Source organism: Eschrichtius robustus, chromosome 15, assembly GCF_028021215.1.
Source record: "Eschrichtius robustus isolate mEscRob2 chromosome 15, mEscRob2.pri, whole genome shotgun sequence".
Taxonomy (NCBI): Eukaryota; Metazoa; Chordata; class Mammalia; order Artiodactyla; family Eschrichtiidae; genus Eschrichtius; species Eschrichtius robustus.
In genome coordinates, this window is record NC_090838.1 from 28493453 (window position 1) to 28781810 (window position 288358).

Consider the following 288358-nt stretch of genomic DNA (forward strand, 5'->3'; position numbering starts at 1 on the left):
GCTATTTGTCTGCTAAGCTCCTATTCATCTTTATGGGTACAGAACATCCTTACACCACCCATAGAAGCCTTTATTGACATCAGGTCCTACAGATTTATTCCTTTTACATACTTCTGTGTACTTATTGTTTTACATCCGCAGTTGTCATAGTGGTATGTGCATCACAGTCAGGTAAAGAAAAACTTTCTGAGGAATATGCAGCAGGAGGGATTTTATAGACTCATTGCTTGGATCCATAACATACTTGTGCTTTTTGTAAGAAATGATCTTATTAATGTCCTTGTGTTTAAGATTTGTGTTGGTTCTATTTCCATCTCCTTTTTCATAATTGTCTTTCCTCTCTGTGGGGAGAAAAGCATGACTCTTAGTCATCAAGAATCTTTCTACAGTGTATTGACAGGCAAACAGACAAACAAACAAAAAATTGTTAAGTTTTGTTATCTGAGAACACTTGGTTAATGAAGGCACCATGAATGGGAAGTCTTCATGAATTTCCCTGGCTTGTGCAAATATTTGTTTAGAGTGAGGCATGGTACATGAAGTGGTATATGTGAAATGCAGTTAGGATGTTTTGAAATCAAATTCAGGTATACAGTACTGTAGAGTGGGGTGGGGGTGGGGGGAATTGACAGTTCTACTTTCATGACATTAACTATTGCATCTCCCAGAAATTGTTGAACAGCTAATTTATAAGAGAGCACCTCAAACTTACTAGAAACTAATTCCTCCTCTTTGAAACTTTTCATCAAAGGCATTTTTTGGTTACCATCTACAAAATAAAGTTGTACTCCTGAAAACAGAATATCCAACCAAGTCACTTAGTCAAACTTCTAAAACAGTGAGTATTTGGACTAATTTCTATTCCACAAACAAAGTACCTTTACAAGAAAGAGTAGTGGATATGGTTATAAGATATTTAATTAGGAATGAAGAAAATAATTAACTTTAATATCTGGAAACAATCCTTCTAAAAGCCACGGTTTAAAATCTTTGATGTAAACAAAAATTGAAGGAAAATCCAATGTGTTTTCAGATGAACTACCATTCCAATATTTGTTTTTTTGTTTTTTATAAATTTATTTATTTATTTCTGGCTGCATTGGGTCTTCGTTGCTGCACAAGGGCTTTCTCTAGTTGCGGTGAGCAGGGGCTACTCTTCGTTGCGGTACGCGGGCTTCTCATTGCAGTGGCTTCTCTTGTTGCAGAGCATGGGTTCTAGGTGCGCGGGCTTCAGTAGTTGTGGCATGCAGCCTGAGTAGTTGTGGCTCGCGGGCTGTAGAGCGCAGGCTCAGTACTTGTGGCTCATGGCCTTAGTTATTCCCCGATATGTGTGGTCTTCCCCGACCAGGGCTCGAACCCATGTCCCCTGCATTGGCAGGTGGATTCTTAACCACTGTGCCACCAGGGAAGTCCCCCAATATTTGTTGATTGCAAAAAGTCACATGACTTTTAGTATATAATGTGAAAAGTGTTCGAATATTTGAGTGACATTGCCATATCAAAAGTCCTGTCGTTTTTCTCTCTTTGTTTATGTATAGAAGGTTTTCCAACACTTCAAATATAAATGCCAAAAAAAAAGGAAATTAAGTCAATGCTGAACTATTCTCATTCTAGCAGTAAATCATATTCCTATATTGATATAAAATACTATAAAACATTTTTAATCTCAAGGAGAAGCATTTTCAATATTTTATATTTTATGTTTAATAACTAACAAATTATCTAGTAAAGTGTTTTTGATCAGTTCTATTTTAAAAGCAATTGTAGTAACAATTTAATTTTTTTAGCTTAGAACTTTATTGTCATAGCAAATAAAAAGTTAAATTTTATTTATGTACACATAAACATAAAAGTTTAAACCACTTTTAAAAATTTCGATGTCAATTAAAAATGTGTAAGGAAATACACCATTATCAAAAGTCTTTTTTTGGAATATCAAGCAAACATATTAAAATCACTACTTTACATTTTTCTTTTTTTTTTTTTTTTAAAGAGCTATTCTTTTTTTTTTTTTTAATCAATTTATTATTTTTTTGGTTGTGTTGGGTCTTCGTTTCTGTGCGAGGGCTTTCTCTAGTTGTGGCAAGCGGGGGCCACTCTTCATCGCGGTGCGCGGGCCTCTCACTATCGTGGCCTCTCCTGTTGCAGAGCACAGGCTCCAGACGCACAGGCTCAGCAGCCGTGGCTCACGGGTATAGTTGCTCCGCGGCATGTGGGATCTTCCCAGACCAGGGCTCGAACCCGCGTCCCCTGCATCAGCAGGCAGATTCTCAACCACTGAACCACCAGGGAAGCCCTACATTTTTCTTTTAACATTTATTCATATGCATGTCTCCTTTAACAGTTATTCATATCCATTTGTCTCTATTATGCTCTGTTGCCACAGTGAAATTGTAAGCTGTTGTTGGGCATAGATTTTCTTTCATATTTTAGTTTATTACTCTGATAATGAAGAATGTGTATTCAATAAATTATTGTTAAATTATAACGAATATTGACTTAATTTCTAAGAGCAAATACAGCTCATCTTTATCTACATTGAAGACATAAAATACTGAAAATAGACCCAAACTGAAAAAAAAAAATATTCAGAGTAAAAGCATACTTTCTCACTAGTGGGAGCTAAATTTTGAAATAAAGCTCTGGTCAAGAAAGTATTTACTTCTTTCTAGCAAATTTTACTTTTAAACTATAGAGAGACTTTCAGAATAAAGAACACTATGAAACAGGACGCATGAGTTTAAGTCCTGGTTCTACCACTTATTTTCTGTGACCTTAACATATTCACTGTTCACCTTGTTTCCTGAAATAAAATAAATGAATCATTATATGTAATTCATCACACATCTCGTAGGTTAAAATGCAATCAGGAAGTGTCTTGACAGTAAGGATTTCTTATTATTACAGTGTGAAACAGAACACACAGACCCTTCCTAAAGGCAAATCAATTTCCTCGACATCTTTGAAAATAGAAAGGAAGAAAAAAAAGGGAAATAGATGGGCTCAAAATGCATCTACAAAATACAGAGCTGGGAAAGGACCTTGTCCATTTCTTCTAATTCTTAAGAAATGAATGCATTCCAGATCCAAGTGTATGTAATGCAAAGTAACATAATTATGGTTGTTTTCACATTTGATATGTGGCATATCTGGTATGACCAATGAATTTACATTGACCCTGAAGATTGCCAAATGAGCAGATCTTCTTTGTCTCTGGCTATCCTGGAAGCTTTTATTAAAGTTTGGAGTCAACACAGGGCAAACTCTTTGCAATTCTATGCCAAGTTGTAGTCAAAAACATGTCATCTCTAACGTGCCATCATTTAGACATTTATAATTATTCTGGTAAATTGCTATTGGAACTGACATCCCATTTTCATTTCCCCTACTGTCCCTACTGCCACATGACCAAGCAAGCTCAAGCAACCTCAAATTCATCACAGCATGGAAGCAGAAAGATTTGTTCTCACATGTTCAACTATCATTTCCTGATATCTCAGTGAGAAATTAATAACTTTGCCTATAAATTTTTGGCAATATCATCTCTCAAACGTTAAGCAACTACACAGTTCTTTGGCAATATGTGCAGAGAGAAAACTTAGCAACTTGGATGTTACCCATATTCAGTTTAGGGTCTTTTACCCTCTTGACACGTAGCTTGGTAAGATTCTTCTAAAAAAGGCCAACACTAAAGCTTCATTGGAATATATTTGAGTTTGGTTCAATATACTCATAGGATTTTGAAATAATATTAACCTTTAGTGATATTTACCGAAGTGATTAGAAATTTACATTCGTTAGAGTGCAATGAATCCTCGTGCTTAAAGGGGAGATAGAGCATGATATCTGTAAGGTTAAAAAAGGGAAATTACTCATTATCTAACTTTTATAGTTGTTAATAATTCATTCCTGTTCTGAAGAACACCATTTATGAGAATAATCTCTGAATATTAAGGATAGGAATTTTTAAGAACTCTACTAGAGTTCAATCAGCTCTACTAGAAAGTCACAAATTTTTAACAGCAGAGGGCAATATTCTCTAGCAATAGTATACAGGGCAAAAATACTGGCTGTAGTTTCTTCTCTGATAATATTTTGTCTTTTTGCTCTCTCTGAAATTGTATATATATACATAAATATAATAACTTTTTAGTATATAATCTTCTCTAATCTTTTGTGTTTGAAATATTATTATTATTATTATTACTATTTTAACTGAACAGTTCCACAGTAAGCCGTAAGAGGCAAGATAAACAGATCTGTTATCAAAATATCATAAGGATAGTGTAGCATATAATGAATGTTCAGTGAATGGGAGACAATATATTCATCAACTAGAAGAAAAACACTAATAAGGATATGGTAGCATTAGTATATTCTGTATTCTGTTATAGACGTACTTATTTAAATTAGAATAAAAACTGATCCACTATAACCAGAAGATGACTGACAATCTGATAAAAAATGAATGAACTAAGTAATTGCCTGCTACTAATAGCAAGCATCTGTCTTTAGTACGGTTTGATTCTAGGTTTTAAAAGCCAAAATGATGGATGAATCAAAAGTAAAAGTAATACAGCCAGGAGAATGCTTGGGAATTCAGGTTGAGCCTGTTGATCCATAGGAGGAAGATTTCAACATGTAACCTGAGCTGAACTCAAGTTCTTTTTGGCAGTTTTCAGCAAATAAGAGTGAATTTGCTGCAATGCAGCTCCATTTACTAAAACATGTGGAAGCTCCTACTTTTATTGCCTTTATTAGAATTTTATGTAATGTCCTAAAAATGTAAGAACACCCTCTTCCTGATCTTTAATGGGCTAATAGTTTTCATAGGTTTTTACGTCAAGTATCAAAATATTTTAATTTTTATTTATTTGTAGTTCTCTTCCATGTTTAAATTTCATATTAGGAAACTGAAAATTTGCATTTTCATTTGTAAATAATGAGGCTATAAATCCCAACAGGAGAGCAAGCCTAATTTGAAAGGAGGCAATTGAAGGATTGAGAGCACATGACCTCTTAAACCTGCAGAGGGATATCAGGATTTAGGGTCAGTCATATTTCTGCCAGACACATTCATGGATTGACTCTTGGTATTTCTCAGTGTAGCTCAGCCCAGCATTGAAAGTAGTAGAGACTCATGGCAAATAGCTTCAGTGAGTTGTATGCATCCCTGAAGCTAGTCTCCCATCTCAGAAAAATGCATTTTCTCAGACACTCCCTAGAGGTTGGTTAATGGAATCTCTGAGGATAAAGGGAAAAAACCTCTCAGGATCAAGCGGTAGAGAAGAAAGGCCTCATATTCTGCACATCCCTGGAAGAGGCAATCCGATTCCTTCTCGATCCAAAGGGAGGACCAGACTCCCTGTGCATTAGTAATTCTAATAATGACAGGCATTTTTGTGAAATAAGGAAGTACAGAATTAGAAGCCAAATTATATTCTTTTTATTTATTACATTTTATAGAGGCAAAGTCTATTTTAGTTATAAACTAATTTTATATAAATATAATTGCACACTCTTTATAATGTAGTAGACATACGGAAGAAATGATTATGTTCCATACACTATGATTACATCATATATATAAATGCATAAAATATAATATTTTTCTCTAATATATATTATTTATTAGCATGTACAGTTTGCAGTACTTCAGCATTCTATGGTAACGAAGAAGACAAAGCCTGCTCTGGCCACTGCATCTTAGAGAAGTTTATTGATCTTTTATTGTTACAACTATTATGGGAGCAGAGGCAGCAATTTCTCAAGCCTAGTTCCAAAAGGATTAAACCTGACCAAGATTTATACAAGTCAAAATCTCCATATTTTGTTGCAACCATATAAGAGCATCTTCTCCAGCTTTACCTTATCTCCCATCACCCAAACGGAAATTACTGGGGCTATCACTGTGTAAGGAAATAAAAGGAGGCATACTTGCCCTGTCACCTTGACTCCTTAACTGGAAAAGAATTTCCTTGGTTAAGGCTTCACATAGCAATTGATTGTTTTTATGGGCTCTGGCATACTCTATACACAAAATAACCAGAAATTTTCCTTAATATATTCAGTTATTCTTGCTGTTTCAGCAGCAAGGGTGACATTTGAGCTTTCTTATATGTCCTGTATCTGGGAACAGATGAATATCAATATTAAATTTAAAATATGGAAAAAGGTTAAAGGAAATTTAGTTTTATGACAAGAGAATGTAATTTCTCTGACTCAGAATCTTTATCACTATTACCCTAAGCCTGTACCACAACTGTATTTTGGGAACAGAAGATTTGTTTCTTGAGTTTCATGTGTACACAAATTGTGCCCCAGAATGGATCATACCCAAAGTCTCGCTCATACCTGATATACTTGATGCAGATGATAAAATATGGGGCTGCTGAGCTGATGAAATTTAGATGAGTGGATTTTGAATTGGTGTTGTAATGGATTGAGATTTTGGAGACGTTGGGATGAGATGAATGTAGTTTGCATGTCTGAAGAACATGAATCTTTAGGTTCCAGAGGGCAGATTATGGTAGGCAGGATAATGACTCCAAATAACGTCCATGCCCCAATTCTCAGACCTAAGAATGTGTTACTTACTTGACAAAAGAGATTTTGCAGATGTGATTAAATTAACAACTTTGTGTTGGGGAGATTATCTTGGATTATTTGGGTGGGCTCAATAGGTCCTTAAAATCAAAGAACTTTTCCTGGCTGGAGTCAGAGGAAGATGTGATTATGGAAGAATGGTCAGACAGATACAATGCTGTGGGCTTTGAAGATAGAGGAAGGAGGCCATGAGCCAGAGAGTGTGGACTGGACAGCTTCTAGAAGTTAGAAAAACAAGGAAATGCATTATCCCTTAGAGATTCCAAAAAGGAACGCAGTCCTACTGACACCTTGGTTTTAACTCAGTGAGACCCATGTCAGCCTTCTAATCTACAGAACTTTCAGAGAATAAATTTGTGTTGTTTTAAGTCACTAAATTTGTGATAATTTGTTACAGTAGCAATTAATAACAACTACAAATAACATTGACTAGTTGTAGAGATTACACGTATAATACATGCAGAGAGTTGCCATGTACAATCATTTTTTTCAGTTATTGACATTCCTTGACTTATCCCAATGTATTTTTAATGTATTTTTATTTTATTTTTTTCTAATTCCTTCAGCAAAATATGGTTTTGCCCTTCCATGTACTCCAACTATCAATACTTTATTTATAATAAATTTTGAACAGACCTTAACTTCCCTATTGAATCATACACTTGTTAATGGAAGAATTGAAGCTTATTCATCTTTGTATCTCCTTTAGCTTCTGGTATATATTGCTCACTCAATAAATATTTGGCAGAAATATATTTTAGACTTTATATAATCTATATAGTCTATTCACCAAACCACTAAAATCTTCGATATATTAAATTCTCTGTCAATCTGCACCCATTCATTCTTTATGGTAAGCCCATAATTTACTCTTGAGCAGGTGTTCTCAGAGGGAAAACTGCTTAAAATTTTATTCCCATGTATTATTGCTGTCATTGTTAACTATTATTATTATTGGCACTGCTTTATTTTAGAATCAGAAAATATTATTTGTTCTAAGCTTACTCTGCTTTGATTTTATACATTTGCTTTTAGCAAAATAACAGCATTAGATCTACTGGAAAAATACACATGAGAATTAAATAAACATTTAAAACTATAAAAAATAACAAAATTAAAAGTCAACCCTATATCCATAATGAAGAAACATCCATCATTACCACTTGGTGAACGTCATTTCAGATACCCTAAAACAGAGGTAAATTAAGAAAAAAATAGATAAAATAAATTTACAATGAGACCATATTTTGTATTTTATTTATAAATATATACTAAAATTATAAATATTATATATTATCTAATTAAATTATAATTATAATAAGTATATACAAATATTATATTAAAAACTGGGATACAGTTGAGAGGATTATTGAATTTTTTGGTTTTGTTTTTGGCTCTTTAATAATTTTAACTTTTCTGAACTTGCACAGTTTGTGATCATAGGTGCATAGTAAATTAAAGCTGTTTTAATCATTCATATACATCCACCACAAGATTTGGCCAATCATTAGATGTAGGAAGTATAAAAGAAGTAGAGATCTTGGATAAGTCTAGGTTTTCTAATTTGTGTTACTCAATGACTACTGGTCACGTTTACTAAAATAGGCAATGAGAAATTGAAACAATAATTTGTCAAGAAAAAACAATGTTATAAAACATATTTCAAAATCCTCTAACTAAAACAATATTGATATGAAAAACACACCTAATCCTTGTGGTTTTTCTTTACCACCATCCTTTTAGGACCTAACATTTATTTTTGTGTAGCAATGTGGTACAGCAACCAAGAATATGGACTGTGGAGTCAGGATGCCTGGATTCAAATCCCAGCTCTATTGTTGCCTAGCTGTGTGATCTTGGGCACGTCACTCCACTTCTCAGTGACTCTATTTCCTCATTTGTAAAATGGGAATAGTCATCTTATCATCTCAGAGAATGGTTGTGAAAATTAAAGAAGTTAATATTTTTAAAGTGCTTAAAAATAATAATTTTACCCTTTCTACATCTACGTGAATTTGAAATTTCCCAAGGATGCCTCTCTGAGCTCTTTCTAGACGTCTTACTTATGTTGTTCTACTCATGTGCTGTCAAGTCAAAGTGTGTAAAACAACTTTTTAGGGTTAACCACTCTTTACCTCCTCACACTATATCTGGTTATCAGAAACTTTGCTTGTATAGGCAGAAAAAGTCAACAATACTGGGATGAGTATTTTTGAGTGTTTTGCTACTGGAAACAGCCTATCACTGTTACTTCTGGCTGCTGGTTAACTCTCAAAGATTGAAACACTGAAGAAGGATAAATAACCTCCTGTGGACACTAAGGCCACTAGACAATAAGAACTACAGTGATTCAGAACAGACTCTGTGAAGCACTTAACTTCAGATGATTAACTCTCTTTTGCTGATCTGCACCAGCCAGCAAGACTGAAAAATATGTCCCCTCCTTTCTCAGTAAAGTGTTTGAAAGAAAAATATCCCTTAAAGTTTCAAGAGATTAGACTGCCTTTCTTTTCAAGAACATAATTCCATGTTCATTCACTCACCCATTTACTCATCAAAAAAAAAATATTGACCACTTAAAGTATGTCTGGTATTATTATAGACACTGTCAAATAGGAGGAAAACAAACAAGCAAGGTACAAAAACACTTGCCTTCATGGAGCTTACAATCTAATGGGAAATAAAAATAAGCAAGATAAATAAGTTATTGTCTATATGAGATAGTAAGAAATAATAAAAACTCAATGGGACAAGAAATAAAAATGAAACAAGAAAAGAAGATAGCTTAGAGGATTTGTACTGTTTTTAATAAGGTAGCTAGGGATTTAACTATTTAGTAGAACCCTGTAAATATGGTTTGTACTAATCTGATAAATTAATCTTAACACCAGCTCAGTCATTAAATGGCTTGTCTCTGGAGAAAATTTTCCAATATTTTCTTAGGATTTTAAGTAAATTCAATACCAGACCATATTTGCTTGTTTCCTGTGATGAAATTTCCCAGATAAACCTTAACAAAGTGTCTTCCCTCTACTTATCTGAATATATACAGTTTTAAATATACTATATATAATATACAGAGTATACATATAATACATACTATAAATAGAGAGAGAGTATATAGGGTATATATTTAACATATAGTGTATATATATGTGTGTGTGTGTGTGTGTGTGTGTGTGTATATATATATATATATATATAGTAGAGAGAGAGAATGGATGCCTATAATTTCTTTTGTGTTTTGATATGCTCATCAATTCAATCAATTCAGGCCATCACACCACAGAATGCTACTGGGTAGTAAGACAGAAAAGCTGGGTTTGAAGGTCTTTTTGATGCTATCTGCAACATATTGAGTGAGCTACTTAACCTCATTGGGTTTCAGATCCTTCTTTTTTTAAAATGAGTAAAACATGGCTTACTTCACATGATTGTGATGGGATTGAATGAAATATGTAAAAGCACTTGATCCGTAGGAGGTAGATCATAATGTTTATTGAACCTGAAACTGTAGTTAACAAGCACTTTTTAGACTGCTGAGTATAAATAGGGGCACTATTCTTAGAAAATACTTCCAGGTCTTCTTGGGTAAAGACATGAGTATAAAACTTGAGATGTATTTAATAAAAAGAGCTTAAAAGTATAATTTATTAGGTCATCTTTATTGGTGAATTCCTTCATTTCCCAAAACAAGTTAAAAAGACCTTTTTAAAGGTGGTTTGGCTGCTGATCTCTGATCAATTTTCTTTATGTAATAGCTCAGATTGTCAACATACACTGAAAACTGGAGTTACTGCTATAGGAAATATGAAGACAAAAGTAAACTCATCCATTATACTTGAAAAATTTACAATTGAATCTGGGGGAAAAAACAACATAAGAAAAAAATTTTAAATAGTAATATAAGGTGAATAAAATAAAGCCAACTAAGACATACTAGTTTCAGAGACAAATCTAAATCTTATTAGACATTTGTTAAAACCAGTCATATGTATGACATATTGCATGAACTATGTACCAATCATAATTTTATAGCAGCTAAAATTTCTAGATCTCTATTTTCATGTAATGAGTGACGGCTTTTAAGATTTGGCAGGGTTTTCTTCATGATTAGTCTAGACCGTGATTTTGCTTGGTTAATCTGTTTTGCTCAGTGCATTTCATCATACTTATTTGTCAGGAGTTGAGATTTTAATTTTCTGTGTACTTTGCTGCAATACCGTAATTTCTGCCTGCATTGAGGACTCACAACAGGGTTATGCTGGTGATACCTTATGATGGGCTGAGGAATTTCCAAAAATGCCAAGCCAAGGGGCAGCATGTCAGGGGAGAATCGATTCGTGGGGGGTGAGGGGGGAGTAATCCAGAAAACCCTATATTAAAAAAAAAGTACATTCTGAAGTAGAAATAAACACTGGGCCCATGTGTACCTATAACCCTCATGGAATTTGGCGTTTTACTGAGACACTAGCACCTACCAAACTTAAAGCACAGTCAGCTGGAAATGGAAACCCAGAGTGTTAAATGCAATTTTAAATAATAGCACATTAATCAGTTTGGGTAAACGAGTAGCCACCTTTTGTCACAATGGATGATATAGTAAATGATATATACATTTAGTTTCATTTTCCAAATGTTCATTGCTATCACATAGAAATGAAATTGATTTTTATATTGACTTTGAATCCTGCAATATTGTTAAATTCACTTATTCAAGTTTTTATAAAAATTTTTCTTAGAATTTCCTACATACACAGCATGTTACAAGTAAAACAGTTGTATTCGTTTCCATCTGTAACCATTTTATTTTCCTTTTCTTCCTATTGCATTGGCTAGGACGTCAAGTATTAAAGTGATATGAGCAAATATCCTTGCCTTTTTCTTTTTTTTTTCCTTGCCTTTTTCTTAATCTCATGAACAAAGCCTTCATTATCTCACTATTGAGTAGAAGGCTAGCTATAGATATTATTAGATTACGCTTATGAAATGATTGTTTTCTTCTACCCTAGGTTACTGAGAACTTTTATCATGCATAGGTGTTGAAATGTTTTGAATGGTTGTTTTGCATTCATTGATATAGTCATATGATCATAATTTGTATTGCCATGATGAGTAAATGATGTTGAGTAGCACTTTATGTGCTTATTGGCCATTTGTATATTTTCTTTTTGAAGTGTCTGTTCAAGTTGCTTTCCCATTTCTCTAAGCCATTTGATTTGATATTATTGAGATTTAAATGCTCTTTATATATTCTAGATATAAGCCTTTTACAAGATGTATATTTTTAAAATAATTTCTTTGAATTATGGCTTACATTTTCATTTTATTAAATGTGTGTTTTGACAAGAATATGTTTTTAATTTTGGTGAAGTTTATCTATGATTTTAATAGTTTGTGTTTTTTGTGCCCTTTTAAAGAAAACTCTGCTTATTCCAATTACAAAAATATTTCTCCCATATTTTCACATAAAATGTAATACTTTTAGTTAATACCTATAGGTCTGTGATACATTTTGAGTTATTTCTTATGCATGGTAGAGGTAGGGTTGAGGCTTATTCTTCCCTTCTTTCCCCCAGGATATTCAGTTGTCCCACCACCATTTTTTTTTAGTTTACAATATTACATTAGTTTCAGTATACAACATTGTGATTCAGTATTTTTACAGATTATACTCCATTAAAAGTTTTTACAGGATAATGGCCACAATTCCCTGTGCTATACAATGCATCCTTGTTGCTTATCTATTCTATGTTTAGTAGTTTGTACCTCTTGATCCCATACCCCTAATTTGCCCCTCCTCCCTTCCCTCTCCCTTTTGGTAACTACTAGTTTGTCTTCTATATCTATGAGTCTGTTTGTGTTTTGCATATATATTCATTTGTATTTTTTTAGAGCATTTTTCTTTCTCCATCTGACTTGTTTCACTTAGCATAATATTCTCTATGTCTATCCATGTTGCTGCAAATGGCATAATTTCATTCTTTTTTATGGCTGAGTGATTCCATTGAATATATATACCACGCCTTCTTTATCCAGTCGTCTGTTGATGGTTATTTGGGTTGCTTCCATGTCTTGGCTATTGTAAATAGTGCTGCTGTGAACATTGGGGTTCATGTATCTTTTCAAATTAGTGTTTTTGTTTTTTCTGGGTATATTCCCAGGAATGGAATTTCTGGATCATATAATAGCTCTATTTTTAGTTTTTTGAGGAACCTCCATACCATTTTCCATAGTGGCTGCACCAATTTACATTCCCACCAACAGTGTACAAGGGTTTCCTTTTCTCCACATCCTCTCCAAAATTTGTTATTTATAGATTTTTTGATGATAGCTATTCTGACAGGTGTAAAATGATATCTCATTGCTACTTTTATTTGCATTTCTCTGATACAGTGATGTTGAGCATATTTTCATGTGCCTGTTAACCATCTGTATGTCTTCTCTGGAAAAATGCTGATTCAGGCCTTCTGCCCATTTTTTGATTGGGTTATTTTTTTGATATTGAGTTGTAGGAGCCTTTGATGGGAAGCTGCAGATGTGGATGTAATTCATGTCTTTCCTCAGGTTATGGTGGCAGCTATCATCTTGGTAGGGGATTGAGCTGTAGATGGAGGGGCTAGAGCCAGTGCTGGATGTGAGGCCAAACTTCCTCTCTGCTCAGTTGCCATCACCACCCTGTCAGAGGTGGGGTCTGATTCTAAGTTGCTGGAGCAGAAGTCCTGAGAGTCGGGCTCAAGCTGACTCTGTTCCCTTTAAGTGTGTGTTTGTCCGAGTGGAAGGGAGTGCTGAAACAAGTGGGGGCCTGTGCGCAGGCAGAGGTGGAGTGCACTGCCTGCGCAGGAGTCCGTGGCAGCTCAGTTCAGACTCAGCTTTTATTGCAAGTCCCCTTTGTCTCTCACAGCCGATCACTGCCCCTGCTTCCATCACCCCTGGTCTGTTGTAGAACCACTCTGCAGGGCTGGTGGGGCCTTGTGGACTCTCAGTGCATATTGGGAGGTTAGCTGTGGTGAAGCAGCTTCTCAAGCATTGCTTAAGGAAGTGCCAACAATGGCCACAACCACCCCACCCAGGCTGTGCCCAGGGACCCTGTTGCCTCTATGTCTCCAGCCCTTCTGTTTGTACCAGCTCTACTCCAACCAGCCAAGTGGGCTTGTCTCTTCCACATAAGACCCAGGGACTGGAATGCCCAGTCTGTGCCTCTGCATGCTCCCTTCCCAAGGCAGGTGTCTACACTTGTAGTCTCCTTTTTCCACTGAGTCCCCTCCCAGGGTCACAGGTCCCGACCCTATTGTTTTTCTTCCCTTCCTACCCAATTACATGTGTACGTTTCTTACAGCCTTGGTCGTACAGGAGTCTCTCTGCCAGTTTCTTGTTATTTTTCAGTGAGAATTGTTCCACATGTAGATGGATTTCTGATGTGTTCATGTTGGGAGGTGAACACATCCTCTTACTCTGCCATCTTCATCTCCCACTCACCACTATTTGTTGACAAGACTTCTTCTCTCTGTTGAATTAGGCTGGCAATTTTGTCAAAAATCAATTGACTATGTAAGTAGGTCTATTTCTGGATTCTATGCACTTCCATTGCCGTATTGCACCAGTACTTCATCTTGATCGCATTGTCCTGATTACTGCACTATTGAAATAAATCTTCTAAATTGTTCCGATTTTAGAAAATTGTTTTGACTTTTCTTGATTGCTTGCCTGTATCTACACTTTAAAATCAGCTTGGGGATTGTATTCCATCTACAGATCAATTTGGCATGTCCATTTTTAGCAATATGGACGCTTTCAATCCCTAAATATAATGTATCCCTCCATTTACTTTTGTCCCTGTAAATTTCTCTTAGCAATGTTTTGTAGTTTTCCATGTACAGATATTTTACATTGTTGGTTAAACTTATTCCTAAATATATTATTTTGGTGCTATTAATAATTAAACTTTTATTCCAGTTACTGTTTTTATCATTATATATAATAAAAATATGTTTTGAATGCTTTTCTTGTATCCTGAAAACTTCTTACGTTCATATATTAGATCTGGCAGCTTTTTGTTTGTAGATTCCTTAGGGTTTCTATATAAATAACTATGCCATTGGCATATAAAACAATTTTACTTATTTCAGTCTGCATGACTTTTTTAACCTTGCCTTATCGCACTGGCCAAGAACTACAGTTAAATGACGAATGAGAGAGAAAACATCTATGCATTTTTTCCCGACTTTCAGCATTCAGATTTTAAGCACTAAAAACAATTATATACTGTTTTCTTTTATTTGTGTAGATGCAATTTATCTAAGTTCCCTTTATTCCTAGTTTGCCAAGAGATTTTTTTTTTCATAAATGGACTTTGAATTATATCAAATGCTTTTTTGGCATCTATTCAGGTGATGGCTTTGTTAATATGGCTAAACACAAGTAACTATTTTCTAATGTTAATAAAATAGTTTTGAAGGTTTGAGATAGAACACATTTGGTCAAGGTACATTATCCTTTCATGTACTCACTGAAATTGATTTGTTGTAATTTTATAAGGATGTTTTTAAATCCATGTTTCTCAGGGATTTAGTTTTTTTAATTATAGTTGATTTACAACATTACAATCAAGTGTGCAACATAGTAATTTGATATTTTCATAGATTACAAATCATACAAAGTTATTGCAATGTTATTGACTCTATGCTGTACATGTACATGCTGTGCTGTACATTACATCCCTGTGACTTATTTATTTTTTAACTGGTAGTCTGTACCTCTTAATCCCCTTCACCTGTTTCACCCATTGTCCCAAAACTCTCCTGTTTGACAACCACTAGTTTGTTCTCTGTATTTGTGAGTCTGTTTCTGTTCTGTTCTATTTATTCATTTGTTTTGTTTGTTAGATTCCACATATAAGTAAAAACATACAGTATTTAGGTCTGATTTATTTCACTTAGCATAATATGCTCTAAGTCCATCCACGTTGTTGTGAATGGCAAGATTTCATTCTTTTTCAGGAATAATGTTTTCATGGTATATATATATGAAGATGTGAGATATATATATATATATATCTCACATCTTTATCCATTCATCTTTCAATGGACACTTAGGTTGCTTCCATATCTTGGCTCTTGTAAATAATGCTGCAATGAACATAGGGGTACATATATCTTTATTCTAATTACTCTTTTTGTTTTCTTCTGATAAATACTCAGGAGTGGAATTGTTGGTTTATATTGTAATTCTGTTTTTAATTTTTTGAAAAACCACCATGCTGTTTTCCATAGTGTCTGTACCAATTTACATTCCAACAAACAATAGGACACAAGCATTCCCTCTTTCTCCGCATCCTGTCAACATTTGTTATTTCTTGTGTTTTTGATGATAGTCATTCTGATAGGTATGAAGTGATATCTCACTGTGGTTCTGATTTGCATCTCCTTGATAATTAGTGATGTTGAGCATGCTTTCATGTGCCTGTTGGCCATCTGTATATCTCTTCTTTGGAAAAATGCCTATTCAGGCCCTCGGCCCATTTTTGAATCAGATTGTTTGTTTGTTTGTGAGTTTTAACATTGAGTTGTTTGCTGATTTTTTAATATATTTTGGATATTAACCCCATATTGGACATATCATTTGCAAATATCTTCTCCCATTCCGTAGGTTGTGTTTTCATTTTGTTGATGGTTTCCTTCACTGTTCAAAAGCTTTTTAGTTTGATTTGGTCCTTTCTGTTTATTTTTGGTTTTGTTGCCCTTGCCTGAGGAGCCAGATCCAAAAACTATTGCTAAAACACCAATGATGTCAAAGAGTGTACTGCCTGTTTTTTTCTAGAAAATTTATGATTTCAGGTTTTACATTTAAGTGTTTAATCCATTTTAAATTAATTTTTGTATATGGTGTAAGAAAATGGTCTAGTCTTTTACATGTAGCTGTCTAGTTTTCCCAACATCACTTATTGAAAAGACTATCTTTTCCCGAATTGTATACTCTTGCCTTCTTTATTTTAGATTAAGTGACCATATGGATGTGGGTTTATTTCTGGCTATTTTGTTCCATTGATCTATGTGTCTGTTTTTGTGCCACTACCTACTGTTTTGATTAATACAACCTTGTAGTATAGTCTGAAGTCAGGGATCATGAAACCTCCTGCTTTGTTCTTCTTTCTCAAGATTGCTTTGGCTATTCCTGGTTTTTCTTGATTTCATACAAATTTTAGGATTATTTGGTCTAGTTCTGTGAAAAATGTCACGTATATTTTACTAGAGATTACACTGAATCTGTAGATTGCTTTGGGTAGTATGGACATTTTAACAATATCAATTCTTTCAATCCATGAACACAGAATGTCTTCTTATTTATTTGTGTCATCTTCAGTTTCTTTCATTAATGACATAGTTTTCAGAGTATAGATCTTCCATCTCCTTGGTTAAATTTATTTCTAGGTATTTTATTCTTTTTGGTATGATTGTAATTGGGATTGTTTTCTTGATTTCTCTTTCTGATACTTCATTATTAGTATATAGAAATGCAATAGATTTCTGTGTATTAATTTTCTATCCTGCAACTTTACTGCATTGATTTATTAGTTATAATAGATTTTAGTGGAGTCTTTAGGGTTTTCTATATATAATGTTATGTCATCTGCAAATAGTGACAGCTTTACTTCTTCCCTTATAGTTTAGATAAATTTTCTCTCTTTTTCAAGCCTAATTGTTGTGGCTAGGGTTTTCAATACTAAGCTGAATAAAAGTGGCAAGAGTGGGCATCCTTGTCTTGCTTCTGATCTTAGAGGAAAAGCTTTCAGCTTTTCGACATTGAGTATGATGTTAGCTGTGAGTTTAGCATAAATGGCCTTTATTATGTTGAGGTATGTTCCCTCTATACACATTTTGTTGAGAGTTTTTATGAAAATGGATATTAAATTTTGTCAAATGATTTTTTCTGCATCTATTGAAATGCTTCTGTGAGTTTAATTTTTGGAGTTGTTAATATGGTGTATGACGTTGATGGATATTCTGTATCACCTAATGTGCTGTTGATTCCCTCTTTTGTCATTTCAGTTATTGTATTCTTCAGCTCTGACTGGTTCTTTTTTATATTTTCTAATTTTTGGTGAAGTACTTCCTGTGTTTCTCTGTTCTTTTTCTAAGTTCAGCAAGCATTTTTATGACCATTGCTTTGAACTCCTTATAGGGTAAATTATTTTCCTTTCATCAGAGTTTTTTTCTGGGGTTTAATCTTGTTCTTTCATTTAAATGATTATGTGATTTCTGTCTCCAGATTGGACATAATGTAATAATTTTAGCAACTATGGAATTATTATCTCCATTTGATTTCAGTTTCAAAAACATTTCTCCTCATTCACACAGCAAATACTTAATTTGTTTGATTTGGTTGCTGTTTACTAAATCACAACAAGAATTGTGAGGACTAAATAAATAATAAGCTGAAATACAAATGCTAACAATAACTGACATATATGGAGGAAACTACTACTTTAGATAGCTTTTGTAATAATAAAGACTAACTTTAACCACTTTGGTAGCTGATGAAAAAGATGACTCCATAAATGTTTTGAGTAGATGAAAACAATTTATCTAAGACCAAGTCCAGCAGAAGAAAGTATTTTGGGAAGAAAGGAAGGTCACTTTCATAGCATGTATCTTTTAAAAGTTGTAACAAATTATAAATAGTCAAGTGGGAAAGAGAACATCAAAAATTTATATGGGTATTATGTTAGGAAGGGTTGGTGAAAGAGATTAAAATATTAAAATGTCCCTATGAGGTCATTTCCAGGCTTATCATAACTTGATGGTCTTTTGTGTTGACCCAGTATAGGATGGAGTCATTTGAGTCTTCCAATATTGGAATCCCTTTGGAAGAATCCCAGGACAGTTTTGAATCATAATGAATCCTTCCTTACAGTGAGTAGGATTATAGGAGCATCCTGTTGTAATTTTCCTGTGGGGTTAACTTTATTATTCATGAAGCTCTTATCCTGGCAATCTTTGTCCATTTTCTACCATTTGAAAAGCAATTAATGATTCTTGCGTATTTTCTCCTGTAAGTCCATTACAAATGACACTATCTGGGAGGGTATTTCACTAAGACTGGCAGTACAGTGTCTTTTACTGAAAAACATAAATTCTCTGAAAGACCCAATATACTCCTAAGAAAAAGCTGATGCTGAAACACTTTAAAAATCCCTGCAGTTGACTAGAAATGACATTTAAACTAAAGGCCCAGAGAGGTTTGACAGTGCTCTCTCGAAAGCATTATGACAGGAACTCCTTTAGTTCTATGAATTTTATATGAATATTTTTTTTCTCCTGAGACTGACAGTTGGAGACAGATTCTGTTATTACTGAAAAGTACAGACATGTCCTTTTAGTTCAAAATGAAAACAGCCATTAGTGATAGATAAATGTTTCTTTTCTTCTTTACCTCATCTGTTTTAAGTTACTAAACTTCAGGGTAAATATGCCTAGAATGTAAACAAGGTTTCTTTCTATAGCTAATGTTACTTATAATAGGACAGTATGTCAGATTCATCTAATTCATTGTCAAGTATTTAACCTATTCTTCAAATCAGTTATCACAGTGCTTCCTTAGCTTATAATGAAACAAAACTAGAACTGTCCTGAACTCATCATATTTTTCACAGACTTCCCCAGTTAATAACTTTTCATATGCCTTGCAGTTCAGAAAGATGTAACTGGCCAAACATGGGAAAGAAAAAAAATTGACAAAGAAAACATATTATACTTAGAATATCTAAAATGGGGATCTAAATATCTAGAAGAAAGTATTTTAGTAGTATGGATTTTTTTCCCATTCAAAATAACTGGAACAATTTTCTGTTAACTAATGACAGTAGACAAAGTAGCATCCCTTTTCCTGAAATGTGCATGAATACATTCCATAGTTATTTTTTTACCATACCAATAACTAGAGTGAAAATGAACATTCCAAATAATAAAACAATAGGAATTGTCCCCATTTTTAGAATATCTATGCAATGTTTGAGTTCTAACCATTCTGGATTTAAGTTTTTATGGTTTGCACCAGCATCTTTTTTCCATTTGAGCATTGATAAACATATAAATCATGTTGATAGCTACTATTTTTATAAATGAAAGCAATTCTTTTCTTTCATGCTTTGTATTTTATATTCTCTAAGCTGAGTCTGCATTTTCTCTTAGGAATTATATGAAACAAATATTTCTTTCTTGTTTGTAAAACTGTTGAGGCTGTGATGAATTTTGAGGTATGCATTATTGAATATCAATTCCAGATATTATCTTCTATAAGATATATAAATAGAGAAGTAGTTTGAAGAATTTCACTTTCAATGGGTCAGAAACTTTATTATAAAGATTTCTAGTAAGACATGGTTATCCCATTTGTCACTAATATTAGGAAATGGATTTTGATGATTTTTAAATGTGCTTTACTAATTAATAAATAATAGGCATAACAAATATTTATAATAGCTAAAATGTAGAGTAAGTAAAATAGCATATTCCTTAAAGCTACTTGCTAATTTCACTTAGTTTTCAATTAAAAAAAAAAAACAGATACACCTAAAACTATCTAATGGTACTGTATTTTCAATGGATATCAAACAAATGGAAATAGAATTAGAAATACAGCAATAGAAGAGGCTGAAAACCAAAGTTTAGCCCCCTGGTTGTTTACACATTGTTGTGTTGATTAAACTTTTGTAGAATGCAACTAAGATACTATGTAAAAAATGTTATTCAGTTATTTAGCAAATAACACATACTTACAGGCAGGGAAATTTTAAATTCAGAACACAAGTTCAATTTGGAAAGTGAAAGAATCAAAATAAAGCCTAAGGCCTAATAACATTAGCCATAGCAATGACTCTCTCACTGCTTACTTTAATTCTTAATATTTCTTTCCTATTGTACACTTTAAAAGTGGTCTCTCCCTTTCGTTAATTCCTCAAAAATTAACCTCTGTGTTCTCATCATTTGTGGGCAATAATTTGACCTGGAAAAAAAATTAAGAAAAAAAGAAAAAGAAAGTTTACTCATTAAAGATATTTTATGAAAGTCAAATGAGGCATAGCCCAGGAATATTGGCTCTACTGCTTAATGTGTACCAGGAAATATTGAGCTTGAGTAGATCATCATCTGCAAGCCAGGTAAAATCTATTTACGTTTGTGAGTCTTTAGAGATTCAAATAAGTTAAAACCTCTGAAGGATTGCAGTTTCTGAACTCCTAGATGAATAATCATTCTTGATTCAAAATATCTTCTCTTTCTTCCTTTCTTGTTCTGCGTGTTAGAATAAGACTTCAATAAGTCTTAGATAGATTATCTTTGCATAATAACTATGTGGATTAGTCAGTAAGAAGTTCTGGAAAAGCAGAGAATGGGCAGAAACTTCAGGAGTCAATGTCATAAGATGAACAGATGCCCAAGAGGAGGAAATTAACTTGGAGCTAATTAAGACTAAATGAGGGCCTTAGGGTGGTGTTATGTGTCCTAATAAGAAGAGAAAGGGACACCAGAGATCTCTCTCTCCACACGCACACAATAGAAAGTCCATGCGAGGATACAGCCAAAAGGCTGCTGTCTGTTAACCAAGGAGAGAGGCCTCACAGAAACCAATCCTGCTGACGCCTTGATTCTGGACATCCAGCCTCTAGAACTGTGAGAAAATGAATTTCTATTATCTAAGCCCCCTAGTCTGTGGTATTTTGTTATGGAATACTGAGCAGACTAATATACCATAAGACACAATGCTAAACAGCCTATTTTTTAAATATATGCCCATGGCCCAGGGAGCATATTCTAGAATTGGTTCTGGAATGGGGCTCTTTTTTTGTTCTAGTAATGATTACTAGAGTGGTAGAAAAGTGCATGTGAACTTGGAAAAGTCTTTAACATAGCCTCCAAAGTGGGAAGCATAGTCAGACATAAGGTACCAGTGAGGTAACAGAAGAAAATCATGTTGGTGAAGAAGAATTTGACCATGGCTAGGGAACAGGGGACTAAGCATGGCATTAGATCCCTCCTATCTCTTCTACTTGAGGGGAAATATTACAGTATATCTCTCTGTCCTCTTTTACATCATTAAATTTTTCCTCTACTCTTATCATTCTCACAAGACACAGGCTGTTATTTTTCTCTCCTACAATAAATGTATAATACTATAAAAATTTTTTCATTGAAACCACTTTCTTCTTTAGCTCCATAATTTTCTTCCATTATAAGAAAAAATACCCTTTATAGGGTTTCCTGTATTTACTGCATATAGACTAAAATCTTTTCTGCCAGTCTCTCCTAAATCTAGTCTATTCAAGCATTCTTTCCCATCACTCTACTGTACTCTACTAGCCAAGGATACCATTAATCTCTATGTTATTTAATCCCTTATTTAATTATCAGTTCTAATTTTACTTGACTTAGCAACAGCATTTATTAAGGTTAATCATTTGACTTCTAGGACATGACTCTTATTTTTCCTCTTACCTCTTTAGTGCTTCCTAGTCTCATTTTCTCACTTTTCCTATTTTCCTAGACCTTTTAAATCTGAGGTACCCAAATGCTTAGTTGGTAGACCTCTCCTCTTCTCTAATCACCTACACTCACTTGTTTGGTAATCTCATCCATTCCTATTATTTCTTTAAATGTCATCTGTATGCTGATGATCTCCAAATTCATATCTCCAGAATGGACCACTCTCCTAAAATCAAGACTAATAGGCTCAACCTACTAGTCACCATCATAACTTTCATATCTAACTTGCATCTCAAACTAAACATGCTCCAAACTGATGCTGCCCTCAAACCAGCACCACCAATAGACTTGCACCTCTGAGTGAATGACAACCATCTTTTTCAATTTGCTCTATTAAGGACACATGAAGTCATCTTGACTCCTTTTATTGCCTCCTCACTCCCTTCACCTATCCATCAGGAAATAAGTTGAGTTTACTTTCAAAGTACAACCAGGTTTGACCACTTCCAATGCTGGTAATCAAATCTCTCCTGGATCTTGAATTAGCCTTATATCTAACACCTTGCTTTCATTCTCGCTCCCCTAAAATACACGGCATCCAGATAATTCTGTATAAACAAACATGTTATATCACTCTTCTGCTGAGAATCATCTACTACCTACCATTTTAAAAATAATTTTTATGATAATAAATTTTTTTATTTATTTATATTTATTATTTACTATTTTTATCCTGCTTCCAGTACTCCCCACTACAATGTAAACTGAAAAAATGCAAAAATTTTAGTTTTGATTCTCCAACATCTAGAACTATGCCTGCAAACAATGTTCATAAATATTGGTGGAATGAATGGACACATTGTGAAGTATATTATAATTATCAGAATAATATCATGTCCAGTTAAGGGTGAGTTGATAAAAAGTAAAATCCAGAATCACGAAAATGGCTTGTAATAATTAGCAGCATAAACTTATAATAAGGGGAAAAAGCATTCCAAAATTAAATACACTATTTACTAGCTATAAATCTTACTGAACTTCGGTTTTGTCACTTTCAAAATGAGAGTAATATATTATAGCTAATGATAATCAATATTGATAAAGTATATTAAGACATTGTCCCAGTAACACACAATTCCTAATGATATAAGCCAAAAAGATACGTGTAAGATTGAAGTCCTTGGGAAGGTGAAGGATATGGAGTTGGGGCCATTACCCAGGCACAGGGATTTTCCTTTGACAGAAGCAGAGTGTTTTGTAGCCTTGTAGAAAAGGAAAAAGGAGAATATGCACATGGACACAGTGGAGAGAGAAGAGAGCTCTGAGAACTTTTATTTATCAATATAGTGAAGCAATGTCATTAGCTAAGGAAGGTTGGAAAGAGCAAGATTTTAATGAAGATAAGACATAACATAGCTATTTTAGAAAATGGAAATGTGAGTTACTGCCCTCACTCATTGTTCATAGCTCCCTATATTTTACACTATCCTGTGGGTGTATCTGAGGATATGTGTGTGTGTGTGTATGTGTGTTTGTGTGTATAGACTAAATGGGATAACTTTAAAAGAATTTAGCTTTGTTTACTTATCCACTGTCTATATCCTCACACTTATCATTCCAGGATATCTATAAGTATCTTTCCACTTACCTATAACTTTTTCTTATCCACAGTGTATAGCTTCACACATATCTTTCCAGGATAAACAGCACATTCTATTCTCAAGAGAAGATTTATCAAAGTAAAAATGATGGGTTGAGACATGTATGAACTTGAAATGAAGGATAATAGTGCTTTTGACCCAGAACCATGCTGGAAGTGCAATGAGAACTGGTTATGAATTACCATTATGGTGTCAGTTCTTAAACCATGACCTGCTGGCCCACTGAGTGCTATCAAGTGAACTGTGACAAGGTAATTTCCTATCCATGTGTAAGTCCCATATTAAAAAGGTCCTGGGCATTCTCTGTATGAATATACTGTAGCAAATTGAAAGTTCTGCAGCAGATGAAAATCATTAAGAAACATTAAAAAGTTTTAAAAAAGGAATCTCCCAAGGAAATGTTAGACAAAATTTGTAAATTGCAACTCAAATGTCTTTAGAGCTTTTATACGTTGCTTATTTCTGGGATACATCATGGAGTGTTGCTTCAGAATTTGTTTCAATTTGTTTTTCTTCTTTAGCATTGCTAAGCACTGGGCTTATAAAACTGTCCTAAAATCACACAATAGAAGTGAATTTTTAAAACAGTAACATTTATACTAGGGAAGAAAGAAGAGAGATTTCTCTTCACTTTGAGATCAAACTGAGTCCAGAAAATCTTCTTTTTTAATTTAACTTTATTTGATTACTTTGCTGAAAGCTTTCTTGATTTCTCGCTCAATTCTTTGCTCTCACTTCCCTCATTTTTCTTGAATTCTTGCTGGATCCTTTAAATGCAAATTTATAGGTTAAGTTTTCAAACACATAATGAAACTTGACAACTGAAAAATCAATTGCTTTCTTCCTCTTCATTCCCTTTCACTCTTTCTTCTTGATTCTTCACTTCAATAATTAATTTGGACAGAATTAATCCTATAATTATCTCTCAGTTTATCTAGTTAAAGTGACAAATGCATTACTATAAGTAGTTGCAGTAACATACAGAAAATATTTTATTAACTTTCAAACTCATTAATTTATTTGTCATATAAAATATTTCCCAAAGGGCAACTACATTATAGAAACAATAGTAAGGGTTTTCCAACAGCCATAGCTGAGGATCATTCAGTGGTTTGAGGCAGTTGAAAACTCTAGTGAGAACCATGGGATCTTGAGCTAGATGATAGCCTGAGTTTGAATTTTGGCTTTCACATTTATTATTTGCAGGACTGTGCACAAGTTACTGTCACAAATATAATACTGTACTGTATTACATACTGAAAAATGAAGATAACACTAGTAATTTTCTTATAAAGCTTTTATTGTGATTCAATCAGATAATACATGAAAAGACTTACACTAATGACTAATACAGAATAAGGGTTGAATGATGTTATTTATTTTCAAATTGAAAGCATAATTAGTTACTTCTTCCCTAAATATTTCCACAAACTTGTGGCACCATTTTCCCATCTTCTTTTATTGGCAATATGGTAGGTAATCAATAACAGCATTTCTACATATATTATGGTATTAGATATATATTTTTCAATCATCTCTATATTTGTGTTACTCTTCATAATGGCCATATACCTTGAAGTGTAAATAGTGGTGGAATATTGCTCAGTATGTGAAAGAATGCAAAATCTTAAGAATATCTAATGTTATAAGGAATATTATGTGAATTCAAATATAATACACATTTATAGTAAACTATTATCTTTTATGTTTATAAAATATGGGGGAAATAATACTGGTATAAAATATACTGATGTTTATACTGATTATCTCTGGTTTATGGGAATATAAAAGTTTTTGTTTTTGTTTTTTAATGGACTTTAGAGCAGTTTTAGGTTTACAGAAAAAATCTGCAATAAGTACAGAGTTCCCATATAGTTCCTCTCTCCTCATGTTTGCACACAATTTCTCCTATTATTAACATCTTGCATTAGGGTGGTGAACTCGTTACAATTTATGAGCTGGTATTGATAAAGTATATTAGTAACTAAATTCTATAGTTTACATTAGGATTTATTTTTTATTGACCAGTTATACACATTTTGTCAAATATATGTCATGAATCCACCATTAGAATATCATGCAAAATAGTTCCACTGCCCTAAAATGCCTGAGCTTTAGTATACATTGTGAAATGATTCCCACAATCAAGTTAACACATCCACCAACTCACATGGTTACTTTTTTGTTGTTGTTAGGTTGCTTAAGATCCCTCAGCAAATTTCAAGTATACAAAGCAGTATTATTAACTATAGCCACCATGCTTTACATTAGATCTTCAGAACTTATTCATCTTATAACAGTAAGGTGACCAACCTCTCCCCATTTTCCCAACACACCAGCCCCTAGCAACCACCATTCTATTCTGTTTCTTTTTTTTAAGATTTCACATATAAGTGATACCATACAGTATTTGTCTTTCTATGTCTGGTTTATTTCACTTAGCATAATGCCCTCTAGGTTCATCCATGTTAATCTAAATGGCATAATTTATTTCTTTTTTATGGCTGAATAATATCCCATTATGTATATTTACGACATTTTCTTGATCCATTTACCTGTCAATAGACACTTCGGTTTTATTCCATGTCTTGGTTATTGTTTATAATGTTGCAGTGAACATGGGAGTGCCGATATCTCATCAAAAGAATTATTTTGTTTCCTTTGGATACTCAAAAATTAGATTGCTAGATCATATGGTAGTTCTATTTCTAATTTTTGAGGACTATGCATACCATTTCCATAATAGCTGTACCACTTTACATTCCCACCAACAGTGCACAAGGGTTTTCTTTTCTCCACATCCTTGCCAACATTTGTTATCTCATTTTTTGATATTAGACATTCTAACTGGTGTAATGTGATATAGCATTGTGGTTTTAATTTGCATTTCCTTGATGATTAGTGATGTTGAACATCTTTTCATATACCTATTGGCCATTGATATGTCTTCTTTGGAAAAATGTCTATTCAGGTCCTTTACCTATTTTTCAGTTGGGTTATTTCTTTTTTTTGTTTATTTCCTATTGAGTTGTATGAATTCCTTATATATATATCGGAAATTAACCTTTTATTGGATATATGGTTGCAAATATTTTCTCCCATTGTATAAATTGCCTTTTAATTTTGTTGATTGTTTCCCATGCTGTTCATAAACTTTTCAACATTGAAAAGGAAAAAACACTTCCAAACTAACTTTATGAGGCCAGTATTTCCTTGATACCAAATCAAGACAAGAATACTACAAGAAAGGAAAATCACAAACTAATATCCCTAATGAATGTAGATGCAAAAACCCTCAACAAGTTATAAGCAAACCAAATTCAACAGCACATTAAAAGGATAATATACCTGTTCAGGTGGGATTTACCCCTGGGATACAGGATGTTTCAACAGACATAAATCAGTTAATGTGATACACCACATTAATAAAATGAAGGATAAAAATCATATGATCCTCCCAATATATGCAGAAAAATCATTTGACAAAATTCAATATCCATTCATGATGAAAACTCTCAACAAATTGGGTATAGTGGGAACATACTTCAACATAATAAAGGCCATATATGACAAGCCCACAGCTAACATCATACTCCACAGTTTCCTCTAAGATCAGGAACAAGACAAAGGTGCCCACTCTCACCATTTCTGTTCAACATAGCACTGCAAGTTCTAGACAAAGCAATTAGTAAAGAAAAAAAAAGCCATCCAAATCAGAAAGGAAAAAATAAAATTGTCTCTGTTTGCATATGATATGAACGTCTATATAGAAAACCTTAAAGTCTCTACCAAAAAACTCAGAACTGATAAATTCAGTAAAGTTGTAGGATACAAAATCAACATAAAAAAATCAGTTGCATTTCTATACACTAAGAAGGAATTATGAAAAATGGAAATTAGGAAAACAATCCGGCTTACAATAGCATCAAAAATAAAATACTCAGGAATAAATTTAATCAAAGAGGTGAAAGATCTGTACACTGAAAAGTGTAAAACATTGATGAAAGAAATTAAAGAATACAAAAATAAATGGTAAGATATCTCATGCTTATGGACTGTAAATATTAATGTTCTGAAAATGTCTATACTATTCAAAGCAATCTATATGTGCAATGCAATTTAAATGTAAGGCCTGAAACTGTGAAATTACTAAAGAAAACATGGGGGAAATTTTCCTTAACATTGGTCCTGGCAGTGATTTTTTTGGATTTGACACCAAAAGCATAAGAGACAAAAGCAAAAATAAACAAGTAGGCCTTCATCACTTTACTTTTAATTGATTTGTATTTTTATACGTAAAGTAGGTTTCTCGTAGACAGCATACAGTTGAGTTGTTTTTTTTTTAATCTATTCTGTCAGTATCTATCTTTCAGTTTGTGTTTTTAGATCATTCAAATTTAAAGTGAATATTGATATAGTTGGGTTACTAATTATCATATCCATAAGTGTTTCTATTTATTCCCTTGTTCTTTGTTTACTTTTCATCTTCCACTGTTTTTCTGCTTTCTCTAGCTTTCATGTGCATTGTATATGATTCCATTTTTTCTTTTCTCTTAATGTATGAATTATTCTCAGTTCCTCTCTTCTACCATTTGTAATACTGATGTCATGTATTTCATATATCCAAAAACTATAATCATCCAATATATTATTACTATTTCAAATAAACTGTTATCTATTAGACCAGTTAAGAACGGCATGCATACCACAGTAAAATTAAAATTCAGAGTCCTCTTTTATGTTGCACTATGTTAGCATTTGTTTAAATATTTTTTTCATATGTGCTCTGGTTTATAGATTCTACCTTGATATGTTTTATTTAATTTTTAAGTGTTTGTTATTTCATTAAGAAAGTTTTCACCCTTGAAGAATAGCATACAATAAAATTTTCCCCAAACGTTAAGGTAGTTCAAATTAATGTCATGACATTACACATGTAAGGATTTCATCAAAAAGCAATTCTAAAAAAAGAATTGGAGCTCAACAAAACATCTTTTATAGACTGTCCAAAGAGAACAAGCAAATTGATTAAAACCAATTCTATAGAATGTATATTGGGGAAGAATGAATGTGTTTTGAAGTAAAAATTAGTTTGGATTTGAAAGAATTCTTTCTACTATTCAGATTTGTAAAACATTGTGCCCATATTTTACATTTAACTCTTCTAGTGAAAAAAGGATGGTATTAAAATAAAATCATTTTTAGAGAGTAAAAGTAAAGAATGGGAAGTTCTAGTCATGCAACTTGGAGAGCTAACTGTGTAAACTGAAGTTATCAAATAAGAATTTAAAGATGTGAAGAAAAGTCAAAGTTATGATTTTAACAAGACAATGGATTTTGAAAGCAAGTCAATAAATTCAAGCAAAGAAAAAAAAAAAAAATCAACCAAAGCAAAGTTTTGGCTGCTAGCCTCTCCTTAATTAACTAATTTAAAATTTGTTAACATACAACTACGCTTAGATAGAATACTAAATGTTGCACAAAATAAGCAATAAATAATTCATTACAGTATTTATATCCAAGAGGATTTAAACAATTACTTACTTGCTTGTTTTCAATGTATTTGTTTGTTTTAATGGAAGGTATTTGGAAGCATTCGTTTTTCCTTTTTTTTTTTTTTGGTAAGGGGAAGTGCAGAGAAATATAGATCCTCTCTTCCTGACAATATTAAATACTTCCCAAATGGCCCAAATAAGGTCATGGCCAGGCAAGTTTCCTAAGAAGAGGAGAAAGTTCACAGAATGAGAGTTTTGTACAACATGTATGATGATGGGGTGAAAGGTAATAGAAACAAAAATAAAGTTATATTTGGGGAAAGAAAATACAGTGATGAAGTTGGACACACAAAGTTTTGAAAAGGAGTTTTTTCATGTGGTCTTTTCCTGGAATCATGGTCTAATATTTTATGAGATTAACACTGATGAAAAATCTCAACTAATCCCCAAATGACCAACTAATAGAATTAACTAATTCATGCAGCTTAGAGAATGTTTATTATATAATTGTGTGTGGGGAGGGATGGTATTGGTAAGTGAATTATGTCTTAAACAACACTAAGGGAAAATGTTATCCATCTTTTTTTTACAAAGAAAATGTTTTCATATCGATTGGAAAGATATATCAATATACAACATCATTCTTCAGTGTAGCAGCTCCCCAATCTGCCTGATCTTGAGATATAAGTGCTTGATAAATAGATCCTGAGCCCCTCCCCCTGGAGATTCTGAATCAGTGTCACAGGATAGGGACCAGAGCTCTAGAATCTGTCTTTTGAATCACACAGGTGATTTTTATGATCACACATTTGAGAAAGTACCATTTTGTTGGGCAGCAAGAATCACATCTAGAGTTTTATGTATTGTGCCAGTAATGTCATATTGCTCAGTTCATTTTCTCTGCTGAGAAGGGGGTCTCTCTCCGGATCTTTTTATCTTCCTAAAGCCAGATCAGACACCAACTCCCTAAGCTCATTTATTCTGTGATATCTATGTACTTCACATATAATGTTGTTTTTCATGAATAAATTTTTTTATAAATTGTTTGTTAGCTTATAGTGGGAAGCAGCTGCATAGCTTAGGGAGATCAGCTCGGTGCTTTGTGACCATCTAGAGGGGTGGGATAGGGAGGGTGGGAGGGAGACGCAAGAGAGAGGGGATATGGGGATATATGTATATATATAGCTGATTCGCTTTGTTATACAGCAGAAACTAACACAACATTGTAAAGCAATTATACTCCAATAAAGATGTTAAATAAAAAAAAGTTAGCTTATATTTATATTTATTAATAGTAACAATATCAGCCCACCCCTTAACAACATCCAAAAAAACTCTTCTTAAATCATATTTAATCCCCAAAGAAAGACAAGAGCATAGTCTTATTTACTTAACATGATATAGCTATTCTACATACAACAAAAACATACTAAACCTTTTCCCAGAAGACAAAGTTTCTACTCCTGACTGATTCACAGCATCCTTTTGATATTAAATAATTTTGAAGATAAAGTCAGACACTAGTCAAAGTGGTAAGGATCCTAGTTAAAGTGGTAAGGAAGGTAATTGCTATTGCAACAGGGAAACGTCCAGCATGAACTGAACTCAACTTCACAGAAACAAAAGGCAAGAGAGTTTTTAAAGGTTGGGATGTGCTAGGGGAAGGGCACTGAAGGATAAAAAGAGGGGGTTTGGTTCATGTGACCAGACCACGGGGGTGTGCTAATTGGTGCTTGTTTGGAGGAGAAACAAACCTCTCCTATCTTTAAGACAGGAGGCAGTGGTACAAGTTGGAGCATGATGCCCACCAAAGTTAGGTCCTTACCCTTGCAGCGGGGCAGGGAGTGTTGTGAGAGTTAGCTCCCTGGATGCTTGCATTTCCAAGAGACAGCTCTTAGGTCCTTGAAGAGACAGTGATTGTTGGTGGGAGATTTACATCTCAAGAGTTAGAGAAAGGATTTATAATTGTAAACTTTCTAAAGTAACTGCTCTAAGAGGAGATTCAGGGGCCTATCTTCCAAGCACCAGGTTTTGGCTAGAACAAAAAATTTTCCAGGCAGGACTGAGCTTTCTCAGCCAGGCATTTTATGGGGTGGCTGGGGTCGTCCTAGGGACACAGGCCTTAAGCTGTTAGAATATATGCTTGAGCTCAGTCAAGTCTCCTAAAGCAGGGATTTGAATGGAGTCATTATGTGCCAAATGAACTTTTATATTTTTCCATACAAATTTATAAAGTTAACTATTATTAACAAATATTATGTTAGATTATGAGTAGATAAAATAAGTAAAGAAAACAAAAAGTTTGTTTTTATATACAAACAAATTCTTATGAAAATTAGGAAAAATACTTATAAAAATTACAGTCCTCATTTCTGAAACTGGTCACCACACGGCTATATTTGGCATTTATAACTACTTTCTATTGCTAGACATTCTACATGCCTTTTGCCCTCAGCAAGTAGTTCATCTGGTCATGGTTCCTTTCTTTGTGAGGTGACAGGAAACTTCATTCCTAAAAGGTCCTGCCTAAACTGTATTATCGTAGTTCTCTATTGACTTTAATTAGGAGTACTAAGGATATAGGAGTACTAAGAAGTGCCTTAGAAGATTTTCTGCATTACAGACATAGTGTTCCTTATTCACAGTGTGCAAAAACAATCTGATTTCTTCTTGATAGTCAGAATCAATCACCTTAATCAGTACAGCATCTTTCTTCTTTGCCTGTTACTTCACTGGCATGAAAAGACTAAGGTATCCATGTATGCTTCTCAAATTCCAGTTCATTGGAACCACTGCTACATTTCTACCTCTTGAATCTGTATATTTTAAAACCTAGGGAGAGACATAGAAAAAAAAAAGACCCAAATCCAGTTTCAAGAGATGAGTTTACAATGTGTGAATTGAAAAAGTCACTGCATGGGATTAACAGCAGAGAAGATATTGCAAAAGAAAAGGTTAGTAAAACTGAATACATAGCAATAGAAAATATGCAACATAAAACATATAAAGAAAGGGGAATTTAGAATAAAATGAATATATCATCAGTGATCTGTGAAAATTTCAAGTAACCTACTGTATGTAAATAGTCCATAAAAGAGATGAGAGGGAAAACATTTTTTGAAGAAATAATGGTGGAAAATTTTTCAGATTTATTAAAAAACATAAAAACCACAGATCCAAGAAATTCAATGAACCCCAAGTGCAAGAAACACAAAGAATAAGCAATAAGTCAGAAAAGGAATAAGAAAAAGTGAAACATAGTATTTTATTTTTCTTATTCTAAATTGAGCTAAGAGATAACCATGTTTAAAGAAATAATATAACAAAGAATTGAGTATGTAGAGCAGATGTAAAACTGCAGTCAATGACAACAATGTCACAGGGATGAGAGGGAGGAACATGGGGTATTTTGTTGTAAGTTTCCTGCACTATACATGAGCAGTATTGTACCATTTTAAGTAGCTTTAGATTATTCAACAATCTATCTTGCATGCTCTTTAGCTACCACCATTGTTTAAGTATAAATGATAGCTTAATAGATTAGATAAAACTGAAGCATAAAAATTTTCAGTTAAAATAGAGAAGTCCAAAAAAGGAGGGAACTAATCAATGAACAAATGTAATGAATAGAAAAGAGCAAGATTTTAATCCAAATGTATTAAAAATCACTTTATAACACAGTTAAAAGGGAGAGATTGACAGGTTGGATTAAAAACCAACTAAGTGCTATCTATATAAAATTGATAATTTTTTAAAAAGCAGATAGATTAAAAGTAAAGAGATGCAATAAGATATAACATGCTTTTTTGGGGGGGGGGCAGGGGGAGGAAGGCAGAGTTTATTGGCCCCTGGGTGCCCCCCACCCCTTCTCCTTTCATAGCCAGGCCAGGACGGAGACAGAGGAGGTGACAAGGACAGACCCACAAAGACAGAAAGGCCCTGCCTGAGGGACAGCCAGGCAGGCACCCAGAGAGAGGAGGATGAGAGGGGTGCCCCGTCCAGGCTGCCTGCTACAGGTCAGTCCCTCTCCTGCCCTCCTAGAGGCACCGGCAGGGCTGAGGACACTTGAGTGGCTCCAGGGCCTGGATCCTATTCGGACACCTGATCAACGGCCACCGCTGCCCCCACCCACTCTGCTGGCTCCCTGAGTCTGGGGGCTTCTGCCCTGGTCCCATTTGCAAGCTGCCTGTTCTCTGGAGAGTGCTAACACTAATCAAAGGAAATTTGTAGTAGCTATAATTTCACACAAAGCCAACTTCTGTTGGCTTTGTCAAAGAAAAGTATCAGGGATACTTTACAATGATAAAGGGGTCACTTCTCCAAAAAAGACATAAAATTCCTAAACATGTATGTACCTACCAACTGTATTAACCATACCACCCTGGGTGAAGTATGAGGAGGCCAGACACAGATCAAGAGAGGGAAAATGGGAAAGTTTTACAGTTTGTTATACTTACAGTCCCCTGGGAAGAACACAGTATAGCATCTAGGGCCACTCGGTTTTCTGTGGAAGAAAAAGGAAAGTCAGGGGAAGCATGTTTCAGAATGACTAATTTGATTAATTTCAGCAAGCTCTGGGGCATGGGTCTGTCTCTGATTGTCTACTACCTCACCCTGGGGCAATTAGGGCAGGTACATAGTAGCCCAGATTGTGAGAGTCAGATGCTCAATAGAATGGTTGGGAATGTGGACTTAGATGCTCAAGAAGAGGGAGTGACTGGTCTCTAGCCAGGGCCTCGAAACCGGGTCAAGACAGCATTTAAAAAAAATATATTACACCAACATAGTGTCAAAATATATGAGACAAAAGCTGATGGAAATTAAATAAGAAACGGGCAAATCCACATCTATAATTGGGAGTTTCAATACCCCTGTCTCTTAATAATTGATAGATCAAACAGGCAGAAAATCAGTAAGAATATAGTGCTGAACAGCACTGTCAACTTGACCTAATTGACATTTATAGAACACTCCAAACAAAAACAGCAGAATACATATTCTTCTCATGCTCACACACAAAATTTACCAAGATGGATCATGTTCTGGGCCATAAAACATACCTTAACAAAATTAAAGACTAGAAATCACACCAAGTACATTTAAGGTCATATAATGGAATTAAACTTAAAATCAGTAACAGAAAGATAGCTGAAAAAGTCCCAACTACTTGGTGTAAATAATCCATGGGTAAAAATAAGATGACCCAAGAGAAAATAAAATTTATTTATAACTAAATGAAATTGAAATTATAACATCAAAATTTTTGGAATGCTGCTTAATCAGTGCTTATAGAGGTAAATTTATAGCAATAAATGTATATATTAGAAAAGGAGAAAAATATAAAATCAGTAACCTAAGTTTCTACCGTAAGACACTGGAGAAGATGAGTGAATTAAACTCAAATTCACTCATTCTATTAAATTTTAATTCTATTAAAAGCAAATAGAAAAAAAGTATTAAAAATTAATGCAGAAATCAATGAAACTGAAAACAGGAAAAAACATGGAGAAAATTAGCAAGACAAAAATCTTGTTCTTTAAAAATAAAAATAAGACAGGTTACCCTAGACAGGGTTACCTAGACAGGGTAACCAAGAAAAAAAGAGAGATGACACAAATTATCAGTATCAGAAATAAAACAGCAGTCATTACCACTGATCCCATGGAAATTAATAAGAGAAAACTATGCACCACTCTATGTCCATAAGTTTGATAACTTAGATGTCATGGACCAATTTAGTGAAAAAGACTAAGTATCAAAACTCACCCAAGGAAGAATAGATAAACTGAACACCCCTGTAACTATTAAAGACTTAAATTAGTAATTAAATGCATTCCAAAAATAAAACAATAGTAATAAAACACTATGCCCAGATATTTTTAACCAAATATTTAAGGAAGAAATCATATGACTTTTACATTATGGCTTTCAAAATGATAAAAGTGAAGGGAACACTAGCAAACTCATTTTATGAGGCCTGCATTACTTTAATACCAAAACTAGATAGAGACATTACAAGAAAACTACAAACCAATATCTCTCATGAGTACAGACACAAATCTCTTTAACAAAACATTAGTGAATAAATCCTTCAATATATAAAAGGGATAATATTCATGAACTGTGGCTCATACAAGGAATATAAGGCTTATTCAGCATTCATAAATCGATAGATGTATCATTACAAGGAAAACAGTAAGAGTTTCTGGGAGGCTTACATGCTTTAGAGGACAAAAATGTAAAGCAAGGACCCACTGAAGAAGAAGGTCCCTAAGAAAGGCCCAGGATCTAATTTGAAATGCCCAAAGGACAACCTTCTTTGAAGAATTATAAGCTAGAAACACACCAGCTCACTCAGCCCTATCAATCCAATCTTTGTATGAATATGGTATCCCCATACTCTAGCTGCCTGCCAGAATGAAGTCAATACCAGAGAAAGATAATGTCCAAAGGCTCAAATTATCACTTCAATTTCTCATGCACAAAGTCTGATAGCTTGGTATGCAAATCAAATAACCCTTCTCAAAAAAACAGAAAAGTATTGAGCAGAGATGATGGCAGATGGATGTCTAGTATTAGAATCACTAGGCAGCATCCCTCACAGCCTGCTTAGTGAGGAAATTGGAACTTAAAATGATGCTCACTCCAGGGCCCATCTTCTTGTTCTTTATCATGTCACTCTCCAAGATTCTCTCCATGGAGTAGAAGACTGACAAATAGACAAACATAACTCATGACCATGATTATAATGACAGACATAAGTATAAGTGAAGAGAAAGACTCACTTTGCCTTAGATATCAGGGAAGACTTTCAGTGAATGGAGAGTTTGCTTTATCTGATTCTGCAGTTTCTCTGAAAGCTAGCTCTCCAGAAGATTCCTATACCATGGAATATTATAGGTTGAATTGTGACCCACAAAATACATGTTGCAGTCCTAACCCCAGGTACCTGTGAATGTAACCTTATTTGGAAATATGGTCTTTGCAGATATAATCAAGTTAAGGTGAGTGTGGTTCCTAATTCAGTATGTCTGGTGTCCTTATAAAAAGAGGAAAATGCCATATGTAACAAAGGCAGAGATGGAAGTGATACAGGTACAAGTCAAGGGAAGCCAAGGGTGGATGGCCACCACCAGGAGCTGGGAAGAGGCAGGGGAGGATTGTATCCAGAGTCTCAGAGGGAGCATGGCCCTGCTGACACCTTGATTTCAGACTTCCAGCCTCCAGAACTAAGAGAGAATGAATTTCTGTTGTTTTAAGCCATCTAGCTTGTGGTAATTTGTTGCTGCAGCCCTTGGAAACTAATACCTAGACTGACCAGGAACTCTAAGCCTCTGAGACAATTTTATAATGTTGCAGAGGAGCAAAGCATCAATAATGATGAGAATTCTGAGTGGATGGAACCAACCAGATAGGTCAGTACAGTAGTCTGGCTACCCAAAACCCTTTTAGATATCAGTCTTAAATTCGTGGAGAAGGTCATTAGTTCTCAAGAAGTTATGATTGCCTTAAGGAAGAGGAGACAGCAGGCTCCTGGACACAAATAATCTCTCCAGCAGACAGGAATTCCTTTGAGATGGGATTGTGGTAGAGGGGTCCGTCAAGGTGATAGAGTGTTTTCCAACAACACAGAATTCCCATGAGGGAATAAACTGGTGGAAGAAATGCACGAAGGCAAGCTCCTTTTCAGTATTCATGTGACAAGAAAATAATGCCCACTTTCCCTGAGTGATGTAAACGATTCATTTCTTTTTACAAAGGAGAAAAAAGCTATGCCTTCCCCGCCCTATACATATCTGTCATATATGGAAAAAACTGAAGTTGACAAGTGTGCCCCAGTAACCTAAGTGATGTGCAGTGACAGGCATCACAAATGTCTGCTTCTTTACTTGTTTCTCAGCACAAAGCAAGGGCAATGCCCTTATTGTCTAGTACAGTGCCTGACACATAGCATCTGCTGGAGGAATGTTCACTGGCTTAATGGGAATGTCTTCCAACTCTGACACTCAGCTACTCTACACTCACAAGAGAAATCTAGGAGAACAACCTATTGATTTATTCACCCTTACTTTGCCATTTCAAATTAATGCAGCGCACTCACAGAGAAACTGCACTGACTGTAGTTATCTGGTATGTGATTCAGATTAATTGCCTCTGCAGTCATTCATGAGTTTTGGCACTGTGTATTTTTGGTAAGCAAAACTAGGGGAATTTATTTTTGGCGGTCTACATCAATCTTTATTTGGACAACTAAATGAATCGCTATAAAGCCCCACTGTCAAAATGGTCAATGTGATTTGGTAACACAGAGTCGGTGATTACCTGGCTTTACAGTGCCTTTGGGTTTTCTGTTGTTGAGACTATCACTTGCATCTTTCGACTACAAATATTTGGGGCATTAAGCCAGTTCCCATTTCACCACATAAAACTGATCTGAGCATGCAGAAACCATACCAATCAGCACTTTTTATAAAATGAAACTATTTGCAAGGTCCCGAATGATAGACAACGATGAGGAAATGATTTGTACTGTGTTTTCAATGTAAATTTTCAGAAGTAACTTTGCTCGTAAGTATGAGGATCATGCATACCTGTTTGCCCTAAGTGGTCCTGGTTTTCACCAGATGCCTTGCTGTAATTATGAATAGCATTCACTTTTGATTCCCAAATTATCCCTGTTTGATTATAAATGATATGGTCACACTTGTATGTAACACCTTCTTTGGGGTTTCAGAAGTGAATAGAATCTCTCAGCCTGGGAGGAATTAGATACAAATATTTACAGTCTTCTGGAAGTGGCAAGACAGGAGATGTAGCATATATCACACAGTTTCAGCTAAGGGAACAATGGGTCAAGGATAGTGGATGGGTTGATGTAAGAACAAACAAATATATCCAGGCAGAAAGGGGAAATGAGAGATCATCACTTGGGAAAGAATACAAAAGTATCATGGTACCAGAAAGCCTAGAAAAGTTCAAAAATGAAAAGTCAGCAAAATTTGGGAGTAACAATTGTATAAGCTATTTTTTATGGGGTATCTACTATATGCCAGAACCTGGGCTTAATAATTTATGCACAAAAATGTATTAGATACCTCTATCAGTCTAGGAAATATAGTTTTGTGTCCATGTTTTATAGATAAAAATGGAGACTCAGAGTTTAAATAATCTGTTGAATGAGTTATATGGTAGGACCTTTGTGAAACTGGATCCACCTGGTTTGCAAAACCCTGTACTCTTAAATGCAGCACCTTTTGACCTTTCTCCAGGCTCTATGATTGATGACTTCTGATTCCAAGGCCTTATACTTTGTGTTGCATAAAGCATGGAAAAAATCTCATAGGATTTCATGAAAAAGCAGAGAGAAAAAAACTGAAAAATGGCAGGAAAATAATTTTCCCAAGATATCCGTGTGACAAGATTAGGACAAAATACAAGAGATTTCAATCTAGTGATGATACTTCTACCTATTGATAGCTCAGCAATAGAAAAATAAAGAAAATGAAGAATTAGAAACATGTATTTTTTAATCATAGTTTCAGAATTAAGCTGAAATTTACATATAGCAGCGGAGTCCCTGTCAACAATTTATTCCTTAAGGTTCTACTGGGGAAATTCTATGTATTTGTCAGCTTGATATTTACTTCTAAATACTACTTGAAAGAACTTTAAAAATTATGTTTAAGATTAATACTTTTCAATATGCAGGATAAAAATGTAAATATTTTCATGGTCATTTATTCCTTGACCAATCTCAATGGTCTTCAAGTTTCAGTGCAAACTATCTTTGAGGTTATCCCCAGTTTTCCCAGGACTCATTTGGGATCTATCTTTACTTAGTTTCTAGTTCATTCTCATTCATTCTGTTAAATCCATAGGTGCCTTCTCAGCAGCCCAGAAATCCCCTGACACCAGTATCTCTACTTTAATATTCCCTGTAAATAAAACACAGAATTTTGTCATGAGAGGAAAGATTGTGGCTTCCACAATGCATAGCTCTAGAACATTTTTGAGGATGAAACTGGTTCCCAGTGGGGATAATGACACCTTTAGTTACCAAGCAAACACATTGATTGAAATCTGTACCATTTGCAGAGCATGCACAAGTGACCACAGAATTTACTAGGATGAAACTCTCTTTCCTCTAGAGATTTAGACCATATATTATCCAAAATTCTCAGCCACGCGGAGGTACCACTGACTACTACCGTAACACCTCTTGTATCCTTCCATATGGGAGAACTGTTCCTTATTGTTCCCTTCTTCACATCATTCCAATTGTTCATTCAACAAATCTTGTCAAGTCTATCTCACTCAGTGAACACCATCATCCCTGCTTGCCAGGAGCATTGCAACTGTCTCTTCGTTGGTCTGCCTGCTTCTATTTTCTCTTAGGTCAACAAACTTCTATAAAAGGTCAAATAATAAATCTTTTCAGTTTTGCAGCCCATCCATTCCCCATCACAGCTACTCAAATCAGCTGTAGTAGCAGGAAAGAATCATAGTCAACATGTAAATTAATAGCTGTGGCTGTGTTCCAATAAAACTTTATTTACAAAACCAGGAAGCAGCCAGGGAGTCACAATTTTCACAGTTTGATGACCTACAGATTGTATTAAGTTATGTCTCTTAGGAAAAAAAATAGGAAGCAAATAGACAATATTCATGAATTAGAACAAAGTCTCATATTTGGTATATATGGCTCTGTGCAGCCCTTTGAGGCTTATTCCTAACCTATCTTTTGTGCCTCATCTCCTGATACTTCCATCCATTCACAATATTAGCATGATATCTGGCATGTAATAGATAATTTATAATATAATTAATTCAAAAGTCAATCAGGCATTCTGAGTGCCTACCATGTACAGGCATTGTTCAAGTCTTTGGAAATACAGCAGTAAGTAAAACTTCTGGTCTCAGGCAACTTATATTCTGGTAAGAAGGAAACATGAAAGAAGCAAGGAAAGGAATACATAGTATGTCAGGTAGCACTAAAAATAACACAGAACGAAGTAATAAAGAGTGAAGAAGAATCCTCTTTCTATCAGAACATCAAGAAACTTTTTATGTACAAGTTGACCTATAAGCATACTTGAATGAAGTGGGAAATTAACTCAATGCCTCTATAATAAGTGTTGAATAAATGAATGAATTGTAAGCACAGGTGCATTTAAGTGTCCCATAGTTTTCTGCATGCATTTGACTCTTTTGTTGCCCAGGTTTCTGCTTCCCCCATATTGAGATAATAAGCCAGTCATCGTTAATGATTTGGAGGAGGGTCTTCAATGTATCTGAGTGACATAAATTACTCTCATAAGTTGTAGCAAATTAATGTGTCCATGGGGAGTTATTTTCACTAGTAGGAGAAGTAGAGCCTCCCTTCTCTGTGCCAAAAGAGAAGTATCAGAATATTTGGAGAGAGAATAAAGTTTAACCCTTCCCTCCTCAAGTGATCACAATATGCTCTACTGATTAGACCTTGATCTCCCTAAAATGAGCCTAATTAATTCTTCAGTTCCGTTGTGAGAGCATTTTTATGAGCTGCTATTATAACACATTGTTTTAAAGTCAATTGCTTATACATATATCTCATCCATAGCACAGGCTCTCTTCCAAAGCACAGACTCCATCTTAATCACTCAGAAAATTTATCAGGGTGCTTGGTACAGAGTTCCCATTAAATAAGTGTTTGTCAAATTAAATTGATGATTTGCCAGTTGCAAATTTTCTCTACACCTGCCAAAACATTGAACACTCATATAAATACAGTGGAGAAAGTTATTTCAGTTTTCATTCAAAGGTCTCTTGAAATACAAAATTTAGTTGAGGATCATTATCCCATTTGTGATTTTGCTAAACTAAGAGTCTTAACAATAAAATAAATCTTACATTGAATTGGCACACAATAATTGACTGGTTTATTTTGAGACTTGGAAGTCTGAAACATAATATTGTCAGGCTTTGGCCCCTGAAGAAGCATCTCAATATTCTGAAATTATTTAAAAGAGGATGCACTGCCCTGTCGTTTCTTCCTGTTCTACTAACAGGGTCTTAATCAAAGAGATCAACTGAGAATACTCTTTAATTCTACACGTAATATATCTGGCAGATTGCTGACGGGATTAAAGGGAGACTGTATGAAAAATAAACAACTTGGCTGAATTTTCTTTTTCTTCTTTTCCATCATATGACTACTGGAAATATTTTTTAGATGTCTAAGGCTCAGATTCAGCTAGCATATAGAAAGTTCTCTTACCCAGTAGATACACACATAGAATTTTTAATAGATAAATATTCTCTTCTCACATTTTACTAAAAGCCACTCATTCTGAGTGTGACTTTCTGCAAATACATCCTGCCTGATTCCATACTATCCAAGTCAGTGGAGAATAAAATAAATTTTGAAGAATATATTCATATTTATATGAAACAGTAAACTCATGAGCAATTGCATTGTTTTCCTATTGTTCATGATGAGATGTAATTGACTCCTACCTAGAATTGAAATGACAAAGAAAAAAGCATTAAATTCCTATATTATAAACAAATATATCTTTTCTCTTGGTTTCAAGAGAGAGACAAATATTGAAGGTTCAAACCACGGCCATTCACCCAGGAAAGTTTTGGTTATCTGTTCCTAAAGAAAATTTACCGTGCAACAGGTTTAAATTTAGAAGGATAGACTTCTGACCAAGATGTCAGATTGAACAGGAATGGAAAACACTTTCCTGGTCTAAATCATAGAAAATGATGAATGATATATACATTCAAAATATTTAAAATGTATCTCTGAGATTACAGGCATGGAAGGGAAATGCCTAAGTGCCCTAAAAACAAAACCAAATGACTACCACAACAAAAAGCACCTCATAATCATTTTGTTAACCAAGCATCAAAACTGAGCAACTGATAATGTACTATAACCAGGTATGTAACTTGTAAGTCGAAGTTGAAACATCTACAAAAGGAGAGTAAGTACAGTGTACTTTAAGTAGCAAGAATAGGGATCCTAGTCTGAAGCTGGATTTCAGGAAATGATGACTTCATATATAAATTCTGGTCTGGAGTTTTATTCTGGAAGTAAGGTGAAATGAAGTCATAAATAATTGATACCCTGAGACTAAAATATAGTTTTGAGGATCAACTTTGTGCAAACCATACAGTACAGAAAACCTAAGTCTAAAAATCTCACATACAATCTATTTCAGAATTGGTGAACCCAGTAGAAAAGAGGCAGAGGTAACCAGGAAACAGTGCTCTTGAAGACATACACACACACCAACCACATGAGACTCCTGACATGTAACTCCATGTAATTTGAACTCTCTGACAATAAATATGTGTAACCAGTAGATATATGAGAAAGTTCAATGCTAAGAAAGACAACTATAAATTGAATAACTGGGAGGATTTATGATTGGGAATTAGAGCCATCTGAGAGGGACTCTAAAATAAACATGTGATATGTGTAAAGAACTAGAGGGGTTAGTAACATCTTTAAAATAAAAAGGGGCAAGTTATGGAGAAAGATCAGACAATTCTGTAAATCAACAAAGTAGAAATCTTAAGAGGATTATTCACTATCTCTGTGACCTTAGGTGTGTTACTTAACCCTCTCCCCCTCAGTTTCCCATGGAGTTGATGTGGGGTTTAATACAGTTAAAGCACTTAGTACCTGGTGCAACATAAGCAATCATTACATATTAGCACTTATTACTATTAGAGATGATGGCATATCTGTAAAATATAAAGAGGCTAAAAATTAGCAATTAAAAAAGTTCTTGTTTAGATTAGAACATTTTAATAGAAAAGTTGAAAATCAGAGAACCAATGAGGGTGAAGGCCAATATAATAATATTGTATATAAATTAAATTGAGAAAATTTCAGAGAATTTAAAACAAATTGACTTAGAATTGGAAAAACACAGAGAAAGTTTAAGATACACAGGATTAGTTTCAGAAATGCCAGTATATTCCTAATATAAATACAGAGACAAAAAATGAGAAGAATTAACAGAGAAATAATATTTTTGGGGGTTTAAAAAATTACACTCAGTCCTAAAGATGATTAATAAAATAAATCCACAACTGAAATGCAAATCATCAAGAACATCCAAAATTGCATGAAACAAAAAAGAGAGCACTTACAAAGGAACAGAAATTAAACTTTTCATCAGCAACAATACATATTAAAGACAATGGGATAATGTCTCCAAACTGCTGAAATAAAAATATTAATAATTATATTTTAAAAAACAGAATAGATCTAAATGATATAAAGTCTAGTTTTGAATTAATCTAAGCAATGCCTCAACAGCATGGAAATTTGCCTAGTCACTTCTGTGGAATTTCTTTGGTCCTGTATTGCATAGCTGACTGCATTGAGAGTTAAAATGTTTTAATATGATCGTCAGAGGTAAGGGGATCAGAACATGCCCTGAAATGGAACCTTTTTTGGACATCAGTGTTTGATGATCTCCATTTTCTGAGAGTTTAGTTTAATGGTCAGAGACAGACAGTAAACAAATGTTCCCATCACTGAATATACAATAACAAGTATGTTAAATACTATGAAGGGAAAAGATGAATTGCTACTAACATGTAGGACAGGGAAACCTGTAGCCTGGGCATCAAAGAAGGTCAGAGACTAAGAGAATGTGCAGCTGTTAACTATGTGGGATTAAAATATGAAAGAGATTTAGAGCTCCATATAATAAGAGAATCCCAAATAGAGAAAGGGATACTTCCATTTATATAACATATAAAATATGTTATGGTTCAAGATGGCAGAGTAGAAAGACGTGCTCTCACTCCCTCTTGCAAGAGCACCGGAATCACAACTAACTGCTGAACAGTCATCGACAGGAAGACACTGGAACTCACCAAAAAAGATACCCCACATCCAAAGACAAGGGAGAAGCCACAATGAGATGGTAGGAGGGGCGCAATCACAATAAATTCAAATCCCATAACTGCTGGGTGGGTGACTCACAAATTGGAGAACAATTTTACCACAGAAGTCCACCCACTGGAGTGAAGGTTCTGAGCCCCACGTCAGGCTTCCCAACCTGGGGGTCTGGCAACGGGAGAAGGAATTCCTAGAGAATCAGACTTTGAAGGCTAGCAGGATTTGATTGCAGGACTTCGACAGGACTGGGGAAACAGATACTTCACTCTTGGAGGGCACACACAAAGTAGTGTGCGCATCAGGACCCATGGGAGGAGCAGTGACCCCATAGGAGACTGAACCAGACCTACCCGCTAGTGTTGGACGGTCTCCTGCCGAGGCAGGGGGTGTCTGTGTCTCACGGTGAGGTCAAGGACACTAGCACCAGAAGTTCTGGGAAGTACTCCTTGACGTGAGCCCTCCCAGAGTGTGCCATTAGCCCCACCAAAGAGCCCAGGTAGGCTCCAGTGTTGGGTCGCCTCAGGCCAAACAACCAACAGGGAGGGAACCCAGCCCCACCCATCAGCAGAAAAGCGGATTAAAGTTTTACTGAGCTCTGCCCACCAGAGCAATACCCAACTCTACCCACCACCAGTCCCTCCCATCAGGAAGCTTGCACAAGCCTTTTAAATAGCCTCATCCACCAGAAGGCAGACAGCAGAAGCAAGAAGAACTACAATCCTGCAGCCTGTGGAATGAAAACCACATTCACAGAAAGAGAGACAAAATGAAAAAGCAGAGGACTATGTACCAGATGAAGGAACAAGATAAAACCCGAGAAAAACAACTAAATGAAGTGGAGATAGGCAACCTTCCAGAAAAAGAATTCAGAATAATGATAGTGAAGATGATCCAGGACCTTGGAATAAGAATGGAGGCAAAGATTGAGAAGATGCAAGAAATGATTAACAAAGACCTAGAAGAATTAAAGAACAAACAAACAGAGATGACCAATATGAAATGAAAACTACACTAGAAGGAATCAATAGCAGAATAACTGAAGCAGAAGAACGGGTAAGTGACCTGGAAGACAGAATGGTGGAATTCCCTGCTGTGGAACAGAATAAAGAAAAAAGAATGAAAAGAAATGAAGACAGCCTAAGAGATCTCTGGGACAACATTAAACACAACAACATTCACATTACAGGGGTCCCGGAAGGAGAAGAGAGAGAGAAAGGACCCAAGAAAATATTTCAAGAGATTATAGTCGAAAACTTCCATAACATGGGAAAGGAAATAGCGACCAAAGTCCAGGAAGTGCAGAGAGTCCCATACAGGATAAACCCAAGGAGAAACACGTCAAGACACATAGTAATCAAACTGGCAAAAGTTAAAGACAAAGAAAAATTATTGAAAGCAGCAAGGGAAAACGAAAAATAAAATACAAGGAAACTTCCATAAGGTTAAAAGCTGATTTCTCAGCAGAAACTTGACAAGCCAGAAGGGAGTGACATGACATGTTTAAAGTGATGAAAGGTAAGAACCTACAACCAAGATTACTATACCCAGCAAGGATCTCATTCAGATTTGATGGAGAAATCAAAGCTTTACAGACAAGCAAAAGCTAAGAGAATTCAGCACCAACAAACCAGCTCTATAACAAATGCTAAAGGAACTCCTTTAAGTGGGAAACACAAGAGAAGAAAAGGACCTACAAAAACAAACCCCCCAAAATTAAGAATATGGTCATAGGAACATACATATCGATAATTACCTTAAACGTGAATGGATTAAATGCTCCAAACAAAAGACACAGTCTTGCTGAATGGATTCAAAAACAGGACCCATACATATGCTGTCTACAAGAGACCCACTTCAGACCTAGGGACACATACAGACTGAAAGTGAGGGGAAGGAAAAAGATATTCCATGCAAATGGAAATCAAAAGAAAGCTGGAGTAGCAATGCTCATATCAGATAAAATAGATTTTAAAATAAAGAATGTTGCAAGAGACAAGGAAGGACACTACATAATGATAAAGGTTAATTTAGTACTATGTATTTCCATGCTGGCACTTTTGTCTTTATATATTAATTTTAAAAAGTGGCTTTATATACTAAAATAGTCACTTTCTATTATTATTATTACTATTATTTAGACAAGAATGAAGATTCTTGCCTTCCTAAAATAAGGCTGGTAGAAAAGATTTTGTGAAAATGTTCTTTGAACATGATAAGCTATCTTATTCTTGGCCCTTAACATCTCATCTCATATTGGCTATCAAAAACATCTAAGCAAATATGATACCAATTTCTTCTTTCCAATGATTTCAGCATCTTAATCTTGATTTTATTTTAATAGTTATCCCCAGGTTTTCATCATTTAATTAATGTGAAAAGATAGGTGATTTCCCTTTCCTTTTAAACCAGAAAGTCTCTTCCACAGGGTAGTAATTAAAGATTCCTTGACAAAAGTTAGTGGAGAAGAAAAACACCATAATTGCTTCATCACTATTCTATTCTGATGTGAGATTTCTATCTTACAATTCAAGTAATCTAATAAGCACAAAAATACGCATTTGAACTATTTTTTTCTGGGATTAGGCATAAAGCTTAGAGTATGGTAAAATCATTTTTCTTTAGGGGTCCTTTAGGGGGTTAGTTTTTCTTAAGGGTTCCTTAGGGGGTTTAATGTATTGAGAAGTTATTTTTTTTATTTGTTTGTTTTATTTTGGATGTTAGAGATTTTTTTAATCCAAAAAAAAAAAAAAAGGCAATAATACACACAAAAAATGGAATTTGGTTGGGGAAGGCTCCTTACTAAGTGTACTGTTAGTGTTACAGTATAGACTTCACACTCTACAGGTTGCATTATAACTATACAGTAATTGCAGTCTGTGAGCATTCAGAATCAATTATCTTCTATGTTCCAAGGTCAAAGCAGGGTGAACATGATTGACGTGGTCAGGATCTATAACATTTTACTTTGGAAAGGCTCTTACTTTCACACACCCAACCCAATTTCACAATATATTTCAGTAGACAATGAATTAATTATGAGCCAGTTCTGAATGTGTGCAAAAGCATAGTCACATTTCTTTTCTTATTTTAGAAATTAATTTCAACAAAATATCATAGATGATCCAAAGAATCCCTGAGGACAGGAGAGAGTCAGGGAGTAAATAATCTCATGTTTTGAGGATATATCATCTTGGGAACGTCTGAGACAAGTCCCTTTTCTACCATTGTCTTTTCTTTATGTGTGTACATAGTGTGTAGAGTCGATATAACTAGCCAGCACAGATTAGAAGGGATACTTTTCTGCTTTGATGGAAAATTCTGTGGGTTCCTGTGATGGCTCACCAAGTTTCTTCCTCATCTGAGAGGACAGTCTAGCCCAATATTTTTCATACTAGTTAGGGCAATCCCAAGAAATATCCAGCTATTTTTCCCAGTCTCCCACTCACACATTCTGTAAGTAAATATGGAGGAATGAGTTTAACTGTTGGAAGCTGGAAACCGACCTCAGGTAAGACGATGCTCAATCGAGTCCATGCAATTTTGGTTACATAAGGTGGGCGGGATATAATGGAGGAAATCAGAGACTTGCCACCTGGTCAGCCTCTCATGAGTGTGAGCAGATAAAGTCACAAGAAGGTGAATCTGAGAATTTTATGGAGCAATCTTAAGGAGAATTTCTAAAGGCGATTAAAAAAAAATTGTCTACACATTTTCGGAGCTACCAATTTTACCCACCAATTTCAGACCACAATATCTTAACCAGTACCCCTAAGTAATATTAAATTTGCTGCCAGAAAGCTGAGAATCAATTATATCTCCTACCTCTGGTGAATTTATAGGAATTTACAACATGTATTTAGTGCTTTAACCTCATGTCCATCTCCATTATATATTGCTACAACTATTTAATTACATTAATGTGCAATTTGTATTTATGTAAGATGCCTTAAGTTCTCTTTAAAAAAGTTATTTGAAGTCATAATATGACATAATGTCTTTAAAAATTCTCACGAAATTTATTTGAAGGTGCCTGCATTACATATGAGATATTTAAGCTGATTTAAGGCAGGGACTGTGTTTTCTTCACCATAATATACCGAATACCTAACAAAATGCCTGCCATGTAGTACATGTTTAATTAATTATTCTTTTTGCTCAGTTTGGGTATTGAATTGCCACTAAGTACAATATACTATGCTAAGAATACTTTGATTTTAAAAATACACTATATATATAATAACACTCTCAGTGCGGTGGGAATGATTGAGAAAGGAACAAGGAATATCTGAGCAAAAAAATCCATTTCTTTCTTTCTTTCATCCTGCTCAATTTTTTCATTTTTAGGAATGGTTGAAATCCTAACCTTTTTAATATAAAACCTTGCCTCAAAAACACTTTCTAATTTAAATACAATCCATTTGAACTTATATATTTCTTCCCCCTTAGGTCTAGTTCTTTTAAATTATTTAGAAGAATTTTCTTAAGGCAATTAAAGGGACACATTCAGCAGGATTTAAGCCAACAAATCAGTCAGCAGTTTTTGGTCACCTCATAAAGCAGTTTACATCCAGTCCATGTATTTGATATTTCACATGCCATCATAACAGAGCTATCAATTTTCTGATCTGCAAGCCATTGACAGAGTTAATACCCCAAAAGGCTACTGCAGTGTTAAGCTCCTAAAATTGTTTTAAACTCATCCATAAATTAGACTATAGCCCAATCATGTATGATTTTATCCTTGTGCTCCTTGAAAAAGCATGAGCTCAGTGTTCCAGAAACAACACTCTTTAGAAGAATAGCCTATTGGATCTATTTATTTTTTATTAACTTTTGATGCTGACTAAATATTCAGGTTCACCGTAACATGCTGTAAGTTACACAAGCAACAATAAGATACTGCTTGACCTATTATTTTTGAAGTTGGTGTTTTAAGTATTAGCAGAGCCTAACACAGTTCAGGACAAATATGAAGCATTCAAAATATGTGAGTAGAAGGCTAAATAACTGATCTATGTTCATTTGCACTGCTTAGCTAGAATAAGGCTTGTCCTTGCAAAGAGATAGGCCTAAAGTTTCATGTACTGTGAGTAAATCACATAAAGATTTTGACCAAAAATTATCCCTCCTAAGGAGAGGAAACACATACATTTTATATCACTGTTTGCTATATTAAAAAAAATCCTGTCCCAGAATAATTTCAATAGGACTTTTAAGGAGACTCTTCTTTGATTTAAAAAATTTGAGATGAAGAAGAATATGAAAATGTGCATGCATCTATCTGTGTAAACACAAGTGCACACACAAAATTATAGTAGAAAGAATGACACAGCCTGGTCCATCTCACTTCTCCTCCCCTCCCCTGCCTCCATTTCCAATAGGAATAGCTGGCTCTAAGCTATTCATCAGCTGCATCCTAAATAACAAATCTTAAAGATAGCTTTTAGCCCTTAATTGACTTGACAAATCTTCAGTACTTGGTTTTATTGACTGGTCCCCACTCCCACCCATACAGCTTCTTTTGCAAGAGCTCCCTCTTGATGTGTTCCTGTGACACTCTAGTTTTCCAACTCATCTCTGTCTATCCTACCAGGAGATTTTCTTCCCATAATAGTGTAGTCCTGGCTCTGTACTGATTTCCCTTAAAAGTAGATCTTCCTCTTCTCTCTCTTCAACTTAGCTCACTTCTCATTGCTCCTATTTTCCATCTCCTCTTCTCTCCTCTTCTAAAGTACTTCCTCTGGAAGCTTTCCCTTCACTGATACCAATAGTTTTGACTGCTACCTACATGTGGATTATAGTCTTAAAGGGGGTCCAATAAACAGTCACCTTCTTCTCTAGCTGAATTCTGATCATATATAGAGAGAAGACAGAGACTTAGGTGGGTAGAAATAAAAACATCATATTTATATTTTTGAAAAGGCCAGTGTCTTTGAATGTGGCCTATATATTTGGAAATGTGGAATGTCAAACAATGAAATGCAATAAAGCAGGGAGCTACCCACCCATTCATTGGCAACAGTGGACCACTGTGATCTGCTCTGTGGAAATATTATTTTTCTCCAAAGCAAATCACATGACAAAGAACATTCAAGAACACATGCTTTCTGTAGAAAGGATGGTCCCCAAGATAAAGAAGAATGAAAGATGCTGAGTTTCTCATACCCGGTTTGTCTTTTCAAATAATCAGATGTAAGTGAGAAGATGAATTGAGGGAAGAGTATTCCAGAAGTAATCACCCTTCACCAAGAAAAAAACCATTTCCCCCACTAAATTTAATGATAACTCTCAAAACTATACGTCCAATGTCATTTTCTATTCGGAGATATAGTCCCATGTATTCCATAGACTGAAGAATTTCTTTTTACTCAGCCTTCTAACAGAAACTTTAAATGCAACATGTTCACAATTGAACTTACCATATTCTACCATCAACCTGCTCTTCTTGTACCCCCATCTCAATGAATAAAATATTCAACCAGTTTCCAAATACAGAAAAATAAGTCCTTTCCTTCATTTCCCATATCTACCTGGTCAATAAAATCTATCAGATATAGCATCACATGATCTGAACCAGTTTCTTCAACGATTTTATCATTGACTTACTTTAAGTTATCTTAATTTCTTATCTGTATACAGCAAGGACATCTAAAAATTGTTTCTATCTCTGTCTATTCTAAAAAGCTTTCTCTGAAAGGTTCTCAAAGTGATATTTCCAAAACAAAAATATAAATATAATACATATTATTGATATTGATAATGATAGCTTCCATTCACTCTGTACTTACTATGTGTCAGGCACAATCTAATCTATACACACACACACACACAAAGTGGTATAAGTAACAGTGTTATTCCTGCTTTAAAGGTGAAAACGTTGTCATTTGCCCAAGGTTATACTCTAAGTAGCAGAAATAGAAATCTGACTCCAGGGACTGGGCACTTAACCATTATGCTATGCTGCCTTATTTCAAAAGAACAACTAAGTAATCACTTTCTTGAATAAAGTTTTAAAGTGCTTCCCCTTTGCCTTTTAAATAACATCAAAACACTCCTTGACCCAAAAGACTCTGTGATCTTACTAATACTATCCATCCCTCTTACCCTCTTTTCCATCTAAACATTTCACAGTTCACTTTCATTATGGCACCATGTTAGATATTGCTTCCATGGTTTTGCTCACGCTGTTCTCTCTACTTTGAAATCCTTATATGGCTTCTCTGCTTGAATAACAAAGGGGGTTCTTGAAATTCTTTGTAGCTAACCCTACCTTCCTTCCCCTCTAACTAGTGAGAAATGATTTATCTTATTTCCAATTCTATGATATGAATGCACCACATTTAGTGATGGATTGGGTTACTATTGACTTTGAAATATGTTGGGAGGTAATGCTTAAACGCTACTCCCCCACCCCCGTCTCAAGCATGCTCATACACTCACTCACGCTTTGGTGTTCTCCTCTTTTGTATTCTCCCTATACCTTGTGGCTGGCATAGTAAGGTCTTAGCAGCAGCCTAACGCACCTACCTAAGATCCCCCTTTTTATCCTCCTCTCTTCTCTCTTTGCTTAAGTTTGGGTGTTTCCATCATTGGTCTCTAAAAGTGATAAGAGGAAATTATCTTGAATTCAGAGGACCAGAATTTAAATCATGGCTTTGCAATTCATTAATCAAAAATACGCATACTTTGCCTATTGCAGGCTTGGTTCCAGACCACCCCAATAAAGCAAATATTGCAATAAAGCAAGTCACTCAATGTTTTTGGTTTCCCAGTGCATGTAAAAGTTACGTTTATACTATACTGTAGTCTATTAAATGTACAATAGCATTATGTCTAAAAAAAGTACATACCTAATTTAAAAATACTTCATTGTTAAAAAATGCTAACCATCATCTGAGCCTTCAGCGAGTCATAATAGTAACATAAAAGATGACCGAAGACAGATCACCATAACAATTACAATAAAAAATGAAAAAGTTTGAAATATTGCAAGAATTACCAAAATATGAATCAGAGACAGGAAGTGAGCACATACCATTGGACAAATGATGCTGATAGACTTTGTCGACTCAGGGTTGCCACAAATGTTTAATTTGTAAGAAATGAAATATCTGCGAAGTGCAAAGTGAAGCGCAATAAAAAGAGGTACGCCTCTAGGTGCACAAGTCATCTAGTTTCCATACTTTGTTTTCTTATTGTAGAATGTTCACAGAAATAATTCTGCCCTGCATAGTTATTTTGAAAATTAACTGAGACAGTGCATTAAAAAGCAAACAACATATTGCCTGGCTTACAAAATGATCACAATATATGCAAATTGCAAGCAAATATGTAAAATATACACAAGTGTACAGTATCATGCACAAAATGATTCAAAATGATTTAGAGGATTACTGAAATAATTAAGAAATCCTCAGTCAAGTTCAATTTGGGTATACATTCCATCATTTTTGTTCTCAAAATATTGGAAACCTAATTGTGATAATGCCCTTTATGTGATGGAGTAATACTCTAAATGACTTTGACTAGGACAGTGATACTTCAAAAATGGTAACATAATTCTTAATAATCTTTCTCATACAATGGTTTGCAGTCTTATCATTTGGTTTCTGGAGGTAGATACATGTGCAGGAGAAGAGGAAAAGAAAGAAAAGAGAATTTGCATTTAGACCAGGCTTTCTCAGACATAGGACTATTGACCTTTGGGGACAGAATTTTTACATTGTGGGGTTAACCTATGCACTGTAGGATATTTAGCAGCTTCCCTCGACTCTACTAGGAGATCCCAGTAGCAGTCAACTCTCCTATTGGCAGTGTGACAACCAAAAATGCCTCCAGATATTGCCAGATGTTTGGCTGACAACCACTGATTTAGATCAGTCGAAAATAACTAATAGGTGGCCCTTATAAAGGAAATTGGGGCACTCTTGATCATCGCCAAAGTGCTGCTGACTTTGAGGTCAAGCTATGAGTGTGGTAACTATCTCATCATTAATATGCTCCGGGAGACTGCTGTTTTCTATTTCCTTTTTTATTATGAAATCCCACAATAGCAATATCTGTCATGCTTCAATCGATTTTGTATCAATTTTTCTGTGCTCTGAGAAGGCTGTTCTTAAGCTTAAAGGGATAGTATGAAGGGGGTAGAGATGCCTTCTTTTTTGAGGTCACTGAAACATATTAGCTCTTAAAGGTCCATGGGTGGAGCACCTCTACTCCGGTCAGTGGAATTTTCACAAGGCCACTCATGGTAAAACATCATATAAAATGAATATAATATATGCAACTGAAAGACAAAGACCTTTTAAAATAAGCACCTGACACTTCCTTTCTTTTCGCTCTTTTTTTTTTCCTTTGGAAATTGTCACATGAATTCAGCACTGGGCATAGAGCAGGACAAGTTTTAATAACTAATCACCCACTGAGGCACTGCAATGGCAAATTTTACTGACACATCAATCCTGGTTCTCATAGCCATTTTGGGAAAAAGCTGCTTTAGAATAAAACAATTCTCTCTGTTTTCCCATGGAAGTAGTGCACACGTGTGCAACCAACATATGTACAAACATTGCCTCTCTCTTTCTCCCTCCCTTCTTCCTTCTTACTTGACTGTGATTTCTCATTAATTTCTTACTTAACTGTGATTTCCCTTGTGGTTGCTTGAAAGATTAGTTGCAGACTACACTGATAGAAATATAAAGTCCAGTCTATGGAGGAGAGTACATCTACTACCTGGTGCCAGTCAGCACACACAGCTGTGTTGGGGAATTCTTAAAGAGTAATAATACTAATGAATCTCAGAGTTATAATGACCTCTTCTCTTAGTGCCAAATTTGCTCTTTAGAATGTCTGTCTTTCTATTCTTCAGGATTAGCAATATTTCAGCTCCTTTTCTTATTGCTTTAAGTAACGTTAAGTCTCTAACTTTCATTATTATCTACTAAATTGAGCCATCCTGTAATAACCTTCATTCCATTATTTTCTCAGATTTTTAAATATTTTAATTATTATATAGGATTTGTATAATTTTGCTAATTTTAATCTAAATATCCTGAAAATTTGGGAGAACTCAAGACAAACCCACAGTTTTTATACTTGTAGTAAAGAAAAGAATAATTATTTAGTCCTTAAGATGGGGATTCAGTACTACTTCCTGTCTTGTCAATACAACTTACAGAATAATTTAAGAAGACCCGTAAGAATCTCATCCCCTATCTGTGGCAAGGCTCAACAGTCAAATCTTCTTTTGAAAATGATATCCTCATCCTCATCCCTACCCAATTCATACCCAGCAAATTTCTTGAAGTGTTAAAAAGTGAAGAGGAGAATAAACTTGGGAGGGAGTTGTAAAATTCTGCACAGCAGAATGGTTGCCACAACACAATACAAACCGTTTTTATTCATTTCTGCATGGTCTATAAGAAATTGATCTTTTTTATTTGATGAGGCTTTCTTTTTGGAAAGTATAAGGTCAATTTTTTGAAAATGTTTCATACGTTTTAGTACAGTTAAAGTAAGTGTTTAAGTATAGTTTCTTAAATAATTGTTGGGTAGTGGATTGTCTAAACATTCATTAGATCAAGTTTGATTATTTTACTGTTTTAATTTTCTCTTTCTTTCCTAATTTTTGTCCATCAACTTCAGATAGGTATGCTAAAAGTCTTCAAAAGTGATAATGGATTTATCAAACTCTACTTGTAGTGTTGTCGTTTTTTGCTTTATATCTTTTGGGTCTTGGGTTAGTACCTGTTATCTGATAGAAACATGGCTACACTAACTCTCTTTTGGCTGTTATGCATTTGTTTGGTATGTATTTTCCCATTCCATAATTTTCAACTGTGCTCAATTATTATGCTTTAGGTTAAAAATATAAATTTGGACTTACAATCTCCAGTCTAATATATAAAGAGCTTAGAGGTTATCATTTCCATCCTCATAAGAATTAAAAAGCTTAACAAACTGAAGATAAACAACTCATATCCATCAGATATTTGAGGTAGCATGGGAAAGTATAGCTTTTATTATATCAGAAGACATCATTAAATTAGAAAAGACTGCCCTCTTTTTGGCCACATCGAGAGGCTTGCGGGATTTAAGTACCCTGATCAGGGATTGAACCTGGGCCCTGGCAGTGAAAGCGCCGAGTCCTAACCATTGGATCGCCAGGGAATTCCCAGAAAAGACTGCTTTAAAAGGGTACAATTAGAAAAAGTTCATGGCAATTAAAAATGTTTCCCTAAAGATAAAATAATTGTACTGATAAACAGGATAAGAAAAATAGAGATAGCTAAGTTCAAAGTAGGAATGTCAAATATAAAGATAAAAAAGAATTTCCAGAGTTGAGCAAAAATTCAAGATGATCAAAAATGTTAGGATAACATTAATCATGTACAAATTCTAATAATAAAAATGAAGAATGGAGGCAATGAGCTCTCCTCAAGGCAAAAAAACAACAGAAAGAAAACAAGGTATTTTAAAATAATGAATTCTTTCAATTTCAATATATGAAAACTATTAAGATTGCTGAAAGTGATGAATGAAAATGCACACACACACACACACACACACACACACACACACACACGCCTTCTCTTTCCAAGCTTCCTGCTGTTCAACATTAAGTGTCTTTTTGATCCTCAACATCAAGATGACTGTTCAAGCTCAAGCCATAAAACCCAATTTTCAACCAAAAGGAGAAGAAAAAAAAATCCATTTTTAAGGAGAAATCCCTGAAATCTAATTTCAGTGGCCAATCCTTAGTCTCTTGACTAACAAGAATAACTGAGGTGAGCAGATTTACAAAAAAAATACAGGATTAAAATGTTAGACATGTCCTAACTGTAACCATAGAAACAACAAAATTCAATCCTAGTTCAACTCCTAATTAGACTTTCAACTAATGACCTGATGGAAAAAGAGACATTTTAATTTATAAACATGTGTACTACTTAACCCTAGTCTATGCTGTTGTACATATGATGTTCAACATTCAATAAAAAATTAAAGACACAAGGAAAACAATCCATTTTCAAGAGACAAAAAAATCAGCAGAACCATACATGACCAAGATATTTGAAATATGTCAAGTACTCTGAAGTAACTTTGTACAATATGTTAAAGGATATAATGAAAAAGATAGATTACTTGAATTAGCAGATAGGGATTTTTAATGAAAAGATTAAAAATAGAGAAAGGAATCAAATAGAAATAGAAAAGCATGATATCAGAAATGAAAACTTTTTGATGGACTCATCAGTAGTCGATTTCAGACTTAAGAAATTGGTGAACTTGAAAATAAGAAATCAACAAAATTGAATCCAAAGGAAACAACAACAAAAACATGGGACAGAATCTAAGAGCTATGGATGTGGGACAATATCAAATGACTGAACACAGGATTATCTGAAGCTCCAGAGGAAAAACAGAGACAGCATAAGGCAGACAAAACATAATGGGAAGGAATTTTCTAAAATAATGAAAGCTATCAAACCACAAAATCAATAAGTTCCAAGAGCACCAAACAGGAAAAAAGTAAAACAAAATGCATCTAGACATGCCATATTTAAATATTTAAATAAAGGAGAGATCTTGAAAGCTGATAAAGGAAAAAATATTACACAGGGAATAACTAAGCTAAGAATTACAGCAGATGTCTTGTCAGAAAATATGCGAAATACAAGAAGATATATGGCGCCTTTCAAAATCTGCAGAAAAACAAACCTGTTAACCCGGATTCTAAACCCAGTGAAATCTGAAATAAACACTTTTTTAGAAAACACAAAAGACAAGAGAATTCATGGCTAGGAGACTTTTGTTAAAATAACTGTCAAAGGAACTTCTTTAAAAAACAGAAACTAACACATCATTGTAAAGCAATTATACTCCAATAAAGATGTTTAAAAAAAGACAAAACTTGAATCTCCACAAAGAAATGAGGAAGCCCATAAATGATAAAAATTAATACAGATATAATTATATTTTTCATTATTTTTCTCTGTTTGGCTTACTTCACTTGGTATGAGGTAAAGGTCCATCCATGTTGCTGCAAGTGATATTTTATCCTTTTTTATGGCTAAGTAATATTTCAATTTTTATGGCTAAGTAAGATTTCACATCTTCTTTATCCATTCATCTGTGGATGGATATTTAGGTTGCTTCCATGTCTTGGCTATTGTAAATAGTGCTGCTGTGAAGATTGGTGTGCATGTGTGTATCTTTTCGAATTATAGTTTTCTCCAGATATATGCCCAGGAGTGGGATTGCAGGAATTAGTTATTTTCAATCTTGTCATAGATTTCTTCTACAAATATATATAATTATATTAATTATATAATTGTATATAATTACATATTATATATCTATTATAAAATACCATATATATATGCCATATAATATATAAAAATAAATAATTCCCATGTAAGAGAACTAAAATACTAAGATCTACTTTCCCAAAAATATCTCTAGTTATTACAACTTTACTTATTTTATGTGATAGAATCAAGTGCACAAGTGTTTGATGATTCAATATGGCCTTTTAACTCCAATAATTTGTCTTCTTTCACAGCAACTGAGTTGCGAAGTTACTGCCTAGCAAGATCCTAAATCAGTGATTTAAAAGTCAATTAATCTCTCTTTCTCTCTCTATCAGAGGAGATTCCAAATAATCAGTGTTCATAAATTAGCAAAGTAACAGTGATTATGTGTTCATTTTATTAAAATTCGAGGTAAATCTCTTACTGTCTTTTCTTAGAAATTCTTATTTTTTGTATAAAATTATCACCTATTTTATGTCCCATAAATATAACATTCATTAAATTTTGTCCAGTCATGGAAAGGTCTTATGGAAATGTTGTCTGAAAAACTTGGCAACCTGGAGAGTTGTTCTTACCTTGATGGGTTGTGATTATAATGTTAGTAAATCTGATAAGGTACAACTTGTTACTGAAGTATTTTGATTAAATTGAGTGTTGAGTTTTAAGTGTATTTTTTCCACTAAGATCTAACTACCAAAAAAAATCAAATTATAAATTTGATTGAGGTTGGGGAAAAGCTCGCAATAAAAAGACAAATGTAAATAAACTTGCAGTTTTGTGAAAAGAAACCATAATGTTTGGAAGGAAGAAAACATATTTTAGCAGTTTTCAAATATCAATGAATGGATATGCCACTAGAATTTTTATTAATAATTTATAAAACTTCCACAGATAATAAAAAATTAGAATTCCACAGAGAACTTTAATCTTTTACTTAATGTGAATATTTATTTATGTTTGAAATGTAGTCAAATCAAGTTTAGTGGACGGTAATACTCAGTGCTCAAATGATGGGCATGGGATCTAAAAACTCACTCAGTATGGCCTCATCAGCTGCACTATAGAATTTTTCAAGACATTTTAATTCACAAAGTTTTGTAGGTCTTATTACTGTAATCATCAATATTAGGTGTTAAAGTGTTGTGAATTCTATATATTACTTTGAATTTTATTGAATGTTATATTTGTATTCTAGCATTAGCATGCAGTTAATTGTATTTCTGAATGAAGCATATTGTGACTTAAAATTATAATTAATTAATATATAAAGCATTGAATTTGTGGTGTAACTCTAAATATTATTTATAATAAATACACTAGTCAAAGCATTTGAAAATATATTAAATATATAAAATATTTGTTTCAATGCTATTTTATAGTAGGAATTTTGACACATATAAGGAAGGATCTGTTTTCATACAAATGCACATATTAAAATACATCTTTTTTTCCCATTTGTAGGGTATTTGGTTCATAGATATTTTAAAGATAGTGAAAGCTCCTGCTCCCTCTAGTAATCTATCACATATTATTTCATATAGAACTCTTGGGCGATTTACTGTGTCTCAAGGCAGATAGTTCTTTCATTGGATGAACGTTACTATGACCAATAACTTCCTTATAATGGGCTGAGAGCCATGTCTTTCTAAGTCACACATTAATCCTAATTCTGCCCTCAACAGTGACAAAGAATTACTCTATGCTTTTTCTCTGTCCTTTGACAGTGCTTCAGATATTTGAAGACAGCTGTCATGTCTCTCCACTAAGACCTCTTTTCTCTGGGGAGAAAGTCTCTAGGCATTTTTTTTTCCTATTTCCCTCTTTCACTTTTCTTTTTTCCTACTGTGCTTCATACAACATTTCCCTCAGCTCACCATTCTGGTTGCCCTTCACTATACTCTCTCCTTTTTGTCAATTCCTCTCTGAAAATGTGGCACTCAGATTTTAACACAATACTATTACACTTGGAGCACAAGTATAATAGGTTTATGTTCTGTTCTCTGTACTTCTATTTACACAAACTGAGAGTACACAAGTGATTTTTTTTTTCACAAGTGATTTTAATACTAGGTTACACCACTGGTTTATTTTAAGGTTGCATTTAAAATATCAGAAAGGCAATGATAGAAAAAGGTTGATAATATTGGACAAGATGAAGCAAGGATGGAGCTGTTATAGTTTAGGCCAGTACTGATGTGCAAATTGGACTACATGGCCTATCACAAAAATCACAGGAGCAGAGAAAATTGTCAGTGGCAGAAGCTAGACAAGGGATAGCAATAAGAATGACAAATACTGAACAGAGCTAGACCATTGGAAAGCCAACATTTTGGCAAACAAAGAGTAATCAACAAATCTTCAGGTACTAAAGAATCAGAGTACTTTTAAAACATTTGGGAAAAGGGCCCTTCTTGGAGTAATCTGATGAACGAAGTATTAATCATTAGTGTTCAAGCCCTAATTTGTAGTGTGAATTTCAATACCTTACTTGGATCCATTTTATTAACAAAGAAAATTGGAGATAAGTTAATATAATAACTGATGATGGGTTTTTAATTTGTATAACCATTTTTGGCAGCAGCCTAGTGATTGCTACCAAAGTTAAAGATGTACAAATTTGAGCCCGGCAGTTGTCAGTGTCTACCCAAGATTTCTCTCGCATATGTAAACAAAGAGGTGTGTTCAAGCATGTTCAATACTACCCTATAATGGCAAAAAAACAAGTGAAAACAATTTCTTTCTCATAGGGGAATAAACAAGAGATTATTAATTGGAGTTAAAAGGACTGTATTGGCTCTTTATGTGTCATCATAGTAGTGTGGAAAAAAATGTTGGCCAAAACATGATAAAAATAGTACCAAATATATCCATAGCCTGTATAGAGTATATAAACTCATCTGTTAAAGAGAGAGGGACTCTCAGATTACAAACGAACAAAACACCTAAATGTAGTTTAAGAGAGACATACCTAAAATGTAACAATACAGAGTTTAAAAGTAAATGGGAAGAAAACATGTACTAGTAAATGATAAAACAAAAGAAGTAGAATAGTTATTTTAACAATATCAGAAAAAATACACTGAAAATTAAAGACAACAAGGATAAAAAGAGCTACCACATATTGATGAGAAGCAATCTGCCAAAAATATATAATAATTCTGAATGAATGGGTAACAGATAACAAAAGAGCTGCAAAATATCTAAAGCAAAAATGATGAAATTGTAAAGAGAAATTAAGACAACCATATCATATTAGAAGAGTTTTAAGACATCTATCTCAGTAATTGAATCATTAAGCAAAAAAAAATGATAATGAATGACTAAAATAGTAACACAGAACACTGAAACAGCACATTCTTCTAAGTGTGCATACATAGAATCCTTCAACCAATGACATTTTCCCAGATACTTATGTACTAGCCCATAAAGAAAGTAATAAATCCCAAAGAATCAGAAACATACCATTTTCTTTAAATACAAATCAATAAAATTAGAAATCAATAAAACAAATTATAAAATGTAATTTTGGAAACTTGAAATGCTGCCAAATAATTAATGATTTAATTAAGAAATCATAATGCTAATTAGAAAATATTTAGAACTGAACAATCTGCAGAATATATTAGGGCTAGTGGATAGGAAGACTCAATATCTTAAATTGGTCATTTGTTACCTAACATTTAACTTCAATGTAAATGTTAAACACCTTTTCCTGAAACTATACAAATTTGTGTAGAAAATAAAGGCCAAAATTGCCTATGCAATTTTGAAGATATGTAAAGGGGTACTTGCCCTCCAGATATCAAAACCTGATGTAAAGCTAAACTAATTAAGATGGTGGAGTGTTGGCAAAGAAATAATAAAGGTAATAGAAGAAATGCTCAAAAACAGCTCATTGTAAAAATTGGAAATTTGCCTGTGATGGAGGAGGCATTGCTTTTCATCATTTACAGATGAAAAAAAAACAAGCATTGAGTGTTTAGAAACTTGTTCAAGATTCTGTAGCAAGCAAATAGCTCAGTCTACTTTGTCCCGGATTTTCCGATGTGAGGATTTGAGATGTCAACCTCTATGCTGCTGGGAGAGAAAAGGAAATGTGTGATATAAGAAACATGTGATAGTCATTGGTGCTGATCATCAAACATTTCTGGTGCTCTACCTTTCAGTGAACATGGTAAGTTGCACTTCTCAATTGATTTTGGAGTTAGGCACGGTAATGAGAATCGCTTTGGACCACAAAATGGGAGATTAAATCGGGTATCTCACTGCCATGTAGAGAGATAAGAGTCAGTGCATGATTTGGATTCTGTGTTTCTTTCCCACTGCTGTGTTGATTTGGGTCTCTGACTGAATTTGCTGAACCATGTTGTTTATGTAATTTGAGCAAAAAATACACTTTTGTTGTGTGAATCCACTGATATTTGGCAGCATAATCCAGCCCTACCTGACAAAATACAGTAATTATAAGAAAAAAAGAAAAGGACGGTGAGACTGAGAGATGTATCACCCAATCTTTTTACCTAAGTTAAATCATGAAATTTATTTTTGTTTCTTTCAAGGCCATACTTTAAGTCACACAGACCACAGCTAATCCAGCAGAAGAATTTGTTGAATTTAAAATACTAGGAAGTAATAAATTAGTCCCCCAGATTCAAATGTCACAGAGAGAGACTAGCCTAATGGTTAAAGTTCTGTATAGTTCAACTTGTGTTTCAATTCACTATAAGAAAGACCTTGAACATTTAAGAGCCAAATCAGAAGGGAATCAAATGGTGTTAGTATATTCTTTCCAACTTGTCTGAAAAGCCATACCATAGAGTAATGCTGACTTACCTCATTTCGATGATCTCCTGGGAAGAGGATAAATGAAGTGTTTAATTCCTGCTATGATTCAGAACCAGGAAGCCAAATCCCAGCCTGTGTTTTCAGAGTCAACCGTCAGGATAATTTCTGGCAAGAGCCTTTCTTTTTCTGTTAATACAAAAAGTGTATGAAAGATTCAGATTAGCTGCCTGGCTTGATACAAATCACAGGAAATTGCTTAAATTTCTACTATTCCTCTTCTACAATGAAACTGCCTGTGAGCAATTTGCATTTTTTATTCATAGAACATAGAAAATTAGGTTGGTAAATTTTCTTATTATCAAAAGCCATAGCTTTGTGAGATATGTAAAGTGTTAACTACCATTTGTAAGTATCTAAGTGAAACGAACAATATATTTTAGGGCAGTACATGGAAAGACATAAAAATATAAACTACTGCATGTCCTAAGAGAAAAATTATATCAATAAAAATTTTATTTTTTTCAAGTTAAGAAATAGGAGTCTTCCTATTTGATGATTTGAAAAATATTTATTCATTCATCTATTTAAAAAATAGTTATTGAGTCTTAGAAGTTAGCCATAGAATTTCATATGGAGGTAGAGAAATGTACAGCACCAGTGCCTGTCCTCAGAGAGCATAGTTCTTTTGGAAAATATAAGACTTTAGATAGAAAGGAAGAAAATAAAGGAGCTATAAACCTAGGGGCAGACTCTCAAGTAAGTTTTAAGTCTTGAATGGGCCCACCACAAACAAACAAAAAAAACCCATCAACAACACTCTTCTACATTTTCTGAAATCTTTATTTTCATTTTGCTAGATTTACCATAATTTTAGCTATTAACACAATTTCCTTTTTCAGCTTCTTTTAACAGAAAGAGTATAGGATTTGAAGTCACACAGAACTAGGTTGGAATGCCAAATCTAATAGTGACCCTCTTGGCTTATTAATTCCTTAAACTCACAAAGACTTAGTTTCCTAATCTAAAAACTAGAATTATATTTACTCCATAGATTTTACTTTATTTTGGGAAAATTTATATAAAACATCTAATGTGCCTAGGGCATATGAGGTGCTCAATATATGTTAGTCCCCTTAACTTAAATAAGCCAACTTCTTTAAAAATGAGAAACCAGTTTAAGGCAGGAATCTATAAAAACATCATTGTTATTAGATAATAGATATTATTTGAGATTAATGCATTTTATTAGATATAGTATAAATATTATTATATATTAAAAATTGAATATATGCTAAGTACTATCTAAGTACTATCCTAAGTAGACGACAATAAAAGAATGAGAGAGTATAGTATCTTCTTTAAAGTAGTTTATATCTATGCATCCTTCACAGCCTAACTGAAGTGAATTTGACTTCTTTCATCCCTTTGCTGAATTATTCTTCTTAAAAAGACAAAATGTCATGATTGAGGAGGATAGAGATTTCAAATTGGAGAGGGAAGCATAATGCAAAAGAATGGGGTTAATATAGGGCAGGCTCTGGCAGTATAGTAGTATGTACAGATATGGGAAAATGGGTTTGAAGAGGTGAGGGTAAAGTCCTTAAAGGAACAGAATGAATTACCATAATCACAGTTCTCTGTTTTCAAAATTCTATTTTGTGTTTATCCAAGGCAGAGTGGATCTCTCCCCTTTTTCATTCTCTTGTACATTTTAATGTCACTGATCACAGGATATAGAATTTACATTAGTAAAATCCGACTGGAGAACCAAAATTTGTTACCTTGATTACATGGGAAAATTAACTTCTAGACAACCAACTTATAAATGAATTTTTGAGACTGCCTTTACTGACTGTCCATATACTATGTAGACAGAAACTAAACGTGTGGAAAGAGTTATAAATCCCTGCCATATTATCTAATAACACAGACATTTCTTCAACAGTAACAAAAAATGAATAAAAGAAATGATAACATGTACTGTGAAAGTGTGAAGAAGTTAGATCATCTCAAATATTTAACTTAGAAAGTATCACAAAATATACTATATGACTGAGGTCTTGAGTGATGATAGAATATGCTTATTTCAGAGGACCATTAGTGGCTGTGGAATATTTATACACCTTTATGACATCCACAGTATTGAATTTGATTTAGAGCAAAAGCATTTGGTTAAATAAGCTGTAGAAGTTAAGGATAAATTACTACATGCCTTCATATAGGAACATGTAATTTCTAATTCATCTTCCAGGAACTGTGATATGTTCATCAGATAGGTTTTGCATGTCAGCAGTGTGGAAGTATGGCAGAAGTTAGGAAAAGGAAAGAGTGGATCTCAATTTTTCTCATCTACAAATCTCCTGTTCAAAAAGGAATGCCTATTAAGGCAGAGAACCACAAAAATAGATCAAATTTACCTGCCTTTATTTTTTTTCCTTTCTACTTCCTCTCATTTTATTCTATTGCCTTGGCCAGGATCCAAGACAGAAATCATATCCCTAAATAATTTTATACCCAAGAAGAAATATTACGTAAGAAAATATTTTGGAGATGATTCTTCTGAGGATGAACTTACTTTCTCCGATTTGATTACTCCTATCACCAAAAAGGAGACTTTTATTTCCTACTCTGAGGTTCACCGTGAGTTAGATAACTCGGTACAGTCCAATCTGGACTGTCTGTCCCAGGCCCTCCTTTCAAACAGAACATAGAAAAGCTTAAGCTGTGAGCCCCATTTTATGTGTTTTAACACAAATACTACCCAGGATGTTTAAAACCTGTTAGAAACAATTGAAATGACTACAACATTTGCCCTGGTGGGGCAGAGAACAACAGCTTGCTATCTGGACCAGGTTTAATAAGATGAGGGAAAATGACTAGGGGCCTTCAAAGCTGGCCTGTGCAAATGCCTTTTCAAAGACTAATGGTAATAATCATGGCAGAAACTCACACTTCATAAAATACAACAACCTTTCTGATAAAGCCTTTATGATAAAGAAAAAGAGAAACCTATGTAGAATTATTATCTTCCTGGTCATTGTGACACTGTCAACCTGCAAATATTTCCATCCTTACTTGAGGGTTGCTATGCACTGGAAACATATCCGTTGTTTTCAATCCCCTTGAGTTAGATTAATATGTGTGATATCTTATGCCAAAAGGCCTTTTTGATTGTCATGGGGAGAGTCATTAGAGCCTGACCTTAACTCAGTAGTGAATAGTGACATTATTTTAGTCATCTATACCAACTTTTATTGGCAAAATGACAACCTATTCTTATTCACGATCTGTCAGCTTCTTCTGAAGTCATTTAACTCAAGCTCTGTATGATAGAACTTAATATTAGAGGCATTGACCTTCAACAATTTTGTATGAACATGGTTGACAGGTATAACGGTCATGGGAAGTGCAGATAATTGGATCGAAAAAATGAGTTTCACTGTACAGCAATATACTCTATCCCCGGTTTTACTGTGGATGGGTTAGATATACATCGTGTCAATTTTAAAAGGCATTTTGCCATCTTGAAATATTATAGAAGTACTTATCCAAAATCCCTCAATGACTGGAGAATGACTTTTTATGTTTATTATTTTCTTTGAAAAGGAGGTTAACAGCAGAGGGCTCAGGAAAGAAAAAAACATTTTCAAGTGACAATTACATAAGTCATACAAACAGCCTTTTACTTCTCAGAGGAAAATACTCTTGAAGTACACAACGGTGAAACTTTTGCAAAATCTTTGTTGTAGTTATGAAAATATTCAACCAGATTTTGCACTAGTTTACAATTTATGAGTAATAGTCACTGAGTAGTGGAGAAACAATTATCATCATTATATCATCTAAGAGTCCTCATTCCACTTTACACAGTTGGATTATTCTCTATCTCTATATATATCACTAAAATATTTCTGGTTGCTTATTTCATATATCCTATGATATTTAATAAACTAATTATATGTAATCATGTATTGAACTTTTGTTTACTAGATTAGCACAATCATTACTTAACAGTTGAGTGTGAACACTGTAGTTCGACAATATACATTCAGATGCCAGCTCTAGCACTTTCTAGCTGTGTGATCTTGGAAATATTAATTAGCAAGTTTCAGCTTGTTTCCTCACCTACACAATGGGAATAATTTGTTACTATATTGCATCACATATTGAATAAACTCATGCTTGTAAGCAGTAAGAAAGCACCTGTCCCAGAGCAACTATTGAATATGTTACTTTGCTGCTGCTGCTGCTGCTAATGATGATGATACTATTGTATGTAGTATGTTTACCCTTTGGTATTTCAACTTCAAGGCTAAGAAATATAGTAAATTACGTAGGTTGATCTAAGCACATTGAGAAATTCAGATTTGGTTTTCAGAGTTTTGAGGAATGTAAGTTCTCTTCAGTTAGAATTAATCGTTCACAAATATGTGAAATCAGAGTTATCTTTGAAGATGCAGAATGCGTTTATTTGGATCCTTACAGCCTTACAGTCCCTCTCCTTTCAGAGGCTTCTGTATTTAAACTTTCTGTTTCCTATACACTAAGATGTTGAGTATTTTGTCTGTTACAATTTCAAAGAGTGGAATGGCATAGTATGGAGAAAAATCTAGATTTCAACTCTAATTCTTCCAATAAATAGCTGGATTTTCATTCTATAAGTTATTGAGTCTTGTTAATCCTCCCTTCCCTTACAAATGCAGAATTATTTGAAGAATTCTTTTTATATGTTTAAATCATTATGTCCTGAACTCAGACAGATTGGGTTTGAATATATACCCCACCATTTCTTGGAAGTATGAGACAATGGGTAAACTAATTGAACTCTGTAATCATCAATGTTCTCCCACTGTAAGTTGCAGTGGTATATGTAACTACTTCATTCCTTCAAAAAGGTTTTTTGATGATTAAATAAAATAACACCCAAAACAATTTAGAAAATGGTCTCATAGAAATATATGTTCAATAAACATGTATTATAAATATCAGAAAACTCAGCTGGAAGTACTAATTGATTTTCTTCCTTTCTTTTCCCACTTAAAAAAAAAGCATATGCTATGAGAATGCTTAAATCTAGATTAATGAAATCAAATCCTCCAATAGTCAAGATATTCCTAGGAAACCCTTCAAATTAGGGCCATAGACAGTTGACGACTCTACTTGTATATGAAGATAGCCCTGGATAGAAACACTGGTCATTACACATATTAGAATTGATTTTCTTTGTATGTTGTGCCCCTTCCCTATGAAAAGATACTTTTTATAACTATAGGTATCATTTCTGCCAAATGAAATCCAATAGAGTCGCTTCTCATTTTTAATCATTATACACATATTTCTGACAAATGAATGGAGGATTTTTTTTCCTTTCTTTTTTCTGAGGGGGGATGTTAATGAGGCATTTCACATGTTACAGAGTTGATTTTCTATCACTGGTGTTAGTAAACTTTAAAGAAAAAAACAAACAGGTTTATATTAAGCATTTTTCTCTTTATATATGGTCAAAAGAGTGTTTTAATTGTACATATCAGTTTATCAATTAAAGGGATGAAGGCTACATTCAAACTAGTTTAAGACTTAAAAAACAGGCTCAGTGTCACTCAGCATGTCAGAGTGACCCATTACAGGAGTCATTGACCTCCCTCTGTGACAAGCATCTCGAGGTCCCATGCTATTGATACTGACTCAGGAGAAGTAAACTTATCTTTTCCAGTTGCCCCTGTGGCATCCCTAAAACTATAAGTAAGGCTCTGGGAGACCATAATAGGTTGCAAGCCTGACTTCTCAAAACAATTTCAATTGAGTTTTAAATTGCTCAAATAACATGTTCATTTGGGGGTAGGAAATCAAACTTCTAATGCCAATTAATTTATCGCATAATTTCAAGTGCCTGATTTCAAACTGATATTGCTTGACATTTCTCACTACTGAGAGAAGAAACAAATTATACAAGTACTTTAGACAATTCTATTATTGCATTAAATAAAATGAATGCACAATTAGTGGTTTAGCATCATTAAATAAAATGAATGCACAATTAGTGGTTCAGCATCATAAACTCATATATAATTAAAAGTATGATACAGTTTTCTGGAATCTCAAACAAGGTAATACTTAATTTGAAGTAAAAGCTAGAACTGTGCACTGACAGATGAATTTTTGAACCCTTTTGATTGTGACACAGTTATTTTTCTGTAGCTGTTCCTAAATTTCCCCTCCCATCAAATAACAGATGGTAGCATTTATCCACAGGGTTCTGGTCATCTTCCTATTTGCTCTCAGATCCATTCTCAGCCCTTTCCTGTCCTGCTCTATATTGCAGAAAAGTATATTTCCCATAATCTCTTGCCTACTGGCTTTTAAGAAGTTTCAGTCAATGAGAGTCTCTAGCAGAATACAAAGTTAGGAGGTGGGGAAAGATGGTATATTTGTCTTCTTTTCTTTCTCTTAGAGCAGCAGAATCTCCACTAGACAGCTTTTACCTTCTGTGATCTCAGCTCCAACCAAGAGGAGCTAATACATTTCTAGCTTCCACCTGTCGACAGCAGCTCCTGGGATCAAGTTACATAATTTACTCGTTTCCCTCTAGCCTTAGAGATGAAAATTTCTCTCTATTTCTCATCTTTTGGTGGGCTCATTGTCCTTAAATCTAGAGCCTGTGTATTTTCTGACTGAATCCTAACTAATACACTTAAGTTAAAAGAGAATATATCTGACCTCCACCCACAAGAAGCTAGATTCCTTCTTTCTGAAATCTTCTGGAATTTAGCCATAATGGGTCAATTCCATTATGGAGCTTGTCAGAACATTTTCCAGGAGAAGAAAAGCTTAGGAGCATATTTTATTGGTTATCTCATGTAGACCTAAACAATATGCAAATAGTGCATATCATTGTGTTAACTGATATACAAAGAAGGAAAAAAATCATATGATTATCATGATTCCAAAGAACATTAAAAAAAATTCAAATTCAATACCCATTCATAATTGAAAACACATACACACACACACACACACACACAGACACATCTGGAAATCTTAAGGAGTAGTATAAACTTTAAAGCATTAGAAAGATTAAGGCTCAAGTCATAAAGCAAAATACTTTTAATGGTAAAACAATGAAAGTTTTTCTACTGAAATCATAAGAACCATAAAAATGCCTGCTGCTATATGATTATGTAATTTTGTTTTTAATCAATCCAGTAGGACTTGAAACAGAAATAAGAGTTTTAACAATGAATAGAATGAAGATAAAATTTTGACCATCTGTAGATGACATAATTACATGCTTTGAAAACCCTAAAAAAAAAAATCAGCCAAAAATAATAGGAATAGTCAACTAAAGTCAAGGCAAATATATGTAAAAACAATTAGTAGAAAATTTTCCTGAAACAAGCAGTCAGAAATATAAATGGAAGTAGAAGTAATTCACAAAGGCACAAAATATAAATTTTAAAACCATTCTAACAAAACATATGCAAGACGCGTGTGTGTTTGTGTGTGTGTGTGTGTGATTAAATGGGAATATAATACATTCTGAGTGTCTAATTTAATATTGTATGCTAATTATTCCTAACTGTGCCCTAATAATGACTAAGATATATTTTAGAGCCATAATAAGTAAAATGATATAATACACAAGTAACATACAGATTGAACAGAGTCTCAATTAAAAGAACTTAGAGTCTGTGATATCAATATTTGTTAAACAGATCTTCCAGAATAACTTGAAGGAGTGAAATATTTAACAAATAGTGTCATTATTATTTAATATAAAAGATATCTTAAGCTTCTACCTTCAGATTTTTCTCTTTAAATGCTGCATTTCCTTTTGGGTTATCTCTTTAGTTTTAAAAGTTTCATCTATCACCTCTAAGAATAAGGTCATCAAATCTCTCTCTTTAGTCCTGCTTTCTCTCTCCTGATAATGAGATGCATATCTCCAAATGTCTCAACTGATCTAAAACAAAGCAATTCCCAAACAATGCTCAACCTTTTTCCCACTTCTTCAAATTGGAGACCCATTGGAGACCAACTACCTGTTCCATTCCTGCCTCCTCTATAGTAGTGAAAACAATTGAGAAATCTTAGATGATCAGTTAACACTCATAGTGTTACATTGAAGTACTACATCAACATAAATTTTTCGATGTAAAATTAATTTCTATAGAAATATGGCTTACTATCAGTGTTTACAAAATAGATAACGTGATTTCTTATAAAGTTTTAGAAACTACATTTAAAAACTACATTCTTTAGAGACCGTATTTTTAGAATTCTTACAGACTTTTAAATAATGAAGAATGTTGCCTCATTTGATAATCAAGCAAATTAGAACTTCTACTTAGAGGTAGGATGAGGTAACGAGCAAAAGACTCAAACATAACAAGAACAATAAGTACATTTGTAAGAAAGATCAGTTGTCTCAGGGACAAAATATTCAGCAGAGCTTTTGGGGGAGACAAGGAGCTTTAAGCATATGGCCACTTTGGCACTCAGAGCATTTCCCTTATTTTGGAATTACATGGAGTCAGAGTGAAAACGTACACATACAATGTTGGGAAAATAGAGTGAAGATTTCAGAAGCATGGGGAAATAAAGAGATCTAAACCTGTCAGAGGAAGGGATCACAAAGAACATATCAAGATTTCAGTTGAAAACCCTGGAAGGCAAGTGGTAACCTAGAGGTAAAGTAAGCCTCATCAAAGATGAAACCCAGTCTCAGCACATCACATCCCTAATTAAATTAGGTGATCAGTCATCACTGAATCAGCTTAGTAGTGGAAGAAGTAGCAAACTCATTTTTCCAAAAAGATAGCATCAACTCGAGTACAAGTAACATACAAGCAATCAAAAATTATTAGGTATGCTTGGAAGGAGATGGCAGCATCCTGAAATCTACTCTATATCTTTAGTGGGGACATCTCAGCTAAAAAAGAACAAATGCAAACATGCTATCAACAGACCTCCTGGCTATTTATTAGCAAGAGAATTCTTATATGTTGAATACTATTAATAGATAGTACTTGGTCTGTGTAGGTTCTATATGGTAAATAATACTGGAATTTGTGAATGTGTGTCTAGGCTCATTTCAGAATGTCAGGTAAGCTATGTAATTTAAAAATGTAAAGATATTTTACAAATTAATTGGCTCACTCTATTCAAGCAATATGCCATATGAGTTGCTCATCTTTAACTTTCTGGTTAAATCTAAAGCAGAATGAATCCTTTAGTGGGAAAAGAAGGACATTTTCACTGCTCTATTTTATCCCAGAGATATCTGGTATGTATAAACATATAGAGACATACAAATATAAACATACATATATGTGCATTTATTTTGACAGTTCCTTTCTCTTTTCATTATCACATAAGTTCCATGAATATTTTTTGTTCTCTTTTGTTCTCTTCTGTCCTACAGTGTCTAGAATATTTCCTGGTACACAGCAAGCACTCAATGAATGTGTATAGAATGAATAAGTAGATAAGTAAATAAGTGAGTGAGTGAATTTGAATTTGAAAATAAAAAATATATCTGAAAATTAAGATACCCCTCAAATTTATGACGCAATATAAATTACTGCATGGAATAAATTTATTACAGTGTCTCTTATTTAATATTCACACTATGTAACTAGCTTGATTACACATGTTAAGTACACACAAGTTTATGAAACCTCTGGCTGAGTTGGTGGCAAACTCTAGAATACGGACCAACTGCCATTAGCTTTGGAAAACTAGAATAGACAAATCTACAAGTCAGAATGTGTCTATGTGCATGTTAGTGAAGGAGTCCCAGAGCCACTTCCAGCTATTACTTCTGTCCAAAGGGATTAACTGCACTCATGGCCCAAAAGACCAGCTGCTGTTATCATGCCACCATATTGAAAATTATCCTAAATCATATGATCAGAAGTTACAGTCTTTTATAATCATAGGATTGGGAATTCAGGACATGTGTCAGAATTAATTTAGTCTAATTATCTACTTTTATAAATGCAGAAAAAAGACCAAGAATTGTGAGATTTGACCAACATCTTGTAACTATTTTCAGACAAAGCAGTATCCAAAGCCAAGATTTCTAAATTTTTATCCAAAATATTGTATCACACTATTCTTCTCAGTGACACTGTTTTTACAAGTCCATCTAATTAAAAGCAATAATACATACTTTTGTGATCTATACTACAATGGACTGTAAGAAATCAATGAGTTATAGTTGTTCCCTATACACATTTTTTTGAGCCCTTGAAAGAAAACTACTGCAGATATCAAAATCAATTCTTGAAACCAAAGATACTTACTTTGTCTTTTTTTGTTTTGCAATTTGGGGAAACTTTTTATAGTTGAGGTTTTCCTGAACCACTTCAAGGGTACAACTTTTTGAAGTCAAGTGTTCCAACAATTTATTTGATATGCTCTGTACACAGGTAGAGACTTGAAGATTCTCTCAACAAAATAAATTTTTTTTAAATGTTGGTTCATTTAATGTATAACGTATACAGATAGTAACCATAAAATCTGGAAACATATATGAATATATTTTTGTTTTGTAAATAATATCAATAACATTAAATTTGTAAACAGATCTATATTTTGAAATGTTACAGCCAATCTTACCTTTCCACCCAATGTCACAAGCCAAAAAATCTAGGAGTGATTCTTGGCTTGATCCTTTCCTTCACTTCTATAATCAAATGGAGGAATTTTCTCTTTATTTTACCTAATAAATATCTTTAATTTGTCTATTTTTTAATCTCTTCTACCACCATATTAGTCCAAATTAACAAACTATCTCACTTGAGTAATTGGCATAGCCTTAAAATGCAATATCTATTATGTTCATTATGCTGCTTCTATCATTTCAATGTCTTCCTAGTGCTCTCAAAGAAAAGTCAGAACTCCACCCTCCCAACCACCCAGCATTGGCTGGAGGGGAGGCTGCAGCCAGTCCTGGTGCCATGAGCTGGGCTTCCCATGCCCCTGGCCTAGGAGCCTTTTCTCTGCCCTTTTAGGTTTCCATCTTTTGGTGGGGGTGGGGGGTATTGTTACTAAACTTATGGGACTTTCGTGTTTTTATGTTGACTCTGAAGCCAGCTCCTGTAATGAAGCTAGGATACACCTTTGCCTTTGGTGCAGCTAAAAATAATAATAATAATGCTGCTTCTTTTCCTTGAATACAACCAGAAACAAAAAGATATGCCATCTTCATTCTATTACAAAAAATTATATTCAGATTGATTGCATGTTTGCATGGATAAAAAGTAAAAACTTGTCACCCTTGAGTTCCCTCAATTTATGGCTGTATCTCTCAGTCTCATACATAACTAATCTAGTTCCTCCTTCATGTGACTATTTTTCAATTGTTTGGAAAGATTTACTAGGCCCTTACCAAGGTATATTCTATTTTCCATGCTAAGCATTTTCACTTATTTCTTCTTTTCTTCCATAATGATAGTTTAAGAACCATCTTCCTCCTCTATAATCCTCTATAAATTCACATGGTATACATTATAAATTTGGTGTCTAAAATTAAATACAGCAATCAAGATGTGGGATGGCAAGATTGGAGTATGCCTAGAGCTGACTTTATGCCAAAAGAGCCATTAAACTCTCTTCAGCAGTATTATTGTAGTTACTCTAAATCTCCTCATATTTTTTCCCTCTGAGGTAAAATTTATATATACTGAAATGCTCACGGATTAAACTGTACAATTCAGTGAGTTTTGATACATGCATACCTCCAGACATCCACTACCCTGCTCAAGGCTGAATATTTCCCTCACCTCAGAATGACCCCCTTAGTTCCCCTCTAGCAAATTCCCACTCCACATAGGGCCAAAAAAATTCAGATTTCTGTTCCCATTTATTAGTTTGTTTTCTCTGTTCAAAAATGCATGTAAACCAAAAAATATAATATATACTCTTTTGTGTCTGGCTTCTTTATTCGACATAATCTTTTTGTGATAATACATATCACTGTGTGTATTCATTTTTGTTAAATTTTTATTGATGTAGTAGTATTCCATGGCTAAAGCATACCACAATTTGTTTTTGTTTTTTCATTCACCTGGATGGTTGATGGATATTTGGGTTATTTCGGTGTTTGGTTTATGAGTAAATCTGCTTTGAACATATCTATACAAGTCATTTTTGTTTGGTTGGTTGGTTTTTTGGACGGAACTAAAATAGACAGGAGTTGAAAGCCTGTCTCAGAGGTTAATATTTACTTAGCTTTGGGGGAAACTGAAAAATAGTTGTAAAAAGTAATCATATCATTTTACATGCCCACTAGCAATGTGTAGGTATTTTAATTGCTTCACGTTTCACCAATGCTTGATGTCAATCTTTTTCATTTTAACCATTCTATTGTGTGTGGCTTGGTAACACATTGTAGTTGCAAAATGCATTTTCTGGTGACAAATAAATTGAGCATCTTTTGCCCATGTTTATAATATTTTTTAGCTTCTTACTATGCGTTGATTATCCCTGAAATATTTTGGATATGAATCGGTTTGTATCCTGAATTGTGTGAGTTGTGTATTCATCTGCTATGAATATTTTTCTACTCTATAACTTTTTTATTCATTTTGTCTTTTCTTTGAAGTCAAAATGTATATATTTCTATGTTTAAAGTTATTGGTTCTAAAAAATCCTTCCTTATTGCAAAAGTCACTAAGATAGTCTCCTTTTATTTTTTTTAGATTTTGTTTCTTACTATATTATATTTAGGACTATGATTCATCCATTTTATATGCGAAGTGATATAGGTAAAGTTATATTTATTCATTTTTTACATATAAATATTGAATTTTTCCAATACCAATTGTTAAAAAAAACCCACTTTCTATTGAAATAACTTGACTCATACTTCAAAATCAATTGACAGTGTAAGGATAAGTGCATATCTGAATTTATCAATACAGATAACTAAAACATCTATATCAATTCTGGGTCTGCTTCCACTAACTTTCTTCTTTCTTGATCAAGGGTCCTATTTTCATGCTTCATTAAATGTCTTACAAATTTTTTTATTATATGCTAGACATTGTGGAAAAAAACTGCAGAGACTGGAATTCCATTTATCTACTTGTCAGCATTTTAAAAAAATACTACATTGCTATGATCATTGTAGCTTTATATCTAAAAAAAGTTATACTCTCTATTGCTTTTTAGGCATCTTTGAAGTTATTGGTCTTCATCATATGCCTTTAGCTTGAAGAATTTCTTTTGGAATTTCTTGTAGTGGAAGTCTGCTGCACATAAATTCTCTAAAGAATTGACTGTCTGGTTTGGTACTGGCACAAAAACAGAAATATAGATCAATGGAACAGGATAGAAAGCCCAGAGATAAACCCACACACATATGGTCACCTTATCTTTGATAAAGGAGGAAAGCATATACAGTGGAGAAAAGACAGCCTCTTCAATAAGTGGTGCTGGGAAAATTGGACAGCTACATGTAAAAGTATGAAATTAGAACACTCCCTGACACCATGCACAAAAATAAACTCAAAATGGATTAAAGACCTAAGTGTAAGGCCAGACACTATCAAACTCTTAGAGGAAAACATAGGCAGAACACTCTATGACATAAATCACAGCAAGATCCTTTTTGACCCAGCTCCTAGAGAAATGGAAATAAAAACACAAATAAACAAATGGGACCTAATGAAACTTAAAAGCTTTTGCACAGCAAAGGAAACCATAAACAAGACCAAAAGACAACCCTCAGAATGGGAGAAAATATTTGCAAATGAAGCAACTGACAAAGAATTAATCTCCAAAATTTACAAGCAGCTCATGCAGCTCAATAACAAAAAAACAAACAACCCAATCCAAAAATGGGCAGAAGACCTAAATAGACATTTCTCCAAAGAAGATATACAGATGGCCAACAGACACATGAAAGAATGCTCAACATCATTAATCATTAGAGAAATGCAAATCAAAACTACAATGAGGTATCATCTCACACCCGTCAGAATGGCCATCATCATCACAAAATCTACAAACAATAAATGCTGGAGAGGGTGTGGAGAAAAGGGAACACTCTTGCACTGTTGGTGGGAATGTAAATTGATACAGCCACTATGGAGAACAGTATGGAGGTTCCTTAAAAAACTACAAATAGAACTACCATACGACCCAGCAATCCCACTACTGGGCATATACCCTGAGAAAACCATAATTCAAAAAGAGTCATGTACCAAAATGTTCATTGCAGCTCTATTTACAATAGCCAGGACATGGAAGCAACCTAAGTGTCCATCATCGGATGAATGGATAAAGAAGATGTGGCACATATATACAATGGAATATTACTCAGCCATAAAAAGAAATGAAATGGAGGTATTTGTAATGAGGTGGATGGAGTTAGAGTCTGTCATACAGAGTGAAGTAAGTCAGAAAGAGAAAAACAAATACAGTATGCTAACACATATATATGGAATCTAAGGGAAAAAAAAGGTCATGAAGAACCTAGTGGCAAGATGGGAATAAAGACACAGACCTACTAAAGAATGGACTTGAGGATAGGGGGAGGGGGAGGGGCGAGATGTGACAGGGTGAGAGAGTGTCATGGACATATATACACTACCAAATGTAAAATAGATAGCTAGTGGGAAGCAGCCCCATAGCACAGGGAGATCAGCTCGGTTCTTTGTGACTGCCTGGGGGGGTGGGATGGGGAGGGTGGGAGGGAGCGAGATGCGGGAGGGAGGAGATATGGGAAAGTGTGTATATGTGTAGCTGATTCACTTTGTTATAAAGCAGAAACTAACACACCATTGTGAAGCAATTATACTTCAATAAAGATATTTAAAAAAAAAAAAAAGAATTGACTGTCTGAAAATGTTTTTACCTTGCCTTTATTTTTGAAGGATATTTTTTCTGTGTATAGAATTCTAGGTTGACTATTTTTTCTTTCAGCACATTAAATCTATCCTTCAATAATATTTGGCTTCCATTGTTTCAGATGAGAAATCAGCCATCATTCTCACCTTATGTTGTCTATAATGTATCTTCTCTAAATCAGTCTCTGTCTCTTCCCCTCTCCCTCTTTCTGTCTTTCCCTCCTTCTGTCTTTCCCTCCTCCTTCCCTTTCTTTCTTTCTCTGCTTTTAATAAGTGTTCTTTCTCTTTGGTTTCAGCAGATTGACTATAATGTACCAAGGTGTTCACCACCTGCCCAGCCTTAATCTCTTTAAATATTTCTCCTGTCCCGTTTGTTCTTTTTCTCCTCTTTTTGAAAATCCAGCTGTGAATGTATTAGGGTATTTGATATTGCCCCATAGGCACTGAAGTCTCTGTTCATTTTTCACTTTTTTCTTCTCTTCTTATATCAGTTTGCCTTCTGGTTTATTCATCTTTTCTCATGTTGGATCCAGTCTTTTATTTAGCACTTCAAGTGAGATCTTCATTTTTATATCATTTTTTTTTTTAGCATTTCAATTTTGTTCTGTTTTAGACTTCTATCTCTCTGCTGAATATAAGTTTTATAAGTTCATTAAGATTTTCCATTTTATAACATATCCTTTAATATTTTTATCAGTGACTTTAAAGCCCCTCTCTGATAATTAGGATATCTGTATCAATTCTGGGTCTGCCTCCACTAACTTTCTTCTTTCTTGACCATGGATCCTATTTTCATGCTTCACTAAATGTAAATGTTTTATTGTATGCTAGACATTATGGAAAAACTGTAGAGACTGCAGTAAATAATATATATCCCCACTAAAAGCATGTCTTCTCTTCAAGGCTGCAAGTTTGGAGTGCTAAGTCAATCTAGTCTCTAGTTGAGATGAGTCAGATTTTTGGCATATTTAGTTTGGATTAGTTTCATTATTAAGTTCAAATATTCTGAAGGCAGAATTGTGACATTTTATTAGATCTTGAGATGTAAACATGAACAATATTCTGGAGACTTATTCTTTTTCAATTAACAACTCAGCCCTCAACTTTCTAAACTGTGGAGGATTTCTCTCTGCCTTTTAGCTTGGCTACCAGTTTTCTGAACTTCTGCTAATTTTTTTCTACTCTCCTATCCCACCCATTACTTTCTGCACCTAAAGAAATTACTTCCTTACTTTAGTTTCAAAAGGTTGTAGCAATTCAGTGACTAGGCTCAGAGTGTCTCAGTGATACTTCTCTGAGTATTTCTGTCCTGAATCCCAACTTGAGAAGACCTTTGATTCTCATGGAGGAAAATTCATTTTGCCTGAGAGCAAATTCTGTCAGCTGTCTTACTATGCATCCAGTCTTCATCACTTCATCATACTATGTCATGCATGTGGAAGGCCTGTGATAGAAATGTGTCAGGTAGATAAAAACTTTTTTCTATGGTGCTGCTCAGGATACTAATCCATCATGCTAACCAACACACAACTATAACAAATTCATTAGATGTTTGTCTTTGTTTCTGTTTATGACAGGTTTTTCTTCTTAACAGCTCTCTGACAAAGATGGAAGAAGCCATGGTTCTCTTTTCTCCAAGGTAGGGCTTGTCACTTTCTGTAATATAGTTAATTTAGGTTTCTTTGTAACCTAAGCTCTTTGATTTTCTTATCTCAAATTTTGTAGCTTATCTGGCAAGTTTCTGTGATTTGAGTGATGACGATGTACTCTTGTGACTTCCTTCTTCTAAGCAGTAGTGAAAGTTTAACCTCCATGTTTTTGCTTCCTCTCTGTTTTTTTTTAACTTGTTTTCAAATAACAAACATTTTATCTTGATTTTTCCTCTTCTTGAACTATGGACTTGGTTTATCTGTATCAACAACCCTTAGGGAATTTGCTTTCTATCCATCTTTGCATCTTTGTATTTTTGCCACACTAAGACTGACCCCTTGAGTTCCTGTCCTATTGGCTTTCAATTTTTCTTGCTGGGATAATTTTGAATAGTTTCTGAGATCATATTAGATTTTCATCTGGACATATCATAGTTTTTATTCATATTGTGCTTAGTATTGTAAGTCCCCCCAAAGGTGAGCCCTAATACTACTTGAGAAGCAAAATTAGTATTGGTACATTAAATGTTCTTGAATGTTATTGCTTTTGGTTGCTTGGTCATATATATTATATTTTCTTATCAAATCTGACAGCTTTCATACTACAACTTCTAGGTGAGTGGTTTTAGTTAAATTGAGCATCTCTTTTTACATTTCAAACTTAGACCTCAAAATGATATTTGTGCTTTTATTGTTGTACTAGTAATAATCTATTTTTCTGCATGAGATAGAAAACAAAATTATAGTATTGTTTTTAAAACACTAAAAATGTTGTGACTATGTTACATTGAGAATTAAATCACGCAGAGAAATCACTAGCAAAATCGTGTTTAAAGACAGTGTATTAAGAATGAAAGTCATATATGCCATATTTTTCTATTTTACCTAAGCCTAAACTTATCATTATATTTCTTGAGATAAAATTTTAGATTAATGTTTTTAAAATAATCAGTCCTTTCATGACATAAGGAGAATTACAAAATTACTAAACACACACAATTTTATTAAATTATTAAACATTCAACTTTGTGTATTTTGTGTGTATTTTGTAATTCTATATTGTATACTTTTCTCTAAATTAAAAAAGAAGTCTAAGATTTCCCTTTATCTAATCCCTCTTCCTTAGGGAATTCACCAACTTCACTGGATATTCATGGGCTGCAATGGTAACATTTTAAAATCTGTATCCTATGAATTATAATGATATAAGCATGATTAATTGTGTATATATATTTTTCTACTGTTCAGGTATACTGGTGAAAAAGGCAGATATGACAGTCATCAAGAGGTCAGGTTTTGATGAATAATGTACCTATGTATGGCTTTCCATGCATCTGTCTGGTTTGGAGTTCACTGAACTTCTTGGGTCTGCTGATTTTTTAATCACATCTACCAAATTTTCAGTCAATATTTCTTTGATTATGTTTTCTATGCCATTCTCTTTCTGTCTTCTGAGATTCTAATTACATTTTTGTTTGTCTCAACTGTGTCATCAGTTGTTAAAGTTCTGTTCATTTATTTTGGAGGTGACCATGCTAGTTTTATCACAGCTATTAGGTGGCATTGAGAGGAGTAGTATTGCGAGACTGAGATTATTCTTATATCTGAGTTTGTACAAATAGTGCTACATACATTCAACTAAGGTATAGTTGTGTGTGTATTATTCAATTTTATTGAGGTAGAACCTTAATAAAGTAGGAGACGAGTCCTTTGACAGATAAATGCATGGCAAATATTTTCTCCCGGTCTGTGGTTTATTTATTTCCTTAACAGTGTATTTTCAAAAACAGTATATTTTAACTTTTATTAAGTTCCATATGTTGACTTTTTCTTTTATATTTAGTGCTCATTCTGTCCTAACAATGAAATTTTCATATTTCATTTCTGTCACTTTGCTTTTAAAACGTCATTGCCAGGGCAGATGTTTCAGTACTAAACTGGTCATTGCTGATGTCTGTTTCTTTAAATCAGCACTGCAGATAGGAACAAACTACATAAAATATTATGTAATCCTTCCCCGCTTTACCAGGATCTCAGAAACGCTGTGTCTGACAGTATGGAGCATTGTGGCCTAAGGGAAGTGCTGAAATTGTTTGGCAAGTCTTAGTTTCCATTTTGATGGTACTTTTATCTTGCTAAAAGAAGCTGTACAAAGAGCGATTAGGCAGCAAGACTGCGGATTTCTAATTGATGCCCTGGCCTTTAAATCTGCCTTCACATGAGCTGTGATGTCCTAAAGAAACACTTTACTCAAGGGGCCATTAGGTAGAAATGTTCTTTCCTGATAAATGATGTCTTGTCCTTTCAATTTGTCTTTCTCAAGGTAGTTCTTTATTTAAGGGGTACCTTGAAGAAGGAGAAATGAGGAGGAGTGGGAAAGACTAAAATGTATTCCTCACCATTATCTCATGCCTAATACCCGTGTTTTACATTTTTCTTCATCAAAAGTAGGTGCTTAAAAAGGAATCTGTTTTATCATGAGAAATTTCAGACTGATGATGTCTGTACTCAATGCATTCTCCTATGTATTTTTCTTTTCTGAAGGGGAAGGATGGGTTGTATTACGCTTATCTCAAGTTTAGTGAGGCTAGCTTCATGGAGGCTGCTCAGTGAACTTGATATACAGCCCCTGGAGGTGGTGTGTTAGTGTTTGACATGGACCTGAGGAATCTAAAGGTGTGAATGTATAAATGTATGGCAATGAATCTGAGCTGGCAGGAGGGAGAGAGAGAGAGACAGAGACAGAGAGAGAAGAAGCCTGATTCTAGTGCACTGGGAAATAGCTACACTTCTCATGGCAGGGGACATAGGTGTGTTTCACAAAATAGAAGTGGCACATGCAGTAGAAAGAGCCTGAAAGGAATCATTTATTATGCTGCCCAAAGGACCAACTGTAATGGTATTAGTGATCCATTTGAAAATTTAAGAAAAGAAGAAAATGAAACCAAGGAAGAACCAAGGGAGGAGTGATAGAGCAATAAACACATTACTCATTATCACAAGGAATGAAGTTGAATGCTGCAGATAAAGTCCTCTGAAGCACCCATAGAAGCTTCCCTCAAGAGAAAGACTCAATTTTAAACACCTGCCTGGTCCAGAGAGTACAAATCCAGCTATAAATTTTCCCAGTCAGGTGTGACCCTCAAACTCCCATTACCTTCTCTCTTCTCCCATTTAGACACTGGTGGGATCACAAACTTTGGTTAACTAAATGAAGGAAGAGAAGAAATAATAAGAGCACGAAAGAGATAAAGATCAACTATATCCTTATCCCTGAATGGATTACAAGAGTACCTGCATACCTATAACGAGCCCTAGCTGTCCTAAGTGTTATCAGTGCATAGAGATTAAAATTGATGTGTATTTTGGACAGGACTCTTGAAATTACTGACTTGTGACTTAGAAGGGTGGTAGCATTTCCAAAAAGTGACAGAAAAATCATAGATCCATCTGAGTTTTTACACACTGGCAAAATGAGAACTGACACAACAGAATAAATGTACAGGGGGAGGGAAGCAAAACTGAAATTGCATTCTGCATATATCCCATGAGTCCTGCTGCTTCACCATAGCAAATTAGTATCTTATTTCCAGAGCCTCTATCTTTAGTACAGTGTTGAAGACTGGAGGTGGTATTAGGCATCCATCATTTCTTTATGATAATTTCCAAAGGTCTTCTAAAGTTTTCCCCTTAGGTATATTTGCTATTGAATTTCCATATATCCTCTTCATGAGGTTTCTTAATAAAGTTCCTATCTATTTCTAGTCTGATGGAGGATTCTTTTTTCATTGCAAATAAGAATTGAACTTAATTAAATGCTTCTTTCTGCATATATCAAGATGCTTTTATTTCCCTTTTTTAACATGTTAATAAGATGGATTTCTGAATTGCTGAGATAAACCCAATATGGTTCTAATATATGACTAGAATTTTTATTCACTGATATTAATCTTTATATTTTTTGTATGATTGTTTTCTTTTGGTATGTTTGGTATCAACATTATGTTATTCTTATAGAATACAGTTTAGTAAGATGTATATATATTATTATATAATATATAATATTTATGTGTATAATTGTGTACATATGTATATGCAAAACTTGTATATAATTGCTTTACATATACATAATTTGTATATGATTTTTATGTGTATGTATATATGTGCACACACATATATATATAATATATACATTTTTGTTTTCAGTTTTATGTACACCATTTCTTCTTCGTCATACTTTCCCTCTCAGTGTGCTTTTTTCTGTTTAAATAAATTCTTTAGTAATTCATTCTGTGATGGTTTATGTGATACATTCTCATAGCTTATGTATGTGTACAAATGTCTCTTTTTTTTTAGTTTCTTCAGAGATAGTTTAGCTGACTATAGAATTTTAGGCTGACAGATGAGTTACCTTAGCACTTGAGGATATTTCTCTATTTTTATCCATCAGAAGTCTGTTTTCAATTTAAATTTTATTATAGGCTCTTATTCCTGAGAGTTTTCATATCTTTTTTTATTCTTAATGTTTCATATTTTATTATTATGAGTCCAGATATGGAGCTATTTCCTTTATCCTGATGGATATTTGATAGACTTTTCAATTTCAAAATTCTGATCTTCCCTTCTATAAAATTCTCTTCACATAATGGTTCTCCGCTTTTCATTGTCTTCTATTCTTCTGAACTTTTGACAAGTGGTGAGCCTTTCAATCTGCCTGTTCTTCAGATCTCTAAACCTTTCTTTCATATTTCCCATTTAATTTTATCCTTCTATGCTAGCTTCTGGATGATTTCCTCAGTAAATTTATCAGTTCACTAAATGTCCTTTCAATATGTTCAATCTGGAATCAATCATATCTACTGAGAATATTTTTTTAATTAAATGACAATTTTTTTTCACTTTGAGATGTTATACTTGGTTATTTATTATAGCAATTTGTTCTTATGTTACCAACGTCTGAAAGACATATTTTTTTTGTTTTTGTTGAGTATTATTCTAAATTTAGTCCCTTTGAAAATTATGTTTAAACTTACTTAAAAGTATTTTATCTTCTATATTATTATTTTAACCTCACGTATAGTGACTTGAAATTATGATTGTTAATATGAAGCTATATTTCTTGTTAATGCATTTATATTTGTTAGTATTAGATTTTATCATGTGTTTCTTCCATTTTAATTGTAAGCTTAGCTTAGACAGGAGGTACTTTTGTTTATTTGTTTGATTTTTCTCTTCCTGAATTCATTCCATATATTCTAACAAATCTGTGTTGCTCTGCACTAGTGTCTTGGCCAACATCCCAGAAATATGAATCTTATATTGATTATTTGGATTTCTGTCCATTATTGAATCACTGATAATGCAATATTTACTCCAAGGCTGGAGAAAAGTATGTTTCAATTTCTGGTCACTGGCTATGTATGTGTTATCCCACTTCCCTACACCTAAGAATTATTTTTAAGCCATTGATCCCAATAATGGTTAGTTGTAGCCTTTAAAAATAATTTTTTAGGAGCAAGGAATGTCACTCCAGTCCTTCACTTATATCAAGGAGTCAGCTCTAGCCACCAAGCAAGGATGGAGTACTTTGGGGATGTTGAATATCTGGTCAACACTTCGTTTCTGTGGCTCTCACCCTTGCTTTAAAATAGAAATATCTGGAGAGCTTTTTAAAAAACTGATGCTCAGACCACACACACCCCTTTTCCAACTTGTTACTTATATTGGTCTAGAATGGGGAACTATCAAGTGTATTTGAATGTTGCTGGCAATTCTTAACGTGCAGCAAGGATGGAAAACATTGGCTAATCTGGGACCTGGAGCCCAAGTCTTAACTCTAGCGCCACCCATTGCTTTGTATTTCACTTTCGTTTCTGCTCCATAGAGGTGTTTACAGTCATGAACTGTCTAATAAATTGTCCTTTAGTGAATGCTGAAGCCACAGTAGGTGTCCATTAAATACTTGATTGTCAGGGACTAAAGAAAGCTGGCCCATTCTCACATTCCCTTCCAAAAATATTCTTAAGATTCTCATTAATATGAAACCATTTATTGACTGTCTAATGTGTGCCAAGAACTATATTAGGACTAACAGACAGAACTGAATAAGCTTTAAAATCAGAAAGAGGGAAAGATAGGCAAATAGGTAAACAAAATAAAGTTGAATAAATACTTAAATACTAGGAGCTGTAATAAGAAAAGTGTAAGTTAATCATGACTTAAAAACTGGAGGAGGAATGTTATTCGGGCATAAAATGAAGGAAATCCTGTCATATACTACAACATGAATAAACCCTGGGGACATGGTGATAAGTGATATAAGCCAGTTACAGGAAGGCAACTACTGCATGATTCCACTTCTCTGAGATAACTAAAGTAGCTGAATTCATACAGGTTAGAAGCCGAGAGTAGAATGGTGGTTGCCAGGGTCTCAGGAGAAGAGGACATGGAGAGTTGCTCTTCAATAGATATAGAGTTTCAATCATGCAAGATGCAAAAGTTCTAGAGCTCTGCAATACAACATTGTGCTTATAGTTACCAACACTCTACTGTACACCTAAATATTTGTGAAGAGGCTATGTCTCATGTGATGTGTTTATTTATTTATTTATTTATTTTTAATTTTTGAATTTTATTTTATTTATTTTTTTATACAGCAGGTCCTTATTAGTCATCAATTGTATACACATCAGTGTATACATGTCAAACCCAATCGCCCAATTCATCCCACCACAACCCCCACCACCCCGCCACTTCCCCCCCCTTGGTGTCCATACGTTTGTTCTCTACATCTGTCTCAATTTCTGCCCTGCAAACCGGTTCATCTGTACCATTTTTCTAGGTTCCACATGTATGTGTTAATATACGATATTTGTTTTTCTCTTTCTGACTTACTTCACTCTGTATGACAGTCTCTAGATCCATCCACGTCTCTACAAAAGACTCAATTTAGTTCCTTTTTATGGCTGAGTAATATTCCATTGTATATATGTACCACATCTTCTTTATCCATTCGTCTGTTGATGGGCATTCAGGTTGCTTCCATTACCTGGCTATTGTAAATAGTGCTGCAATGAACATTGGGGTGCATGTGTCTTTTTTAATTATGGTTTTCTCTGGGTATATACCCAGTAGTGGGATTGCTGGGTCATATGGTAATTCAATTTTTAGCTTTTTAAGGAATCTCCATATTGTTCTCCATAGTGGCTGTATCAATTTACAGTCTACCAACAGTGCAAGAGGGTTCCCTTTTCTCCACACCCTCTCCAGCATTTGTTGTTTGTAGATTTTCTGATGATGCCGATTCTTACTGGTGTGAGGTGATACCTCATTGTAGTGTTGATTTGCATTTCTCTAATAATTAGTGATGTTGAGGAGCTTTTCATGTGCTTCTTGGCCATTTGTATGTCTTCTTTGGAGAAATGTCTATTTAGCTCTTTGCCCATTTTTGGATAGGGTTGTTTGTTTTTTTAATATTGAGCTGCATGAGCTGTTTATATATTTTGGAGGTTAATCCTTTGTCCGTTGATTCGTTTGCAAATATTTTTTCCCATTCTGAGGGTTGTCTTTTCATCTTGTTTATAGTTTCCTTTGCTGTGCAAAAGCTTTGAAGTTTCATTAGGTCCCATTTGTTTATTTTTGTTTTTATTTCCATTACTCTAAGAGGTGGATCAAAAAAGATCTTGCTGTGATTTATGTCAAAGAGTGTTCTTCCTATGTTTTCCTCTAAGAGTTTTAAAGTGTCCGGTCTTACATTTAGGTCTCAAATCCATTTTGAGTTTACTTTTGGTTATGGTGTTAGGGACTGTTCTAATTTCATTCTTTTACATGTAGCTGTCCAGTTTTCCCAGCACGACTTATTGAAGAGACAGTCTTTTCTCCATTGTAGATCCTTGCCTCCTTTGTCATATTTTAGTTGACCATAGGTGCGTGGGTTTATCTCTGGGCTTTCTATCTTGTTCCATTGATCTATGTTTCTATTTTTGTGCCAGTACCATATTCTCTTGACTACTGTAGCTTTGTAGTATAGTCTGAAGTCAGGGAGTCTGATTCCTTCAGCTCCATTATTTTTCCCTCAAGACTGCTTTTGCTATTCAGGGTATTTTGTGTCTCCATACAAATTTTAAGATTTTTTGTTCTAGTTCCGTGAAAAACTGCATTGGAAATTTGATAGGGATTGCATTGAATCTGTAGATTGCTTTGGGTGGTATAGTCATTTTCACAATATTGATTCTTCCAATCCAAGAACATGGTATATCTCTCCATCTGTTGGTATCATCTTTAATTTCTTTCATCAGTGTCTTCTAGTTTTCTGCATACAGGTCTTTTGTCTCCCTAGGTAGGTTTATTCCTAGGTATTTTATTCTTCTTGTTGCAATGGTAAATGGGAGGGTTTCCTTAATTTCTCTTTCAGATTTTTCATCATTAATGTATAGGAATGCAAGAGATTTCTGTGCATTAATTTTCTATCCTGCAACTTTACCAAATTCATTGATTAGCTCTAGTAGTTTTCTGGTGGCATCTTTAGGATTCTCTATGTATAGTACCATGTCATCTGCAAACAGTGACAGTTTTACTTCTTCTTTTCCAATTTGGATTCCTTTTATTTCTTTTTCTTCTCTGAGTGCCGTGGCTAGGACTTCCAAAACTATGTTGAATACTAGTGGTGAGAGTGGACATCCTTGTCTTGTTCCTGATCTTAGAGGAAATGCTCTCAGTTTTTCACCATTGAGAATGATGTTTGCTGTGGGTTTGTCGTATATGGTCTTTATTATGTTGAGGTAGGTTCCCTCTATGCCCACTTTCTTGAGAGTTTTTATCATAAATGGGTGTTGCATTTTGTCAAAAGTTTTTTCTGCATCTATTGAGAAGATCATATGGTTTTTATCCTCAGTTTGTTAATATGGTGTATCACATTGATTGATTTGCATATATTGAAGAATCCTTGCATTCCTGCATTAACCCCATTTGATCATGGTGTATGATCCTTTTAATGTGTTGTTGGATTCTGTTTGCTAGTATTTTGTTGAGGATTTTTGCATCTATATTCATCAGTGATATTGGTCTGTAATTTTCTTATTTTGTAGTATCTTTGTGTGGTTTTGGTATCAGGGTGATGGTGGCCTCATAGAATGAGTTTGGGAGTGTTCCTTCCTCTGCAATTTTTTGGAAGAGTTTGAGAAGGATGGGTGTTAGCTCTTCTCTAAATGTTTGATAGAATTCACCTGTGAAGCCATCTGGTCCTGGACTTTGGTTGTTGGAAGATTTTTAATCACAGTTTCAGTTTCATTACTTGTGATTGGTCTGTTCATATTTTTTATTTCTTCCTGGTTCAGTCTTGGAAGGTTATACCTTTCTAAGAATTTGTCCATTTCTTCCAGGTTGTCCATTTTATTGGCATAGAGTTGCTTGTAGTAGTCTCTTAGATGCTTTGTATTTCTGCGGTGTCTGTTTTAACTTCTCCTTTTTCATTTCTAATTTTATTGATTTGAGTCCTCTCCATCTTTTTCTTGATGAGTCTGGCTAATGGTTTATCAATTTTGTTTATCTTCTGAAAGAACCAACTTTCGTTTCTTGATCTTGGTATTGTTTTCTGTGTTTCTATTTCATTTATTTCTGCTCTGATCTTTATGATTTCTTTGCTTCTACTAACTTTGGGTTTTGTTTGTTCTTCTTTCTCTAGTTCCTTTAGGTGTAACGTTAGATTGTTTATTTGAGATTTTTCTTGTTACTTGAGGTAGGCTTGTATAGCTATAAACTTCCCTCTTAGAACTCCTTTTGCTGCATCCCATAGGTTTTGGATTGTCGTGTTGTCATTGTCATTTGTCTCTAGGTATTTTTTGATTTCCTCTTTGACTTCCTCAGTGATCTCTTGGTTATTTAGTAACGTATTGTTTAGCCTCCATGTGTTTTTGTTTTTTACGTTTTTTTCCCTGTAATTCATTTCTAATCTCATAGCATTGTGGTCAGAAAAGATGCTTGATATGATTTCCATTTTCTTAAATTTACTGTGGCTTGATTTGTGACCCAAAATGTGATCTATCCTGGAGCATGTTCCATGTGCACTTGAGAAGAAAGTGTAATCTGCTGTTTTTGGCTGGAATGTCCTATAAATATCAATTAAATCTATCTGGTCTATTGTGTCATTTAAAGCTTCTGTTTCCTTATTTACTTTCTGTTTGGATGATCTGTCCATTGGTGTAAGTGAGGTGTTAAAGTCCCCAACTATTATTGTGTTACTGTCGACTTCCTCTTTTATAGCTGTTAGCAGTTGCCTTATGTATTGAGGTGCTCCTATGTTGGGTGCATATATATTTATAATTGTTATATCTTCTTCTTGGATTGATCATTATGATCATTATGTAGTGTCCTTCCTTGTCTCTTGTAACATTCTTTACTTTAAAGTCTATTTTCTCTGATATGAGTATTGCTACTCCAGCTTTCTTTTGATTTCCATTTGCATGGAATATCTTTTTCCATCCCCTCACTTTCAGTCTGTATGTCCCTACGTCTGAAGTGGGTCTCTTGTAGACAGCATATAGATGGGTCTTGTTTTTGTATCCATTCAGCAAGCCTGTGTCTTTTGGTTGGAGAGACAAATTAAGGTAATTAAGATAATTACCGTAAAAGTTTAATCCATTCATGTTTAAGGTAATTATCGATATGTATGTTCCTATGACCATTTTCTTAATTGCTTTGGGTTTGTTTTTGTAGGTCCTTTCCTTCTCTTGTGTTTCCCACTTAGAGAAGTTCCTTTAGCGTTTGTTGTAGAGCTGGTTTGGTGGTGCTGATTTCTCTTAGCTTTTGCTTGTCTGTAAAGCTTTTGATTTCTCCATCGAATCTGAATGAGATCCTTGCCGGCTACAGTAATCTTGGTTGTAGGTTCTTCCCTTTCATCACTTTAAGTATATCATGCCACTCCCTTCTGGCTTGTAGTATTTCTGCTGAGAAATCAGCTGTTAACCTTATGGGAGTTCCCTTGTATGTTATTTGTCATTTCTCCCTTGCTGCTTTCAATAATTTTTCTTTGTCTTTAATTTTCGTCAGTTTGATTACTATGTGTCTTGGCATGTTTCTCCTTGGGTTTATCCTGTATGGGACTCTCTGTGCTTCCTGGACTTGGGTGGCTATCTCCTTTCCCGTGTTAGGGAAGTTTTTCAGTATAATCTCTTCAAATATTTTCTCTGGTCCTTTCTCTCTCTCTTCTCCTTCTGGGACCCCTATAATGCGAATGTTGTTGCATTTAATGCTGTCCCAGAGGTCTCTTAGGCTGTCTTCATTTCTTTTCATTCTTTTTTCTTTATTCTGTTCCGCAGCAGTGAATTCCACCATTCTGTCTTCCAGGTCACTTATCCGTTCTTCTGCCTCAGTTATTCTGCTATTGATTCCTTCTAGTGTAGTTTTCATTTCAGTTATTGTATTGTTCATCTCTGCTTGTTTATTCTTTAATTTTTCTAGGTTGTTGTTAAACATTTTTTGCATCTTCTCAATCTTTGCCTCCATTCTTTTCCCAAGGTCCTGGATCATCTTCACTATCATTATTCTGAATTCTTTTTCTGTAAGGTTGCCTATCTCCACTTCATTTAGAGTTTTTCTGGGGTTTTGTCTTGTTCCTTCATCTGGTACATAGCCCTCTGCCTTTTCATCCTTTCTATCTTCCTGTGAATGTGTTTTTTGTTCCACAGCCTGCAGGACTGTAGTTCTTCTTGCTTCTTGATGTGTTTATTATAAAAAAGGAAAACTTGGAAGCAAAGGAGTTAGCCGGGGGAAACGTCACAGATAAGACCAGTCCAAGTAAAGAAAGTAATGATGAAAAAGAATTTAATTTTAAGAGAGCACTGGGGAAATACAGGTACTTTAATTCAACTTGCTGGGAGCTTAGAATGCAGGCACTGGAGGACACAAGTGGGCTCCTTTAACCTCGATAAAGTATTCAGATTGTACTCATAAATACAAAGCATTTAGAGATTTTTAAAAAGTCAATATAGTTAATATTTGGATCACTGGTTTTCAACACCATTTTGGTAGTAGAGACATTTTTTTCCAATAAAATCTTATGTGAAATTACAATGTTTAAAACAGGTCAAATTCAAGGTGCTCTACCTTAAATTGAAAAGGGCTACCACTTATTCCTTCTGGCCCAAAGCCTCCTCTGAGCCTACACCAAGGAAGTTCCATGCTCACAGGGAGACCAGATTGAAAACCTCTGATAAAGAGAAGTCTTGAGCTGATTTTTTTATCCAGCTTTTTAAAAGTAAATATTGCTCAATTATGTGTAAATCCCCAAATTATCAGCCAATACTATCTTACATATGTCTACTGTCTTCTGACCCAAGGTTGGTGGTAGGTCATGCATGATAAAGCAATCACTAGAAAAAGTTTTCTAATATTTAGCATAACATTGAACATGCTAGTGATTATGTACATTATTTAAAACATATTGTTGGGATTATTAGTCCCTAGTCTATTTATAAATGTAGTTTTATAGATTGCATATTAGTTTGTTCCCCCCCAAAAACTCCCATAATATTATTTATGAGATTATCATAATTATTTTTCCTAGACATTTTATTTTTAGGAACATTTGATCAATTATATTTATATGTAATGTATATAATATATATGTAATAAGTATATATAAATATATTTGAAAATGTGTGATACATATTTTAAAAATCAATATATGTTGATATGGCATTTAATAATAGTAATATATGTAGATGTATATTATACCTAGACATATCTATATATATATTGTAGATATGGCATATAATTATATGTAATTAATATATTTAGCTTAATTTCACTTTTGAAACTAACTGTGTACTTGTTTTAAATGTATATAATGTTTTATGTCTTTTTGATACAGTTGGAGGCACTTCAAAGGGCTGCATATAAAGCTGATAAGAAATTATTCTCTACATCAAAAGAAAAGGATAAACACTATAAATATACTTTTAGGGGAATATGTTCATTGCATATGTGTTCACTGTGAGTGTGAATTTTAAAATTTTAGTTATTTTCTGAAAATTGGGTTAATAACACATACACTTTAAATTATTATAAGGTTATTGGGTCGAGTTGGCAAAAGTTTTCTCTGAAATAAAGTAAAATAAATTCTCTCTAATGGATTTCAGATCTTTGATTCTGGGTAATTAGAACAGCTACCACCTAAACTCATTGCCACAAAACATTCTGAAGTTTCTGAAAGAGGGAGAGAGAGATTGGGAGACAGAGAGAGAGAAGAAGAAGAAGGAAGAGAAGGAGGAGGAAGAGAGGGAGGGAGAAAGGGAAGGAGGGAGGAAGAGAGGGAAGAAGGATGGGATAAGTGTTTAGATTCTTAAACCAAAACAACAAAAATTTTCAATGGCGTTGCCCCACTGTGTAAGGCAATTTTAATACATAAACTAAACAGTTAAAACACTTGTATGAATTTCCCCAGAGAAACAAAATCTCAAACCTAATCTGTCAAAAATAATAAAAATAGAACTTTGTCATTCAGGCAGCAAAGGCTGCAAAGGAAGTTATTGGGTTGGCCAAAAAGTGCCTTTGTTTTTTAAGTAAAAATAAAAGACACATTTTTCATTTTCACCAAGAACTTTATTGAACAGCATATTCACCCTTTTGTTCCACTACCTTCCGCCATTTTTCAGGCAACTTCATAATTCCATCTTCCCAAAACTTTTTATCTTTTTGAGCAAAGAACTGTTCCAGGTACCTTTTACAGCCTTCCAGAGCATTGAAATTTTTTCCATTAAGAGAATTTTGTAATGACCTAAATAAATGGAAATCCAAAGGTGCAATGTCTGGTGAATAAAGTGGATGGATCAGAACGTCCCAGCTAAGCTGTAACAGTTTTTGCTGGTCATCAAAGAAACATGCGGTCTTTCATTACCCTGATGGAAAATTATGTGTTTTCTGTTGACTAATTCTGGACGCTTTTCGTCGAGTGCTGCTTTCAGTTGGCCTAATTGGGAGCAGTACTTGTTGGAATTAATCATTTGGTTTTCCAGAAGGAGCTCATAATAGAGGACTCCCTTCCAATCCCACTATATACACAACATCACATTCTCTGGATGAAGACTGGCCTTTGGTATGGTTGGCGGTGGTTTATTTTGCTGGCTCCATGATCTCTTCCTTTCCACGTTATTGTACAGTATCGACTTTTCATCATCCATCACAATTTGTTTTAAAAACGGAATGTTTTCATTACGTTTAAGTAGAGAATCTCATGAGGAAATACGGTCAAGAAGGTTTTTTTCGCTTAACTTGCGTGGAACCCAAATATCAAAGTGATTAAAATAACCAAGCTGGTTCAAATGATTTTCAACACTTGATTTGGATATTTTGAGTATGTTGTTGGCTATCTCCCGTGTGGTATAACATTGATTGTTCTCAATTAATGTCAGATTTGATCACCATCAACTTCAATTGGTCTGACTGTGGAGCATTGTCCAGTGAAAAATCTCTAGCGTGAAACTTCACAAACCACTTTTGACACGTCCAATCAGTCACAGCATCTTCTCCATACACTGCACAAATCTTTTTTTTTTTTGCATTTCAGTTGCGTTTTTACCTTTCTTGAAATAATAAAGCATAATATGCTGAAAATGTTGCTCTTTTCTTCCATCTTCAATATTAAAATGGCTACATAAAAATTCACCGATTTTGATAAGTCTTTTTTAAATGCACGCTGATATGACAGCTGTCACATACAATCTAACAAAATTGTTTTGAATGAAATTAAAGACAATTAAGTGCTACTAGAGCCATCTTACAAAAAACCAGAACCAACCTTTCGGCCAACCCAATAAATTAAAGTGACAGATGAATGCATTGCTCTTGGCTGAGAACATTTCTGATGATGCTAATTACCGTCTTGAACACAGGCAAGGCTAGGTGGTAAAAGATTGGTAGAAGGCTGCTAGGCTCCAACACTGTGTCTGTACAGGCCTCTGGAATCTGACATGGTTCAATGGTTTGCTTCTTCCAATTTGCTACAGACCATTGACATGACTGAATAGCAGTGGAGTCCCAGAATATATGTTGACTCTTACTTGATCATAGGATCATGTGAAGCACAATGCTCATCATTGTTTTCCTTACTCAAAAATTACACTGTGATTTAGATTCTTTTGACAAGATAAATTCTCTGCTTGCGAATCGTCCACCTTAAGCATCCTCCTTGAATTTATTTTGAAAAGCAAACTCTCCAACAAGGTAATGTGTCTGAATATGTGCATGCAAAGTTGTGGAGGGCTTAGTTCTTAAGGCATAAAAAAACAAGAGAAAGCAAATGAAGTAAATTAGTTCTTTACTTGCATTTATGTGGGTAAATATTGATGTGGATAAATACAGATTTATTGTGTGTGTTTGTGTGTGTATGTGTGTTACTTGTAAGTTCTTTTTTATTTGTCTACAGGAAAAATGAAAAAGAATGCTCACAATTAAAAATTATATATACTTTAAAGAATCCTATGCTGGAGTCAAGAGGCTGGCCCTGTAGTCCTTATCCTATTAATAACTAATTATGATTTATCTGATTGGATTTGAGTGATAATAGAGCCTGGACTTGACCCTAGATCTTCTGATTACAGGCTATAAAGTAGATTTATACTAATTACCCAACAATTCTATAGCTCTGAATGGAGGGCTAAAAGTCAGAAAATAAACCTTGTGGTCCTCTGGATTAGGAATAGCTCAGGTTCATAGCTACTTCTCAATATATATGATATCGGATAAATCATATAGCTCTGTTGAGTTTATTTGCTAATCAATAAAATAGTGATGTCACTAAATATGCCTCAAGGATTGAGGTATATGGCTCATATAATTATGGCAATGGCTAAACATTGGAACACCAGTGTAAAAAATGCCCACAAGCATTTTGGCTACTATCTCCCCAGTCCTGACTAGGCTTTGGGGTGGAATTTTACAAGTTATCTTGCAAATTACACCATAATACTACAGTGTAGAAAGCTGCTTCCTCTCTTTAACCACAAAGTTGGCTTTGTTCATTGGTGATGTTAAAGACTAACAAAATAGAATTAGATCACAATGTGCTCATTATTTCTCTTCCTATGGACCAGGAAACACTTTAAGGGCTTTACCTGTACTAACTAATTTTATCCTCACAATAACATATAATATAGCTGATATTATTATTATCCCCATTTTACAGATGAATAAACTGCAACAAGGAGAGATATAACTTGCCCAAAGACCCCAGTTAGCAAATAGTGGGAGAGGAATTTAAATTCAGGTAGTCTAGCTTGTAGTAATCAAGATCTGAAAGCTTGGAGTAATATTTAATTCTACCTTATGCATTATTATTATTTTTGAACTTGTATAATGCCTCCTATTTATAAACTGTTAACTTTTGGTAAACACCTTCACTTGCAAACCATCATAAAACTTACTTCAGTAGCTGTCTACTTGATTTGTCTCCTCACCTTCACTGTCCCTCCCACAATCCATTTCACACAAAGCAACCAAGTTGATGTTTTAAGAATCTGGTCTCCTCTGCTCCAAAACCTTTCAGAGTTCTAGTCAATCTTTCAAATAGAGTCTGAACGTTTTCATCTGGTACTCAAAGCTTCCCCATATGTACTCATCCTATACTTTTCCCTTCTGCAAATCAACCAAATTATAGTTCTGAAATTTAAGTGCTTAGCAGTCACTGAAAATGCCTTGATCTTTCACACAATATGTCTCTGATCAGGCCACAGATATATCTTCTTTTTTCATACCCTGTTTCTGCCACTTGGACCCTATCTCTGATTCAGGATACAATTTAAATGTAATTTTGACCATCATATTTCCCTGATTCCCTCAGCCTAGAAGTTGTTTCCTCTTTTCTGAGGAAATTTTGGCATAGAGTTTGTTTCTTTATAGTGTGCTTATAATAAATCAGTAAAGCCATGGCAAGTGTATGTGTGCATGTGTGTGTGTGTGTTCCAGTGAATCATTTCTCTGATATTTAGATTTATATCCTACATATGTTTGTACAATTTTTGGTGCATATCAATATGTTTAGATCAACTAATTATCAATAAATATGTGTTGTGTGAGTGAATGAATGAATAACAGAATCAACTATGCTAGCACTGATAGTCTTATGCCAGAACAATTTGATTGTCTGCTCGTTTTACTGATCTCGTAAGGATCCGATAGCACATTGTAAAGGTATTAAAAAGGTAAAAATGACCTTGGAAAGCAGAGTAAACTAAAATGGAATTTATCATTGATTGTTACTGCAGAAGCCACATATCTGCAGAGACATATCCTTATCTGAGTTCTACCGAAGCATTTTTGATATATTAACAGACTTTAATAAATACAGTCGCCAACAGTTAAACGATCAACTGTAATACTGAAAGCAAAAATGCCAGGCATAATCTATAAAGTCATTGATCTTTAAGTGAGATTAGTCACTTGACAAACACTTTTTCCAGTGTGTGAACTTTTCCCTTTTCCAGAAAGTGAAATCCAGAATTCTGTGTCCTCTGAGAAAGTCAAGATCTGAGATTAATTAAGGAGCTAGTAATTAATTTAGGAAAGTATTATATTGTGTCTGTTATGACATATGCATAAATGCATTTATCTTCGTGTCCACAAAATATTTGTAATCAAAAGTTTTGTTAAATACTAAAATGTAAATAAACACCCACTCTGTTGCATGCAGACAAGATGAGAACACCTGAGACAGACAAAGGGAAACTCAGGAGGCAGCCTCTCACTGGCATCTGACTCCTTTGTTGGTTTGTTCTGAGCCCTTCGTGACAGGCACTTTGTCTAAGGATGACAGCATTTCGTCACCTTCAAGAGATTAAAGCTCCCTTTCAAATATTGGTTCCAACACTGTTCAAATGTGTCAGCAGAGTAAAAATTCAATAAAAATCCCTGAGGGTGAGATGCCAATTAGGTATAAAGATGCCAAGATTTGCCCAGGAACAATGGGGAGGCCACAGAGACCACTCAAATGGCACAGGTTTCCAAGCACTCATTTATTCTCTAGTCCTATCGACCTTGGGACATTTAAAAATTTCTTTGTTCTTTTTTTGGGGAGTGGGGTGGGTAGAGAAGGGTGCATTGGGGATGCATAACTCATCCTGGGTCACAGACTAAAATTATTCAGACAACATATGGCATTACTTCTATTGAATAATGTGTCAAAATCATAGTCAGGCTTAGAAAATCTATTTCTACTTATTTTACTTGGGTGTTAAATTGAAGAATTGACAACTGAAACTGTCCATTAACCTTTGTTTGAAAAACAGTGGGGGAATTTCAGCCTCTTACCACAGCTCAACAAAAGAAATATATAAAATGTTTGTGTGTGTGTGTGTGTGTGTGTGTGTGTGTGTGTATCTGGGGGGGCGTAATTAAATAATCATTAGCTTTTGATGAATTATATTATAAAAATAGCTATGTTTTGATCTAGTTTAATAGATGTAGACAGTCCTGTAGCAGGTATACAAGGGAATGGAACCAATGGCAGGTGAGTTCTCATGGGAAGGAAAAAGGAAAATCTCTGCAGCAAAGCATGCTAGAGTAGCAAAGCAAAGCACACTGAAAACACGGGTTATCCTCAGACAGTTCTGAGGATATCTGGGATGCAGGAAGGGAAACAAAGATGCAGAAGACCAATATCATGTTTCCCCAAATGAAAGCAATCAAGATACACACACACACAGATACACACACACACACTTACATGTCTTGTAGTGTAAGAGTTAAGGAAAATAGCACTGAACAAGTCCCCGTTTTCAGGCTGACACTGTGCACTGGGTCTTTACATGTATTATCTTACTTAATACACAAACACAGTGAGAGATAGGTATTCCAATCCCCATTTTATAGATACTCTGGAACATGAAAATTTTTTCTCAAATTCATATAGCTTCTCAGATAGAAAGACAGCTAAAATTCTAAATGGAAAGATAATTATCTCTCTTTCTCTCTCACATACACACACACACAAACACACACACACAACTTGTAGAATGGCACAAGTATTAGTTGACAGAATCAGAATTTTGGTAATCTATTTCAGACTGATACCATGTGTTTTATAACTTAAAATGGAGTTTAATCAATATTAATTAAATAAATATCAATGCATTACATTACAGGAAACTTCATAAGAACTAATAAGAACTGGAGGAGGAAGGTGTTGTTAATAGTAGACCATTAAAAAGGACAAAATGGTTTTAATTGTCAGGAGCTCAAAAGGAATCAAGTGTGTAATATGACAACTGAAACATTGAAATTTTGCCTGCATGAAGAGCAATACAACATCTGAAGCAAAGAAAGAATCAATCTGTTCTAAATTTAATAAATCAATTGTAACATAATGTATTCTGTAATTTTCTATTTGGCATATTCATGAACAGGTATAGAAAAATTGAGAACACTCTAAAGAAAGCAATAGAATATTAAAAGTACTAAACACTCTATAAGGAGGAGTTTTTAGTCCAAAAGAAGGAAGAATCAAGGTAATGTAATAATTCTGTATTTGAAAGATTATCACATAGATCATTACTCAGGGAAATTTCTTTTGTCCATATAAAAAAGGAGAAAAAAAATCCTTACTTCAAATTATTATAGGTTAGAAATTACATAAAAAAGACATGTAAAGCAAATAAATGAAAACTATATGAATATCTTTATGATTTTGGAGGAAAATAGTTTCTTAAAACACATACATGGGGGGGAGGAGAGAAGATGGCGGAAGAGTAAGACGCGGAGATCACCTTCCTTCCCACAGATACAGTAGAAATACATCTACACGTGGAACTGCTCCTACAGAACACCCACTGAACGCTGGCAGAAAACGTCAGACCTCCCAAAAGGCAAGAAACTCCCCCCGTACTTGGGTAGGGCAAAAGAAAAAAGAAATAACAGAGACAAAATAATAGGGACGGCACCTGCACCAGTGGGAGGGAGCCGTGAAGGAGGAAAGGTTTCCACGCACTAGGAAGCCCCTTCACGGGCAGAGACTGCGGGTGGCAGAGGGGGGAAGCTTCGGAGCCACGGAGGAGAGCGCAGCCACAGGGGTGCGGAGGGCAAAGCGGAGAGATTCCCGCACAGAGGCTCGGCGCCGACCAGCACTCACCAGCCTGAGAGGCTTGTCTGCTCACCCGCCCGGGCGGGCGGGGCTGGGAGCTGAGGCTCGGACTTCGGTCGGATTGCAGGGAGAGGACTGGGGTTGGTGGCGTGAACACAGCCTGAAGGGGTTAGCACACCACAGCTGGCTGGGAGGGAGACCGGGAAAAAGTCTGCAGCTGCCAAAGAGGCAAGAGACTTTTTCTTGCCTCTTTGTTTCACGGTGCGCAAGGAGAGGGGATTCAGAGCGCCGCCTAAACGAACTCCAGAGACGGGCACGAGCCGCGGCGATCAGCGCGGGCCCCAGAGACGGGCGTGAGACGCTAAGGCTGCTGCTGCCGCCACCAAAAAGCCTGTGTGCGAGCACAGGTCACTCTCCACACCGCCCCTCCTGGGAGCCGGTGCAGCCCGCCACTGCCAGTGTCCCGTGATCCGGGGACAACTTTCCTGGGAAAACGCACTGCGCGCCTCAGGCTGGTGCAACGTCACGCTGGCCTCTGCTGCCGCAGGCTCGCCCCGCCTCCTCCGTACCCCTCCCTCCCCCCGGCCTGAGTGAGCCAGAGCCCCCGAAGCAGCTGCTCCTTTAACCCCATTCTGTCTGGGCGGGGAACAGACGCCCTCAGGCGACCTACACGCAGAGGCAGGTCCAAATCCAAAGCTGAACCCCGGGAGCTGTGCGAACAAAGAAGAGAAAGGGAAATCTCTCCCAGCAGCCTCATAAGCAGCGGATTAAAACTCCACAAACAACTTGATGTGCCTGCATCTGTTGAATACCAGAATAGACAACGAATCATCCCAAATTCAGGAGGTGGACTTTGGGAGCAGGATATATTAATTTTTCCCCTTTTCCTTTTTTTGGGAGTGTATATGTATATGCTTCTGGGTGAGATTTTGTCTGTATAGCTTTGCTTTATAATAGCTTTATTTTACTTCACTATATTATAGCCTCTTTCTTTCTTTCTTTCTTTCTATTTTTTCTCCCTTTTACTCTGAGCCGTGTGGACGAAAGGCTCTTGGTGCTCCAGCCAGGCATCAGGGCCGTGCCTCTGAGGTGGGAGAGCCAACTTCAGGACACTGGTCCACAAGAGACCTCCCAGCTCCACGTAATACCAAATGGCAAAAATCTTTCAGAGATCTCCATCTCAACATCAAGACCCAGCTTCACTCAACGACCAGCAAGCTACAGTGCTGGACACCCTATGCCAAACAACTAGCAAGACAGGAACACAGCCCCATCCATTAGCAGAGAGGCTGCCTAAAATCATAATAAGGCCACAGACACCCCAAAATACACCACCAGACGTGGACGTGCCCACCAGAAAGACAAGATCCAGCCTCATCCACCAGAACTCAGGCACTAGTTCCCTCCACCAGGAAGCCTACACAACCCACTGAACCAACCTTAGCCACTGGGGACAGATACCAAAAACAACGGGAACTACGAACCTGCAGCCTGTGAAAAGGAGACCCCAAACACAGTAAGATAAGCAAAATGAGATGACAGAAAAACACACAGCAGATGAAGGAGCAGGGTCAAAACACACCAGACCTAACAAATGAAGAGGAAATAGGTAGTCTACCTGAAAAAGAATTCAGAATAATGATAGTAAGGATGATCCAAAATCTTGGAAATAGAATAGACAAAATGCAAGAAACATTTAACAAGGACGTAGAAGAACTAAAGAGGAACCAAGCAATGATGAAAAACACAATAAATGAAATTAAAAATACTCTAGATGGGATCAATAGCAGAATAACTGAGGCAGAAGAAAGGATAAGGACCTGGAAGATAAAATGGTGGAAATAACTACTGCAGAGCAGGATAAAGAAAAAACAATGAAAAGAACTGAGGACAGTCTCAGAGACCACATTAAACGCACCAACATTCGAATTATAGGGGTCCCAGAAGAAGAAGAGAAAAAGAAAGGGACTGAGAAAATATTTGAAGAGATTATAGTTGAAAACTTCCCTAATATGGGAAAGGAAATAGTTAATCAAGTCCTGGAAGCACAGAGAGTCCCATACAGGATAAACCCAAGGAGAAACACGCCAAGACACATATTAATCAAACTTTCAAAAATTAAATATAAAGAAAACATATTAAAAGCAGCAAGGGAAAAACAACAAATAACACACAAGGGAATCCCCATAAGGTTAACATCTGATCTTTCAGCAGAAACTCTGCAAGCCAGAAGGGAGTGGCAGGATATACTTAAAGTGATGAAGGAGAAGAACCTACAATCAAGATTACTCTACCCAGCAAGGATCTCATTCAGATGTGATGGAAAAATTAAAACCTTTACAGACAAGCAAAAGCTGAGAGAGTTCAGCACCACCAAACAAGCTTTACAACAAATGCTAAAGGAACTTCTCTAGACAAGAAACACAAGAGAAGGAAAACACCTACAATAACAAACCCAAAACATTTAAGAAAATGGGAATAGGAACATACATATCGATAATTACCTCGAATGTAAATGGATTAAATGCTCCCACCAAAAGACACAGACTGGCTGAATGGACACAAAAACAAAACCCATATATATGCTGTCTACAAGAGACCCACTTCAGACCGAGGGACACATACAGACTGAAAGTGAGGGCATGGGAAAAGATATTCCATGCAAATGGAAATCAAAAGAAAGCTGGAGTAGCAATTCTCGTATCAGACAAAATAGACTTTAAAATAAAGACTATTACAAGAGACAAAGAAGGACACTACATAATGATCGAGGGATCGATCCAAGAGGAAGGTATAACGATTGTAAATATTTATGCACCCAACATAGGAGCACCTCAATACATAAGGCAAATACTAACAGCCATAAAAGGGGAAATCGACAGCAACACAATCATAGTAGGGGACTAACACCCCACTTTCACCAATGGACAGATCATCCAAAATGAAAATAAATAAGGAAACACAAGCTTTAAATGATACATTAAACAAGATGGACTTAATTGATATTTATAGGACATTCCACCCAAAAACAACAGAATACACATTTTTCTCAAGTGCTCATGGAACATTCTCCAGGATAGATCATATCTTGGGTCACAAATCAAGCCTTGGTAAATTTAAGAAAATTGAAATCGTATCAAGTATCTTTTCCGACCACAACGCTATGAGACTAGATATCAATTACAGGAAAAGATGTGTAAAAAATACAAACATATGGAGGCTACACAATACACTACTTAATAACGAAGTGATCACTGAAGAAATCAAAGGGGAAATCAAAAAATACCTAGAAACAAATGACAATGGAGACACGACGACCCAAAACCTATGGGAAGCAGCAAAAGCAGTGCTAAGAGGGAAGTTTATAGCAATACAAGCCTACCTCAAGAAACAGGAAACATCTCGAATAAACAACCTAACCTTGCACCTAAAGCAATTAGAGAAAGAAGAACAAAAAAACCCCAAAGCTAGCAGAAGGAAAGAAATCATAAAGATCAGATCAGAAATAAATGAAAAAGAAATGAAGGAAACAATGGCAAAAATCAATGAAACTAAAAGCTGGTTCTTCGAGAAGATTAACAAAATTGATAAACCATTAGCCAGACTCATCAAGAGAAAAAAGGGAGAAGACTCAAATCAATAGAATTAGAAATGAAAAAGGAGAAGTAACCACTGACACTGCAGAAATACAAAAGATCATGAGAGATTACTACAAGCAACTCTACGCCAATAAAATGGACAACCTGGAAGAAATGGACAGATTCTTAGAAATGCACAAACTGCCGAGACTGAACCAGGAAGAAATAGAAAATATGAACAGACCAATCACAAGCACTGAAATTGAAACTGTGATTAAAAACCTTCCAACAAACAGAAGCCCAGGACCAGATGGCTTCACAGGTGAATTCTATCAAACATTTAGAGAAGAGCTAACACCTATCCTTCTCAAACTCTTCCAAAATATTGCAGAGGGAGGAACACTCCCAAACTCATTCTACGAGGCCACCATCACCCTGATACCAAAACCAGACAAAGATGTCACAAAGAAAGAAAACTACAGGCCAATATCACTGATGAACATAGATGCAAAAATCCTCAACAAAATACTAGCAAACAGAATCCAACAGCACATTAAAAGGATCATACACCAGGATCAAGTGGGGTTTATCCCAGGAATGCAAGGATTCTTCAATATACGCAAATCAATCAATGTGATACACCATATCAACAAATTGAAGGAGAAAAACCATATGATCATCTCAATAGATGCAGAGAAAGCTTTCGACAAAATTCAACACCCATTTATGATAAAAGCCCTGCAGAAAGTAGGCATAGAGGGAACTTTCCTCAACATAATAAAGGCCATATATGACAAACCCACAGGCAACATTGTCCTCAATGGTGAAAAACTGAAGCCATTTCCACTAAGATCATGAACAAGACAAGGTTGCCCACTCTCACCACTATTATTCAACATAGTTTGGGAAGTGTTAGCCACAGCAATCAGAGAAGACAAAGAAATAAAAGGAATCCAAATCGGAAAAGAAGAAGTAAAGCTGTCACTGTTTGCAGATGACATGATACTATACATAGAGAATCCTAAAGATGCTACCAGAAAACTCCTAGAGCTAATCAATGAATTTGGTAAAGTAGCAGGATACAAAATTAATGCACAGAAATCTCTTGCATTTCTATACACTAATGACGAAAAATCTGAAAGTGAAATTAAGAAAACACTCCCGTTTACCATTGCAACAAAAAGAATAAAATATCTAGGAAGAAACCTACCTAAGGAGACAAAAGACCTGTATGCAGAAAATTATAAGACACTGATGAAAGAAATTTAAGATGATACAAATAGATGGAGAGATATACCATGTTCCTGGATTGGAAGAATCAACATTGTGAAAATGACTCTACTACCCAAAGCAATCTACAGATTCAATGCAATCACTATCAAACTACCACTGGCATTTTTCACAGAACTAGAACAAAAAATTTCACAATTTGTATGGAAACACAAAAGACCCCGAATAGCCAAAGCAATCTTGAGAACGAAAAATGGAGCTGGGGGAATCAGGCTCCCTGACTTCAGGCTATATTACAAAGCTACAGTAATCAAGACAGTTTGGTACTGGCACAAAAACAGAAATATAGATCAATGGAACAGGATAGAAAGCCCAGAGATAAACCCACACACATATGGTCACCTTATCTTTGATAAAGGAGGCAAGCATATACAGTGGAGAAAAGACAGCCTCTTCAATAAGTGGTGCTGGGAAAATTGGACAGCTACATGTAAAAGTATGAAATTAGAACACTCCCTGATACCATGCACAAAAATAAACTCAAAATGGATTAAAGACCTAAGTGTAAGGCCAGACACTATCAAACTCTTAGAGGAAAACATAGGCAGAACACTCTATGACATAAATCACAGCAAGATCCTTTTTGACCCAGCTCCTAGAGAAATGGAAATAAGAACACAAATAAACAAATGGGACCTAATGAAACTTAAAAGCTTTTGCACAGCAAAGGAAACCATAAACAAGACCAAAAGACAACCATCAGGATGGGAGAAAATATTTGCAAATGAAGCAACTGACAAAGGATTAATCTCCAAGATTTACAAGCAGCTCATGCAGCTCAATAACAAAAAAACAAACAACCCAATCCAAAAATGGGCAGAAGACCTAAATAGACATTTCTCCAAAGAAGATATACAGATGGCCAACAGACACATGAAAGAATGCTCAACATGATTAATCATTAGAGAAATGCAAATCAAAACTACAATGAGATATCATCTCACACCGGTCAGAATGGCCATCATCAAAAAATCTAGAAACAATAAATGCTGGAGAGGGTGTGGAGGAAAGGGAACACTCTTGCACTGTTGGTGGGAATGTAAATTGATACAGCCACTATGGAGAACAGTATGGAGGTTCCTTAAAAAACTACAAATAGAACTACCATACGACCCAGCAATCCCACTACTGGGCATATACCCTGAGAAAACCATAGGTCAAAAAGAGTCATGTACCAAAATGTTCATTGCAGCTCTATTTACAATAGCCAGGACATGGAAGCAACCTAAATGTCCATCGACAGATGAATGGATAAAGAAGATGTGGCACATATATGCAACGGAATATTACTCAGCCATAAAAAGAAATGAAATGGAGGTATTTGTAATGAGGTGGATGGAGTTAGAGTCTGTCATACCGAGTGAAGTAAGTCAGAAAGAGAAAAACAAATACCGTATGCTGACACATATACATGGAATCTAAAAAAAATAAAATAAATGGTTCTGGCGAACCTAGTGGCAGGACAGGAATAAAGATGCAGACGTCGAGAATGGACTTGAGGACATGGAGAGGGGGAAGAGTAAGCTGTGACGAAGTGAGAGAGTGGCATTGACATATATCCACTACTAAATATAAAATAGATTGCTAGTGAGAAGCAGCCGTATAGCACAGGGAGATCAGCTCGCTGCTGTGTGACCACATAGAGGGGTGGGGTACGGAGGGTGGGAGGGAGACGCAAGAGGAAGGGGATATGGGGATATATGTATATGTATAGCTGTTTCACTCTGTTATACAACAGAAACTAACACCACATTGTAAAGCAATTATACTCCAATAAAGATGTTAAAATGTTTAATTAATTAATTAAATAAAAAATTTTAAAGTAGAAAATAATTTAAAAAAAGAAAATAAACAATAAAAAGTTGCCAAGTTCGCTATTAATCAGGCAAGCAATAGGGTGATGTTTTACCACATGTATAAGGATGAAAAATTTGCAAATTCCCAATTATTGTTGACAGTGTGAGATAAGAGGAACTCATATGCTGTTGAGGGAAATATAGTTTACTACATATATTTTATAGGGACTTTCACAATTTCAAATAAACTGAGAATACTTCTACCAGTCCAGCAATTTCATGTCTTAAAGACTTGAAATCTGATATCCATAGCACAATTGTTAATTTGAAACATAATTGTAGCTACCTAGATGCACACTGATTATGAAATGGATAGAAAAGACATGCTATAAACACACAGTGCACTACTACATAAGAGTTAAAACGAATAAATGAACTAGATCAATATGGGTCAACATTGATGAATACCGAAAAACAAACTAGATTTGCAAAAATATAGTTATGGTGTGAGAGGATTCACATTAAAAAAACAAAGTAAAACTATATGTTATGGATTTATATGTATGTGTTAAAGTATATAAACATGGACCAAAATAATACACATCAAATTTATAGTAATCTTCTCCTCTGGGAAATAAGTGAAGGGAATGGGTTGGGGAGGACTATAAGGAAAATTCCACTTTTTCTATTGTCTCATTTATGTTAAAATTAATTTGAAGTGAATACAGACTTTAACACTGGCTAATTCTGAGTGATGGATACAGAGATGTTTGCCATATTATTTTCTTGACTCATTTGTCATTTAATTGTGTTCTATAATCAAAAAAGAAAAAAATATATATAGTTTAGAAGTGATCTGTCTAATCTTGAAGAGATGATGACTTTTGAAAGCTTTCAGGTCAAAATTTCTCAAATATTAAAAGAACGGCCAAAAGACATCATGAATCCTTAGACTGAAATTTTCAATGCAAGGTTGACTAAGAAATTTTTGCAAAAGTAGTAGAATTGGATGGCAGGTTAAACTAAATAAATGTTGAGGTCCCTACTAACTCTGAGAAAATATAATCAAAATATGTGATGGGTTCTAAAATATCTTGTTTAATTAACTATTTATTGCTTATTTTTATTATCCAGCATTAATCTAGGTAACATTAAACTAAAATTTTCATTTTTTAAATGATAATTAAATTTGTATCTCAATATAAGGGAAACATGAGACTTCAAATTTTGAAGAACTAAAAACTGTCTTGGTCTTTTTATTTTCAGCCACACCATGACTTTGATTCAGTTTCATCAACTGCCTCTGAATTTATGGGTCTCAGGGAGAGAGCTGCATTGTGGTAGAATTGAGAATTTTGTATTTCAACACTTAAATATGGGCAAGCAATCAGACTCAGGATTACTTGTCTGTCACTCTTCACTGATTTTATTTGCCTTTTCCTACCCTGAGCCCTTTCAATTCCCCTCTGAACATCTTTGGGAAACATTTCTGTGGCATTTAGCCAACCAGGATAGCTTAACTAACAAAAGAGTTGACCAGTTTTATTCATAGAGATGGAAAGCAGGGAGCTGCATCAATGCTCATGATGTGAACAGTCTAGCTGGAAGGAGGCCCTATCCTGGACTAATTTTTCAGATGGCCCATGGAGAGTGGTGGGATTTTTGTAGGCTCGGGGGTAGAAAGTGAATGTCAGTTCAGCTACTGGGTAAGATGTAACAAAAGGGAGAAAAGGCCAATCGAGGTGTTCTTTAAAATCTTTGAGTGTCTTTTACCCTTTTCATCCCAACTGCTGCTTGTACAAGCTTTGTCCACCTACATCTATGTGGGCAGAAAGGAACAAAGAATAAATGAGAGAATATGCTGGCTAAAGAGCTGCATTCAAGCCCCTGGACATGGAAAGCAGGGCACAGGGGTCAGATGCCTGATGCTGCATCAGCACTCAGCTGGAGGGAAAGCATAGAAGAGGTGGAGGGGATGACCCCTCTCATTACAAGGGGCACTGACATATGTCCTTGGAAAGACTCATGTAGCGTATTTTACCTCCTCTATGAGGCAGATGCAGGACACATGCTACCAGCTCATCTTTAATTCATTTGATGTGAAAATAGTCTGGCTATAAAGTGGAGTGAGTGGACAAAACCCTAGCATCAACAAAATGAGTACCCTTAGAGGGAAAAAAAAAAGTAGTGGATTCATTTTCTATTTTTTACATATCTTTGCCTTGCTCACCAAATATCAGACTGATTATTTGTTCAGAAAGATGGAAACTTCCTTACGCTTGCATTTTGTTATATAGAAATCTTCCTAGAGTTGTATGAGAATAGAATGGTACCTATGATTTGTGTAGGGCTTTATCATCACATTTCCAATAATCTGGATATAGTGGAAAATGTAGGTGTTGTTATTTTTCAGAAGAAGAAATTGAGACAGTCATACAAGAAATACTATTCCCATTGCTATGGACCAAATGTTTGTGTCCCCCCCTAAATTTATATATTGAAGCCTTAATTCCCAAAGTGATGGTATTTGAAGGTGGGGCCTTTGAAAGGTAATTAGGTCATTAGGGTGGAGCCCTCATGAATGGAATTAGTGCTTGCTGTGGTCTGAATGTTTGTGTCCCCCCCAAATTCATATGTTGAAATTGTAACCCCCAAAGGTATGACTAAGTGGGGTCTATTGGGAAGTGCTTAAGTTATTAGGGAGGAACCCTCATGAATGGGATATAAAAGAGGCTCCAGAGAGATACATAACCCCTTCTACCATGTGAGAACACAGGGAGAAGGAAGCCCTCTGCAAATCAGGAAGAGGGTTCTCACCAGGAACCTAACTGGCCAGCCCCTTAATCTTGGACTTCCAGCCTCCAGAACTGTGAGAAATAAACGTCTGTTGTTTCAGCCACCCAGCTGACAGTATTCTGTCGTATCAGCCTGAACTAAAGATACCCATGGTCAACAAGCTAATTAGTAGCAAAGTCTGATCCAGAATTCAGACTGTAGTCAAAAACTTGTTTCTTTTTTTATACTGAATTGTTTTTACTAACTTAAATGTTAAACATTTGTCATTTGTCACAAAGAAATATTTGTAAGAACCAGATAGATAATATAAATATTTTCATTGACTATGCATAGAGGGGTGAGGGAGTTATATGAACAACTAGAGACAGTGGCCTTCATATAACTCATTCAAATTATTAACAATGCATGAGTTAGATAAATAATATTTACATATATATACATATATTCATATACATGATGTTTCTTATATAGTAAGCTGAATAATATGTGATTGTCATTATGATTTATATTTGCTCTTAATATATGGTGGGAAATTAGTCCTGAATCTGTGATCACCAAAAACAAACATCATTAACATCAACAAAAATATATCACTTGATATAACAAAACAAATTTTTGTTGAAAAGATCTGAAGTCTCTCCACATTAGAGGAACTTAAACATTTTTAACTTAATGAACATTTTTTAAACAAATGTTTATTATGCATCTCTTGTGGGCAATATGACTTAAGTACACACAGAGCAAGAAACAGAATGTAGACAAACTAGAAAAAAGGTGAGTGTGGTTAGTATTTGGAAATGCCAGCCTCAGTGTTCCTAAATATATAGTGATCTTATCTTTCAAACAGGAACATGCTTGAAAGTGAAGGGGGAGCTCTTAGTAAGTATTCTGGGATCACAGATGTGTCCTGAGAAGTATGGTTCATGTCCTCAAAATAGACCATTGGTAGTGTCTTGAGATGGAGACAATTTTCTATTTAAACCCAGGTGCTGGCAATGTGAGAACAGTCCTTTCTGACTCGATACTAGAATAATAGGTCAAATAAACTTTTGTAGCAAGAATGAGTGTTGAAAGTCACCTTTACTTTTATTTTAATGATTTCACTCAAGTTAGTAGACTAAAAACAATACTATGCTTGATTTTTTTCAGGCTGTATCAAAATCAGTTCTTGAATCCAATATGAAGCATACAACGATTTCTCCCAACTTATTTTCTTAGATACCTGAAATTCTTTATTATTCCCTTTATCATGTGTCCATTGTCATTTTGACAACCTATAAGATATTCTACATTGGTCCTGCTCAGTGGCTTGTTACATTCCTCGTTAGCCCTAAATCATTTCTATCTCCATTTCATACAATTTTTGATTCAATGAGAAAAGCATTTCTTACCTTTTGGAGAACTTGAGCTACTATGTTTTCCAGATACCTTATTACATTGTTTGTGAATGAGTTTCATTTATCACTTGAAGACAATCTACCAACACAATGCAAGGTCAAAAATTCTCTAACTTTCCATGTTCAACCTATATACAATTTCATTTAAAAAATATAAAATATCATCATTTTGTCATCATAATAAAATTGACAGTCATAGCTCATGAATGAAAGTTGGATTATGTCTTTTGCAATAGTAATTCATATTTTGAAGAGTGCATCATTTTACAGTGTGAAAAAAATCCTATTATGACCTTTTATAATCCAAGACAACACACTGTTGAGACTTACTGAGACAGAATATGCTCTTCAGTTTACATTGATAAATTTGATTTAAGGATTCATTTTATTTCTATTTTATAAGCTATGGTATCACATTTAGTGTTAATATTCACAACAGCCTCAACGGTTTCACTCCTTTTATAAAGACATACTTTCAAACGATTTAGGTGCATCTTTAGAATGGGACTCCTTAATCTATGTCTGGCTTACGGCCACTTTGTCAGTATGGGAAAAATAAAAAGTTGAAGGCAAGAATTCTCATTTTACTTTCTTTGATTTCATTTTTTTCCAAAGGAAGTTATCCGAGTTACTTTTTCCTGATTAACACATTTCTTCATCAACTCTAATTGCAAACCATTAAATTAGATTGCCTCCTTTTAATCTTTGCTGGCTTCGATTCTCTTATGAGCAGGAATATTATAAACTTTCAGATTTGAAATATATACATCTTTCTTAGCACTGAGGGAAAAAATATTGTTTAATAAAATGGCTTTTCATCACAATGCACCTTAACGTGTACAATTATGATAATTTAAAAACTGCAGACTTGCATAGAAATGGAAAATGTTTTCATGAAGGAAGAAAAGCTAAATATCATATTAAAGCAGATGGAATTTTCAAATGCAACCCTCGCAAATCTTTATAGAGACTTTAGATTTAGAGAAGTCTTCAGGCAAAAATACTGCAAAGCAAATAGTATCACTTGAAAGGCCAATTTATATTCCAATATAAAGTTTATAGAGATAGATTTCAAAAGTGGGTAGTAGAATCATTATGAATAGATTGTATCATTTGAAAAATAATGTACATTATGACAATTCTGGTCTAAATTTTAAAAGAGGGAAAAGTGAGCAGTATTAGAAAATCTTGTACCCAGGGTGGATTCCATTTCTGTTTTGATTTACCATTTGACAAGGAATTGGCAATGGCTACTGAATAGGAAAAATGTGTACTCTGTTATTATTATTTTTATTTGTAGTATATTCCCCTGATAGAACTAACATCTGAGCATATAGTGTATAATAGATAAAACAGTTGGAAATATTACTTAATTTTTTCTCATTTATTTTGGTGTTCTGCTCTCATATGGAGTCAATATAAGAGATACATCCATAAATTCTTGCTGGCTCTACAGGAATACACAGGAGGCCTAGATTAATAAGAAGGCTTGTACAAAAGGTGATCATCTCATTGCAGTTCTTGTAGTTAAATTTATTTACACAGGAGGGTGGGAGGGAGGCGCAAGAGGGAGGGGATATGGGGATATATGTATATGTATAGCTGATTCACTTTCTTATACGGCAAGAACTAACACACCATTGTAAAGCAATTATAATTCAATAAAGATGTTTTTAAAAAATTGTGTATGCATATAATCACACAGCCACCATGAAATTTTCCCCAACCAGACCACTTCTGCTCTGGTCATCTTTGGCATCTAGGATTACTGCCTTGTAGAGTTTTCAGTTATATGTGTATGCAACTCAAGCGCCAGCACGCTTCCTTTCCCACCCCCACTACCTTCAGTCTGGCCAGGATAGTCTCTTACCCGAGCATCTAGGAAAGCAGAACAACTTCTCACATCCGTTACTGAGCCATTACCCAGTTTTTGTGCTTCCCCACTGTTCACAGTTCAGCTCTGGGCCACTTTCCACTTTGATGATTACACTTATTACAACTACTGGGCTTCAGTCCCTGTACTGGCTCTTGATCCTTACACACCAGTATCAAGAGTCGGGAGTACATTAAGGGAACCCATGCAACATGGACAAAATAAAGAACTGTATGATTCACAGGACAGTTTCCATAGACTAGATAAAAGCATACAGACACAAATGGACTTTGTGCAGGGAATCTGTTTACGCACACCTCAGGACATACTTAGCGCCCTCAGAGTTTTTATTCCTTTGAGCGAGTGCCTCTTTCAAACCTCTACCACAGCGGTCCCCAAACTTTTTGGCCCCAGGGACCAGTTTCGTGGAAGACAATTTTTCCACGGACGAGGGGTGGGGGGAGGAGGATGGCTCAGGGTTCAGTCGGTTAAGGCGAGCGATGGGGGGGATGGTTCAGGCAGTAACGCGAGGGAGGGATGGGGAGCGGCAGATGAAGCTTCGCTCGCTCTCCCGCCGCTCACCTCCTGCTGTGCGGCCGGGCTCCTAACAGGCCGCCGACTGTTACCAGTTCTCAGCCCAGGGGTTGGGGACCCTGCTCTACCAGACAAGTATCAGCATCTTTTAGAAAATCCCACCTCCCACATTAAGTGCTGGTTATGCAAATGATCCAGCCATTTCCTTTTGTTAAGGCACTTGAAAAGCAATAATCTTCAGTGTCATATTTTGCATACCTGAACTGTTCAGTCTAGATTATTATCTGAGGAAGTGGGAAGAATAGTCCAATATAGGAATTGTCAATTTATGTATTTCCTCACTGCGAGGGGTGTTACATATTCTCCTTGGTCATCCAATTGGGAACATCAGTGTTGTTTCAAACCAAGTACGTGGGCACACACATACACACATCTCAAAGACTGACCACTTTATTATTCAGAGAGAGTAAAAAGAAGAAAATATTTTCCTAAATACAGTATCTTCCCTTTATCACACTATGCAAATTCGGAATATTGCTTCAATATAACTAGTGGCAGAATACTTATTCTTCTTTGCTCTCAACACAAGATCAATGCTCATTACAAATCTACTAATGTTTTACTTTGTAAAGACCTGGTAGGTATCTTAACTTAATACTTTTCTGTACCTAAAGCCAGATTTCAATGTTAGGGTAGGTTTTCTCCAAGGTAAATTTTGTAATAATGAAGGTAAATGAGGATTTATTAACCTCATATAAAAACAATTCTCTAGATTTTAGTAGAGTATGAAAGTTTGCTTTCAATTCCATAAAACACCCTATTTTCTCTACAACATAAACTTCATCTTTTAGCCATATTTGTATCTCTGGTGATTATTGTATAATTGCTATTTAGCAAATGCTGGCTTATTTGACTCATTTCCATAAACACACATACACACACACACACACACACACAGACACATACACCAGGCACGTACACAGGACAGAATGAAAATGGAGGGTATATTGCAAACTATTTCCCTTCTACCCCATGAAGTAATTTACCCTCTCTCTATTCATCCAGTTATCTCATGTCAAACACCAGTTGAACCAAACAGTTTGAAGTTTAGTGGTGAAATCATACAGGTAAAAAGTATTTATATGATAATGGGAGAAACTTTACCATCGCACTAAGTATCAGGTACCAGGGGAGAATGGGCAACAAATCTGTCTGGGGCAGGGGGAAATTTCTACAAAGAGAATTTTTGTGTCAAAATGTTTCTGCTGATCTCCCAACCATCAAAACATTCTGTCAGGGCTTTTGATAAATATATGTTATTCATTGGGTATCTTCTATGGGGTTTATGGACTCCCGTAGGTAGGGGAACATTTATTGAACTTTCAATATTGGGATCTTTAATATGAACTCAAGGTTTATTCTATACTCCTATAATTTTTTTTTTTTTTTTTTTTTTTTTAGATTCCTGGACAAGGTGTTCAATTATCAGATGGTTTCTTCCTTGGTTCACTTTCTGAGGGTCTCCCTCAGAAACTCTTCTCTATTCAGTCACCTCAGGTTAGAGACTTATTTTGTTTTTCTTTTTGTGTTACTGTAGTTGAATTATAGCCAATTAAACTATTTGAAGCCTCCACAGATGATCCTTAAATGAAGCCTCTGCTTTGATACACTTTAAGCCTTGGACTAATATATCTTATTTGCATTTCACAAATTAAATAGTTTTTTTTCTTTACATTTGATTCATTCAGCACTCTAAAAATATCAAGATTCTGAGTGCCACAAGTTGCTTTCCCTGGGTTAGTTTTGCATTGGAACTGTCATATAATTACACAAATACGTTATAAATTGAAATACAACAAAATCTAAAAATAAAATAAAATAATCAAACATAAAGTGCTCTTGTAGCACGGACTGGTTGAGGCACTATTTAGGCATTAGTAACCCCCAGTGGGTAATTAGGTTCATATGCTTAAAACATTTGTAATAACAGAAATTCCCATAGGACCCTTGCAATTATTTAGAAGCTGTCATTCCATGCTAAGATTGTGGTTACACCTCAGAATGCTTATTTTAATTAATAAATAAAATTTGTTTCTAGATACTGTTTCTTGATGAGGAAATTATAGTGGGCTTAATTGCTATTATGCTATTCGTTTTAACAGATTATCTAATGCAGAAAGCAGCAGACCTGCACTGATATCCAAGACAGAGTTCAGCTATACAAGGCAAATTGGGCCATGCACAGCATTTGCAGAGCTTCAATTAGCTAATCAGTGGATTGAAAATGTACCATGCTAGTCCCCATGGGGAAGAAATGTCACACCCAAATAAATTCTTCAAAGAACACTATGTGTAAAACACTATACTCTTTGTGAAAGGTGCAAAGCTAAATCAGACATAATCCTTGTCTTTTGCAGATGCTTCCCAGGCAATACAGAGATAGTCATATATAATAAATAACTGTGTCAGGTGGAAAGAAATTTGTGCTATCATGAAGGATTAGCAAAATGATGTAGAGGGAGTTAAAGTTGACTTGATCCAAGAATGGCATTTGACTTGAACCATTAGTGGAATCTGGAAGTACTGAAACATATAGCCATTGAGAAGACTGAAGGAAAATCCTCTGGCTTTTTTAGTATGTATAAAATGAGATGAGGCTGGAAAATTAGCTAAATGTTAGAGGGCATTTAAGACCAGTCAAAATAGTTTAGATTTTATTCTACAGGCAATAAGTAGATGTTGAAGAATCTTAAGAAAATAAGTGTTGTTATCTACCTTATATATATTTTTAGGAAGAAAAGGAGAGCTGGCCTGTCAGTAACTAACTGCAGAGACAATTGCAATAGAGCAGAATAAAGATGATTAGGGCCTGGGGCAGCTATGGTGAATATAATGGGGCAGAGAAGAGAGATACTAAACTCAATAGAGTAGGATGTGATGAATTACTGAATGTAGAACAAGACAAAAAGGAAGTGTTAAAAGTATTTTTAAATGTACTAGCATATGTATCTGGTAAGCCATTGGTCAAACTGGGAACCCAGAGGAAGATCAACTTGGGGGACAAAATGACTGGATTCCAACTGGGCCTTGTTGAAATTAAGGAATCTAAAATTAGATTCAAAAGGAAAAGTAGATCAGACCTGATGTTCATAGGAGAGGGATGCGGAGAAGACAGAGAGGTGGAACCGATTTGCAGAAGAGATTAAGTCATGAAAATAAATGATCTCAAGAATAAAATGTCTGTCTTTGTAAATTACCTTCATTTAAGAGTTTAATCAAGACAGAGCCACAAATATGAACTGTAGAAGAAATGATACAAGGTGTGATCTTTTTAATTCAAAGAATATAACAAAATCACTTATTTTTTCATTAAATTCATATTATTTCACCTACATTAATAGGCATTTCCTAGATCTGATAGGGACAAAGTAGGTGACCATATAGTTAATCCCACTAGGTGATTGTAAGTAAAGACAAAATATGGGAGACCCCTGTAAGTTAATGATCAGTGAAGAAAGCAGGTTTGCTTAACCACAAAACCAAGCTGGCTTGGTTAGAAACAAAACCATGCAACAGAAGCATGAGACATGCCCCAATACAATGAAACAATGGTGGCATGAGACCCACATCCTGCCCAGTGAGCCCAGTAAGTTAATGATTCCTAGGATATGCTCCTCTGGGTACATGAAAAACAAAAATATAAGGAAAGGGTGACACTGTATTGAAACCTGAAATGATTTGTCATTTTTAGCATATGTTACCACCTTTTTGTTCATTTCCATTGCGCCATGACAGTCCTGGCTTGACCATGTAGGGACAACTCCCCCGCCTGATATGGAGGAGGAGCTGATGATGGAAGTGTGATGTCTACTCAAGAATGAGGAAGAAGGTGGTCTTTTCCTCTGATTATAAAACTGTAGCTCACTAAGTTCTGGGGGCGTGGCACCCTCTTGCTTGCCTGCTTGCAAGCCTTGGAAGAATCCTGTTCTAACAAATCACTTCTTATCTATTACTGTCTCTCGCTGAATTCTTTCTGCATTGAGACATAAAGAACCAGAGCTCTTTGGAGCCCCCTGAAACGCCACCTAGCAGTTTCAGATCCTGGGTATAGAGTAGTAATAGGACACACAAAAAATATCCCTGCCTTAATGGAGATTACTTCCTCCTTCGATGAAATATAGAAGAGATGAAATTTATAACCCTCAAACCAAAGGAAGGTAGAAAGAATCTAATGATCTACTCATTTTTTGTACTTAGTAGGAAAATGTGATATTTCTCCTTCTTCGTCATAGCTGTGCATTCACTTGTCAGGCAATCCCATCTCCCAATTCTATCTCTAATAAGCATCCTAGGAAGGTTTACACATGGAGTATGTAGACCTCAGTTGCAGAGAGTATTCAGTAATATTCCTCAATAGATGCTCAGTCTATGATAAAAGAAAGTGGGGAAGCCAAGGTTGTGGACAGACATTGTGCCCATTCTGCACAAATCCAAAGGCCAGCTCTCCTTGGAGTTTTCCAAGGAGTTTTCTCCTTTAGTCAAAAAAACAAAAACAAAAACAACTGAACTGTTGTCTTAACTTCCAGTCATTTCCTAAAACTGATAAACCACATTTCAGCAAACATGAAAGCACAAAACAGAAATTTTTAGAAATAATTGCTTATTTTTAAGCTATTAGTATAATGTAAGGAAAATATTCAAAATGTGTTTAATTTCATACATGATTTACATCCAGTAACTACTTAGAGAACACATTCTACTATATTAAAAAAATCCATGAAATTTATGGAAGCATCAAATATGTTTTCATTTTGAATTTGGTTAGAATAACATTATTTCTAGAAATAATCTTGTGTTTCATGACCTAGAAGTCAAATAATGCTGCCTTAACTACTCTGTTGGAATTTTAAGAGTGGGGGAAAAAGTGCTGGGAATTAGTTGGTTATTATCATTTTGCTTTGGTTGCTGAATTGGGTGTGGTTTTCTAAAAGAGGGGATTAGAGTAAGAATAGAAAAGACAAAAAAAGATGAACATAAGTTACTGCTTGATGAAAGACTAATGAATATTTGAAAATATCATTTATAATTTATTTCAACTTGGATTTAAGCAATTCATTGGAAATATTGAGACGTTAATCTGATACATATCTTGTGTATTTGAAACAAGTTATTTCGTTCCTTCACCAAATATTTATTGAGTGTCCAGTAGGACACTGGAGTATACTCATGTAGTGAGACATGAATACTCATGTAGTGAGACATGGTACCAGATTTCAAGGAAAGTTAAGTGTAAGGGAACAGACAGGCAAGCCAACAACTACAAGTTATTCCGGAGAAGTGGAGGTGAGGAACCAAGAGCCTCAGGTGCACAAGGGAAAGCACTGTAATCAAGGGAGGCAAAAAAAAAAAAAAAAAAAAGTATAAAAAGATATTTCCATAGACTATTATTGTTCAGTTACTAACTCTGTGTAATATTAGCTAAAGGTTATCTAAGATCCATTGCAGTTCTCAAAATCTAAAAAGTCTAAGATAATTGCAATACATTATTAAAAAAAAACAACTTAACTTTAAAAGAAATCAGACAAAGCAGAGCAATTATTATTTTTTTCACAGTATTATACAATTAACCTTTCATGAGTAATTAAATATTTCATTTTTTAGCATGAGAATTATTCATGGGGAAATTTCTGAAATCTGCTTGTGGTAAATGGTGGCTGAAAAGATAATGAATTAATAGGAGACACAATAAAATTAAGAGATTTATTGTGCCATTGGCAAGACACATTGTGGTTACAGATTTTTATATTATGATCTGGTTAGGAAATATTGTACTTTTTTTTCCTAGTTAATATATCATTTTCTTTGAGAATATTTTCACTTTCCTTAGACCATATTTTGAAGAGAATTAAATTAAAGGCAAATAACTATTTTGAAATATGACATCCTAAGAATAAAGTTCATTTTTTTTTTACCCCACTGACTACTATAAGAGCAAACACAATACAACTGGACAGAAAGAATGAGAGCCAAGTCATCTCTGTTCAACTCATCATAATTTTGAAGCACCAGCAATATAGGGGCTTTTGTTTTAGTCCCTGTGAAATAGAGAGACAAGTAGAATTAGGGTCGCTTCCCTAAAAAGCAGATAATCACTTGAGAGAAGAAGATAAGTGTTGAAGTTACTGATACAAGACAATATATGATTACCGAAAGACACGTGTGGGGGGAAGAGAGGTTTAACCATGTATCACGGAAAATTTGCTGGTGAATAAGGCATTCTGGCCAGATCTTAAAAGATGGGTGGAGTTTTGTCAGAGATAATGAGAAGAGAGAAGAATTGGAAAGAGCTAGAGCAGAAAGAGCTGTGTGGGGCTTCCCTGGTGGCGCAGTGGTTGAGAATCTGCCTGCTAATGCAGGGCACACGGGTTCGAGCCCTGGTCTGGGAAGACCCCACATGCCGCGGAGCAACTAGGCCCGTGAGCCACAAGTACTGAGCCTGCGCGTCTGGAGCCTGTGCTCCGCAACAAGAGAGGCCACGATAGTGAGGCCCGCGCACCGCGATGAAGAGTGGCCCCCACTTGCCGCAACTAGAGAAAGCCCTCGCACAGAAACAAAGACCCAATGCAGCCATAAATAAATAAATAAACAAAAATTAAAAAAAAAAAAAAAGAGCTGTGTGTGTGCCATGAGCTATTATTTATGGATGCGTTATCAAGTAATTGTTTTGAAATGAATAATGAAACATGGGATTATAACTTGAGATAAGTCTAGAAATTTAGGTTAGTAGAGGAAAGATTATTGATAATGTAGATTCTAGTATTCCCTTTTCTTCTGACTTATGAAGATAAGCAGATTATCATTGGTGGCATCTATGTTCCTTTCCAGTTTTATGAGTGTTCTTCTGAAGTGTAGTAATTGGACTTTTGTTTCTACACTTCCCAGTTTTTTGCCCCACTGTCTTTCATTGCCTGATATATATATATACAGATAAACATCTAATGGTCTCTCTGCTCCTGAAATTCTTCAGGTATCAGACACATATTTTTGATATGTGCAAAGCTAAGAAAACATTTCATGGCCACATGACTGAAATAATCGCGTTATTCTGATAATCAAATGAAGACATAAATCCACCTACTTGCGAGTAAACTAGGATGGGAATGTGCTGCAAGAATTTAAAAATAGGCTGACTTTAATCTCACAGATTGGAGTTCTGGATGTGACTGAAAATGTAATGATACTGAACTCTGTCTGCCTCATCCTCAAAGCTGACAATCTTAAAATGTACTAAAACATGCTGGTTTTACTTTGCCCTCTTAACAGAAAACTTTTGCAATTAAAAATCATTCGCTTATAACTGGTAAAAAGATTTGAGTGGCCATAGAATTTTCAGTGTGCCCCAAGGTGCTATTTATGATAAGGCTGAATTGGAATGTGCTTTAGGAGACTATCTTTATATTAGGTCTTATGGGTGAGTGCACCGTGTCACTATGATTTATGGTAACTCAGCTCTGCCTGGAGAGAACATGGGTCTTCTGAGGAGCTGCAGTCTTATTTTGGAGAATCAGTTTGGGGTTGCTAATTGGAAATTGTCAAAATGTGTTGTTTCAGTCCCATGAGAACTTACCAGGCTTACTTTACCAAGCCAGCAGTAAATAGGATAACACCTCTGATTCATTCATACCTGCTCATAATTTTCCAACTAGTTTTTAACTTGACTGAAGATATAGTTTGACTATGAGTGATGTTCTTGGTCAAAGTGTCCCTCAGGGTAATTATAGATGGTTGAATAAATTCATTATAAAAATATCAGATGGTGTTAAACCTGAGACAACTCATTCATCAAGTGTTTGAAAAACTTACTAAATCTCTGAACAACTTATACTTTAGTACAAGGGTCTGTAAAGGGCCAGAATAAAAAGAAATATTTTTGTTTTCTTGGGCTATATGGTTTCTGTCACAACTATTCAATTCTGTTATTATTGGCCTGAAACAAGCGTAGACAATATGTAAAGAGTTGGTGTGGTTTTGTAACAATAAAACATTATTTTGAAAAATAGGCAGTAGGCCAGATTGGGCTCATGGGCTGTAGTTTGCTCTAGTAGTTTGCCTTACTATAAATACTAAGAGTCACATATGACATGCATATAAATCAAATAAAGAAGAAAAGCTAAGACAGGCACAGAAAATAAGAAGACAATAATATAAATGAGAAATGTTATAGGAATTCAGAAGAGCAAGATTTCTGTGGATGGAAGAGATTCCTGAGATGATATAATTTACAGAAAATGGTGCAAACTGTAAATACAATTTCTATTTCTATAAATTCCCTTTACCTGATTTCATGATGAGTACCTTGACCATGATCCTGTTAGTTTCTTTTATAATTCTTTATTTTTGCTGCATTATACTGTAGAATAATTTATGTGTGGTCTGGAATGGGAGTAACTATTTGATGGCTTTATTAGATAGTTCTCTGTATTAGGATCAATCATGAAATCATAAAAAAATGACTCTTACATTAAACGCTTTTCACAGATCCATCATAAACTAAATTGATAAGCCTATTATACTCAAAAAATGGCAAGTTAAAATGGCTCAACTTGGGAGATAGGGATGAATAGATTCCTAACCCATTTAGGAATTTACTGCTTTCAGCTCTGGAAAGGATTTCATCACCTTCTGTCTCAACACACAGGTGTAATTCACAGTTGAATGAAAACAACTATCATGTTGTGGAAAAGAATACCTTTCTCAGCAGTTGAGTCACTTGCATCAAGTATTTGTCTGCCTACTAAGCCCAGTTATTCGTATCTACCACATTGAAATCATATTTTACTCTCAAAATAATAGGTTAAAACTCTTCAAGAAATCAATTCTATTACTGAACTATTCCATTGGAGCAATGCATTAGAAATTATATAAATACTCTTTACTGGCACTATTTATGCCTTTACGAAAATTTTATCCCATCCATTATTTACAATGTTTATTTGAGTGCCTTGCCTGCTTGTTATCGGCTTGCTTTGCTTTGGAAAAGCAAAGTCTTTTGCTTACTGCCAATTTCTCCAAAGAGTACACTGAAAACGATGACCGCTCTATGGCTGTGATTTGACTGTACTTACAATTTGCACTATTTTCTTTAATACAGAACCAAGATGAGAGATTTTGTTATCTTCCAACTGTTTTCTGTGATTAAAGCAGTGCATACACAGGCACTCAGGTGCAAGCCTTTATTCATGTCGCAGCACCCTTCTTTGCATCACTGCCCCATCAGCCTTTATTCCAATAAAACTGTGTACAGCTGCGTAAAGGCTTCAAATAATAAATATATACTCATGATATATGTGCCAAGAATAGATTCATACACTGCAGTTTTAGCAAAATGTAAATTTAAATATCTGCAATTCTGTACACAAGATAGTACTTGCATTTCCCATTTAAAGCACTTAATATTTGATGGTCAAAAATGTCATTTGATTAAGGATTATGACAATAGTTCATTTTGTTTCTCTGCAGGGACAACAACTTTGTTGTTATTTCATAAACTACTGTGCAAGCAGTTGACTAATTTTTGTCATAAAGAAAACAACTTCAAATGATGCCTTCATAGATTTGTTATCTTCCCTACTTTTAGTGACTGTATATATCAAAATCATCCTGGACAGCATTATTCTGCACTTGTTCGGGAAAATCTATTGACACAACAGAGAGGTTACTATGCTTTATTTGAAAATGTCAGGAAAATAATCCATGGCTTCAAGGCTTTGGCCAAATTTTTAACAGACAAGACAGTGGTAACTAGGGGCACAATGGTTGCCTTTACCAACCAAAGTCTAATTTTCAGAAATCTGTATTGTACTTCTCATTCACTTTCTGTTTTGGACATCTGTATAAAGCCATGCCACTTGGAGATTTACAGTTTTGAACACACAGAGATGCATGTTCTATTTTCGGATTAATAGAATTTGTGAGCTTTTATCATGCTTTTGCTATTTTTGTGCTCCGAAGTATTATTTTTGAGTACCAGAGCTCTTATTACAATTCAGGATATAAGATAAGAAAAACAACAAAAGCGCCAATTTAGGAAACAAAAACAATAGTACTTAAGAGATGGGAAAATACTTTGGCTGAGATAAGGAGCAACCTGTAAACTGAAAGTTATGTAAAAGAAACTGCCCAAGTGGTCCTTGATAAAAACAAGTGCTGTTTTTAAGCTTATGATGGTCTTTTGGTGAAAATCTGACTATTACATATAATAAAATTTGTGAAATAGTTGTGGACAAATTACTTCATCATTTCTTCCTCCAAAACAACAAAGTGCTTATAGATCTCTTATAAAAATATGTTTATTATTCATCTTATTATTATTTATTATATATCTATTTTTATTTTATATTTCATTATATGTAAAATATATTTTTTATATTTTATAATACATAAAATATTATAGATATAAATATAAAATATTGAAAGTCTACCAGTAGCCCACAAAACACACTGTGGAAATTCCTGCCTTACGGCCTTCATCAAATCCCAAAACCTAAAAGATTTCAGCAGCTCAAACTGCTCGTCTCTCTTGCCTATAGCAAAAATTCCACTCTCTTGACTAACCAGGTGGAAGGCAGATGGAAGTCCTTAATAGTCCCTCTTTCAGGCTCTCAAAGGAGAAAAAGGAAAGAAAAAGAAAACCAGTATATTGACTAAAATCATAACCTGAGCCAGATGGAAATGCACAAGGCCTGGAGGCACAAGGTTATACAGTGAGGAAGTGTAAGTCCACTTTTCTACCCTGTGTCTGGTCTCCTTGCAACTTCCTACTGTCCTCTGAAGTCACTTTCATTTCAGCTGGGCAGGGCTTTGGGAAAGGAAGGAAAGGTTTGAACAGTAAATAACAATGCTCACATTTCTCCCTGGGTAGCACTCTCATTGTTTTCTCGTATAATTTGGACGATTCTACAGTGAGCATTAACCACAGAACTTCTAACAAAAAATTTAGTAAAACTGTAATGAAATAATTAAGTGGCAAGGATCAGTCCCTGTCTCATCAGCTGAAATTAGACACTTCCCCTGTCTTGGTCCATGGTGTGAGAGAGCTGACTGCTCTTGCCAGTGCATACTGAGAAGGAATGCTGGCTTTCATAATCAAGGTAAGTCTGATTAAATGATTTTACTCAGTTACAGTTTCTTCAATCAAACAATGCATAATACATAGAAGATTATATTTTGCCAAGAAGAATCCTTAAATTGGCAAATTGCAACAAATTCTAAGATTTGTATTTGTCCATTCACTGTGAATACCCTTGATTGAATTTCAATATTTTTATAAAGCCTCACTGTGCTTCCAACAGTAAAAAGGCCAAAATATTTAATTTTAATTCTAAACTGAATAAATAAACTATAAGAGGCGGTTTGTTTATTCTGAAAAGGATTTTGTTTTAAAGGTAATTTGAAATAATAAAATTAACAATGTATCTGAACAACATATGTAGTTTATGCTATATTATTGAAGTTGCAGATGGACGATTGGTTTAAATTGACAATTAGATCTAAATTGCATGATGGATGTTCTGTTATAACATATAAAGTCCTTGACTCTCAAGTACTATTTGTATGTGTAAGAAATATAGCTTCCCATAGTTGAAAATCATAACTAGAAGATTGAATATCTCCTTCCTTGTGCATTCTTAACCCCCTACATTAAAACTCTATCTATAGGAGACAGATAAAATGTTATCTTTCCATGAAGATATATCTACAACAGCATATCTACCTGCAAACTGTGAACTTCTAAATTTCCATAATACTCATCATCATTTAATCAGTGCTTATTCTGCTCCAAGTACCGTGCTAAGGATTTACATGGGTTGTTCCAAATTCTTAACCAGCCTAGTAAAATGGTCACCATTAATACTCCACAGGTAAAGGTACTGAGCCAGAGAAAGGAAAAATAACATGTCCAAATTCACAAGCATCTAAGATTATTCTTTAAATCAGTGTTTGTCTGATTTCAAAGAATGTCAGGTTGTGTCACACATACTGACATGTGCCACGTGGGCACTTGTATTGTGGTATAATTGTTTCTACATGTATTTTATCTCCCCTATTGGACTAAGTTCTAGAAAGCTTTAAGTAAGTTTTCTTTGTCTCCCTCAGATCTAGCCATGTGAATTACCTGGAGATCTTGTTAAAATGCAGATTCTGATTCAGTAAATCTGAGGTTGGCCCTGATAATCTGCATTTGTAACAAGCTCCTAGGTGATGCAGATGTTTCTTATTCCTGGGAAACATGTTGAGCTGCAAAGCCTTACAGACTTAGTAACACAGATATTCACATAAATATACACTCAATATATGTATTTGGATGCAAGAATGTACAACTTCATGAATGAACAAATAGCTTTCTCAGAGCTAACTAGGCAAATTCCCAACATGTGAGTAACTAAGAAAATTTCCATGGGCAACTGACTACAAGTACTTCTTATCTTGGTAAAGGTGGGAAGTCACCAGAATACTCCCTCTGCACATTTGCAAAATGCCTAGGCAACCTCTGGGGTAGGCTTCCTACCAAATGTAAATTCTGCAATGTACCCTTCTGGGTCTTTGGTCAAACACCTTGTGCCTGTAATGTTACCCTTCTCTGTGCTCACCAGTGGTCAACTCCTGCATTTTTTCTATACAAACTTCCTCTAATAAATACTTCCTAAACCTTCCTCGGATCACATAACTGTCATTCAATTTGCCAGGCACATACTTGCATCAGTTCTACTATTTGTTTTTAAATAAATATTTATTAAGTAGCTATTACGTGCCAGGCTTTATACCGGGTATTGATACTTGCTTCTATATCAATAGAAAATTGCATTGCACTTATTTGATTATTGGCATTCTTATTTAGATTTTAAGCCTATTGAAGACAAAGATTATGACTTTATTATCTCTGTAACCCTCGTACTATTAGAGTGCCTTGGACACAAAAATTCACACTTACTAAATAAAGCATGAGTTAATTCTTCAAAATGCAGTTATCCCAGATATGACCTACCAAACATTTCAAGAAGAGTTAACACCTATCATTCTCAAACGATTCCAAAAAATTGCAGAGGAAGGAACTCTTCTGAACTCATTCTATGAGGCCAGCATCACCCTGATACCAAAACCAGACAAATATATCACAAAAAAAGAAAATTACAGGCCAATATCACTGATGAACATAAATGCAAAACTCCTCAACAAAATATTAGCAAACAGAATCCAACAATACATTGCAAGGCTCATATTCTGCAAGGAATCAGAGTTTCTAAAGAAGAGAAATGAAGAGACTCTAATGAAATAATTTTCATTTTGATTGCACATTTATAGAGCTATATCTATTAGGAAGCTTTTGAATGCAAGTAACAAGATGCCCAGCCAAAAGTGGCTTAGAAAACTAGGTAATTTATTATTTCAAATAATATTCCTAGAAGCAAATGTCAATCCCAGAGTTGGTTTCCATCAGCTCAGAAGTGTAATCCATGAGTCACGCTTCTATTGTTACATCAGCAACCCTAATCATGGCCATGACTCCTCTCTAATTGTCACAGGATGGTTGCTCTATGAGATATAAGAAACATGGCAACATCTAGGGAAGATGAAAACAGGCATTTTTCTACGTTTCTTTTAGGAGAAAAACTTTTTTTCCAGAAAAATCACAAGTGAACTTTCCTTATGATCCCATTTTCCAGAATTAGATCAGTATAAAATAGGCTATGAAAACAAACAAACAAACAAAAGCAACAATCCTGAATTTGGGGCTCTACAGAGGTAGATAGGATCTAGCAGAAGATACGGTAGTGGGCCGGACCTAATGGAAGCCCACGTATTTCAGAGCACATACAATTATTCATCTTGAGGGCTACCAAAACTCAAATATTGTCATCAGTAATGGTGTTCAGGAGATGTGTTGAACTTTAACCAACTCAATTGCAGACTTTTTTTTCTATTTTTTAAAAAAATATTCTTTTCTTTTTTTTTTAATAGATCTTTATTGGAATATAATTGCTTCACAATACTGTGTTAGTTTCTGTTGTACACCAAAGTGAATCAGCCATATACATACATATGTCCCCATATATGCTCCCTCTTGCGCCTCCCTCCCATACTCTCTATCCCACCCCTCTAGGTCATCGCAAAGCACTGAGCTGATCTCCCTGTGCTATGCTGCTGCTTCCCACCAGCCAACTATTTTACATTCGGTAGTGTACATATGTCGATGCTACTCTCACTTCACCCCAGCTTCGCCCTCCCACCCCATGTCCTCAGGTCCATTCTCTATGTCTACGTCTTTATTCCTGCCCTGCAACTAGGTTCATCAGTACCATTTTTTTCTTTTAGATTCCATATATATGCGTTAGCATACGGTATTTGTTTTTCTCTTTCTGATTTACTTCACTCGGTATGACAGACTCTAGGTCCATCCACCTCACTACAAATAGCTCAATTTCATCTCTTTTTATGGCTGAGAAAAATCCCATTGTATATATGTGCCACATCTTCTTTATTCATTCATCTGTCAATGGACATTTAGGTTGGTTCCATGTCCTGGCTATTGTAAATAGTGCTGCAATGAACATTGTGGTACATGTCTCTTTTTGAATTATGGTTTTTCAGGGTATATGCTCAGTAGTGGGATTGCTGGGTCATATGGTAGTTCTATTTTTAGTTTTTTAAGGAACCTCCACACTATTTTCCACAGTGGTTGTATCAATTTACATTCCCACCAACACGGCAGGAGGATTCCCTTTTCATAACACCCCTTCCAGCATTTATTGTTTCTGTATTTTTTGATAATGGCCATTCTGACCGTCATGAGGTGATACCTCATTGTAGATTTGATTTGCATTTCTTTAATAATCAGTGATGTTGAACATCTTTTCATGTGCCTCTTGGCCATCTGTATGTCTTCTGTGGTGAAATGTCTATTTAGGTCTTCTGCCCATTTTTAATTGGATTGTTTGTTTTCTTGATATTGAGCTCCATGAGCTGTTTGTATATTTTGGAGGTTAATCCTTTGTCCACTGTTTCATTTGCAAATATTTTCTCCCATTCTGAGGGTTGTCTTTTCACCTTGTTTATGGTTTCCTTTGCTGTGCAAAAGCTTTAAAGTTTCATTAGGCCCCATTTTTTAATTTTTGTTTTTATTTCCATTACTCTAGGAAGTGGGTCAAAAAAGATCTTGCTGTGGTATATCTCAAAGAGTGTTTTTCCTATTTTTACCTCTAAGAGTTTTATAGTGTCTGGCCTTCCTTACATTTAAGTCTTTAATCCATTTGGAGTTTATTTTCTGTATGGTGTTAGGGAGTGTTCTAATTTCATTCTTTTACATGTAGCTGTCCAGTTTTCCCAGCACCACTTATTGAAGAAGCTGTCTTTTCTCCATTGTATGTTCTTGCCTCCTTTATCGTAAATTAGGTGACCATATGTGTGTGGGTTTATCTCTGGGCGTTCTATCATATACCATTGATCTATATTTCTGTTTTTGTGCCCGTACCATACGGTCTTGATTACTGTAGCTTTGTAGTATAGTCTGAAGTCTGGGAGCCTGATTCCTCCAGCTCCGTTTTTCTTTCTCAAGATTGCTTTGGCTATTTGGGGTCTTTTGTGTCTCCATACAAATTTAAGATTTTTTTCTAGTTCTTTAAAAAATGCCATTGGTAATTTGATAGGGATTGCATCGAATCTGTAGATTGCTTTGGGTAGTACAGTCATTTTCACAATATTGATTCTTCCAACCCAGGAACATGGTATATCTCTCCATCTGTTTGTGTCATCTTTGATTTCTTTCATCCGTGTCTTATAGTTTTCTGAGTACAGGTCTTTTACCTCCTTAGGTAGATTTACTCCTAGGTATTTTATTCTTTTTGTTGCAATGGTGAATGAGACTGTTTCCTTAATTTCTCTTTCTGATCTTTCCTTGTTGGTGTATAGGAATGCCAGAGATTTCTGTGCATTAATTTTCTATCCTGCAACCTTACCAAATTCATTGATTAGTTCAAGTAGTTTTCTGGTGGCATCTTTAGGATTTTCTATGTGTAGTATGTCATCGGCAAACAGTGACAGTTTTACTTCTTCTTTTACAATTTGTATTACTTTTATTTCTTTTTCTTCTCTGAATGCCATGGCTAGGGCTTCCAAAACTATGTTGAATAATAGTGGTGAGAGTGAACATCCTCATCTTCTTCCTGATCTTAGTAGAAATACTTTCAGGTTTTCACCATTGAGTATGATGTTCGCTGTGGGTTTGTCATATATGGCCTTTACTATATTGAGGTAGGTTCCCTCTATGCCCATTTCTGGAGAGTTTTTATCATAAATGGGTGTTGAATTTTGTCAAAAGCTTTTTCTGCATCTACTGAGATGATCATATAGTTTTTAATTCCTTAATTTGTTAATGTGTTGTATCACATTGATTGATTTGCGTATATTGAAGAATCCTTGCATCCCTAGGATAAATCCCACTTGATCATGGTGCATGATTCTTTTAATGTGCTGTTGGATTCTGTTTGCGAGTATTTTGTTCAGGATTTTTGCATCTATGTTCATCAGTGATATTGGTCTACAATTTTCATTTTTTGTGATAACTTTTTCTGGTTTTGGTATCGGGGTGATGGTGGCTTCGCAGAATGAATTTGGGGGTGTTTTTCCCTCTGCAATTTTTTAGAAGAGTTTGAGAAGGATTGGTGTTAGCGTTTCTCTAAATGTTTGATAGAATTTGCCTGTGAAGCCATCTGGTCCTGGACTTTTGTTTGTTGGAAGATTTTTAATTACAGTTTCAATTTCATTACTTGTGATAGGTCTGTTTATTTTTTCGAATTCTTCCTGGTTCAGTCTTGGATAATTGTACCTTTCCAAGAATTTGTCCATTTCTTCATGGCTGTGCATTTTATTGGCATATCATTGTTTGTAGTATTCTCTTATAATCCTTTGTATTTCTGCAGTGCCAGTTGTGATTTCTCCTTTTACATTTCTAATTTTATTGATTTGCATCCTCTCCCTTTTTTTCTTCATGAGTCTGACTAAGGGTTTATCAATTTTGTTTATCTTCTCAGAGAATTAGCTTTTAGTTTTATTGATCTTTGCTACTGGTTTTTTTTGTTTTTGTTTTTTTTTTTTTTTGCTTCTCTTTCATTTATTTCTGCTCTGATATTTATGATTTATTTCCTTCTAATGACTTTGGGTTTTCTTTGTTCTTCTTTCTCTAGTTGTTTTAAGTGTAGCGTTAGATTGTTTATTTGAGATTTTTCTTGTTTCTTGAGGTGAGATTGAATTGCTATAAACTTCTCTCTTAGAACCGCTTTTGCTGTGTCCCATAGGTTTTGGGTCATCATGTTTTCATTGTCATTTGTTTCTATGCATTTTTTTATTTCTTCTTTGATTTCTTCAGCGATCTCTTGGTTATTCAGTAGTGCACTGTTTAGCCTCCATGTATTTGTGTTTTTACAGTTTTTTTTTTTTCTGTAATTGATTTCCAATCTCATAGCATTATGGTCAGAAAAGATGTTTGATATGATATCAATTGTCTTAAATTTTCTGAGGCACAATTTGTGACCCAAGATGTGATCTATCCTGGAGAACGTTCCATGTGCACTTGAGAAGAAAGTGTATTCTGCCACTTTCGGGTGGAACGTTCTATAAATACCAATTAAATCTATCTGGTCTATTGTGTCATTTAAAGCTTGTGTTTCCTTATTTACTTTCTGTTTGGATGATCTGTCCATTGGTGTAAGTGGGATGTTAAAGTCCTCTACTATTATTGTGTTACTGTCAATTTATCCTTTCATGGTTGTTAGCATTTGCCTTATGTGTTGAGGTGTTCCTATGTTGGGTGCGTAAACATGTATAATTGTTATATCTTCCTCTTGGATTGATCCCTTGATCATTATGTAGTGTCCCTCCTTATCTCTTGTAACAGTCTTTATTTTAAAGTCTATTTTATCTGATACGAGTATTGCTACTCCAGCTTTCTTTTGATTTCCATTTGCATGAAATATCTTTTTCCATCCCTTCACTTTCAGTCTGTATGTGTCCCTAGGTCTGAAGTGGGTGTCTTGCAGACAGCATATATATGGGTCTTGTTTTTGTATCCATTCAGCTGGTCTGTGTCTTTTGGTTGGGGCACTTAATCCATTTACATTCAAGGTTATTATCGATAACCCACATGGCCTGGAGGAGGCTTTGAACTGGGGGGTACCAGACTGGGAGCTCAGCAGGCTCCCTGGCCCGAGTGGGCAGGGCAATCACCCTCAGCTCCTCTCCCGCTCCTCCCTCAATTGCAGACTTCTAAATTTTAACAGTTAAATTTACTTTTAGTGTGGTATTTATGAACTTTATGTATGAACCCAGTAGTCTGTGGAAAATGTCAATTTCAAATAAATCAATTAACAGGCAATTGGTAGGTAGGTCTAATATATATATATAATGTAAGATATGTATATATTTTAACCTTAAATTTTTTGTATCTAATGTTCTGTAACCTGGTTCCTGTAGACATCAAATGTAAACTATTCCAAAAATAAAATAAAATATTCATTTTTCTTTGTAAGAGAAATTGAAACTGATTTTACCCCAATGCTGCCTAAGAGTAAAAGTTATTATTTCTTTGAAATGGCTTGTATTAGCTGATTCTAAAATTTATATGCAAGAACAAAGGAGTTGGAATAGCTATAACAACTTAAAAAAGGACAAGGTAAAGAACTCATACTACTTGATTTTCAGACTTACTATAAAGCTACTTAATCAGGAAGGTGGTATTGACAAAGAAAGAAAGACATAGATCACTGGAACAGAATAGGTAATGCAGCCAGAGACTCAAAAAAATATAGCCATTTGATATCTACTGAAGATGAAAAAATAATTAAATGGAGAAAAGATAGTCTTTGTAACAAATGGTATTGTAACAATTGGTCATCCATAGGCAAAAACAATAAAGCTTGACCTAAGTCTCATACCTCATACAAAGATCAATTCCAAATAAACTATAAATCTAAATGTAAAACTACAAATTATAAACTCTCAGAAGAAACTCAGGAAAAAATCATCATGACCTAGATTTAGAACAAGAGTTCTTAGAAATTACACCAAAAGCTAATTTGATGATAAAAATGATAAATAGGACTTCATCAAAACTGAAAGCTTTTGCTCTGTCAAAGACACTATCAAAAGAATAAAAAGAGAAGCTATGAATTGGAAGAAAGTATTCGCAAATCAAACATCTGTAAAGGATTGTATCCACACTACATAAAGAACTCTTAAAACCCAACAATATTACAACAAGCAACTCAATTTTATAAAATTAACAAAGGACAGAACAGATCCTTCACCAAAGAGTATATAAGGATGGCAATAATCACATGGAAAGAAATGCAACATCATTAGCTCTTAAGAAAATACAAATTTAAACCACAATGACATACAACTACCTAAGTATTAGGATAGCTAAAATAAAATTATAGACAATACCAATATTGGAATGCAGAGCAACTGGAACTCTCATGTGTTGATGGTGGGAATATGCAATGTTATGGCCACTCTGGAAAACTGTTTGGCAACCTTTACGAAGTTAAATATATTCTTACCATTTGACTCAGCATTCTTATTCCTGTATATTGTACCTAAAGAAATAAAAATATTTGTTCCCATCCAACATATATGAATATATTATTTGTGATTTTTAAAATTGGAAATAACCCATATATTCATTCTCCCATGGTCCAGTCCTCAGGCAATCCCATGGTGACAACATAAGTGTGTCAGTAAAAAACCAGAAAAGCCAAACTCTGAGGGAAGGAAAGTTCTTCCAGGTTTGAGTAGAATTGCTCTTTCAACAGGGCAGGGCCAACTCCTCTGATTTTTCTCTTTCCCTGTATCTCTCTCTTCCTCTCTCCTCTCTTTTCCTGTCTTCCCCACTTCTCTCTCTCATTCTCCATGTTCCTCATTACTGCTTAGCTTCAGACACAAAAGGGCAATAATATAAACTGATAGCTTCTCGATGGAGGACCAGAAAGGAGAGTACTAGGGAACTGGAAAGAACCAGGGAGATTATGAATCAAAGCAGGAGACTCTCAGGAAGCAATCCTATAAAGTTGCTCAGGAAACTTGGTTTACTTCCCTAGCTGTCTATGTGTGCATTTGATCCTAATTATCATTCCAAAAACTGAGAACTGAGCTAATGGATAGACATCCACCCAGTTCCCACACTGACTACTGAGTGGGAGATAATAAGAACACTGCAAAAGCCTTGAACGCTTAATTGATAATGGGACTTAGTGACACAGGGTGGGATCTGGGACCCTCTACTGTAGTCCTTGCACCTGGACAAACATCTCCTCAAGCAACAGAATACAAAGAAACTACAAGGGACTAAAAACTGCCTGCATGCACACTCAGAGCAAATTATGAACAGTAAGATAGAAAAAGGCCAAAACCCAACTGCCACTTCTGAGTGCCAGGAGCAAAAGCAGGGTACTGCGCATGGTCCCTGCATACAGCACCACCGAGGGGGTGGGCAGACCATCTAAGTGTCCCCTCCTAACCAATCCATAGACCCGCCCACACCTTCACTCCATTTAAGGAACCAGCTCACCCCGTTCCACCCCCCACCCCAGGGAGTGAGCATGTTGCTTGCTTTTACTCCGTCACGCTGCAGCATGAATCTCAATAAAGCCTTGCCTAAGTTCCTACTCTTTACTTTAATCACTAGATATTAATATCTAGTGATGAAAGAGTCCAAGGACCCCAGTTCCTATCATACTTTGTGACAACTCTGGTGAGACGCCTGTGGGGCCTTCTGTCCCCTCTCTGGGAGAGGGTCCAGGCACCTCTAGCACCTCCAGAAGGAGGAGAAGGATCCAGGACCACCTCCAGCTTCCTGTGGGTGACAAGCATCTGCCTGAACCTCTTGTCTCAGTGTCACCACGTTTGGTAAGTCTGCTTTCCAGGCCCCTGAAGGCCTCAGTGCCCTCATTCGGGCAACACTTTCTCCCTCCCATTTGTCCTTTTCCCTATCTTGATATATCTCTCTCTTTCTCCTTTCTTTGTCCTCTCCTATCTCTGTCCTCTCCTCTTTCTCTGTCATATCTTTCCCAGAGAGAGTGAAAGTCCAGCAGCTACAGCATCAATCCTCGCAGCTTATGAGACCTGCTCCTTCTGGGCAATAACGGCTTCACCTTGGCTGGTGGCAAACAGAGGTGGGAAAGGCTCGCCTCATACCCTGCAGATCTTGGTCCAGGGTGCTCTCCCTGCGAGGAGATTTCTGAGAGTGGCAGATGTTCAACCTTCATATCATATAGTGTCTGGAAGTCCAATCATCACAATATTTTCACCTTTTTTTTTTTTCCTGCCCCCAAGAGAAGTCCCATTAGGAACAGGCTGAAGAAGCAGATATAAACCTGTGGTGCAAGGCCCACCTGTGGATCAGAGTCCCTCAGACAACATACAAATGGCTGGTTCTCGGGATCGATCACCCCGTTGGACAGTGGACAGGGCGATCCCGCCTTCGCTGGCCCCTTCTGGAAGCCCAGGGACTGCTGTCGAGTAGACACCAGCAGGGGGCAGCTTGAAAGGGCAATCTCTCTCTGTCTGACTCTTGCTCTTCTTCTGTCTCTCCTGTCCCTCCTCCCCTTACCTCTCCCTTGGTTCTCATACCTGCACTCCTGTCCCTTTCATGCTGGAAACTCCTTGCTTTGTGTCACTAACACTGGGGAGGGAATTATGTGGTCTCCTTTGCCGTTATTATAGGCCTTGAGGACTCCATCCTGCCCCAAGGATCTCTAGTGGTTAGCCCCCAGATTTATATGTAAACGTGTTAAAAGCCCAGGGAATCCCCAAAGATTCTCCTCTGGGTTTGCATTCTTAACAACTGGGGACAGTTAAATTAGATGGTTTGAAAAGGAATAAGTTGATTTTCTTTTGCAACACAGCCTGGCCCCAATATGCCCTGGGTGACCAGGAGAAGTGGCCACAGAATGGATTCCTTAACTTTAACACCATTTTACCACTGAACTTATTTTGTAAGCAGTCCCCAGAATGGGGAGAGGTCCCATGTGTGCAGGCCTTTATGAAACTTTATTAACATTCTAGTCTGAGGGATTCTGGTTGTGTGTGTGTAGCCTCTATTTCTGTGTCACCCCCAAAAGATTCAGATCCAGACCTTCTCACGGACCCCTTCTTTCAACCGTCGAATAGCCATCAGCATACTGAGCCTCATTCTCAGGCCCCCGTTTCTTCCCCTTCACCATTACCTTCAGCCTCCAGACCCCCACCTTCCCCTGTCAAATCAGAAATCCCGAAATTGGAGCCCCCACTGGTGTCCCCAATGGGTTTCCAATCAGGTTCAAAGTTAGCCTCCACTTTTTCCCCACAAGGCCTTTACCTCCTCTGGGAAGTAGCTGATGGAAACGGAGGGATTACCGGAGCGCACGCCCCCTTCTCGAAGGGGGACCTAGAATCTGTAAGGAGAGGTTTGGCAGATTCTCAAAGAACCCTGACAAGTTCAGGGATGAATCTAACAGGTTGGGGTTAACGTTCTCCCTGACCTGGGAGGACATCATAGTTATTCTGGTCCACTGTGGCACCCCGGAAGGAAAGGAGAGTATAATGAGAAAGGGAACACGCAAACGGCCTACTGGCCACCAATCCCCACCACCAAATTATCAAGTGGGTGGTAATGCAACCTCAGATCATGACCCATGCTGGACTCTAAAGATCATGTAGGCCAGGCTAGGATGAGACATCATATTACTTTATCAGAAGGAATAAAAAGGTGTATGGTGAAGTCTGTAAATTATAAGGTCCAAGAGGTTACACAGGAAACAGGTGAAAGCCCGGCAGTCTTCCTGAGCCGGGTGACAGAGTCATTCAAGAATACACGAACAGAGATGCTGAGTCCACAGAAGGGAGGTCCTTCGGCCATGCATTTTATTATCCAGTCCACTCCTGATGTCAGGAGAAATCTACAAAATCTTGAGGCTCAAACCCTGTTGTCAACCTTGGTAGAGGAGTCCTTCAAGGTCTATAATAACCAGGACTTAACAAGAGGAGGTCAATAAGGATAGGAGGCTAATAAAGAAAATGCAGCTTTTAGCTCCTCTCATTCACCTGCCACCTCAGGGGACCCTGGAGGGCCAGAAAGACCTGACAGAGCCAAGAAGCCTCCTGGGCCCAAACCAGCATGCCTTTTGTGGGAAGGAAGGGCACTGCAAGGGGGTTTGTCCTGAGCACCCTCCTGTGGGATGCCCAAGGGACACACCTGACTGGCCCCAGCTCCTTGGGAATCTCTCAGATGAGAGATTCCTGAACACTGACTGACAGGCCCGATTGCCTGCCCGGCTCCAGACCCTACTTGATCCATCTTCATCACTCCTGAGGAACCTCAGGCCACTCTTCATGTGGCAGGTAGGAGAACTGAATTTCTTGTAGACTCTGGAGCCACCTGCCCTGTTCTGACTTGGCCGGCTGGCCCCCTCCCCAACCGTGACCGTACTGTGAGGGGAGTTGATGGATAGCCAAAGGTAGGGGGACTTACATCTCCGCATGCCTGCAGAGCCAGGTCCATTATTATTACTCACTCCTTTTTGTATACACCAGAATGCCCTGTCCCCCTCCTCAGAAGAGATTTGCTAAATAAGTTAGAAGCTAGTATATTCTTAGGACAGGGTAAAGTCCAAGGAGGTAGAGAATTAAACAGAGAATGCATCTATTGGTAGCCCCAGATGATCCACCTGCTGGTCATCAAAACATTTCCCAGGACATCCCCCAAGAAATTAGAGAACAGGCGGATCCTGTATTTTGGGATACCTTGGTGCCAGGAAGGGCAAAATTTTCCCCCCTCCCCATAGAAATAAGATTAAAGCCTGAGGAAAAATACCCCTGGAAGAGGCAATATCCTTTAAGGCCTGAAGCCCTGAGGGGGATCCAACCGCTGCTCTCCAATTCCTAAAACAGAGACTCATTGGGCATTGACAATCCCCTTGCAATAGCACAATTCTCCCAGTTCTGAAGCCTAACAAGGAGCATCGGTTTGTGCAAGACTTTGAGCAGTGAACGAGGCAGTTATCCCTCTGCACCCAATGGTGCCAAACCTATACACCCTCTTCTCCCAAGTACCAGGGACCTGTCAGTATTCCTCTGTTTTGGACCTCACAGATGCATTCTTCTGTATTCCCTGACATCCAAACTCTCAATACCTATTTGCCTTTGAATAGAGGGACCCTGACACTCTGGCGGCTACCCAAGACACTTGAACAGTGCTTCCACAGGGTTTTCAGAAAGCCCCCATCCTTTTGAAAACACATTAACAAGGGAGCTGAGGTAGGTATCTAAGCCTATCTAAGCTGAGGTATCTGCTGCAATATATTGATGATTTATTGATAAGTAGTGAGACAAAGCAAGATTCAGATCAAAATACCGTTAAGGTCCTAAAGTTTCTGACAGAAAGGGGATATAAAGTCTCCCCAACGAAGTCACAAAGAGGCAACTCTGAGGCTTTCTTGAGATGGCTGGGTTCTGTTGTATCCGGATTCCGTATTATGGCCTTATAGCCAAACCCCTACATGAGGGTCTAAAGGGAAAAGAAAGGGGAACCCTCTAATGCAATAAAGATCACCAGTGGGAATTTGAAACTCTGAAGACTGAGTTGAGTAGAGCACCAGCACTGGGGCTTCCAAATTTGGACAAGCCCTTTACCCTATACGTTCATGAGAGGTCAGGGACAGCACTAGGAGTCCTGACCCAAAAGCTGGGACCAGATCAGAGACCAGTGGCTTGTTTTTCAAAACACTGGACTCAGTAGCCCTGGGATGGCCAAGCTGTCTGCAGGCGGTAGCAGCCACAACCCTGTTGGTTAATGAGGCTTCCAAGCTCACTCTGGGACAACACTCAGATGTATTAACCCCTCATCAGGTACCATCTGTGCTGGAAGTCAAAGGACAACATTGGTTGACTGGAGGAAGGTTAACACGATATCGGGCCCTCGTAATGGACATCCCCGACATTGCCTTAAAGGTGTGCCAAACCCTGAACCCGGCAACTCTGCTTCCATCGGTCGAGAGTGAAGCCCTATTGCATCAGTGTATAGAAACAATAGAACAAAGTTACTCCAGCAGGTCCGATCTTCTAGATGAACCTCTTGACAGCCCTGGGGTTGAATGGTTTCTGATGGGAGCAGTTCTATAGAGGTGGGAACCCAAAAATGGGGTGTGCCATAGTTAGTCTAGATGAAGTCATAGATGCCAAGGTCCTGCCACCCCAGATTTTGGCCCAGAAGGTTGAGCTAATTGCATTAATGAGAGCTCTGCAATGAAGAAAGAATTAGAAATTAAATATTTTTACTGACTCTTAATGTGGGTTCCACGTGTTACATGCTCACGCTGCCATCTGGAAAGAAAGGAATGTTAATTGCTAGAAATTCTCTTATAAAACAGAAAGATTGAATTCTGGCTCTTTCAGAAGCAGTGCAGTTTGCATTCTACAGCTTAGCTCAGCCACACCCGCCAGGGCAGCAGCTCCTTTGTCAGTGCTGGGTTTAAGGGAAACATTCCACCACAAGAATGCTCCTTCTATAGCCTCTGTCTCTGTTTACCAGTCCGTAAACCAGGGGAATGGCAAGAAAACTCACTTATCAGCATTTCCAGAGTCATATCTGAAGGGGAACATTTAAAAGAATGCTGCATATGCCATCAACACATCAACCGGCTATTGACCCTCCTCTTGCATTTCCCCTGAAACTGCCAGTTCCAATGGTGATTAACAATCTAAACTGGGGACAGTTGCCACCCTCTTGATGTCTGCTTGATGTCTTGTGCCTTCCAGGTGGCTAATCCAATACTTTAACCTGACTCCCCCATACAACTGGACCCAAGGGGTGGGGTACGTTATGTTAAACTGCACAAACAACATTTGTTTCACATGCCCTGAGAGCCTCCGAAGGTATAATTACACCAGCTATCCTGCCTCTTATATAGTGGTAATCTGTACTTACAACCTTACCTACTGGTGCCCTGTTTCAAACTATGGCCCTGTCCCCCTAAACAACACGGAATGTGTATGGTGGGAAGGAAATGTCCCATCCACCGGGTCAATCCAATTCAACCCACCTATGGGATACCAAGCAAAGAGTGAGCTGGCCTTCCACCCTCGACCCTCTGACAAAACTAACCAGATCATACTCGAGCATTTTATTAAGACCTTTATAACATCATAGGATCTAAATTACCAACATAATGGTTTGTCGTCCCCTAGTTGCACAGGTACTAACAACAGCTACGTCCTTCAAGGACTAAAAGCTCTTAACAACCACGAGACAGACATTCAGGTCTGTGCTCCTGAAGGGTTTGTTTCCCTCTGCAGAAACCATCATATGTTACAGAATTATGGCCAGGCCCTGTCCTTTTCCAACTAAGCTACACTGATAATGTCCACTTCATAGGAGCGTGCACTCTAGGGACTATAGGAGGGATTTTCATCTCTAACAGGACCACTCCGGGTCACCACCAAACCCAGGGAGCACCACGAATGATCTAGGCAGGGGCGGGGCTGGCCACAGGACCGGCAGCTCCATGGGGAGGCTTTATCTATCATGAAACAATGCTGAGAAATCTCGCCAGACAGCTTGGTTATGTGATGGAACAGGGCAAGTTTTAATGGGATGTAAAACCTCTCTTGTTTCCTTGGCTAATGTAGTTCTTGATAACCAGCTAGCTCTTGATTACCTCTTGGCAGAAGAAGACAGACTTTATACAGTGACTATTATATATTTCATTGAATTTTTTGCTGCTATCCATTTCTTACCAGTTTGGAGTTCTTTGTCTCTTCTCTCTCAAAATAAGGATTTGACAGCATCTTTCATTCTCATCTCTAAGTGAGAATATTATAACACACAAGAACAATGATTTGGGTCATAATTTTTTATTAATCTGTTTTAAGAAACCTTCATTTGGTAACTTTGAAATACTGCCTAGGTTTACTTGCTCTCCTGTTACTTTTTTTGTTTGTTTGTTTTTAATTTCTTGGGTATTTCTCCTCCACTAGAATATTGAGTGGTCTATTGCAACTTTAATATTATTGTATCAAAACTTTCTCCACCCACTTTCATGACTTTGTATATTTGCTTGTCTTGAACCCTAACCTCTAACCCCCAGAATTTTCAGACACAAATTTATACATTATACACACTACCTTTGTTTCACTTGTATAGTAGTCATTAGATTAAATGCTTACATCATTTCCAAGAATTGTAGAAAAACAATTCTTGTATGCAGAACCCAAGATTTTCTATTTTTATATGCCTAACTCAAACCAAAGTGCTGGTGAATAATAGATATTTAGTAACTGTGGCTTAATTGCAAAGCATCTAGATATTAAGGTATTTACATTTTTTTCCATTTCTTCTCTTATTACCATCATATAGGGTTTGGATGCCTTGGGCAGTATTATTATTGTTCTCTTCCCATTATTACATATTATACTTAATAAGATTGATTGTTTATGAGATTATATATTTCTAAATTGCATATGTACAGAAAAGAGCTACACGGACTGACCAAATTAATCAGATTTTTGACCGAGGTACATCTTCAGTGGTAGCACAAATTAACTATGAAGTGATTATAAATTCATTGAGGAACTTCTTAGCACTCTGACTAACTGTGTTCCCAAAGCTTTTCCAAACTCTGGACATGGACAATATTGCATGCCAATATTCTGAAGATGGTCTAGTTCCTGCACATATTCCTGCACATCTTCCTTTGAACCCGTAAATAACTAAGAATGTTCCCCATTTTTGGCCCCAAGAAATACTTTCTAGTATTTAGACCATCATGTGTTTACTAAGGTATTGCTTCTGATGCTCTTGGAGATTCCAATGGCTCCTGCATTGTGACAGACCAGAGAAGGTCCACTCTTCTCACTGAGAGATAGGGTTAATGGTCTCCTACCATTAAGCCTCGGCAGACCTTCTAACTCCTTTGAACAATATGATAGAAGTGACTCTCTGCCAAGATTTTGGCTGAGGATTTAAGATTGTCAGTTTCCACTTCCTGCCTTTCTGAACACTCACTCTTAGACCCAGCTGCCATGCTTTATGGAAGCTGGGGCACTCTAATGAACAAGTCTATCTGAAATGGAACTGAAGTCCTTGGTCTGCAGTCCTTGCTCCAGTCAGCACCAACATGTCAGTCATGTGAGAGAGGCCATCTGGAAAGTGCATTTTCCATTCCCATTCAAACTTCCCAGATGAAACTGGAGCAGAGATGAGCCTTTCCTGTCATACTCTACCTACACCGCAAATATGGGGGCAAGTAATTCACTGTTGCTGGTGTAAGCCACTAGATATTGGGCTGGTTTTTTATGCAGCAACAGATAAATGAAGCATGAGCCCTGAGAATCTATGCTAATCTCTAACTTATTTCACCCTGTTCTATTTGCTTTGCCTAGAGCATATATATCAGCTTATTTATTAAGATCAAGTCTATCCCTTGGGAACTTTGAGCTTTTAAACCCAAATTTCAAGACACACATTTGGCCTTGGCTCACTGGCAGCACCATAATCCCACAGGTACATGTGGACATGTTTTCCTAGACCCTGCCACATTGTTAAATGTCAGCTCCTCTGATAGCTGATACCTGAATCTTCATTTTCTGTTTTTAAACCTATATATCCACCTGTAATTATCTCCTCACTAAGGATTTCTCCAGGTTTCAGCTCATTTGCAAACAAAGCAGACTGAGCCCAGTTTATGTTAAAGTAGTTCCTGAATCAGGAATTAGCTCTATTTTGTTCCTAAGGCTTTCTCTGTTTACATGGGTTATTTCATTTTTTGTTAAAACTCCATGGAAAAATGGCAGACAAGGGATTGCTCAGACTACCAAAGAAGCAAGTTGCCTGCTCAAGAGTTTGATTATTCTGACCATTTTCTTATACATTTATTTTTAATTATGTATTCCTTACAATCCTGCTAAGGAGTACATCCCTTGACCCACTTTTCCCACATTTTAAACTTTAGAGAAACCCATCCATAACCTCAACATTATTAAAAGCATCTTTTTTTCAGTGTTAATTTAAAAATTATATTTTTCTTATAAGCCTACTCAACCGTGTCTTTTCTTGTACATTAAAAGAAAAATATATAGCAGTTTTCACCAATTTCACTACAAAACACTCAGGTGTTTTTTTTGTTTCCAAAATTTATTAAAAGTCAAAGAATAGAAAATATTCTCATTTTAGCTTCCACATCGTTGTACTGTTTAGGCTTTTGAATCAACATAGTCAAAGAATTTATACTAAGTAGAATTTTCTAAAAATGAATACTAATGTCTTTACATGGTTCTATTTCATATGGTTTAACCCGCCTCCATCTAAACTACCTCTGAAATATGTACTTTAGGTACAAGTTAAACTACAACATGTGCTAAATACTAGAAGGCAAAACAGGAATGAGAATGAAGCCTAAAGGAAAGGAGGCATATGTCAAAATACATGGCTGACTGGAGCTGCCTTTCTTGAGCGGAACTGGCCTTTGTTTTATTATGTACTTTTTCTTTCAGATAATTTCTATAGAAATCAAAGTTATAATTATGCTCTCACAAAAGCAAAATGCATTGCACTCAGTTCAGTTCTTAGGCAGCATCTGATATATATCTCTGGGATCCCTTTATATATCAGGTCATATTTCCTGCCCATAAATGAAAAATATCTGGAATATCTGGCTAATGCTCACCTCTTTCTTCAAGTGCACAATTCTTTCTCCCACTCATGTCCAATCCTCAGTTAGACTATGTCTCCTAATGGGACTCCCGGTATATCATATTCAACAGGATTTTTGGGGGGGCAAGGAACTGAGGGTTAAATACTCTGGGTGGATGGAACTGGGTATCATTTCTCCTGTCACATTGGAATACCTATTGCCTTAAGAGTCAGGTGCTGTTAGTCGAAGCTCAGTTGTACCTATCCCCACACAGACCTCTTTTCATCTCTACAATTATATAAGAGAGAGGCAAGGGGAATTCCCTGGCGTCCAGTGGTTTAGACTCGGGGCTTTCACTGCCGTGGGCCCAGGTTCAATCTCTGATCAAGGAATTAAGATCCCGCAAGCCACGCGGCATGACCAGAAAAAAAAAAAAAAAAAAGTCAGGGCTGCACATTGGTATGAGGTACAATAGGCATGCTATTTATTTGGAGCCCCTTCAAAGCTATATATTTATATTCAACATTAGAAAATAGCCTGGGGGTCATATGAGTAAGGGGTAACTGTATTCAGGTTTGTGAACTTTGTACCAACTAACTTATCTTTGGCTCTAACACGTTTACCAAACTCAAGGGGAAAAAACAGAAACAAACAAATGAAAAAACCCCAAGAGCTCTGCAGCTGATTAGATCCACCTACATACCTTTATAGAAAAAAGACATTCACTATACCCCCAGCCAAAGCCAGCAGTCAATTCCCTCAGTAGAGATTGTCCTGTTTCTGGTTTTGTCCTGTTTTTGCACAATACTCTGCAAGTTCTGTGATCACACCATTAATACCTCCTCCCCTCCCCAAGTGGTCTGCCCTTCCTCTCCCTTCCTTCTTTACCCCTAGTTATGACCATGCTGACTCATTTGCAACAAGCATGGCCTCCTCACAAAAGGAATGGGTTGGGTAGTCTATAAGGCTATATACATAAGGCAGGTAATTTATTGCTATTTTATAGATGAGCAATCTGTAGCCCAGAAATATTTATTGATTTTCTTAAACCAATAGAAATTACTTCCTAAGACTAGACTAATTTCTCAGGACTCTAGGCCCCTTGAAATACTCTCCCTCCAAAATAGTCAGTTAGCCCTATGCTAAAAAAAGAAAAAAAAAGATAGTTGATCTTTCCAATTGAACTTTTATTCATTTTCTTCTTCCTTTTAGGTAATATTGCCTTTGTAGGCAAGCCTGTTCTTGGATCCACATATACTGTCACACATCAGTTATATTGTGATTATCCAGTGGTGTGTGTGTGTGTATATGTGTTAATGAAAAGTTGTTGTAGCCAGACATTAGATAAAAGTCCAAAAGAGCAAAATTGATTAAATCTTCATCTCTACTTGTAGCTCAGAGCTCCTTTATTTTCCACAGAAGGATGAAGATGTGTGTCTGGGGAAGGGATGGCTGATATAAAACTGCAAAAGTATGGCAAGATGAAGTATTTTTCTTGAGAATAATATAGAACAGAGACAAAAGGAAAGTATTCTTCAGATTCCTGTGGCATGGAAAAACTGAGATCATTTATTCATAGACAAAATTATCCATTATACACTGATCACCTTATAGTTATATCCCTAATGGTTCCCACACAAACCTTCCAAGTTCCCTTATACAGAGAGGGTAGTCAATCATATTGGATGATAGCTGAGAGTGTGTGTATGAGGAGAGGGGGTTAGACAAGCCAATTGGCTGTCCTAGTCTGTCATCCTTGGCCACAGACTGTTCGTCTTATGGGTGTATTTCTAGGAGTGAAATCTAGGAAATGAGAGAGTGGACAAAACTCTCTGCTCTACCTGAATTCATCCTCTCACCATCTTGCAAACACAGCTGGTGCATTTCCATGTCTCCTGCCTTCATCCCTCTCCCACTAAAATGAAGTCCCTGGTGCCTTTTGCTTTTCTGTATCCTTGGTGAGTATTTCAGGGACTTGCTTAAGCCTCACCTCCTCCAGCAAGCGTTTCTTAACACTCTTTTCATAAGACTCTTTCTATCCCTTGAGCCTTTTAAGCCCTGGGTAGATGGACCACTGCTGGTCTCTCTTTATTACTAGTGAGCCATCAGATTGAGAGCACCTACATATGAAATACAAGTTTCCCTCAGTTTTAACACACTCTCCTGAGGCTTCCATTTTTCTCTTTCAGGCTGTTTTCTTTTTCTTCCCTCACTACCAACCTTCTTGAAAAAAATGTCCACATTTACCACCTACAGTTCCCACCACCTGCTTCCGAATTGTTGGAAATAAGCTTCTATCCATCCCACGACACTAAAGCTATTTTGTAAGATCTAGAATGTGTGGTCAAATGCAAGAAGAAAATTGATATGAACTTCTGTATGAGAGATCAGGGTTTGCCTATTGACTCTGCCTGTACTGAATATGTGATTTTTGAGTAAGTTATTGATTTTAGATGAGCTTCAGCTATAACTCCTTGCTATGAGGATTGAAATAACATATATAGGCTTCTGGTCAATATGGAGTAACAGGATTGGATATACCTTCTTGCCCTAAACAACTAAAACATTTGGACAAAATATAAATGACAACAATTTCAGCATAAGGCATTGATCCTTAAGATAAGGGAAGCAAACCAGATGATGCAATTATTGCCCCAGCTTACTGCCTGAAGACAGTTTCCAGGCCACACAGCACAACAAGGGGGAAACTAAGCACAGCCCAGCAGACTTCCTCAGTTGAGATACAGTTGAGAATTCAGGAGGCCAACTTGGCCAGAACTTGCAGAATATAATCCAAAGAGGAGATTTCTGGATAGAGAGGGAAGAGCCACATAAAAAGGAAAGTGCTGCAAAGAGAGAGCACTGCCTGGAGAGAAAGCTCTGGAGATTTTCAGAGGGTTCCCCTTGAGTTCTCAGTTGAGTACTGGTCAGTGCAGGCTGGGAAAGAACCAGCAGAAAGGACAAGGTGACACAGTCCTCGGAGCTCACAAAAAGCTGAGAATAGTTAGGGTTACCACCACATAGAGTGGAAAACCTTATGATATAAGGCCATTAGGTAGAGTATTCAGAAGGTGTTTTTGTCTCAATAATGGAGCAAAATTAACCCTAGACTTAAAAGTGCTCTGGTCCTACATAACAAACCTTAAAAGCAAGGCTTAAAAGGATTAAACTGTTTCCAACTAAGTTAAATGTATCCCAGCTCAAAGCTCATAATTAAAGGAATACATAATTAAGCAGCTCTCAAAGGGGTAAAATCATAATGTCTAGCATCCAATAAAAAATTACTAGGCAGTTAAAGAAGCAGGAAAATACAACCCATGATGAGGAGAAAAATCAACAAATTAGAAACCAACAGAGATATTACACAGATGATAAAATAGTAGACGTAAAACAGTTTTTATAACTACACGCCATATATTCAAGAAAGTACAGTGAAAACTGAGAATGTTAAAGCATGGAAGATGTGTAAAAAGTCCCAAATTGAACTTCTGGTGATAAAATAGCATATATGAAATATTCTGGTTAGTTGTCTATAATTCTCATTCATCTCAACTTCTTGATAGCTTAGGACATACTGACATTTCTTTAAAATCACTTCCTCCTTCAACTTCCATAAAACTTCCTGACCTATACTGCAAATTCCCTGGGCACAGGAAATGAGAGTAAGTTTAATTGGTATCTGGTTGGAAATACAAGTCAGATCAGCTTCTAAGTTATTCAATAATTGATTTCTAGTATTTAGAGTAATGTTAGGTACACTATAAGCATGAAATAAAAGAGGGGAAGAAAAAAAAAAGGGTAGGTATGGGGATAGGGAGGAAGGGGTAAGAAAAGAGGAAAGAGAGGGAAGGTTGAGGAAAGGAAAAGGGGAGGGAGAGAAGACTGCTGACTTAGCCTTAGATCTGACAACATTTTCCAAATGGTAGAAAAAGCTCGAGGGAATTAACTCATCTCACAGAGACCTAATGTAAATGTATAGGTTCATTTGCAAGCTCTGATCAAACAAACATATTTAATTATATCATCTTCCTTAAGTGAACGTAAATTGAAAGTAATCATTATGCTGTAATTTAAAGTCATTGATTTAAATACCAAAGTGATATATAATTTAAGTGTGGAGCACTCTAAAATCCTACAAAGCATTTGCTGAAGAAGCAGCAAATAAGAACTTACAGAGAAAAGCAAAATCTTCAGTGATGGATGGGGCACTTCAACCAACTGAAGTGCTCTGAAGCTAAAATTCAGTACACAAGAGAAACACACCTTATTAAGCTACTTATAAACGTTATGATTCATAGAGATGGACCACCTAAATACAGCAAAGCTGCTCTGCTGAATGGAAGCATAACTGTATATATGAAATAACTGAAGAGTAATCCTGCTTCTAAATAGAAGCAAGGACTTGCAGTGATCTCTTCAGGCTTGAAAAATCTTTTGGCCAGAATCAAAATAGCATTTGGTCCAGTTCTCTCTTCTGGGAAGGAAGAAGCAAATGATCATAAATCGGACGGAGTGTGTTTGCCTCATAAAGACAGGAGGCGTCACGAGCTCAGAAAGGGAACAGTGCTGCTTCAGAGGGGTTGCGGTGGGAAATGACAAGGAAACAAAGAACAACACAACTCTCTAGGCTTCTGTGGGCTCCGCTCTGTCTCCCCAGAACCTCACATAATGCCTTCTCTGTGAACCCCCCACAGAGCTCTAAATGACTGGCGGACCTCGCTGCTAATATGTGAATCAATTCAGACTTGCATGTCCCTTTCACCTTAATTTCCCTATTAGTTTGACATAGACTATTGTTGTGAAAAAAACCAATCAAACTTTAATTTGTAAAGTAGAAGGGTTTACAAAATTTGTACAGATCCTGGAAATTTAACAAGCATGTGTTATTAAAGCAGAACTCTGTCCTTGAAACCTGTACCACTTTCCTTGGAATTAATGGCTCCTTAACATGTTTTCACTTCTTACAAAATGGTTCTGGTGCATTTTTCTTTCTCCTGATTTAATCCCTATACAACTGTGTTGCCTTTTTGTTTAATATCAGCAAGTCTGGGCTGCTTTCCGCTTCTGTATCTTTCCCATTTGTCTTTAGCAGTCTGATTGTTGAAAAAACTGTAAACTGTATGAAGTTTGGCTATAGTACTTACACTATAACTTTAGAGCTTTTCTCTCCAGACTGTGACACTCTATACAATTTAATTTTTTTTTAAATTAAGGTGTATTTCAAGCCATAACAGGGCAAATTTTCCTTCCAAAAACACTTTCAAGGCCAGTAATGGCAGGTAAGCTCTTGTTTCAGAAATGTTTGAAAGCTTTTACAGAAAATGTTTTCCTTCTTTCCTTTCCTCCCTCCTTTCCTTTTACCTTTCCTTCCTTCCTCCTTTCCTTCCTTCCTACCTTGCCTTATTTCTCTGTTGAAATATTTTAAAATAAATCCCAGCAACCTTATTATCCACAAATTACTTCAGGATATCTTTTAAAAGATAAGGACCTTAAAAACCATGGCACAGCTAATATAATTAATTGTAATTCCTTTGTATCGAATACTTAGATTATGACCAAATTACCATAATTCTCAAAAATGTCTTATATTGGTTACCACGTCTCTTAAATTTTTAAAAAACTTTCCTACCACAAGAGTTTTTTTCTATGACCTCTACACATTAATGAAACGGGGACATTTGGCCCATAGAATTTTCCACTTTCTGGTAATTATATCATCATATTTTTTTAAACATATACACTGTTTCCTCCTTATTTCCTCCTACCAGGTAGTTAGATACAGAAGCTTGCTAATATTTGGGTTCAATTATTTTTGCAAGAATCCAATATAGGTGTTGCTTTGCACTTCCAGTTGCATCATACCAGGAAGTAAATGATGTCTGGTTATTCCACATTTAACGATTTGAACTCTGATCGGTGAACTTAGGTTTGTCAGCCTAATCCATTCATTATAAGTTCCTCATCAACCATTGCCTTAATGGTTTTAACGTCCACTGGTAATCACTGCTAAGATACATTATTTTATTAGAAGTTGCAAAAGGGTGCTTTTTCTAATTTCATTTTTCTTCTGCATTGGTTATTGAAAGACAATGTTCCATGGGTCTCTTGCATTGCTGCACATCTTGAGAGTAGTGACACTGATGGCTTTTGCTCCAGAATATTTCTTGAAGGAGATATATATATATATATATATATATATATATATATATATATATATATATATATATATATATATATATATATATATATATATATATATATAAAATGAAAAGATTCAGAAGATAGAGATGGCAACTCCCTTGGATCAGAAGGCAGATTTGTTGTCGTCCAAGATAACAAAGATAATGAGTTCCTCTGGAGCAAAAGTTGAACAAGTTTATTTGAAATCCATTATAAAAGATCATCATTTCTAAAGCTTAGGGTTCCTTTCTTTCAACACAATTCACTAAATAGCTGACATCATCTGACCTCATCACATTACTCTGGGGGAACTGAAGTTTGGGGAATCAGTGCAAGAAAATGGCTACTACTATTGATTTGAGTAATAAACAAACTGTCCTTTTGCTGTTACACAGGAGTTTCATGTCTTCTGCCAGCATCCACAAAACTGTGGCAAGCTAACTTCTAAGCCTGGAAGTAGGGTAAAATCTCCGACCCTTTACAGTTCTTGACATTTATTAGCTGGAGCTTTTCTCCAAGGAAGAACTTCACTTCATCACACTATATCACATATTTGTTTACCCTGGGAGGAAGTTCATACAGAAAAAGAAGGATTGATGTTTATCTTTCCACATATACACTAGTTTTCAGAATGACATGTTGTACACAACCAGAATTATCAATAATTCCCTTTTAATGTCTTAATTTTTATTTTTTGAGTAGCATTATGAACTCACGAAACTGTGTATATATATACACATATGTATGAGTATATATATGTATACATATGTGTATACATATGTATACATATGTGTATATATAAAACAATCATTGAGACCATGGTTTCGATGCTCACGTTTCTCATCTTTGGCCAGTGAGGCCATTCAAATTGTCGCTGGTATCCACTTAACATAATCCCATAAGTTTTTGATAGATTACTTGCCATTCTGGTTCAAATTTTATGGGCTCCTTTTATCTCTTTTCTGTCATAGACCTGAAATCAGCTATTTCTCCAAGGACCCTGGTTTGCTTTTGTTGGAAATTCTACCTGGAGTTTACAATCGAATTGCTATATGTTTTTATTGTTGATTAGTTTTCATAGCTTCTAGGCAATAAGATAGAATATTTGCATATTTTTAGAAAAATTAGGAGTTCATAATGACATTATTTCCTATTCAAAATTAATATTTCTGGGATTTTATTTAACTTGGATGATTGTACATTTGTATCTATTTTCTCTTATGCTGAAAACACTGGTTGCAATGTTTGCAATAACATTGTTAGTTATTGATCTGCTATACCTATTGTAGATAGATAATAATTAATTTGTTTCTATTCATTTATTTTTCCTTTTTAAAATTTACATGCAGCAAAATTCACCATTTTGGGTGTAATTACATTAATCTGTACACATGCATAGATTCTTTTAACCACCACTGCAAGAGGATACAGAATGATTCCAAAACCCCAAAGAATTCCCTCGTTTGTATTCAAACCTGTTCCTCCCTCCTAAACCCTTCCCTGAGAAATTTACTACTGAACTCATGATCTTACATGTGAATTATTGCCAAAAATATGTCTCCACCTGTCGGGTTTGTAAGGGTACTTTGCTATCTATGTTTTATTTAAATGTTTAGACATTATTTTTCTTAGTTTACTGGTTTTCTTTCTGTTTTCTTCTTTCTTCAAAGGAAGTTAAGAATATTCAGGTAGTATGCCTTTACCACTATCCTGTACTCATTTGAACACCAACTGTGTCCCACTGAAAAGACACTCACAAATATAGTATGCCTAACTTATTTGAGAATGTGCAGTTTTCTCTGAGGCAGTAAGAAATAAGTAGTACTTACGTAGTGCCTAATATATGCCAAACATTATGCCAGGGACTTCAATATAACACCTCATTTAATTTTCACAATTAGCCTTTGAATTTAGCATTATTATCACACTTGTTGGTGATAGCAAACACAGTCTTGAAATGGTTAAATAATTAACTCAGTCACATACCTATCGAATGTACAAGCCACGTTCACAATGATCTGTTGATTTCTTTCTAGCTTTATCACTCATACTCTCCCTAGACTGCTTCCCATAAGACTTAGATAAAATTTAAATTGTATCACTGATTGGAGAATAAAAATCACTGACCTCAAATTAAAAACAAAAACAAAACAATAGGAGAGAGGGGCAAGATGGCGGAAGAGTAAGACGCGGAGATCACCTTCCTTCCCACAGATACAGTAGAAATACATCTACACGTGGAACTGCTCCTACAGAACACCCACTGAACGCTGGCAGAAGACGTCAGACCTCCCAAAAGGCAAGAAAATCCCCACGTACTTGGGTAGGGCAAAAGGAAAAAGAAATAACAGAGACAGAAGAATAGGGATGGGACCTGCACCAGTGGGAGGGCGCTGTAAAGGAGGAAAGGTTTCCACACACTAGGAAGCCCCTTCGTGGGCAGAGACTGTGGGTGGCAGAGGGGGGAAGCTTCGGAGCCACGGAGGAGAGCGCAGCCACAGGGGTGCGGAGGGCAAAGCGGAGAGATTCCCGCACGGAGGAGCGGTGCTGAGTGGCACTCACCAGCCTGAGAGGCTTGTCTGCTCAGCCGCCGGGGCGGGCGGGGGCTGGGAGCTAAGGCTCAGGCTTCGGTGCCAGCCGGGAGGGAGTCCGGGGAAAAAGTCCGCAGCTGCCGAAGAGGGAAGAGACTTTTTCTTGCCTCTTTGTTTCGCGGCGCGCAAGGAGAGGGGATTCAGAGCGCCACCTAAACGAACTCCAGAGATGGGCGTGAGCCGCGGCTATCAGCGCGGACCCCAGAGGCGGGCGTGAGCCGCGGCTATCAGCGCAGATCCCACAGCAACAGGGGCGCAGAGGGAAAAACGGAGAGATTCCTGCACAGAGGCTCGGCACCAGGCAGCGCTCACCAGCCCAAGAGGCTTGACTGCTCACCCGCCGGGATGGGCGGGGGCTGGGAGCTGAGGCTCGGGCTGCAGTGCTAGCCGAGAGGGAGTCCGGGAAAAAGTCTGCAGCTGCCGAAGAGGCAAGACTTTTTCTTGCCTCTTTGTTTCGCGGCGCACAAGGAGAGGGGATTCAGAGCGCCGCCTAAACGAACTCCAGAGACGGGCGCGAGCCGCGGTTATCAGCGCGGACCCCAGAGATGGGCAGGAGACGCAAAGGCTGCTGCTGCCACCACCAAGAAGCCTGTGTGCGAGCCCAGGTCACTCTCCACACCGCCCCTCCTGGGAGCCGGTGCAGCCTGCCACTGCCAGGGTCCCGTGATCTGGGGACAACTTCCCCGGGAGAACGCACTGCGCGCCTCAGGCTGGTGCAACGTCACGCCGGCCTCTGCTGCTGCAGGCTCACCCCACATCCGTGCCCCTCCCTCCCCCCCGTCCTGAGTGAGCCAGAGCCCCCGAAGCAGCTGCTCCTTTAACCCCGTTCTGTCTGGGCGGGGAACAGACGCCCTCAGGCGACCTACATGTAGAGGCGGGTCCAAATCCAAAGCTGAACCCCGGGAGCTGTACGAACAAAGAAGAGAAAGGGAAATCTCTCCCAGCAGCCTCAGAAGCAGCGGATTAAAGCTCCACAAACAACTTGATGTGCCTGCATCTGTTGAATACCTGAATAGACAACAAATCATCCCAAATTAAAGAGGTGGACTTTGGGAGCAGGATATATTAATTTTTCCCCTTTTCCTTTTTTTGTGAGTGTATATGTGTAGGCTTCTGGATGAGATTTTGTCTGTATAGCTTTGCTTTCACCATTAGTCCTAGGGTTAGGTCCGTCCGTGTTTTTGTTTGTTTGTTTGTTTGTTTGTTTTACTCAAAAAAATTTTTTTTTCTAATAAATGTTTTCTTAATAATTTTTTCCTTATTTTCTATTTTTAGACATTAAAAATTTTTTTTAATAAGTTTTTTCATATTTTTTATTTTAAAAAATTTTTTCTTACTAAATTTTTTTCTTAATAATTTTTTTTATTATTTTTTACTATAAAAAATTAATAAATCTATTTTTAAAAATTAAAAAAAATATTTTTCTGAATACATTTATTCTTAATAAATTTTTTCTTATTTTTTATTATAATAGCTTTATTTTATTTTATTTTACCCTCTTTCTTTCTTACTTTCTATTTTTTTCTCCCTTTTGGTCTGAGCTGTGTGGACGAAAGGCTCTTGGTGCTCCAGCCAGGCATCAGGGCTGTGCCTCTGAGGTGGGAGAGCCAACTTCAGGACACTGGTCCACAACAGACCTCCCAGCTCCATGTAACACCAAACGGCGAAAATCTCTCAGAGATCTCCATCTCAACATCAAGACCCAGCTTCACTCAACGACCAGCAAGCTACAGTGCTGGACACCCTATGCCAAACAACTAGCAAGACAGGAACACAGCCCCATCCATTAGCAGAGAGGCTGCCTAAAATCATAATAAGGCCACAGACACCCCAAAATACACCACCAGACGTGGACGTGCCCACCAGAAAGACAAGATCCAGCCTCATCCACCAGAACTCAGGCACTAGTTCCCTCCACCAGGAAGCCTACACAACCCACTGAACCAACCTTAGCCACTGGGGACAGATACCAAAAACAACAGAAACTATGAACCTGCAGCCTGTGAAAAGGAGACCCCAAACACAGTAAGATAAGCAAAATGAGATGACAGAAAAACACACAGCAGATGAAGGAGCAGGGTCAAAACACACCAGACCTAACAAATGAAGAGGAAATAGGTAGTCTACCTGAAAAAGAATTCAGAATAATGATAGTAAGGATGATCCACAATCTTGGAAATAGAATAGACAAAATGCAAGAAACATTTAACAAGGACGTAGAAGAACTAAAGAGGAACCAAGCAATGATGAAAAACACAATAAATGAAATTAAAAATACTCTAGATGGGATCAATAGCAGAATAACTGAGGCAGAAGAAAGGATAAGGACCTGGAAGATAAAATGGTGGAAATAACTACTGCAGAGCAGGATAAAGAAAAAACAATGAAAAGAACTGAGGACAGTCTCAGAGACCACATTAAACGCACCAACATTCGAATTATAGGGGTCCCAGAAGAAGAAGAGAAAAAGAAAGGGACTGAGAAAATATTTGAAGAGATTATAGTTGAAAACTTCCCTAATATGGGAAAGGAAATAGTTAATCAAGTCCTGGAAGCACAGAGAGTCCCATACAGGATAAATCCAAGGAGAAACACGCCAAGACACATATTAATCAAACTGTCAAAAAATAAATATAAACAAAACATATTAAAAGCAGCAAGGGAAAAACAACAAATAACACACAAGGGAATCCCCATAAGGTTAACAGCTGATCTTCAGCAGAAACTCCGCAAGCCAGAAGGGAGTGGCAGGATATACTTAAAGTGATGAAGGAGAAAAACCTACAACCAAGGTTACTCTACCCAGCAAGGATCTCATTCAGATGTGATGGAGAAATTAAAACCTTTACAGACAAGCAAAAGCTGAGAGAGTTCAGCACCACCAAACCAGCTTTACAACAAATGCTAAAGGAAGTTCTCTAGGCAAGAAACACAAGAGAAGGAAAACACCTACAATAACAAACATAAAATATTTAAGAAAATGGGAAAAGGAACATACATATCGATAATTACCTTAAATGTAAATGGATTAAATGCTCCCACCAAAAGACACAGGCTGGCTGAATGGATACAAAAGCAAGACCCATATATATGCTGTCTACAAGAGACCCACTTCAGACCTAGAGACACATACAGACTGAAAGTGAGGGCATGGGAAAAGATATTCCATGCAAATGGAAATCAAAAGAAAGCTGGAGTAGCAATTCTCATATCAGACAAAATAGACTTTAAAATAAAGACTATTACAAGAGACAAAGAAGGACACTACATAATGATCAAGGGATCGATCCAAGAGGAAGGTATAACAATTGTAAATACTTATGCAACTAACATAGGAGCACCTCAGTACATAAGGCAAATACTAACAGCCATAAAAGGGGAAATCGACAGTAACACAATCATAGTAGGGGACTTTAACACCCCACTTTCACCAATGGACAGATCATCCAAAATGAAAATAAATAAGGAAACACAAGCTTTAAACGATACATTAAACAAGATGGACTTAATTGATATTTATAGGACATTCCACCCAAAAACAACAGAATACACATTTTTCTCAAGTGCTCATGGAACATTCTCCAGGATAGATCATATCTTGGGTCACAAATCAAGCCTTGGTAAATTTAAGAAAATTGAAATCGTATCAAGTATCCTTTCCGACCACAACGCTATGAGACTAGATATCAATTACAGGAAAAGATCTGTAAAAAATACAAACACATGGAGGCTACACTATACACTACTTAATAACGAAGTGATCACTGAAGAAATCAAAGGGGAAATCAAAAAATACCTAGAAACAAATGACAATGGAGACACGATGACCCAAAACCTATGGGATGCAGCAGAAGCAGTTCTAAGAGGGAAGTTTATAGCAATACAAGCCTACCTCAAGAAACAGGAAACGTCTCGAATAAACAACCTAACCTTGCACCTAAAGCAATTAGAGAAAGAAGAGCAAAAAAACCCCAAAGCTAGCAGAAGGAAAGAAATCATAAAGATCAGATCAGAAATAAATGAAAAAGAAATGAAGGAAACAATAGCAAAAATCAATGAATCTAAAAGCTGGTTCTTCGAGAAGATAAAGAAAATTGATAAACCATTAGCCAGACTCATCAAGAGAAAAAGGGAGAAGACTCAAATCAATAGAATTAGAAATGAAAAAGGAGACGTAACCACTGACACTGCAGAAATACAAAAGATCATGAGAGATTACTACAAGCAACTCTATGCCAATAAAATGGACAACCTGGAAGAAATGGACAGATTCTTAGAAATGCACAACCTACCGAGACTGAACCAGGAAGAAATAGAAAATATGAACAGACCAATCACAAGCACTGAAACTGAAACTGTGATTAAAAGTCTTCCAACAAACAAAAGCCCAGGACCAGATGGCTTCACAGGCGAATTCTATCAAACATTTAGAGAAGAGCTAACACCTATCCTTCTCAAACTCTTCCAAAATATTGCAGAGGGAGGAACACTCCCAAACTCATTCTACGAGGCCACCATCACCCTGATACCAAAACCAGACAAAGATGTCACAAAGAAAGAAAACTACAGGCCAATATCACTGATGAACATAGATGCAAAAATCCTCAACAAAATACTAGCAAACAGAATCCAACAGCACATTAAAAGGATTATACACCATGATCAAGTGGGGTTTATTCCAGGAATGCAAGGATTCTTCAATATACGCAAATCAATCAACGTGATACATCATATTAACAAATTGAAGGAGAAAAACCACATGATCATCTCAATAGATGCAGAGAAAGCTTTCGACAAAATTCAACACCCATTTATGATAAAAGCCCTACAGAAAGTAGGCATAGAGGGAACTTTCCTCAACATAATAAAGGCCATATATGACAAACCCACAGCCAACATTGTCCTCCATGGTGAAAAACTGAAACCATTTCCACTAAGATCAGGAACAAGACAAGGTTGCCCACTCTCACCACTATTATTCAACATAGTTTTGGAAGTGTTAGCCACAGCAATCAGAGAAGACAAAGAAATAAAAGGAATCCAAATCGGAAAAGAAGAAGTAAAGCTGTCACTGTTTGCAGATGACATGATACTATACATAGAGAATCCTAAAGATGCTACCAGAAAACTCCTAGAGCTAATCAATGAATTTGGTAAAGTAGCAGGATACAAAATTAATGCACAGAAATCTCTTGTATTCCTATATACTAATGATGAAAAATCTGAAAGTGAAATTAAGAAAACACTCCCGTTTACCATTGCAACAAAAAGAATAAAATATCTAGGAATAAACCTACCTAAGGAGACAAAAGACCTGTATGCAGAAAATTATAAGACACTGATGAAAGAAATTAAAGATGATATAAAAAGATGGAGAGATATACCATGTTCTTGGATTGGAAGAATCAACATTGTGAAAATGACTCTACTACCCAAAGCAATCTACAGATTCAATGCAATCCCTATCAAACTACCACTGGCATTTTTCACAGAACTAGAACAAAAAATTTCACAATTTGTATGGAGACACAAAAGACCCCGAATAGCCAAAGCAATCTTGAGAACGAAAAATGGAGCTGGAGGAATCAGGCTCCCTGACTTCAGTCTATATTACAAAGCTACAGTAATCAAGACAGTTTGGTACTGGCACAAAAACAGAAATATAGATCAATGGAACAGGATAGAAAGCCCAGAGATAAACCCATGCACATATGGTCACCTTATCTTTGATAAAGGAGGCAAGCATATACAGTGGAGAAAAGACAGCCTCTTCAATAAGTGGTGCTGGAAAAATTGGACAGGTACATGTAAAAGTATGAAATTAGAACACTCCCTGACACCATATACAAAAATAAACTCAAAATGGATTAAAGACCTAAGTGTAAGGCCAGACACTATCAACCTCTTAGAGGAAAACATAGGCAGAACACTCTATGACATAAATCACAGCAAGATCCTTTTTGACCCAGCTCCTAGAGAAATGGAAATAAGAACACAAATAAACAAATGGGACCTAATGAAACTTAAAAGCTTTTGCACAGCAAAGGAAACCATAAACAAGACCAAAAGACAACCCTCCGAATGGGAGAAAATATTTGCAAATGAAGCAACTGACAAAGGATTAATCTCCAAGATTTACAAGCAGCTCATGCAGCTCAATAACAAAAAAACGAACAACCCAATCCAAAAATGGGCAGAAGACCTAAATAGACATTTCTCCAAAGAAGATATACAGATGGCCAACAGACACATGAAAGAATGCTCAACATCATTAATCATTAGAGAAATGCAAATCAAAACTACAATGAGGTATCATCTCACACCCGTCAGAATGGCCATCATCAAAAAATCTACAAACAATAAATGCTGGAGAGGGTGTGGAGAAAAGGGAACACTCTTGCACTGTTGGTGGGAATGTAAATTGATACAGCCACTATGGAGAACAGTATGGGGGTTCCTTAAAAAACTAAAAATAGAACTACCATACGACCCAGCAATCCCACTACTGGGCATATACCCTGAGAAAACCATAATTCAAAAAGAGTCATGTACCAAAATGTTCATTGCAGCTCTATTTACAATAGCCAGGACATGGAAGCAACCTAAGTGTCCATCATCGGATGAATGGATAAAGAAGATGTGGCACATATATACAATGGAATATTACTCAGCCATAAAAAGAAATGAAATGGAGGTATTTGTAATGAGGTGGATGGAGTTAGAGTCTGTCATACAGAGTGAAGTAAGTCAGAAAGAGAAAAACAAATACAGTATGCTAACACATATATATGGAATCTAAGGAAAAAAAAAAAAAAGGTCATGAAGAACCTAGTGGCAAGATGGGAATAAAGACACAGACCTACTAAAGAATGGACTTGAGGATATGGGGAGGGGGAGGGGCGAGATGTGACAGGATGAGAGAGTGGCATGGACATATATACACTACCAAATGTAAAATAGATAGCTAGTGGGAAGCAGCCGCATAGCACAGGGAGATCAGCACGGTGCTTTGTGACCACCTGGGGGGGTGGGATGGGGAGGGTGGGAGGGAGGGAGATGCGGGAGGGAGAAGATATGGGAACGTGTGTATATGTGTAGCTGATTCACTTTGTTATAAAGCAGAAACTAACACACCATTGTGAAGTAATTATACTTCAATAAAGATGTTTAAAAAAAAAAAAACTGCCTATCCCTTAGCATTATCATAAGAATTAATAAAACGATAAATATTAAATAATTTAAAAACAAAACAAAACAATAATCAGCTTGAGAGCATTATTTGCGATAAATATTTTCATACTAAATCTTTGATTCAATGAATGAATATTGGCCTAAATTTTAAATGCCACCTGTACAGGAAAAGTTCCCTAAAAAAGTATCAAAAAAAAAAAAAAAAAATCAGATAAAGTTGATTACTCCTGATAAATCCTAATGACTATTGGTGGAAATTACATTGTTGTCTTGGGTGAGAGTTGGGTGGAAGAATTAACTACAAAAAGGCACAAGGGAACATTCTGGGGAGGTGAAAATATTCTACAATTTGATTATGGTGGTACTCTCAGGGATATAACAGGATGTATACATTTGTCTGAAATTGCTGAACCATCCACTTAATATCTGCATTTTATTATATGCAAATTATACCAGAATATTTCTGATCTTTTTCCTAAAGACAGGATATGGCTAGAATTTCCACTGACCTCAAAGTCAATGGATCTATTTTAAAAAATGAAAACTGAAGCCTATTAAAAAATATAGAGCATATGGTTCCAATTGAAGTGATTTGAAAATCCTTAATGTGAGTGCATTTTGGAATTAAAGTAAAATTAACAAAATAGACAAAATTCTTGCAAAATTGCTTTAAAGTGATATAAAACACAAGTAAATGAAATTTTAAACAATCAGGTGAATGCATAAAGTAAATATTAATTATCTGCCATAATTATGAGTAATAAATAAGTATATGTTAACTTTTAAATAATCAAAATTGATAATTTAATAGGAAAATGTAATTCACTCTTAAAAGAAATGGATAACCTGATAAATAAAACTAACAAAATTATCAAAAATTTAAAATGGTATTCTGAGTCATATGATTTTATTGGCAATTTTGTTTCAAATGTTTGAAGATTATTTATTTCTACAGGTACTCCTGATTATGGAAAATATAAAAGATTATGGATTTATATTATGATGCCAAAATAAGAACTCTTTATTTAAATGTAGATACAAAATATAAAAATCAATAATATCAAAATAAAAATATAAGCAGAGTTATGTAGGTTTTCTAATAGAAATGTAACACATTAATATTAGAATATCTATCAACATAATATAGCACACCAGTATATTTGTTTTGAAGTAAGCATCCAAGTCTAAAATTCTAATTCTAAGAATCTATATTAAGGAAGAGAAATGGAGAGTCTGGCTAATATATGGTAAAAAAATTTTCATTCATTTTATTTAAAAATAAGAAGTTTCAGTTCTGATAATTGCAGAGTAGCTTGTGTAATAGTTATTTTCCCATGAAGAATATTATAAGCTCCGGAAGAAATATACAAAGACAAATACACACGCAACTATTTGAAGTACTTGAGAATGAACAAAAGCAAATACAACCTGGAGGGATTTTGTCCTTTGAAAGAAGGAACTTCAGTGGGTGAGATATTTACTACCACAGTTTTCCCCAAGGAAACTCTTCTGTTCACGTTATGCAGCACCTCAAGAACTCAAGGAGAAAACTTTGGTCTTTCAGATAGTTTAGTTTTAACGCTGCCAAGTTAGAGTGCCTGGGTAAATATCTCAGGCTTTGCATTGAAATCTCAGAATGACAATGCTATAGGAATAAAGACAATATCACATAATTAAATAGACTATCCCTAATGAAGTATAGACTCAAGCCTCCACTAGTTCAGTGTGATAAGAGTATATTAACTCTTCAATGAATAAATATCAGCGTTGTTTAAAGGAAGAAAATAGATTAAAGGATCTCTGTAACATATCATTCATCATGTCCAATATGAAATAAAATATACAAGACATATGAAACATAAAACAGGAAAATGTGACATGGACAAAAATGTCTATAAAAGTAGACACTGAGATTACCTAGATTTTGAAATGAACAGATAAGGACTTTAAAGCAGCTATTATAAATATACTCAAAGACAAGGAAAAAATGATAATGAGTTAATAGATGGAGAATATCAGCAGAGAAATGGAAACAATAAAAAGAATCTCAATGGAAATTCTAGTGTTAAATATGCAACATAAAAATTTTAAATTCCAAAGGTGAGCATAAACAAGAGATTGGAAACAGCAGAATTGATGCTTAGCAGGATTGTTGAAGGCTGGACAATAGTCAGTATATGATCTGAAAGGCAGAGAGAAATAAGTTTGGAAGAAAAACTTCAGTTACCTGCACTCTTAACATACATGTGATTTGAGGTCCAGAAGAATAAAGAAAGAGAATGAAGCAGAAAAAATAATTGAAGAAATAATAGTTGAAACCCTCACAAATTTGGTGAAAAACAATATACGGATACAGAAACTCAGCAAATGCAAGCAGGATAAATACAATGAAAACCACAAATAGGCACGTTATATTAAAACTGCTGAAAACCAAAGATGAAAGGAAAATTGTAAACACAAGTGGAAAAAAAAATCCCAATATATATAAGGGAATAAAAGCATGAATGATGTCTAGTTTATCATCAAACTCTATATGACAATGAAATAACATAAAGTGATGAAAGAAAAAATACTCAAACCATAGTTCTCTATGTACCAAAGAAGAAAAAATTAAATGGAATTTGAAATACAGCCATGTTCAGATAAATAAAATCTAAGATATAGACAACAGACTGGTTTTAAAAAAGTGCTAAAGGAGGATATTCAGACTGAAAGAAAATGATATAAGAGGAAATTCAGATATATAGGAAGAGAAACAGAAATTATAAATATATGAATAAATATAAAATATATTTTCATTTTTAAATTTCTTTAGGAAGCAGATGCTTAATACAAAAATTATAACATTGCATTGTAGGATTTATAATATGACAACAGTAGCAAAAAGAAAGATAAATTTGTATTGTTGTAAAGTTCTTACTTTGTGCACGAAACAGCAAAATTTTAATTCTAGGAAGACCATGAGAAGTTAAGGATGTATATTATTAATCCTATGTGAACTATTATAAAATACAAAAAAAAGTATACCTAAAATGTCAGAGAGATTCAAAATACAATTTAAAAAAAGAATTAATACAAAAGAATTCAGGGAAGAAAGAGGAGAGATACAGCAAGAGAAACAATAAAAGCAGAGGCCAGGGAAATAGAAAACAAATGACAGAAAAATTAAAACAAGTCAAAGTCTTTTTCTTTGGAAAGGTTAATAAAATTGATATAATAAAAACAAGATTATCAAATAATTAAAATAAAGGTAGTGAGATAGATTTCAAGTTACCAATTTTAGAATTGAAAGAGGGAATTTCACTACAAATTCTTAATAAAACAAAGTGATGAATACAAAATGTCATGAACTTTATGCTGTAAGTTTTACTACAGAGAAAACTGATATCAGAGAAAGGTAATTTTGATGTCCAGAGGACATTTAATAATGTCTGGAGACAGTTTTAGTTGTCACACTGAGGAGGTGTTATTGGTGTTAAGGGCATCTGGATGAGACCAGGGATACCACTAAACATCCTAGAAGTTCAAGACAGTTCTTGACAACAAATAATTATCCAGCCCAAAATATTAATACAGAATGCTGAGGTTAAGAAACCCTGACAGGGCTTCTGTGGTGGCACAGTGGTTAAGAATCCCCCTGCCAATGCAGGGCACACGGGTTCGAGCCCTGGTCCGGGAAGATCCCACATGCCGTGGAGCAACTAAGCCCATGCACCACAACTACTGAGCCTGCGCTCTAGAGCCCGTGAGCCACAACTACTGAAGCCCGCGTGCCTAGAGCCCGTGCTCCGCAACAAGAGAAGCCACCATAATGAGAAGGCTGCGCATCACAGCAGAGTAGCCCCCACTCCCTGCAACTAGAGAAAGCCTGCTCTCAGCAACAAAGACCCAACTCAGCCAAAAATAAATAAATAAATAAATTTATTTTAAAAAAAAGAAACCCTGACAGAGATCAAATAGATAAATTCCTTAGAGAACACAGCTGATCAAAACTGACTCAATAATAAATAGAAAAATCTCTATTAATGAAATGTAATTCATAATCTAAGCCCTTCCTACCAAGTAAGGTGCAGGCCCAGGTGGTTTTACTGTTAAATTCTATAAAACATATAAGGAAGAAATAATATTAATCATATACTAACTTTTCCGAAAAAAAAAAAAAAAAGGCATGAAGGAGCACTGCTCAACTAGTTTTATGAAACCAGCATTATCCCGGTATCAAACCTGACAAAGTAATTGCAAGAAAAGAAAATTAAAGACCAATATCCTCCATGAACACAGAAGGAAACATCCCAAAGTAAACATCCAGCATTATATAGAAGGCATAATACATCATGATCACATGAGTTTGTACCAGGGATGCAAAGTTGGTTCAACATTAGAAAATCAATCAGTGAAATGTATCACATTAGCAGAGTAAAGAAAAAAAGAAAATATAGAATTATCTAAATAAATGTTGAAAAAGGATTTGACAAAATTCAATACCTATTTATAACCCCAAAAAATGGCTAGAAAATAACAAATTGACATTCAAGAGAACCCTACTGATTGCATTTTACTTATTGATAAAAATGTATGCTTTCTCTCTAAGATTTTAAGAAGGCAAGATTGTCTAATTTATTAAACATAGTATTGTAGGTCCTAATCAATACAATTGAAACTCATAAATGAACTCTGCAAAGTAACCACATCCAAGGTCAATACAAAAATCAATAGTGTTTTTATATTTTAGTCACAAGCAATTGGAAAATGACATTCAAAAACAATTTATTTTATAATACAATTATTATAAAAACATAAATTAAAATACAATTATTAAGAAACATAAATTACTTAGGAATACACTTAACAAGAGACTTGCAAAATCTCCACACAAAAACTAAGCAACGTTACTGAGAGAAAATAAAGATAACCTAAAAAAAAAAAAAAAAGATACACCTGCTAACAGATTGGACTATATTATAATGTTAGAAAGTTGTTTCATAAATTATTTTATTTGATGTGTTCCTCTTTTTACTCTACGTACTATGAGTGTTATCCTCCTCACCTATAGTTTCAACTACTACCACATTCTGAAAATTTCCATAACAAGACCTTTTACTAGACACTTTCTTCTGAGGTCCAGACTGTTTACTGCATGGCCTAATGGATCTCTTCATAGTTATTTCAAACATAGCTACGCCAAAATTGAAACCATCATCTACCCTTCTCTTCATTGCTTTCACCTCACACACCCTATTTTTGACAGATGTATTTAGTCTAATGTCTTTATTCCAAAGTACATGCCTTTAATCACTATTATTGGTCCCAGTTTCCACCCATTTTAAATATGTCACCAATTGAAGAGTGGCTCTAGGGCTAATGGCTACTTTTTCTCATCGTCTTTAATCTTTTCCAACACACTGTGGAAAAACTTTACTTCTTCTTTGGCAAATCCTTTATTTTACTGCCTATTTTCTACTTTTAGTCTTCTCATTTATGAAATATCTCTATTAGGAAGTCCTACAAAATGGAAAAAAAATTCATGCATTTACTAAAATGGCATCCAGAAATGCATTTCCTTGCCCTGAATATATATGGTTTGAGGCATGATTGCTGTATCTTCTGTTTGCTTTAAGACATTTACCTCAAATGCACTGGATAATTTGTTTTCCTCAAGAGCCTTCCATCCTATTCTGACTTTACCTCACCTTTACTTTCCTTTTAAAAATATTGCAGAAAGAAGGCTATTGGTGGCTAATAAAATGCTTTGTTTTTAGCTTCAATGATGGGGAGTCGAGAGAAAATTGTGAAAGAAGAATTGCATAATTCTAAATAACAAAGCACAGACTACCCAAGTGCAAAAGAGAGGGACTTGAGATATGGTTTACAAATTATCTAACAGGAATTGTAAAATAGTTAGATTGGCTGGAAACATTTTCTAAAAATTAAGAAAAATATTAAATTCCACCACTATATTTGGAGGAGAAAAAACTTATTTAGAGTTTGAAGGAACAGAAGAGAATTTAAAAATATCAAAAGTGGATTGAAAAAATGAACCCAATAGAAATTAGCATGTCTGCTATAACAGATAATTACCCACAATTTTTGAAATAATTGACTTTGTTATCTTTAAAGTTAACTGTTATATCCATTGTATTCCTTTACATTTAAAACAATTAAGAGAGCAAGTATTGGCAACACCTTTCCGTGTCTAAAATAGTCAAATCATTGCTAAATCTCTGTAATTATTTTTTTATGAGATTTGTTAGGAAGGATTGCCAAACTGTTGGACTATTTTACCTGCTTTACTGGAAAGAAGTAGATTTGAGTATATTCAAGTTGTATCTTACAGTACTATTGCTAAATCTTATAACTGCCTTACTTTTATATTTTTAAACATTTCTTATTCATGTCACATTTATTTGTTAATCAATTTTTCCTAATTTAACATAATTATCTTTAATCTATATAGCCATCACCAGATATATGGAAGCACAGAAAAACAGCAAAATAAATGTGCTACTTCATGATGCAACTTTATGTACATTTGCTGGGTAAATGCAAAGAATGCTTGCATGAAATGTGAAGCAGTGAAGTGGTTGAAAGCTGTATTGCTTCTGCAGAGATCAGGGTTTGAATTCTGCCCCTACCACTTATGAACTGTGTGTTCTCAATAAATTTAATGTATTGAGTAAGTTTAATGTAATGTGTGTTCTCAATAAAACTAATGTATTTGTAAAATGTGAATAATATTAGTATTTATCTTACCCATTGTCAGGGAACTCTAATCTAAAGATAAATAACATCAACACACACACTCAAATACAGACAAACACACACACTTAGAAAGCATGATTACTATGATGGAAACTTTAGGTTGCTGTGAGGAGTAAAATTAAAAAATCTAATTTAGATTGGCTGGTCAAGAAATTTTCTCTGAGGAGGTGACATTTATATGTTGTTTACTCTGTGATTGCTATTATTGATGAAAGTTAGATCTAGTTAATCAGATGTCACAGTTGTTGACCTTAAACAAATAGACTGCCAGTTATTTCTCCAGTAAAAATGGGTTTATTTGGGATTGGCAAAGAATTGCAGTTTGGGGTCTGAAACCATGGCAAGCCATGTGCAAGTCCCATGCAACAAGGAGATAACTCTTTTAAAGAGGGGTAAAGGAGGTTGGGAAGGCTATAGTAAACAAAGAGTCCATTAGCAGAATTGAGAGTTGGAAATATAGTGGCTTTTCATTGGCTGAGGTCTTGCCAGGTAAGAAGAAGAAATCTTTCATCTTCCTGTTGGGCTCTACTCTCGTTGTAGGGCATGAGAGCTCCCCTTTCTGGCCTCTCAAGTCTATTTTAATTGAAATTTCTATTTATTAATTTTTACATAGTATATATTTCAAACGACTCTAAAATAAAAGAAATCAAAGAAATTTTGGTCAATTTCTTGAAATTAAAAAATGACTCAGAATAAGCTGCTTGTGATAGGAAATGAACTTCATTCTTCTATGGTTTCTCTTTCACAGGTCATGAGTAACTTCAAAACTCCCAAATACCGTTGTTATTTTTGTTGCTAATAATATTAAGATATTAATAATCAATTATATCTGGAAGACAATTCAGCAAAGTTGATTTATGTCAATATTATTTAGGATAAGTTGAGAAAGGAAGGAAGGGGGCAGGGCACAACTGTTAAAAGAATGACACAGCCACTGAGGATATGGCAAAAACTAGTTAGCACCAACTAGGCCCAAGATGGTGGAAGATTCAACTTCCAGTAGACCTTGAGCCTCATTATATGCTCATTGTAATACGTTAGCATCTAAATGACACACCTACAGGTGCCATGACAGTTCCAAGGCTGACCATAAAAGGCCGAAAGGCCAAAATCCAAAAGGATTTTCTAGACATCCCTGCCCCTTCCCCAAAATAGTTGGAATAATCTTCCCACTTGTTAGCCTATGAAATTACTTAGCCCATAAAAACTAACCACCTCCACACCCTGGAGCCACTTTTGCCTTCTGAGCTGGACCGCATTCTGCCTATGGAATGTGTATCTCTCAAAATACACATTTTGCACTCTCTTTCACTTTACTATGGCTCCCTCTTGAATTCTTTACTGTGCAAAGCCAAGGACCCTCACTTGGCAGCCCGTCCTAGGAACTCGCCAGAGACCTGGGACATGACAATCCTCTCTTGCCCCTTTCTCCTGCAACAAAATCACCAAGTTTCAAACTTGACTGAAGGTCAGTTTCAGTCCACAAGTTTTTGAAACCAAAGCATGAGGTGAAGAAGCTAATACTATAGATCAATTTTTCTCCCGCCTTCCCAGCCACCTAGCTTCAATAACTTTAATAGTTTAGTTAAAGAAGAAGTTTGGAAGACAGAAGCAAAAGACTATTTTTTCACTCACTGGAAAAACTATTATTTAAATGGAGGAGCTAAGATTTATTGGATAATAAGAAATAACACCATATGGGTGTTATAGAGAGTGTACCTTCAGGGCAGACACTGGGAGATTGAAACAGTCTTAGGATAAACCTGCGGTAAAAAGGTATCTGCCTGAAAATTCATAACACATTAATTCAAATTAAGAGAATCAGAAAATTTGTTTAAAAATTATAAAATGCAGGAAAATAAACAACCAACAGCAAAGAGAGCCGATTTAATTCATCATATCATCCAATTTTTGTAAATTTTTTAACATACAAATAATTATATGAACTAACTTGTAAACATACTGTTTTATATTTGAAATACATAAGTAAAACATTTACTATAGCATTGAACTGGTTTGAGGCTGAGTTGAAAATAAAATTACCCTCTGTCCACATATTTTCCAGTGATCTCGAGTACAAAATCTATCATGTGTTTGTTGTATAGTCCTCCCTTCAGCCAGATTATCTCTCTCAAGTGCCATGAGACTGAGGGAAATCTCTTGCCTTTTCGACTCTGCCTTCCAGACTCTTGTATTGCTCAAGCTCTTAGAAAACTTCCCATGGGGTAAAATAGCCACGTGCTTGGGTGTACTCTTGATTTCAACCTATCATAATAGTTTCCTCATGAAGAGCTCTTCTGTGCTAAAGATTTGCAAGCTGTTACCATTGGGGGAAACTGAGTGAAGGATGCAAGGGATCTCTCTGCATTACTTGTTACAACTATATATAAACTCACAATGATCTCATAGTAAAAAGTTTAATTTGAAAAAAAGCATGAATAATATGCAGATAAGAAATTTTAAAATAAAGAGCAAGGTTAATTTTATATGTGTTATATAAATATAAATCACATATAAATGATTATATATGTATCCAAAAATTACCCTTAAGGTTTTCTCTTACTAAGCTAATGACTTAAATAAACATTATACATTTCTTTTAGTTGGGCCACTATCCCTGTGCACAGTTCATTGAAATGGACTAGAGCTTAATATTAAAATAAATCAGAGAATATATGAATGAATTTGGAGCTTATATATAGGTAAATATTGTGTAAAAATTCAATAAATCACCTTTGCATTATTTACCTCTTTTTTAAATTTAACAAATTTTTAAAATTACAATGACTACAATCAATTTTCATTGAGATATTATAATAAAAACACATAAAGTCACACTACTGGGAGGTTAGAAACTCAAATTGCTAACACATCATCTATATGCTTACTAACAATATATTGCATGTGGCGCCTATAGTGTGAACACAGACATCATGGCAATCTAGGCAAGACACTTAAAAAAAATACGTCTAACCCTAGCTATGGCAGGCCCAGGTTGAACTGACATATTAACCGCTTGTCTTCCATAGTCCCCCCACTTACTTGTCCTTGTGACTATTAGCCCCTTAACTCCTTCCCAGTGAAACCTGAGCCTCTTCCACTAGATAACTAAAATCCATGCCATCCCCTGATGACACAGAGTGGTCCAGGATCTTCTGCCTAAGCCATTTCCTCTTTCTACTAACTTCATTTCTTTGATGGTTTGAACGTCCTCTAATTTGCTTGTGTGCTTCAAAAATGTGGCGTTCAAAATTGAACAAAACAATCCAATTGATGAGACCAGTACAATGTACTGTTAAATTATGATTATTTGAAATCTGGATGCCTGTCTTGTATTTGTATTTTCAAAGCCCTGATGCTGGGATACAATTCTCCATGGCTCTCACATTTCTGCACGGCTTGCAAGCAAAGGCACTAACTGCCCTTTTTGTCCAGATTACTTTTTCAAAGAGGTTTGTATAGCAAATAGCTGTGGGAGATATTATACCTGCTTCACAGGCAGGACAGGTTTGTTTATTGTTCAGTGTAATAAAAATAATGTTTCCCTCTGTGGCAAAGAGCAAGTTTGCTTACTGTGCATTACAAACCTGGTTTCTCTCCCAAAATGGAACCCATTTCCTATGCACCTGTCACCTACCCCTCTTTACCTCACCCTGTGGGAACTGGACCTCAGGGAACTTACAAAAAATGATATTCCAGTCATTGCTTATTAATGAGTAATAAACTACTCTTTCTCTCTGACCTAGGAATCTCTTGTCTTCTGTCAGAGTTCATGAAACTATGGCAAGTTAACTTGTTGCTTGCAAATAGGTTACAATATTAGAAAGTTCTTTTTGTATTATTTTTGACACTCTGTTAACTCTATACATAGTCTCCTTCTAAGTTTCTTAGTTATTTTTGTAAATTTCTATGTGAATAACTATGTGGTGAAGGTTCTTTCCATCTTAAGTGTTGCTCACTGATTATTTTAACACCTGTTATAACCTGCTTCTATAAAATCTCATCTTGTTGAGATTCTGTACACTCAGAAAGTTTTTTTTTTCACTTATATATACTTATTGCCTCTCAGATTTCTGGCTGACAAATATGAAATCTATATCTATGCCATTGGCAAAAAGAATTGAGACATGACTGCAGAGAAGTTGCTCTAAGGCAAGTTAATCAAGAACTTTCTCAGGGATAACAAATAAATAAATTGATAATCTTCAGATGTGGCTGTGAACCAGCAACAAATCCCTCACACAGTATCATCATCAACATTTTTTGGTCATCTTTTCTGTAAATATGTCATGTAAAACATTTTTACTTGAAGTTTATACGTATCTAAACTGAAGTTAAGATACAATATTTCTAATTTATTCCCTTCACTTAGAAGTTCAATAAACCTATTTTAAAAGAAAAAATGAGGTTACTTTGAAATGCTTTGGGACTTCCCTGGTGGCACAGTGGTTAAGAATCCACCTGCCAATGCCAGGGACACAGGTTTGATCCCTGGTCCAGGAAGACCCCACATGCCACGGAGCAACTAAGTCCATGCGCCACAACTACTGAGCCTGTGCTCTAGAGCCCGCTAGCCACAACTACTGAGCCCACATGCTGCAACTACTGAAGCCCACGCACCTTGAACCCATGCTCTGCCACAAGAGAAGCCACCGCAATGAGAAGCCCACGCAATGCAACAAAGAGTAGCCCCCACTCACTGCAAGTAGAGAAAGCCCGCACGCAGCAATGAAGACCCAATGCAGACAAAAGTAAATAAATAAATAAATAATAAATAAACAAACAAATAAATAAGAAATACTTTGTCCTTATTGAACTCCTTTTGGTCTCAATGTTCACATTATTTAATGCTAAATGAAAACAAAATATTTGTTAGAACACTTTTGTACAGTTTTTACAAACCACAATTTTCTCTTTTAAGGAAAGAAAATAAGTATATGCCTGTATTATCCTGGTTCTTTTCCTTTTCTCTATGATTTCACAAATAGCAGAATGGTAATTTTCTTTAGAAACGCTGAGATTCGTCTTACTGAGATTAAAAGTGACTAAATTAACTAAATATTTTCCTCTCTCACTGGATATCCCATTATGTGGGTCTATAATTTCTTCTTTTTCTTTGTCAGCTTTATTGCGATAAAATTGATATATAACATTGTGTAAGTTTAAGGTGTAAAATGTGATAATTTGATATGCATATATATATTATGAAATGGCTACCACAATAAGATTAGTTAACACATCCATAACCTCACAAAATTACCATTTTTTGTTTTTTTTTTTCTTTTTTGTATATTTTTGGTGATGAGTACATTTAGGATCAAGCCTTTTAGGAACTTTCAAGTATATACTATAGTAGTGTTAACTCTAGTCACTATGATATACGTTAGGTCCCCAGAATTTATTCACCTATAACTGGAATTTTGTATGCTATGACTAACCTCTTCCCACTTCCCCAACCCCCAGCCCCTGACAACCACTGTTTAGATTCCACATATAAGTAAAATCATACAGTATATTTATTTCTCTATGTGACTTATTTCACTTAGAGGAATGCCTTCAAGGTCCATCCACATTGCCACAAATGAGAGTATTTACTTCTGTTTTATGGATGGATAATATTCCATTGTGCATATATGACACATTTTCTTTATGCACTTATCTGCCATATATTGGCTTTTGTGAATAATGCTGCAATGACATGGAGATGCAGATACTCTATTAAAGATAGTGATTTCATTTCCTTTGGATATATACTCAGAAGTGGGATTCCTGGACCATATGATAGTTTTAAAAAAATTTTTGAGGAACCTCCATACTGTTTTCTACAGTGACTGAACAAATTTACATTCCGACCAATAGGCACAAGGGTTCACTTTTCTCCACATCTTTACCAATACTTGTTATCTATTTGTTTGATAATAGCCATTCTAACAGAGATGAGATGATATCTCTTTGTGGTTTTGATTTGCATTCCCCTGAGGATTCATGATGCTAAGTATCTTTTCATGTACCTGTTGGCCATTTGTATGTCTTCTTTGGAAAAGTGTCTATTTAGATTCTCTGCCCATTTTAAAATCAGATTGTTTGGGTTCTTTGTTTTTGTTTTTTTGCTATTGAGGTGTGTGAGTCCCATGTATATTTTGGGAATTAACCCCTTATCAGATATATGGCTTGCAAATATATTTTCCCATTCTGTAGGTTGCCTTTCTATTTTATTGTTTCTTTTGTTGTGCAGAATCTGTTTAGTTTAACATAGTCCTGCTAATTTATTTTTGCTTTTGCTGCTTATGTTTTTGATGTCATATCCAAACTATCATTGCCAAAACCAATGTCAAGAAGCTTTTTCCCTCTTTCTTCTAGTTTCATGTCTTATGCTTATGTCTTTAATTCATCTGGAGTTATTTTTTGTGAGTGGGATGAGATAGGGGTCCAATTTCATTCTTTTGCACATGAATATCCAAGTCTCACAGCACACCTCAGTATTCCTTTTAATCATCCAATCTTGGATTTAGTTTGCTCCAATAATGATCTGAAATTTCTCTGCTGGACTCCTTGACTTTCACAAAGTACCTCTTGTCCATGGGTGATTGTCTAAATCAGTGTACTGTCTTCCTTTGAACGGAAGACAGTAGAAAACTCTTATTTCAACATGTTGATATTGCTCTGCAATTCTTCCTTTAAATTATTTATCTTTAAAAATCTGAAGATCATTCTTCTTGTTGAAGTAGATGAAAGCCAAGTAGGATTTGGTACTCTTTGGCATTCATTAAAAATATGCCATCCTCTCCCAGTAATGAGATTTCTTGCTTTCTTTTTACTTTGGACATAAATTTAAAATACTGAGTGCAAAAATTTTCACAGCCTACATTATATTATTTTCTTTAGCCTTATTAACCTTCTCTTATAGACCTTTGTATTTGTTGAAAATGTTTCCATCTTCCAATCATTTGTAATCTTGTTTGGAAGTTGACTATCAGAGTTCTTTTAATATCCATTCTGATTTCATCATATACATACTTATTTTTCCTGCTCTTTAGCTTTATTCATAATTATACTCTAAGAATTTCTCTTTGAGCTCTCCCATATTCCCAGTTTACATATAAACTATAGTTTATTGTACTGTTCATTATCATAAAAACATACCTAATTTTTTACAAACTCTGTTTTTGCATGATTGAAAAAATGTATACATAATGAAAAATTCCACATTTCTGTTTTTTCACTTTGGAACTTGAAATTATGTGCTGTTTATAAGCAAGTGAACATGTTTTATTGGTCAGAATGATAAATAGTGTTATTGAAAGAGACTGGGCTTAGATTCCAGAAATTCTGTTAAAAATCACTGGGTAGCAAGTATGTATAAGGTACCCAGTTCCTTTTCTGATACATAGTAAATGTCCAACAAATACTGGTTTTCTACCTCTCAGAGTCTTAGTTTCCTTATTTATAAAATAATAATGATCTTATATATTTTTATAAATAATAATGTATCTGAAAGACTCTATGAAATGAAAAGAACAAAAAGATATCTTAGATTATTGTTTTTCATAACATCCAGAGGAAGAAAGTGTACACAATTGAAGTAATAATTTGTCAAATATATTAGTTTTTACAGACTGAGGCTTCCAGAAATGAATTGCAGAATTCAAGCCTCCTATCTGCAACAGTGATGGTAATGATGATTATCCTAATGATAGCAGCTCTCACTTATTAACCATCATGTGCCAGATATTTTGGTGAGTGATTAGATTGTAGCAACACATTTAAATCTCAGAACAACTCAATGAAATAAGTACAGTTAATATTTTTATTTTCCAATTAAGAAAACTGTGTTATAGGACAATGGGATACATTTGCCCTGGTCATATAACTAGCAAGTGGTTGATCTGGGTTTTGAAATAAAAAGTCTGACACCAGAACACCTGCTCTCAAGCACATAATTGTTACCACTCTATTTTGTCTCTTAGCCAGTTATATAGGAAGCATAAGTTCTGTTCTTTCTAGACTACAGCAATATTTACTCCTCCTGTCCTCTGTTTTTATCCTAACTAACTTTCTAGTAAAATCAGGTTCAAGGATTTCTTTTCAGGCAAATTATCTCTTCCACAGGCTAGCTCCTATTTCATATTATAAAGTATATAATTTAATGTATAATATACCATATAATATAGTATAAATGAAATATAATTATGTATTAGTAATCTGTTGCTGTGACAAATTACCCTAACATTCAGTATCTTAAAACAACAAACATTCACTATGTCATAGTTTTTGTGTCTCATGAATTGGGGATGCCTCCAGCTCAGTCTCTCACAAGGCTGCAATCAAAGTATCAGCTGGGGCTGCAGTCGTCTCAAGGCTGGCTGGGGGAGAATTTACTCCCAAGCTCACTCCTGTGGAAGACTTCAGGTCCTTGCTGAATTTTATATTAATTTTACTCCAAAAAATTTACTTTAATGTCTTTTTTGATTATTCTAATAACCTTTGATAAACCCCATTAGGTGAACTTAATGGAATAACTACTTATTGGAATATGACATGTATTAAAAATGTATTTAATTATGTAAAAACAAGTCTGGCATCAAGGTATGTACAGTCAAAGAAAATAAGTAAAACAGGTGCACAGATAATTATAATATAAAGCTGACTTTAAGAAATATCATAAAAGATGTATACCTGAAATAAAACAGAAGTTCAAAGAGATTATTTCCCTTTTAAGGGAAATGAGAAAAGGTATGTGAATGATCTGTAATAGACAGATACTGATCAGGATGTTATAAGTATTTGGAAGAAAATTGGATATATCTGCCAAAACCTTATCCATTTTCTTCTGTTCCTCTATTACTCCGTTTTTCCTCCTCCTCACTCTTCTTTAGATTTCAACGTCCAATTTGCAATGTTAATGATGCAGTGTTTCTAATAGTAAATCAATGATTTTTCTGGGCTTAGAATGTTTAGTGAAACAGCAGACTGACTTCATTCAACTCTAATATATCCTCATTATCAATATAAAAATGTACCTCCATATTTAAAAAGTATGCCCATTGTCATTTAAAATTTGCACTTTAATAAGTGGGTTTTTGCAATTGAGATTGTTAATAAACTAAAAATTGAAAATCTCTATCTTCACTTAGAGCATTACAAATTCTTTCTTTATTATATAACTTTAATTTTATTGTATGGTATTGTAATTATGTGACTATAAATGTTTAAGGGGGGACCTTCAAGATGGCAGACGAGTAAGATGTGGAGATCACCTTCCTCCCCACCAACACATCAAAAATACATCTACATGTGGAACAACTCCTACAGAACTCCTACTGAATGCTGGCAGAAGACCTCAGACTTCCCAAAAGGCAAGACACTCCCCCACGTACCTGGGTAGGGCAAAAGAAAAAAGAAAATACAGAGACAAAAGAATAGGGATGGGACCTGTACCTCTGGGAGGGAGCTGTGAAGGAGGAAAAGTTTCTACACACTAGGAAACCCCTTCACTGGTGGAGATAAGGGGATGGGTGAGGGTGAAGCCTCAGGACCACAGAGGAGAGTGCAGCAACAGGGGTGCAGAGGGCAAAGCGGAGAGATTCCCACCCAGAAGATAGGTGCCCACCAGCACTCACCAGCCTGAGACCCTTGTCTGCTCACCCGCCAGAGCGGGTGGGGGCTGGGAGGTGAGGCTCGAGCTTTGGAGGTCAGACCCCAGGGAGAGGACGGAGGTTGGCTGCGTGAACACAGCCTGAAGGGGGCTAGTGCGCCACAACTAGCCAGGAGGGAGTCAGGGAGAAAGCCTGGAACTGCCTAAGAGGCGAGAGACCATTTTTTTGGGGTGTGCGAGGAGAGTTGATTCTTTCCCCATGTGCCCACAGAAGGCAGAGCACCGCCTAAGCGAGCTCCAGAGACAGGCGCAAGCCACGGCTATCAGCTCAGACACCAGAGACGGGCATGAATCGCTAATGCTGCTGCTGCTGCCACCAAGAATCCTGTGTGCAAGCACAGGTCAATACGCACACCCTTCCCTGGGAGCCTGTGCAGCAAGCCACTGCCAAGGTCCCGAGATACAGGAACAACTTCCCAGGGAGAACACACAGCGTGCCACAGGCTGTTGCAATGTCACACAGGTCTCTGGCGTCGCAGGCTTGCCCCGCTTTCCGTCCCCCTCCTCCTCCCGGCCTGAGAAAGCGAGAGACCCTAATCAGCCACTGCTTTAACCCTTTCCTGTCCAGGCAAGGAACAGATGCCTTAGGGGGGCCTACACACAGAGGCAGGGCCAAAACCAAAGCTGAACCCCAGGAGCTGTGCAAACAAAGAAGAGAAAGGAAAACATCTTTGTGCAGCCTCAGGACCAGCAGATTAAATCCCCACAATCAACTTGATGAACACTGCATCTGTGGAATACCTAAATAGACAATGAAATATCCCAAAATTGAGGCGGTGGACTTTGAGAGCAACCGTAGACTTGAGGTTTGCTGTCTGCTACTGATTTGATTCTGATTTTTATATTTATCTTAGCTTAGTTTTTAGTGCTTGTTATCATTGGTGGATATGTTTATTGGTTTGGATGCTCTCTTCTTTTGTTTTACTTTTTAATTTTATTTTTTTATTATATTATTTTTAAAATTTATTTTATTTTTTTATTTTATTTTATTTTCCTTCTTTTTTTTTTCTTCCTATTCTTCTGGGCCATGTGACTGACAGGGTCTTGGTGCTCCTGCTGGGTGTCAGGCCTGAGCCTCTGAGGTGGGAGAGCAGAGTCCAGGACATTGGACCACCAGAGACCTCCTGGCCCCATGTAATATCAATCGGTGAGAGCTCTCCTAGAGATCTCTGTCTCAACACAAAGACCCAGCTCCACCCAACGGCCAGCAAGCTCCAGTGCTGGATGCCCCATGCCAAACAACTAACAAGACAGGAACACAACCCCACTAATTAGCAGAGAGACTGCCAAAAATCATAATAAGTTCACAGATACCCCAAAACACACCACCAGATGCAGGACTGACCACCCAAAACACAAGATCCAGTCCCACCCACCAGAATACAGGCACCAGTCCCCTCCAACAGGAAGCTTACACTAGCCACTGAACCAACCTTACCCACTGGGGGTAGACACCAAAAACAATGGGAACTACAAACCTGCAGCCTGCTAAAAGTAGACCCCAAACACAGAGAGTTAAACAAAATGAGAAGACAGAGAAATATACAGCAGATAAAAAGCAAGGTAAAAACCCACCAAACCACACAAATGAAGAGGAAGTAGGCAGTCTACCTAAAAAGGAATTCAGAATAATGATAGTAAAGATGATCCAAAATCTTGGAAATAGAATGTAGAAAATACAAGAAACGTTTAACAAGGGCCTACAAGAACTAAAGAGCAAACAAACAATGATGAATAACACAATAAATGAAATTAAAAATTCACTAGAAGGAATCAAGAGCAGAATAACTGAGGCAGGAGAACAGATAAGTGACCTGGAAGATAAAATAGTGGAAATAACTGCTGCAGAGCAGAATAAAGAAAAAAGAAAAAAAGAATTGAGGGTGGTCTCAGAGACTTCTGGGACAACATTAAATGCACCAACATTTGAATTATAGGGCTCCCAGAAGAAGAGGAGAAAAAGAAAGGGTCTGAGAAAACATTTGAAGAGATTATAGTTGTAAACTTCCCTAACATGAGAAAGGAAATAGTCAACCAAGTCCAGGAAGTGCAGAGAGCCCATACAGGAAAAACACACCAAGACACATATTAATCAAACTTTCAAAAATTAAATACAAAGACAAAATGTTAAAAGCAACAAGGCTAAAGCCACAAATGACATACAAGGGAATCCCCAAAAGGTTAACAACTGAACTTTCAGCAGAAATTCTGCAAGCCAGAAGGGAGTGGCAGGACATATTTAAAGTGGAGAAAGGGAAAAAACTACAACAAAATTACTCTACCCAGAAAGGATCTCATTCAGATTCAACAGAGAAATTAAAATCTTTACACACAAGCAAATGCTAAGAGAATTCAGCACCACCAAATTAGCTCTACAACAAATGCTAAAGGAACTTCTCTAGGCAGGAAACACAAGAGAAGGAAAAGACCTACAATAACAAACCCAAAACAATTAAGAAGATGGTAATAGGAACATACATATCGATAACCATCTTAAATGTAAATGGATTAAATGCTCCCACCAAGGGACATAGACTGGCTGAAGGGATACAAAAACAAGACCCATATATATGCTGTCTACAAGAGACCCACTTCAGACTGAGGGACACATACAGACTGAAAGTGAGGGCATGGGAAAAGGTATTCCATGCCAATGGAAATCAAAAGAAAGCTGGAGTGGCAATACTCATATCAGATAAAATACACTTTAAAATAAAGACTATTACAAGAGTAAAAGAAGGACACTGCATAAAGGTCAAGGGATTAATCCAAAAAGAAGATATAACAATTGAAAATATTTATGCACCAAATATAGGAGCAACTCAATACATAAGGCAAATGCTAACAGCCTTAAGAAGGGAAATCGACAGTAACACAATAACAGTAGGGGACTTTAAAACCACACTTTCACCAATGGACAGATCATCCAAAATGAAAATAAATAAGGAAACACAAGCTTTAAATGACATGTTACAAAAGATGGACTTAATTGATATTTATAGGATAGTCCATCCAAACACAGCAGCATACACTTTCTTCTCAACTGCTCATGGAACATTTTGCAGGATAGATCATATCTTGCGTCACAAATCAAGCCTTGGTAAACTTAAGAAAACTGAAATTGTATCAAGCATCTTTTCTCACCACAACGCTATGAGATTAGATATCAATTACAGGAAAAACTGTAAAAAATACAAATACATGGAGGCTAAACAGTATGCTACTAAATAACCAAGAGCTCACTGAAGAAATCAAAGAGGAAATCAAAAAATACCTAGAATCAAATGGCAATGAAAACACGATGACCCAAAACCTATGGGATGCAGCAAAAGCAGTTCTAACAGGGAAGTTTATAGCAGTAAAATCCTACCTCAGAAAACAAGAAAAATCTCAAATAAACAACCTAAACTTACACCTGAAGCAATAAGAGGCAGAAGAACAAAAAGAACCCGAAGTTAGCTGAAGGAAAGAAATCACAAATATCAGATCAGAAATAAATGAAAAAGAAATGAAGGAAATGATAGCAAAGATCAATAAAACTAAAAGCTGGTTCTTTGAGAAGATAAATAAAATTAATAAACCATTAGCCAGACTCATCAAGAAAAAAAAGGGAGAAGACTCAAATCAATAGAATTAGAAATGAAGAAGGAGAAGTAACAACTGACACCGCAGAAGTACAAAGGATCATGAGAGATTACTACAGGCAACTATATGCCAATAAAATGGGACAACCTGGAAAAATGGACAAATTCTTAGAAATGCACAACCTTCCGAGACTGAACCAGGAAGAAATAGAAAATATGAACAGAGCAATCACAAGCACTGAAATTGAAAAAGTGATTAAAAATCTTCCAACAAACAAAAGCCCTGGACCAGATGGCTTCACAGGCGAATCCTACCAAACATTTAGAGAAGAGCTAACACCTATCCTTCTCAAACTCTTCCAAAATATAGCAGAGGGGGGAACACTCCCAAACTCATTCTATGAGGCCATCATCACTCTGATACCAAAACCAGACAAAGATGTCACAAAGAAAGAAAACTACAGGCCAGTATCACTGATGATCATAGATGCAAAAATCCTCAACAAAATACTAGCAAACAGAATCCAGCAGCACATTAAAAGGACCATACACCGTGATCAAGTGGGGTTTATCCCAGGAATGCAAGGATTCTTCAATATACGCAAATCAATCAACGGGATACACCATAAAAACAAATTGAAGAATAACAACCATATGATCATCTCAATTGATGCAGAAAAAGCTTTCAACAAAATTCAACACTGATTTATGATAAAAACTCTCCTGAATGTAGGCATAGAGGGAACTTACCTCAAAATAATAAAGGCCACATATGACAAGCCCACAGCCAACACTGGTCTCTATGGTGAAACCCTGAAACCATTTCCACTAAGATCAGGAACAAGAAAAGGCTGCTCACTCTCACCACTATTATTCAACATAATTTTGGAAGTTTTAGCCATCACAATCAGAGAAGACAAAGAAGTAAAAGAAATCCAAATCACAAAAGAAAAGTAAAACTGTCATTGTTTGCAGATGACATGATACTATACCGAGAGAATCCTAAAGATGCTACCAGAAAAGTATTAGAGCTAATCAATGAATTTGGTAAAGTAGAAGGATACAAAATTAATGCACAGAAATCTGTGGCATTCCTATACCCTAACGATGAAAAATCTGAAAGAGAAGTTAAGGAAACACTCCCATTTACCACTGCAACAAAAGGAATAAAATGCCTAGGAATAAACGTACCTAAGGAGGTAAAAAACCTGTACTCAGAAAACTATAAGACACTGATGGAAGAAACTAAAGATCATATAAACAGATGGAGAGATATACCATGTTCTTGGATTGGAAGAATCAATATTGTGGAAATGACTATATTCCCCAAAGCAATCTACAGATTCAGTGCAATCCCTATCAAATTACCAATGGCATTTTTCACAGAACTAGATAAAAAAACTTCACAATTTGTATGGAAACACAAAAGACCCCGAATAGCCAAAGCCATCTTGAGAAAGAAAAATAGAGCTGGAGGAGTCAGGCTCCCAGACTTCAGACTATACTACAAAGCTACAGTAATCAAGACAGTATGGTACTGGCACAAAAACAGAAACATAGATCAATGGAACAGGATAGAAAGCCCAGAGAGAAAACCACACCCATATGGTCACCTTATCTTCAATAAAGAAGGCAAGAATATACAATGGAGAAAAGACAGCCTCTTCAATAAGTGGTGCTGGGAAAACTGGACAGCTACATGTAAAAGAATGAAATTAGAACACTTCCTAACACCACACACAAAAAATAAACTCACAATGGATTAAAGACCTAAATGGAAGACCAGACTCTATGAAACTCTTAGAGGAAAACATAGGCAGAACAGTCTGTGACATAAATCACAGCAAGATCCCTTTTGACCCACCTCCTAGAGAAATGGAAATAAAAACAAAAATAAACAAATGGGACCCAATGAAACTTAAAAGCTTTTGCACAACAAGGGAAACCATAACCAGACAAAAAGACAACCCTCAGAATGAGAGAAAATATTTGCAAACAGAGCAACTGACAAAGGATTAATCTCCAAAATATACAAGCAGCTCATGCAGCTCAATATCAAAAAAACAACACAATCCAAATATGCGCTGAAGACCTAAAACGACATTTCTCCGAAGAAGATATAGAGATTGCCAACAAGCACATGAAAGGATGCTCAACATCACTAATCTTTAGAGAAATGAAAATCAAAACCACAGTGAGGTATCACCTCACACCGGTCAGAATGGCCAACATCAAAAAATCTACAAACAATAAATGCTGGAGAGGGTATAGAGAAAAGGGAACCCTCTTGCACTGTTGGTGGGAATGTAAATTAATACAGCCACTATGGAGAACAGTATGGAGGTTCCTTAGAAAACTAAAAATAGAACGACCATATGACCCAGCAATACCACTACTGGACATACACTCTGAGAAAACCATAATTCAAAAAGAGACATGAACCCCAATGTTCATTCATTGCAGCACTGTTTACAATGGCCAGGACATGGAAGCAACCTAAATGTTTATCGACAGATGAACGGATAAAGAAGATATGGCACATATATACAATGGAATATTACTCAGCCATAAAAAGAAACAAAATTGAGTTATTTGTAGTGAGGTGGATGGACCTAGAGTCTGTCATACAGAGTGAAGTAAGTCAGAAAGAGAAAAAAAAAATACCATATGCTAACACATATATATGGAATCTAAAAAAAAAAAAAAAAAGTTCTGAAGAACCTAGGGGCAGGACAGGTATAAAGATGCAGACGTAGAGAATGGACTTGAGGACACAGGGAGGGGGAAGGGTAAGCTGGGGCGAAATGAGAGAGTGGCATGGACATATATACACTACCAAATGTAAAATAGATAGCTAGTGGGAAGCAGCTGCATAGCATAGGGAGATCAGTTCGGTGCTTTGTTACCACCTAGAGGGGTGGGATAGGGAGGGTGGGAGAGAGGCACAAGAGGGAGGGGATATGGGGATATATGTATACATATAGCTGATTCACTTTGTTATACAGCAGAAACTAACACACAATTGTAAAGCAATTATACTCCAATAAAGATGTTAAAAAAAAAGTTTAAATCCATGTGTAGTATATTTACTTTTTATTTTTAGTACCCAGACTGTGACTGTATACTAAATGCTTTAAAATACTTAAAGAATGCAGGAAATAAAATTATTAAAACAAATTTTGGAGCACACTTAAGTAGGAAGCTCATTCCCTGAAGAATGAAACAAGTTTTAAAAATTATTTTGACAAAATTAAATATTATACAAACATTTGAACTTCTGATGGGAAACAAAAAGTTACTGTTGAAGTTTTCAGTTCATCATCCAGCTGACTTTTCTGAGTACTTAGCACCCACCTGGTAACATACAAAGAACTAAAGAATATTTGGGTTTCGGGGTCATGGTCTTTGACTCTACAGTAATGACGTACTGAAGAAGTATTACCTATATTGGTCCACAATACACCCATGCAGTCTGCTAGAATCAATCTCAGTTCCAGTGGCTATTAGTTTTGTGGCCTTTGCCAAGTCATATCACCTCTCCAAGCCTCATTTTTCTCAGCTATAGTAAAAACTTATACTCATAATGCTATATGAGACAATACAGGTAAAGTTTTTGCAAAATATCTAGGACATAGAAAACGCTTAGTATATATTAGCTGCTATAATTAACCATTAACAAGATATTTTGTGTATCTGTTAAACACATGCCCTTTCTCATCACACATTCTTGTTCATTTCCAAAAGAATATTTCAACTTGAAGAGAATAAAAGGTATATGTGTAATGTTAAAGATTGACTCATAAATATTAAATTATTGCTTGAAACAGTATATTCAGTTTAACTACTGAGCTATAATTGTTACATTTCCAATCTTTTATGCATATAAATGTGTGTGATAATTCTTTCCTTGATATAAAGATATGCATGTAGTGTGCCTGCAGATATAGAATCATCATTCAGTGGTGTTCAATTTATAGAGAACTCAATTCACAGTTTCTTTTAAAACTCTGATTTCGTTCTTCAGGTGGCTGGCCTTATGGACAATATATTATATACCACACATCCCTGCCATTGCTGGATGGCCTGGTTCACCACAAGTTCAAATTAAGATAATGCAGTCTAAGAGTTATGAGAATGAATTGATTTGACAGTGCTCTATTAAATCAATTTAGGCTACCATAAAAGTAGCTGTAAAAGAATTTTCAGTACTTTATTGTTGTTAGAATTCTATAACCAGTATCTCTTGAGAAAACTGCAGTTTCCTCTAGATCAATATATAAATCTGTGTGGTATTCCAAATTCTGTCTCTTCAACTTAGAGGCTATAGGCTTTCCTTAAGCTAAAATCCAATAGAATATAATGCTTTCCCTATCCAGGATTCTCAAGGAATGCACCTTCTGGAGAACTGAGACATTTTGTTCTATCCATTTTACTTTAGCAGGTGTTCAATAAAACTTTTCTGAATTACTCTATTTACATTCCAGTTCACAAATGACTGTATTAAACTAGAGATTTAGCTGAGATTGTAGATTTCAATAATGTAGGCTGCAAACTCAAATGCCAGGTCCAGGCAGGTAATATCCATGATTAAATTGCTCTCTCTTTTTAGATGATTTGGGGAATTTTTATGTTTGCCTCATTTAAATGGTGATAACTGCTCTTCAACTTATTTCAAGTATTATCAGTCAGGAATATGGTTTTCTCAGATATGACATCTGAAGATATGCTATAGCATGTCCAGATTTTTATGGGAAATATTTTAAATGTTATCTAAATGTAACAAAACAAAGGGATGAGTTTGTTAGTGTATTTTTGCTTTGTTTTTTTTTCTTTTTCTTTTCTTTTTTTTCCCGGGAGGGGAGGTTGCTGGAGCAAATCAGCCCCTAGTCCTGGATAAGACCTCATCTCAGTGAATTGATGCTCTTATGAGTTTCACCACTGGCATGCTAGATATTGTTTTCCCTGAACATACTCCCCCGCCATATTTACTCTCTTGGTTGATATCTTGAACAATACAACCAGTAAAACTCAACCTCAAGATATGATTGTATAGTCATTATACATTGAAGACTTTCATAACCCTATGCAAATAGATCACTTAAAGCCATAAATGGAAGGAAAGAGTAGTTTACAAATAAATGGTTTTCAATGACAATCTGAATTTCAAAACCTTACTGGAAAACAAACATGGCAGAAAACATAAAGAATGTGGGAGTTTGGACATGGCAAACAGCGTTATAGCCTTTAAAAGTCAACCCTTCATATAACCGATTCACTTTGCTGTATAGCAGAAACTAACACAACATTGTAAAGCAGCTATACTTCAATAATAATTATATTTAAAAAAAAGAAATGCTACACATGACATATTCCAATTAAAAAAAAGGTAAACCCTTCTATCACAGGTTGGAGCTTAATCAATAAATGGGAATAATTATAACATATGGCAAAGAAAACAAACGAAGTTTTTCAGCACTGCATATAAGGATCATGAGAATTCAATTTCTTGGCAACATCTAATTAGGATGCAACCTGCCGCTCAGCTCCTCCTTGAATGTGTTATGATGATAAACCATCAGAGTAAAGGAGCATATGGGTCTCATTCACTCATTTAATAAACATATATTTCTGGGCCAAACATTAGACTTGGTGCTGAAAATGTATCAGCGAACCCTCCCCATGGCCCCAGAAAGGGTCTCTATTCTTGAAACAGCTGATGCTGACAAAAATATAAATGTGGGTAATGTGAAGATTTGTCTTTATGTCTTCTTTCTAAGGGCTCAGTTATGGAAACAACACTATTTTTTTTAACCTCAGAATAATTTCACCTTAGAGATGGTTCAATTTTATACATGCCTACAACCAAATAGAGCATTATTTTTCTTCTAAATTTATATAGGAAGTTGGTTAAATTTAGAAATTTGTTAGTGATTATGACAAGACATTTTGTTTTTGGAAAATACACATCAAGATCAAGAATGTTTTCAGAGAGTTGAAATGGATCTAATGATTGAGAGGTTGCTTCCAGAGCCATAGCTCTTCTGGAGTTCTGGAAGTTCAAGAAATGCAAATGGCTAGCTACGTGGATTCTTTCTGTGCTTAATAAAATTCTTAATTTAGATCCTAATATAAATATGTAATAATATAATAAGCTGTATAAATATGTGACAACAAAACATGGTACAAGATAAGTCACACTAATTTTCTATGTTCAGTCAAAATTTAAACCTGAGTTCCATTCTTTATAGACTGGTGGAAAGGGAATCTCAGTCACTATTTCCTCCATCACCACCCCCTGGGAAAGTAAAGGCTTTTTAAGTCTTGGACCAAGAATGATGTCCCAGGTTTTTGAAGCAATTGAGCCACCAGCCTCCAGGCGATTTTTCCTTGTCAAAGTCTGTATCATCCCTTTGAAGCCAGAGGCTATCAACTTCCATATCAAGTATAAACAAGGAAGCTTGTAATAAAAATTTTTGAAAATATTTCTTTAGATTTTCAGTGTGTTTTCCTCCTGAATTATGTTTTTTAGTAGGACATTATAAAAAAAGTAGATGCTGCAAATAAGCCACTATTTTACTTGGTGCATGGCACATTCACTAACCAATAATTAGCACACACCTGTTTTGTTGCAGGCAGGAAAAAAATCCTTGCACAAATGGATTTTCTGTTCAGTCAGTAGAAGCAGAAAAAACCCAATCATTAAGCAATTACATAAGAAAATATACAGTATATATAAAGGTATATAAATTATGAAAAAATATAAAGAACTGCAAGGAGAAAAGGAGAGCTGGGAGTGTGTGCAATTATATATAGGGTGGAAAAGAAAGATCTTACAGAAAAGATGATATTTGAGCACAGACTAGAAGATGTGAAGGAATAAGTCTTGTGGATATCAAGAAGAGGATTCTGGCTAGAGGGGAAGTAAGAATAAAAGGCCCTAAGGCAGGTCTGTGTTTAATATAGTCAAAGAATATCAAGGAAGCAAGCTTTGAACATAATAAGCATAGGGGAAAGTTTGGGGAGATAAGGGCAGAAGTGGTGTTGAGCCCAATCATGTAGGACTCATATGCCTCTGAAAGTACAGTGGCTTTTATGCTGAGGAGGATGGGGAGCTATTTGGAGGGTTTTGACATAAGAAGTAACCTCTCCTGATTTGTTTTAAAATTATCACTCTGTGGACTGTGCTGAAAATAAACTACAGGTGCCAAGCATGTATAAGGAAGTCAGTTAGGCTTTTGCACTAATCCAGGTGAGATATACTGGGAGCATCTAAAAGTCTGGTGGCAGCAGAGGTGGTTAAATAGTGAGGGTGGAGCTGACAGCACTTGTCAAAGTATTGAATGTCAAGTGTGAAATAATGCTGGGGATGAAGGATGATCCAGCATTTTAGCCTGAGCAACTTGAAGTTGTGGGAAGAGAAGGGATCAGTTCAGGGCATATTAAGTTGAGATGTTTATTAGACTTTCAAATTGAAATGTCTAATAGGCCAAAGTTACACAAGTCTGGCTATGAGAGAAGTGGTCTGGACTAGAGATATAAACTTGGCACACAGCCAGATTTCACATATGTTTATTGAATCAGTGAGTAAATATCCATATAGGGATAAGTTAATTCTGTAGTAACTTATCCAATATTGGATAGTAAATAATAACATAGCTATGTGCCATGCTACTGCTGGCTAGAGGGGATTTTATGTTGCTGGTTTTATGTTTTTAGATGCTGGCCAAGAGTTTGTTTTAACAACATAGAAGGGAATCTGCCTGGATCATGAGCAGGAAGTGAAGCATTTACATCTCTGACTCTAGCCTTAGGATACAGTCTGAGAGATGGGATTAGCAAGTGAAATTGTTTTGAGCACACTGCCAATATGACTTTCACAGAAGAAATTTCAATTTATAGTCCTAGTAGGAGAGCACTCACGTTCTTTCTGTACCTTGGCCAGGACTTGGTTTTATTGTTCTTGTTTTTGCTCAATTATCACTAAATTAACAAGGAAAAGTTATTCATTAAGGCAATAGGTGATGAGGATACTTCCTTTACTATAAACACTCAGCAAATGTGTAATAATATATGTCTTAGTCATCTCAGGCTGCCATAACAAAATACCATAAACTGGATGACTTAAGCAACAGAAATTTATTTCTCACAGTTCTGGATGCTGGGAAGTCTAAGATCAAGCTGTTAGCTGATTCAGTTCCTGGTGAGAAATCTCTTCCTGGCTTGTAGATGGCCAACGTCTCTCTATGTCCTCACCTCCTCACCATGGCCTTTCTTCGGCGTTCTCACTTGGAAAGGGAGAGTTCTCTCTCTCTTCCTCTTTGTATAAGGCCACTAATCCCATCATGAGGGCCCATCCTTATGACCTAATCTAACCCTAATTACTTCCCAAAGGCCTTGTTTCTAAATATCATTGCATTGGGTATTAGGCCTTCAACATATGAATTTTGAGGAGAGGCAAATCTTCAATCCATAACAATGAGTAAAAGAAAAAAAGTAAAAAGATGAACACAATTTTCAATGATAAAAGGATAGAAAAGCAAAGAGGAAAAATGGCTACTGTATGATCTTGCTGAGCTTTAGACCAGAATTAGGCAGAAGGGGCTGTGATCTGATCTCTAGAAGGGAGATTGGGGATTTAAAGGACCTCACAGACAGGGGAGAATGGAGTTTTGGCCACTTCTTGAAATCAAGGGTTTGTCTGGAATTTCTTATCCTGAAACTTCCTCCCCTACATTTGTAGAAAGGTTGGGAAAAGGCTATAATTAATTGTAGTCTGTGGCTATGACTCATATCAACCTCCTTACCTAGGAAGGTAAGAAGAATCAGAACCTCTAAATAAGGAAAAGAACACTATACACTGTTCGTTCCTCTTTTTCTGTGTTCCCCTTTTTCTGTTTGCTTACTTTTTTATTTATTTATTTATTTTTTTAGTATGAGATGGTCATTTTTCCATAAAACTCTACTTATGAAAAATCTTTGAGGTATGGGACAAAGTTGGTTTCCTGCAGAGAACGGCATTTCTTCTTCTAGGAGACAGAGAATACCAATTCTGGATCATTTAAACTAATTTCTTCCCATGAGTGTTTTTAGAGCACCACATGGTATATATTTGGCCCAAAAAACTGGCTGAGACTTACTAGTTCCAACTTCTCAGAGACTTCCCCCCATCCTCTTCCTCCTGTTCTTCTTAATAAACAGACTGGAAATAACATATTATTCTTGTATTTCTGTTTGTGGTAGAATGGTTTTATTTTTGTTTTCCCTTTTGTACTAATTTTGTAGACTTTCTATTCCCAGCTTCATGGATCAAGACTCTTTATACATCATCCAACTTGTGTCGGCCCTCTTGCTTCCTATGTACTCTGAGACTGTGCAAACCAAACTCAAGGTCACATTGTTTAGCAAACATCTTTAGACTGAGAAACCTGACACAAGGCTCTGCTTATCTGACTATGTTTCCACCTTCGCTTAATCTTTTAATCTGAGAACTACTTTCATTCCCGCTAGCTCATTAATTCATGAAAAGATTTTTAAAATTTGTATTCTAGATGTTAGTCTATGTCAATGGGACAATACAGACGTTTAGCCCATTATATTACTGAGATTGAATCCTGAATTTAGAAGGAGAAAATCATTTTATTGGTATCTGCCTCAACATTTTCTTTAAGGACAAATATAGTCCAGTTTTCCTTTGGGAAAGGAATGATTACAACTCTCTTATTCTTTACTCTTGTCGCCTATAAAGCTTACCAAAACTGTAAGACATACAGATATCAAAAAGAGTAAAAAATGATGATGACTATTTTATGATATGATGATGATGATATAAAGTAGCCCGTTTGAAATTATAATAACCTGTTCTATTGTTATAGCTTTCAGGAAGAATACAGTAATATGGTTTGTAATCATTGCAAAAAGCGCATGTGTTTTAACAGATTTTTAAGATATTTGAACTATTTAGGCCATCAGTACATTAGACTTGTAATTTCAGTTCAGTTTTCAGAAGAAATTAAATAAAATTATAAATTTTTTTTAATATTTGGGAAAACATGAAGTTTTTGCATTTGTCTTATACTACAAGTAAAAAAGCATTTCAACATTTAGAAGAGAATCATTTATTTAATGTTTAAAGAAGTCTTAAATTTTTACTAGTTTTGTGAGATTAATATGTTGAGCACTAAGCAGTGCATAAATCATCATGAATGTTCCTTTGTTGGCATGAAAACCTTTGGAAGTTAAAGAAGCTAACAGGACTCAGGAAGACCAAGTTCTCTGGAATATCTTCAGAATATGATGGTTGATCTTGGTGATTTATGAAATCACTGTAAAATTAATATAGCATTCCAGTCCATAATACTGATAAATGTCCTTGTCAATCATCTTCCCCTATTGAACTCAAAATATGGTAGTCTACCAGGGCTCTATCCTTGATTTCTATCTCTTCCTAAGACTTTCTTAAAACAAGCTCTCTAATTGAATCCATTATATGTTATTTATTTATCTGAAATTATCTCCATAATAATATCTGCAATTACAATCGCTACCATAAGTTACACACTCACATATCTAACTTGCTTTTGGCTAACTGCACTTGGATATCTAACAGGTATATCAAATGAAATATTTCCAGGAAAGAGCTTTCAGTGTCTGCTCTATCCCTCACCACCATCCTGATACTCTTTCCTTACACCATCAAACTATATGTATATTGAATATTCATCCAATATTCAAACCAAAGTGCTTTGATTAATTCTCCTTTTCCTCCACATCTAATCAGTAATGCTTTTATAGGGGAGAAAAAAATAATTTTCCCTCTACCCTTCTAGGTTCTTGGCTGAGACCACTCCTGTAAAAAAAAGACAGAAGAACAAGAGAAAACCAAACATATGTATAATTACATGCATACCTCCTACACACATGGGAAATATACCCAGGAAAACTGGGTAATTCCCTGAAATGGCTCAGGCCACCACCTTAAATACCATCTCCAGCTAAAGACAAAAGAAGACTTGGGAGTGAGGGAGCCAGTTATGGGAAGTTATTAGGCAAAGCACAATAAACAAAGGCAGGTATGGTTGTTATGCAGATTTAACTCTGTGCCTTCTCCATCAGTAATGATCAATTACATTTGGCAATTATATTGCAAAAACAAACAAACTCATAGTAAAAGAGATCAGATGCGTGGTTACCAAAGGTGAGGGTAGGGGTTGGCTGGTGGAGTGGGTGGCGGGGGAATTGGATGAGGGCAATCAAAAGGTACAAACTTCCAGTTATAATATAAGTACCAGGGATGTACTGTACAACATCATAAATATAATTAACACTGCCATATGTTATATATGAAAGCTGTTAAGAGAATAAATCCTGAGTTTTCATCGCAAGGAAACTTTTTTTTCTGTTTCTTTAATTTTCTACTTTCATGAGATGATGACTAATTACAATAATCACTTCATGATGCATGTAAATCAAATCATTATGCTTACATCTTAAGCTTATACAGTGCTCTATGTCAATTATATCTCAATAAAGTGGGCAAAAATATAAAATAAATTAAAAAAAAAAGAGTTTCTAAAGATTTGATCATCCTCCTTTTTCTGGTACAGAGAGGAAGACACTCTTACAAATGATGATTTCCTTATACATGTAAATGAATCTTAGGAAAGGGGAACTTCTACTTGGTTTTCAGAGTTTCTCCTGTTGTTTCTTAAAAATAATCAGCTTAAAATAATCCTTATACTGAAAAGGTATATTTGGGGGTGACAAATTCTGTTCCCCTTCACTATCTATTCCAGCATAGTGGCATTAATGGGTAATATATTGACTAATTTCTGTTTCAGATTCTGTTCCAAGTGCTTGATATGGAATACATTATTAATCTTCAAAAAATAGCTAGAAACTATTATTCTCCCTATTACAAAGATAAAAACAAACAAACAAAATAGATTAAGCGATGTGGCCAAGATGAAATTTTAGTGTGATTAAGGCTACGATTTAAACCTAGGTAGTCTGACTTCAGATTCCATGTTTTTAGCCATTGTAATGTATAATCTCATGTATAATCTAATCAAACCTATTCACTTTCTTCATTGCTGCTGCCCTAGTCCACAGTTATCTCTTGTTTGGATTGTTGTAGTTGTCTACAACCAGCCCTCTGCTCTCACTCCTTCTACATACTATGTACTCCCCCAATGAGCAAGAATATTTGAATATAGATTGTATGACTTCCCTTTTAAATCCTTTGGATGGCTTCCAATTCTGCTTGGAGTAAAAACCAAAAGACCTACCTAACGATTTACATGATTTACATTCTCACATGATTTGTTTTCTACCAAACACTTCAATTTCATCTCATGCAGGCTGTCACCTCCTGCAGACTTCACCCTCCATACTTGCCTCCGTTTCGTTTTTTGATTAGCACCACAGTCTCTCCACCTTCTTGTACTTGTGTTTTTCTCCCTGCAAAACTCTATCTTAGCTTCTTTATTGCTCTTTACCATGCTTCATTTTTACTTCAAATACTATTTCCTCAGAAAATTTTCTCTGCCTGATTTATTTAAAGGAAAAGTACCCCAAACACCCAGTACTTGTTATTACATGTTATTTGTTTATTTTTTCTCCCTAGCACTTATAACTATTAGAAATGTTTTGTTGATGAAGTTATGTGTTTGTTATCTGGATCCCGAAACTCAAATCTAAACTTCCTGAGGATAAGAATATATGTCTTGTTCGTAATTGTGTTCCCATTGCCTAGAGTATTATCCAAATGCTCTTTTCATTATCCAGTCATGAAATATGAGATTCAGTGTTGAATGGTTGGTGAATTAAAATATAAAATTGAAGACGTTTTATTTTGTTTGGTTTTATCCCAAATCTATAGGTAAGGAGAGAAAAGAAGGAAGGAAGGAAGAAAGGAAAGAAGGAAGGAGGGAGGGAGGAAGGGAAGGAAGGGGGGGAGGAAGGGAAGGAAGGAAGGAAGGGAAGAAGGGAGGAAGGAAGAAGGAGAACTTTTGTTACAATGTGTATTCTTCTTTTCTTTGACTTCTCCAGCAGAGTACAAAGTATCTCTAAGGACATATCCACCCCTAATTCAGGAGATTTGACTAAGAAGGTAAAATGGAAAACGAAGGAGTGAAAATTTTCTTTATGCTTTCAAGATTAAACAAACACAACAAATTGATAAGGTGATTCTAAAAAATACTTGAGACAGTTAAGATTAAGCATAAAGTCAAGCAAGTAATAAATATATTTTTGTCTTTCATGGACGACAAAAATTCTTAAATTACTATTTGGGTTTCAAAGACAACTTAACTCTTATTTTGAAGTATTTATTATGGGCCTTAACATGTAGGGATCAGTCAATAAAATAGTTTAAATTCCAGCAATATGATTTTCATTTATTAAACAATCATTAGGTAAGATTGCATCATTGACAGCTTTTCCCATTATCCAGTCATGAAATGTGCTTTACAGTTTTTCTGTGCCCTCTTTTACTATGCAACTGGTGGTTGCTACTGGAATTGCTGTCATAATGCTGGGAGGTCTTAATATTCTTCCATTCTTATCCCAGACTCTTTATGATACTCCAACAGCTTTTCTGTATCTTTCATAATCACACTATGTAGGTGTTCTTATTTCCTCCTCTTTCCCACTCCACAAGCATCCAAGAAAACAGAAAATAGAACTGCCTCTTTTACTGTCCCTTATTCCATGCTCAAAGAACTGCTACAAGACTGCTTGTCTAAGGTGAGAACTGAACTGGAGAGAATGAGTCCAAAGACCAAATCCTTCTTCTGAATTCTGTTCTCAGTGGAAGGTGTCAAATAAAATAATACAGTGTTTTCCTCTCCACACTCTCTTTGAAAAGGAACACCATCAAGCTGTTCCCCATTTCCCAGATGTCATCTCCCATTGACAGGAAAACTTGAAACACACAACAGTCATTTCTAAATGCACTCCTCCTACCTGGTGACCCACCCTTCTGACCCTCACATACAATGGAATTCAGGGAAAAACATAAGATGGACTTGTGAGTTATAGAGACTGTTTAGTACATGCAAGCTCTTTGGTTCACAGCTAAACCCTCTGCCTGTGAGGCACGATAACGAAGAAATGAGTCAACACTCACTGGAAAAGATGAAGGTGCCTCTGTCACAAAGGATAAGAGTCATCTCTTTCATGAGTGTTTTATAAGTTGACTTATGTACCCAGTCAAGTGTTAAAATCTATTTTTTAAAATGACTACTTCACAATACATATTTTTGGGTGTTGGGGAACGGGAGTGTATCAAGCAGCCAAAAATGAGGTGGTAACTTATTTTTAATTTTTTATTCTGGTCCCTCTATGTTCTCAGACTCGAGATAATAATGCCATGATAATATCCCATTTATCTCACTTTGTTTGTATTTAATTGGATGACATTTCCAGGGGAAGAATTCTCAAAGACAATAAATTAGAAACTGCTTAGAAATTCTCCCCTAGAATGAATCAGCTCTCTTTTTCAATGGATAGTATTGTCCTTGCTACTAATCTTAAAGTACTGCCAAAACAGAAAAATAAATATGCTTCAACAATAGTTAATACTTCTAGAGGGAATTTTCCCTGAAAACTGCTTTTGTCTGCATCCTACCTAAAGTGAAAAAACAAAGAAAAAACCAACCACATACTTCTTAAGGAAAAGAACTTTCAGAAAGTGCAGAAAAATAAAAGAAAAAGGTCAGTTATTTGAGGATAGCGACTTTTAAAAAATAGGTAATATATTATTAAGCACAGAATTCTGGCTTCAGTTCTTCATTTTGAGAGCTGAGTAAAATCACAAGGGAGCTTTAGAAAATATGTGTCACTTACTGCTTTTTCAGTCAGTTCTTTACTTGGTACAAAGTGTAATCTTTAGCAAGGGAAAGAAAATAGAGAATGCTAAGATTCAGATTCTTAAGAACATATGCACAAGGTTTCTTAATAGTTAATTTTCCTTTCCATTATTTTTGGTTTTCTTCCAAAGGGCACAGCAAGATTTTGCAGAATATTGTTCAGTTCAGCATTAACAGAGCACCTGCTGACAAGTCTAAAACATTAAATCTTATACTTTGAGATTCTACAAATAATTATTAGCAATATTAAGTTTTCTTTCATTTTTAATACAGTATAGATGCAAATGTAAGTGCGTGTGTATGTGCACATACATGTGTGTGTGTGTGTGTGCATATATAACTTAGTATAAGAACAGTGGGTAGTCCCCTGTGCTTTTGCTATTATAGATTTAACAATAATTTACTAAGAAATTGAAACCATAGAGATTTCTGAACAGCTGTATTATTTAATTCCATGTTAACATAAACTGAAGAGTATTGGTACCCTATCTTAAGATAGTTCATAAATCAGCAAGCACAGATGGGCACATTATGGAGGACAGCAGCCTGTGAACTTTTAACTCTGTTCTGTGACTCAGAAAAAAAAAATTTATTCACCAAGCTGTTTTTTGTTTTTTCTCTGAGATAGCCTAGTACATGACAGTACTCAGCTGAATCACAAAGCAGAGTACATGGCATAACGGAGATCCAGGCACAGTGTGGATATAGGATCCTAAAAAAGGATAAATTTGAGGCAAATCTATGGTTTGAGGAAAGAACTAAAAGGTTCTAGGATTGAGAATTTCTTAGTGCTAATGGGATGGTAATTCTGGTAACTCTTCAAAAGCTAAAAATATTGCATCACAATAAAAAAGAAAAAGGAAGAGAGAGAGACAGAAAGAGAGGGAGGGAAGGAGAGAGGGAGGGAGGGAGGGAGGGAGGAAGGAAGGTTCTATTATTTATCATGTGAATTTTATAGAATACCCTGAAACTCAGAGAAATGAATGACTTACCTAAGGTCACTCAGCTGGTAAGTGACAGAATGCACGTTCAATTTGGGTCTTTTGGACCAAATCTCCTCTCCTTTCTACCACATTATACTGAATATCCTAAGTTTGTGTTCAGAGAACTAAGGTCTGTCTCATTTTGCTGAGTTTAAAATATAAAGAGAAATATTAGGTAGTTCACTAGGATTTATTTTTCATCCTGAATCAATTTAGCTGTAGTATCTTATCCTATATCTATATATGGCATCAAACCATTAGTTTTCCAGTTGATGCCTTTCTCACTGCTATCAATGCTCTGCCAATCAAACTTAGAAAACAGTAGGGTTAAAATAGCTGCATGTGGCCATTTTTTTCACCTGCCTTGAAGACAAAAATAGATTAATTTTGTAACAACTCAATCCTATCATTTCACAATGTCACAATCAGTCCAAATGTTACATATAAATAAGTCCATGAAAGAAGCTTGGGTTCCGCTTTCAAAGACAGCATGACAGGATTAATTCTAGTCAGGACATAGCCCAGAATCAGAAAAACTGGTGTAAAATGGTGGAACAAATGGAGCAACCATAATCCAGGATCTGGGCATGAACAAGAGCCTGAATCAAGCAGCCTGGGAGCCCAGGATAGCAGAAGGGGAACAGAAGAGTCAGGGACACTGAATTCTGGAGATTATAAGGAGCCCAGAGGGGCAGAAGGAAGAGATGAGAACACGGAGAGGGATTATCTGGTGGCTTAGAACTCCTGCAGCTGACTTTCATCCCCTAGACTGCTGGCTAATCTCTAAGTGGTAAGAAACACAGACCTAGGTAAGAGGTTTTTAAAATTAAAAGCAGGGGGCTTCCCTGGTGGCGCAGTGGTTGAGAATCTGCCTGCCAATGCAGGGCACACGGGTTCGAGCCCTGGTCTGGGAAGATCCCACATGCCGCGGAGCGACTGGACCCGTGAGCCACAATTACTGAGCCTGCGCGTCTGGAGCCTGTGCTCCGCAACAAGAGAGGCCGCGATAGTGAGAGGCCCGCGCACCGCGATGAAGAGTGGCCCCCGCTTGCCACAACTGGAGAAAGCCCTCGCACAGAAACGAAGACCCAACACAGCCATAAATAAATAAACAAATAAATAAATTAAATTAAAAGCAGAAATAATAACATATTAGTATCATTAATTTTTCATATTTACATTTCCAAAGGTTTCAGAAAGCAGCAGTTTCTATTTTATTAAAAATCTTTGGATTCAATTTTTTTTCTAAGTTATCTAATATTTCAACCGACATTAAATAAATGCCTAAATGAACAAGTGTTTATGAAGAACATCCTACATGCATAAACTCACAACAGGTATTGTGAAGAATATAAAAAGGGATTAAGACAAAGTTCTTGCCATTAGAGACCCACGGACTTTGGAGAATGAGAGCTCAACTATGTGATACTAATTATGAAATGCAGTAAGAACTAATAAAGAGATTTGATTTGCTTAGATATAATAGTGTTTTTGCACGCTCTTGGAACTGGGGCTCAGCAAGGATTAGGTAGGCAATAAAGTGAAGGCAAGTCCAATGACTGTATCTAAAAACAGCATCCTAGTAAAACTGGAACATGTAGATTTTACTGTCCCATATTATGCTATAAGTGGATCTTGGTGAGCTTCTCTGATGTTTCATAGATGTGAACCTGAGTAAGGAAGCGTCTTCCTCTATTTGGCGGGCCATCTTCTTCAAAAAGAGAGACACGTGGGAAGTGGTGAGGTAGGAAGCTCACCACGGCCCAGCAGCCACTTAAGCAGACTCTACTGTGGCACAAATCACAGGAGAGAATTAACAGACATTGCCCTCACTTAGAGGAGAACATTAGAACATTTCCACAGTGCTGAAGGGACAGGAAGGAGTCAGACCTCCAAGGAATTAGGAAGTGTTCGAATAGAGTAATGAGCATGTTATGCAATAACTTGAAGGTCAGGCAAAGGAGTTAGGCTTTGATACAATTAGCCTCCTGTCCTCTACTCTGAAACAAACAAAAAACCCAAGCTTTTGAAGAAGAAAGCCTAGACTTGTGTAGGGGGTAGGGGCAGAGGGGTGATTGTTGTTGAATCCATCCTACTCTCCTTTACCTGAATGGATCTATTTATGTCTCAGTGTTCAGCAAGGAATATCTCAAGGCTCAATATATTATAACCTCCCTTTTTCATTTTAAACTCTCTGATTAGGAGACATATCCACCAAAGTCTTCTATTATTATCTTTACGAAGATTTGCAAAAACCACTCTCCTGGATGGTAGATATGCAGCAGCCCTGTATCTCTAGCTGCAGCTGAACAAAGCCATTTAAATACCCTGACATTCCTTCAAACTAATAAATTTCAAACTAATAAATTCAGACTGTGGAAATACAAACATAACATTTTAATTATGCAAGAAAGTCCTATCAATATTCCTCTTTTTTTCCTCTTCCTTTTTACTTACATTTTTACTCAATCTCCTGGTCTGAAAAGTTTGAGGTCCTTTTTAAATTTTCCTTTTCTGTCATCAAATCTAGGACTTTTATGTTAATGTCTCATATATTTCCTTTTCTTTTAATTCAAACTGCTGTTACTCTAGAGTGAGTTTTTCATTTTACTGTTAGACTAATGATGTCTTGTCAACAATCAGTGATTGTAAATGTTGAACACTTGCAATAACCTTCAAGTTCATCTCTTTAAGACAAGTTCCCTCCAGTTAAATTTATCCTGTGCTGTTCTGTTGGATTTCTCCTACCAGTATATTGCTCTACACTTATTCTACATGCTTCTTTCCATGCTTCTTCCTCTTCAACAGAGCTTTTAAAATTCTTTTACCAAAGCACGCCTATGTTCACAGGAAATCCTATACGGGGTTGCTATAGGCTAACAGATGAAAACAGTTGCTGGGAATAAGATGGGGGATGAGGTAGGCGGAGCGTTGGTAACCAGCCTCTCACTTATAGCCCTCCTTTCCACTATAGTTCGCCAGGGGGGTAGGAGAGAGAATATGCTATGTGGTCCCTAAGGAGCAGAATTTGAAAACAACTAAAATTACATGTCTAGTCAAATCCATTTCACCTCTTCTTACCTATACATGTCTGGTACTTAACCCACCTGAAAACTTTTGCTCATTTCTCTCATTCTTTTTTTTTTTTTTTAAATCCTTTCTCTTACTCTCTGACCTACCTTTTCTCCAAGACTCACAACTTTCCTCCTCTATGAAATTGACTGAGGCCATAGAAGCCTTAATGATAACTTCCTCCTCTCAAACCTGTATTTGCTGCATGCGATTCATTTGGAACATGTGCTACTTTGCATTGATACATGTAAAAATGATAGAGAGATAATAGATGATAGATATGATAGATGATAGATAGATAGATAGATAGATTGATAGATAGACCCTATCTCTACATTTAATTTCCCGCTGCTTTAAAGGCTGGCAATGCATCTCTTAGTTATTTGTAAGCCTAAGATTCAAAACAACATCAATATAAAAAGTATTTAAAAATTATGGTACTGATATTTTAATTAAGATTAGACTAGCAGGAGTGGGCATATTTTTTGAAATGGAAAATAGAAGTAAGGAAGTCTGGACAGATGTAATATTTATCTCTGTAATGAATGACTGACAGCAAAAGATACAGTTTGATGACATCTACTGTACACCATGATCAGCCAGTCATAAAACAAAGTATTAAAGCAGTTATATGCAGTTGAAAACAAAACATAGGAAAACATGAAAAATCATCAAATACTCTAAATTTAAGGAAGTGTCATTTTATATTTCTCAAATTAATCTGTGTTTTAATTAATAAGTCATGCTGGAAAGGGTGTTATGAAATGGGTAATCTTATATACTGAAGGTGGAAGTGAAAATGTATTGGAAAGACTCGACAATATACACCTAGAACCTTAGAAAAATTGCCATTTCTAAAACCTATAGTTCTATTTTTAAAAGTCTATGCAATAAATAATCAGAGATATAGACAAATGTTTAAGCACAAAGATGATAGGCTAACATATCAGTGACAAAATAATTGAAATATCCAACAATAGAGAAACAGTAAATTATGATGCATCCAGTTAATAAAATAGTATGATAAATAATAAAATAAAAATAAATATTACCTAGGAAATTCTAACAACTTGGGAACAAGTTTATAACAACATGGTAAGTGATAAAACCAAATGATAAATATTTGTTCAGCATCTTCATGACTATATAAACTGAATAGAAAGAAAATTGGAAGGAAATAAATAAAAGTATTAACTGTGATTGCCTCTAGGCAATAGTATCCTGTTCATTATATTTTCTATACTTTAAATTTTTTGTGTAATGAGCATGCATTTATTTATATCAAGACTTTTTGAATTCAATCAATGCTTATAAGACCAAGGTCTAAGGTAAATTTGAGATTCTCCTTTACTATACTCCCACACTCCAAATAATAAATCAAATTACATGAGAAAAGGACCAGCTACAACTTGGCAATGATGTAAGAGACCTGGAGAAGGCTCTGCTCTGCCGCCTGCTGGGAGGGGGTTCAACTCCAACCCAAGCTTCTTGGCTAAGCTGGACCAGCTGCTGCATGAGGGGCTTTGGAGTCTGTCAAACTGGTAAAGTGTTGTAGTTCCCAGAAAGCTCCTCCACCCCTAAGACGTACTATCTAAGCAAAAAACTGCTGAGAAAGTCATGTGTGTGGCCTTAGCAATAACCAGATGTGAAGCTGAAAAATACCTTTCTAAACTTGTAGTAATAAAAAGTAAATTTCTATTCGCCAACCTAAAGGGAAGACTGAATTAACTGTTGATTTCCTCCAGAGAAAAGTTTACAAAATATTTGCCTTAGGAGAACATGATCATTCGAATGCATCCAAAAATATAGAAAAAAATATAGATGTGTACCAGGCAGTTAATTAGTAATAACTTTGTTTCACTTTGTGATGTTTATAGTGTTTGTCAGCTTTTCAACATTTATAATTTGTTCAGTTTCTTTTCTCCTTCTAAATACATACTTATTTACATACTAAATTTGGTATCTGTAATGTTAAATTATTTTTCTTAAAGAGGACCCTCCAAAAAGTATAAATACCCCATAAAATCTGAATCCCTTCCTATTACAGAAAGAGAAATTATAGGGCTGAGGTCAGAGACCTTGGACTCACTCTTATTTATACAAATACAGTCTGCAAGAGTCAGGGTTGGGACAGATATAAGGTTAGACACTGCGAAATGTCAAAAGATGTCAAGATGTGTATGCTCTTTTCTGGTTGTGTATTATACTTAAAAAGGTTGAAACAAAATGCACAAGGATTTCAAGGAATATGTCAACAGTCAGTGTGATCCATGTGGTATCTGAGGGAAAGAACATACAGGACCTTTTAGACATCTGTATGTCTAAACAAACATCTGTATGATGTTTACAGATTCTTTGTACTTACATGGAAGTTTTATGGAATTATTTAATTAATGGCTCTTAAATCTTTTAAACTTTGTTTTCCTATAGAGAAGTCATCATTGATGGTATTCACATACATAACAAATTGGGATGGTAGTGGTCAGGGTTAGACTCAGTTTTTAGAACAGTGCCTGTAATTCTACCCATTTATTTTCCACTCCAAAAAAGAAAAGAAAAAAATCACACTAAATGATAAAGATAAAATGTGGGCCTCTTCTTCTGTGCTTATATTATTATACTCTTTTTTTTCATTGCTTCAATTCAATTTATTTCTCTCTGCATTGGCCAGAATTTTTGAACAATGTTATATAAGTATAGTGATTATAGGGAAATTTTATCTTGTCTTGATTTTAGTAGAGATGATTTTTAAGGAAGATGTGACAATTTTGTTTTAGAAAACCATTTATTTTTATCATTAGAGGTGTATCTTTCCATTCTTAGATATCGAAAGACTTTGTTTTTTCTGATACAAAGGCTAAAATATTATTAGTATTTTTGTAACATATCTTTCAACCATCATATGCCTACTATCGTATGCCATTTTATATATATATATATATATATATATATATATATATATATATATATATATATATATACTATCATATATTAATACATGCCATATGCAATTATCACATACTCATGTCAGCCAGGCATTGTCAATGCTACATGTTAACCACATTATGCCATTTAATATACTGATTTTATGGATTAAACAGTATTTATTCTTCTGTAGTAGTTTCAAATTAGTTTAAGTTGTATAGAAGTATGTTAATATGTTTTCCTTATAAAAATCTAAGCTATGTCAGATAAGCTCAAGTCCTCACTTTCTTCCAAATTTCTCCCTCAAATCCTTAATTAGTTACATAAGGTTATACATATTTTCTTTCTATGTGCTTTCTATATATTTACACATATAGCCATAGAACATATTTTATCACTGTGATTGTTTATATTTTACATAAATGATTTTATATCATATGTTTTTCTAAAACTTTCTTTTTTCACAAAAATATGTATTTTGGAAATCTTTGATAACATGTAAATCTTCTTTATTCTTTTTAATTGTTGCAAAGTATTCTGTAGTATTAATCACAATAGAGTTTATTGAGCCACTCCCCTTTTTAGGCTGTTTCATGTAATTATACCATATTAAATGATACTACAAATCAACTTCCTTGTTCATGTTTTCCATGCACTCTATCCTGGGAAACTAGAATAGATATTAGGAAACGGCTTTAATTAGATCATAGGATATATCCAACTTTAAGGTTATTAAAATCTTCCAAATCACCTCCAAATATACTGAACCACAAGATGTGAATGAGAGCACCAGTATTGTATATCCTTGCCAAAACTGGTATAATAAGACTCTAAAACCTTTGCTAGTCTGGTGGATTGAAAAATGATATCTCACTGATATAATGATTAGCAATATAATGATTACTACTAAGTTTCAATCATATTTTCATTGTCATTTGCATCTTCTTGTCTGAATTGCTTATTCCTACACTTTGTCTATTTTATTTTTATTTTATTTTTTTAGCATTTCTATTACTTTAATTTTTTAATTTATGGATAAATAAGGTCATAATTCTTTCATTCAGAGAATGACAGTGGCATACTTTCTATATTATTCATGTATTTCTACTTTTTTTTTGAGAATTGTATGCAGGTGTTTTTTAAAAATTTTTATTGGAATATAGTTGATTTACAATGTTGTGTTAGTTTCAGGTGTACAGCAGAGTGAATCAGTTATACATATACATATATACACTCTTTTTTAGATTCTTTTCCCATATAGGCCATTATAGAGTATTCAGTAGAGTTCCCTGTGCTATACAGTAGGTCCTTATTAGTTACCTATTTTGTATATAGTAATGTGTATATGTCAATCCCAATCTCCCAATTTACCTCCCCTGCCTTATCCCCTGGTAAACATAAGTTTGCTTTCTACATCTGTGACTCTACTTCTGTTTTGTAAATAAGTTCATTTGCACCCTTTAAATTGAATTATTTGCGTTAGTAAAATTTTGAACACTAATAATTTGTCTGATATATGTTTCATGTATTTTCTTTACATATTGCATACAGATAAATTTATCTAATCTCATCCTTCATGTATATAACTTTTTTTTTCTTTGGAAATTCTTTCCTTCCATAAAGGCCATGAGCATGTTATCCTATATATTCATTTGTGTATTTTTATAAATATGTTTTATTTAGGGTTTTCATATTAATATTTTGTCTGTTTTTATTATTAGTTTTTAAAGTTGTTTATATATCTGGAATCTTTTATGAAAGTTTACGGTAATAAACTAACTTAACATTTTCTAATGGAGAGAGAATTTTCCTAACTTGATTTATTGACTAATTCATCTTTTCCATACTAACACTATATGTGATGTTTATATTAAATTGCCTTATATTTATGAATTTATAAGCTCTAAATTATATATTATTTTAAATTGCTATAGTTGTTTATCTATGAGTATAAATACTAACAGTACAACTTTACTTACTATAGATTTACAATATATTTAATTACTAGGTATAATAAGTCTCCCTGCTTTCAATGAACCCATGAAATTGCTCTCCCCATCATTTCTCCAAAAGCTTTTTTAGCTATAATTGCACACCTATTTTCTCATATATATTTTTAGGTTACATGAAAAATCTTTCTAGGATTCTTATTAAGTACAGTCCACCCTGAAGGGACTGGGGCAGGGAAAACACAAGATGAGCAAGGAACATCTTGCCATGCTGGAAAGCAGGAAACAAAAGGATGCAGACATGTCAAAGGGACTTAGGAGTCAACCTGAAAGAGGTCCCAAAGGTAAGGCTGGAAAAACTTGAGCAACAAAATAAATAGCATAGTACTGAATTATACTCAAAGTATAAAATAAAGGTACATGAGCCAACTTAGACATAAATAAATGAAAGGACACATAATTAAGTTGACACATATATCTTACAGAATAATCTCAAATAATATATGTAAGTATGTCCCCCTCCAGAATGTTAATTCTCTATTATTCTTGAGAAAAATATAGGCTTTGTCATTTTAGGAGGTGATTAACTTATTTGGACTCAAACTGCAAACTCTGTGCTTTGGGGTCAGTTCAAATCGCAGTTCAGTTATCTTATTCTTAGCTGGGCTGTTGAGAGTCTGCCAACATGTGTATGGTTCAGGGTTCATCCAGAGATTTGGGCAGAGTTTATATTAAAAAATTGGAAGCTTTCCTTCCAGCTCTGTCCTTTGCAGGATCCTCCCTCTCCCACTACATTCTAGCAACTATGGTTTCCTGAAACTTGTCCTTTGTTTCTCCAAGGCCAGAAGGAAGTGACTAAGGGTTTTCTATTGGAGTGTCAGTCACACTGCATTGTGTCTGTGGCCTGGCATCAGGCTGAAAACTATAAACCAGTGAGTCATCCCCTTTTCCTAGTGTCAATGTGTCTCTAAAATTTGCTTTATTTGTTCATCCTCCAGTGCCTTCAGGTGGTCTTTACTTCTTATTAATTTTGTACAAGTTAATAGTTATTTGCATCAATCATACTGGAAACAGTATGATCAATACATATTTTAAAATAAACTTTTAATTTAGTTGCAAAGAAACTACAGAAAGTTCCCATATACCCCATCCCAGAAGTTGTTAACTTCTTATATTAAAATGATGCATTTGTCGCAACAAAGAAACCAACATTAGTACCTTATTAACTAAAGTCCAGAATTTATTCATATTTCATGTGTTCATCTAAGACATTTTCCTCTGCTCTAGGATTCAAGCCAGGATCTCATATTGCATTTAGTCATTATATTTACTTAGTTCCCTCCAATCTTTGACTGTTTCTAAGTTTTTCCTTGTTTTTTCATTCTCTTGATAATTTTGACGAGTACTGGTCAAGTGTTTTATAGAATGTCCCTCAATCTGGATTTTGTGTGATGTTTTCCTCATGGCAAATTGTGGTTATGGGTTTGGAGGAAGAATAACACAGAAGTGTTCTTTTCATCATATTGTTTTAGGGGTACATACCATTGACATGACTTATCACTGATGATGTTATCCATGATTATATGGCCAAGGTTTCTTCACTGTAAAGCTAAAGTTTTCCCTTTCTATATGCTAGTCTTTGGAAGTAAGTCACTAAGTGCAGTCCCCACTTGGGGAGAGAAGGGAAAAAGGGGAATTAATCTTCACTTGGGGTTGGGGATAAGAATCTACAGAAATTAATTTGGAATATTTTTATAAGCAATATTTGTCTCTTCTACATTAATATATCTATTCAATCATTTAGTCATATCATAAGGACTCATGTATATTTATTTTATACTTTAGGTTATAATTCAATATTATCTTGTTGCTCAAATTGTCCAGCTTTGGTCACTGGGAGCTCTTCCAGGTTGACTTTGACATGCTCCCATCCTTTTCTTGTTTTTAATACTTTCTTACTCTCTGATGCTACCTTATCTGTGAAATGGGCTAAACCTTTTAAAAGATTTTATAGCTTATAGGAATAACATACTTAATACATGTGAAGTACAAAGAAGAATCCCTCACTAAACATTAGCTATCATTAAGGATGCATGTCTACTTCATATCTAATATTTGTTGAAACACCATTTTTCTCTTTATATTTTTCAGTTGTAGGATAGCTTCTCTAGTGTATCAGATAAATCACTATTTACATGTTCCACAAGGTTAATTCTACTTCTTTACCTCTCCAAGGTGGATTTTAATTGTATTCCTGCATTTTTTTGTATTTCATGGGAATCTCTTTTTCTCACCCATATTTCTTTTCGCCTTTATTGATGTTCTTCTTTTGTTTCATAAAAATATTCTTTTGAAGATGGCAGAAGATTTCTGTACATTGTTTTGCTCATACCTAAAATAAATAAAGTTCAGCTTCTGCTATTCTTCCAAGCTGTCAGAAGGATATTTCCCTTGTCCTGCAATATTTTCTTTCCATAGGTCCCACAATAATTTTATTATACTAAATTATCCTTGACACATTTTCAGTCACAATGTATAGTTTTCTCTTGGCTACACTTAACTGATGATTTGGATTTTCTTGCTTTCTCTAACTGGATTAACACCAGCGGGTCTAGTGGATGTACACTGGTTCCAGCCCAAGTTCTTGTGCCTAGCAAACATTTGTCTCCTGTGGCTGTCCTAGGTTAAAGTGGGCTACATTTGGCTGGAAGCACTAACTGGTATTAAAAACTACATCTCCAATGGACATTGCTTATGAAAACTTTTCAATCTCTACTGCTGCCTTTATTCTTTAACACACATAATAACATAAACCAACCCCCTCAATTCTTCCTTAATTGCCTGCTCTTTCATTTACTGACTTTGCACTTTCAGAATGGATACAGGGTAGAGAGTATTAATGAACTGCGGAGTTTGAGGTAGAGGGAGGAATGAGTGATAATAATATACAAGTCTCAAAAAGCTGTACCTGTAGAATAAGGGGGATAATGTTTGCTTTTCAGTTGAGTCTATTGGGAAGGTAGGCAGCAGGGAAGGTGTATGACAAGAAGTGTCCCTATATCCAAGTATAGGCCTCAGGTTTGTCCTACTTAATGACTTAAATACTAGATATCAATACAGCACAAGTTTCTTAGTTCACTACTATTTGGCATATGAAGAATTATTGGCACTACAGTGTTGTTGCTAAAGAACTAATATTCTTATTGCATATTTGAAAATTTTAGTAATCTCAAAATAATGTGCAAAAGTCCAATTAAAAATCAATAAAGACCATGTTAGACATTGGCAGGTCTCTGGTACATAACATTTGGGGGATGATAGACAATAAAGCATAGAGAACAGATATTAAGTCACACAAATACACAACGGTATTATAATTTTCAAACACACAATGGTATTATAATTTTCAAATACACAATGGCAGAAATTCTAGCATGGGGTTTCAAGAATTATGGCCTAATCCAAAATTCCCTCACAGTTCTTTAATGATGCTCATGTAGAGTATAGAATATGAACTGATTAAGGGAAATAATATTTTAATGTAGAGAGTCAATAAGCTGGAGACATTTATATAAATTTAACACATTTTACCTGAAAGCATTTTTACCTCATTGCCTCTTGAATATATTACATACTATAGTGAATTGTATTTTATGTCTTGTATATATTGTCCCCATAAGTCTTGAATGCAATAGTGTCAAATTTAGGAGAGCACTGTATATTTTGAAATTTCTAAGTCATAATAGGTACAATAGAAATCATGAATTAATTAAATTCTTAACATCTAGATATATCCAGTTTTCCAAAATAGTATCCTAGCATTGAATTCCCAGCATCTTCGCAACCCTACTAGATTGACTAATTCACTAACCTTTCAAATGCATTCAAAATTAACTATTAATGACTGATGATAAATAACAGTACTTTGTCATGTTGCAAGGATTAAATGAGCTAATATATTTAAAGTCAGTCTCAGGCCGGATATGTAGTTGCCATATATATACTTAAATTAAAAACTGCGCTCTCTTGCCTTTTTGTCACCGGATACTTTAGTGATAAGTTAATGTGAAAATTTTAACGAAAAAAATATTTTGGGATGTGAAGGAAACATTTTTCTGAGGGCCTTTATATTATATTATGTAGTTAGCAACCCACTGCATTTAGCTATTTTGTTCAATAGATAATTGTATTACCACTTACATGAAGAATGTTAGAAAGTGTTAAGTCCTAGTCTATGCCAGATATGACACTAAGCACAGTGTCTACCAAGCAGCCCTCCAGAAAGTTACATTTGATTGATATGTTATTTCATTCTATTGTGCAGATAAGGCATAATCTTGTCCTGGTAAAGTCCTCATTTTTCAGAAAAAAAAAATATCTTAATGCTTGTTTCTGTTGTACCACTAAGGTCTTATAGTAAATACTCCTATTAAAATGCAGAGTGTCTCCTTCAATGTAATGATAACATCAGCAAATTTCATAAGCATTGGGGCAGCTAAAGCTAGAGAATTGATTAACTCTCTTACAAAGTGACCCTAATTCAACTAATTAGATGTTGAACAGGTGTTAAAGTACAGCTCCAGTGATTCATTATTTTCTTCGGGAGCTCTACCTATCTCATTTAAAGTTCCTAAAATTTAAAACAGTCCAGTCCATCTGAATACTTATAAACATGAGGTCTCTTTGTACTGGAAAATCTATCTATAATAATTCTAATATACATGCAGGAAGCTATTTGCTAGATTCAAAGCTTAGTAAGCAACTCAGGCAGACCTGTGGTCTTTGTCATTAATTTATTGTCATTTGGAGAGGCCATTCTCACTACCATTTATCATTAAACACCAGTACCTTGACCCATATTAAACTGTAACTTGAAAATAGAGAAAGCTCACAGTACTCTGCATGGATGAAGGACTCCGGAGAATCGACTTTCAAGTTTCCACACTAAAAAATGTCTTTGGGTCAGTAATCACTACGAGATAGGAAAGTAGATACAAGCTTCTTACTGTTTCTATTTCTTGTTGTGTATTTCCCTCTCCTGTGGTGGAGTCCTACAGTAAAAGATAGAGATAACAATGTTTCCGCAATCAGATGTTTTAATATCGATAGACTTGGCCATTGAAGAAAATGGGCATCAGTTACAGTATTATTATCAATAATAGTACTTTAGTAAAAACATACTGTTTAAATTCATGTTTCTTATGTGCCAGGGAATGTCCTAAGCCTTTTAGGCCTTTTTATTCATTTAAACCTTATGTGAACTCTCTGTTGTGGGTGTTATTATCCTCATTTACATAAGGATAAACTGAAATTCAGTCTAGTAACCATATGTGAAGCAACAGTATGTGAAGGAACATAATCACGTCTAAGTGGTTCTAGAGCACATACTTTCAAATAACGTACTGTGAGTCCCTCCTTTTCATGACTCTATGTCACAGCTCAGAGTTGAGCACTGGGAAAAGATAAAGGAATCTGGACTGGAAATCTAAGAGTAAACATTTATATTAAAGTGCAGGTGTCCATGTTGTTTCAATTAGAAGTTCATATAAAATTGCCAGGAGCACTGCCTGTGTATTTAAATAATGGAGTCAATTTTGCATATTTCTACTGTTACCATTCCTTGTTCTAAGCTTTCCTGCTTCGTTAGATTTTCCTTTGGATTCTCGCCTCTATTTATATTTTGCATCTCTCACCATGCTCCTGAAAAATACTCTTATTTACTCTTGATTCCCAGGGCAGATAGCAGCAACCCACACTTCTATTAACAGTACTTCCTAGTTTTCTCTTCATATATTTATTAATATGATTCATTCATTTATATGATTTAAACTAAGCAGCTATAACAGAGAGATTTCCAAAAATACAGTGACTGAGGGAAGATGGAAGTCTAAGGAATGACTCTCATCCTTGAGACATAGTATTGCTCTCTGGGTTTATTTATTTCCTGGAGATCAGAAAAAGGAAAGAGGAAGTGGAGGGCAAGGAGCTTCCTCTAAGGATGTGACCCAGAAATGAACTTTTGCACATATACTGAAAACTGATAGCAAGGGAGCCTGGGGAATATAGTCTCTAATTGCTAACACTCTCTAGGTGCATCAGAGAGGGAGCCAGGGTCTTAATTACAAGTTGAGTAACTGGAGAATGAATACTGATATCAATAACTGTCTCTTCCACAAGATTCAAACACTTTAGTTGCAGATCAGAGACACACTTTGTCTATTTATTTTCTTATCCCATTGCATTCCCAGCTATACATGTTTCTTATCCAGTTCCCTTAGCCTGCATGTCCCCAAATCAAAGTATAATTATTAAAAGTTCAAGAACAGCAATCACAACACTCAGCAATCACAACACTCAGCAATCACAACTCTATTTAAGATGAATAGAGTTGGAAGCCAATGTAATGGTCATAGTTGGGCAAGAGGTCAGACCATAAGAAATAAACACAGAACAACATAGGCAAAATAATCCGATTGTTCAGTGTTTCTATGCATTTTAAATGGAGGCTGACCAATAATCTGGCCCATAGAGTTATTTGTAGTTTAGTTGATTGTTCTGACCTCACTTCTTACAAAATTTGATATTTGTAAGACAGACTATGTCAGACAGGCTGTGAAATTACATAGCACCAGAGAGCTAATATGGCTGATTAGAAAATAATGCTAAGGACCAAAAATACAATTTCAGTTCTTCACTATAGTGAACTGCTTTTTTTTTCAGGGGCTTTGCCACAGAAATTATCCACATGCTGTCTCAGCGGAGTTGTTTCCAGATAGTTCAGGATCCTTGTTTCTCTATCCTGATTTTAAAAGGCCCTTTTTCAATGTGATAGCCTAATCTGAACACAGTAATCTTGATGGGAAATAAATAGAAAATATTATGTGTCTATTTGCACAACAGGTTTTATTTGTTTTTAGCAGCCATGTCAGGGTCACTGTTGAACCACATGAGGTCCACGCCAATTAAAATTCTCATAGGGGTTGTGACCAAGATGGTAGAGCAGGAAGACCCTGAGCTCACCTCCTCTCAAGATTACAACTACTTACAGAGTATCTATCTATGCAAATGACCTTCAGACCAGCAGAAAAGATTTTCCATCACTAAGGATATAAAGAAGCAACCACAATGAGATGGGTGATGGGGCGAAGGCGTGTTATAGTCAACACCCATATCCCGCTGTTGGCAACCCACACATGAGAGGATAATCACAATTGCAGAGGCTCTCCCCAAGGAGTAAGGGGTCTGAGCCCACATCAGACTTTACCAAGTGGGATTTACCCCAGGGATGCAAAGGTAGATCAATATTTGCAAATCAATCAATGTGATATACCATATTAACAAACTGAAGAATAAAAATCATACTATTTCAATAGATGCAGAAAAAGCTTTTGACAAAATTCAACATTCATTTATGATAAAGACTCTCAAGAAAGTGGGTAGACAGAATGAACCTCAACATAATAAAGGCCATATATGAGAAACCTAGAACCACCATCATACTTAACATGAAAAACTGAAAGTATTTTCTCTATGATCAGGAGCAGGACAAGGATGCCCACTCTCACCACTGTTAGTCAACATAGTATTCAAATTCCTAGGCACGGCAGTCAGAAGAGAAAAATAAATAAAAGAAATCCAAATTGGAAAAGGAAAATTCAAACTGTCACTGTTTGCAGATAACATGATATTATACACAGAAAATTCTAAAGATGCCACCAAAAAATTATTAGAATAAATGAATTCAGTAAAGTTGCATGATACAAAATTAATATACAGAAATCTGTTGCATTTCTATACACTAATAACTATCAGAAAGAGAAATAAAGAAAACAATCTCATTTACAATTGCATCAAAAAGAATAAAATACCTAGGAATAAATCAAACTAAGGAGGTAAAAGACCTGTACTAAGAAAACTATAAGACACTGATGAAGGAAATGGAACATGATACAAACAAATAGAAAGATATACTGCATTCATGGAGTGGAAGCTTTATTATTATTAAGATGACCATACTACCCAAAGCAATCTACAGATTCAGTGTAATCCCAATTAAAATATCAATGGCATTTTTCACAGAACTAGAAAAAACAGTTCTAAAATTTGTACAAAAACACAAAAGATCCTGAATTGCCAAAAAAAAAAAAAAAATCTTGAGAAAGAAGAACGAAGTTGGAAGTAACACAGTCCTGATTTCAAACCTCACTACAGTAATTAAAACAGTATTGTATTGGCACAAAAACAGTAAATCACATAGATCAATGGAACAGAATAGAGAGCCCAGAAATAAACCCACACTTTTACGGGTAATTAATCTACAACAAAGGAGGTAAGAATATACAATATGAAAAAGACAGCCTTTTTAAGAATTAGTGCCAAGAAAACTGGACAGCTACATGCAAAAGAATCAAACTGGACTACTTTCTCACACCATACACAGAAATTAACTCAAAGTGGATGAAAGACTCACATGTAAGATCTGAAATCATAAAACTCTTAGAAGAAAACATAGGGAGTATGATCTTTGACAACAGTGTTAGCGAAAAATTTCTTTTTGGATCCCTATCCTCAGGCAAGGGAAACAAAAGCAGAAATAAACAACTGAGACCACATTAAACTAAAAAGCTTTTTGCACAGTGAAAGAAACCATCAACAAAATGAAAAAGCAGTCTACTGAATGGGAGAAGATATTTGCAAATGACATATCTTATAACGGGTTAATATCCAAAATATACAAAGAATGCATATAGCTCAACATCAAAAAAATTAAAAATCTGATTAAAAAATGGGCAGAGGACTTGAATAGACATTTTTCCAAAGGGGACATATAGATGGCCAACAGATATATGAAAAAAGGTGTTCAACATCATTAACCATCAGGGAAACCATGACTTTTAAGCCTAGAGAACCCAGAGTCACAGGGGTGAAAGGAAGCAATCCTCCAAAAGATTCATGTGGAATGAGCTTCCAGGGTTCACCAAACCATCTGCTCTACGTATTGTGGGTGCAGAATAATATAATGACCATTGTGCAAGTGCTGCTATGAGTATTTTGCCTTGTCTTCAGAGGATATTTTCTTTGAATTGGGGCTTCAGCTGCACCATTGATAGGTCATCCCATTGCTGTTTTGGATTGGGCAGTCATGGGTTGTATGGTATGTGACAGGACCACAGGATTCCATGGTGATGTGCACATTGCTGCACCTCCTTTGCTATAGAGTGAGTCCCTTGAACATAATACTCTTTGGGATGCCATGTAAATGTATCAAATACTTACAAGTCCCTAGACAATGGTCCTGGATAGGGCCCTTCAAGCAGGAAGGAAAAACCTATACCTAAAACACGTATCAATTTCCATCAAAATAAATCACTATCTCTTCCAGGTTGAAGGAGTCTAGTGTAATAAACCTGCTACAAAGGAAATGATTGGTTTCTTTGAGTGATGTGACTCTATCAGGGATTTAGATTTAAACTTTGTTGCTGATGGGCTGAAATCCATAAGCTGTAGTAGCTATACCAGACTGGAAAGTGGAAATCCATGCTGTTGGGCCCACCCATACCACCGTAACTCTTCTATTCATTTATTCATTGTGCCAGAATTGGGGGAGAGGGGACTAACAAAGACTGGCTGATGTCAACTAGCCAAGGTATACTCTACTTGGCTATATAGTACCCCTTCCATGGTGGATATGCACCAGTGGGCATTAACATGAAATACAAAGATTTTTACACTTTGTGTCCATTCCTATAGGCACATCCCATGGTGCTATTCCAGATGTCCTCACCAATTTTCTGATTTTTCTCTTTTCAGCTTCTGATGAACGTGCCAACCCATTTCTTTTTCTCTGTCCAGCCTCTGAGCACTCTCCAAGCAATTTGCCACTGCTCATGAATCTATATACTGTTGGCCCCCTGGCCTTTAGTATCTGTGAATGGAGAACCGCAGATATAGAGGGCCTACTATGGGAATTGAGTATTCATGGATTTTAGTATTGGCAGTGGGTCCTGGAAGCAATCCCCATGGATGCTGAAGGACAACCGTACTGACTCAGGTTATTTCTAGTTAACTAAAGTGGATTATCAGCTGCAATACATATTCAGCTTGCAGTCACTTTTAATAAGCACCCAGATCAGAGAAATGACATGGCCTTGTTTTCTGCCTCCATCATTTGGCCATAAGGAAGCCACCACGTGGGCATAGAAGAGAGCTGAGGAAGAGAGCTGATTCAACAGCTGTGTATTACATGGAGTCGGGGTAACCTTGCTTGTGTGACAAACTTATGGTTTCTGGCACTGCTCATGCTTAGTCCCAAATGCACAACTTCCATCTTACAATGGATTTCTAATGATCTTCTTTGACTTCATGATTTGGTAGGTGCAACAGAACCAAGCACATAATAGTCACATGATAACTTGGTAACAGTCACTGTGTCTCTACCAGGTCATGTTAGCCAGCTAATTTGAGCCAGAGGCTATCTATTCTCCACCTATCACTGTGATGGGTTTTTCATTGCCAGCAGGATTTGGGTGCTCTGTCTCCACAATTTTATCTGAATATGCACTTTCTTAGACTACTCCAATCACTGACTCTTACAGGAAACAGGACTGAGATGGAGATTAGCATGGTGGATGGTAATTCAAGAGTGCTCTTGGGATCAATGTTATGGGGAAGAGAAGGAAGAAGATTGGATAGAGGGATAATTTAGATTGTTGAGCAGTCACAGTAAGGCTTCAGCCAACCCTACATGGAACTCTGAAGCCAGAATAGCCCTTCAGAGTTGTCACAAGTTGTGACAAAGGGTCCAGTCCTTTATACAACTTATTGACCAGTCACTGGATGGGGGCTGTCCTGGGAAGAAGGTGCGACTTTGGGGGAGATGACTCTCTTTAGCTAAGGACAATTCCTTGAGAGGACTGACAGTTGACACCTATCAACCTTCCTTCCTTGGGGTTTGAAAGGGAGGATGAGCCCTTCGAAAGATCTGAGCCAGCACCACATCTCTGACACTTTAAAATGTTACTTCACCAGGATGGGTCAGAGATTTTAAGCCAAGTTTTTTGTCTGTTTTTGTAAATTTGGTCTTAACTCTAAACCCTTTGCTTTCTACTATGACAAAGTTTTGTCTGTCATTCCATATAGTATTTAAAAATGTCAAAATGTTGTCTGAGGGTAGATATATACAGCTATAATCATTATTTAACTGCAATTTTTATTCCACTATTTTCACCTAAAATGATATTTTTCAATATATCTTTTGAAAAAACGGTTGCCTGTATTTTCCTCCTTGGTATATTTTGAAAGTTGAGATTGTAGAACACTTTTATCATGTTTGCATTATGACTGCAGGCAGGTAACTCTGTGAATTATGTTTAAACAACTGCTAAAGAGATTATAACTCCCCTGTGGACATAATCAAAACAAATCAGTAATATTCTAGTCAATATGTTTCTTTTTTTTTTTTTTTACTATAATTGCAGATCAATAAATGATTGATTAGATTGCTACACAATCACTTTGATTTGGTTATTGGATTGACTAAAATAACATGGATCACCGAGGATTCCCATAACTCCCATACCAATCATCTACTCTGAGGGATACACGGAGTGAGGGTAGTTTTCCACCTGAAAGAGTAGAACCAACAGCCTCCTTCTTACCTGTGACTCAAGAAAACAAAGCATTCACAACCACTGCTTAATCAGGATCAGGCCCAAGAATGAGCAGAAGAAACTAAGTTTTGTCATTTTTTATCTCTAAGCTAAGAGGTCAGATGAAACTACACCTGATCTGCAATAACTTCTGATTCTCTGAGTGTTGAATAGCATTTAATTTGAAGTATTTTCCTGAATAAGAGTTTACTTTTCTTCATTACCAACACACCAATCCCTGAATTGTCTCTTATGACTGGTTTGAATGCCATTATTTACCTGTGTTTCAGTGGCCAGAGGAATTTCAAATTTTAACATAGGACGTAACGTTCAGCATTACTTTGCTTTATTTCTTACAAGAACTGAACAAAAGTTTTGTAATTTACTCTAGATAGAACATGGGATGGTAAAAGTTTTCTGTAAAGAGCCATACAGTAAGTATTTTCAGCTTTGTGGGTCATTTGGTTTCTGGTGAATGGACCTAGTTCTGCTGTTACAGCAAGAAAGCAGCCATGGATAATGCCTAAATGAATGGGCATGGCTGTGTTCCAATAAAACTTCATTTAAAAAAATAAGAGTCAAGCCAGATTCGACCTGTGGGCTATAGTTCACCTATAAGTCATTGTTTGCCAACCCTTCATTTATACAATTCCAAAGAACAGAGCCAGGTGAAAAGTGAGTCATTTCACTAAGTGAATGTTTGGTTTACTGAAACCCCCAAATTTTGATGCTTGAAAATACTCAACAGATGGAGTGAATATCCTTAGCTTAAATCTGACTGTCTGACATCGTATAAGCAGAGCCACCCAATCCATCACAGGCTGTGGCAGAAAGATGCAGGCAAACCAAATCTTTTGACCTTCTATGAGTCCCTATGAAATTTAGCAGTAAATTCCACTGAACAAAAATGTAAGATCTAGATACTGTTCTAGACACGGGGGTCAAAAAATATAAGTACCCACTTTTTGTAGGATTCTATATGCCCCACCATTATATACTTATTTTTAAACATATCTAAAATCAAGTTAAGAACACAATTTTCATCCTTCTAGCCTCTCCCCCAGATAATTAACTTGCTTTTCTCTTGTGGTCATATTTCTGGAAATATACATTTGTTAAATGTAGCTGAGTTAATTTTTTATCATGAAAAATCATTTCCTTTTATAACATACTAGCTTTGCATGGATTCTTTTTTCTCTACATAATTGGCTGATCTATCAGATCTGAGAATTCAAGAAATTTGTTATACCTTCCTAAAGAAGTCACATGATGATCTATCATTTCTCTTGTTGAAAAATGTAGGGATTGCTTTGGAGATGGAATGGCTCTCAGATTTATTCATTATTATATTTAATTTCATACTTTTGGCACATCAAATTCCAAGCTAATGTTTTATGCTGCTTCACACACAACTTGCCATTCAATTGATGCCGTTAGTATATCATTTCTCTCATCTGCTAAGTGTATCTCAGAATGTTATATGACTTTTTTCTAGATCTGTGAAATCATCACTGTAGTTTATGTGAAACATGAAGTTTATCCATTTTTGACTAGCTCACCTCTGGAATGTAAAATTTGCTACTAGACAGCAAAGTCTGAGACAAAATTTTATCTGACAGTTTACAGTGCGATCCTTCCCATCCTTATGCTTTACATATTTTTCTTTGTTTCTGCTTCTAAGTATAATAGGTTACATATATTGAAATCATTATACCTCTCTAATGTACATTCTGTCCACATCATGATTACGGAATGCCAGGCATGACACTTGATATAATTAATAGGAATGGTTGATCGAGGTCTCATCCTCACCTACATGTTTGTGTACTATACCTAGATCTCTTGGGATTTTAGTTAATTGAAATTCCAGAAATGATTTACATGTAGTCTATCTTTCTTACAGTTCTTCACAGTTATTTTTTTCATATTCAGCAGTGCACAATAACTCCATGTATGTTTGGTAGAGGCTGGAAGATCCACATCATAATATCCCTATGAGAATAAACTATTTAGACAATATCAATTGATAATCACAGGAACATTTTTTGAAACAACTGGATCTCCAAAATTTGACATAACTCTCTTCACTAAGACTAAAAATTTAACATGACATGGAAAACAGCTACAGAAAATAATTCAAGTTTGCCTATTTGTTTAGGAGAGTTCTGGGGACACTCAATGAAGCACACTGAGAGTCTCGGCCATTAGATTTGTTATTGCCCTCAATGAAGTAAAACTGTGGCAGCACATAAAATGAGCCATCTTTGTCATCCTTATCATCTACAACAGAGGTCAGACATTGAGCAGAACCTATCCATTGACTATAGAAAAAAGACAAAAGATAGAGGGAAACATGGATTTTTCTTAAAACCTACCAGTATTAGTTTCCTAGAGCTGCCACAAACTGGGTGGCATAAAATGAGAGAAACCTATTCTCTCACAGTCTGGAACCCAGAAGTTCAAAAGCAAGGTGTCATCAGAACCACACTCTCTGGAGGCTCTACAGGAAAATCCATTCCTTGCTTCTTCTAGCTTCTGATGGCTGTTGGCATTCCTTGACCAGTGACCACATCATTTCAGTCTCTGCCTCTGTGGTCACATTACCTCCTTCTCTTCTGTATGACTGTGTCCCTTGGTGTTTCTTGGTCTAATCTCTCTATCTTTTACAAGGTTACATGTGATTGCATTTAGGGTTTAGGGCCCACCTAGAAAATCCAGGATAAACTCCTCTCAAGATCCTAAACTTACTCACATCTGTAAACACCCATTTTTTTTCCAGATAAAATAACTTTCAGAGGTTCTGAGGATTAAGCCATGGACATATCTACTTAGGGACCACCAGTGTATCCAGCCCATACACTATCTTTCTATAGCTTGGTTATGCAACCAGAACTTTCTCTTTCTCACCCCTTAAAAATATTTTTTTTACTTACTAGATTAGTTAAAATTAGATTTTTCTTTCTTTTTCAGATTTTTTTGTCCAAGCTGTGCGGCTGCTTGTAGGATCTCAGCTCCCCGACCAGGGATTGAACCCTGGCCACGGCAGTGCAAGCCTGGAATCCTAACCTATAGGTCACCTGGGAATTCCCCAAAATTAGATTTCTGATATTAACATCATATTAGTTTTCCATGTTTCAAAAGTAAAATGGTGAAATAATAATTATATCAAGTTTCCTATCTTGTTTTGCTGGCTCTGTATAATTAGTAAAACTTATTTATGGTCAATTTATCAGTACAAAATCAAGGGTCTTAATTATATGCATGCTATTTAGCCAATCATTTCACTTACTGAATTATTCTTATAAATCTATTTAAAGATGTGCACAATGATTTAGTAGTATTTATAATAAAAAGTAAAGTGTATTCCAACAGTAGAGGAATAGACTTCCATCACTGGTAGATTAGGAGACTGGATATATTGAATGTCTCTCCTGATTAAAACAACAAAAAATGTTGGATGTATTCTAAACTCTATTTTAAAATACATCCTTTAACTAGCAAGAAAAGAAGCAATCCTCAGAGGTCAAATACTAAATGAAAGTCAGAATCCAGAGATATAAGTAGAGCAGTGAAGCTGCATTTGCTCTGTGGGCATTTTTCAGTTCCAAGATACTTTAACTTTGATTTTCATAGCTTTGCAGCCCATGGGACATAAGATATAAAGGAGTCTATTAAAAAACGATCTTCTTGGAACTGGGATCACAATGGCCTAATCTCTCAGTTTATGGATGAAGCAAAAATCCCATCGACCTCCACACCCATATACGATATATCCTTAGAAGAAAAAAAAGGAAAACAAGAAAAAGCTCAAGGGCTTCCCTGGTGGCGCAGTGGTTAAGAATCTGCCTGCCAATGCAGGGGACACGGGTTCGAGCCCTGGTCTGGGAAGATCCCACATGCCACGGAGCAGCTGAGCCCGTGAGCCACAATTACTGAGCCTGCGCGTCTGGAGCCTGTGCTCCGCAACAAGAGAGGCCGCGATAGTGAGAGGCCCACGCACCGCGATGAAGAGTGGCCCCCACTTGCCACAACTAGAGAAAGCCCTCGCACAGAAACGAAGACCCAACACAGTCATAAAAAAAAAAAAAAAAAAAAAAAGACTTACTGCCTGTTAAAAAAATAAATAAATAAAAATTGTTAAAAAAAAGAAAAAGCTCAAGAAAAACCTTGAGTTTTGCTCCTCAGTAGAAAGAAAAAGAAATATATCTCATGCAGTTTCCCCTCCCAAATTCATCCTATGTAGGTGGTCTGAAAATGGTCAGGCCAAGCATTTGTCTTCAAGAAGCCCAAATTCTTGTGTTCCTGGGTACTTGATAGAAAAATAATCCAAATAAATCTTTATAGAATAACTTACCTTCAACAGAAGTCGCAAAGTATTGCCTCCTTTAAAACTTCAAATAGTATTAGTTTAATGATTGACTGATTAATAAAAAGAGTTAAGAAAGAAAGCACAAATGTTACTAAGCAGGAAAAGCTAACAAACAAAAACAAATTCCACTAGGCACAGAGTATAAGCATATTTACTCAATGTAGAAATAAATAAAATGATAAATATTATATATATATACCCAAATAGAGTAATAAACCTCTTTATAAATTAAAATTATTGAAACTGAAAAGTCAATAAATGGGTCAGTAGCAGATTGGATCTAGGAAAGTCAATTAACTTCCTTGAGCCAATGTATTGATATATGCAATTAAAATACATATGATTGATATCTTACAGGTTGTATAAATCTGATGCATTGTATGTGAAAGCATTACAGAAAAAATAAAGCACTGGGCTTCCCTGGTGGCGCAGTGGTTGAGAATCTGCCTGCTAATGCAGGGGATGTGGGTTCGAGCCCTGGTCTGGGAAGATCCCACATGCTGCAGAGCAACTAGGCCCGTGAGCCACAACTACTGAGCCTGCGCGTCTGGAGCCTGTGCTCCGCAACAAGAGAGGCCGCGATAGTGAGAGGCCCGCGCACCGCGATGAAGAGTGGCCCCCGCTTGCCGCAACTAGAGAAAGCCCTTGCACAGAAACGAAGACCCCACACAGCCAAAAATAAATAAATTAATTAATTAATTAATTTTTTTTTAAAAAAGCACTTCCTGTTGCCTCTGGGTTCCCAGGTGATGACACCTGGCTTCACCTCCGCCTCCCTCTCTTAAAAAAAAAAAAAAGCACTATTTCAATTCAATCATTTAGTTGCTATTATAAATCTATATATTAGCCCATTATCTACAAGCTTCCCATTACTCCCTAATTTGAGCAGACCAATATTTTACCCTCCTGGTTTGGGGAAAGATACAAGGTAGCCAAATAACAGGAACAAATTCAAAGGTCCTGGGCATAAGACAGAGAATGTCAAAGAATATGTAATTAACCTAAGCCACTCAGAATAATTGTGAGAAAAGCACTAAGAACCCTGAACTCATTACTCTTAATATAGAGAAGGGAAAGGGGTATGGAGAACACAGTGGATCTGTCCAGGCAGAAAGAGACTGAGGCAATCCCAAAGTATTCCTTCCGGATCCAGAAATGTGCAATGGGAAGGTGACATGGATACCAATAGGAATGAACTGCAATTGTGAACATGGCTTCAAATGGGGAATAAAGCCCATAAATAAAGACAAGATTGGAATGCAGATGACAACATGAATTCCAGCACAAACACTTTATGACTGAGAAGACCAAATAGATCTCAACTCCACCAAATTACTCGGTGTTTTGAAAGCTCTGTGTAACTTATATTCACCTTGAGTAAAGAGTAGAAATGACCTTAAGTTGATTGAGATTTCGTTCTTTTTCTAGGCAGAAAAAAAGACCAATGTGATTATTGGGCTTCATTAACATTATCAGGAAATAAGTTTTATATTACTAGCGTACTTGAATTTGTGGCTCAAGAGTCATATTTACTACACATTCAGTACTCACTGAGTATTTTTTTAACATCTTTATTGAAGTATAATTGCTTTACAATGTTGTTAGTTTCTGCTGTATAACAAAGTGAATCAGCTATACGTATACATATATCCCCATATCCCCTCCCTCATGCGTCTCCTTCCCACCCTCCTTATCTCACCCCTCTAGGTGGTCATAAAGCACAGACCTGATCTCCCTGGGCTATGTGGCTGCTTCTCACTAGCTCTCTATTTTACATTTGGTAGTGTATATATGTCCTAGCCACTCTCTCACTTTGTCCCAGCTTCCCCTTCCCCGTGTCCTCAAGTCCATCCTCTACGTCTGTGTTTTTATTCCTGTCCTGCCCCTAGGTTCTTCAGAACCTTTTTTTTTTTTTTTTTTTTTTTTAGATTCCATATATATGTGTTAGAATACGGTATTTGTTTTTCTCTTTCTGAATTACTTCACTCGGTATGACAGACTCTAGGTCCATCCACCTCACTACAAATAACTCAGTTTCGTTTCTTTTTATGGCTGAGTAATATTCCATTGTATATACGTGCCACATCTTCTTTATCCATTCATCTGTCGATGGACACCTAGGTTGCTTCCATGTCTTGGCTACTGTAAATAGTGCTGCAGTGAACATTGTGGTACATGATTCTTTTAGAATTATGAGTTTCTCAGGGTATATGCCCAGTAGTGGGATTGCTGGGTCGTGTGGTAGTTCTATCTTTAGTTTTTTAAGGAAGCTCCATATTGTTCTCCATAGCGGCTGTATCAATATACATCCCCACCAGCAGTGCAAGAGAGTTCCCTTTTCTCCACAGCCCCTACAGCATTTATTGTTTGGAGATATTTTGATGATGGCCATTCTGACCGTTGTGAGGTGATACCTCATTGTAGTTTTGATTTGCATTTCTCTAATGATTAGTGATGTTGAGCATCCTTTCATGTGTTTGTTGGACATCTGTATGTCTTCTTTGGAGAAATGTTTATTTAGGTCTTCTGCCCATTTTAGGATTGGTTTGTTTGTTTTTTTGATATTGAGTTGCATGAGCTGCTTGTATATTTTGGAGATTAATCCTTTGTCAGTTGCTTCATTTACAAAAATATTCTCCCATTCTGAGGGTTGTCTTTTTGTCTTGTTTATGGTTTCCGTTGTTCTGCAGAGGCTTTTAAGTTTCATTAGGTCTCATTTCTTTATTTTTGTTTTGTTTCCATTTCTCTAGGAGGTGGATCAAAGAGGATCTTGCTGTGATCTATGACAGAGTGTTCTTCCTATGTTTTCCTCTAAGACTTTTATAGTATCTGGCCTTACATTTAGATTTTTAATCCACTTAAAGTTTATTTTTGTGTATGATGCTAGAGAGTGTCCTAATTTCATTCTTTTACGTGTAGCTGTCCAGTTTTCCCAGCACCACTTATTGAAGAGGCTGTCTTTTCTCCACTGTATATTCTTGCCTCCTTTATCAAAGATAAGGTGACCATAAGTGTGTGGGTTTATGTCTGGGCTTTCTATCCTCTTGCATTGATCTGTATTTCTGTTTTTGTGTCAGTACCAGACTGTCTTGATTACTGTAGCTTTGTAGTATAGTCTGAAGTCAGGGAGCCTGATTCCTCCAGCTCCGTATTTCTTCCTCAAGATTGCTTTGGCTATTCGGGCTCTTTTGTGTTTCCAGACAAATTGTGAATTTTTTTGTTCTAGTTCTGTGAAAAATGCTATTGGTAGTTTGATAGGGATTGCATTGAATCTGTAGACTGCTTTGGGTAGTAGAGGCATTTTCATAATGTTGATTCTTCCAATCCAAGAACATGGTATATCTCTCCATCTATTTGTATCATCTTTAATTTCTTTCATCAGTGTCTTATAGTTTTCTGCATACATAGTCTAATAGAAAGCAAACACTGTTACTCACTCAAGGGATTTTATTTAATATTGGAAAAGTGTAAACATCAATTCATTACATCTTTACAAGTCTAGTATTCTACTCATCTATTAGGCTCACATTTGATATATTTTTACATGCATCTCATGCACTGCATAATAATTTTGCCATAAAAATAGTTTATAAATTGAAAAGCTTTCAGCAAATTACAAAGGAAAAAAGACAAAGAAAAATGCCCAGTGATTGTTTCAGCATCAGCAGTAAGTCAGAGGTCAGCAACCTATATTAAATGCTTAAATATTTATATTAAATAATGAATATTTAAAGACTACAATCAAATTGAAAGATTTCTGTGAAATAGAACCTGGAATGAGATTTCAACACAAGTACACAGAGCAGACAGTGTTTCTAGTTCAATGGGAGTTTTACTGAATTCTTCAAAATATGTCCTTATTGTATTTGCATGTATGCATAAAAAATTTGGACCAAAAAAATGTTCATGTAAGTAGGTGAATGAGCAAACCATTTGTATGTCATCAAATAGTGCTATCATGGAAACTATAATAATCGACTATGCCTGATGAAGGTTAAACATTTTTCAGAAATATTCTGATATTGTTCATATAACAGTGAACAGCCAACATACAAAATTTTAAAGAAACGTATGTTTAACATTTGATGAGGATGAAACCTGAGGACTAGAGAAATGTTTTCAGAGTTATTATTTTTGGTCTTACTTATAAATAAATAGTTCTATCTTCCCTTATTCCAGTTATTAATGCATTTATTAATTGTTTATTCAATATATATTTCAATATTCTAGTTATTTATGCTTGGAGGTTTGCTTTTCCTTCAGATAGAAAAAAACAAAAAAATCTCAATTATACATCTTTTCATATATCATTTGCTCCCTACAATAAAAGTCAAAAAAAGTTAGCTTATTGATAGTATATTTCTCCCCATTCATTTATTTCAATGTATTATAGTTAAATAATCATATTTCTTCATATGCTCTCCAACATTTGTAACTTTAAGTAATATTGCTAAATCTTTATTTCTTAGTTTATTATTTTTCTAATCTTTACTCTCCAGTATATAAGATAAGCCTAATAGAGTGGCTCCTACTCTAATTTCTAAATCCTTTCATTTTCTAATCCTTCCATCTTACTATCACCAACATTGTCATCATTATTAATAAAAATTCTTGTCATCTAAGTACAAATCTAACAGTTGGATTGGTTGCAGCCACATATTTTAGGGGGGAAAACCCCACTATATTGGATTAAAGAAAACAGAAGTGGATTTGGTTTTCTTTATAAAGAACTCTGGAGGTAGATAGTACAGTTGGTTATCCCTCGGTATCTGCAGGGGATTGGTTTTAGGACCTCCATGGGTACCAAAATCTGCAGATACTCAAGTCCCTTATAAAAATTATGTAGTAAACTGCATATAATCCACACACATTCTCCTGTATACAGTTGGCCCTCCTGATCCATGGGTTCCACATCTGCAGAATCAACCAACTGCAGAAGAAAAATATTTGAAAAACATTCCAGAAATTTCCAAAAAGCAAAACTATAATTTGCTGTGCACCAGCAACTATTTACATAGCATTTACTCTGTATTTTATATTACAATTACTCTAGAGATGATTTAAAGATTACATGGGAATGTCCAAAAGTTATATAAGGGACTTGAACGTGCAAGAATTTTAGTATCTGAGGATAGGTCCTGGAACCAATTCCCTGTAGACAGAGGGATGACTGTACTTTAAATAATCTCTAGATTACTTATAATACCAAATAGAATGTAAATGCTACGTAAATAGTTGCCAGCATGCTTCAAATTCAAGTTTTGCTTTTTGGAAATTTCTAGAACTTTTTTTCGAACACTGTCAATCCACAGTTAGTTGAATCAGTGCATGCGAAACCTGAAGATAAGGAGGGTCAACTACTGTGTTCAATGCCAGGTATCCTCTCACCAGGGTCCCAGGCTCTTCTATTCTGCTCTAGCATTCTGGTGCACAGATGCCATCTTCAAAATCAACCATGGCCTAAAGCAAGTAATGTAGCTCTAACTGTCAGAGAAGAATTGCAAGCAAGAACTACAAAAAAAAAAAAAAAAAAGCCAAAAGGAGAAAGAGGAGTGGGCCTTTCTTTTTAAGGAGACTTCCTGAAGTTTCATCACATCATCCCTGCTTTCACCTTACTACTTGGTCACATGGCCACACTCAAATAATTGTATTCTGTGATAGGCAGCCTATTTATCTAGCAAATCAGGTTCTATTAGTAAGTAATTATTTATTTAATTTAATTTTTCTATTTATTAAGTATAGTTGACTTACAATATTGTATTCATTTCAGGTGTACAACATAGTGATTCACTATTTCTATAGATTACACATCATACAAAGTTATTATAAAATATTGACTATATTTCCTATGCTGTACATTACATCCCTGTGACTTATCTCTTTTATAACTGGTGGTTTGTGCCTCCTAATCCCCTTCATCTATTTCATATGTAAATAATTAGTAAGTAATAGAAAAGAATAAAGTTGGGAGGCAAATAACATTCCTTGATCCAACAATCATCATTAGTACTTGGTTCACTGGTTAAGTTTTAAAATTGGGAATCACTAATAACATTTTCATTCTTAACTTGGAGTAACATTGTCCAGTGCCAGGTTAGATGGTTTTCTAACAGTATATTTTCTTCTTTCTGAGTTCAGTGTCATGACTCCTAGTCCAATCAAAAGAGAATGGTTCTAATGTCATATCAAATAGATGCTCTTATTTTATATCTAAACAACTATCTAAAATTATATCATACCTTAGTTTGCTTGTATGATTTTCTGTTTTTTGAATTAAGCAAACCTTTATTGAAGCTTAAATTGTGGTACAGAAATACATTTCAACTGATTTAAGTCCAACACCATGAAGAGAGAAATTATGGCACCAAAATTTTCCCTCTTCTATCATACACACTAGGATTAATTTATATTACTATTCAATCTATAGTTTGTCTCTTGGAGACAAATATGCTACTCTCACTGAGTACATAAGCTTCCTGCTTGTCAGTTTTTGTCACCCTTATGATTGAACATTGCACATCCTTCAAAAGTATGTCCCACTCGGATCTTGGGATGGTACCAAGATTGCCAGATCTTTGGTTTGCGTCGGGTTGCTGCCTGGAGAACCAAACCTCCAGCAGCTTCTCGGTCCCTTGGAAAAAATGTGCAGCAATGAAGACCCAACGCAGTGCAAAAAAAATATAATAAACGAATAAACTAAAAAAAAATTCCTATCTGCATATTTAAGAGATCAACTCTGACACACTGAATCATCTCTTTTTCGTATGATTACAAGGCAAAGGTCCAGACACCAAACGGTAAATTCACAAAGTTAAATGCTACTAACATTGAAACCATCCTAGTTCCTCAAATATCCTCTGTAAATGTGAGCTCTCCACCAAACTCTCCTTTCCAAAGGTGCCCTTAATATATCTCAAACACACCAGGGAAAACACTTTTGCAAAGTCACAGCTCTGATTGTAACAATCCACTACTAAAACAAACAACATCTTATTGCTTTTAATTGACAAAGAATTAAGTGCAGACACATAGATCAAGGCCCATCCACAGTGCCTACATCTTAAGCCTAATCTTTCTCTGCACCACCCCCCCCCCCCCCCGGTTTGTATAGGTTGCCTGTTACACACATTCCTGAACACAGCCCTCACTTTTCTGTCTCCTCCTTTATCACGCTATTCTCAGCCCCTAGGAGTCTCTTGCCTATTGTTCGTTTTTTGAAATCCTATTCATTTTCAAGGTCATTCTCAAATGTCACACTCTTTATAAAACCCTTTTGATCCATCCTCCACCTAATAAAACTATAACTGCCTACTCTTGTGAATTTCCATAGCACTGAATTGTTCCTCTCCCAGAGCAGTTATCTTTTGCCCTATAATATCACTATTTAGTCTTTAGCTGTATTTCTTCCACTGAGAACAAATAACATCTTAATCTTCTAGGTGCTCACTAAAATGTCAGGCATAATACTTCATGGAAAATAGGTGTCCAGAAAATATTTGCATAAGAGAAACTAATTAGGGATTTGTTTATTTTACCTATTAGTCCTCTCCATATGTATTGCTGGTGATGAAATCTAGAATATATTCAAAACGTTAAAGTGGAAAAAAAAAAACAGCGTTTCATAAACCTCATGTAAAATTAGGTATATAATAAAGATCTTAGTGTTCCTTCAAATCTTTCTTATCGGAGAACAAAATATACACATATCTTCAAACCATGTTAAAATGAACTATGTACACTTTTACTACCTGAGGGTGTCATATTTACATCAACAGAAAGAATCAGCAAATCCTAACTTAAAAATATATGCGAGATCATCAAAGTTACAAAAATGCTAAAGGCTAAAACTTTTACATTCAGAACTCATTTAAAGTAGAACCTCATAGCATTTAACATAGATAAATTTCCAATGTTCAAGCCTCATGAAAAATTCTTTGGTTGAATTGTTGTTAACATGAAATATGGCCTTTCCCCAAGAACGATAATGAAATTATGGTGACAATGATCTACTCCAAAAATGCTACTTGCATTCATGTTAAATCAGAGTTTAAATTTTCATCTCTTTTGATTTCTTGTTTCAACAACTAAATTATTTAACTCCTACTATGTTCATAGCAATATATATAAAACCTTAATATATTAATTAATTAATATAATAATATATATCACCTTAAATATAGTAGAGTATGTGTGTGTGTGTATATATTATATATATGTAAAATCAAATTTGCCCATGCAAGTAGGTTAAAAAAGGTTGTGTAGCTGCTCTATGATAGGACAGATTAAAAATCTCATTACCTGCTTGAACAATTATTTAAAGAAGCTGAAAAGTAAAAAGATTAGTAATGATCAAATAACTAAACTGTTATTTCATTAAATGAAGCAAAGTAATCACTTTATCTTATTCCATTTTATGAATCAAATTAAACCACCCAAGCAGTGTCCCCATTGTCAGATAGTAAACCAACTAGAAAGGAAGATTTCTTTCATCTATGTGTTTAATAATCTTTTTAGATCTATATGTGAAAATTACAGTATAAGAAGTACCTACTGAATTGAGATATTCAAAGCTTTTATTGTACTTTAAAAAATATTTCCAGGGCTTCCCTGGTGGCGCAGTGGTTGAGAATCTGCCTGCCAATGCAGGGGACACGGGTTTGAGCCCTGGTCTGGGAAGATCCCACATGCCGCGGAGCGACTAGGCCCGTGGGCCACAATTACTGAGCCTGCGTGTCTGGAGCCTGTGCTCTGCAACAAGAGAGGCCGCAATAGTGAGAGGCCCACGCACCGCGATGAAGAGTGGTCCCCGCTTGCCACAACTAGAGAAAGCCCTCGCACAGAAACGAAGACCCAACACAGCCATAAATAAATAAATTAAAAAAATTTCCAGTTCTTTTTTATCCTCACGTAACCACTCAATTTCCATCCCATTATAAATGTCTTTCCTCATCCTCCACGCACATCCATTGCACAACTATTCCTTCATTGAAAAATGCATCAAGATCAGAGACTGTAAATAAATAATTGATACCATGATAGAAATATAGCATAAATGACATTCACAAGGATTATGTTCTCATGCTTGATCTAAAAATTTTGAAAAGTACTTGCCTTCAGGGTTGTTGATTATCTCAAACTATAATGCTGCACAGTTACAATGAGAAAGTGGCACATTTAAGAACTGTGAAAGATTTATTTTTGAAAATAACAGAAGGAAGAACTGTGGGCTGCTGAACTATCATATAGAAAAAAAAAATCCATCCCACTCTTTTTGCTATTATATTGTTAGAGAAGTTGTAGTAAATCTTCACTTTGGCCATCATCCTATTTTTATTTTTATTTTTTTTAAATTTTATTTATTTATTTATTTATGGCTGTGTTGGGTCTTCGTTTCTGTGCGAGGGCTTTCTCTAGTTGCAGCAAGTGGGGGCCGCTCTTCATCGCGGTGCGCGGGCCTCTCACTGTCGCGGCCTCTCTTGTTGCGGAGCACAGGCTCCAGACGCGCAGGCTCAGTAGTTGTGGCTCACGGGCCTAGTCGCTCCGTGGCATGTGGGATCTTCCCAGACCAGGGCTCGAACCCGTGTGCCCTGCATTAGCAGGCAGATTCTCAACCACTGCGCCACCAGGGAAGCCCGCCATCATCCTATTTTATTTTACTAAAACTATCATCACTTTTACTATGGAATGCTTTATGGGGCACTTTAGCCCCCAGCTCTTTTGCTAAGCACTGGCACTGATATCGCGGGATCTATCAAACATTTTAACCAGTTTATTCTTTGCTTTCAGACCATGACGAGAAATCATTATCATGACTTTAAAAAAGAATATTTGGCCATCGTCTCCCAAGAAAAATCCATATTTTAATCATATCTTAGAATAGCTCGCCCCATTCTATCATAATGAAATTTTCTATGAGAATAAAACAACCAAAAAAGCAGGTAAGGAAGTTCCTAGCTGGAGAGAGCCCCTCCCTTTTCTTTGCTGTACCAGCACCAACTGAAGATCAGGAGCCATAACTGACCATTTCCTGTTGCTTAGGAGCTGATTCTGCAGTTAGACCTCACATGAGTCAATGAGAGGAGTGCACACAGAAATGCTCTCTACTCAGACTCCACTCCTTCAGTTCTTTATTTTTCTCAAGATATGCTCTTTCCTTAGTGCCAGGGGAAAAGCTTCCAGGGAATTTCCACACTTTCTGACAGAAGTGACCCAAGACGTCATTTTTCATGTTCACCTATTAAATCACAATTCCAATAAACTGTAACTATCCTTGACAGCAGGAACTTGTATCTATCTATCTTGTTTGTTCCTATATTCCTAGTACCAAGGACTACGCTTGGGGCAAAATAGAAATCCAATGAATATTTGTTGGGCGAATAAATGAACGAATATATGTGATGAAAATTACTAGAAAATTTGAAGGGTTATTTGTAGTTGTAACTATCTTAGAACTATCTTGTGTTTGTCCAGAAATATCCAATCAAATGTGCAGAAATCAGTGGCTTTAAATAGAGAGAAAAACTACTCTAAATTAAACATTAGGTGATTGTTAGCCTCTCTTGAAACAGCAGCAACTTCATCATCTGTAACAGGGTTCGGCCAACTATAGCCCATGAGCAAAATCTGACTCATAACCCATTTTGATAAATAAGGCTTTACTGGAACAACTCATTTGTCTCCACATTTTTAATAGTTGCTTCTGCACACTGCTACGACAGCGTTGAGTAGTTCGGACAGAGACTCTAGAGTTCACTCACATAGCTTAAATATTTACTATCTGGCTCTTCACAAAAATGTCTGTCAGCTCATTATCTATAAAAAGGACACAGGTGAGACAGGCTGGGACCTGGGACCCTTTGCTGCAGTGCTTGCACCGGGGCAACAAAACACAAAGAAATTATAAGGGACTAAAAATAACTGCATGCATATGTAGTTGGGGCAAATTATGAACAAGATACAAAAAGACCAAAAACCCAACTGCCACTTCTGAAGAGCTGGGAGCAAAAGCAGGGTATTGCACATGCCCCCTGTACACAGCACCACCAAAGGGCTGGGCAAAACACCTAAGCCACCCCTCCGGCCCGACCCCTGGACCTGCGCCTGTCCTCACCCCATGTAAGGAACCAGCTCACCCCCATCGGCCAGTGAGCAAGGGAGCCTGTTACTTGTTTTCACTCCCTCCTGCTTCAGCAGGGACCCCAGTAAAGCCTTGCCTGAATTTCTTGCCTGGCCTCTTACCAATTTCTATTGATTATGGAGGCCAAGAATCCTGGTCGGTAACCTAGGTATGTCCATAGGAGGTGGGTCCCAGACTGCCAAACATTTTGTAGATATGAATTCCTGTGCCCAGTGAATTATCATGCCAAACTTACCCTAAACTTTGATTTCCCACCCTGTGTCTACTGACCTGGTTCCACTTTGTGTTATCCATCCACCATTTTATCTTTCAATCACTACTGTGTTGTATTCTGCTCTTAGCTCCAACAATGAAATGCCAACTTCCTCTCCATGCATTTTGAAGTTTGATGTCTCTGTCCTTTCATTCTAGCACACCATTCCCACACTCACCTCCTAGGACTTGGGTAGGGAAGGCACTCTCTGTTTCTCTAGGTTCCACCATTCCCTAATGTCACATACCAGCCAGTTTCATTCATTAGTATATCTGCCTGATCCCTGAAAATATTTGGGTCTGTGCCGCTGTCTTATGACAAAGCTTACCATACAAATTTAAGGTTAAAATCCATTAAGTAAAAGTCTCACACAAAACTTATTTATTCTGAAAATCCATTCACCCCTAAACTATTTTATAAAGTATTGTGCATTTTCATTGTGAGCCCACAAACTGTTTGCTCAAACTGCAGTTTAAAAGGAAAATGTTCTACCACCTGTGGGAAAATCCAGAAGACAAGAGTCAAGGGAAACTCCTGTAGTTTTACAGTAAAGGGCATTCTTCAGGGCAGGGCAAAGACTCAGACGGACTAGTAATTTTTCATGCTATGACAAGTCTGCCTGGGGCTCTTGGTCGGGGTTTTCTGAACCCTTATGGCAAATGCTTTGTGGAGTTCTATTTTTTTCTTTTTTAAATAGAATAGAAACACATAGGATTTGATTGAAAGGAGATGAAAGATAAAACATTGGGAGGAATAAAAAAAAAACTGAAAGTAGTTGGCAGCCCTGGATATATTTATTTGTTCTTTTTTTTTAAAAAAAACTTCCTTTTATTTTAATCTGGTTCTTAAATCTCTATCTGGCCTGGTAGCTCACAGAGCCTTTTTTTTTTTTTTTAATATCTTCATTGGAGTATAATTGCTTTACCATGGTGTGTTAGTTTCTGCTTTATAACAAAGTGAATCAGCTATACATATACATATATCCCCATATCTCCTCCCTCTCGAGTCTCCCTCCCACCCTCCCTATCCCACCTGGAAATAAAAACAAAAATAAACAAATGGGACCTAATGAAACTTAAAAGCTTTTGCACAGCAAAGGGAACCATAAACAACATGAAAAGATGTATTTGTTCTTCAGAATATATGGAGAAGCTGGAAAACAGTGCTAATGAGGCCAAGGGCACTGCATCCAACCCTGTGTGAGTTTATTAGCTTTGCACAAAGAATGATGCAGCTTAATCACTATCTGAACTCCTAACCTCAATCCATCAGCCTATAAATATCTGCCACTGCTCAGGAAGGAGACTAGGGTCTTGAAATGAGGCTCCATCAGCCAACCGTCTCCACTCTAAGAAAACTAGCTCACCTTGTTGGCCAGCATTGTGTCACATATAACAAGCTAGTTAAAGTTAACACAGCCAAGTAAAAATTTAATTTTTAACGGTGACACAATATAAAAAGTTAATTTGTATTCTCTGGGAAAATTGGTTTACGCTTTCAAAACATCCTAATCCATGTGCTTATCTTTTGAATGGCCCATTGGTAAAGCCTCCCTCTGGGACTCTGAGGCTTGCATCACCCTTTCCAACCTTTCTGCCACTTGGCTTGCAAAACAGCTACCCAACATTCAAAACAAACCACTATATTTTCCTGAATTAATTATTTCCACGGCCCTTGACCCCTTCAAGATCGCATCCATACTATTCGTCACAACAAATTTGTGAAGATTTTCTTTTTTGTTTCCTCCCCTATGACTTCTCCATTTAGACATTTGCCCCCAACAGTTCACCAAAAATCTGCAGTTTTAGAGGATTTAGCAATGTCATCACTCTTGCCTTACCTAATGGTCATTTCAGGCAACTTTTACTTGACCTATTGATGACACTGTGCACAAGTGACCACACCATCTTCTTTAAAACATTTTCTTCAGCTGACTTCAAGGCACTCCTGGATCTTGTCCTTCCTCTCTGAGCATGTATGGAACCCCGTCAAAATGTAGGTCACATTGTCCCATTCCTCAGCTCAGTATCCTTCAGTGGCCTCCCACTCCGTCATTGTGAAAGCCAAATCATCATTATGCCCTATAAGTCCCCCTGGGCTGTGGGGTATCATTGCCTCTCTGACCAAATCTACTCTCTTCTCTCTTACCACACTGTCCGGAAACACTCCTGCCTCTATGTCTTTGCATTGGTTGTCCCTCACACCTGGAATTCCCCCATCCCCCCACCACATTCAGTCCTATCCACTTGGCTCATTTCTCTCTTCTTTATGACTGTATATAAATGTCATTTTCCCTGACTGCCCTCTGATATTTCCTATTCCTCTCACTTGCTTTATTTTTCTCTTAGTGCTTACTTTTTGTTTATCATGCTATACATTTTTTTTTTTTCTTTTTTAAGGTCTGTCTTTACCACTAGAGTATAAGGCCCATAAGGGTAATGATATGTCTTCTCAACTTTATTGCCAGAGTCTAGAATATAACAGGCTCTCTAGAAATGTGCATTGGGTATATTTATAAGGCAATGACTAAAAGGCTCCAGTCATCGGAGTTCAGTTTGTTTCTTTTGCCATGCCTGAGACTGAATATGCCAACCTGTTCCCAGAAACCCTAAGGAAGGCCAGCTTTTCCTGCTTGCTGGATTGCTTTACAAATATCTAGTCATCATTAACACCTTCCTGAAGCATTTCTGCTGTTCCTTGGCCTTTCTCAGAACCCAGGCAGATTTCTATCACTCAGTACAAAATGTTATTGCAGGTATTTGTTAACCGGTTTGTCTTCTCCCAGAGTCTTAAGCTCTCTGAAGATGTTTAGAAAGTAGATAACAAACGCTAGCCAGAAGCAGAGACATTTTACCCTGTAGCTAATTTCTGCTCAAAGAGATAATATATATGCTACAAAGTCTGAATGCCTAAGTGTTTAGAGCATTTGGAATACATAAACAAATTAGGAGGAAAAACTGTGAAGGCAAAGACCAGAGAGAATAATTTAACATGAATTTGCACTTCTTGGGAAACAAAGTTACTCATTCATTCAAATATTAATTCACCAAACATTTATTGATGGCCTATCCTGGGCTGGACCCTATTGTCAGGATGTTGAGACGTGAAGGAGAATAAACCCCAGCCACCAATCTTTGTGGCTCTCACACTATGACCAGAAAGACAGCCTTGTAAGAAGTACGTCCAGGCCAATCCCCACACCTTGACTCCATCTGAAATCATTGCCATAAAACTACTCTCCATTCCTAAGAAGAGCAGTTAAATAATGGAATCTTTTTTTTTTTTTTAACCTAAGTTTGACAGAAATATCTGGTGTTTGAAATACTCATTAACAATTTTACATCTCCCAAGAATACTTGAATCCCACAAGTTTTCACAAAATGTTCAATTCTAGCTTATATATAGAAGTGATGTAAAACATGGACAGCCAAACTTAAATGGCAACTCCTTTCCTTTCTACAACCTGTTTTGCAAAAATGTGTGAGTTATTTTAACAAATATTTACTAAGTGCCTATAATATACCAGGCATTTTTCTAGCATGGAAATCCCAACAAAAGACAAAACAGTCAGTCTCTTTGCCCTCATGAAGATTACTCCAGTGATGATCGGGGTGGCACAAAATATGCATTTGTAACTAATCTTCTGGGTGTGGGATGCAGTGCCCTGTTTATATTCTCTCCTGGGCATCCACCTGTCTGTCGCCTGCTGACTGAGGTGTAGTAACCTGTCTTGTTGTTTCTCTTACAGGTACCTGGGCCATAACCCTGACAGCTGCCTGAGACATCTCCCTGCTTCTTCAGCTGCTGCTTCTAAGCAACTAGCTGCTTTCATCATTTACACAAACCCACTCCTGTGGAAATGTCTAGTTCCTTTCGCCTCTCAAGATATGTTCAGACTTTGAGGTCTATGAAGTGTACGTCTTGTGTTCCAAATCTGTAATTAAGTATTTTTTCTGCCTTTCCTAGAAATTTGGAGCAGGAAGGAGACGCATGTGCTCAGTCAGTTGTCCTGATCTGATCACACTAAAAAAGGCTTTTACTAAAGACCACAGAAGGAGCCTTATAAATTAAATTCAGGATGAATGAAACCAATCCAGAAGACATAATAAAACACTATATATATATGTGTTTGTACATATGGAAAAATATGCTAAACAGTATATTCTCTGTGATTACCTATAATTACAGAGATAAGCTAGAGATAAAAATCAGTGAGTTTTGTTAGGAAATTTCAATAACCTTACATCATTTTATATGGTGCATTTTTTTCTTTATCACTCTCTTCCCCCAAAAGGGATTTAATCTGAAATCTCTCCACATTAAAGTATTGTAGAAATCCTTAGTTAAGTTGCACCTAAGGAAACTCCTACTGGGGCTTCTTTTTAATTCTTTGTGTTTCCCCAGTCATCCAGGGATTCTCTCTGTGTTCCGTGCTGTCCACATCTCTCATGAATCCTGTCAGTGTAGCCCTTCTCTTAGGTCAATCTTCTTTTATACTAACTTTTGAAAACTTATTCTCTCTTTCTGCAGTTGCTAAAAGTTTTCAGTAAAGGTGAAAACAATGTAAGAATCACCACTGCATATTCAATTACTGATGCCTTACACTTACTTAGCACCTTCTATGCACAAATCACAATTACAAAATCTAAGTGAATGTTACACATGCCAGGCACTGTTGCAAGCATTTTACATATATCCTTTAATCCTCACCACAGCCACATGAATTAGGCACTATTATTACCTTTCACAGGTGAGATAACTCATTCAGAGAAAGAAAGGTTAAGTAATTCATCTAGATCATATGCTAGAAATTACCAGAGCTAAGATACAAACCAAAGCAGTTGTCTTTAGCATCCCTGCTTTTAACACTCTACTCTGCTTCATGATATTAGGTAATACGTGGGAATACGGAGTACAGCATGACACAGGTTTTGTACCATAGAATTTTATAATATAATAATAAGTTGGAACTATCAGTTCCTTAAAGCCTTCTCTCCTGAAGGTCTACATGATATGCATACTGATCTGTATTGAAGTATTAAGCGGCAAAAAACGTTTGCTAAAAAGAACTTATAGTATGGTCCTTTCCAGAAGGGTTTATTAGAGCAGCATTGCCCACATTATGTTTTACAAAACAGTGGCTCTGTAGGATTTAAGAAGTTAACCACAACAAAGGAATTAATGGTGAAATGATAAGGGGTGGGGTTAATATTTTAGGGTAAGGAGCCCTCTAAACATAGTGTAGTGAAAAGTATACTCACAATGTCAGCTTGAGTGCGGGGACTAATTTGGAATTAAGGTTTGAAACACTGAAGAAGAAATGACTGACTCTAGGCCAAAGAGTCGACACAATTTCATAATTTGAAAGAAAGAAAAGAAAAAAAAAAGTATGAAAATGAAGTAAAATGACATTGTTTCTAGTTAATTTGTGTTGGGTACAGGAAAACTTTTAGCATTCTAGGTCATTGGTCTAATAGAATGCAGAATGTAGTAAAGCTAATACCTTGTATGGTTCCTTTTTACCATTTTGTAAAATTACCTTTCAAGATATCAAGTAGATGGAAAATGGTTTTCATTATTTTGCAAAACTATTAGGATCACAGAATAAACAAGCTCTAAAATAAAAACAATTAATTTTGATTCTTATATATGCAAAAGTTGAGGGAGTAAATAGTCTTTTATTTGGATGGTATAATAGGCTGATAATATTCATAAATAAAAGTGGAAATTCCCTACTAGAAACTAATTATGTGCCTTTTTTCCCCCAATATAATAAGAAAAATGTGAGGTGCAATAATAGGGCAATAGTAAAGCACTTAAATCCTCATAAGGATCATTTGAGAGGCTATAATTATATTATGTTAATATCTGAAAAGAAAAAATCTGCATGTATAATGATATCAGTGTCTAAAGATACTGTAATATTTCAATTCACACAAATTCTCAAGTAAAATTTGTTGTTCATGCCTATAAATAAACATATCTATTTGATAATATCAAAATTTTCTTCTAGCCCCCAAAATACAGACATTATTTTAAATAATTTTACTTACAACCTAAGATAGTAAAATATAGTGCACTCCTAATTACTTGTGTTTGGATGATCTGGGAGACCCATGCACTGTGGCCATCCATCTATCTGACTTGAGCTGCTAGATCTATATTCAGAAGGACAATTACTCAAGGTGGTGATGGGAGGAAGGTCAAGCAGAAATAGGAGTTGCTCTTTCCCGAGCTCATGTTCCACACTTCAACTGAACACACTTAGAGGATTACTTACCAACTCAGCTGCCAAGCTGCCTTTCTCCTGATGGAAACTGCTGTTACCAAAGCAAAGTTGGATCTGCTCACCTGCATGCAGTAGAGCCAATCTACTGAGACCAGGTTGGGGAGAAGGAAAGTGCAGCGTTTAGTGCAGGGCACCAAGCAAGAAGTCCAGGCAGCCAGTGTAAACCAAATACCATAGGTAGAAGTATATTTTGCCATGCAAACATTTTTGTATCCATGTACATTAATCTGCCTAGAAAAGAGAAAGGAGACAAATATGAAATAAAGAAAAATAAAAGTCCAATGGTGTTGGATTTAAATGGAAAAACCCAGTTGGATTTCGGCCCATAAAATGTACTTAGAGGTAATGATACCTCAGTAACAGTAAGCACACAGAATGCTGAGATCTTGATTTCTAAGTGACATTTCCCAAAATAAGGACACTGTCAAATAACTGATCTCAGTTCTATGGTAGAAAAAGCATGAGAGGAAGCCTAGAAATGTTTAAGACTAAACGAGTTATGTCAAAATTATACAAAGAAATATGAAGGCTTTCCCAATGGCCAAATGTGGGGCAATTTGAACTTCAACTAAAACAATTAAATAGGGAGGAGCTTCAAGATGGTGGAAGAGTAAGACGCGGAGATCACTTTCCTCCCCACAAATACATCAGAAATACATCTACATGTGGAACAACTCCTACAGAACACCTACTGAACGCTGGCAGAAGATCTCAGACCTCCCAAAAAGCAAGAAACTCCCCACATACTTGGGTAGGGCAAAAGAAAAACGAAAAAACAGAGACAAAGAATAGGGACGGGACCTGCAGCAGTGGGAGGGAGCTGTGAAGGAGGAAAGGTTTCCACACACTAGGAAGCCCCTTCGCGGGCGGAGACTGCCGGTGGCAGAGGGGGGAAGCTTCAGAGCCACGGAGGAGAGCGCAGCAACAGGGGTGCGGAGGGCAAAGCGGAGAGATTCCCGCACAGAGGCTCGGCGCCGAGCAGCACTCACCAGCCCGAGAGGCTTGTCTGTTCACCCACCGGGGCGGGCGGGGGCTGGGAGCTGAGGCTCGGCTTCGAGGGGGCTAGTGCGCCACAGCTAGCCGGGAGGGAGTCGGGGAAAAGGTCTGGAGCTGCCGAACAGGCAGGAGAGTTTTTCTTGCCTCTTTGTTTCCTGGTGCGCGAGGAGAGGGGATTAAGACCGCCTCTTAAAGGAGCTCCAGAGACGGGCGTGAGACGCTAAGGCTGCTGCTGCTGCCGCCACCAAGAAGCCTGTGTGCAAGACAGGTCACTATACACACCTCCCCTGCTGGGAGTCTGTGCAGCCCGCCACTGCCAGGGTCCCGTGATCCAGACAACTTCCCCGGGAGAACGCACGGCGCGCCTCAGGCTGCTGCAATGTCACGCTGGCCTCTGCCGCCGCAGGCTCGCCCCGCCTCCTCCGTACCGCTCCCTCCCCCCCGGCCTGAGTGAGCCAGAGCACCCGAAGCAGCTGCTCCTTTAACCCCGTCCTGTCTGAGCGAAGAACAGACGCCCTCAGGCGACCTACACGCAGAGGCAGGGCCAAATCCAAAGCTGAACCCCAGGAGCTGTGCAAACAAAGAAGAGAAAGGGAAATTTCTCCCAGCAGCCTCTGGAGAAGCCGATTAAATCTCCACAATCAACTTGATGTACCCTGCATCTGTGGAAGACCTGAAGAGAAAACGAATCATCCCAAATTGAGGCAGTGGACTTTGGGAGCAATGATATATATATATTTTTCCTTGTTCTCTTTTTGTGAGTGTGTATGTGTATGCTTCTGTGTGTGGTTTTGTCGGTATAGCTTTGCTTTTACCATTTGTCCTAGGGTTCTGTCTGTCCGTTTTATTGGTTTTTTTTTTTTTTTAGTATACTTTTTAGCACTTGTTATCATTGCTGGATTTGTTCCTTGCTTTGGTTACTCTGTTCTTTCTTTTTTTCTTTTTTATTACTTTTTAAATTTTTTAAATATTTTTTTAATTTTTATTTTAATAACTTTATTTTATTTATTTATTTATTTTTCTTTCTTTCTTTCTTTTTTTCTCCATTTTATTCTCAGCCATGTGGATGACAGGGTCTTGGTGCTCTGGCCGGGCATCAGGCCTGTGCCTCTGAAGTGGAAGAGCCGAGTTCAGGACATTGGTCCACCAGAGACCTCCCAGCTCCACATAACATCGAGCAGCAAAAATCTCCCAGAGATCTCCATCTCAATGCGAAGACCCAGCTCCACTCAACGACCAGCAAGCTCCAGTGCTGGACACCCTATGCAAAGCAACTAGCAAGACAGGAACACAACCCCACCCATTAGTAGAAAGGCTGCCTAAAATCATAACAAGGTCACAGACTCCCCAAAACACACCACCAGATGAGGACTTGTCCACCAGAAACACAAGATCCAGCCTCATTCACCAGAACACAGGCACCAGTCCCCTCCACCAGAAAGCCTACACAACCCACTGAACCAACCTTAGCCACTGGGGGCAGACACCAAAAACAACAGAAACTATGAACCTACAGCCTACAAAAAGGAGTCCCCCAAAACAGTAAGTTAAGCAAAATGAGAAGACAGAAAAACACACAGCTGATGAAGAAGCAAGGTAAAAACCCACCAGACCAAACAAATGAAGAGGAAATAAGCAGTCTACCTGAAAAGAATTCAGAATAATGATAAAGATGATCCAAAATCTTGGAAATAGATGGGGAAAATACAAGAAACGTTTAACAAGGACCTAGAAGAACTAAAGAGCAAACAAACAATGATGAATAACACAATGAATGAAATCAAAAAATCTCTAGAAGGAATCAAAAGCAGAATAACTGAGGCAGAAGAATGGATAAGTGACCTGGAAGATAAAATAGTGGAAATAACTACTGCAGAGCAGATAAAGAAAAAAGAATGAAAAGAATTGAGGACAGTATCAAAAACCTCTGGGACAACATTAAATGCACCAACATTCGAATTATAGGGGTTCCAGAAGAAGAAGAGAAAAAGAAAGGGACTGAGAAAATATTTGAAGAGATTATAGTTGAAAACTTCCCTAATATGGGAAAGGAAATAGTTAATCAAGTCCAGGAAGCATACAGAGTCCCATACAGGATAAATCCAAGGAGAAACACACCAAGACACATATGAATCAAACTATCAAAAATTAAATACAAAGAAAAAATATTAAAAGCAGCAAGGGAAAAACAACAAATAACATACAAGGGAATCCCTGTAAGGTTAACAGCTGATCATTCAGCAGAAACTGCAAGCCAGAAGGGAGTTACAGGACATGTTTAAAGTGATGAAAGGGAAAAACCTACAACCAAGATTTCTCTACCCAGCAAGGATCTCATTCAGATTTGACAGAGAAATTAAAACCTTTACTGACAAGCAAAAGCTAAGATAATTCAGCACCACCAAACCAGCTTTACAACAAATGCTAAAGGAACTTCTCTATGTAGGAAACACAAGAGAAGGAAAAGACCTACAATTACAAACCCAAAACAATTAAGAAATTGGTAATAGGAACATGCATATCGATAATTACCTTAAATGTAAATGGATTAAATGCTCCAACCCAAAGACATATACTGTCTGAATGGATACTAAAACAAGACCCACATATATGCTGTCTACAAGAGACCCACTTCAGACCTAGGGATATATACAGACAGAAAGTGAGAGGATGGAAAAAGATATTCCATGCAAATGGAAATCAAAAGAAAGCTGGAGCAGCAAGTCTCACATCACACAAAATAGACTTTAAAATAAAGACTATTACAAGAGACAAAGAAGGACAGTACATAATGATCAAGGGATCAATCCAAGAACAAGATATAACAATTGTAAATCTTTATGCACCCAACATAGGAGCACCTCAATACATAAGGCAAATACTAACAGCCATAAAAGGGGAAATTGACAGTAACACAATCATAGTAGGGGACTTTCACACCCCACTTTCACCAATGGACAGATCATCCAAAATGAAAATAAATAAGGAAACACAAGATTTAAATGATACATTAAACAAGATGGACTTGATTTATATTTATAGGACATTCCATCCAAAAACAACAGAATACACTTTCTTCTCAAGTGCTCATGGAACATTCTCCAGGATAGATCATATCCTGGGTCACAAGTCAAGCCTTGGTAAATTTAAGAAAATTGAAATCATATCAAGTACCTTTCCGACCACAACGCTATGAGACTAGATGTCAATTACAGGAAAAAATCAGTAAAAAATACAAAGACATGGAGGCTAAACAATATACTAGTTAATACCAAGAGATCATTGAAGAGGAAATCAAAAAATACCTAGAAACAAATGACACTGAAAACACGACAATCCAAAACCTATGTGATGCAGCAAAAGCAGTTGTAATAGGGAAGTTTATAGCAATACAATACCTTAAGAAACAAGAAACATCTGAAATAAACAGCCTAACCTTACACCTAAAGTAATTAGAGAAAGAGGAACAGAAAACCCCAAAGGTAGCAGAAGTAAAGAAATCTTAAAGATCAGCTCAGAAATAAATGAAAAAGAAATGAAGGAAACAATAGCAAAGATCCATAAAACTAAAAGGTGGTTCTTTGAGAAGATAAAAAAAATTGATAAACCTTTAGCCAGACTTATCAAGAAAATAAAGGGAGAAGACTCAAATCAATAGAATTAGTAATGAAAAAGGAGAAGTAACAACTGACACTGCAGAAATACAAAGGACCATGAGAATTGCTACAAGCAACTACATGCCAAAACAATGGACAACCTGGAGGAAATGGACAAATTCTTAGAAAAGCACAATGTTCCGAGACTGAACCAGGAATAAATAGAAAATAATTACAGACCAATCACAAGCATTGAAATTGAAACTCTGATTAAAAATCTTCCAACAAACAAAAGCCCAGGATCAGATGGCTTCACAGGCGAATCCTATCAAACATTTAGAGAAGAGCTAACACCTATCCTTCTCAAACTCTTCCAAAATATAGCAGAGGGAGGAACACTCCCAAACTCATTCTATGAGGCCACCATCACTCTGATACCAAAACCAGACAAAGATGTCACAAAGAAAGAAAACTACAGGCCAGTATCACTGATGAACATAGATGCAAAGATCCTCAACAAAATACTAGCAAACAGAATCCAACAGCACACTAAAAGGATCATACACCATGATCAAGTGGGGTTTATCCCAGGAATGCAAGGATTCTTCAATATACACAAATCAATCAACGGGATACACCATAAAAACAAATTGAAGAATAACAACCATATGATCATCTCAATTGATGCAGAAAAAGCTTTCAACAAAATTCAACACTGATTTATGATAAAAACTCTCCAGAAAGTAGGCTTAGAGGGAACTTACCTCAACATAACAAAGGCCATATGTGACAAACCCACAGCCAACATAGTCCTCAATGGTGAAAAACTGAAACCATTTCCACAAAGATCAGGAACAAGACAAGGTTGCCCACTTTCACCACTATTATTCAACATTGCTTTGGAAGTTTTAGCCACAGCAAGCAGAGAAGCAAAAGAAATAAAAGGAATCCAAATCAGAAAAGAAAAAGTAAATCTGTCACTGTTTGCAGATGACATGATACTATACATAGAGAATCCTAAAGATGCTGCCAGAAAACTACTAGAGCTAATCAATGAATTTGGTAAAGTAGCAGGATACAAAATTAAAGCACAGAAATCTATTGAATTCCTATACACTAATGATGAAAAATATGAAAGTGAAATTAAGGAACACTCCCATTTACCATTGCAACAAAAAGAATAAAATACCTAGGAATAAACCCACCTAAGGAGACAAAAGACCTTTATGCAGAAAACTATAAGACACGGATGAAAGAAATTAAAGATGATACAAATAGATGGAGAGATACACCATGTTCTGGGATTGGAAGAATCAACATTGTGAAAATGACTCTACTACCCAAAGCAATCTACAGATTCAGTGCAATCACTATCAAACTACCAATGGCATTTTTCACAGAACTAGAACAAAAAATTTCACAATTTGTATGGAAACAAAAAAGACCCTGTATAGCCAAAGCAATCCTGAAAAGAAAAACGGAGCTGGAGGAATCAGGCTCCCTGGCTTCAGACTATACTACAAAGCTACAGTAATCAAGACAGTATGGTACTGGCACAAAAACAGAAATATAGATCAATGGAACAGGAAAGAAAGCCCAGAGATAAACTCACACACATATGGTCACTTTATTTTTGATAAAGGAGGCAAGAATATACAATGGAAAAAAGACAGCCTCTTCAATAAGTGGTGCTCGGAAAACTGGACAGGTACATGTAAAAGTATGAAATTAGAACACTCCCTAACAGCATATACAAAAATAAACTCAAAATGGATTAAAAACCTAAATGTAAGGCCCAACACTATAAAACTCTTAGAGGAAAACATAGGCAGAACACTCTTCGAGATAAATCACAGCAAGATCCTTTTTGACCCATCTTCTAGAGAAATGGAAATAAAAACAAAAATAATCAAATGGGACTTAATGAAACTTAAAAGCTTTTGCACAGCAAAGGTAACCATAAACAAGACGAAAAGACAACCCTCAGAATGGGAGAAAATATTTGCAAATGAAGCAACTACAAAGGATTAATCCCCCAAATTTACAAGCAGCTCATGCAGCTCAATTTCAAAAAAACAAAGAGCCCAATCCAAAAATGGGCAGAAGACCTAAATAGACATTTCCCCAAAGAAGATATACCGATTTCCAACAAACACATGAAAGAATGCTCAACATCCTTAATCATTAGAGAAATGCAAATCAAAACTACAATGAGATATCACCTCACACCAGTCAGAATGGCTATCATCAAAAAACCTACAAACAATAAATGCTGGAGAGGGTGTGGAGAAAATGGAACCCTCTTGCATTGTTGGCAGGAATGTAAATTGATACAGCCACTGTGGAGAACAGTATGGAGGTTCCTTAAAAAGCTAAAAATAGAACTACCATATGACCCAGCAATCCCACTACTGGGAATATGCCCTGAGAAAACCATAATTCAAAAAGAGTCATGTACCACAATGTTCATTGCAGCTCTATTTACAGTAGGCAGGACATAGATTCAACCTAAGTGTCCATCAACAGATGAATGGATAGCAAAGATGTTGCACATATATACAATGGAATATTACTTAGCCATAAAAAGAAACGAAATTGAGTTATTTGTAGTGAGGTGGATGCACCTAGAGTCTGTCATACAGAGTGAAGTAAGTCAGAAAGAGAAAAAAAATACTGTATGCTAACACATATATATGGAATTAAAAAAAAAAAAAAAACGGTCATGAAGAACCTAGGGGCAGGATGGGAATAAAGATGCAGACTTACTAGACAATGGACTTGAGGATACGGAGAGGGGGAAGGGTTAGCTGGGGCAAAGTGAGAGAGTGGCATGGACATATATACACTACCAAATGTAAAACCGATTGCTAGTGGGAAGCAGCTGCATAGCACAGGGTGATCGGCTTGGTGCTCTGTGACCACCTAGAGGGGTGGAATAGGGAGGGGGGGGAGGTATGGAGATGCAAGAAGGAAGAGTTATGGGGATATATGTATATGTATAGCTGATTCACTTTGTTATGAAGCAGAAACTAACACACCATTATATAGCAATTTTACTCCAATAAGGATGTTAAAAAAAAGAAAGAAAAAAAAAACAATTAAATAATTACAACATACAACCACAACAAAAAGATTTGTGGGTCCACAATTATAATATTATGTTTTTAAAAAGGAAAGAGAGAGAGAGAAAGGGGGAAAAGGAAAGAATGTGAGAGAGAATGGCAGGGGTGAAAAGTGTAAATCATCTTTGTACAGAACAATACTTATTAACTATCACATATAAAAGAAATGGTAGAATTAGAAATTATCACTTTCCAGTCACCAGTGTAATAACTGAAACAAGTAATAATCATCAGTGGATCTTAAAGGCTGTTGGAATAAAATATGTTTGTAGGTTCTCAGAGTAGCTGCCAACTGAATACTTATTATGAAGGAAAATATTATTTTACATTGGGACCATTTGGTGATCATCAGCTAAGTGATAACACTCAGCATTAAACAGAGAGAACCCTTAGCATTACCACCACAAGCATTGCCAGTATTCGAATGGACAATGCGTTTCCTGAAGTGATGCAATAACATTGTTTATTCAATTAAAAAAGTACACGAATCAGAAACGGTTCTTCTTTTCCCATTGGACTTGTCTTATTTCCACTTTGAAGATGAAATCAACACATGGAAGGAGCCCAGAGCCAAGAGAATTGCACCAAATCAGGGCCAACGCCCAATTACATCATGACAAACATACCACATATGGAGTTTCTGTTATTTGAGGTAACACATCCTTTTATCTTTGGACCAATTGAGTTGGAGTTTACTGTGATCAACTGCTTGATTCTTCACACAGAAAAAAAGTTAAAAACTCCCAATCTTCTGTTGCACAGTTTGCTCTTTTTATATCTCAAAGAATACATTATTTAGTATAGATCTAATTTTTTAAAATCTGTGAAGGGAGTTACCATTTGTTCACAGTGATCTTAGTATTATATTTTAAAACTACTTAGAAGTTCTCTATGACATCAAGGCTAAAGTGACACAGATCTTTACTTCATTGTTCTTTGTCTAGCCAAATACAATGACAAATGGGCACTTTTATTGTATACTTCCAAATAAGAGCTTATTCAAATATTGTAAAGAATTAAATGGACTTTAAGCTTCCCTAGCTCCCAATAGTTAGTAATATGACATCACTAACACTTACAAATCAATTAACCCTGGAATTAGATAATTAAACAAATACGATAGTTGCCAGATGTCAATATATATTGAAACTGTATAATATTCTAGCCAAAAACTTTTAAGAAAATGATTTTGAATATAGATAGACACACACATACTTTAAGATTCACAAAGTACTACAGTTTTGTTAGCAATATTTTTACTAAATATTGTGTTTAAGATATTGTTAATATAGTCTACCTTAGCATATCTTAAATTTTCTTGCATAAAATATTCATGAAAATAAATTGAAAATAAATACTGAACAAAAATGTCACGTCATGGATATTAAAGGGCTGAAATTATACCTTCAATTTGAAATATGCATGACCACAAATTATGCATTGCTAGAAAGGTAACAAAATTTTTGGAAATCACTAGAAATATTTGTGAAAACAGCTGTTATAATGGACAAGCCAAATAGACCAATTAGTGCTGCAAAGAAGCAAAGCTGAAATGTATTACTTCCAATTGTATGTGGAATAATAAGATACCTGACTACCTAAGTCTCTTATTATAATCAATACAATGACAGAAACACTTGTGACCATAATTATAATTAATTTGGGGCTTATGCTGTGTAGAATACAATGTTTCACATGAGTTTTAATTATTCTTGTCATAAGAAAGGAAGAAACAGTAGTATATGCTCACTTTGCACATTCGTGTAGCTAAGGATGCATTATTACCAATGAAGATACCTAATTTGAGTGCAACACCTTACTCATACAACCCAATACAAGAACTTACTTCTGAGAAAAACCTCATTAATATTAATGATTTGTCCTATTATTACGAAGTAACGGATAACCTTCATCAGACATTTGTAAAACACAGAAAAGCAAAATCACACGAAAATACCATGCAGGGTCCAAAAACACTTGAGTCAAATTTTAACGTGTGCATGTATATCTTTCTAGTTTATTAAAATCATTTAGCTTAAAATACTTCAAACTTATGATGGTAATACCAACATAAACCTGTTTTTTCACTTACTAGTTTTTCATGTAATTTCCTATTCTAAGGTAGCATAATCAATGGCTGCAAAAATTTAATTCTCCAGCTATGCTATTAATTTTTCTCTTTATTCTATTTTATTATACAAATAATTCATGTTCCTTATAGACAAATTAGAAAAGACCATAAATGACAAGGAAATTAGCGTAAATCCTTCCAAATTCTAACCCTGCTAAACTTAAGTATATATGGCTTTATTTTCTTATGAAAATATATTAACACACATGATTGATAAAATGGACATTCAATAATACTTGGATTTTTTTCATTTAGCAACACATTTTAGAATTATTTGCAATTCAGCAATACATTGTGTTGAGCACAATGTGTGGCCCAATGTCTCTGAAGTCATTAAATCGGTCTCAAGTGATGATAATTTCCCTTCTGACCCCATGATGATCCTAATTTGATATCCTGTAACTTAGAGATCAACTTGAAGGTTAATTATCATCAACATACGTTATAAAATATAGTAGTTTAAAGGGAGAGCAAAACAGATGAAATTGGGCTAGAGATAGAGACATATGCATGCATTCTTTCTATAGATCAAATAAAATATAGAAAGCTATTGCAGACCTTATTTTTTTCTTTCTTTACTACCCAATTCAAGTTCCATTTCCCTTCAGCACATACCTTCACTGGTTAGGGTTTTTGTTGTTGTTGTTGTTGTTTTTCACTTTGTGTTGTGACCCAAAACCACATTCTTGAAAAAAATAAAAGCCCATTAGCACATATCTGCATTGAGTTGTTATGGTTGTTCATTCACTGTTTGTAGTGCATTTAGAAGTACTAGGTTGTGTCTCAGAGGATCCCCTGTGTTCTACAGGTACCACTCCAGTATCAGCTCTATTTCCATTTAATAATCAGAATTAATATCTCTAAGCAATGCTGTAATCCTCTCTATTGCATGTAAATTCAGTGGCATGAGAATTCAATGTCTAAGCAACATCTTAATGTCCAAGACAATGGAACCATTGTTGAGTCCCCTGGTGGAAGTTCAAGCCCGTGCAGAAGACTGAAGTCTTGAGGATAGGAAACAACAATTTAAGAGCAGGTTATTAATTTCTAACTTTCTCTCCTTGATTCCAACTTCCTCTCCTTGATTTCTAGAGCTTTGTACACTCTTTCACAGGAGAAAGTGTTGTATAGAATGGTAACTGGTTCAGGTAATAGACCACATGCTTTACAACAGAACACTAAACTCACAAGGTTTTTCTCCCACCTAGAATCATCATTTTGTTTTAAATAGATCTCTTTGTTGGCTTCTTAAGTCAAGCTATTTCTGGCTGATGGGGAGCATGTAAGACCTGTGAATTACATAGGCTTGAGCCTGCTGCATTACTTCTTTTGCTATGAAAGAAATTGTGTGATCAGAAACAGTGCTTACTATAGCAGGCTCATTAAAGCCCGGGAGAGTGATAGTGCCATATTATGGGTTCAGCAAGAAAGGCCAATCCATATTCATAGTAAATGACCAGTCTAGTGAAAACACATTTCTGCATCTCCCCTCATAAATGAGGTTCAATATAAACCAACTTCCACCAGGTGGCTGGCTGATATACTCAGAAAAGGATGTTATTTGATTGAGTGTAGAGGAAATTTTTAAGAGTAAGATAACATTATGGTCAAATGGATTTTTCCTAGAAGAATACAAATTCGCAAAACTGATCCTTTAACCAGTTAGGAAATTGTATCAGTAATGCAAAATATTCCCTCAAAGGAAATACCAGGCTCAGATAACTTTACATCAGGAGCCAACAAACAAACAGGAAAAAGGTAATTCTGATTTTATACTGATTTATACATATTTCAGAAAATAGAAAAGTAGAAACACTCTGCAACTTTTATGAGTCTGATATAGCCTTGATATAAAAATAAAACAAAATTCAGCATAGATAATAATATAACTACATATCAGTCTCAGTGACTTTAGATACAAAAATACAAAGAAAATATAACCGAACTCAGCAATATATAAAATATACTAACCAAGACGGACTTATACCAGAGTAGTTAGTTTGGTTTATTATTAGAAAATATACTAATAAAACAAGCCAATAAAATGTTTTTTCAATAAAATGTTGTTTTTCAATAGAAGAAAAATAATTTTACAATTCCAACAAATATTTATAAAAAAGAAAAACCAAGTTAGAAATAGAAGACAATCTTACTTATTTTAATAAAGGATATCTACAAAAACTTATAGAAAACAATATGCTTAGTTTTAAAATATTAAATGAATTTTCTTTAAATCAGAAAGGATACAATAAAGACCATTATTAACATTTTATTCAATATTTTACCAGAAGTCTTATATAACAAAAGAAAAATTCATAATGACTTAAAGGGAGAAACACATTATGTTATTCAAACATGATGTGTATATGATTGTTTATACAAATATACAAAATTATTTAATAATTATGCAAGTTAAAGCTACACGTTAATAATTATACAAGATATAAAACAAATAAACACAAATAAATTGCATACTTACACACTAGCAAACAACAGAAAATTTAGTTAAAATAGATTCACCATAGCAAGAAAATATACAAATTACATCAGAGTTCATTGTTAAGTGATTTAAAACTAGTTCAAGATATTTTAAAAACTTAAGTAAGTGGATAAGGTACACAATAATCTTGGCTAGGAATACACCCTACCTTAGTACCTTAATGATATCTCTTCTATGAAAGTCTGTTAATTTCATGAATCTTAAAAGTGATCCTAAAGTTTACACGGAAGGATAAAAGACCAAGAACAGCTAAGAGAGTATTGAAGGAGAACAAAGAGAGGTCAGGACTTCCTTGGTAACAAATATGATCATAAAGCGATGGTAATTAAGCCATCATGCTGCTGGCCCAGAAGTAGACAAATAGACTGATGGAACACAGCTAACGGCCTAGAGGAAACTCACACATATATGGACACCTGAGCTATCATAAGAGGATATACAAATCAGTGGGAAAATATAGAAGAGTTTTCAGCAAATGGCGGAGGGAAAATGATTTACCTACTGAGATACTGAAAATATGAAAAGGCAATGGCCAGACCACGTATAACAATAGAACTCTGACTTACAACTTTGCAGCAACCAGTTAAGCTTGATAGTGGATATATGTGCTTATTTTATTAATATACTTAAAACTACATATAAATCTAATGCACTGTCTTTTGTATATGTGATATATTTCACAATAAAAAGTAAAAAACAATGCCTATTCTTTATGTAGTCCCCCTAAAGGGGAGAATTAGCAGCTATGAAAGGTCACGGACAAAAAATATACTCAAAGATAGAACCAGCAACTGGAGTTTAGCCAAACAAGACACATCATTTTCTGTAAAAACAGAGAGGTCACCCTAATTTGATCCATGGATTTTACATGAGCCATGGATCAGTTATCTACTATATGTTTGTATTTTTTCATTTTCCAAATGGGGGTTTTATTGCAGTTAACCCCTGTTCTCTCTATCATCGTAGAGTATTTTGCAAGCAAATAAATTACCTTTCAGCATATGTATAGGTCACTGGAACATGAAGTGTCACATCTGGACCTCATAGAGAGGAAAACATAGATACAGATTTCTAGCTGGATACAGAAACTGGCTTAATGGAACAGAGGCTAGTGTGTTTTGAAGTTCATTTATAGATGTTAGGTAGTCTGTAGAGTATTCTATAGCAGTCATAGTAGAATGAATACTTAAATTTCTCCCTTGCCATTTCCCACCATGGAGGCTTAAAAAAATTAAAGCAAACAATGAACAATATATCAAATTCCAGCTGCCCTTGCATCTAGGAATGGCAAGGCAATGTCATCTAGTTCTTGTCATGTGACCTACATTGAAGTAAAGCTTATACTTTTCTTATCAAAGACTCCTTTGTCATTCCCCTTTGCATTCTTCCCTGAGTGTGATATCTGGATGGGAAGGATACTAAATAAGTCAAACGCGTAAGTCAAAATTCATAAGATGGTGGAAGAAAAAGAAGAGCCGGAGCGGGGGACAAAAACTTGGTCCTTGATGGCATTGCTGAGTAGTCGATGTCAGCAGCCATCTACTTAACGTATTTTTTAACAAATGCAAACAACTCCTAATTGTTAGAACTGTTATGTTCTGTGTTCTTTTGACTTAACAGCATTCCTAGCTGAGATACAATAGAATTTTTGTCTAGTTCCATTTTTAATAACCCTGCCTTACCCTCACCACAAGGAATTTCACCTCCCGTTATCATGGTTTGCTGCTGATTACTACAACCACCCCCCAACCCCATCCGCACACACATGCTCACTGCAGGCATGTTTTCTTAATTTAATGTAGATGTAGATATACATGTAGAACAACTGAGATGTGAGAGTGTTTACAAGGAGTGAGAATATGACATGACTACCACGAAAATAGCAACTTTCTATTTTTAAAGGTAATGGATATTCAATATGATCCCTCTCAATTCAACCCCATTTATTCCATATAGAGTCATAATTCTTATTTTATTGGGTTTTTTTATTAGTCTTTATTTGTGGCATTTTTTTCCTAGTGCTTTGTGGTATGTTTTTTTTCCTAACTTTTTTCCTGTGCCTTCATAGGTGTTATAGAAGGAGCTAAGGAAGGATGCACTGTGGGCTACTAGCTCCTAATTGTTTACCAGATGTTATATCTACATCTTTAGATCCACAAATATCCTAACCCAGGGCTTATGTAATAAATAGTTGAATTCTGGTCACCGTGAGTGAAAAGTTAAAGATGTGTTTGTTCAGTTTTATTGTTTGCATATTTCAGTAACAACTGGATTTTATCTTCCTATTAGCTTAAAACAATTAATTCAATCAATTGTAGCAAAATAGTACAATTATTGTGGGTTTTTTTTTTTAATGATTAGGTCACTCTAAGTGTTTTCTGATGATCTCTTATGACATTGCAAATTCCTCAAATTGAACTTATTTGGATTTCTCCATTGGAATAACCAAGACAAAAACCATCTTTAAGCACCCAGTTAAAGAGTTATTTTTGTGACTCATAAATTAATAAAAGTTTGTAAAAAAATCCCGTCTCATTTACTTAGCTAAAATCATTTAAAAAATTATCCTATACTTACATAAAAATACAATGCCAGTCTTAACAAGGCATTTTTAGTTGTATTTCAAACCTATCTCTAGTCACAAAGAAGTTGGAAGTGAAGATGTAAATTTATTGTAAATAAGTATTTATAACTGTTAAACATCTAGAAGCAGAACAAGTGAATGCAAACATAGGTTCCTATGTTATCAAACTATAAAACTATACTAACCTAAAGAAACAGAAAAACACTTTGAAGAAAATATTACATGCACATTAGTTCAAGATGAGTATTAACAGCAGAATATGTTGATACATTTTTTTTCTTCTATGTTTAAAGGGCCTTAAATATAACATTAGTTCTTAGTGGTAATTATCATTCTGTGTGGCTGAACATCAAAATAATCTGTTTGTAAACCTTGGATAAATAGTCATTTCACAGTGCTAAAAATAACGTATTTATTTGGGATTGTTTATTAGCAGGCATTTTATATGGCTCAAAAGAGTTAAGTGTTGTGTTATGACAGATTATAAACGTATTTTGGAAAGTATGTTAGTCTCTCTGCAGGAAAAAGCAAAATTTTGATTATTATTCGGTCAGATTTTCACCACTGACAGTCAGGAATGAGTATAGGTAATGTGAGACAGGTTTTACCTCAGAAACTCATTCTTTTATGTCCTCTTCCTGCATTAAATTTTGTTTTAATAGGTCAAGTGTTTTGGATCAATCGTTTTATGATACCAAATTGTAAACATAATGATTTTCTTGGATGGGAAAGAGATGTTTGGAAACGAAATTTGTCTGAAGGGTGATGGACAGATAAGAAATAACATCATTAACAAATATTTATTGAGTACCTAGGACACACAGGGCTGTGTGCCAGAGAGACGTACAGATGTGCTTTTCTGGAATGAAGCCTGAAAAGGCCTGGGTAACACAGGTAAACTTGGACTCAAGCTTGGCTTACGTCCTCATTACTTTCCCTTTCATTTCTTCCTCCTGTCCAGTTTCCTGTACTGTTTTTATTTTTTCATGTGACACTCACTCCTCTTATTCCCTTTTCAGCTTCGTTGTTCTCTTACAAGATTTAAACATAATTTAAAATGCATATGATATCTAAGCATCTGACGTTTATGTGGTGGCATAGATCATTCTACCTTCTAATGTTACATATCTTCAATATTCTACTCATGTGAAGTCCCTACAGAATTTTGGACTTTGGGAATTGTCCATTTTTTCTAAGAAAGTAGGTCAAACTTGTTAATTTTTTTTCTTTCCTTCACTTTTCCATAAACGTTCAAGGCAGATCACAGTAAACATGTTGCCGAAATATCTTGCCAGTACAGTGAAGTTCTGTCTCCATTCTGGACAACCTGTCTATTCTTGGCTGACATCAAGTGCTGCCCTTGAACAGGCAGAGGCTCCATTGTCTTTTCACAGTAGATTATGCAGGTCTTTATTTTATGTTGAACTTCCTTTCCATTTCCTTTCTGCTCGATTCTCTCTCTAAGGCTTTTCCATTTTAATTAGACTAGTCAATTACACAAGGGAATATCTCACATATTTAAAGCCAGTAGAGTTTTCCATCCATTTTTACAAATGTAGCCTTTTAACTCAGTTAAGAGTTTTTCAAAATCCTGTCTTCTTAAAAGCACGGGTAAGGAATTTATTAATGCTTGAGAATCTCCATTCATTCCCATTATGTCTCTGGCAAGTTATTTCTTAGTATCATAGTTAGTTATCTTCACTGCCCTCCATGGTTTCCTTTTCCATTTCCCTATTTACAATCTCTATTTTCTCTTTTGTTTAGAAGGCAGAATCCCTGAATGATTCAAAGTGCATTCCAAACAATAATTGGAAATTGTGCTTGCTGCAAAAATTCATTAGTTTTAGTTCTTAAGCCATAAGTCTAAAATCAAAAGAATTTAAAATATTCAGTACAGGCTGGTAAAGAAGTCAATGGCAGAAGAATTGTGACAGTACCAAGTCATAAGGAGTACTGTGTACTCCTTAGTACTCAGGAGTACTGTGCAGTCAGCTTTTTCATAAACCTAGCTAATGACCAGCTTACTATTACCTGGAATCATATATTAACAGAGAATCTGATGTGAAAAACCTCCAAGTCACCCAGAGGATTCCCTGACATGTCTGGGTTGCCTCTACCATTCAAAACAATGCTGTACAACTCTTTCAAGTGTCAGCACGGTGTGGTACTGAGTACAGCCAAGGAGCGGTCAATATTGACTCCAGTTTCCTCACCATAGTTGTCCTTTGTGTCTTAATAACGTAGTGTTCATCAGTAGGGTAATTCATAAAATTGTCCCAGAGACAATGTCTAATTTGGGGTCCTTCCCTTTGTCATGCATGACTACATACACTTAAAAAAAAGGATATTTTCGTGTTCTCCTGACATTAATATTGAGTTTGACTAAAGATGAGTCCTTGCCAAAAATAACAACTGTGAGCAATCTAGGCTATGAGCAGTGGGAATGCACATTGCTTTGGCTCACTGCTCAGTGCTCTTTGAGATGTTATCCAGCATGGAGGTTTCTCTGAAGGAAGAGAGGTTGAGGCCAAAATGAAAAATACTAGCAATTTATTTCTCCAAAACCAGAAAACAAAAATGCTCTTAAGGATTCCCTAGGAAATATGTCAGCTATTTTGGCTTAGTTTTACTACTTATACTAATGTTTCTTCTCCTGTTTCTTAAATAGAAGGATCCTTCTTCTATTTTCTTTTATATTTACACACAGCACCTCAACAGTAAATAAACATGGTATTAAATTTTGCATGCTAACCTACTGCCAATAAATTCATTTATATATAACTAACCTTTGTAGGAAGAATGGAAATTTACAAAGCTGAGAACTGTATACTCTCCCTGGAAGTAGTCAATCAATGGTGAAGTGAGTAAAAAGGATGTTAGGAATATTAGAAATTATATCTTATATTCCTAGGTATGCCCCTACATTTTTTTCTGGTTGAAATTTTGGCAGGCTCATTTTTCTACTCCTACACTAAAATATTCTGTGATTAAATAGAGATTTGGGAAACTAGAAGAGATAATGAAAAAAAAAAAGGATGGGAGGCTTCCAGAGGAAGTTTGCAAAAACCAGGTCAATCTCATGCATTATGGGAACACTAACAACATTTTCACACATCAGTTATAAGGCCAGAAAACAAACAACAAACAAATAAAAAGGGTGAAAGATCACAACAGAAATCAAAAAGAATTCTCTCTTGGTTATGTTTTTTTTCTCTCATAACTTACATAGTACACATTAAATTGTGTACTGATCGTGTAGTCAGTACAGTTTCTAAATCTTTATTTTCATCTCAGGAGACACGTACACACAAAAAGAACTTGGTTCACTATCCATACTATGCTCATGTGTAAGTATAAATATTTTTATTTAAGAGTTTATGAAGTTTTATTGTGGAATATAATTGATAATTTTTATTTCTATCAGTTGACTATGGTTGACTATGATTGGTTAAATAAGGTTGACTATGGATATGTCACCTTACTAGAGAAAAATTATTGTTTCTTATAATGAACCTTGTTGTGAGCAATCATAAGTATCTTTTGCCACAACTACCATAGCAAAAGATTTGTGTTAAAATTGCCTGAAGTTTCTTTTACTATATTTTAACAGTAGTGACATGCCTTCATCTCTCCAATGAAACTGCCAGTATGGGGAGAGACCTGCCCGGTATTATGGTCTTGACTTGAGTATGTCAAAAGGCAACAAAGGCAGCTGGATACACTGTAATTCCAAGACAGAAGACAGTCCACGTATGCAGCTGACCTCCCCCAGTCAGTCTAGTGCTTACCTAACCAATAAATCAGCAGCACTCCTTTGCTTTGTTACTATGGAACAGAGTCTGCAATTTTCAGTCATTAGAAACCTCACTTTTCTCCTCCCTGAACTTCACCCTCCAGTGCTGAACCCTGTGCTCAATTAATCAGATTTTCTACTTGGCAGTAGAACTTTGTCACTCAACACTCAATCTCTGGTCTTATTGTCTTTACTTTTCCTTGAAGGGGCAGAATAATATCTGCCAAAAAAATCTCTGAAAAGGGCACTAAACCTCAAGGCCATGGTAAAGGCTGAAGAGACTGTGAGAAATTTGCAGCTTCTAAAGGATAAATACAAAATGTCATTACTGCTCTAGAATAATTCCCACTTTCTAATTCATCAAAGTATCTTGCAATAGAGTATTAAATTATTAAGAAGAAATTTAATTGTGTTGAGAAGTTATGAGGTACACCAAGACTACCCATGTATATTCTTCTATATGCCATGTGCAACCAATTTTAACCCCCATGATGATTTTCTCTGCAAGCAGTTCTCTTTTCAAAGTTAAATAATCTAAACAGACAAACTGAAAATTATCATTATGACTACACAGTGGACTGAATCCTCCAGAGTCAGTATTTTAATTTTTCTTCCCTTCTCCTTAGGAGACAAAAAATAAAAGATGAGAGGGATTTGTGCTAATAGTGACTAGCAGTTACTGAGCAACATAATAGGGGCTAGGTGCTGTCCTGAGCACTTTATATAGTTATCTTGTTTAATCATCAGAACACTGGCGTAATATAATTAAGTTTTGGTTCTCATATAGGTCATTATATGAAGCCCATAATGCAAATGTAATTTTTTTTGTAATCGGCTATTTTCCCAAATATTTTATCTTAAACAAGAGCATGATACAAATACAATTTATGAAATGCCACATTTTATATTGACAATGAGAATGACCACGATGGTGGCATTTGCAAAGCTTTTTCATAAATTTATTTGTTTATAATTTATTTCTCAAATACTTGTTAATTATCTGCACAAGCCAAGCTCCATGCATAGACTTGTGAACAAGACAAACATGGTCTCTTATCCTCCTAAAGCTTTTCTGGCCATAAAGAGAATACAGAAATGGCTATAATTATGTGTGCTATGAGAGGAACATATGAGATGTGGAAATATATGTGGGGTGGGGGAACTAACTCATTTTGAGGGTCAGAGAAGGTTCTTATCAGGAAGAGGCATTTAAACAGAAAACTAAAAGACAGAAGTGACTGGCTGAAGCTCTGTTTTGCAAGGACAAAAGGGCAATAGTTGAGATAGGAATTGGAAACAAAGACAGGAACCAGAATGTGTAAGTCTTCTCAAACTATTACTTAAAAGACTGAGATTTATCCTAAGGGAATGCAGAAATGAAAACAACCTTAATACGGTAAAAAATAATTAATCATCATTAATTAATCAGCAGAGTTTTCACAATGTTGACCTAGGTACCCAGAGGAGAAATATTGATTCAACCCACATTCCAAAGCTCAGCACTGACCATAATCTCTGGCTATGACCACTCTCCTGATTAGATCTTCCTCTTCTAACCACAATTTCAGAGTGTAGAGGCTCAGAAAATTGAATCACAACTATTCATTTTAGATTTCCCATTTTTAATGCTTCTTTAGAGAGTTATGCTTTCTCCAGTTTGAATACCTCAATCATCAGGTTTTCCCAAGTGAAAATCTTATAGCAGGCAATTTCTCTTCCTACACCACTCATCAGTCCTTTATTTGGTCATGTTCTTGTTCAGGGGTCAGAAAACTTTGTAAAGGGCCAGAGAGTAAATGTTTTGGGCATTGTCATCCATATGATCTCAATTCTGACACCGTAGCAGAAGCAGCCATAGACAGTGGGCAGATAAATAGATACAGCTTTGTGACAATAAAACTTTATTTGTGAAAACAGGCTGCCAAATTTGGGCAGCAGTTTGCAAACCCCTACTCTTGCTAATTTATCTGTCCCCAGGCTATGTAGGTTCTCTCAATATGTTTCTCTTCAGAGCACCCTTACAGGCAGTATATCCTACCATATTTCAGACTTCATTGTTCCTATACAATTTACACCTATAGGAGTCATCTTCCCAGTGTTGTAAATAGTGGATTAATATTTGAGAACAGGATGGTTATTATTGGGTTGACTATGCTTTTGCACTGTTATGCATGGCAAAGCCCCAAATTTCTATCCAATCAAGATTTTGTGGCAGACTCCCTATCTAGTGTCTAATTGTCTTTGGTTCTGGCTTCTGCTTTCCATCCCAGAGACATTCTTTAACGCTAGTGTTCCCATGGTTCCTCAATCTTCTTCAATTTATTCAATTACCTATGGTTGGTTGAATAAAGTATTGCCTTTAGCTGTTCTTTCTGAAAAAGATAATATAGGTATTTTATGTACGTAAATTTTGGTATTTTACCTTAAGTTGGCAAGTATTTTCCCGGAGAATTTTGAAACTACTATTTTTTGTTTATTTTTTCTAGGTCTGCCTATAGTATGAAGTCTTAATCTGATTGCATTTGGGTTAAGCTCCGGCCTCTCTAGGAACTGTAACAAACTTCACTGCACCCCAGAAGGCAATTCCTAATGCTTCAGCTCCAGACCATTGGTACCCCCAGAAAATTCCTCTCCCATACAGTGGACTATATCCACACCCTCTCTGATGAAGCTTGAAAGTCAGCCTCCTGGATGAGGTGGAGAGGTTGAGGCCCTTCCAAATTTGTTCCTTCCTTGAATACTCTCCTTTATCTTAAAAGTAGTAGAGTCTCCCTTTATCCTTAAAAGTAGTAGAGTCTCCCTATGTTTGCTATTCCTATGATCTTTGGAGTCCTCTTTTACATGTTTTTGTAGTTAACCTCCTTTAGCTAGTTAATACAATTTTATATCAGGGGTCAGCAGACTACGGCCCATAGGCCAAATCCTGACTGCTACCCATTTTGTAAATAAAATTTTACTGGAACACAGCCATTCTCATTCATTTGCACATTGTTCATAGCTGCTTTTACTCCACAAGGGCAGAGTTGAATTGAGCAGTAGTAGTTGAAATTGAGTAGTTGAAAAACAACACAGAACTTATGGCTTGCAAATTCTAAAATATGTACTCTATAACCTCTTGCAGAAAATGTTTGCCTATCCATTCTTTATACTAAACTTTCCCTGTTCAAATCACTAGTGACTTCCATCTCTGGCATAGATTTGGCAACAATAGTCAACCTAAGAGAGAGAACTTCTGCCAATGGAAATAATCAATGAACAATCTAGGAATAGAAAAGAGTTTTATTAAGCCAAACTGAGGACTATAACCCAGGAGATACAGATTCAAGAAGTACTTGAATTGTGTTCCACTGGGCTACAAAATGGGGGAGGCTTATATAGGCAAAACCCACAAAATTACGTCAGTGGTTTGTAAAGAATTATAATTGGAGCTTGCAAGAAATAAGGGTGCTTGTTAAGTAAGGATTGGTTGAGGTCTGAAACGGTTGCATAGTTATAAGGGGAGATCTTGAGACCATAAGATTGCAACTGGTAGCTGCTAGCAGATATTCTTTTGAGAATGACTGGTCATGCCCTTTACTCTGATAAATTCAGAAAATTCAAATTCTCAGTGATGCAGAAAATTGTCTGAAACCACATCCACAATGACTACCCGGCTCCATTTTGGATACCTGAACCACAGTTATTATTCCCTTTTGATTTTTAAATGCATTTTTAATACAATAGTTATATAGCAGATGTACAATGCATGCTTGACAGGCTGTGAGACAGTCTGCTCTAGTTAGAATAAAATTCACCCCAAATCACGTAGAAGACAGAATACCTCAATATGCGAAAATTTCTTCCATCACTTCAAAGATGAGATATTTTAGAATGGTTTGGTCATACCCTTGGGTTTGTCAATAGGAAATGGATACTAGTAATCCATAAAATACAGCAACATCACAATGAATCAAGCTATCTCTCTCCAGTGATACTGCTTAGACTGTGCCAGCTAAACAGAGTGAATGACTAATCTTGACAGAAAATTTTGTATGCTTGATAGTATACTTGTTACCATATACTGCAATAACTCATTTAACTCTTATGACAGCCTTTGAAGTGAGTAGATACTGTTTTCATTTTATATGAAAGGAAAGTGAGATGAATTATATAACCAAGTATAAGTGAAACAACACGTAAAACATTGACCAGCTTAAACTGGTTTTGCCTCTTTAACTAGGTTGTTGATTATTCACATTGAAATAGCACCAGCTTAAACTGGTTTTGCTTTCTTAAAACAGGTTGTTGATTAAGCAAACCTTTAGTTATTTTTTCAGAGACAGCACTGCGCATGTGCAAGATGGAAACCCAACTCTCCAGGATGACCCTGTAACCAAGAATCTTCAGTCTACAGAACTTAAAGAATAGAAATGTTGCCACCAGAGCCCTTTATGAAGTGAGAAGTCCTTCAATGAGGGTAATATGGCTTCCAGCAGCAGGAATAACTTATATGGACTAATTCATGACTAGTCAATCAGCTTCCAAGTTCTAACTCTGAATCTAGGAGACAGATTTGAGAGCCTTGCCTCCTACCTCCTTGCCTGTCCACCTCACAATATAGCTCTTTCTTTTCTCAAAAGCTGATGCCACAGTATTTGCTTCCATGAGTGTTAGGCAGTGAGCCCTTGCTTGGAACATAAACAAGTATATACCTATACTTAAAGCAAGTATAAGAGTAGGACTGAACTCATTGCTTTATAACTCAAAGAGTGAAGTGTTATCTACCACAAGAATTTTGCCTTCCATATTTCCTTTGATTATTTCCCCCCATTGGCATAGCCTAATATGACCTGATAATAAAGACTGATATGTAAATTTATTTTCCAAAATGAGCACCTCCATATCTTATATAAAAATAAGGCAATTTAAAGGAAATTCATGAATTCTTCAGATCAGAATGTAATAGGTTCCTAAGTAAAATGAATTTACTGTCAACTCAGTTCTCTAATAAGCATTGAGTAAGTTTCTTAGAATGCTCAATGTGAAACTGTGAAAAATAAATACTATAGTATATGGTCCATGTTGTAAGGCAGTTTACAATCTGATGATGCTACTTCTGGGGTGTTCTCCAACATTAACAACCAATTCTCGTCTGCCAGACACCAACTTTGTGTTCAACAACTTCACTCAATTCTGACTAACTACCTAGAGTTAGCACAGACCCCACAGTTTAAGGGTTCAGTATCACAGGATTGACCCCCACTTCAGACACCAATCACAAATCCTGGGCCACCCAAATTTCTGGTCAACTGACTGTAAGTCGATAGTCCCTAGGACCACCTCCTCAGATTCAATAATTTGCTATGGAACTCACAGGACTCAGAAAATCACATTTCTTACTTACAAGTCAAGAGTAGCCAGATGGAAGATATGAATAGGGCAAAGTATAGGAGGGGAAGTGGGAGCTTACATGTCCTCTCTGGGCACACTGCCATCCCAGTACCATGAGTCCATCACCCCAGAACTCATTAAACCTGCTTATTCAAGAGTTTTATAGACCTTAATCTCCAGTCCCTCCCCCTCCATTAGACTATACAGGGGCCCCACCTTAAGTCACATCATTAGCATAAACTTAGTGTGGTCTGAAGGGGTGCATTATGAATAACAAAACTCCTGTCACTAGGAAAATTCCAAGGCCAGGGGCAAAGACCAAATATATTTTGTATTATAGCATACTACGTATGTGTATTATGTCTATATTCTGACTTAGAGGTCTTTTGACCCTTCCTTAACGTAGAGGTCATTTTTATGTTTTAAATATACCAGTAGGAAACCCAGTATCCTGGGCTAAATGTTTGATTGTGAGGATAATAATTTGGCACCTTAAAAAAAAGCTAAAATTATGTTATTAAGTCAATTATAATACATTAAACAATAAATGTAAATGTTAATAATTTTAAAAGAGACAATGTTATTAATTTGTCTGACCTCACCTTCTAGATCTCAATGTTTTACATGATACAAATACAATTTACGAATTATTTAGTTAACTATGTTTTAAAAGTAATTTCAGTGGTATTTCCTACTAAACATAGTCTCACCTCCTATCTTCCGGTTATTGAATTTGTCCCACCTACGTGCTGCAGAAGATAACAACCTATTCACAAAAAGTCTAGGCTTCTTCAAGTATTTCTAATTAACACGTAAGTATAAACCAGGAAAAAATGTCCCAAGGAAAATATGATTCAAATAAATATTTGAAAAATATATTCTCAAGGAATATATATATCTGACATATAGTAAGAGCCCACAATAAGTGGAATAGATGAGTCCATTAAGTTTTACATTCATAAGGAAAAAAAAAACACAGCCATATTTTCACTAAAAGACATTTAATTTCCATTTTGGTACATTATATTTAGTTAGTAAGGGCTGTAATTATTAACTCAGACATTTTCTATGAAATAAAACATTCTAGAATGATATAGATTATTGAATGAAGAAGGAAAAAAATAGTAAAACATTCAACACAGGGATATGCTTATATGTTTCTGATAATTATAATAATCTAATTGACTTCTTCCCCCGCCCTCACAGGAGGGTGCCAATTAAAATAAACTACAATTTTGCTATTCAGTCTTTAGTATCAGGCAGATGATATTTGAGTTTGTGAACTGTTTTCTCAATGTGTTTTCCAATTAACTTCAATGGGAATGATTTACAGAAAATCCCTGGGGTTCTCTATGAAAGGAAAAGTCAGACAGGCATCTAGAGGGGAAGGAGGTTTTTATTTGTGCTCTAAAGCTCACCTGTGGGCTACTCTGGTGAAAAACTGGTGTCAGTGGAAACATTTAACTATTAAGGTTAACCCCACTCCCCATCCCCGCCCCAGAGTTTCTTTGTAGTGATTACCAAGGTCAAAGAGATGAACAATAACGAAGACAAAGGGAAATTGGGTACAATCCTATGGGGATCTATTCTGCTAAGAGGCTGAGAAAATGTATACAATTCCACACAAATTAAAAAGGATTTGGAGGGCTCAAATTAGAGAAATGTGTAAGACTTTCTGAGGAAGGACATTTAAAACGGACTATTCTATCAGATACGGGGCAAATCATTTGTCAAAATTAAATATCTGCTTAATTTCTTAATATATTTTATTATATATACTCACAGTCGAGTTCAGTTGTGTGTTTCAGCCATCAGGATTAGCTAATAAGTAATTACGAATATTAACCCAAGAGGCCAACATTGACTATGAAGTAAAACAACAGAAAACATTCATTTATAGAAATTTTGATTATTGTGTAATATCAATGAGGTAAATTCATATATTCACATCAACTTGAGACGGAGATAATATTCTTGTGTTAGTTCACACCAAACACTAGATTATTGAAACCCTTAAGATAATTCTGAATATTAACCAATTAATGAATGTTTATTCACTCAAGAAATAGTATTAAGAATTATTGCGAGCCACACACTTACTGGACACTGGGGAGGCAGAAGACCCTTGCTTTCAATTTTGCATGTTATAAGAAATGATTAAAACATTGCAAAAAATAAAAATAACAGAAATTGATGATAAAAAGGAATAAGAAAATTTAATCTATAACATCAAATCTGGTTCTTGGAAATGTTCAATAAATTATACTGTTTTTTAAAAGTCTTAAAAAAACAGATATTTCCTTTGTTTATCCATCCTAGATAGAGTTAAAACATGGCAAATATGACAACTTATTTTTAGAGTCCAGCTTTAACTTCAGACAAAACTAAATTAGAAAAGTGAAAAAATAACTCTAAGAAAATCTAACCTGTGACTATAAATACAAATATTTCAAAGTAAAAAATATAACAAATAAATACAGGAGTCTTAAAGTAATTATACCTTTTGACCAACCAGAGTTCACCTCTGATATTAAGGAAAGGTAACATTAAAAAAAATCTAACCGTAATTCAATGTATTAACCACACTGGGAATATATCAATTAAAAAACTCCTTCCCTAAGGCACTTCTACCAAAATCCATAATATTATCTCAGATCCAGTTAAAAGAAAGACTTTTAAGAATTGTTACCATTAACCAACTCTTAGCTAGTTAGAGGAAGACGACAACTCCTTAGTTTTGTAAAGGGAATCATCCAAAAACTTCATCACACTAATAATGAAACTTCTGAAGCACTCTCATTAAGTTGGGAACAAGAGAAGCACTCTCATTAAGTTGGGAACAAGGGTGCCCTCTTTCACAGTCTCTATTCAGCATTGTCTTGTAGGATCTCGTCATAAAATAAAGAAATAAAATGTTACACATATTTGTAATAAATCAGCCACACATGAATTTTTCAAAAAAAGGTATATTTTTTATTCCAAGAGCTGGCATAATCAGTTATGATATAAAGAATTTATAAGAAAGTCCTATAAGGTATCTAGGACCAGGACACAACAATTTTCACATAAATGCCAGCTATGGTCAATAGTTGTGGGAAGAAGGGGGTCTATTCATAAAGACAAATGATGATTTTTAGCTTTTCATTCTATGTTTGTACTATATTAGTCTTAAAATACACACAATACATACATATACATATATATATATAGGTGTATATGTATATATCACTCATGTAAGAAATCAGTCTGGCTGCTGTGTGGAAAACAAAAAAGAAGGAGAGAAAATGAAGACAAAGAGATTATTAGATGGTTCTTTTAGAAGCCCATGGATTGGACTAAAGTGAAGACATGACAAGAGAGACAAGTAGATATGTTTTACTGTCAAATTAGAACTGACATTTTTTATATGGATGATAAGCACAAATGAATTATTAAAGATAACTCGTGGGGCTTCCCTGTTGGCGCAGTGGTTGGGAGTCCGCCTGCCGGTGCAGGGCGCACGGGTTCGAGCCCTGGTCTGGGAGGATCCCACATGCCACGGAGCAACTGGGCCCGTGAGCCACAACTGCTGAGCCTGCGCGTCTGGAGCCCGTGCTCCGCAACAAGAGAGGCCGCGATAGTGAGAGGCCCGAGCACCGCGATGAGGAGTGGCCCCCGCTCGCAGCAGCTGGAGAAAGCCCTCGCGCGGAAACGAAGACCCAACACAGCCAAAAATAAATAAATAAATAAATAAATTTAAATTTAAAGTGGAAAGCAGTGGGTGAATTTTAGTCTTCTTTCAGATTTAAAGAAAAGTTATTGTTATTGAATAGAGAACGATTTTTTTTTATAAGCGTGGCTAATGTGGCACTCTCTAAATAGAGGTAAGTCTCATAAAAATTATATTTGTTAGCTGTCAGCTTTTAAAGAATAAAAGTTCTTTGGAGGCAGGAATTTCACTCCTTTTTGTAATGCTCTCAGTTTTCCTTAGTAATTTTTTTCTCAGAATTTCAAACCAAATTATTTAAGGAGGATTCCATTGTATATAGATAGATAGATAGATAGATAGATAGATAGATAGATAGATAGATAGATATAACCATGAATATTGTCCTGGAAGACAGAGACATGGAAGAAACATGGATTATAGTCCTATTTTTACTGTTATTTAGTCACATGTCCTTCCCAAAATCAATATGTCTGGAAGGCAGTTTTCTCATTTCTAAAGGCTTTGAATAGCTAGCTTCTAAAATTCCTTTCATATCTAAAAGCCTCTAATCATTTATTCAAGAAATTGCTTGCTAAGTACGTGAATTTTACCAACTTTAAAAAAATGATTTAGAGATCAAAATTATTATAGTCTTTGTTATAATCAATATCCTACTTTGTGTATATTATCAATCACGCTATTCTTTCTGAATTATTTAAATTCTATCTTGGTTATTAAAATCTACTCAACTTTTAAAAGATTTTTTGGATCACTTACATGAGTATATGAGTGTTTCCACCCATGATTTGTTAGTATAAATTCTAGATAAGAGCAGAATCTATTATAATATATATAGGGAATCCCATTTCCCAGTGTAGTTTCCTTAATGAAAAAATTTTGTACATATTAAGAAATTAAATATGCTGTACAAAATGGAGCATAGTTTACTTATATTAAATACCAAAGTACAAAATATGAGATATCATTATCTGTAATAATTAGAGTGGTTATTATTTTCTCAATTAAATTGTATTTCTTAAATCTATAGTATAATGAACATGTAGATGTATAATTCTTTGACTGCTTTATAGAATATACTCGTATGTCCAAGAGAATTATGTATGTTACAATAATACATCCTACTTTATGGGGACTTTTTGCCAAAAGACAAAGTTTATGAAACAAAAATCTGGAACAACTTCTTAAAATTTTGTTTTGAATGAGATAATATATAATTAGATGAAAGATAACTGGAAGTCAAATAATGTGGAGTGGTTAGGAATCAGAAACTTCCACTTTTTAACTTTCTCCTCTGTTAAGGATTTCTTGGTTATTTAATCTGTGAAACTGGGCCATGGTTATTTCATCTATAAAATTGGAATACTAACATTTATTTTGATTACTTCACAATGTCATTTTGAAGAATATATGAGTTAATAGATTGAAAGGCATTATGGAAAAACTTAAAATGTTATGCAAATTGAAATCAAATGCTTAACTGTTATTGGCATATCGCAAACAATTCAGATGAACTCTAGTAGATTTGGGTGATACATATTTATTTTAAATCTACTTAAACTATTTTGTTCCTTATTATCGTTAATGGATTAAAAAACATGAAATATTAGTTTCTTACTGAGTTGTTTGAATTTACAGCAATTTGCATTTGTATAACAAGTCATTCCAAAATTTATATCATTATATATATATATATATATATATATATAAATAAAGTTCTGAATATTAACTGTAACACTAGGTAAAATGTATACCAGAAAGTCTGTCACAATCTATTTCTGCATATACTTTATGCTAAAAAATGATCTACATGCTAAATGTCAGAGTAATTATTTCCAAAGACTTCAGTTTTCTTGTAAAAACATCCTTCTGAGCTTGTGTATGTAAGTTCCAAAAGGGACAAAACATCATCTCTAATACTTAAGATCTCAGATAAATATTTTATACTACTATTTTTCATTGTTATTAGGGCCCATCCCTACCTCCATGCTTACAGTTGAGATAGGCTGGCTTATTATATATTTTTCTCTTTGTCAACTGTGGTCTCTTTTTTATTTATTTTTCCACAAAAACTCATTATTAGATAGGAGCAAGATGTTTCTGTAGTATTTTTCACAATTTTAATATGACATAGATAAAGGGCTCTTTTCATGGTTGTAATATTAGGGTATATGCCTCATTTACCCCATTTTTCACAGCACTATACTTAAAAAATATTTTAAATACTTTATCTTCTCATAATAAATCAGCTTTTTATATTTTTACTATAAAAATTTAAATATAAAACTGTATACAAAGTAAGATGGCACTCATGTACCTATGCTGAAAATAAACAAATGTTTACAATTTGCCATATTTGCTGCAGCTATTTAAAAAAAGATATTCAGCATTAGAGATTCTGATAAAGACCCACACCATTCCTTTACACCCATTAGTTCCCAGAAATTAGTAATATCCTAACATTTATATACTTTATAACTACGTGTGTTTTTGAACTTTTAACTCATTTGGTAACATTCTTAATTAAATATTCATATGATGTATTTTTAAACACATGCAAATGATACCACACAGTATACTTACTACTTAACAATTTCACATAATAACAGGGTTCTGAGTTATATACATGTTTAAACATCTAGAATAAGTTTATTTCAACTTTCCCTTATTATTCTTTCTTATATGAAATTTTACGTACTCCTGTTGCAGAGTGGGTGGTATCCATGTTTTCACTATTTCAAATAGTGATTCAGTTTTCATCCTGTGTGGTTTTTTGTGCATATATGTCTATAGCATACATCTAAAAGTAGCATTACTGGGGGTAAATAAACATTCTTAAGGTTTAATAGACATTATCAAATGATTCTCCCAAGTGGTTCTAAGAATAAACATGTCCTCAACAATATCTAACAAATCATTTTTTTTTTAACAAGCACTACAGCACTTGGTAGTTTTAGACATTTACATTTTTGCCAATCTGAGGAGTATGAAAACACACCTCATTGCTATTTTAATCTACATTTCTTTGACTAGAGAAGTGAATATTCTCTCCTGAGTTTACTGCTGATCCAGCTTTCCTCCTTTGAGAATTTTCAAGTTCTATGAGGAAACTTGTTGGATTTTTACTGGACTTGCTTTCAATTTAGAATTTTACTTGAACAGAATGTCCATCTTTATGATATTGAGACTTCCTATATATGGGCCATGCTATCTCTCCATTTATGGAGACTTTCTTTTATATATTTCAATAAACTTTTATCATTTTCTCTATAAAGTTCTTATATACCTTTTTAAAAAAGTGTATTTTTAGTTTTCTATTTATAGTTTCATTGCTCAAGCAAATGGTATATTTTTTAATTATAGTTTAATGTTTGTTGCAGGTATAGGAATATAATTGCTTTCATTTTTTATCCAGCAGTTTTGTTGAACTATTATTAGATTTTCTTCCATGAGGGATAATTCTCTATTTTTCTGATTTTGATGGGGAGGAATTTTTCCTAAAATCTCCTTGCTTTTTATGTCATCACTTATTTTTATAAAGGAGTTAATGACAGCTATTGGAGTACAGTTTTCCATTGACTGGACTCTACCAAAAGACCTAAGAACAGCTGCACCTCTCTCTCCATCTTTTCTCCATCTCAGACTCTCTCTCCATCCCAGATTACTGAAAGTAGGGAGCCTGGGCCAGTGTGTCTATTCAAGAGAGTCAAATTTTTCCTTATGCAAGATCTAGACACAGCGTGGGTGATAAGATAGGAGTAAAAGCAGATTCTTTTTTTTTTTCTTTTTTTAAAATAAATTTATTTATTTATTTATTTCTATTTATTTATTTTTGGCTGTGTTGGGTCTTCGTTGCTGCGCATGGGCTTTCTCTTGTTGCGGTCAGCAGGGGCTACTCTTCATTGTGGTGTGTAGGCCTCTCATTGCGGTGGCTTCTCTTGTTGTGGAGCACGGGCTCTAGGCGTGCAGGCTTTAGTAGTTGTGGCACGTGGGATCAGTAGTTGTGGTTCGTGGGCTCCAGAGCACAGGCTCTCACTTTTAGTCATTAAAAACTTATCAGTAACAAAACAGGCATCTTTGACTTCTGTCAATCTCTTTGACTCTCCCAATTGATTCAAAAGTTGTACCTTCACAAACATGAAGAACACTAGAAATTAGTTAGAAAACTTTCCTGGAATTTTCTATTTAGAAATATCCCACCATCTGTCACTAATGAGCATTTTGTTTCTCCCTTTTGATCACTGTACATTTTGTTTTTTCTTGACTAAGACTTCCAGGTAAATGTTGAAGAAAAACAGTTAAAAGGATTTTCTACATCTTTTTCCTGACTTAAAAATGAATCTTAATGTTTTTCATTAAGCATGAGGTTACTACTATTTTTGGTAGCTAAACTTTACCTGTTTAAAAAAGTTCTTGTCATTTCCTGGTTTTCTAGGAAGTAATCAATTTTGAATACTGCTGAACTTTATCAAATCATTTGTGTTCATTTGTTGACATTGTCAAAAGGAAATTCTAGTTTAAATTTTTCATATGGGGAGTTACGTTAAGGGATACTCCAATGTTAAAGCAGCTTTGTATTCCCGGAATAAAGCCAATGTCAGCAGGATGTATTTTAAAATAATGGTTAGATTCAGTATATCAAATTTTTATTTAGAATATTTGTATCTATATTTATAATCAGGATTATCCTATGGTATCTCTTTGTACTGATTTAATTTATAATTATTTTTAGTTTATTGAATTTTTCTTTCTACTTGGATCCTTAAATTATCTAGAACAACATCCATTTTATTTGTGTATTTAATTGTGTTATTTATGTCAAATATATTAGCATAATGTTATTCACAAGACAAATTGTTATTATATCTGTAGTCAATATTGTATTATTCATCTAATGTTTCTTTCTTTCTTCTCTGTCTTCCTCCTCTTTCTTGATCAGTCTTGCTAGAAATGTATAGATTTAATTAGTCTTTTCATAAAGCGTACTTTTTGTTTTGTTGGCCTTCTCTATTTTTCATGTATTTTTTATTTTTAAATGTTCTGCTCTTATACTTTCATTTCCTTTTTCTACATTAATGCATAATTCCACTTGTAACCTCTTGGTTTATGAAGGTAACTACTAATTATTGTCTTCTTAACATAGCACTATCTCTCCATAAATACTCCTTTATTTACCTAGTATGAGGTTAGAAATGTACTGCTTTGTGAGTGTTGACATTTCAAGTCTTTCATGGACTACTTCTGATTCACAAACAATGCAAAAATATATTTCCAAATGTCAAGTTTATGCGGGGATTTTTAAATTTTTATTCGATTGTATTTTTATTCATGGATATCAAAGAATGAGGTCTGAAACCAATAATACTGATTCTCTGATCATTATTAAGGTTTATATTTGCTTCATGATATAGAAATGGTTATTTTCTCTAAATATTCCAAAATATTTTAAAGCATATGCATTCTCTAATTAGCAGATCTGTGTATATATATCATTTTATATCTGTTCTATTAGGTCCTTGATGTTTGTTCTTCATTATTTTTCAATAACAGAAGCTGGTGTGTTAATGCTTTATACTATGATTACATATCTATTTATTTCTATTTGAAATTCTGTTATATATGTATTTTGTAGGGATACACAAGCTCAGCATTTTTATAACTTACTGGTTATTTATTTATTTTATTTCCTCTGACAACTTTAATTTGTTTGCATATAACTTCCATTATTGATGTCTGTGGATTTACTTCTATCAACATACTTTGTGCTATGTATTGTTACTATTTTCTTCTTTTCATCATTTGGATTAATCCAGTTTTATTTCCAGTTTTATTTATTCTCCTCCTACTCTACTGTTTTGATAATCATGCATTCAATTTCTTTTGGTGTTTATTTACATTAATTGTTCAACATGCATAATAACAACATCTAAACTTGATTAAAATTTTTATCTTTGCTCTGACTACATGGAATTCAGTATGCTTCAATCACCAATAACCATTTCCATCATCCATATTCTGTATAATGTGGATCATTATTATTATTATGAAATTAAAACTCATTTAGAAATAGCCTCTATTTGCCAATTTCTTTGTACAGCTTTATATACGGCATTGCACTAATTTATTTTCTACAATGAATATACGTGTCTAAGTAAAAACAATGAAACTGTTTCCATTGATGAAAAAGGTGGCAGTTTTAAAATATTCCCCCAAATTCTTCGATACTCCTTTTGTCCAGCTTAGTGGTCTATGTTCTTTTCCCTCAAATCTGAGCTCTGTGACGACTGCCCGATAGAATCCAGCAGAAATGGGGCTGTGTCAATTTCTAATCCCAGGACTTAAAAAAAAAATAAAGATAAAACAAAAAACAATAAAACCCCCAAAAACTGCAGCCTGTTTCTTGGAACACTTGCTCATGGAACCCAGCTATCATTCTGTGAGGAAGTTCAAGTAAACTTACAGAGGGGCCCAGAAGAACTAAGGAAAAGAACTAAGGTCCCTCTCCTTCAGCTCCTGTGAAGCTTCCCACAAACAGTCAAAAGCAATTTGTGAGCCACGTGAGTGAGTCATCCTAGAAAAGGATCCACTAGCCCCCAGTCAAGCGATCTCAGCTGACACTGTTTAGAGCTGACAAGAGCCTTCTTCTGTGAGTCCTACAGCTATGACAGCCAAATAAATGACTGGTTTTGCTCTAAGGCAAAAACAACAACAAATACTGTTAAGGGAATTAAAAGACAACCTATAGACTGGGAAAAAACAATTTGAAAATCACATATCCAACAAAGGACTTATATTCAGAATATATAAAGAACACTCAAAACCATACAAAAACTAGTCACTATATTTTTTTAACAGAAAAAGGTAACAGACACTTCAGTAAGCGAGATATATGGAAGGCAAATAGGCTCATGAAAAGATGTTCAACATGTTTGGTCATCAGGGGAATGCAAATTAGTCACAATGAGATACCACTATACAACTGCTAGAATATCTAAAATAAAACATAATTAATTAATACATATGACAATTCCAAGTGCTGATGAGGAAGCAAAACAATTACTGTAGAAACTTTGATTTTGTTATCTTCTTCTTAAGAGTATTGATTTTGATTTTTATATAGGCAGTTAACTTATTGTACTCAAACTGTGTAACTTTGCCTCCCTATAATAGGCAGCAGCTCAAATTTTAGTATATTTCTCTTAGCCTTAGCTGAGTTGATTAGAGTCTTACCTATACCAAATGGTATAGGGGTCCTCCAGAGACTGGGGGAGAATTTAGACACAGAATTTGTGGCTCTACCTTTCTGACTCTCTCCTTCCTGGAATTTTTCTCTACAGATTTTCTATTGAGTTTTTCATCACCTCAAATGGTGCAGACTGGCATTCACCTTTGTTTAATAGCCAAATAAAAATTTAAAAATCATATTATAGCAATGCCTTCTTCAAAGTATTGACTTCCATCCATTATCTTCCAGCTTTTATTCATTCTTCAGATAATTTTTTTTTCTTTTTATATTTTGTCCTGCATTTATACTTGTTAACTGTGGGAGATTTGGTTTGCTAGGCACTATCTCAGCAATACTAGAAGTAAAACATCGGGGCTGCTTTTTTCCATAGCTCAGCCTTTCTCTCTTGAGTCAGATAATCTCATTGCTTTTTATGCCAAGTGTCTAAGTAACATAACATTTCCATCTAAAAGAATTGCATCTTTTTCAACTAAGAAGATCTGTTAGATTCTAACAACATGTCTCTGCTTTGTATATTTTTAAATCTTTTAACAAATTACTTGAGGGATTTAAAAATTTTATATAAACTAAAACTTTTCTAGCTTATTTTCTGGCACTCCACATCATAAATGCTATCTTTGAGAAATCACTGCTCCTGGAATTCACTGTAAAATTTTATGCACTTCCACTTCTTTGGTGATTAATGTCTCTCTAGTTAAAATAATCTTACTGTCAACCTGATAAAAACCCATTTGTTCAGTTCAGATATAAGTACCCCACCAGCAAAAATATTTTTTCTCATACATGCCCCCAATGAATATTTATTCTTTCTTCAGTAGGAACTTTTCATATTGCTTGATGATTTGTAGTAAGTATGTCTGACTTCTTCAATAAATTGTCTCCTCCTTGAATAATTATTCATCTTTGTGCCCAATGGTACATAGTAGTGTTTGTGCTATATGTCAAGTGTTTGATGAATGGATATTTCCACATGTATTCCGACACATTTCCTCCCACAAGTCTTTTAGCTAGATTTTTTTTTTAAATCTTCTTCCCAGACATGGCTGATGCCCTTTACTAGATACTCTGATATTTCAACTATTGGCTTGCAGTTTGCTATTCTGGCTCTGACATATTTTTTTTTTCTTTGTTTATGTGCTTATGCACACACCTAGCCTCTGAAACTAACCAATACATGATTTTTCCCTGGCTCCTGATATATACCAATTCTTCTAACTTAGAACTCAGCTTGCTCTGATCCAACAAATTTTATTCATAATGTGGTTCAACACCTCCCTTATCCCTCCAAAAATAAGACAGGGCTCAAAGAACTTTGACACAATCATACCTCCAAGCATTCACAAAGAAAGAAATCCATAGCTTCTCTCAGCTTGTTACAGGGTGGTGTTATTAAGTCACCGAGGTGTATTAACAGGATTATAGTAATTACCATGCTCAGTCATGTTTACTCTCTCAGTGGTTTACTGATGTTCACACAGCCAGATAGTTTCTAATTTTTGGTTGGTGTTCATCAGAGGTATTAATTGAATAATCAATGCTTTTAATGAAAAAGGCCTGCCTTTGTGTCATGTGAATTAACATCTAGAATGTAAAAAGAATCATAGATACCTAAATCTCTGGGTGGAGAATTACTCCTATGGTAGAAAATAATTCACCTGAAAAATTTGAGCAATAAAGTAATCTATCTTCCATTAAGTCATTTGAAGGAATTGTTGTCAGTAACACAAATGGACCTTCTCAGTACAGTTTGGGTAGTAGAGTCTGGGTAAGCAGGAAAAGACTCTAGTATACTTCAGACTGGGAAGATGCCAGAACAGCTGGCAGGACTGAGTTGGTGCCTTGAGGCAGGAGAGTCAGCTAATATAAGAGCTGTCTAGTCCACAGAGTGTAAGTCCATCAGATAGGAGTAAGTTGAAGAAGTAAATTGATTGCAAATATGGTCCTAACTACTCCTCATCTTTGTCCACAAATGTTACAATGTGACTTGGTAGCTCTTGCTACTAAGAGGTAGGGCTGTTTACCTACCCATTCCATCTGAAATGGCCCTGTAATTACCTTTGGATAATAAAATATGGCAGAAGTAATCATTTTCCAGTTCTGAATTCAGTCCCTAAGAGAGTGCATGTGCTTCTCCTCACTTTCTAGGAAAGCTGACAAGCCACTATGACAACAACAGGCTAACCAACTGGAGGATTAAAAAAAAAAAAAAAAAGCAAAAACAAACAAACAAAAAACCATATGACCCAGTCACCCCTGGACCCTAGACAATAGCCACTGAAACTCCAGAACTCTGAGGCCAACCTAGACAAGCCATCCCCTCAGTCATCCTGCCAGCTGACCACAGATGTATGAATGAGCCTAAACAAAATAAACCAAGCCTGGCCCAGATTAGCATAGACTACTAGTTGATCTGAATAATTGGAAATTAATTAATTAATTGGTATTCTATTAAAGTTTATGATTTTTTTACGTTAAAATAATTAAACAACTTAATAAGACATATTAAGATATAGAAGAAAGGAAGAAAGGTACTATACATCTAGGCAGAATTTGGAATTTCCAGGTAACATCTAATAAACAAGATGTAAGGCTTTTAATAATGGACCAAAATTTTTCCTCTTTGTCGTGTTTAATTTACTTAATCAGTAGAGGGAGTTCCAGTGTTAAAGGTTGTCATATGTCTGCTAGTGGAGACCTGACTACTTGGACAAGTCCAGTTACATTTGATAAGGTGAGTCTTTGAGGACAGTTTACAGATGTGGAAGCCTAGATCCACACCAAATTCAGGCAGCAGGGCTGGTGGAGGCAGGTTACCTTACTGGGTTATTAATCTAAAGAATTACAGTGATAGTGGGGAGAATATATAATATGGTAAAGAAGCAAATCTGGCATACCTCAGGTTGGAAGTGTTGATTGAGACGGTTACTTAAACTGGTAAGAACATCAACTAAGGATTTCGAAGAATGTAGTGAATATAATAAAGAGAAGAGCAGATTCAGGAACTGGGTCTACATGCATTGAAAACTTTCTGGGTCTCTTTTACTGTTAACCACATGTGCATGGAACCAAAAATTTCACAAGATTTTAAAATAAAGGCATATATTGATAAGGTATAATTAATGATAATGAAGTAGGCAAAGCTAACAGAAATTCTTTTAGTGTGATAAAATTTTATAAATAAAGATCAAACTCAAGATAATTGTAGAATATTGTCCTTCACATGAAGATAAGATTTGCTAACTTTGCATAGTACCACATGTGAGTTGAATTGATTCACAGCAGTGATGATGGTTTTATATGATTCACTTAGATGTATCTATTTGGTGTTCCTTTCAATACATGTTATATATTAGCAATGTGAGCTGGTCATTGTTAAGGAACTCTTTCTGACTATGGGATGGTTCTCCTCCTTGCTAGCCATGCAGCAAATCTTACTACTTCTCCTCTCAGCTCTTTCTTGCCAATAATGAGATTGGCACCATCTCCAATATTCATACACATTTCAGTATATCTCTGTTTCCATAGAAATTATTCCAGTCTTCTTTCTTATCTGAAAGGAAGAGAAATGTTACTTCCTACAAAAGAAAAAATATCTACCTTTACTCTATATCCTATTATTTTCATGACTCCTGATAAAATGGATTTTTTTAACTCTACTATTTCTTTTTTCATCACCTTCAAATGTGCAGCATAATGTAGGTGAGGGAGAGAGATTATGTCATTTGCAAACTAAATACCACTGGAAAGTAATTTAATATTTATGAATCTCCCTTTTCATGTATAAATGGGGAAAGGTGATAATGTCTACCTGACATGATTGCCTTCTATCAGTCAGAGAAGAAACCCTACAGGAAAAGGATGGCACACTCAAATGAAGTAACTAAGGAGAATGTAATGAGGAACATAAATTCCTGTAAATTTACATTCTTGTAAATACATTTGCAAGAATGTAGGCAGAGTAAGGGGAAACCAAGAAGAAATGATGTCACTTAAAGGCTAACAAAAGCAGGATGTTACCACACTGAGAGTGAAGGTGAGAGAGCAGTTACTGAACCCAAACTTAGAGCTCGGAACAACTCTCCATGTTTACAGCTCTCACCAGGTATCACCTGTTTTCTTTCATAGTCCATTCGGCCAAGGGCTGGGGATGGGGAAAGAACTACTTCTCACAGCTGCTAATCTCTAGGTAACTCACCATCTCTCGTTTTGTTCCCTAACTCTACTCAGATGTCTGTAAATATTCACTTCATTAATATCTCTTCCTGTGAAATGTCTGGGGGTAAATTCTGTAAATAAAACGTATTATTATATGTTTGAGGATATTTCTACTTTACTTGTTCTTATCTATTTGAAGCATTTTTTTTTTTTCATGGCTTCTAGACTTTCTTTATCCTGTTTTGGTTTTATTCTACATTAGCTTTTCTATATATAGCCAATTAAATTGACAAGATGACCCTAAAGTTTATATGGAGATGCAAAGGGCCAAGAAGAGTCAAAGCAATAATATTGAAGGGAAGGAACAAATTTAGAAGACATAATAATAGATGCCATATCTTTTTAAAAGCTACAATAATAAAAACAGTGTGATACTAGCACAAAGATGGGCAGATAGACCACAAAAACAGAAACTAAATTCTATAAATAGACCTATGTATAAAGTGGTCACTGAATTTATGACAAAGTTTTCATTAAAACACAGTAGAGAGAGACTACTCTTTTTACAATAAATCATATTTAATATTTCATCATAATAGCTATAATATAAATATTGCAATAATTATAAACTGTATATATAACATATAAATATATAATATTTAAAAGCATAAATTATACATATAAAATTATAACACTTTCATAATTAATATTTTATTAATTTTTATTAATATTTTAATAAATAATACTTATGTGGAAAAAGAACCTGGACCTATCTTACAGAACATGACAAAAAATAAATTTCATATTAAATATAAATATAAAAGGTTAAAAAGTTTAAAAGCCTGCACTTAAATCAATGAAGTTAGAACACTACCTCACCCCATAGACAAAAATAAACTCAAAATGACTTAAGGACTTAAATATAAGACATGACACCCTAAAACTCCTAGAAAAGAACATAGACAAAACATTTTCTGACATAAATCATAGCAGTGTTTTCTTAAGTCAGTCCTCCAAGGCAAAAGAAATAGAAGCGAAAATAAACAAATGGGACCTAATCATACTTATAAGCTTTTGCACAGCAAAGGAAACCATAAACAAAATGAAAAGACAGCATACAGAATGGTAGAAAATATTTGCAAATGATGCAACGGGCAAGGGCTTAATTTCCAAAATATACGAACAGCTCATATAGCTCAATAACAAAAAAACAAACAACCCAATCAAAAAATGGGCAGAAGACCTAAACAGACATTTCTCCAAAGACATACAGATGGCCAACAGGCAAATGAAAAGATGCTTAACATCACTAATTATTAGAGAAATGCAAATCAAAACTACAATGAGGTGTCACCTCACACCAGTCAGAATGTCCATCATCAAAAAGTCTACAAATAATAAATGCTGGAGAGGGTGTGGAGAAAAGGGAACTGTCCGACATTGTTGGTGGAAATGTAAATTGGTACAGCCACTATGGAGAAGAGTATGGAGGTTCCTTAAACTAAAATTAGAGCTACCATATGATTCTGTAATCCCACTCCAGGGCATATACCCGGAAAAGACCAAAACTTTAATTCGAAAAGATACATGCACCCCAATGTTCATAGCAGCAATATTTACGATAGCCAAGACATGGACGCACACTAAATATCCATCGACAGATGAACGAATAAAGAAGATGTGGTATATATACACAATGGAATATTTGCCATAAAAAGAATGAAATAATGCCATTTGCAGCAACATGGATGGACCTAGAGATTATCATACTAAGTGAAGTAAGTCAGACAGGGAAAGACAAATATCATATGATATAACGTATATGTGGAATCAAAAAAAAAAAAAAAAAAATGATACCAATGAACTTATTTACAAAACAGAAACAGACCACAGACATAGAAAATAAACTTATGGTTACCCAAGAGGAAAGGGAGGGGGGATAAATTAGGAGTATAGGATTAACAGATTACCACTACTATAAACAATAAGGACCTATTAAATAGTACAGGGAACTATATTCAGTATCTTGTAACAACTTATAATGGAAAAGAATCTGAAAAAGGTATCTCTCTCTCTCTCCATATACATATAAACTAAATCACTTTGCTGTATATCTAAAGCTAACACATTGTAAATCAACTATACTTCAATTTTTAAAAAGTTTTTAAAATTAAATATAATTTAAAAAACTTTAAAACATAGGAGACTATCCTTATATCCTTAGCCAAGACAAAATATTCTTAAACAAGATTCAAAAAGCACCAACCTTCAGCAAAACAAAAAAGATTGACTTCATCAAAATTAATTTCTGTTCATCAAAACACAGTTAAAGAAAATTCAACCTAAATGTAGATTTGGAGGGAATATTTGTAATACAGATATCCAACAAAAAATTCAAAACATCCAGAACTTTCTAGCTAATCCTCCAGAATATATAAAGAACTCCTACAAACCAAGAAAAAGATAATAACCAACTCCTCCCCCCTCAGAATCATATGGTTTTTGCTTCTGTGAGAAGAATTAAGTTGGGAATGAGAGTTATGCTGGTTTTTAACACCTCCTTTAAATGTATAATTGACTTTTAAGCTAAAAGTTTCAAGAGAAGGAAATTTTAAGTTTAAACATGCTTTTATGGTCATCTTTCTTTCTTTTTTTTTTTTTTTGTCTTCTGATAGCACTTAAGTCATCCAGGCCTACTTACAGCAGTTTTCTTCTCTACTTAGAACTCTCACAAAGATGGAACACAGCTACTTGCAGAAAAGTAAAAAAAGAAAATGGAGGGGGAGCACAAGATGGGGGAGGAGGAGGAAGGGAGAAGAGTTGAAGAAACTGGCTTCAAAAACCAAGATGATCGGTATTTTCAATTTTCTGTGGAATTCCCAAACGTAAATTTCAGGAAAAAGAAATGATTATGCTTATGTGAGTAAACTATCTTAGCAAACTCAGGTCCAGTCTTTAAAACCTTGTAATACACTGCACTAAATGCCTTCATTACTTGCTATTCTTTCTGGCAACTTGCCGTTATCTAAGTTTCTTGTTAGCTACTGTTACTAATTCATGAAGCTGAATCATCAAACATCCTTGTCTAATGTATCTCCAGGGAAGTCTAATTGTTTTTCAAGTTAACTGTGACACTTTTAACCTCTTAATCATTATATTCCCTTATCCTACCTTAGTTTTAATTTTAGTTTATCAAGTAACTGTCCAATTCCTACCTGCTTTGGCATTTATAGTCTTCCTCATTTTGTACATATTTAACTGTTTAAACGTAAAATAGATAGCTAGTGGGAAGCAGCCGCATAGCACAGGGAGATCAGCTAGGTGGTTTGTGACCACCTAGAGGGGTGGGATAGGGAGGGTGGGAGGGAGGGAGACGCTAGAGGGAAGAGATATGGGAACATATGTATATGTATAACTGATTCACTGTGTTATAAAGCAGAAACTAACACACCATTGTAAAGCAATTATACTCCAATAAAGATGTTAAAAATATATATATATATTTCCCATTGTTCTTCTTTTACCAAAAATATACCACATCCAATTTGTTCTATAATATCATTAGATTCATAAGGCTTTACTATATGTTAAATACTTTACTAGTGAAACTTAAAAGAATGTATACATCATTATCCTTAACCATTGTTTATTCATTTAAATATTCTATATTCTGTTTTTCAAGATTGTTAGCATTTAACATTTCAACTTAGCTTTCCCTGATACATGGAAGTACATACAGTCTTTCAATAAGACTTACTGAATCTGTACATTGAATCTGTTGATTTAAGAAAGTTTAATCAAAAAAATAAAATGATATGACGTTCATTTAAGTTTCTGTGTCAACGAAACACGTTTTTGAATGTTCTTGTACAGCAATATTATCCCACTTGTTTTACTTCACAGTTCAATGCTGAATCATTTATTTCCAAAAGCATTCCTCCACATACATTAATTGGCCTATTCTTAAATGTAATGTTCTCAGGGAACTAAATCAGTCTTCATTTTCTCTACTCTCTTCTCACATAAATTTCTCCTTTTAAAAATGAGATGTATTTCTCTGAGAACATTTCCTCTTGCTTTATTAGTGGCTGCAGAGTGCCCTTCACATTCTTTATCACTTTTAAGAATTGCCAACTCTACATGTTACTATGTTCACTAAACACCCAAGACCCAACACAAAACAAAAAACTTTTCCCTTATCCAGTGTTTGACAGTTATGAGACAAATATACATATTAAATTGAACTGCAAGTTTTCATCTGTGTAGTTTACATCTTATCAACTTAGATAACATGCCCATGGCATGAATGAAAGTGACAGGGTGTGGATGTGTGACAGCCTTTTATAAAGTGGCATTTCCATAGTTTCTATATAGGAGCATGTTGGGAGAATAGCTTAGTCCCCAATCTTAAATACCTCTTTCTATGTTGAGGGAGCACAATTGTTAAGACATATTTGTTGTTCTTCCATCCCTCTATGTTGTCTGGTCTTGGGGAGGTGGGTTACTTATCTGAATCGTTAATTTAGGGGAAAGATTATCTGGACATGCTCAGGTCTGCCTTCTTTCTTAGGAAGTATGCATTTTATGAGACATCCTCATGTAGGAAATGCCTGCTCTCATCCACAGTCACCTCTGAGAGATGCATGACCTGTACAATTCTGAGGATTAGCCCGTTAGCTCTCCTACTCTACTTCATGCTCAAAATTAGATCTAATCAGTCATAAAAGTAATTTACCCTATATCTACCATTCTATTGTTTTGTTCAATTTTGGAACTTTTCTTGAAGTTACATTAGCATAAAAATCAGATCACATAGTTTTCACTTAGATTGTACTTTTATTTGTGGTGGCTTAAATGTGTAATAGAGGAAGGCTATAACTACAGATCTGGGGACAGGGGCTAAAGTCCACCCCTAGTACCAAAAACCTTCCCCCTCAATTCTATCACCAAAAACAGTCATAGTGCTCTGATTGCTAATGTATTCCATGACAAATCCCTATCGAAGCTTATTTTGATGGAGAATTCTATATAAGATTTTCCATTCTATGGAAAAAAGAGCAACGGCTTTTATCAATCATTCATTTGAACTAAAGACAGAGCCAACATTTGTCTTTGGGAGCTGTGGGCACACAGATGCTCTCAAATGATGTTTGATTAACTGTTCTTCAACTCTTTAACAGTTACTTTCACAGTGAAGTCTTCCCTGATTATCCTATTTAAAATGCCACTTCTCCACCCCACCTTAGCAATCAGATCATCTATCCCACTTTTATTTCCATAGTACTTAACACCTTCTAAAATAGCTCTTTAAATTATTTATTTTGTTTATTGTCTCTTTCCCTTCACTAGAAGGTAAGTTAGCACAATGTCTACTAATTAATAAGTCTTTAGTAAGTGTTTGCTGAATAAATAATCTTGAAGTGAACCCAATTTGGATAAAACCCTTTGGGCAATGTGTTAAAATTGTCTCAACTGACTGCTGCAAATCCATTTACAAATAAGGCACATAACTAGCCAGGTCTGGTTTGTCATGCCTTACAAAGAATTTGAATAATTTTTCAGAAGGCTTTGAGATTTTGTTGGGCCTCAGATTCCTGCAGGTCATATGTGAATAAGTAGAAATTCCAAGTCATCTCCAAGTAATTCAGAGTTCACAGTTATCCTGACCTGAGATGACCGAGAACTAGTTGAGCTCTTAAACCTACTAACTAGTGAAATGTTCTGTACTTTATACTATGAACAGATCCTTTCAAGGAGCCAAACTGGTTATTACAAAAATAATTAGCCTCACCTAGAGTTGAATATGTAGTAGAAAGTCACTATTTATAATTGCCCTGCCTTTCATACATGGATTTTGACATAGGGAACAAATTCTATGAGTGTCTAGAAACAGGCTTTCCTCAACCTAAAACTTTCACTTTCTTTAGGGTTAGAAAGAAATCTGTGGTGAGAGCCTAAAACTCATTCATGTCAGCAATATGAAGATTAGCAACCCCTTGAAGATCACAGAGGGGTAGACTCTTAGCTTTTTGAGGAAAAGGACCTTGCTTCCTCCCTCAGAACATGCATATCAAACACTGAGAAGATGGCCCAGATAAATCTCCTCACCTAGTGATTATACCATCCATGCTTTTGTTTTAAGAGCTGGTACTTTTCACTTTATAAACTTACCCTTGAGTTTGGGGTCATTACTTTTACTTTACTGTTTTGTTTAATTCAGTCTGCAGTATTAGATATGGGAATCAATGGCTTGAAAAATTTCTTTTGAGAAAAAATGATTCTCAGTAGGAAAATGTGGTTTCTAAAGCTCACTAAACCCTCATGAGTTATTATTACATAAAGTCCCATTAGTAAATGTAGAGACAATAAAAATGTATTATTTTAGTCCTCATTTTTTTCATTAGTTTTACTCAAGGTCTCCATCAATAGCTTTAAACTCTTAATTATTATGAAGTTATGTGGGATGAGTGACCCAATGTTTCATCTACCCTATTCATTCCCACCTCCAGTTAGAATAGAGCTCAAATTATAAGGAACAAAAGAAGTTAAGTTGCAGGAAACATGACTAGCAACATATATAATTCATTGAATTATTTAAAAATCAAACAAGAATAACTGCATATATAACAAATTTTATAGTCTATAATAGGAGTTGGCAGACTTTTTCTTAAGGGCCCAGAGAGAAAATATTTTAGATTTTGTGGGTCATGCAGCCTTTGCGGCAATTACACAAATATACTGTTATAGTGCAAAACAGCCATACACAATATTTAAACAAAAATGACTCCATTCCAAAAGAGAATACCCCACTTTATTTATACAAGCAGGTGGCAGTCTGGACTTGGTCCATGAGCCATAGTTTGCCAACTCCTGGATTAAGAAATTATTCTAGAAAGAAAAATTATGGTTTAGTGATAATTCACCTACCTAAAGTGTATTGAGCTAACACATACTGCTCTAATTATGTGGCAGCTGTATATTATATATTCATTCCAGTGCTTTGTGAATATTAACTTATTATTGCTCAGAACTATTCTACTTGTCCCATTTAACAGATGCAGAATTAGTTATATAGAGAGGTTAGGTAACCTACCTGTATTAGTTTCCTGGGCTGCCGTGATAAATTATCCATATAAACTGGATGGTTTAAAAAGAACAGAAATTTATTCCCCTACAGGTCTGGAGGCCAGAATTCTGGAATCAAGGAGTTGGCAGCGCTATGCTCCCTCTAAGGCTTCAGAGAATGATCCTTCCTTGCCTTTCCCTAGCTTCTGGTAGTTGCCTGAAATTCTTGGCATTCACTCCAATCTCTGCCTCTGTCATGACATGGCATTATCTCATTGTGTCTCTCTGTCTTCTCCTGTTCTTATAAGGACGTCAGTCACATTGGATTAGGGCCCACCCTAATGGCCTCGTCTTAACTTGATTACATCTACAAAGACCTATTTTCAAAGGTCAGGGTATTGGGGGGTAGAACTTCAGAATATGTTTTGGGGTATGTAATTCAGTCCACAGCACTGTCTAATAATATTTCACATTATCTTAGTAGTACACAGTCATGGGCACATAACATCAATGATATTTTCAGTATAAGCACAATTGGAAGACTATTTAATATCTTATTTTTTATAAAATATTATTGATTCATATTTTCACAATATATTGTTTAATAACAAATATATTTTATTGAGAAATGAGGGGCCAAAGTTCACCTGTGGAGTTAAGTAAATAATGTACCACAAACTTTATTGATATTAATTTGTATAGTAATTTTTCAACCAGGGACAATAATACCCATTTAGACAACAGTTGGGAATAGTTGGGAAGGATTTGGGGGCTTTAGTGTGTCTGGGAAGCATTGTTAGCATTCGGTGGCAAGGCAGGTAGGGATGCAAAAATCTTTGCAATGCAGGGGACAGCTAGCTATGCCCAACCAAGAATAGTCTTTCTCAAAATACCAAAAGAAACAATGATAAACTAACCATACATTATCATTCTAAAGAAAAACCAGTAGCTGACGGAAATCAGGGAAGCACTGATAATTCACAGAAATTCAGAAGAATTCCATTATATACATAAGTGTGTAGGAGGAGCTTTGTAACTGTGTATTTTCATAGAACACTAAATCACCATCTCATCAAACTCTACTAACAAGCTAATATTAGCTCATGCACACCAACTTGCAGTATCCGAATTGTGCATCATTTATCTATATTAAGAGCAGGTTCTATTCCTTAACCAAACAGGGCCTTAGAGATTAGACATCTTGAAGAATTATCAGACAGACATGAAACCAAAACAAGTTTATTACCACCTCCAGCCTCACTGATAACAAAATCTAGTAGAGAGAATGCACCAGAAGGTCCCTATACCATATGAGATGAACTTACAGATCTTTTCTCTCCAGACAGTGCACACTGAAGTTTGTAGGTAGAAAAAGGTGGAAATAGAAGTCATCTGTATCCTCCAGATTCTCAAGGCACTCTGAGCTTAACTTTTCTGGTCAGGAGAGAACTTTTTTGTAGTCAGGGGATTATAGCAGGTTAATAGCAATGACATGTCATCGCATAGCATGCCAGAGGGCGTGTTGTATTTTGTCAGGCTGCTCTGAAAAGAAAGTGAGTATGTGTCTTCCTTTATGGGTCTAACTGGGAGTATTCAGGGCTCTCACTTAGAGTGGCCAGATTTTCATAGTGGAGGCCACAAATGCACAAGAAACCTTCTGATCTGCTCAAACTATATCTATCTCTGTAAACCAATTACACTCATAATTTAAACACTGCATTTGCATGTGAATTTATATCACTGTGCTGAAGCAAAGTTGCATATACTTGGTTGTAACTTTGGGCCAGCAGACTTCAAAGAATTTATGGGCGCCATCTGCTCACTGGACGAAAGCCCCATTAGAAAGGCAGCATTTGCTTGGAGGGTCTAGGATTCTTAAGAAGAACTATCACAAGGACCATCATCAACATATCTGAACAATGATGAAAGAGGGTATCTGATTATCCTTGAAAGATCCTTCAAAAGCCAAATCAAAACCAGTTCGGAACCAACAATACCATAATGAATGCTCCTCCCCTATATTTTCACATACACATGTGCTTGGACGCTTGTACATAGAGTCTAAATCAGCAGGAAATGAAAAAACTTAGCTCACAATGAATCAAGCCATATCTTACTTTCTGTCTTCTACTCTTTCCAAATCTTCCCAGATGGCCAATGCAAGGACATGTGGGCCTAATTAAAATACTTGGAAGTTTGGGGGGAACAAACTCCTGTCTCATACTGGCTCATCCTATTAATTCTCTAGTACAAAGAGGACTGTCGGGGAACATATGTATATGTATAACTGACTCACTTTGTTATAAAGCAGAAACTAACACACCATTGTATTGTAGAGCAATTATACTTCAATAAAGATGTTTAAAAAAAAAAAAAGAGGACTGTCGAAATGTTCGGTAGGGCAGGGCAAATGTTGAAATTGTGCTGCCATCAACTACTATTGAGTGATGATCAGTGTCTTAAAAAACCTTGTGATAGGGCTTCCCTGGTGGCGCAGTGGTTGAGGGTCTGCCTGCCAATGCAGGGGACACAGGTTCGAGCCCTGGTCTGGGAAGATCCCACATGCCGCGGAGCAACTAGGCCCGTGAGCCACAGCTGCTGAGCCTGCGCGTCTGGAGCCCGTGCTCTGCAACAAGAGAGGCCGCGGCAGTGAGAGGCCCGCGCACCGCGATGAAGAGTGGCCCCCACTTGCCACAACTGGAGAGAGCCCTCGCACAGAAACGAAGACCCAACACAGCTAAAAATAAATAAATAAAACCTTGTGATATAGAATAACCTGTTTATCAACCTTAGCAGCACCATCCTTCCTTTTTCTCACAATCTGTAGCCATTTTCTTCAGTTTTTGTTTTTCTGTTTCAGAAGAGCACAGGGCGAAGATTTGCCCATTAATTCAGCGTTAATAACAAGTATTCTGTGTTTTAACATATCCTCCATGAGCGCTGATATTCCTGTTTTCTTTGCTTTCTTCTTAGTGGAAAGCGGTCTTCCTCACTAATTAAAATTCATTACCTCCTCCTCAAATGAAAAGCCTGAGAAATTGCTGACTGACTCCATCATGCTTAATAAATCCCCAGAGAACAAATAATGTCTCTTTTGCCAAGAGGTTCTGTTTTAGCTTCTGATCCCTTTGGGAACACAGGAGCCTCAGCTACTTCATTTGGTTTGCCATTTGTGGCACCCAGCTCTCAACATGAAGAGGTTGGACATTCACTATTTATAGCAGTCCCTCATATCCTTGACAAGCACATGCTTTCTAACATCCTTCACCTAGATCCTGCATCCTAACTCCAAAATTCTAACAGTCTATCTCAGTGAGTGAAAACTCTTAGTGAGCTATGATCTTATTCTCTGATGGTAATAATCCTAAATGCAGGTCTTTAAACACGAGGTGGACCAACCCATGTAATCCTGCCTCTTCTTCAGTTGATATAAATTCATTCATTGCACTTATCGTTATTGTTTCTTCCTTGCTGCCTCCTATAGATCTCCTGTGAAGTTTCTTAATCTGTTTGGTCTGCATCAGCTAGGTTTAAGTGTGAGGGTGTGCTTGAGATTTTGTGGGGAGGAAACCCCTGAAACTCTTAGGCTATTAAAGCTGCAGACAGGAGCTCTTTTTCTGGTTACCCACCTGTCTTAATCCACACCCTTCTATTTTTGTGTGGTTAAATTATCCACTATTTTTCACTTTGTCACATTGTTAATATTGTTAACTAAGTAAGAATTTGCAAGAGATATAAAGTAAGAAAGTTTAAGAGCATGGCTCTGAAGTCAGATGAAGCAGTTGCTCTGCTTTTTATAACCTGTAAAACCTTCAGCAAGTTAGTTAACTATTGGATCTCAGTTTCCACGGTTGCAATGTGGGAAATATCTTCTCGTTCAAAGCATTGGTTTAAATCAATTTGAATGATTATGTAATTTACTTAGTTTAGTGGCTTGAATAGGTTGTAAAATGATAATACTCTTTTCAATAATAGTTGATTTTGAGTGACTATTGTATTTCTAATATTCAGTGAGTTTTATGCCTTCCATATACATGAGGAGAAAGCAAGTTAAATATATAAGACTCTTCTGAATGTCCCGGGAGGCACACACACACACACACACACACACACACACACACACACACAGATGTGGCCTAGGCATTGATAAATGATGACTCTATATGGAAAGAAGAAATCCATATATGGGAGTACTGTCTTCTTTCTACTTCTCAGAGATATCACTATTAAACTGGCAGCTTTGTTTTCCACTATTCTTCCTAGTTTCTGTCTCTCAATAAAGCACCTGAAAATTTATTTATTCCCTAAAAAGTAGATGAGATTTGTCTTTCAAAGAGATGCTTCCACATCAACTTGTGTCTAGGCATATCTGGCTGTCTGGTTCAGTGTCTCCAGCAATCTGGCTGTAACCAAACAGTGTGTTGAGAAATTTTATTTACATATAATTTAAAAGTAATTTGACAGCATTTCATAACCTATTCCTTTATACCAGCTCTAAAATCAACCCATTTTTGTCACTGTCACTGCTATTTTCGTGCTGTTTTTTCTCAGAGCCTGTCCTATATAACTTATATTTTATATAATTTATATTTCCATGATCATCTGTTTTTGTCATATTTGTCCAGTGAAACAGTGAGTGCCAACTTAGTACCTGACATTATGGCAAACTTAATACTGTCCTTGTGGGTATCTGGATGCCCACACCTTTGAACCAGGCAAACAGGGTCTACAGTGCTAGCTGTGGTAGGCCTGTTCTTGAAGGGATCTGATGCTCTGATAGCCCTTTTTCTCCACTCCAAACCCAGTGCTACTAATCTCTTACAATATTTGACCCCCTCTCTGTCTGGGACTTTATCTTTAGATGTATGTCGGGAAAATGAGGAATTACTTGTTGTAAAAGTAGACTCTTCTTTGTCATGACATGCCATTATTTTTGGTTTTCTATCTTTGTTTTGTTTTTGTTTTTAACCAGTATTTGGAATAAACTAGTTGTGATGCCAGAGGACTGGTTCTCATTCTTGGCTTCCATATTTCCCTGGCACTCCTCCTCACTTTTGAGGTTCTGCCGACCTCCCAAAGACAAATGTTCTTATTTCTGCCTCTTCTCTCCTCAGTTCCTAAAATCCCCTGTGAGCAATTTCATTCACACAGCCTCTAGCCTCAGCTTTACAATGATGATGTCAACATCCCTACCTCTTTAGGGATTTTAAATGTTAAATCACAAATTTTCCCCTTGAGATGTAGGAGGAAGAAAAAATGAAATCCCTCCAGGAATTAGTTAAGGAACAAACTTTCAGTGGTGTTGCTGGTAAATTTGGAATACTGAAGCACCTTGGTCCTGAGTTCAGATTGAGCTGTCTACTTTTTCTCACCTTAAGTTGAATGGACTCACCCATTTCCAGGTGGAACAGCCAGAGGTCCCAGGCATCACCAATGTGCAGAAGATCTGCCCTAGTGAACAACCTAAAAAAAAAAAAAGAAGCAGTGATGAGTCTAGTACACATGGACCAAAGTCAGAAAGAGAGTAGGCAGAGAGGAAAGAGAGACAAACAGAGAGAAAGGGAGAGAGAGAGAGCAGAAAGAATAAGAAGAGAATGATAGGAGAAAGGATGGCCTGAGCTATACTGGGTTCCCATTCCTCTATTCCATTGACTTGGAGGAATGAGTAAAGAGAGGTCTGGATGAACCCTTCTAATACTCTTCCCTCAAAAAAATGGAAGCCCATCTCTCTCTATGAGAGATGAGGAATGAAGGAATAAATATTCCTCAAGAAAGAACCCTCAGATCAGTTTTATGCATTCCACACACCCACAAATCCAGATGTCTATGGGACATCTCCACCTGACTGTCCCACAGGCAATTCCAACTAAACATGCCCCAAATTGAAGCTATCCCCCTCAAATTCTGCTCTTCTATAAGTAAGTGGTAGACATCGTGGCAATTTTTTCTTCCTCATCCTCTCTCTATTCAAGCACAATGCAATACATTCTACACTACAACTTAAATACCAATTACTGAAAATGCACTTTTTTCTAGTTACTATATCAAGTTCTTTACATACACTATCTTGTTCATTTTCTTCCCCACAACTCTGTAGGATAAGTAGCATAATCTTCATTTTACACATGAGAAAACAGAAAATTAAGAAGGTTAAGGGTATTACTGAAGAAATGTGCTTCTCAAGTACATGATCTTAATGAGTATGGACAAGCACCACCCATATGAGGGCCCTTCTCTTTATACCTTCTACCATCCTTTGTTATCTTTTGCTTGGAGACTATTGCAATAGCTCAGAAAATGGACGCTCTAACTTCAGATTTGACTCCTTAGAATTCCTCTTCCACATGCACTGCCTCCAGAGTGCTATTTCTAAAATCAAGTCTGATGAAGTAAATTTTCTGCTATGAAAGTTTCATGGACTCCCCATCATGAGGCAGCTGCTGCCTATCTGTCGAATCCAATCTTCTACCCTTCTCCCACACACATCCTAGGCTCTGCTGAGGCTGAACTAATTGTCATTCCTGGGAAATGTCAGGCTCATTTCTAGCTCCTTACTTTCATATGTATCATTTCTCTCCTCTGACTAACATACAATTATTTCACCTACCCCAACCCAGCCTTTGAAAGGCAAACTCTAACTTCATTATGAGCTTAAGTTTTACCCTTTATGTGAACCCTTGCTTAAGCAGACTTCAACACATACCCGCCAGATTGCAGCCATTTCATTACATTGCATCGTAACTGCTATGTAGCAGGTCTAATAATGAAATCCACTTTGGAGAGTAAAGAATCTTTACTTTTGTGTACTTCAAGTTCAGCACAGCGACTACTAACACATAATA

At 35.7% G+C, this 288358-nt stretch overlaps 1 long non-coding RNA gene across 3 annotated transcripts; it reads right to left on the bottom strand.

Moving 5' to 3' along the window:
• Positions 1-29340: 29340 nt before the first annotated feature.
• LOC137777547 (uncharacterized) lies at positions 29341-236587 on the bottom strand. 3 transcript variants are annotated; one of them, XR_011076555.1, is made up of 6 exons: positions 236242-236587; positions 235244-235483; positions 62296-62433; positions 33699-33745; positions 31933-32073; positions 29341-29462 (listed from the first exon to the last, which is right to left on the bottom strand). It is a non-coding gene; the product is annotated as an uncharacterized lncRNA (long non-coding RNA). The 3 variants fall into 3 exon arrangements; XR_011076554.1 differs by lacking the exon at positions 29341-29462 and having other exon boundaries at positions 30607-32073; positions 235315-235483; XR_011076553.1 differs by lacking the exon at positions 29341-29462 and having other exon boundaries at positions 30607-32073.
• Between the last annotated feature and the right edge of the window lie 51771 nt (positions 236588-288358).